This window comes from Eublepharis macularius, chromosome 12 (assembly GCF_028583425.1).
Source record: "Eublepharis macularius isolate TG4126 chromosome 12, MPM_Emac_v1.0, whole genome shotgun sequence".
Classification (NCBI taxonomy): Eukaryota; Metazoa; Chordata; class Lepidosauria; order Squamata; family Eublepharidae; genus Eublepharis; species Eublepharis macularius.
In genome coordinates, this window is record NC_072801.1 from 36,663,517 (window position 1) to 36,945,898 (window position 282,382).

The 282,382-nt window shown below is 45.9% G+C and overlaps 6 protein-coding genes, 1 long non-coding RNA gene and 1 other non-coding gene across 15 annotated transcripts; 5 read left to right on the forward strand and 3 right to left on the reverse strand.

Moving 5' to 3' along the window:
• Positions 1–41,969: 41,969 nt before the first annotated feature.
• Positions 41,970–43,034, reverse strand: NEUROD2 (neuronal differentiation 2). The gene has a single exon (XM_054995054.1). The coding sequence runs from the start codon at positions 43,032–43,034 to the stop codon at positions 41,970–41,972; it is 1,065 nt and encodes a 354-aa protein (XP_054851029.1).
• Positions 43,035–89,048: 46,014 nt separating this feature from the next.
• Positions 89,049–114,232, forward strand: LOC129338787 (uncharacterized). The gene is made up of 3 exons (XR_008597970.1): positions 89,049–89,750; positions 106,195–106,290; positions 110,808–114,232. It is a non-coding gene; the product is annotated as an uncharacterized LOC129338787 (long non-coding RNA).
• A 16,858-nt stretch (positions 114,233–131,090) lies between these two features.
• On the forward strand, positions 131,091–201,492 carry PPP1R1B (protein phosphatase 1 regulatory inhibitor subunit 1B). 2 transcript variants are annotated; one of them, XM_054993271.1, is made up of 10 exons: positions 131,091–131,119; positions 150,381–150,459; positions 154,463–154,523; positions 158,498–158,520; positions 163,687–163,762; positions 187,516–187,683; positions 191,985–192,047; positions 195,879–195,950; positions 197,498–197,656; positions 199,910–201,492. In XM_054993271.1, the coding sequence occupies exons 2-10, from the start codon at positions 150,409–150,411 to the stop codon at positions 200,011–200,013; spliced, it is 777 nt and encodes a 258-aa protein (XP_054849246.1). In that variant the 5' UTR covers positions 131,091–131,119; positions 150,381–150,408; the 3' UTR covers positions 200,014–201,492. The 2 variants fall into 2 exon arrangements, with proteins under 2 accessions (XP_054849246.1, XP_054849245.1); XM_054993270.1 differs by lacking the exons at positions 131,091–131,119; positions 150,381–150,459 and adding an exon at positions 149,583–149,915.
• A 44-nt stretch (positions 201,493–201,536) lies between these two features.
• On the forward strand, positions 201,537–241,027 carry STARD3 (StAR related lipid transfer domain containing 3). 7 transcript variants are annotated; one of them, XM_054992800.1, is made up of 18 exons: positions 201,537–201,648; positions 208,945–209,027; positions 217,332–217,429; positions 217,968–218,034; positions 221,792–222,074; positions 223,464–223,541; positions 223,846–223,923; positions 224,037–224,090; positions 224,448–224,565; positions 226,161–226,259; positions 226,943–226,995; positions 229,206–229,298; positions 230,862–230,924; positions 231,796–231,891; positions 232,353–232,432; positions 232,512–232,616; positions 236,765–236,858; positions 238,252–241,027. In XM_054992800.1, the coding sequence occupies exons 5-18, from the start codon at positions 221,865–221,867 to the stop codon at positions 238,354–238,356; spliced, it is 1,326 nt and encodes a 441-aa protein (XP_054848775.1). In that variant the 5' UTR covers positions 201,537–201,648; positions 208,945–209,027; positions 217,332–217,429; positions 217,968–218,034; positions 221,792–221,864; the 3' UTR covers positions 238,357–241,027. The 7 variants fall into 7 exon arrangements, with proteins under 7 accessions (XP_054848775.1, XP_054848776.1, XP_054848773.1 ...); XM_054992798.1 differs by lacking the exon at positions 201,537–201,648 and adding an exon at positions 207,910–208,000 and having other exon boundaries at positions 217,332–217,456; XM_054992799.1 differs by lacking the exon at positions 201,537–201,648 and adding an exon at positions 207,910–208,000 and having other exon boundaries at positions 217,332–217,456; positions 217,971–218,034.
• A 3,506-nt stretch (positions 241,028–244,533) lies between these two features.
• Positions 244,534–251,066, forward strand: LOC129338169 (melanoregulin-like). Its single transcript, XM_054992204.1, has 5 exons — positions 244,534–244,610; positions 246,052–246,211; positions 247,962–248,052; positions 248,965–249,131; positions 250,707–251,066. Exons 1-5 carry the CDS (start codon positions 244,534–244,536, stop codon positions 250,911–250,913), a joined length of 702 nt encoding a protein of 233 aa, XP_054848179.1. The 3' UTR covers positions 250,914–251,066.
• Positions 251,067–260,085: 9,019 nt separating this feature from the next.
• On the reverse strand, positions 260,086–260,158 carry TRNAA-GGC (transfer RNA alanine (anticodon GGC)). Its single transcript has one exon. It is a non-coding gene; the product is annotated as a tRNA-Ala (tRNA).
• A 3,390-nt stretch (positions 260,159–263,548) lies between these two features.
• On the reverse strand, positions 263,549–267,561 carry TCAP (titin-cap). Its single transcript, XM_054993389.1, has 2 exons — positions 267,328–267,561; positions 263,549–264,967 (listed from the first exon to the last, which is right to left on the reverse strand). Exons 1-2 carry the CDS (start codon positions 267,474–267,476, stop codon positions 264,571–264,573), a joined length of 546 nt encoding a protein of 181 aa, XP_054849364.1. The 5' UTR covers positions 267,477–267,561; the 3' UTR covers positions 263,549–264,570.
• A 6,936-nt stretch (positions 267,562–274,497) lies between these two features.
• PNMT (phenylethanolamine N-methyltransferase) lies at positions 274,498–279,284 on the forward strand. Its single transcript, XM_054995418.1, has 3 exons — positions 274,498–274,657; positions 277,135–277,345; positions 278,855–279,284. Exons 1-3 carry the CDS (start codon positions 274,498–274,500, stop codon positions 279,282–279,284), a joined length of 801 nt encoding a protein of 266 aa, XP_054851393.1.
• The last annotated feature ends 3,098 nt before the right edge of the window (positions 279,285–282,382 follow it).

The following is a 282,382-nucleotide window of genomic DNA, read 5'->3' on the forward strand; positions in this document are numbered from 1 at the left end:
AGTCGTTATAAATCCTTCCCCCCACAAATTTGTTCAAAATAGCTTCTTCTTTTACTTTTCTGTCATATTCATTAACAGTTAACAGTCATAGTCTATCCTCACGCCCATCTGTTAAGGCAGGTAGAAAACGTATGTTTCCAGTGCACAGACATGTTTATAGCAGTAACAGACAAGGAATTAATTCAAGATCTTTTGTCTAATATAGGGTTTTTCAAATAATCCCAAATTACTACTTTGGGATCATGCACGTGATATTGTCTTATACGGAGTTTGTCTATCAAGTCAGTCTTGTCTGCTCTGACCGGCAGCTGCTGTCCAGCGCCTCGAGTCCAGGTCTTTTACATTATTCATTTCCTGATCGCTTTAACTGAAGATGCTGAGATCTGAACTGAGGACCTTCCACACACAAAGTAGATGCTCTACAACTGAGCCACATCCCCTTCCCTAAACAAAGCTACTCTACTGAGTTAGACCATTTGTCTATCAAGGTCAGTCTTGCCTGCTGTGACGGGCAGCAGATCTTTACGGTCTCCAGTGAAGGTCTTTCACATCATTTCCTACCTGGTCCTTTTAACTGGAAGTGTAGAGGAATAAACTTGGGACCTTTGGCATACAAGGCACCTCTCTCAAGACACTTGAGCCATAGTCCCTCTCCAGAGAATATCATAGCTTGTCATTTGTTTACCTTTTTCCAAGCTCAGCTTCAAAAAAAGCTTCACCTACATGGAACACCATCAAATATCATATTATACATTATATGTGTGCTTTAGTCTTAGAAGGGTTAATTTCTGTTGGTGCTGTAATTTTAAGTTTTCATTCATGATAATATTAATGAACTTTAAAGAAAAGCTGTGCCATATTCATGACTCCATATCTAATCTCCCTGTCCATAATTTCAGCAAAAGCTGGTCCATATTTTCCATTAATCCTTTACATGTACCGGATGTGAATAGGCATTCATAGATTTTTTTTTCCTAGTCTGTGCCTCTGTATTTACAACATGAAGTGGGGTCTTTATCCAAAGGACTGTGTGGAGAATTGAATGGATTGTAGTTTATCTTCGCTACCTTCTGTTAACTAACCTGTAGAGGAGCTAAGGTATTGCCAGGAGTTCTGACTTGATCGCTCTATCTGAGTTCTCTTTGCTGTGTTCTTTCTGACAGCCAGCAAAATAGTTAAGAAAACTGTTAGCAGCATGGAGATTAAATGGGAAGGGGGAAAGGAAAGAAAAAAACACTGAAGGACTTGAACCTCTGTGTTCTTGCAGAGGCTGAGTCCCAAGTTTACCTTTCATTACAATTATTAGGCAAATCATTTGCCAGATCTACTCAGGGGTTAATAGCTAAAAATTAATGCTTTAGGGAAACAGCTAGTTCTTCGCATCAAAAGAAGTAGGTTCTAGGCCACAAAATGTAACAGAGGAACAACAGTTTGTTAGTTTTCAAAGTGCCATAAGACAACAGTTTATTTAAGCTAGGGGGGGTAAGAGACTAGATCAGCCAATCAAGGTATCCCAAGCTCTTCTCCAAGAAATTCTGTATTTTGCTAAATTATGCAGATTACATCACTTATATCATTCTGATAGTCTTGGGGAGGGTCAAAGATTTGCATAGAGCACTGAAGTCCCACCTCCTGGCCAATGGAAATCCTGTTTAGTCCATCACCCCTTTGGAGATTTCACGCAGCATTGCTTACACGTTTTCAACCCTATCTTTTCAGTCCTGAGGAACAGGAACTTGATTTAAGTTGGAATTGTTGTATCCAATCATTTCAGTGCCAGTCTGCTGCAATTGTGGACTCTGATAATCGTCTTCCTCATCAGGGAGGTAAAGATGGCTGAAGAGCCCTTGAAGAACCAAAGTCACTGCTGCCATGCACAAGTTTAAATTCCTGTGACTCTGATCAAAACAAGAAGCAGGTGTTTATAAATAAACAGAAGAGGGGGAGTGCACAGTCTTTATTTTTAACATCTCCGCCACAAAGCAAACAGGTGTGCTGGAGGATGAACCTCACCCGGCAGATATCTGGTGGAATGCAATAAACTCCCTTTGGAGCCCATACCTGAGGAATTAACAAAAGGGTTTCTAAATTAGTGTAGTTTAGGTTGGTGGCCATGTTCGAGTGCAGTAGAACAGCAGGATTTGAGCCAAGGGGCACCTTAGAGACCAACAAGATTTTCAGAGTGTAAGCTTTCGAAAGTCAGGGCAAGAAGAGAGCTCTGGTGCCACCAGACTCAAATCCTGCTAAGTCAGTGCAGAAAAACAGGTCCAAGAGACCAAGCATCCTGGAGGCCTGGCTTCTTTGATAGTGGCATTATGGGAAGAAATTCAGTCGCTGCAACTTTTTCTCTATCATGGAAGCAATGGACAAAGCTGTTTGCAAAGTAGAATTTAAATGGGGCATTCCACACGATACTTAATCATGTTTTCTATAAAAATCCCATCACCATGGGGAAGACCATACAAGACGTTTACTCAGGTGTAAATGCCATTTACTAAAAGTTCTCTCCCCCTGCAATTTTCTTCCCCCTCCCCTCGGGGTAACATCATACTTTGTTTTCCATCTTTTACCAGCCTCGGCGTCAATTAATCAGTTCTTAATTATCAGTTCTTGGAGAGCTAGAGGAGGGAAAAAAATTAAGTACTGCTTTTCACTTTGCTAACAAAGCCACTGCTTCTTTTATTATTGTTCTAGTACTATTTCAAAATTAGGTGAAAAGAAATAAAATTGAAAACGAATGAGCAGCGGTTTGCCTCCAAAGTGAAAATCAGTGCTCCTGCCACACACACACACCCAGCAAGAATAGATAATCAACATTTGATTAATCAGTGCTTCTGCAGAAGAGAACAAAAAGTCCTTAAGAGGGAAACAGAAGTAATTAAGATGCCTTTTCACACAGCTATTAAAAGTACTGGAGCCATGGACAACCCTAGAGAAGGGATGGGGAGAACGTGGAATTGTGGGATTTGAGCAAAAATGATCTCAGTGCACAACGCACCTAAGAGCTAACCCAACCGTGCCAGCTACTTGAGGACTTTAGAAAGTGTAAGTCTTGCTCAAACCAGGTGCAGAAGGAGGGGCATGAGCACATGTTGATCAGTTAGGCACAAAAAGTTAAAAGCAATAAGACAAACTATAAGGATTTATATAAGAATGTAAGAAGTGCCGTGATGGATCAGACTAAAGGTCCACCCAGATCAGCACTGTGTTCACACAATGGCCAGCCAGCTGTGTCTAGGAAGCCCACATACCGAAGGACTGCAACAGCATCCTCCCATCCCCATGTTCCCCCGCAACGGATATAAAGAGGGACTGGAAAGAGTAGATACTCATTGTGACTGAGAGCCCCGTCCTCTGTGAATTTGTCCAGTCCCCTTTCAAAGCCTTCCAAGTTGGTGGCCATCATCACCATTTCCTGTGGCTGCGAGTTCTACAAGCTAACTATATACTATGTGAAGAAGTTCTTCCTTTTGCTTGTCCTGAATCTCCCACCCCTCAGCTTCACTGAATCACCCTGGGTTCTAGTACTACGTCCACTATCTCCGCTTCATGCATAGTTTTATAGACCACTATCCTGTCTCCCCTTATTAGCCTTTTTTTTCTAAGCTAAACAGCCCTAAACGTTTTAACTGATCTTCATAGGGCAGTAGCTCTAGCCCTTATCATTTTGTCTGATTTTTTCAAGCTCTACAATATCCTTTTTCAGGTGCGGTGACCAGAACTGTATATAGTATTCCAAGTGTGGTCTCACCATAGATTTGTGTAAGGGCTGTAAGATAGCAGCAGTTTTATTTTTTATTCCTTTCCTAATTATGGCTAGCAAGGGAATCTGCGTTTTTCACAGCAGCCACACACTGGGTTGACATTTTCATTGAGCTGTCCACTACCACCCCAAGAACCCTTTCTTGGTCTGTCACTGGCAGCTCAAATCCCAACCATGTGTATGTGAAGTTGAGATTTTCTGCCCCGATAGGCATCTGTTTACACTTGCTCACACTGACTCTCATTTGCCAGTTTCTTGCCCATTCCCATGGTTTGGAGGAATCTTTGGAACTCTTCGCAATCCATTTTTGTTTTAACCTCCCTAAATATTTTGGCGTTATCTGCAAACTTAGCCATCTCCCTACTCACCCCTAACTCCAGGTCTTTTATGAACAAGTTGAAAAGCATCAGTCCCAACTGGGACCGCTTTGCTCATATGAACAGGGCCTTCTGGAAGTGCCACCTTGCAAATGAGCAAAATCAACTGCCGCCCATACAAGCTCCTTCTCTGTGGTGGCCGCTGCCCTATGGAATGGCCTACCTGAGGAGGTCAGGAAAGCTCCCACTCTCTTAGCTTTCCACAAACTATGCTTTTTTACCCAGGTAACAGAGCTATGCTATAAGAAATGGCTTAGACAGATGCTTTGTCAAAGGGCAGGGACTGTAGGCCATGCTGCTGGGTACTGTCGATGTAGATAGGCTCCTACAGTTTGTATGCCTTTCAATATGTCATGTCAAATTACTTATGTTTTGTCACTATCTATATGCCGCACCATGGCAGCTTTGCTCATATGAACAAAGCCTTCTGCAAATACCACCCTGCAGCTGGGCAAAATCAGCAGCTGCTCATACACATGCATTCTCTCTTGTGCCCCCACCTTGTGGAATGGCCTGCCTAAAGAGGTCAGGAAAGCCCCCACTCTCCTGGCTTTCTGCAAACTATGCAAAACTGAATTACTCAAGAGGGCTTTTCTACACAGGTAATAGGGCTGTGCTGTAAGAAAATGGTTCAGAGAGATGCTTTGATAAATGGATAGGGACTGTAGACTGTACTACTGTGTACTGTCTATTGCTGTAAGTACACTCCTACTGGGTCATTTCTACATCAGTTAATATGTCATGTTAAATTGCTTATGTTTTATTTCACCTCTGTATTGGATTTCTATTTTTTTCTTTTCAAATTACTATAATCTATACCCTGTTGTGCAGTATAATCTTACACTACGTAATCTGCCTTGAGTCTCTGTGAGAAAAGTGGACTGTAAATAATGGAAACGCTGGAGACTGAGCCCCAGCAGGTGACATATATTGGAACTAGGGAGCTCTCAGTACTTACTACTATTCTCTGCTGGTGCTTCCAAAGTTGGCAGAAGGGAAATGGAGTGCTGCCAGCATTGCACCAATGTGCACCATCACTCCCAGAGGAAAAATGGAAGCATCTTCATTATGTCAAGGCAATGCTCTAAGATTTGCCCCAAACTAGAATTTTAGGCAAATCCTCATACATCACACAGACATGATGATTTCACTTCTGTTTTTTGCCAGCACTGATGTCACGCACCCATGTGACATCAGCACACCTGTCCCCACCCTCAATCCCTCCCAGAGGGTTGCCAGCTGTGACTGCCAACCTTAATTGGAGCCATTTTGGTGGTCCAACACTTATTTTAAGGTGCAGAATTGTTCAAGTATCATTAATATCTGTAACTGGATTGCAGAATAAGGAATTGGAAATGCAAATAAGGAACTAGAGACCGAAACCAACTTCAGCCTCGTCCTGGTCAACAGTTAGTTTCAGAAGAAAGGAGTCGGGGGCGCCATTGGCTAAGAACTCCCTCCCTGCAACATGATCCTTTGTTGCAGCCACCTTTTCCTGCTGGACAGCTACTGAGGGGGCAGAGAGCAGCCTCCCAGGGTCAGATTGGGCTGGGGCATCCAGCTGCAGTCCACAATGTGTGCACAGCAGGATGGCTGATTCTAGGCCAAAGCAATGGAGCTGTCAGGGCCCAAGGTGGTTGGCAGAAGCCAGCCCCCCTCCCCCTCGCAATGCACCCGGAGTCTCCCTGCAATTGTGTCTTGACATCTGGTTCTAGCTGCCCCTCTTCAGTCATTTAGATTTCCTCTTCTCAGAGTTGCTGTTGCATTAACATTCGCCTCTGGGCGCCTCGAAGTTCAAATTGGCGAGCACCATAAGGCCTCCCTTTATTTATTTATTTTGCTTCTTCAACCCCCCCCTACTTTGCAACAGACATCTTGCAAAAGGTGGAGGGGAAGGAGAATAGCAGCAAAGGGGAGATCAGGATTTGTGATATGTGTGTATACATATAATCACAAAGAAAATGGTGCTGAGAAATCACGGACGTTGAGATGCATGTTTGAGCATGGCGCTGTGCACAGCTGAAAAGAAAGGAGTGTTAGGGTGAAGAGAACGGCCCCTCAGGATCCTTCTGAGTCCAGAATGGCTGTGCCTTTTGCAAATGCTTCTGCCCTCCCATCCACTAACCATTTTTGTATTTTTTCTGTTCTCCCTGCTTCCCCAAGCTATAGAAACTGGGATGGAACTGGGCTTTCCAACCTACAGGTGGTGGCTGGAGATCTCCCAGAATGAAAACTGATCTCCAGTTCCCCTGGAGAAAATGGTTGCCTTGGATGGTGGGTTGTATGGCATTATATCCTGCTGAGGTCCCTCCCCTCCCCAAACCCGCCTTCCCCAGGTTTCATCCCCAAAATCAGGAATTTTCCAACCTCAAGCTTGCAACCTTAGATGGGGCGTGACCTTTTACACCATCTGTTTCCTTTGATGTTGGAGATTTGAAAGCATTTTGAGTCAAGGACCATAGACTTCACCACCATGTTGCCTTATGTGCTACATGTTGTCTTAAATATGTGCTCCCATGAGCTACTTGTGCTTCATGTGGTCTAATGTCAGCCCTAGAATTGCCTAAGTTCTGTTTCAACATTTCTTCAGCTCTGTATGGATTCTTACTAATGCTATGTCTTTGTAAATTGTGCTTATTTACCCTATGGCATTGTTTACGGAAATGTCCTTGAAATTGACTTTACTGATCTCAAACTGTGTAATCTGCCTTGAGTCTCAGAGAGAAAGATGAACTACAAATGACATAAATAAATAAAGGTGCTACTGGACTCTTTACTATAAAAAAATAAATTAGTTCATTCACAAATGTACATGATAGCAAGCAGGCAAGCTCCTGAGCATTGTGCTGGTCTCCAAGTGCCGGAAATGCCCTCTTCCCCATGGCTCCTCATTGCCAGTCCGTGGCAAACAACTTTCAGGCCTCTGACTCCTTTTCTGGCCACATCCTAACTGCCCAGAGGTGTCTTTAGTAACTGGTACCCACCTGCCAAATAAGTGGGTACTAGATAAAATCAAGCCTGAATTCTCCCTAGAAGCTAAAATGACAAAACTAAGGCTATCGTACTTTGGTCACATCATGAGAAGACAAGAATCTCTGGAAAAGTCAATAATGCTAGGAAAAGTGGAAGGCAGTAGGAAAAGAGGAAGACCTAAAATGAGATGGCTTGACTCAATAAAGGAAGCAACGTCCTCCAGTTTGCAAGATCTGAGCAACTCTGTTAAAGATAGGATGTTTTGGAGGTCTTTCATTCATAGGGTTGCTAGAGGTCGGCGGCAACTTGATGGCACGTAACACGCACACAAGCACACCAGCCATTAAAGGCTCGATAAGCAAACACTTTTGAACTGGGGCTAAATTTCTACCCTGGTTACTCTTGTTTGGGTAGAATTCAAAGAAAAGTAGCTCTAGAATTTTTTCCTCCTAGGACGGTGTCACCTGTACATTAGTAAATAATACCCCCAAGGTACAGCCACTTACTGTTTTCCTTCTTTAAGCAACCCCCCCCCCAAAGTTTTTTTTTAATTGATTTTGCCATTGGGGTGCTTCCTTATTTCAGTCTAGACACATATATTGGGATACAAAAGTGCCCCATTTTTTCCAGTAAACATTGGTCCAAGGAAGCATTTTAAGAACTTTGAAAATACACTTCACAGAGAGATATTGGAGCAGAAAGAATACCCAAAATACAAGTAGCATAGAAATGATTAATGTTTGGTGTTTTCTAGTTCACGTAAGAGTGTTTTCAGGCTCTGGGTATTGAAACACAATGTCTTTTGCCACCACAAACACGTATCTATTCCAAGATATATTGCAATTTGGCTTGAGTATAAATATACTTGGTCCTGCCATGGTGGTCCAGGCTAGCCCAGTCTCATGAGATCTTGGAAGAAGCAGGGTTGGTCCTGGTTAATACTTGGATGAGAGGCCATTAAAGAAGTCCAGAGTTGCTACACCGAAGCAGGTGGGGTCACCATAAGTTGGCTACAACTTGACAGCACTTTCTATCACATAGATATATACCTCTGAATAAAACTTCTGAACATCTTTTCCAAGCGAGGTAGCAATGTCAAAGCCTTGAGAAAAATCATTTTGTACATCCATAGAGGAAGTGTGTGACCACCCCTCCAGGCAGCAAAGGACATTCCAGACCAACTTTTGCAGAATGAGATTCCTTTGGAAGAGAGAAGAGACCAAAGGACCACTCAGCACCGTCTATTCTTCCTTCCAAATGGTGCATTTATCACTGTAGTGACTGTTCGCACGGACTGTATCGATGTTATGGGCAGCTACTGGGTGTTTTGTGATGGACACAATAATGAGTGCAGGACTCTTGGAATCACAAAAGAGCAGCAGACTGTTAATTGTTTGGTTTCTTACTATTTTCATCACTGTCTGAGGGACCACTTGGATGTAGGCCATCTCAGATGAGTGGCACAAGTCTGACCCTCGTACTTTCCAACATTTATTTATTCATTTATTTATTTAATCCTTCCTTCCTTCTTGTGCACCTCTCCTTTCCTGATCTACAGCTTCCGTTTAAAAGGGAGGCAAAACAAAAGTAACAGCCTCCCCCAAGCAAGGTGCACCCCATCTACATCATCTATTATTGTGACAAAGAAGAGCCTGTGGCAATGCCCCGGTTTTCCTTAGGAAGTCCAATTTAGCCCAGTCCTGCAATTGTTCCGAATATTGATAGTGAACTGGTGGCATACAAGCCAGATCCAGTCACTGAAACAGTTTTCTTTCTTCCAGATAGCACATTTATAGCTATTATGATTGTTGCATAAGGTTGCCATCATTTAAACTGGTGCCTACCTCTGTGTCGTTGAACATACTCTTTTCCCATGCCCCCAGAGATTCTGAGAGGCCAGTGTAACAAAATATTTGGAGATGATTGACAGGCAGACAGCTTTTACAGGGCCATCCTAAGCGGAGTTATATGCTTGGTGGTGGTAGAAAGTGCCATCAAGTCACAGTCACCAGCAAGGCAAGGGACATTCAAAAGTGGTTTGCCATTACCTGCCTCTGTGTAGCAACCCTGGACTTCTTAAGTGGCCTCCCATCCAAGTACTAACCCTACTTAACTTCCAAGATCTGATGAGATTAGGCTAGCTCAGGGCAGTTACATCCTTCTCAGTCCATTCATAGGCTTAGAAGGATGGAGCTCTTAGAATAGCATGGGTAGTCATTAGGGGGAATGAGAATGAGAGTTTGGAAATATTGCATATCCTCCCCCCCCCACCACCCCAAGCTGCACTTCATTATTATCAAGGCTTAAAGGGCCTCCTTGACCCTTTAGGAAAGGGCCATGACTCAGTAGTAGAACATCGGTTTTGCATGCAGAAGGTTCCAAGTTCAATCCCCAGCATCTCCAGTGAAAAGGATCAGGTACAAAGTGATGGAAAAGACCTCCATCCAAGACCTGGACTGTAGCTGCCAGTCAGAGCAGACCAGACTGACCCTGAGGGGCCAGTGGGTTAGAGTTCCCGCTACTCCAGTAGTGAGAACAGCTGGTTGATTTTAAAAACAGATGAATTTGTGTCACGTGACCTTGAACCTTTGCTTGTTTGGAAGAGTGACAGACTACAAAGAGATGCCCCTTACTAAGGATGAAGGGGACCAAAGCCATCTCGTGGAGGGCCAGGACCTTGTCGGATGGGGGGAAGGAATGTGTCAAGGAAAGAAACCAGAGTTCTGTGGAAGGATGCTAGTCGGGGTGGGGACGTGTTTTGCAATTGTGTCTCCTTGTCTGGGAAAATGGAGGCCACAAGGTCAAGTAAAGGTCACCAGAAGGCATCTAGAAGCAGGCTCAGGGAAGTTAAAATGTGCATTAAAATGCTGGGGGGGGGGAGAATTGATGATAACACAACATCTCAATCTGTCAGCAAATGAAGAATGAAAATAATGCTCCGGAACGAACATACGCAGCACATAGCACGTACTGAATTTTTTTTTAAAAAAAAACCTCTATCGATGGGTGCAGAACACCAGCAGTAAAGTAGTTAAATTGAGACACAATTTGCGTGCGCGCACACACACACACACACACACAAAGAGAGAAGGAGAACATGCCGTGAGAGGCGGAGGGGGGACTGGGGGGAGAAAGTTGGTCCCAATCCAAAGAGTTAATGTTGCGCACCATGATCGATTAGATGTCAGGTGTGATTTCGAACCAATACAAGATGAATGGCGTAATTTTCCTGTGCCCATTTTCCGACAGAATTAAGAATCCATTAGCTAACACAAATTTTTTGGCAACTTTAATAAAAAAGCGCCAATAGACATTTGCAGCAAATACTCCCTGAGGTATCTTTGAAAGATGTGAATAACCTTTTATTCTTTTCTTTCCCCCCTCTTTGCTCTTCCCCCCTCCCTCTTCTCCTTTCCCCCTCCTTTCTGTAGCTGCTTCCTCAAAGAAACTGAAGGGAAGGATTCTCTTTTTCTTCTTCCAAACTGTGTTTGCATGAATAAATTGGATAGGGAGGGAACCTTACCTCTTGATGGTTTAAAGACGAAGGTTTCCTTTTGTGGTATAGTAATTTTAAAGGGGAAGGAGGTGGGCGAGAAACAATTTGTTTTGTTGTGGGCAAGGTAGAAGTCAGCAAAAGAAAAAGAGAGATTCAATCAGCGTGCAAGAGGAAGCTTCCCAAAGATGAAATTTCAGATTAAAGTGCGGCAGTAACAGATTGAGACCTCCCAGGCCTTCTGAAAATTCACACAACTTCCCAGGCTGCTCTGCAATTTGCCCTGAAGGAATCAGCAGTTTGAAGGGAAAGCGGCCAGCTTTGTCAAAATGGGATCGTCACAATTTTCTTGGTGGTTTGTTTTATTGTCCTCCAGGTTGAAGAAGGGCATTTGGGCACACTGGGGGCAAAGAAACCCCCATGCCAAACCTCCAGATATGTGCCTTCTGCCAAGACAGCTCTGGGATTGTGGGGGGTCCTTGGGCCCAACACTCACAGTGGATTCCTTCCCGCTGGACAACGCAAGGCTTGCAAACTCAGAGTTCATTCCAGTGCCGCGTCCTTGGATGCTGCCTCCAAAGAGAGCATGGCACTGTTGTTGAGGCAGAGGGGGGCCTTTTTTTGCCCTGGGGCTTCAGTAAATGCCTGACCTTGTCACCCACTCGAACTGCTCCTGCCAGCCATCTAGACAGTTCTTAAGCTGAGCCTGGACTTAGATGTAAAACATAGAGTACAACGTTACCATAAAGTAGAGAGGGCTTCTGATCATGTGCAGAGTACATTGCCCTCACATTATAAATCTAGAATCACGGAGAAGGGCTCTCCTGTTGACAGGGGACAGGACTTGGCACTGAAATAATGTTGAACCCTGACAATGGTGTGTGCAGAATTCTGCGGGCATTGTGTCGAGCACACAGCTGCTAGTGTTGCTTTCTGGCCTCTTTCAGGGTCCTGTAACGACTCAAGACCTGCTGAGTTCTGTGGGACTGACCAACAACTGCCTTGGACGGGTAGTTGACGGGCAGCAGCTGCCACACTAGAACTGTTTGGGAAATGGTATTTCAGAGAATCAGTGTGAGTACGAGGTATTTGTGGAAGGGACCAAGGATCTTCAGCCGGGCGCCCTGCAGGTCAGACATCAGTTCCCTGTGCCCCAGGACCATTTAAAAGCATATGTTTTTCAAGGGAACATTTATCAACCATCGAAGAAACATAAGGGAAAAAACCCAAGTCTGTCCGATTTCTTATTTCTTATCTTATTTCTTATTTCTACAGAAGTCAACCAGATGCCCCCAGGGAAGCTTGCCAGTAGGGCTTAAACTTACTTACTTACTTCTTACTGGGATTCAAGGGGGATTACACAGAACACATTAATACAATCACCGGGATGGGACACCTAACAGACAGTGCAATAGGGTTTGATTTATAGAGATCTGGAACCAACCAAGGATCAGAAACATAAGTATTAACACAACATATTAAATGACGTAAAAATTACCTATTAAGAACCTATTCACGGCAACAGGTAGTATGAACTATGTGTGTGTGAGTAAAGTGCTGTCAAGTCACAACTGACTTATGGCAGCACCTGTCAGTTCTTGGCAGGTAAAATGCCTATGTTCTCCACAGCAAACACGCAGGTGTATTGGTTGAAGTAACTTTATTAGAGAATCAGCAAGTTCGAGGTGCTCAGACAAGTGCATTGGCTGAAGTGATGTAACTGGGGTTGGTGATGTTAGTTATACAGGCTCAGGGCGGGGTGCAATAAAATGCTCAATGAGCATTTAAAGTATAAACATATATAAATAAGATTTAAAATACTAAAAACATAAATACATAAATACCTAAAACAGCATATCAGATGGTGGCCCCCTCCAATTACCCCAATCTGAACATAACAAACTAAGAGGAGTGGGTGGGGGCCATAGTTGATCATATTCTGGTGACAGCACTAATGGGGGGGTAGATGACTTTGTTGCCCCCCCGGCGGGAGACCGGTTGGGAGGCACCTAAGCAATCAGAAGAATGAATATAAAGTGAATAAAAATCAAATGAATAAAAAGTAACCCAACTCGCTCCTCCAATAGGGAGAGCATCTTCAGCCACCAGCCCCACTCTCATTGGGTAATGAACGGCAAAAATGAAAGATAACCAACCTTCCTCACTAGCTGCTATCAATTAAAAAGTCAAGGAAACAATTTACATTCAGAAGCTAACCCAAGATCAAGATTTTACAAAATCTCTGGCCCTTAACCTCCACTGACACCAAGTGTCAAACTGAAGGTTGTTTCTTTTGACTGTCGCCATTCAGTGTCTCACTCCAGAACAGCGCAGGTGGTAACTGGAGATGGTTCTGGGACAAGCCAGAGGACCTCAATAGCACAAACTGGTTGAATATAGAAAAGAAGAGAGAGGGAGGGAGGGCTTGGTGGCAGCTCTCTGCTCTTCTCTCTCCTGTTGCTGTGGCTATTCTTCAAGGGCCAACCGGCACACGACATGGTAAGATAAACTCCACATACCAGAAGTGTTAGACCTAGTCTAGAACATGGCCAAAAAACCCCCTCCAACATTCCATACACCCTCCAATATCTGCCTCTAGTGTTGTAAACCCCAAGAAAGTGTACATTAAGCATAATTACTGGTAGAAATGTATTTTGAGTGAAGCATTCAGAGGAGGAGGTATTAGGATACACAAGATGCTTCTTGAAGTTTCCACTTGCAGTTATGTATGTTTGCTCACTCCAGGAAGGATATCATCAGCCCCAGGGAAAGGGTCATTAAAATGATCGGCACGTACCCTTTCTGCAAGGAAAAGCTTTAAAGCATTTGGCAAAGGGAAGACCTCATAGGAGGTTATGAAAATGAAAAGAATGTGGGTAGAAAGAACTACTAGCAATACTAGAAGACAACTGGTTGTAGGTTCATAAGAGACCCCATAAAAGTTGTTTTTCACATGACATGTAACTTATGGAAGACTCTGCCACAATATGTACTGTTAGCCACTAAATGGTACCTCTAAGGGCAGATGCAGTGTACCATGGAACAAGCAACACAGTGTGGCACTGCATTCGTGCCCTAGCCAACCCTGAAAGTTTCCTGGTTAGTCATGGATAGAAAGTCCTTTGGACTGAACCTGCAAAGCATTTCCTGGGCTGGTTCACATTGTTTTATCATTCTCAACAAGGTATACCCAGGAATTCCCGGGCCTTTGCTGCCCCTGGCTTGGATTCTGCCAGCAACAGCCCGGGTGGGTGAGGGCAGTCATCTCCTTTGCCCCGATGTCTGGGAGCAAGCAGAGCCCCTGGGTTGCATTGGTGCCATCACTGTGCCAACCCAAACAGTCACTTGGGTGGCATGACTAGAGAACCAGGTTTGGGGAGCTTTGGTGGTTGGATGAGACCCAATCTGTTGCTTGTTTTTGAAGGACTCAGCCCCAACTCCTTTCTGCAAGATTTTAATGGGGACAGCGATATTAATCCTTTGCAAATCTGTAAGCAATACACAGAGGTGGATTAATTTGCCTCCTCCCACCCAGCCACTCTGTGTCATTCATCCCCTGCGGTGGTGTGTTTAGGAATATAGCTCTAGATTTCTGCCACCAAAAAGGGTCAGAATTAGGATTATCGTCACAGCTGCTTGGGGTGACAAATGTGATTAATTTGGCAGAAATTCATTTGCTTTTTTGCCAGGATCCTATTCCATTCCAGCCTAATCTGAACTTTAAATAGGCTTAATTGTTCTAATAATCAACAGGGAAGCCAGGTTAATATAATTATTTCAAAGTTGTGTGTGTGCATGCACGCGCACATGTGCGTGTCTCAATTACTTTACAATAGGGGTTTAAAGAGGCTGGCTGAAAGATTTATAGTCAAGCGCAATATAATTAGGAGCAGGCAAAAGACTGGATCCACCTCTTACTTTCTTTATGAGTAAATTCTGTTTTTCTAGACTTTTACTTTAACTTAGTGACTAGGACCACAATATAGTTGCTAATGGGGGGCAGGTTTTTAAAATACATTTTTAACCCTTAAAAATATTATTATTATTATTATTAGTAGTAGTAGTAGTAGTAGTAGTAGTAGTAGTAGTAGTAGTAGTAGTAGTAGTAGTAGTAGTAATAGTTTATTTGATTTCTAGTCCACCCTCCCCACAAGCAGGCGGGTTATAGCAATGTATATAAATATAGAGAATAAAAAACATTTAAAAGACAATAAAATCAGAATTATCAACAAGCATAAGTTCCAGATCCCAAGGTGCGAGCCTATTTCATTCTTCCCTACCAACCATACAAGGGGGAGAAAAGGGGGGTGCTAGTTAGTAGAGTCATACTGTGACTTCACATGGGGGGGTGCAGAGGGCTATATAGCCCTCCCCCCACTGATGGGAGACCGGTAGGGAGGCTTATTTGATTTAATAGCCCTGTCAAGAGGCTATTACCACATAACAAAACTGAGTAGGGCTTGAAAGGACAAATCTTCTCTTCCTGTGACTCTTTTCAGACTGAGGGAAATCTATAGTCTCTATCACTGGTCCTGTGGCCTAGCTCACACTGTGGTGGCAGCACCTTGTCTGTGCTAGATCTCTTGAAACTGCAGGTGGGAGCTAGTGTGATGGGCTATTGCACCACACATACAAGAATCCAGTGGTCATTTCATAGAAAAAGAGTGGGAGGAACTCATTAGCATAACTCATTAGCATATGCCACACCCCTTGCCATCACTAGAAGTGTGTCATTAGCATAACTGATTTGTGTATGCCACGCCCTCTGACATCGCCTCTCCTGGCTGTTTTGGACCCAATCCTGGCCATTCAGGGCCAAAATTGGGCCCAAAATGGCAAAAAGGGGCTGAAAATGGCCAAAAAGGGGCCCAAAATGGTCAGGATCAGGCCACTGCTGAGTGGACGAGTGATCTACCACCCGTCAGAGGCCCGATCCAGGTCATTTCAGCCCCAACCCAGGCTGAAACGGGCCCAAAATGACAGAGAGTCAGATGGGCGGGGCCACCTGACATGTGACCTCTTTGGGGAACTGCCAGAACTGCATTCCTGCCCATTCCCCCTGAAATGAGCCCTGCAAGAATCTATAAATAACAGGATCATGGGGAAATAACCCTCAGCACAAGTGCCAAACAGCAGCCCAACAGGCCATTTTGATTGGCACAAAGGACTGATTCTCCTCAGCCAGGGTGAGACCCTGGGGGCCAGCGGTATGAGATGGGAGAAGGTGATGCCCACTGTCCTCTCTCAGACCTGAGGGGCTAACTACATGATATGCCTGACACATGTCAGGTAGGGTTGCCAGGCAACTGGCAGGAAGGTTGGGGGCAGGGAAATGGTGTGTGTGTTGCATTGGCTGCGTTGTCACTCCTGGGGGAAACCCAGATTTGACTAAGGGTAGCTCTCAGTAGTTTCCAGCAATTCCTATAACCACCGTACACCACTTTCAGATTTTCCCCAGAAGTGACAAAGTGATGCCACTGATATTGTTTTTTTAAAAATATAGGGCTGACTTAGTGTCACATCATGAATGCCCGAAGAGCATAATCAGACATATCTCAAGAGAATCAGGGCCAGTGTCAGCACATGGTGAGGTGGGGCAGCTGACAAGGTCCATAGCATCTGGTGGGACCCACTGGGGCCTACTAGGATTACCAACCTCCTGGTGGAATCTGCATGTCTCCCAGAATTGCAAAAGGTCTGCAGATGACACTTCTCCTGAAGAAAATGGCTGTTTGGAGGCTGGACTCTATGGCGTTGCACTCCCTCCCCTCCCCAAACCCCACCCTCCCCAGGCTCCACTCTCCAAATCCCTAGGAATTTCATAACACAGAGTTGGCAACCCTACTACTCATGCCTGCATCCACACCCTTTCACTGCCTGCTTGTGAAGTTCATCACCTCTGCTCACAGTTGCATATGGTTCCTAGCACTGCTGGAGAAGTGGAGCTAGGGGTTCCATGGTACTAGAACCCCTAGCTCCACCAACCATTCAGCACCATCAGGGAAAGGGCACTCAGACAGTTGGGAAGCTGTGACTGCGGGTGGCGGGAGAGCTTGCGTGTGGGCAAAGGAAGGATGCCCAGGCATGTGGGGGCGTATGGGTGGGAGGACAAGAAGAGGAGCCCAGTAGTGGGCATTGGTGGTGTTACCCAAATGGAGGGTCTCCTTGTGAGTTGGGGAAATTAGCATACAAGGAGAGGCAGCAAGAGGCAGGCAACAAGATCTCCACCTATGTATACGAAGATTGCCCCTTCTAGAGAACTCATTCAATAATGAGGCAGATATTCAACCAAAATGAGTTTTTATTTAAAATAATAATGATCAATTGCACACAAAACACACACACACACAGAGCTAACTGGAAAACAGTGAGGAAAACTGGATAGAGTTTGAAGAATTGGGTGATAGTTACCAGTCCTGAAGAGGGCATCCGTGAGGGAGAGCATTGAGCATCAATGCAGGAAGAGCTTAGACAAAAGTCTGAGGGTGGATGCTGGATCAGAGGGCAGGCACACAACTACAGTAGAGGGGCAGTCCAATTATACTGCCCCCCAAACAATACCTTAATGGCTGTTTTTGGGATGAGACAAAGAACAGGAAGGCTGTCTCCGGGTTGAGACAATAAAACTGGGAAGGTTTGATTAACCCTTTCTGAGCAAAACTAAAGTTATCAGTGATGACTGATGACCTATGATGGATGGGTGGGTAAGGCTATCAGGGCACTGAATCACCTGAGATGAGAGAGTGGATAAGGGAAGATTAGTAGGGTGTGTTGAGGTGATTAACTTAGGAACTCCAGGAAGACCCTATTGTCTTAGGATCTTTGCACATCTCCCGGGCATGGGCAGGGCCGGATCTAGGGTTGCCAGCGCCCAGGGCAACCCAAGTCTGGCCTTGCACATGTGCGCAGCGCACGCACTCCCAGCGCGGCATGATGACTTCACTTCCATGATGTCATCACACAACCCGGCTGCCCTGGCACACCGCGGAGCTAGCGGCAGCAGCGCAGGTGGCTGGGAGGCCGCCCGTGCCATTTGCCTGCCCTGCTGAGGGGGTGGCCGGCTTGCTGCAGGCCCCCTGTCCTGTGGGGCAGGTGAATGGTGTGGCCAGGATCCCAGCCACCCACACTGCCGCTGCCAGCTCTGCAGTACGCCAGGGCAGCCGGCTTGCTGTGCGGGTGGCACACTGATGGGGCGGCAGGCTTGCTGCGCACCCCCTGCTCTCGCGGCAGGTGAATGGCGTGGGCGGGATCCCACTGCCCTCTGCTCAGCCACCCACGCACTCCCAGGGGCTGGCAGCTGCTCCCGGCGCCCCTCTTTGATGGCACTGGGGGCAGACTACTCCACCTGGCCCCCCGTTGATCCGGCCCTGGGCATGGGGGGCTAAAAGCTGGTCTTGCCTGGCAGCTCACATGCTAGTAGTTTTCCAGCTCCTGATCAGGACCTGGCATCCATTTTCTGCCTGGCTAGGTAGTGTTTTTGTATTTCAAACACATACAGAGGGGCTTATGATATTGCCATATTCATAAGCTTTCTTAATATCATGAGGGCAGATCTGACCACTAACAGGGGGGTCTGAGCACTCTCTATCGAGAGATCTCCAAAACCTGGAACTGGCCCTGAGGCATTCGTTCACACTGTGAGGGGAGGAAAGGAGCTTCCCATTTCCCTCCCACCTCACTTTCATCAGTGGAAATGGCAGGGGGACATTTCACCCCTTTTCTCTCACCATATGTATTTCTGTACCAGTGATCTGACACATATTGGGTGGATCATGTAGTTATGCCCTGAGAAAGCACCAGCCAGATATGAAGTGAGGCCCAGGCATGCCCCTGGAGCTCAGCATGCTCTCTGGGTACCTGACAAAGTAACCACTCCTCTCCCCTTTCCTCCTCCGCCCCCAGCACAGCAGGAACTTTGCAGGTAGACGTGTTTTTCTCAGCACTGCCCTTCACCTAGATCATTTGAGGGAGAAGAATTTCTAACATAGCTTCTCCTCCATGTAGGAAAGAGACCAGTCATTTCAAATGTCACCTGCCGTCTCAAATAATATTTTTATTTATTCATTTCATTTATACTTTCTACCTGATGGGAACCCAAAGTGGCTTACATTGGTGTCCCCTCTTCTATTTTTTATCCTCACAACAATACTGTGAGGTTAGGCTGTGTGTGACGGTGTGTCTGTGTGTCTGTGTGACTTCCCAAGGTCACCCAGCAAGCTTCCACAACAGAAAGGGGATTCAAACCTGGGTCTCCCAGATCCTAATCCAACCTGTAACCACTAAACTATACTGACTCTCCTTGTAGCACAGCCAAACATTGGTCTGCCTGCCTCCTGTAAGCCCTGTTGGTTTGGCGGCGCACCAAACTACGCGGTGATGTTTTTGCTGACCCTCGAGATTGAGGCAAGTCCCATGCAAAAGCTTCCTATGAAGATTGTCTTTGAGGCCCCTGATCCAAGTCCACTCCATATGGGAAGTTAAAGTGCCTGTCACATGAAGCAGGACACTTTCTTTGGCTGCCCCAAAGCTGTGAATTAATCTCAAGGTCCCACAAGAAGTTGGGTCTTGCAGCTGGTCTTGGCAAAACACAGCAATGCTCTCTTATTGAGCAAGCCTTTGGGGGAGTTATGAGCAGGGTCTGCTGCTTTGTCAGACCGCTGTGTTGTTGCAGGCCTCGGTTTGCACCAGGGTTGCCAGACCTTGTGGGGTCAAAGGGAGAAAAAGCATGAAGAATAGATCTAAGGTGCAGTGCATGTGCAATAAATGTTTCTCTGACTACAGGGTAACTGCAGAGAATGCTTATACACCAATGACCAGTGAGGAGAGCTTCCAGATCACACTGACCCCTAGTATCCATTTTTCTCAAAATTAGGCACTGTGTTTGTTTTAAATTAATGCTCATTTTGTATTGTCTGTTGGGACTTAGTTTACTTACAGTGACATCCTAAGCAGAGTTACTCCAGATTTCAGTGGGCTTAGACTGGTGTAACTCTGTCTAGAATTTCACTATTACATAGTTACTTCATTTGTAGTCCACCCTCTATGTATTTTTATGCCAATACAGGACTGATTGATTGATTTATAGTTCACCTTTCTCACTGAGAAGGCTATACCCTGTAACCTTGTCTTGGGCTTCTGGAGGCTAGAAATATTTTGAATAAAAATATCAAATAAATCTGGCCCCCCATGCAATAAATATCACAAATGGTCTGGTGGTAGCAACAAATGTGTGTAAGTACTATTTTTTTAAAAAAAAGTCTAAATATGTACCGTGTGAGAGTGTGAATACAGCCTCTACAGGGTATATAATAAAATGGACTTAGACAAAAATGGTGCACAGAAGTTGTGGGGCTCTGGAATATTATAGCTATGCCACTACCAGGTTGTAATAATCATGACAATTTTTAATGTGCAATAAATGTGGAGGTGGGCGGAGGAGGTGTTTCCTCATCACTAACTGCCATTCAAACAAGGTGCAGTGGGAAGGAGCCCACAACATTCCTGTAATCACATTCCACCCGGCAATAGCAACAGCTATGAAGGTGGCTATCTGGAGGAATTCTCCTACTGTGACATCTGAACAACCTTAAGGACTGTACTCAACAAATCAGAAAGCAGTACTAAGTTATGGTTGTGTGGGGAAGACTTTGAGGCAAAAGGAGAAGGTGCCTATTGGATCAAACCGCCCCCGCCCTCCAGTCTCCTAGGAGGTTCTCCAACTGTTTTCTGTGCTACATCTGATCCTGTATTCTTTGCCCTTCACTGTCTCCTCCCTCTATCAGAACCAAACTTACAATCTCAGTGCTGTGGTATTTTGAGAGGACAGTTTTTAAAAACAGTTTTAAACCTGTTTTGAGGTTTAAACCAACCTCATATTATTAGGGATTAGAATAGATTAGAGCTTCATAGAGTCAGGCTGGGGGGCATCATCTATTATGCTGAGGAGGGTCTGGTGCCTTTTCTTGAACATCTGGCACACATCTGGCCAGTGCTTCACAGAATGGGTGGCACTGATTTAAATGGACCGTGGGTCAGCATTGATTCAGCTAACCTTCCTGGTATGGGTTAGAGGGCTGAGAGCCAAGCTACAAGTGATGCCTGACACAGGTTGGACACTTGTCAGCGTCCCTCAAGTTTTGATGGGAAATGTAGGCATCCTGGTCTTGCAGCTGTAATGGAGAGCCAAGCTGTAAAACCAGGATGCCTACATTTCCCATCAAAACTTGAGGGAAGCTGACAAGTGTCCAACCTGTGTAAGGCGTCACTTGTAGCTTGGCTCTGAATCTGCTCAGGTTGAGGGTTTATTTTTCTCACAGAACAGCAATGTTTTGAGTCCTTTGCTGAGCTGATGACTTTAAAAGGAAGTTAGACAAACTCATGGAGGATAGGTCCATCAATGGCTACTAGCAATGGTGACTAAAGAGAATATCAACAACCACTGAACACCTGTGCCAGGAGACAACATCTGGGGGAGGACCTGGCCTCTACATGCTGTTTGTTGGCCCTCCAGGGCAACTGGTTTGCCACTATGTGAAAGAGGCTGGTGGACTAGATGGGCCACTGGTCTGATCCAGCAAGGCTCTTTGTTTGTTCTTATGACTGGGACCCAATTGAATGAAATGGTGATGTCTCCTTGAGAGACAGCTCAACAGATGTCTCTCTATGAACGTTCAAAGGGCTGATTCATTCATACAGGCCCAACCCTTGGTCTCTCCCAGTCTTTTGCAAACTTTTGGGATAAATGAATGCACATGAAGGGAGAGGGGCAAGATCAGCCCTGCTGTCTCACCCAGATTTGCTTAACTTATTTGGGAGGGAGTCTTCCGTGAGCACTGTAGCATACTTGTAGGTTTCATGCAGACTTATATATTGGGGTGGAAGGCAGACTTCCAAGTGTTTTTACTCACTACAGACTGAAGTTGCTCTTGCTTTGTGGTACGGACTCCATGAGGAGGGGACAGGGGCTCTGTCTTTAGAAATGTTTTGGAGGGTCTGCAGGGCTGATTTATTTGCCAGGCTTTTAACAGAATATAAACTACAGATGTCTCTTAGGGAGGAGGGGGTTATTTGCTGAGGTTATTTTCTTGTTTTTAAATTGTAACGTGTTAAATTATAATTTGTAAGTTGCCTTGAGCCACGAGGAAAGGCAGGTTATAAATATTTTAATTAATAAAGAGTCAAAAAGAGGCTTGGATTATTTATACACCACTTTCCCCCCCAATGGGGACTCAAAGTGGTTTACAACATTGTTCCCCTCATTTTATCCTTAAAACCACCACCCTGTGAGGTAGGTTAGACTGACAGTAAGTGACTGGCCTAAGGTTACCCAGCAAGCTTCCACAGCAGGGTGAGGATTGGAACTAGATCCTAGTCTGACCCCCTAACCAATCAAAGAAGAGTTCCAAACTGTATGTGTCAAAGTTGGGTCCCACCCTGCATCTAAGAAATTTTTGATCCTGAAATCTGAACTCAGTTCTTGAAATTTGTCCTTAAAATATGAAAATGCAGTATGTGTGCTGGTGGGTTTGTGTGTGTTTGGGGAAATTGATAGTGCTATTTGTGGCAAATATCTAAGCTGCCCTAAATATCATAAAAAGTACTAGACAGATAAGATTTCTTTCTTCAGGGTAAAATTCACAGTCCCCCCCTTCCCTCCTTTTATCATCAACAACCAATGGACGGTCGTTTGGGCTGAGAGAGACAAGCTCCTCCAATGAGTTTCATAAGGATCTGGATTAGATCCCAGGTCTCCCAGGACCAAGGCCAATACTCTAGCCACTGTCAAGCATCAATATGTTAATCAAATTTTGGTACTAGCAAATGTAGTAGCTGGAAAATATTTTTTCAACTATTCAGTGAATAGTTTCCTGAGAATTTCCTGAGAATATTCAACATCAAATTTTGCTGAGCAGAATTTTTTTTGTTCCAGCTCAACCTTCCAAGTCTTGAATATTCAGATTCACGCACATGTACACAATGAGAGCTAGAAACTTCAAACAAAAGGAGAAAGAGGATGACTTCAATAATTTGCTGGCATCAGCCTGTGTAGCCCTCCATGAATTTATTTTGGAGATAACTTGCAGAATTAATCACAAATAGAAGTAGCAGTAAAAAAATAAATAAAGAGGGGGTTCTGTGTCTCTTGTAAAATTGGCTTGGTCTATCTTTGAGCAAAGAGGCACATAGTGTAGACTCATGCAGACACACAAGGTTTTATTTTTCTGTGCTCTCTGTGCTTGGAGAAATTGTTGCCATATTAATGGGATTAAAACTGAAATAACAGATGTTAACATTGCAGTGGAAGCTCCAGAGATATGCAGGCAGCTTAGAACAGGAAAGGGTTTTAGTCACCTCCTGGGCTTCAAAATACACATACACACACTCACACACAAGCAGGAAATAATCTGCTGCTGCCAATCTGTGTCCCTTTGTCAACAAGGAACACAGAGCGGAAAGATGGGAGGGCGGGGAGGTTGTGAGGGGGCAAAGAGGATTAAGGGGAGGAGTTTCCAGCTCTCTAGAGGGCAAACAATGTAAGAAATGGTGAATTTCACATTTTTATTCAGAATAATCAGTCAAATCAACACCTTTTGCCTGTCTTTACGTATGCACACCCAACCATCAGCTGAGCTGCTGGGATGTCACGGTATCTTCACAAACATTCTGTTTTCTGGGAGGAAAGTTTAGTGAGAGAATGCTGACAAACATTGGAAGTCCTGTGATGTGGTCTCCCTGGTCAGCCCAACTATTGAGAGCACTGGCTTCACAGCCCCATCCTGGGTTTTGTTTTTTGGTCATTCTGGAGCATAACTGAATGTTGTGGACTGGCACAGGAATGGATTGGGACCTTAAAACTGCACTGACATAGGCTCCTTGTCATAGGCACCATGGCCCAAGCACAGGAGAGTGCTCCTGTGGCACTCTCAGTTGCTCATGGGCCATTTGGCTCAGCTTGCTCCTAGCCACCAGTAGCCCTCCTGCACAGTGTCCCACTGGGAGCTTTCCTGGTAAGTGAATGGGCCAGTCCACCCCTGAACTGACATCATATACATCCATGCATGTATGTATGTTCCAGCTTCTTGATTGCCAGCTTGAGACAATGATCTAAGTGTTTCTGCCTCCCCTGGACCAAGAGCCTGGTTGAGGCTGAAGGCAGGAGTCCTTAGGCATGAGCAAAAGGGCAAGAGCCTAAGAGCTCTTGGCTGTGAGCCCATGGCTCACAGCCCATGGCCTTGGCCAGATGAATTTAACCTGGTAGACAGCAAGGCACGGGCTCTCGTCTATTTTTGTTTGTTGTTTGGTACAGGTTTTTTAAGCCACATTTTATGTAAATGTGTTTAAAAGAGTATTTTTGAAAGGTGCTTTGGGTCCTTATCTGGGATAAAAACATAGCAAAAAATGAATAATAAATATATAGGATCTTAGCACTGGAGCCCCCCAAATAAAAGGCTAGCTCTAACATCCCGCTGACTTGAGACATCGCAAAGAAAGAGATCCACCACTCCCCAAAGAACAGCAGGAAACCATGCCAGCATCTGTGCGTCTGCAGAGTGGAGGAAGCCTGGATGAGTCAAGCCCTGCTTGATCTTTCATGGCTGAGACCTTTGGCGTTCAACTCACTGCTCCCCCCCCCACCCAGTGTTTTTCCAAATGTCACTGGCCCCCATTGGACCTGCAAGCAGCCAAACCCCTTCCCACTCAAGGCTCAGAGTGTTGGCATGGAAGCCCCTGGATTTTGCTCATCGGATGAACAATTGAGAGGCAAAGGAAAGAGACAGAGAGAGGGAAATAAGGCTGCTTGAGATGTTTTCAGCTCAATCTTTTGGGTCTCCTGTTTCGCTGAACCAGTTCTGTTGCCCTGTTAAAAAATGCTTAACAAAACATAATTGGCCCTTTTCATGACTGGTCATCAGTAAATTTCTAGGAGATCAGGGGCAGTCATTTAGCCCCCCCCCCATCCCTCTTTGTGCAGTCTCAGACAGGCAGGATGGATAGGGGAGGCTTAATACAGCCACACACTGTCCCTGATGCTGCTAAGATTCTGGCCTCATAGACTCTAAAAAGCCAGTTGTGGTGTATTTGCATTGGCTACATGTGCCTCTCTTCTCCCTTTGAAGGCGCCTTTAGATTCAAGGGCCATTTTGCTTAAGAGACCTCCCCCCCCCCGCCCCGTCCAAGTTTCTACCTATTGCAGCCTCCACTGTTGGTGTCCTATTCCTGACCACCATGTATTTCTTTGCATGCACACACATGCATAGATGCACAGTATCACAACTGTGGCAGCTGGGTCCAGGGTGCCAGATGCTACAGTAAGCAGCAGATGCATTGGAGAGGTGAGAGCCCCTCCCCAGTAGCAGGTAAGGATTTGGGGGGGGCACCTCACCTGATTCTATAGCACCAGAATCCTTTGAGTTGTCTTGAGTGTGTTCAGATCGGGGCTGTGCAAGAAAACAGGAATTGGAGCTCCGATGCAATGACGTATCTTTGTAAAACTGACTTCCCTCCACCCTGTGCACCCCTGAGTTTCTGCCCTCATGCAAACCCCCACCACTCCTCGCCTTGCCGCAGCCAGTGCAAGCCAGAGGAGGATGCTTCAAGCAGGGGACCTGTCTCATCAATGTCAGCGTTCAATCAAAGCAGATGGGTTGCAGCTGTGAGTGCCAGCATGACGACCAGCCTGCTTATAGTCACTGGGGAGGGGGGCGGGTAGAGAGAGAGAGAATAGGAGGGAGGGGCTGGGAGGAAGAAGGCAGGAGGAATGTAAGGCAATTGGGGAAGGGGGGAAGGGGGTACTGCTAGCAACCCAAGGCCTGGACTGGACCAGCACCAATCTTGATATAATGAAAGGGATAGCTGTGGGCTGGTGCAGACTGGTGACAGGGGGCTGTCAACCAGAATTTTTAAACAGGCAAAATGCACACCCCCATTTCAAATGTAAGCATACCCACCCACCCAATGACGGGGACTTCTAATGCAGAGGTGATCAAGGCAACCTCCCCCCTATCATGTCCTGGAGTTTTCTCCATAATCCAGCAGCAAGGAATGAAACCAAGAGGGGCCTTTCCAGCAGTGCCAAGGGGGCCCAGGCACACTTTCCCCCGCCTCCTTCCCAGCCAGCTGAACATTTTCACCTTGATCTGATGCATAGTTATTCCAAGGGATGCGATTCCTGAGTTCAAGGGGATTTACTCCCAACTAAATGGCCATGAGATTGCAGTGCTAGATTTAGTGTGGTGTGGTGACTACAGTGTTGGACTAGGATCAGGAAGACTCAGCTTCAAATCTCCACTCTTACTGGGTAACCTCAGGCCACTCACACCCTCTCAGCCTAACCAACCTCACAGGGTTATTGTGTGTGGAGGTGTGGAACAATATAAAGTGCTTTGGGCCCCCACTGGAGAGAAAAGTGGGGGTATAAATAAAGTAAACAAATGAATAAATTCCATGTGGCAGGCTCAGTTTGCAGCTGAATTGTATAACCACATGATATCTGCATTTCAAACACCAGTTTGTTACATTTTTAGGTATACGATTTGGACGAATCTCAAATAATGTAGTATGTGAACAAACTCTCTGGGCTGGCTAAACCAAAGTTTGCACCCTGGTCTTAAGAGTCTTCCTGGTTCAAGTCCACCTGTCTGTCCAATATACCAGATCCATATTTTAAAAGGACTTTTAATTTTTCAAAGGATTCAACTGTTGTGGGCAGACCATTGTCCTTGCTGGTCAAAATACCTCCGCACCGTCTCTCCAGACAGGAAGTGATTCTACTCTATACCTACTTCCCAGATTCCTGCCCAGAGAAGAATGTTGCCTTGCTTTGAACCATAGGATCTCCTAGGGCAGAAGGTGACATTTTAAAGAATCATCTACTACAACATCCACCAGCCTCTCTCTGCCAGCCTTTTTGGCGCATTGACTTAAAAGACATGCTTTTATTGCGTGGAACGGAGAGAAGACCACATGCAACAGCCAAACTCTGAATCAAAGGCAGAAAGTGACACAACCAGACTAGGTTATGCAACAATGACTCCCATGTATAGTTTGTGCATTTTCCTCTCTGCTTGCAAAAATTCAGATTTTCACAGAATGTAATTTCTTTTTCTTTTTTAGAAAGGAGGGGAAGGAGATTTGAGTGGGATGTGGAGAAACAGAGAACTGAGAATGTTAACTCCACACTCTGAGAGGGAGCCAGTATCTCAAAAGATGTGCAATAGGGTCTTACTTTTCCTACCATGAGCAAGGATGTTCCTCTTCCATGGATGAGGGGAGGACCCATATGTTCCAATGTCTTCTGAAGCACTTCTGGGTCCAATTAAGGGGAGGGAAGCCAGAACTGACTCTTGCTTTGAGGAAAAGGTATTGGGAGGGAGGGGAGCAAGTGGGTTACAGGAAACATCTCAGTGGGCACCATCGGGTGTCACAGCTCCAGTTTAACCCCCTCACACTCACTCTTAACTCAATTCATTTGGCTGAGAAGCTCTCTCAACTAAGGCTATCCCTACTTGATGTGTTAATTAGCAAAGCTTCTTTAGTTTTGTCTGGAGGTGGTCAGCTGATCGGATGACTCTCCAGTCCAATGATTATGTAAGAAAGGGCACAAGCATAGGGAGGGGGAGGGGAGGGTGCTGGACAATTTACCCGGGGCCCAGAGGTCCAGCAGGGTTTGGCTTGGATTGTAAGCCAAATATCATAATATTGTCTGTTCATGTCATTTCAGAAATAAAATGGAAATGTTTCTTTCATGTCTCATCAGAGTGTATATATGGGAAGGAATTGTGGGGAGGGGGAGGTGTTACAAGTTTACACTGGGTCCAAAGAAATAACACTTGGTCCCCAAGAGGAATAACATTCCTCTCTCTTTCATTTGATGAACCTTTCTTATTTCTCTTATTTCTCTTATCTCTTATTTCTAAACTAAAATTCCCAAACCTCAAAAAGCATTCTTCTTGGTATAGATAAGTTTCAGGTGGGTAGCCCTGTTGGTTTGCAGTCAAAGAGCAAGATCTGGGTAGTTGGTCTTTAAGGTGCTATTGGACCCAGATCCTGCTCTTGACAGAGAAGATGTTCCAATACTCTGATCTGTGTAACTGCTCTTATCTGCTGATCTCTTCTGCTCTGTTGGCATCTCCTTATGTAGATGTCTTGGACATTTTCTAAACCTTTCATGCATATAGAAGGTGATGCCCTAAAAAGCAGAGGGAGGTAAGGATGTGAGTCTGTTTTGGAAAGGATCTTCAGCCATCCCTTCTCTTCAGCCATGGAGAGAGTAAATCTAGATGCCAAAACCTGTGGGAGCCCCCTCCAGATGTTTAGGAGGGAACAGAACTGCAGGACAATGGAATTGTTCCAGAGGACACTTTTCCAAAGGGACAAGAGGTGCCCTTTATGGACCCGTTTGTGGTATACAATATAGCTTGTTGTGACTGCACTGTTTTCTAATGCATGTGATCCAGTTCTTGCATTTCTTATATGCCATGTCTTATACTGTTTTATCACACTGCCTTCTAGCTCTGTGATCTAGTCTTTTTAAACCATTTATTGTAGGCCTCACACTGTTCCTGTTGCCTTGTATAAAATCCTGTACTGCTCCTTGTGCCTCACCAAGAAAGATGGACTATAAATAAAGAAATAAATGAGATATGTGTGCATAAGTTCTTTCTGTTGGGAAGAAAGAGGGAGCAGGAAAGAGTTTGGGAGAGAAAGAGAGGAAGGCCTGGCCAGTTCTGCCTTGAGATTCTTTGGGGGGGAAGGGTCACCTTAATCACTGATCTCCGGTGCCTTTCACAATATTTCTCAATGATATCTAGAAAGAAGTTGTATCTCCCCACCCACCCCACCCTCAAGGAAGGCTGCTCAAATTCGTGCCCCAGCATGAGGGAAATGGGCGCACCTCGCCTGAAACCCTTGCTATCCCACCACAGACCCAGCAGGGGACCCCAAAGTCCTCCTGGCCAGGCCAAGGGTGACTTGATTCACGAATCTCTGTCCACTCGAGGCAGTAAAGAAATTACAGAATGGACAAGGGGAGGCGCTGGTATAGGTGGTCTGGAAGAAAGAACACCTTTGGCCTTTCCTTCCTTCCCCTCTCAGGAGAGTCAACACTGGTTAGGTAGGACGCGGAACTCGAAAAGCACATCTGGTTGCGATTCTCTCCCCATATATTCCCCAGAAGACACTCCGATCAGGGGACAAACAGCTGTTGGTGGTCCCTGGCCCCAAGGAGGCCCACCTAGCCTCGACTAGAGCCAGGGCCTTTTCCGTCCTGGCTCCCACCTGGTGGAACGCTCTGTCTGCTGAAATCAGGGCCCGGCAGGACCTGTTATCTTTTCACCTGGCCTGCAAGACAGAGTTGTTCTGCCAGGCATATGGCTGAGGCTGGGCCTCCACCAGCCTTGAAAAAGGGGTGTATAAATCTTAACCCTCCCCGTGAAGGCTGTCCACCATCCTGTTTTAAATGTGTTGTTTTTAATGTACATGAAATTTTTAATTGTATTTTTAATATGTTGTTATCCGCCCTGAGCCCGCTCCGGGGAGGGTGGAATACAAATCTGAAATAAATAAATAAATAAATAAAAATCTCAGAGCCCCCCCCCCTTAATGCACTTCTTTTCCTTGTCTATCCAAAGGAGCAGCCTCCCCCCTCCTCTTTGGGAGCCGAGCCCTCTGCTCCCCCCCCCCGCTTCGCTGACAAGCAAGTCGGACCTGGTCCTGGATTCTGGGGTCAGCTGACCCAGACAAAGGCTTGCAAAAAACGACCCCCCCCCCCTCCATCTAGTAGGCACGGAACGAACCTGCAGTTACCTGGCCCCGAAGAGACATGGGCAAATCGTGGTGGTAAAGAACGAGGAAGCGGGAAGGGAGGATTGAACGGGGGGGGGTCGGAGAATAAGAGGGTGGGCGGGCGGTGGGGGCGGTGGCGAGAAGGCCGGCAGAAGCTCGCAGGCGCCCCGGGACTCTGGCTCTCTTTCCGGCTGCTTTGGCTTCTCCCTGGCGCTGGCCCGGCTGGCCGATGCCAGTGGGGAGAGCAGCCCCCGGACCGCCTCCTTCTCCTGCTCGCCCCCATCGGACCTTCTCCGGGCCCCCAGCCCCAACCTGGACGGCTGTTGCCGCCGCCGCCGCCTTCTGGGCTCCCTTTTTCGGAGCGGCAAAAGCAACAGTCGGGAGGTTGGGGGCGCCGGGGGTGGCGTGTGTGTTTAAGCCTTTATCCAAATTAAACTGGTAATAACAGGGCCACGGCGTAATTGATTCTGGCTTCCACCGCCAGGCTTGTCCTCTAACCTTTGCGTTTCAGCTTGCCAAAAAAGGATGTGGTTTTTTCCCGGTGCCAGTTCGCGGGGAAACGCCGGTCCGCATCCCTTACGAGCTCGCCTTTGCAAGCTTGCGTGCGCCAGGCCCCTACGAATACAGGCGGCAGGACCGGGGCGCGGGTCCGGAGCCAAGCGTTTGGACTGCGGCTGGCCATTCAAAGGGGGGAGAGGGTCCTGACCACCAAGTGCATCACAAAACAGGCACCCACAAATGGGGCACACACACACACACACCCGGGTGTTGATAAGGGATGCGTATTGATAGCTCGCACAGTTCCCGGGTCTTTTTAACAAGAGCGCTCTCTTATATAGCGAACAGATGTCCTGGAATTTCAGGCGCGCTTTCCCCTCCTCCCTTGCAGTCTCCCCCTCCCTTATATTTCCCCTCCTCCCCCAAGCTGGCACCGGGCACCGAATGGCACCAAGATCCCCCTGGAGCGAAGCTTCATATTCTTGGATTTAAAAATGCAAGCCTGCTATTTTGGCTGGCAAAAAGCGGCCGGCGCCGGTCTGGGATTTATTTATTTATTTATTTTATTTAAAGGGGGGACCTTTTCGGCGCTGGTGAGAGGATGGGGTGGGTGGGGTGGGCTGGCTAACGGGAGGCACCACTTTATCCCAATTGAATATTAGTCCTACAACCCCTTTTGTCTGTATGAGGCAGAAAGAAGGATTATGTAAAATGTGAAAGAACAGAAAAGGAAGGCGATGGGTTTTGCACAAAGTAACGTTTTGCTGTGTGTGTGTGTCTCTCTCTCCCTCCCTTCCCCCCAGTCACAATTCCCTAGATTTCCAAAAGAAGTAGGACTGGCGCACCACCCAAGAACCTGCCTACATCCCCAGGCCAGAGAGTGGAGGTATGACCCTGGGGACAAGGGAACTCTACATGCAAACAGGCACTCCTTTCGGGTATTCCAGGAAACAGCGTGGGCACTCTCTCTCTCTCTCTCTCTGGGACACAAGCTACTGGGAAATTCTCCTGCGCACGTCTCATCGAAAAGAATGGCACATCCTGCGTTTCCACGGGAAGAGCTTCCCGGATGTCTCTCCTTTGCTGTTTAGGCGCCCGAATTCTTAGGTGTTCTTTAACATTCGGCGGTGGAGCTTTGGAGGCTTTTAGACTCTTAACCGCCCCCTGCCCAGCGTTTGATCTTGGCCCGTAGAACAGCCTCCCTTCGCAGATAAGTAAGTTAGGAGTTTGTCGGTTAAACTGAGGAGGGGCGCAATCGCCTTTCCCTCCTCCCTCTACATGGAAAGGATAAAGTCAGGTCTTGAAGAAACTGAATGGAGAAGGGGAGGGCGGTGGGTTTTTTTTTTTTTGCGAGTACATCCCTGGTTTTCTGAGTGTGTGTGTGAGAGAAGACAAAACCTGCCAAGCGACTCGGCGTTCCGAAGTATCGAGCATTTGTTACAGGGTTTATGCCAATCCTCATTGGCAGGTTCTGATACCCCCCCACCCCCCTCGCAATTCGCAGGCACAGATGTCCCTCGCTTAACTCTTTCGACGAGAAGGCTGTCAGATTAGAAGGGGTGTGTGCATGTGTGTGTTTAAAAACCACATTTAATCCTGTTTAGGACTTGAGAGAGTTACCTCCATCCATTCCCTACAGCCAGGTGGAACTGACATCTCCACACACACCCCCGCACTGTAATTTGACTTTCAAAAAGGTCCAGCGAGAGAGACACTCCTGGCCCATTCCTTTGTATGATTCCCCTTCTTGATAACCGCAGCCCCCGCACCTCCAATGGTGTAAGGAAAGTGTGTAAGGATCATTCCTATTAGGCAGCGCACAGCTAAATGCTCTGCATTTCTTTCTTTGCTGTTGGCAAGGGCGAGGGAGGCGCTGCCGGCCTTACCGCTCGGCAGGCTCAGGCGTCCTACCTCAGGCGGCAGCTTAGGGGATACCATGAAATGGCAGCAAATTTTGACCAAGAATTTCGTTCATGGTCCTAAATTGCCCACAGGGTTTGTGTCCATCGTATTGCGTACGTTCTTAAGCTTCCTCTATAACAATCAGCACTTTTATATGTAATTCCACCCATTTTGTGTCTCATCCTTCTTCAGAAAGGATAGGCTGTTTCCCCCCTTCTCGCAATAACCCGGTGAGATAGGCTAGGTTAAGAAATAATGACTGCCCAAGGTCACCCAGGGAATTTTCTGACTTCAGCCTTAATTTAAACCCAGATGGTTAGTCCAAGTGTCTGTGCAGGCCAACACGCATTGCCTGCGTTTTGTCAATTTCAGAAGGCCTTCTAGTCAATTTCTCATTTCCCTCCTAAGAGGGAGGGAGGGAAGGAAGGAAAATGAATGCATATATCTAATACGAAATTATCGGTTAAAGCAAAGGAAAAACTAGAACCAATCAGGTAAAATAGGAGAAAGGAATGAAAGAATGAAGGACTGGAAGAAAGTACACTGACATATTAGAAGAAACAGTGAATGAGCTGGAAGAGGAGACGGATGAAAACAAAGAACTGACAAACGGAGATATAATCTTTTTTTTTTAAATCGCCAACCAGACAGGGAATCGACAGAATCTTCTCTCACCATCCATGAATCCAGCCACCCACTTGCAGTTTATATAAATCTCTACGAGCCAAAACACACATATTCTCTCTCCTTCCCCCTTTCCCCGGATCCGGTCCACATCAACAGTCTTTGAGTCCCTATATTACTTGCGCGGGAGCACCATACCCACCTCAATCAACCTTTAAACATTGATTGCAAAGCAAAACGTAGAAGGCTCGTGGAGGTTGTGTTAAATAAGGTATCTTAGAGTTCCCATACCACCCACCTCCAAAATAAATCAATACACGCAAGCGACCGGGTTCTGAATCCTCTTGTCTTTCTTCCTCTCTCTTCCCCTCTCTCTCTTTTTTAATGATATCTGCAATTCTGGCAGAAATCTGTCTTTAATTTAGCTGTCCATATAAAAATCTACACTGTATAATAATGAACAGATGCCACGAAATTTAAACTGAAGCAAGGTCTCCTCCTACCCTCCCCAATCTCTCTCCCCACCCTTCTGCTGAGGTTGGCATTCGCCTGGCCACTGGGCAGAAAGAGGCATGGGGCCGTTTGGCAGCGACGTTTACGTCCTTTTATTCCCGCTCTCTCTCTCTTCCCCTAGTTCTGGAAAGAAAACCATAATCAATGAAAAGGGGGGAAACAGACAAAAACATCCTTCGCGTGTGTGTGTGGAGGGGAGACAGTTCAGTCCAAAGCAGGCAGCCTCCCCACCCCCTCCAATAAACTTTCCCAAGCAAACTCTGTTCAGCCTTTTGTGGATTTTATGGTAGCAAAGAAATCTCGGGGCAAAGTGTATATATCTAGAGGCGTGTGGGGGAGGGGGTTCTGGCATACTGGTCGCCTTTATTACATTTCCTGTTTCGTAATTTGATCTTTTTTCAAGACTTTGTGGGAGGAGGATGCGGAGGATGGGAAGTCAGGATACAGCTCTGCTCCGCAACAGACCTCCAGGGGAAGGCAGCGCCTGAAGCGTTACCAGGCGATCTCCTTCCAAGCCTGGTCGTGTGTCATGTGAAGAATGTTGAGCTTCTCAGTTTTCTATTTTACAGTCAATAGTTAGCATCTTCCTTCCTTCCTTCCTTCCTTCCTTCCTTCCTTCCTTCCTTCCTTCCTTCCTTCCTTCCTTCCTTCCTTCCTTCCTTCCTTCCTTCCTTCCTTCCTGTTGTTTTTAAACTACACTCGATGCATGGATCTCACCAAATCACACACCCACCCCTCCCCAGTCCAGGCTTGAGATCGTAATGTTCACATTATGTGTACAGGTCTCCCCCCGCCCCCAACCCGTCCAGGGGGTATGCATCTATACACGTGCGGGTGTGTTTTGCTAGTCTGCAGCAAACGTGTGTGTGCGCGCGCGCGTGTGCCACTGCCAGCCTGCTTACGCACACATTTCCCGTCCTAGAATTCTGGGGGCCTTCCCCTTTAAAACTGATCTGGAGTGAACAGATGTCCGACACTCAGTTGTAGCAAGCGAACCACTTCCCTTCAGTGGCCCTTGGCTGGCAGTTGGCACAGGCAACAGACTGGCATCGAACTCCCCATAGAGAGCCTCTCTTTTACTACCGCGGAAATCGGGAAGCTGGCACTGCCAACCAGAAATATGCCAGCTAAGCGTGCTTTATATATTGACGGAGCATCCCCCCCCCAATGTGTGTTTGTGCGTGCACAAATGTCAAGGGGAAATCCGGAAATATATGTTTCCCTTAATTAAAAAAGAGAAAAATAGTATTATGTAACTGAATGAACTACAGCACCTCTCTCTCTCTCTCTCTCTCTCTCTCTCTCTCTCTCTCTTCCTTCCTTCCGCAAAACTTTCTGAACTGAACTGAAGGCGTCCCCCACCCCAAGGCAGTGAGAAAATCTCCCCTTTTTGAAGACGAATTGCGCCTGACGTTTGTTTCAGGGGTTCAAAAAGAAAGAAAGAAATCGTTGCCAAAGACAGTCGCCCTCCCTCGCTCCCCTTTCCAACCATTCTTGCAGGTGATTCCTATGCAGGTTCTCTTACACGTGCGAAAGCGTGGCAGGTGTCCCCGGATGCGATCTCTTCTAGTTTGTCAATTTCACCCCGAGGTGGAGGGTATTTTGAAAGCGAGCTTTGGCTCAGGGGCGCAAATGTGGCCGCCTTCTCGCCTTTTCTGCCTGGGGAGGAAAAAACTGTGGAACTGCGATGGTGGGAAGGAAGGGAACAAGCTATCAGGTCATGGACTAGGCGGCTGCTGTTGAATTGGAGGAAAGGCACGCTGGGGGGGGGGTGTTTTGGGGAGGGGAGTCTCTAATATCAGACTTTAGAATTTACACAACAACGCTAAACTTTTGGAGCAACCAAAACAGAGAAGATCCCGCCGTTTTGGTGACCCGCCGACCCCACAAACTGTATGAGAAACGATGGATTGCCTCGCGGTCCTGAGGTTCATAGGAGACTAGGGAGGAAGGGGACAAGGGGGCACCCCCCCAGATTTACCGATCTGCATCAGGTGACCTTCAGTTACAGTTAACAGACCTTGTCCCGCCCCAAGCCCCCAAATTATTTCTGAGAACGCCTTTGGCAGGTTAGTCTTGGGACTGGCTGCCAAAATTGCACACACACACACCCTTCCAAAGCAACCTCGCTTTCTTTTCTATATCAAAGAAACGAGGGGAGGGGAGAAAGGGAAAGGGTGCTGAAGGTGTCTTCTGCGGAACTCTTGACGACTGTTTGCAGCCTGTGCCTCCATTTCCCGCTGTCCCTCCCGCAGCAATTTCAGTCCAGATCCAACTTGCGCGAGGTCGATATGCGTTTTATTCCTGGCAAAGATATAAAGGCGAGAAGGAAGATTGGCGCCAGGGATCTGGAGACAGACAGATGCACGGAGGCTCGGTCAGTCTGTCTGCAGATCCAGCCCTCCGCCCCGCTTAGAACCCTGGGATCCCGAGAACTGAAGCCATTCAGACAGGCGGAGGCCGAGATGTTCCCTCGGCGGCGCAGAAAAGAGGCAGGCGTCACCTGCCTGAGTCCCAACTGTCCTTCTTCCAGATAACTAGGCACTGCCCAATTTCACTCGCCAGTCCCGGGCCCGGTCGCCTTTTGCCTCCAGCGCAGCCTACTGTTGTCGGGGCATATATTTGGCTATTCCGTACAGAGCCTAGCACGCCCCCTGAGTAATGCTTAGTGGCTCGCTACTGTCAGTACATAACCAGCCATTTGACACTGTAGAGGAAAATCTTGTGGGGTTGGGATTGTCTACTGTGGCCTTCAACTGCAGCAGGAGGCGATGCTCTAACGGGCTGTTCACACAACATGTCCTTGGCGGAGCAACCAGGGCGGCTTGGACCTCCAGACAATGTTCCGATCAGGTCCGGGATGCTTTAAAAAAGTCTTCCAATGAACGCCGCAAATATTCGTCTGAGGGGCCATTCGCATATCAGCTCGTGAACGCTTCAGCATCCATATGTATGAATGGGCCACGTACAGATAGAATTGTAATATCACTCCAACGCAATAAGGGAGCCAAAGCTAGGAGTTGTGGATGCAGTCCTGAACCAGCCCTAAGCAGAGAGGCTCCTACATTCTGCAGTCTCCCTTACTACAAGCATTTGGAGGTCTAAATGATGTTTACTTCCTCGTAAACATAGCTAGGATCATGCTGTTATGATAGCTTTACATTTGCATCGCACCCTGTCTGCTGACATAGGAGAAAGCCTATACACGCTGCGGTAACTTTCACGTGTGAAGATGGGTGTGTCTTGGGTGTAGGATGGGAACCGTTGCGCGGTGGAGGGGAACCCGAGACCAGTCTCAGCTTCCCGATGCATGCACCCCAGCAAAATGGCCACAGGTCTGAGCTATGGGGGTGAACATGATGCTCCCGCAGGCTCGCAGCAGTGTACCCCAGAAGAAATTACCACGTGTGCAGGCGCACGACCTGCTGCTTGTACCTGTTGGAACTTGGAAAGAGTTACTGGCTACCGGTTTTGCTGGAACTTCAGCTGGGTTTCCGTGGGTCGCCAAGCACTTTGGACAAAGACCTCTTAAAATCCGAATGCTTCTTGTGCAGAGCAAATGAGATAAAATGATGACTCCACGGAGTCCTTTTGAGAACCGTTTCCCCCCAAAAGAGAGCCCTATCCCACTCTCCACAAATAAAAGTGTATGGCTTTGGTGGGGTTTTGGGGGGGGAATCTAACATCCCACCCTCCGGTAAATATAGAAATTGAGAAGATTAATGAGAACCAACGAGTCAGGATGAAGCCGGCTGGTATGGATCTCTTGAGCAGTTCAGAAATCCGGACATCCTTGTTACCATTGCAAATGCCTTCCGCCTGAATAAAAACCACTGGATTTTTTAAAAAATGCACATGTGAATGTGTGACCTTGATTTCTGCAAATGGAGAGGATTAATGGGAGCAATTTATTTGGGGGAGAGGGGGGAGCACACATCCCTAAAACTCCAAGAGGAACAAGATGGAGCTCAGCATCTTTCCAACCGGTTAATTGAGCAGATCAGAAGCCCGAATGTAGTTGTTAGCCAATGCCTAGGCGCTACTGGAACAGCAAAAGTGATGGAAAGTGTGTGTGTGTGTATCAGCTTCACTTGGTTCTATTGTTGATATTCTTGAACAACTGTATAAATCTTTCTAAAGATACTAATTGCTGTAAAGACCTACTTCATACCGTCCTATTCATCCCAGAAGTGTACACTAAGGGGAAGGAAGGGAGGGTGTGTGTGTTGCAGTCTGCAATCTTCTCTTCTGGTGGAAACCAGGGCGATAACAGAAGCTTAGCTCTCCCCAACGGAAGGGTAGCAGCGGCGGAGCAGCGCCTGCGACCAGCAGGTAGATCCACACCCTAGATAAGCGAGCAGGGAATGTGGCCCGATAGGCAGCCAACAGAAGATATCGCACGGGGGCACTTTTAGTCACTCGCAATGCAATCCGATGCTTGTTTGCTCAGAAGTAAATCCGACTTTATTCAATAGGGCTTTCTTCCAAGTATGTGAGCACAGGATTACAGCCTAAATCGTCTCGAAAGGAAGCGCAATTTTAACCGAGTTGCAGGTTGTTGAGCGAACCGGATTGGCTCCCATGGGAGTTGGACCCAAGTACAGCTGTGTGGCGAATCGAGCAGTGAGCCTGGGGTTTTAAAACTGCACGTTTGTGACAAGGACAGGCCTCTGTGTAGCGCACACCTGTATACGGTACGGAGATGAACTTATGAAATCAGTCGGCATTTTCAGAAATGTCCCTTCCCCCGAAAGAGAGTTAGAGGAAGAGGGAGATGCATCTGCAGAAAAAGAGCAAAGGGCTGGAACTTGAGTTTGCCTTTGCAAGCTGCAGAATTGGTTTCGGGGTATATTGATGTGGTCGGGATGTTCCAAAGGTGGAGGGCGGGGAGAGAGGGCAGGGACCACCCCCCACCCGGTTTCGAAGTTTCTGAAAGGGAGGGAGGGACACTGGTGTCATGAAAAAAGAAGGGAAGGTGACTTTAGGAAGGAAGAATGGCATGGTATAGCAACCTGGAAAGAAGTTACTCAAAAGCTGCAATCCTTCGTTTTCTATTTTGGTGGAGAGGGGCGGGGGTCGTAATGGGAGAACAGAAAGCAACCCTCACAGAATCCTCTTCCTTGTTAGCTGCAAGTTGCCTTGGAGTGCTTAGATGTTTAAAGAGATCGCCAAGGGTTGCCAACACCATCAGCTCGAGCTGCAAAGATGAAACGCGTCCGGACGTCTGTCCCCGTGAAACGAAAGGTTTCCTTCTGCCTGCCGGGACGTCAGGCGCAGCTCAAAGCAGCCCAAAAATTCACGCCTCCCTCTTAAACCAACAACTCCAGTTCCCTTGGCGGCGGCAGCAGATCTTGGACTTTCTGGAGATCATGGAAACGGAGACAAGTGAAACTTCTCCATCCATACACAGGAGGATTATCCACTCAGAATTCTTTTTTTAAAAAAATCCTGGAGACAAATTCCAGCGTCACTTTCTGCCCGCACTGACTTTTTAACGGGTGGCAAATAAAGTTAATCAAAACACACACGCATCAGGCATAGCAAAGCATTCCTCTGCCGGGAGGTGCTCGCTTAGTTGCTTGGGGTGGGGTTGGTGGTACCCCCAAAGGGACTAAATGTTGTGTGCGTATTAAGAAGCATCGGTTTAATGTGACCCTCCTGGTTTCTAAATATCCCTCCCCAGAAGCTGCCCAATTTACACGCACAAAGACAGGGATAGGTCCGCATCCACAAGAATCAAACCTCACTTTCTCACTTCCTTGGGCATCCATATGCAGATCAGATGTCGCACTCTGTCACCACCAGACTTTCCTACCTAACATTTGGCTTTTGATTTCCCCCTTCCCCAGTTTTTTAAGAAAAAGACTATTTCCCTCTTTCCTGTTCGGCTCAGTTCTGGAGAACCGAGGTGGATGTTAAGCATCTCTGGAAACCTTTGACAGGTAGATAAGCCACGGGGGTCATCTACGGGCTGCTTTATCCCAGACTTCCGGTTCAGCACCACACATTTTTGGACAGCTCTCCAGATCTCCTTGGAAAATCAAAAAGAGTCCAGTAGCACTTATCTCCTTGGGTTTGTCTAGTAAAGGAAGGGGAACTTTTTGAACAAGACGGCTTAAAGAAGGCGGGGGACAGCCGAGAAGCACCCAGTCGCCATTTTCGCAAATTATTTAGTCACCAGTTATGAGATCCATTCATATAAGCGCTTGGTTAAAGAGAACTTTTGATTTGAATTTTCTCCGGCTTCTGTTATCAGAAGGAAAGTATGCCTGACTCTGCGTGTGTATGCATATGCGTGTGTGTGTGTGTGAGAGAGAGAGAGAGAGAACAGGGGACACACCATCTGTCCAAGACAAGAAAACCACATTAGTCTTTATCAAATGAAAAGTGGATCTCTCCCCTCTCCCACATTTCGAGGGAGATCTAATATATTTTTAAGTAGATCTTTCCAAAGACTTCGTGTCAAATGAAGACATCTAAGCTGTTCGGGGTCCCACCTAACCCCCCACCCCACCCCTTGTCTCTGAGAAATGTGTCTGGTTCCAGTGAAAGAATGGGGTCTCGCGTATATATATTTAGCACGACTTGTTTGAAGTAAACTGCTAAACCTGAGGGAGTCAGCATCTAATATTTATTAATTGTCGTCTTAGGACGTTCCTTCCTTACACGTTTGAACAAGATCCTAGCTGACTTGAGGCTCTCAGCCCATCAAAAAGTGTTCCGGTGCATTTCGGGAAAGATCTGTAAATGAATGCTTAAAATCATTCCATTGAACACCAGTATGGTACGCCACCCTTCCCATTCTGTTGTTTGTTTCCAGCCAATGCAGGCATTTTAAAAAACATCCTAAGTTTGCAAGCAAACCTTCTCCTGTTGCTGAGTTTTAAAATGCGGAGGGCAGAGGGTGAGAACGTCATTCATAGGACGTCTTCATCTTTTCACCACTATTGCTTTTTAAAAAGAAAAGAAAGAAAAGGGGAGATCTTAGAGGGCAAAACAGATATGGGGAAAGTATCCTGTCTTGCAAAGCTTTCCTCTCTGAATGCAAAAGGTATATAAACCAAAGAGACCTGGCTTTAAAAATGGAACATATAGCCCTTGGTTATTTAAGGAAAAATGGGAGGAATCTGTTTTCTGTACCATATCATTTGACATAAATATTTATTCATCTTAATGAAACCGAACAGAAACACACAAAAAAGCACTTCTGGTGTCCAATAGACATTTCCATCTTGGCTACAACTTTTATCTTTTTTTCTCTCTTTTTCATTTTTTGCAAAACGTTGTTGATTTTTTTTGTTTAAAAACATTGATCAGAAAAATTTCCCCTTGCCTATGAATTTTAAAAATGCTGGTATGTCTAAAGGTGATGCAGGCCATATTAAAAGAAGGGGGTGGGGAATCTGAGAAAACATTTTTACATCCTTCCCTGGCTGAAAAGAAATTCATTAAAGGAAAGAGAAATGAAACATTTCATGGGGGGAAATTATGCCAGTTCGAGTCTTTAGAAAATGTTGTTGCTTTTATATAGAGATTTATATACTGGTGTATTGTTACATAAATGTATACCTTTCCCCCCTAAACTCATTACAGAAAGAAAAAACTTAGAATTACTATTAATTGAGGGGGGAATAGCTAACTTAAGTATTAAGCATTATAATTAGTGTTCACATCACCTTTAAAATTTGCATATTTGCATTTCCCCTTCCTATCCATGCATAACAAAACATTTTTGCCATTTCATAAAAATCTTTTTTTTCACTTTTTTCATTAACGTTTTTAAAACAGGTAGAAAACAGCATGACACACAAATTTTGGAAAATAAGTTACTTGGGGTTACAAGGGTGGTTCAAAAAGTCAGTGATTGTTAAATACCAGGGAAACATACCACAGTCCGTGTCCCCCAAATCAAAAAAGTGCACGATTTTAAACCTCAGCGAGTTTCTTGGTCCATATTTCTAATACTTCATATGGATTCCTTTTTGTGTTTTTTCTCTCCTCTTTTCCTTCCTTTTAAAAACTTTTTTTCCTAGTTTCAGTACCTACTTGCATAGATAAAGATAGAATATATTTATCATCTGTTTGCCTCTTTATTGCTTTTTAAAGTTCTCATTGAAATCTGACTGAAAGTTTGCAAACATCGTGTTTTTTAAAAAAAAACTTTCTTAAATAGATTAAAGTTTCGGGGAATTCTCGATTCCATCGCTGGAATGGGTGCAAAGCCTCCTCCTGCCCCACCCCCGAGCCTGTCTGAATGACAGTTTGAAAACCATTCTAATAAGACAGTTAACACTACGGTACATTGTTTTACCTAAACAAGCCTGAAAAGTGGGGCTTTTAGATCTCTCCTTCCCATAAAAATGAACAGCGGTGCCCCTTCTCCTTCACAACACTCCAGGTTGGATCCAAAAACCTTCTTTCCAGGGGGTCAGGACCTCTGCTAAAAAGTCTTATCTTTTATATTTCGTATTAAGTATAAAATTGCATTGTCGTATATATTGCACCAGCTTTCTCTTAACTGTACTTATTTAGGACAGGGAAGGATAGGTCAGGGTCTAGTTTACACCCCGAATCCACAGGCCAGTCAAGTCTGATAGAAAGCAGGGCGCTTTCTCAGCCTCCTCGAACCTCCCATTTGACCTGAAATCCTTGGCTTCAACCCGAATCGATCCCTCCGAACCGAATTCAAAGGGGCTCTATGGGATTTAATCTCTTTACTTCGGCCTAAGTGGTTTGTGGATCGGGCTATCCCCTCCAACTTCAAAGCATGGGCGTCGGGCTCAAGTCGTTTACAGAAGGGAAGGCTTAATTATTCCCTTATTGGGGGTGTGTGGGAGGGAGTGGCCCACAGTTTAGCTAAGTGTTGAAACTCTTGGGAAGAGGCGGGGACGTGTCAGAGAAGGCCAAGGTGTGTGTGTGTGTTTTAAATTCACCCCTCCCCTTCCCAGTCCAACCCACTGAAAATCTACACGTGGTCATTTTGTTTCGTGTAAAGCCAGAAAGGGGACCGGGAGGCCAAAGGCCGGGCGGGGGCAGGGAGGCGTTAATTATGGAAAAAAGCATTCAGCTCCTCGTACATGGGGCCTCTGTCGTGGTGCAGATGCATTTCGTAGGGCAAAACGTTCTCCGAGTGGACGCCGCTGCGCATGCCAGAAGAGCCGAACACCAAATTATGCCCGGACGGGCGAGAGCTGGGCAGGGCGGAGTAGTGCATAGAATAGTGATAATTTTTCTCGTGGTCTGGGGAAGAGTCTTGCTTGAGGGAAAAATTGCCATTAACGCACAAGGGGGGGCTGAGCGGCCCGTCGTACTCCGAGCTGTTGTAGTCGGGCGAGGCGTTCCCGTAGAGGGACTCGTAGGTGGCGCAGTAGGCGTGGGTCCGCAGGGCGTGGGAGCTGGCCATGGTGCTGGAGGCGCACTGCGCGCCCGACAGCCGCGAGCACTGGTAGGTGTAGGGGTGCATGGCGAAGGTGGAGTTGGGCCCGTGGTACCTCCCGGCCTCCTGGCCTTGCTCGGTGAGGAAGTTCCGCGAGTTGAGCTGGAGGCAACCGGCCACCAAGTTGGTGGTGGGCTGGGACAAGCCCTTGCATAAAGTCTGCACGTAAGACACCAAGTCCGGCCGCTTGCCCGAGCGCAAGATCTCCGACAGGGCCCAGATGTAGTTCTTGGCCAGCCTCAGCGTCTCGATCTTAGACAGTTTCTGGGTCTTGGAGTAGCAGGGCACCACCTTGCGCAGGTTGTCCAAGGCGGCGTTGAGGTCGTGCATGCGGTTCCGCTCCCGGGCGTTGGCCTTTTGGCGCCGGAGTTTGGAGCGCTCCAGCCGGGCCTTGGTCATCTTCCTCTTCTTCGGCCCCCGCTTCTTGGGGCGGTCCCCTTCCGCCTCCTCGATCCCTTCCTCCTCCTCCTCCTCTTCCTCATCGTCCCCCCCTAAGTCGTTTTCCTCTTTGACCTCTCCCAAGGACCCCTCGTTCTGGTCCTCCAGAGGGCAGCTCTTGGACCTCCGCTCCTCTTTGTCGCTGCGCTCGTCCTCGTCGCAGTCATCTGCCCAGCTGGAGAATTTCTGAACTTCTGGGAGCAGGCTGGGCTCGCTGAAGAGTCGCGTCAACATGGTGGCTGGAGAAGGGGCATGGGGGCGGGGAAGGGAGGGGAGGGGAAGGGAGAGACGGGCACACACGGCGGGGGAGGCAGGAGACAAGAGAGAAAAGCTCAGGTGGGCTTCAGAGCATCAGCACCTTTCCCAGGCCCGCGTCCCTCCCCGCTTCTAGACTCCGGTGCGTCATTCTTGACCTGCACCCACCTGGATTGCTCAACCAGCCGAAGCAAACTGTTAACCACTGAGGCGTCTATCAGCCTCGCCTGCCCATTCCAACACTATCTAGTGTAGCTTCTTCCAAGACAAAATAGTAGTAGTAGTAATACTAATACTAATACTACTACTAATAAAAATCTTTATCTTATATGTTAGTTTCTTTTCAAATGAAGTAGAGAAGCGAGCGACGTAACCCTGGGGAGGAGGGAGGAGCGCAAATCCACTTGGACATGTTAAAGAGCCATTCACCTCCTCCCGAAATTTCTATAGCTATGCTGGGACAAATATAAACACTCCCAGCTCGGGCATTGTTTTTATGCCTTGGTTTTAAGATTGGGGTAAAACTGGACTGGGGTCGCCAGACACGATTCTCCTTAACACCGCGCAGAGTTTTCAAGAAAGTCGTGCGACATCTGGCCTTTCCTCCCTGCCCTTTTCTCTTGGACATGTTTTCAGTCTCACCCTACCCCAACCATCGTAAGGCAATGCTCAAAGCCTGGCGCCACCTCTTTATCGCGCATCCCTTCCCAAACGATTTGTATCAGAAAACACGCAAGAACTCCTAGCAAAATTATTTGCTTTACCCTTTCGGTTCCCAGAGAGAAAACCTTTCGCTCCCCACCCTCCAGGTTTAAAGGCGTTTTAATGTTTAAAAAATAATGCACCCCAACCTAGAGCCTTCGAGTAAGGACATTTGCTTACAGCTGGCCGGAAATATCCCCTCTCTCTCCCCCCTCCCTCCATAAAAGCAATTGACTCGTTTTAAAGTGTGGTTAAAATTAATCGATGTCTCATTCGTTTTCCTGCTTAATTGGTGCAAAGCTGGCTTATATATATATGCTATATATATATATATGCTATTCGTCCTGACACGTTTTGCCTTTCCTGCATGTGTGTGTGTGTAATTATCCAGGTTTTTTTTTAAAAAAAATTTTTTTTGAAGCTTTAGATTAAAAAAAAAACAGCTTCGATGGAATTTAAAATCGGTGTAGCCGTCCTCACCCATTTGATCGTCCCTCGAAAAGGGCTCCCCCCCCCCCCGTCTCGAGAACGCCAAGGGAAATCTCGAACTTTGCTATCTACCAGCCCTGGTTCAAAACCCGGGCAGGTTTCGGAAACTTCTTTTTTTTTCCCCGAGAAAGAAATAAATATTTGGATTTGGAGCCTAAGCACAGCCTCCCCCCATCTCCTCCTAATCCCCCGACCTACACCTCTGGCGCCTGCTTTCCCTCTCCTGCCCTAGGATTTGGAGGCTGAGAAGCGACAAGACCTCGCCGGCTGCTCTGGGCTGAGACCAACGCGCCGCCTTCTCCCCGGGCTCCCCTCGCGGCGGCCAGATCGCCCGATCCCCGGTGCCGAGGGGCGCCTCTCTCTGCCTCCTGCATGGGCGCCGCCGCCGCCGCCTCCCAGACAGACTCCTTGCCCCGACCGAACCTTTCGCCGCCTGCTCCGGGGCGGCGGGGGTTTGCAGCCGCCGGGTTTGGCCGGGCTCTCTCGCCCTTTCTCTCGTTTGCAGGAAAAGCCCTTCGGCTCGAAGGAACCGCTTGACAGATGAGATTACAACGCGAGGGCGCCTCTCTTCTCTCGAGTGCCATCGGCCCGATTCATAATTCTACACACATCTTTTTCAAAGAACATACGCCGTTGGGTTTCTTTAAACCAACTGGAGGTTATTTCTAAATCGATTGTATAGGGCTTAGATGTTTGAGGGTTTTTTTAAATGTGATATATATATATATATATATATATATATATATATATATTAAAGCAGGGCTTCTTTAAATTCGCCAGGCAGATTGCAGAGATCGACTTCTTGTAAATAAAATCTCGCAAGCCCCGTCTTTGCTACCTAAGCAATTTTAAATCTACAAAAAAAACCCCTCGCCTAAAGATTACACACACACCCCGCCGCCGCCGCCGCACTCTATGCGCCCTTCCCCAAAGATACAAATCAATTGGTGTGTGCTGAAGGGGGTGTGTGGGGAGAGAGAAGACCTATAGGGGAAAAAACAGGAGAAGGTGGACGGGGTGGGGGAGGCAAGTTGCGACCCTGCGTGTAAGTTTGGGGCCCCCCTCCTCCTTACATAACTTACCTCCAAAGCTGAGCGTAGGAATCCTCAAGTCCTCCTCGTACCCCGCATCTTTTGGGAGTCAGGAGGAAAAAAAATAGGGGGGAAAGAAAAAAAAGGGGGGGAGACTCCTTGAGGTCCACCCCGTCTCCTTCAGTGTCTTATCCAAACGGAGGAGGGAAGTGGCACGCTTCGAGCAGGCAGAGGGGGGTACCAACTCTGATGCCAGACCATATGGCTGGCACGTCATCCGCTGGAGTTATCACATGAGCTGCGCTGATTGACATGCGCTCGCGTGTAGGGAGATCTGGCTCTCTGGGGAAAGCGGGCCCACCATCTGTCACTCCCCGACTCTTCAAAAAAGAAAGAAAGAAAGAAAGAAAGAAAGAAAGAAAGAAAGAAAGAAAGAAAGAAAGAAAGAAAGAAAGAAAGAAAGAAAGAAAGAAAGAAAGAAAGAAAGAAAGAAAGAAAGAAAGAAAGAAAGAAAGAAAGAAAGAAAGACCCAGCCCAAATCTACAGATCTGCCTACACTATCTGAGAAGATGAAAGGAGATAGGAAAGCAGAAAGGGGTGTGAAACAATAGGGAGAGAGAGAGAGAGAGAGAGAGAGAGATGGTACGTGGGATGGGTTGGTTGCAAAATCACCCGGGAGGAAGAGATGTCAGAGACCTCAGCGCCTTCGGTTAAAAAGGATCACTCCTTGTTACACATTCACACACCATCAGTAGCAGAAGGGGAAAGGTCTGCCCTCTGCCCCAGAAACCCTTCCTTTCCCCAGGGCCCTTCTCTCTTCACACACGGTATAGGCGCCTATGGTTTTTAAAAACCCAATGAGTGCTGTCCTTTTTATTACCATCATTTTGGAAAGGGAAGGGATTTTTAAGTGCTGGGGGCAGAATGGTGCCCCTTTCTCACCTCAGTTTGGCGGCCAAGATGGACAGGTGAAGTGCCAGCCCCTCTAGCGGGCCCATTGATTAGCACAAAACGATCGAAGCTCTTGTGCAGCTCCTCTGCTTTTCACATGGGGCGTGGGCAGGACAAGTGCGGGGTGAAATGTGCCTCTGGCATCAAATCTCTCGTTGGCATTTTCAAAGGCACCAACATCCACCACTTGAGGTAGTCCTTCCCTTCGCCCAAGGCCAAGGGCACCAGGAAGGAGATTGCCTGTCGTCTGTCCATTCATCCATCCATCCGTCCATCTATCCATCCAGTCTGTCAATCTGCCGTTTCCATTTTTATCCTGCCTACTCTCCAAAGACCACAAGAGGCAGTTGAGACGGTGCCCCACTTTTATCCTGACAACTATCCTGTAACGTAGGTTCAGCTGGAGAAAGTGACTGGTGATGGGGGAGGAGGGCACTTCATGGGAGAGAGGGGATTTGGACTGTCACTCTATCCCAGCCCCTCCCCCCAATCTTACTGAGCCTGTGGACATCTCTGAATTTTTGAGAAAAGGTAGGTAGGCACCAGCACAAATTCCTGGCATGAGGACCGGGAACAAATGACAGGATGTTGGAAGGGCCTAAGCTAAGCCTTCTTCTGAGATGCCTCTAGGGTTCTTCTGAAGAACTTCCTGGTCCAGGACTGTGGAGGGAAGGCCAGACTGGCTGTTTACTTTGTTGATTAAGAAGACTGGTGTGCAAAAATTCACTGGCAGGCACCATGGTGCCCATGTATGCCACGCTGGGGGTCATGGCTCTATCCATTACATTATGCTGGTTTTAGAACTGTGTGCCCTTATGGAGCACCCATTCATTTTGATGAAGAACTGCCTCATGGCTCCAGGGCCTGACCTGTCCGTCTGTCACTCTGCTGCCCTTGATAATGACAGAAGGCGAAAAGGTGGGTTCACTTTTAAAGTGCCTTTGATCCCTTTGATCAGATCACTCTCTTGGCTCATTCTCTCCTCCATTTGCATCCCACATTAGCAGAACCACTTCTGAAGGGGCTTTTTTCCCACTGAGGGTGTGAGGCAGAGTAGGGTACCTGTGATGATGCAGCTGCTCTGGGGATGCTGTGGACAGCTGTTTTCAAGAAGAATGGGAAAGGTGCAAGAAAGGACAACTGCACCGATGGAAGGGTTGGAACACCTTGTCCGGGAGGAAAACCTCAAGAATTTGGGGCTTTTTGACATGGAGAAAAGAGGACTGTGTGTGGTTATGACAGAGATTTATGTGATTATGAAGGATCTGCAAAGAATAGAGAAAATTGTCCCCATCTTTTCCAGAACTAGAATTTAGAGTCTCCTGCTGAAAATGGCAGTTTTAAAACAGAAAGGATTTCTTTGCACCACTAAACTTAAGAGTTTGCAGAAACTGGGTGTTGAGGATAACCAGTGACTTCAGCAGGTGTAACACTCTTCAACAAATTCATGGAGGACAACTCTGTCAACAGTCAGGAGGGCTAGGTGGAACCGTCTTATGCAGGGGAAAACTATCTGTAAGTCATAGAGGGGGAGAATTGTTTCGTAATGCTTGCACGTGGGCTTCCTGAAGGCATCTGGCTGGCCGCTGCAGGCAACTGGATGCTGAGGGGGGACCTTGAATCTGATCCCACAGGGCAGCTCCTAAGTCCCTCTGGGTTTAACAAGGGAGAGTCTGCTGCCACCAGTTTGAAACACACGAGATGCAGAACTTCTTCCCCACAAAAGGTGGCAACACATCATTTGAGTTTGGAGATATTGATTTACTGTTCTTTGTGATCCCCCACTCTCCACATGGGCAGTTATGGTATTGTTGGGTGTCAATTTTATTTACATATCTGGGAGACACAGGTTCAAATTGCTGTTAACCACGGACACTTGCTGGGTGACCTTGGGCCAGTCGCTGACTCTCAATTGAGAGAGTCAGTGACTGCCTCACAGGGTTGTTGTGGGGATGTGTCATCTTTGGGATGTCCTCCCCCTTGAGGCTCACCTGGTGCCTACTGTACTCTCCTTTAGGTGCTAGACATTTCTCTTAATCCAGGCGATTAACTAAAGGCTTCTATCTTTTTAGATCATGTATGTTCTGCATCGAGTTTTATGTGTCCCGATTGTCTTCATTGGCTCTTGTTATTGGCAGGGTTCTCATTGATCTGGATATTTTTATTTATGCTTTTTATTGGAATGACTTGCTTTTATTGTTTGAATTGTGCTTTGTTGTTGTTGTTGTTCTGAGCCGCCTCAAGTAGACCTGGAGAGGTGGCAAGCAAATTTTCTAAATACATTTATTTATTTATTTATTTATTTATTTATTTATTTATTTATTTATTTATTTATTTATTTAGAGGCCCTTTGTGGTATAGTAGTTAGAGGGTCAGACTAGGATCTGGAAGACCCAAGTTCAAATCCTCACTCTGGAAAGTTGCTAGGTGACCACGGGCCCATCACACACATACACAGCCTAAGCTATTGCACAGTGTTGTTGTAAGGATACAATGAAGGAATGGAGAACCATGTAAACTGGTTCTCCCCCTCATTGGGGAGAACCTGCCTAACCACTACAGTCATCTTTGGAGGCCCAGCTTCAGGTGCCCCAACCATCTGAGATTAGGCAGGTGACAACCCAGGAGAGGGCCTTCTTAGTAGCAGCACCAAAACTCTGGAAATCACTCCTCAGAGAGACGTGCCTGTCCTCTTCTGTTGCTGGCTTCTGCCAGCATTTTGTCTGGTGTTGCCTCAACAATCCCTCCTTTCTGCCCCATTTTATTGTCATTTTTACGTATGTCTTTTATTGTATTGTATGTGAATTTTTAACTTGATTTTAATTGTTTGAACAATGTGCTTGCTTTTAATGGTTTTGAAGATACATTGTGTATGTCTTTAATCCGTTAGCCACCTTGATGGCCTTTTTGAGGGCAGAAAGGCAGGGTATAATTTTTGTCAACAGACAAAGTAAAGAAGTAAATGCAATAAGTAAGACAGAGGAAGGGAGAGCAGTACCCTGAGCTTGTTGGGGGAAGGGCAGGATAGAAACTTATGAAATAAATGAATCCCTGTGGCTGAATGTGTGTGCTCAGTAGGGGAGGGGCAGATGGCTGCTTTTTGCCTTGTGTGCAAGTGTGAGGACGCACACACCCATTCACTGGATGCGAAGATGCAGAGGAGCACTTTTCACATGAAACACCAAGAGACTGTGTGAACATTTCTCACAAAGAGTGATGCTGGTTTTGACTCACCTTCAAGGTGGACTTCTTCATAGCTCTTTCTGGTTGGTTCCTCTTCAGAGTGCAGCTGCCAAACTTGCTGAGAGGGGGCTTCACCTTCACCTGTGGTGCTGAAGAACCAGCCCTGGGCTCTCCAGAGCCTCCAGGCTCCCGGGGTCCATCCCAGTGGTTAGAGAACATCCTTTGCATGGAAAGAGTCCCAAATCCAGTCCCCAGCATCTCTTCTTCAACCGGCCTCAAGAAAGCTACTGCAAGCAGAGTGGATGAGCCAGTTCCTGCAATGAATAACCATCTTATAGTGACATCCTAAGCAGAGGCACGCTGACCAAAGTCCATTGACTTCCATGGGCTTCGAAAGGGGTCACTCTGCTTAGGATTGCATTGTTATTCTGCTGCTGCAAAAAGAAAGAGGAGTCTCATGGCACCGCAAAGATCAATTTGAGCACAAGCTTTCCTGGACTAAGGTCCACAAACAGGAGCGACGGAACAAAATCTCATTCTCCTTTACGCTTCCACAAGGAATCCTGTTCAAACTATTGTGTGGATGTCCTTCAGAAAAAAGACATCCATGGAAAGGGATGCTGGTCCTCAAACAATTCTCCACCTCCACATGTCCAATTCTCTGTACTTGCGGCTGCCAGTCTCTCAAACCCTCCCACCACAGGTGGAGCAAATGGAAGACTTCTGAGGGTGCCTGTGAAGGTGGTGGGGACACTGGCCCTTTAAGAAGCGGCTTGGAAAGAAGAGAAGGAGGCCTCTCCTGGCCCTCCATTATTTAAGTGTTCAGAAGGGAGCTGGCCTTTTTTCCTGGCTCAACAGCTCTGTGATTCCAGCTCCTGTGCTAACTGATCAGCCTCTGCCCTTTAATGGTAGCTCTTTCCAGATCAGTGGTCACTGATGACTTAGCCGCCCTAGTGCTGCTGAGTTCTCTGACTCCACCCGGAGCCCAGCAGAAGGAAGCACAAGGAAGCATCGCAACTGCCCTCTGATCAGACAAATGGGAAAATGTGTATCAGGTATATTTGGTATACAGCAGGATCTTGGGTATCATATACATGTAAAAATGGCTGTTTCTCATTTTGCATCTATGTACTTACAAAAGAGCCATCCCTAAAATTTTGGTAGTACCTCAAAACAACAGCAGCTTAATACCTTTTATTAGGACCAAAATATGTGGCAGAATGGGTCTTGAAGGTTAACACTATGAGGATGTGGAATTCACCCATCCAGTCCAGGCAGTAAGTTACTAGTTGTCAGTGAGGAATTCCTCTCTTTCGTCCTGTTCTACCTCCCTCCCCAGCATAAACAAGAACTTTGTACTGCTGTCACCCAAAGAAACAAATATAGACCCGCTGATCCCCCTCAAACCGTTCTTTAATTCGTTTGTCCCAGACAAAGAGGCAAGCCTTGGGCATGCATGTATCCTCCTTGCAGCAATTGAGTCCAAGCTGGATTTTCCCCACCTTCTCCTTGTAACTTGATATAAATGGGCTGTTAGGCGTCTGTATGAATGCAGAATAACCACAACAACATTACATTCATAAAAAGAAAAGATTAATTATGCTTGAAATCAAAACCCTCAATTACAGACAGGAAAATAGATCCAGAGGAGTTAGCCGTGTTAGTCTGTAGTTGCAAAATAGTAAAGAGTCCAGTAGCACCTTGGAGACTAACCAACTTTGTTGTAGCATAAGCATAAGCACAGTTCTCTTCTTCAGATACATAGCTGCATGCATTTGACAAAGAGGACTGTGGTTCTTGAAAGCTTATGCTACAATAAAGTTGGTCAGTCTTAAAGGTGCTACTGGATTCTTTACTAGACAGCGATCACAATTGTTTGTAAAGAAAAATAAAACAACGGTCAAACATGGGGTTGGATCCAGACTAAATTGGCAACTTCCACCCATTGACCCTTCCTGCTGCAGACCCCTCCTCGTGTTATTCCTCAGGATCCCACCCCTCAGCATTTTGCGGTAATCAATCTGCTGCAGTGGGAAGAAGGAAGCAGGAAATTTCCATTCTGCCCTTGGAAAATTTAGCCTGGATTCAACCCACAATCCTCTTTCCCTGTGTATAAAATTTACTCCTCTGTGGTGATGAATTAAAAGGCAGGCAGAACAATCTGCCTGGTGGAACTCTCTGTCTGTGGAGGCCCAGCAGGATTTGTTATCATTCCTCCAGGCCTGTAAGGCAGAGATGTTCCACCAGGCATATGGTGGCTGGGGCGAGCAGGCCCCTCACCTGGCCTCCTGCCATAGGGGGGAATGCAAGTTCTGCTGCTATGTTAACTGGTCACCCTGCCCTACGGGCTTTGCTGATGTTGGAATGTCGCTGCGACATGTGCACTGCTGTTTTAATGATTATTTATTGGATTTTTTATTGTTATGCTACCATGTTATATTTTTATATTCTGGTTTAATCCGCTCCAAGCCTCCTTGCAGGGTGAGCAGACTATATATCCAATTAATAAATAATAAATAAAATATGAAAGTTACCCAGGTTTAGTACCCACCTTTTGGCATGTTCTTTCTGGGTCACATTCTCAAAGCCCCTCTCCTTCATTTTGGCCTCCATCTTTGCCAGAATCTCTCTGAAACATTCTTGGAAGGAGAGCCAGATTTATGAACAAGCTCAGTAAACTGTAGTGTAGGTTCTCAGATTATGGGGGACCTCTAAATTAAAAAAAAACCTCTCAAATTTGCTAAATTTCTTCTTCTCAAATTTCGAGCCAAAAGAATTAACAAAGGAATCCTCCTTTTTTATGCCGCTCTCTTTCCCTCCTTTCCTTTTGGATTCAGAAGATTCCACTTAGTCCGTTGGACATTGGAGAGGCCTGATACGATGGGGGGGGGAGGGGAGACACATCTCTTGTCATTCATGCCTCAGAAACAGAACTCAGGTCAGTACTATGGCAAGGAAAGGAAAAGGCCAAGAGGCTTGATTCTCAATGGCTGTGTCACTGGAGAAAGTAAAGACCAGCACAAGCCTGACTGGTGTATTGGACGGTACCCCTTTACTCGTTCCTATACCAATGTATAGCACACCTGCACACATATCATTCTTCACAAAGAAGGGCTAAAATGTGCATGTGTGTGTGTACATGTAGGTCAGTTCCCAACTTTCAATCACACTCTGGTGTGACCAAGAAAAGAGAATCTAGAACGGGACTGTGCAGACGGGAGCAGGCTTCTCTCTCAGTGACTGGAGCAGGTTCACACATCCCCAACACCAGTGGACATTCTTTCACTTTCTCCCATGTGTGACACTCCCATTTCTGGACAGGGGGAGAACACTGAACACGAGGGCTCTATCACAGTGAGAGGGCCAGGGTTCCTTGGAGTATAGAAGACTCTGCCCTGCCACCACATATGCCCCTCTTATCATACTAATGGCATCTTGCTAGATTGCCTTATTTATGAGCGTTAACTGTGTAATGTGAGTGTAAAGCACTCACTTGCAAAAGCGCTCCAGTTTGCCATGCTGAGTTGTGTGGGGGAGAAGAACCCTGTGTGTATTTCCCAGGAATAAAAAATTATTCCCCCCACCATCTCCAATTCCTTCGGATTTCTGGCCTTTGGCATACAAGCTAGCAGGCCATGAGATAAGCCTCATTCAGGCCCTTGGTTTGCTTTGCCAGCTAGAGAAAAAAGAACTCTGCAGGGATCAATTTCAGCTGTGTTTGGAAACTCGCAATGGATAATAGCTGGGTGAGTAAATGCCGGGGAGTGCGGAACATAATAGGGCGTCATTAGCACCCGTCTCAATACATCTTTATTTCTGTTCATCTGAAAAGCTCCCATTAATCAAGCATTCCACGGGTAGTCTATTTTCTCCTCTCCCTCTTTAAACAGGAGTGACCCATTAATAAGCAGTGGAGGATTCGCAGTGCTTGGCCTCTTCCTCCTCAAGGCTCTCGGATTGCCAAATCACACCTAGTGGAGTCAATGGTGACCAATGGGATCTGAGGGTTGGCATTCTTGGCAGCATATCAGTAAAATTAGACTTGCCAACAAAGGGCATAATCCAGACCAAGCAAAGTTAGTTTGTAGTCCCGTCAGTTTCAGTGGAGATATTTAAAGATCTACTTAAGGCACCCGCTGAAATCATGAATAACATATACACTGCTTGCCTCTGGCCCATCAACTCACTGGCTGCCTCTTCTGGAAACAAATCATTCGCCTTCCTTAGACTGTACAATTTGCCTGTGACCTGCCCTCTGACAGCCCTTCGGTGATTAAAGTTGTCAAACACTGCAAAAGACTTCCTGAGCTTAGAAAGCTAGCATGACAGGTCAGGGAAGAAGGTGTCACTCAGCTTCTTGTTTCTCTGATATGCAACTGTTTAATGTGCTAGGAGTTACGTTTTGTGCATTTAAAAAAAAATGCAAACACCCATTGCAACCTGAATAGATAATATCCATGAAGAGCTTTAGCCAGCTGGATTCTAACAAAGGTATAACCTAGGCCGTTTCCAGACGGCCCCCCGCCTCGCGAAACGTCGCGCGTCGTCGCGCGTCGTTGCGCAGAAAACGCGAAATATCGCGTTTTCTCGCGCGAGTTTTGCGCGACGTCGCGCAAAACTCGCGCGAGAAAACGCGATATTTCGCGTTTTCTGCGCAACGACGCGCGACGACGCGCGACGTTTCGCGAGGCGGGGGGCCGTCTGGAAACGGCCCTAGTTCAGGAATAACATATGTGAACAAACATTTTGAAAAATAAGTGTAGATAGATATTATAATAATTGTATAGATTTATATGCAAGTGGGTGTTTTTTAAAAAATAATATCTATCCTGGGTGAGATAAAAGGAGATGTTTCTTGTAGTCACACCCAAATTCTAAGGAAGTTCCAAAAATGCTGGACGGATTTTAAAAACTGGGCTAGCATTCAGAAATCTGAAACTCACACATACATTTGGAATCTTTATGGAAGAAATGTCTTAGGGCATGATGGAGCACGGCCATCATGCAGAATTTCACTGTATTACCCTGAATTGGGGCAGCAAAAAATTTATAATGGATTCTGATTTATTGGGTCTAGTTTTTTTTTTTAATTCTTGAAGGCTTTATTGGACTTAAGTTATGTTTTATTAATGAACCAATCCTTCCCATAGCTTTTAGCCAAGACCCATTCTTTTTTCACATGCTTGCTTGCTTGCTTCCTTTATTTATAGTCCACCTTTCTCACTGAGACTTAAGGCAGATTACAGAATTAGAAGATAATCCTGTAAAAGATGAATGACACATGCAACAAACAATGCAATTAAAACAGTGTAATATATAAACTACACACAATGCATAAAGAAAACCCCTGAAAAACAAAATTAGAATACTGTGCAGTACAAACAGCATAATACATACAATAAACAATGCAAAGATAAAAGAAAACAGCCTAAAATCTTCAGCGGTTTTAAAGTAAGAGTCCTGTTCACTTTATAAAAACGTTTTCTGAAACTTCTGTTTTACAACAACCTTATTCCCTTTACAAGAAATGCCATTCTCGGCCAGGCTAGTTTTCTTCCTGGGCAAAAGGGAAATTTGCCCCCAGGCAACGGCCTGGGGGGATGCCCAGAAGCAAGCTGCCCCAGCTGTGGCTGCTCTTTCCTGCTTGGCTGGGCCTTTCTCCTCCTGGACTCTGGCAATCGGCAGATGTGCAGGATGGGATGAAGTCATCTTCTTGTGCATCCTGACAGCACATGCCAAATCACCAGGCATGGACTGCACTTGAGCATCAGTTCACCAGGGTAGATGTTGTGGGCAGCTCAAGGTTTTTTGGTGCCCATGATAAACTATGGCTGTTTTCACACAGCTTACCCGATCGCGCAAAACTACCAGAACGACGTGTCTTCCTGGTGCAATTTCCAGCGATAACCGGAGTTATAACAGGAAATTGCACGAGGAAGGCGTGTCATTCTGAGAGTTTTGCGTGATCGGTAAGCCGTGTGAAAACGGCCTATGACTTTGGTACTCCCATTCAATAGATAGTGAGAAGTCTAGAATGAACGTTTGACTCACTCACTGGGCATTCAAAGTGAGCAATGTAAAAATAAAAACCGGTAAGCTCTTCAAAAGCCCTCTGTGTTCCACCAGGGTGGCTGGCTACAGAAGACCAGAGTCAACTGACAGGGAGATTCTAGAGCCCAGTTCATGCCAAGCTTCCCTTCAGGCAGGTAGAGGAGGCCTTTCTCACTTTTTGGCCTAATCTTTGCAGCCACGCTGGTCCCCTGGAATATTTTTAAAAATACATCGACTGGATAATCCCTTTACAGTGACCAAAAAGCAGTAAAATAGTTAGCAAACTTGTAGGACTTTCAGGCTGGCTGTTTTTATTAAACAGAAGCAGCAAAAGTGAGCATTTTTCAGACACATAGAGTATATAATGACTATAATGGTAATCTCATAACTAATACAAACTCTTTTTCATGGTTTCATGGTTCATGAGGTTGTATGTATGAGATGAGGGACTGTGGTGCTGGTGTGGGGGGCGTTTTACAATCAGAAAATCTAAAAAGAAGATATTTTAATTTCAGCATACAGGTAAATGTCATGTTTGTTTTGAAAAACAAAGTTTAAATGTATGGTTTAGTATTACATACGTGGGGGGGAGGGCAACAGTGCTTAGGGCCTCTTTTCAGTGCTTAGGGCCTCTAAAGGTCTTAATCTGGCCCTGAGGCTGATCCAAATACTGTATGAAGTCTTATAGAGGTCATCTTAGTACATGGAAGTACATGGAAATATACAAATTACTACCAAAAAATTCCCTCCCTCCTCCCCTCTCTATCTATCTCAGCTCATAAGACATTGAAACCCCATACAAATTAAACAGATGGAATACAAAAGTTCCTTGCAGAGTGGATTTTTAGTTAAGATGGATCTACACATTCCTCACTGGTAGCAACTGAAAGATGGGAGGATGGAATTATCATTCTCACAAATCTCACAACAAATATATTTAACAGTCAAATATACCATGTTTGACTGTAAGAATCGGATGTGAGCCAATCACCAGATCTGTTCTGCTCAGTATCAAATAAGGCAAAGCCTGCTAAACTGGTTGCACTGGGAGTTTTCCCCAGAACTGCGCATGCATGAAAACATTGCTGATCCAGACAGATACGTCCCTCCCAGATACATCAACTATTTATTGATGTATTTATTGAATTATTGAATGTATAGTTGGATATATAATTATTGAATGCATAGTTAATTGTTAATTGTAATATTTATTATTGCTGAGCCCTTTTTGCACCTTGTCACTTTAATATACTTGAATATATTGAAATTAATTAGCGGACTAGTGCTGACTGTATACTCCGGGAAGTACGGTTTATAGTAGTTAGTCTGTTGTTTCCGGAGTAGCCCTTGTGGTTTACCTGATCCAAACAGATAAACAAACTAAGGATGTACATTGAATGATATGATTTTTTTTATCACCCTGCCTTCAGCTATGATTGTTTTATATGGCTTGTGGCTGCTTTAACCTTTCCTTTGTCCCTAGTTTGGAACATTTGTATACCCCAAGAAGAGTGCATCAGGGGTCAAGGATTCCTCCACTGTCTTGGTACTACAAGGAACTCTGTACATGCTCTGAAGAACCTGCTACATTCTAGCTAATGTGTATTTAAATGAGTTAGACCAACTTTATTTCTTGTATTTGAAAGTTTCTGTATTGTGTGCTTCCCCCTGGATTTTGTGTTACCCTTTTTTTAACACACCCACTACTTTCCTGTCCCCCCTCTTTTACAGTAAACTTTTTAATAAATGCATTTTTTGGATTCTTGAGTACAATTTTCTCTGATTGATTGATTGATTATATTTTTAGCCCTCCCTCCCCGCAAACAGGCTCAGGGTGGGTTACAATCTGAATCTCTTCCTTATGTGCTAGACTGTACAGATGCTACCCAGTTTTCCATAAAGTATTCTCTAAGGTTTATACCTGGTTTTTCCCCTTATTGATCTAATATCATGCTGGATGGGAACCTTCCCAGTGGGTTAGTCTAGATGTTCTCAGGATGTACCTATTCAGGGCAGCTGGCTACCAGGGGCTTTCCAGGGAACCCTTGGTCTTAGAGAGACTTCTATAAGGAAAGTCATCCCCCCTCCTACTGTAACAACCAGAGGGTTATCCTCCACAAATTTGTTCAACCTTCTTTTAAATCCATCTCAGCCAGTGAATATCAATATATCTCGTGGCAGTGAGTTCCACAAGTCAAATGCCTGCTGTATGAAGTAGTACTTCCATCTGGTTGCTGCCTCTCCAGCCTTTTGACTATTGATAACTGGGAAGAGTAGAACTATTATCAAGAGGTGAAGCCAGGCTTGATGGAGGAGATCCAGGCTGCCTCCTGCCCCTCCCACCAATGGCTTCATCAATGGCATTGGAAGTCCTGTCTAACAAATATCATAGGTATAGACAGAGAAAATGTAATGATGTATCAGAAGCAATCAACCACGTAATGGCTGGCTGCTCTGTCCCTTCTAAAAAAGGACTACTTTACCAGGTACCACCAAGTTTTAAAAATCATTCACCAATTCAGTATGCAGTGCCAACAAATCAGTTTGGATCTGTCCTGTTTCTGAAATGTAGCCCTGACCTAGCTTTTCAAAATAATGATTACAGCTTGTAGTGAGATAAACCTATTATAAAAAGATAAAGGGTAACAATAAATGAGGCATAATTTTGGAAAATCCAAGCGCTAAAACAACAAATCTCATAGATGCTATAGTACCTCTCACAAAAACTGAGAATGAAGAAAAAAGAAAAGAAATACCAGTTGTGGAAGTAAAGCATGTCTGAAAACTCAAGAGGAGCCATATAGTCAGCTCAGTATCACCCACAGGGGTTATTCCAAAAATTCCAAAGCAAAACTTTTTGAAAGAATCCATGAGTCACTGTTTCTAATCAAATACTATTATTTTATAATTTTATTATAAATTTTATAATAGCATACTATTATTCAATTAAAGTGATCCTTGCCATATAGCCAGGACTTCCTTCAACCGGTTGCAGAAAGAGGCTTGTGAATATTAGAACTCCATTTGAGTAAGCACTAGAACCAGGGCTTTTTTTCAGCTGGAATGCGGTGGAACGGAGTTCTGGAACCTCTTGAAAATGGTCACATGGCTGGTGGCCCCACCCCCTGCTCTCCAGACAGCTGAGTGGCGTGGAGGGCAATCTAAACTGCCCTCTGTCTGGAGAGCAGGGGGTGGGGCCACCAGCCATGTGACCATTTTCTCTGAGGGCAACCCACTGAGTTCCACCACCTCTTTTCCCAGAAAAAAAGCCCTGACCAGAACTATGGAGAAAAGAGGGAGAGTTAAACATGGGTAAAGATCTTGATGATACAGAAGTAGTTTATAGAAGGTAAAGCCCAAAGAAAGGGCAGAGATGGACGTCTCTTAAGAATCTGGTCCACAGGAACTAACATGGGCCTACCTTTTGCTATACAGTTCCTTGGGAGAAGGAGGCTTCTTGCAAAAAAAGCAGGTTTTTTTGCAGAGCCTCCTCTCTCAATTCCCCAGAACCCATCACAGGATAGGTTATGATGGTGCATACCACAATCCTCCATGAGGCTGCCTGCCCCCTCCCCATTTGCTGCCAGGGCCTAGGGGCTGCTTGAGCCCTCGTGGGCTCCCTTCTGCCCGAGTGCCTCTGCACTGAAGAGACTGACAGTGATTTTCCTTGTCTTAGCGTGTTAGGATCCACAATCCACCTCCCAACCTGTCTCCAGAGGACAGAAGCTGGCATAGAGAACGGGAAGGAAGGAGGGGCTGGTTGGGGGAGCCGATTCTCCTGCATGGAAAGAAATGCTCAGCAGGAGTGAAACAAATTTGGAGGGTTCAGCCAATCCTTCTTATCTGATTCTCACCCATCCCTAATTCAAAAGTTGCATTCACGTGTTTGAAAGTTTCTGCAGCATTTCCAGTTATGGGTAACATCCAGAAAGCAAAGCTGAAGCACAGCCCAATAGGAAGTTCTGAGCAAGATCCTATGAAAATGAATGGGAGCATCCCACAAGGACATCTGTCTGGATTATGGTCAACAATCAATGCTTCCTGGTATTGCTTTAAAGCATGCCAAACAGCCAGTAAACTTCACAGTAGACTGGGGATTCGAATCTGATCTCCTCCAGCATAAGTCCAACCAGAGTACACCAATGGCTGTCCTGGCAGCCCTGTGATCCAGGGTGGCTCCCACCATTACAAAAAGTCTTTGTCCATTTCCCTCTGGTTCAGCCAGAGCTGTGAGGCTGAACCCTGACTGGACTCCTGCAAAGAGACTGTTAGTAACATTTTTCCATGCACAAACACCAGGACTCAGATGAAGGATTTCCAGGTGAAAACGCCCAGCTTCCAAGTTGATGTGAGTCTCTTAGACATACGATCCATGAGATTTTGATATTCCCCTATGGTGCAGCCTGCATCCAGGCTTTCAGCATGTCGCTTCACCCCCTTTCAAAGAGTGTTTGTATGTGCTCACGTGTGTGAGCAAGCAGGAAGGTGGAGCCCATTAGAGGAAGTCCACAGCGCAATTAGTAAACAATTTGGTTTTCATCTCCCGTTTCCTTCTTTCATCTGCTGGTTCTCCCCCTCCTTCACTTTCTTCTCTCCTCCAGCAGATGATGAGAGGAGGGGGGGAGGGGGGAAGAGGGAGAAACCCAGATGAGCAACTCATCTTGGGTAATTTGCTGGGAGAGAACTTCCTTCTCTGTCCTCCCCACCTCCTTCCATTGGGCGTTCAGGGTAAATCCAGTGTGCGTGGTGGAGTCCTATATGGCAACTTTATTGGAACCCCCCCTCCCAACTTGGAGTCTCTCTACACAAGACATCTTACACGGGGATGCTCAAGTGACTTAATTTCTGCATGGTCTTATATTCAAGTGTTCTCTGTCTCCCTAGCAGTGCATGTGTATTCACAATGGCAGAACAAGTGTACGATCTTTCACTTGAGAGCCTCTGTGTAAGATGTCTTGTGTAGAGAGACTCTTGGAAGAGGTGCAAACGGAGAGTTCCATCAAAATCTGGGCTCCTCTATGCAAACAGAAAAGGCCACACTTTGGGAGCAGTGGGTTCCTTCAGAGTCTTGTGGCCCCCAGAAAATGCCACCCTCTAGAGCCTGTCCTTGGGTAGATCAGAAGCTCAAACAAGGCGGCCAGGTCTGTTTGGATTTGCTTGTTCTAAGTGGATCAGTCAAGTCAACAGCCGGCACAAGAGAGAATGCTTGAAGTTCTTCCTTGACCAAGCAAGGAAGCTATACCCACCCATAAGGAGGGGATGTGTATGTCTGTGTAGTTTCTTTGAGGTTTATAATGTAGTTACTGGCTCTACTGCTGAAGAAACAAGCAACTTTTTGAGAGCTTGTGTAGTGTAGTGGCTAAGAGACCTGGCAGTGAACCGGACATAAGCCACCAAGCTGTCTTGCGCTGAATTTATCACAGTCAGTATTATCTACTCTGATCAGCAGCAGTTCTCCAGGGTCTCAGGTCAGGTTTTTCCACATCACCTACTTCCTCATCTTTTTCACTGGAGATGCCGGGGATTGAACCTGGGACCTTCCGCATGCAAAGCCGACACTTTGCCACTGACCAGAAATGAAACATGGAGCCATAGCCCCTCCCCTCCTGGGGTTCTGCTCAACATGGTGACATCACTTCCACATCTTCACGCAGAAGTGATGTCACCACATCACAGGACTTTCCCATGTCTATATTCTACCACCCAAAGTTCCCAGGACTGCCAAGTGCAGGTCCGGCAATCCTAAAGCTGCACATGTGAATAACACAACCCGGTGATAGGGGCACTCGTGTGGGAACTCCCTTCTTTGTGAAGGTGGAAAAGGCCCACACCGCTGGCCTTCTGGCTCATGTGGCTGCATTATTCACACCTTCAGCAACACAGAAGGGACTTCAATGCTGCTGAGTTTGCATGGGAAGAGGGCTCAGGGCTACCCCTCATCTGCCAGATCGGCACAACAGTGCTGACCTACCTTCCAGGGAGATCACTAAGACAATGTATATTAAATGTTCTGAACATTTTAAAGATGCTGTACACACATGTTCTTTAGTTAAATCTGCCTTGGGATTAGCATGGCCTTCTTTAGGCTGTTTCTTACCCTTTTCTATAGTTTCACAGAAGCAGCCTATGACCTCCCATGAGTTCTCTTCTCCCACAGTTTCTACAAAGGCCGTCAGCTTCTCACATCAGACCCTGTGAAATGGCCTTGAACTTAAATGTTGACTAGCCAAGTTTCTTCCCGCCTAATATTTCATGAGTCAGCCTTATACTGGGATGAACCTGGTTAATCTTAAAAGTCAGACTCACAATTTCTGTTCTATTCCTCTGTAACAGACTAGATTCCTCTGCAAAGCATTGGATGCTGAGTGTCAGGCATGGGACGTGGGAAGGAGTTGTAAGAGTCAGTGCAGAGCTCCTTCCCCACTGAGAAACCGCCATCAAACCCCGCCCCCCCCCCCCACACATTTGAGGACATGAATTCCAGGTTAGGAGGTGTGAATTCCAGGCATGATGTCTTTGCATCTCCCACTTCTTCCTCAACCCCTTTACATTTTTGTTACTGATGAAGCCATGATAAGCCCTCATTCCTCTATGCTACCTCTCCATCCTCGCTGTGTGGCAATGGCTGCTGGGGGGTGAGTCTTGGAAGTGGGGGGGAGGAAATGCAGTGAGGAGGGAAAGGCATGGCAGCAACGCCAGATGGAGCAACCTCCATGCTGCAGTATTTCTGGGAAGTGAAGGTAGGAAACAATCACAGTGACAAAGTGTGTAATGAACCCATGGGAGGGGGGTCTTAGAAGTGATGTGGGGTGCGAAGATGTAGGGTGCAGGGTGAATGTCCCACCCTTCACCTCTGCAACCAGCATGCCCACCCACACAGATTCCTCCAATGAATAAAAGTTTCCTATTTAAGCATCCCTGCAGGGGTGCAATTCATTAATACCTCTGCCTTCCCCCCACTTGCCCCCCCAACCACATTCCCCCATCGATGCAGATGTTTCTAATGGGGCACAGGCGTATTAATAAGCCACCGTTCCATCACCCCAGAGCATGTTCAAGATAGACAGCCGGAGCTGTGTGGAGGGGAACTGGCTACCAGCCAGACTGGCGAGCTGCTAGGAGGGGGGAGGAGGGAGGGGCGGATTTATGATGGTGTCAAAACATTCTTGGTCTGTTGATGGGGGCTGGGGTGTATGACTGGGAATTACAGCAGCTGGGTTCTATTCCCAGCTGTATGGCTGGTATCTGCTCCACCATTACTTTTTTTCTGCATGCCATATGAACAGTAGCTCAGGCTTCCTTTCTCTGCCATCAACAGCCACCCCTTTGGTCCTGTCTCTGCTACTGACTTCCCTTAAGACCTTGAGCACATCAACATCTTTACCTGGTGCCAATTCAACTCCCCCCCCCCTTGCCTCACAATGTGGGTGAATAGTGTAGTGGAATCACTTGGTAAGCTGGTTGTTTGACATCTCCTGCAATAATGGGGAGGGGCTGTGGCTCAATGGTAGAGCATCTGCTCTTCATGCAGAAGGTCCCAGGTTCAATCCCCTGCATCTCCAGTTAAACAGGTCCTCTACCTGAGACCCTGGAGAGCTGATGCCAGTCAGAGGAGACAATCCTGGTGCATTTAAAAGACGGGGGAGTCTAACTCGGCAGCAAAACAAAACAGAAGTCCAGCCAGGGGCACCTTCAAGATTAACCGCTTCTATTCTAGCACGAGCTTCTGTGAGTCATAGCTCACTTCCTTTGACTGACAAAGCTCATGTTGGAATAAAAGTTGTTAGTCCTTTAACGTGCTACTGGACTTCTGTTTTGTATCGTAATGACAGACTAACATGGGCATCTCTCTGGCTCTTTAGAGAAGAGCTTCCCAAGATTAGAGGAGAAGGCATGGCTCAGTTGTAGACCACCTGCTTTGAATGCAAAAGGTCCCAGGTTCAATCCCCAGCACCTCCAGTTAAAGGTATCATATGTTAGCTGATGGTAAAAACCTCTGCCTGAGATTCTGGTAAGCTGCTACCAGACAATACGGGATTTGAGAGACCAATGGCTTGACTCAGCTTCATGTGTGATGTGGCAGAGAGGATTCTGCCATCTGACCAGGGCAATTCAGTTTTCTCATCCGGTGGCAAACTTCTCCTTCCTTTCCCAAGGACTCGAGGCTTTTGTGGACTTCCTAAGCAGCATGAGCAGAGGTGAGGGTGCTGAGATCAAGTGACAGACTTCTCATTGGGGGCCTGTTTGTTCCTCCTGCCTTCCCTCCCTCTCCAAGCACCCAGCTACATCTCAGTCCTCACACTATGTGCCATGGAAACTTGAGAAAAGGGCAGGATCTCTCACTTGGCATGGACTGCCCAGCAAGCTTTGAGGAACACATGGGCGACACAAACTGCTTTCCGGATGTCTCAAACAAATGCTGTTGGCTTGGTGGGCATTTACCAGCTCCAGGGTCTCAGTCAGACCCTGCTTTGCCAGCGCCTTGTCCGATGATTGCTCCACACTCCAAAGGACTATGCCGATGACTGCCTTGCCAAGTGGTTTCATGGTGCATAACATAGGAAGGGACCATTTGTGCATTTTCATTTCATTTTTTGCAAGAGAACTTTCCAACTGATTGGGGAGGTTTTGCCAGTCAGATCTCTCAGCTATTCTTAGCAGCACTCCAAATATACTGCCCGAGATTCCACCTGGATTCAGGGACAGGCTGCCTTAGATTTCTTTCAGTATCTCCAAAAGTTTGGGGTAATAGACATTTATTCATTTGATAAATTATAAGGCAGGTGCTTAGTCAGTTTAAAAGTCCTAATTGTAGAATTGGTAGACAGACATCACTCTCAAACTGCTTCTGCTTCAGTCTCTTGGAACACTTGACAAACAAGGTTAAGGTATCTCCCCATGTTACATGGGAACAGTCAACTGCTATGAGTTCACCAACGCTGTTCTCTGTTTCCCCTAACAAAACAGCTTGCATGAAGTGGCCTTATAAATGAGTTAGACCGCTAGTCCATCTATTTATTTAGTACATTTTTACCCCTCTCTTCCTCCAAGGTAATCAAGGCAGCAAACATGGTCTCTCCTTTCCTACATTTTATATTCACAACAACCCTGTAAGTAGATTAGGCTAAAAGACAGTGAATCACCCAGTGAGTTCATAGTGACCGAGGTTATGAACCCGGATCTCCCAAATTCCATTACTTTAACTAGTATACTGCAAGATCAGCATTGTCTGTTCTGACAGGCAGTGCTTCTCCAAGGTCTAAAGCAGAAGTCTTTCACAACACCTCTACCTGGTTCTCCAGGGGCAGATTGACCATTAAAGCCGCTGGGAATAGTTCTGGTGGGCTGATGGTTTGGGGGGGTCTTCCCCCTGAGGCAATTCAGAACTCAGGGCAACTTATGTGGGTGACCCCAGTCATGAAAGAGGGACAGGCATGAGCCAGATGCATGGGGAAGAAGGGCTAGTCACAGCAAGGAACTCCCCCCCCCCCCTGCACAGCCCATTCTTGCCTACCCTGCCCAACCTTGCCATAGTGAGGGGCTGGACTTGCCTGCCCCAGCCAGCCTCGCTGTGGTTGCCAGCTGCCTGATTTCTTGGCCAGGCACCTCCTGCTCGGGGCTGGCTGAGCAGGCACTCACTGCCTCCTTTGGAGGAGGGCTGGGCTGGGCATGGGGGCTTTTCTAGGGCTGTTTCTCTCTGCCCCCATCTGTACCTGTGGTCTCCTGGAATCGAACCAGGTACCTTCTGTATGCAAAACAGTTGCTTTACCACTGAGCTACAGACCTACCCCAGACTGTGACGTCAAACATGAATCAGGACATTTAGGTGCTTTTATATCAGTGTTTCAGGATGCAAGAACCCCTTCATATTTCCTGTGGTCTGCTGCAGGAACCACTAGTGGATGAGTGGTTAAGGTTCCCAACTGCCTGGAGAAAAATCTCCTGCCCCTTTAATGGAGGGTTAAAGAGATGTTATTGACCAGGTGACATTATTTCTCTCCATGCTCTGAAAACCTTCAGCTGCCCAATTCTACCCATTTGTTAAATGGACATGACATTTTTCTCCAGGCTTGTTGGCAACCTTCCAGTGGGGCACCCAGAGCAACTGTATTTGCTGTATGGGAAGCAGGGAACTGCTGCTGACATAATGCCCACTGGCCACGCTAGCCTTCCTTTTGTTTTCTATTCTCCATATGTTTTGGCTGCCTGGTCCTGTCCAAGGGCCCTTAGGGAGAGGGGTGGAAAGATCCGGGAGCCCTGCCATTCTAACAGGCTCCATTTGACCTATCTGAACGGGGCGCTGAATAATTTGCATCCTGACTGAAGCCCGGTTTGTGCTCCATTCTGTCCTCCAAAGCCAGCCACGGACATGGCTCTCTCTGCCTCTCTCTCCCCCCTTGCTTTGCTCCTTGTTAATTTTGTTTGTCTGTCTCAATTTTGCTGCTGTCGTTCTCCAGCTTGATCTCTATTTCCCCGGCGCTCTCCATCGCCAGCACCATTCGGCTGTTTTTGTCTCTGCTTCCCAGCTGTGCCAAACCAATCCAGCTGCTGGTTCTCTGTCCGTCTCCTACCAGTTTCCTTTCCCTTCTGTGCTTTCCCTAGCCCGGCTAATTTGGCCCCTTGCAACAGATATTTCTTGAACTTTATTTCTTGCTTCCTCCATTGTTGTTTTTTCTATAGGCAAACCCCAGTATTAGATCTCCAAAATAACAGACCACCCTGGACAGCAGCCTGAGAAGGGCACAGGAGGCAGAGAAGAGCCAAGTTTTCCAGCCAATAGTGCCTCGGCAATCAAGTGGCCTTCTACTCTCTCAGCCAATCAAGTGGTTCCTCCTGGGAGGGTGGGGAAGGAGAGGTTTCTGTTTCTTTTGGAGCAGCAAGTCTATCTGCTGGCAGGAAGCAGAGAATCCCACACTATTGTCCTTAAGGCCTCACGTTTTACAATCAAAAGCCCAAATGCAGCCACTGAAATCAGATCTACAAACTGATCACTGCTTACAAAAAAAAAATTGGTATTGAATGTAAACTTTGCTTGTCCATCTCATGGAAGGATCGATATGGAGGTGGCTTCTCATGCCCGAGGGGGGCCTTGCTCTGCACTCTCACAGGTGTAATTTCCTGGGCAGGTGGAACTTGGAAACAAACTCCTCCCCCAGATCTTAATGGATGGCAGTTCATTTCATTTTTCATTTCATTTCATTTATTAGACTTATATTCCACGCTCCCCGCAAGCAGGTTCAGGGTGGGTCACAATAACATTAAACATCCAATATAGTTTACATGAAAACAATTTACATTAAAACAATATTTAAAACCATCAGTATCAACAATGGCCATACAAATAGGCCTCTATGTGAATAGGCCTCCCTAAGATGCAATTGGTTTCACTAGCTTGTGCATTAAGAAAAGGTGGGTGCCCTGGGAATTCTTTTCCAAGCACATATAACAAGCTAGCTTTTCTAACTCCAGAGGGGGGCAAAGTGGGGCCATTGTCAAGTCCCAAAGGCAGGGAAGGAAGATAGAAGGATCTGGGTGGCACCTTCAGACAAAAGCTCTGCCTGGGTCTTGGCTTTCCCCTTTGTCTTCACTAGACTCCTGATGAACCCCTTCATTACACTCACAATTAGGGTGAGGGATTTCCCCTTTACACCTTTCCAGCGTATTCCTTATGGGTTAATTGGAAGCTCAACTCTACGGGAGTGATTTTGAAGTGCAATTTGGGATGAATATTGAATATAAAATGGGCAAACTGATTTCAACTGGGGCCGTTTCCACGCGGCTCCCCGCTGCTCGTAACAACCCAGAATATCGTGAAAAAAATGTGGAAGATCGCGTTTTCTCACGCGAGATTTGCACGATGTCACGTGATGTCGCGCAAATCTCACGCGACAAAACATGATCTTCTGCATTTTTTTCACGATATTCCGGGTTGTTACGAGCAGTGGGGATCCGTGTGGAAATGGCCCAGGAGTCATTCAACAAGGGGAACGGGTAGCGGGGAGCAGGCGGCAGAAGACTCCCATGTTTTTCAACACAAGGATTTGCAAAGCAGTAAGCAGCCGTGACTCCTGCTAGAGTCCGTTGCTGGGTGCACAATCACTGCTAGCTTGAGTGCCTTCACCCTCTTGCTGGGTACTTGGCAGCCATCCCTGCTCACTCGCTCAGGCCAGGAGTGCTGGGTTGACAGCAATGAACAAGCCACAGCCACTACTAGTTTTCCTCCATCTCTCTGGTCAAGGAGGAGGGGAAGAAGAGGAGTACCCTTTGCTCCAGGCCAAATCCTTCCAGGAGGGCCAAATGCCACTGCTACCACCATCACCACCTGCACAAAGAAGGCAAGTTATGATCACTGCCACTGTTGCTGGCCCTCAAGGCCATGGGCCGTGGCAACTGCCCAGAGAATCCAGTTCCTGATGCCAGCCCTGATATCAATTTCTGTAGAAGCACTTAAAAAAAAAAGATACATAATCATTGAATGCAGATCAAAAAATGAAGGTTTTCCAGCTGCTTCAGAACAATAGTGAGACTTCCGCAACTCTGAGACTATGACCGAAAAGGCCCTGCTTTTTTGAAAAAGGCATTCTTCATCCCACACGAGATACTAAGCAGATTAAACATGAGGGAGGTTAGCTCTCTGAATCCTTATCTGCTACTAAAATCAAAAAGAGTCCAGTAGCACCTTTAAGACTAACCAATTTTATTGTAGCATAAGCTTTCGAGAATCAAGTTCTCTTCGTCAGATGCATAGTACAGAAACTGGTCAAATATAGAAGAGGAGGGGGGAGGAGGGGGGGAGAGAGAAGATGCACAAGATGCACAAGCTCTACCCTTTGGAAAGTGATGCGCCCTGCTCATATTCCGCCACACAATTTCATTTGTATCTGTCCTGTGCACATTACCCCCAGTCTCAGGGATTCTTGGGGATGAACCAGGAACCTTTGGGCCTGAGCCTGAGAGCCGGCACAACGTAATGATTAGAGTGTCCAACTAGGACCTGGGACATTTGAATTGGGATCCCCATTCTGTCATGGAAGTTTATTGGGTGACCTTGGGCCTCTCACAAGGTTGTTGTGAAGTTCAAGAGTGGAGAATGATGTGATAAGTTGTTCTGAGTCCCAAAACAGGATATACATTTTTAAAAACTTGGCATAGAAGGGAATATGATTATGTGGTGTTAGCCTTTGAAAGCGGCGGGTAGTAACCAGGGGTAAGCTTATCCTGTAGCTCACAAGAAAAGATCCTTATCAGCTGCTCTCCTGGACAGCCACTGTTGGCTGGGGCAAGCTGAGGCAAATGAGCCTTGTGGGTCTGGCAGTGCCACAGGGGCTTCTGGGCTCAGTCCTGGTGACAATAACAATTGGTTTGTCCATTGAGCCAATGGGTATAGGTTCATCCTTTGAACCAAATGGGCTCTGTGTGGCTAGCAATGCCGTGTTAGGACGAGGGGATCTTCTGGTCTTGGACTCTGACTACAACAATGAGTGCAGGCTCACCCAATGGGAAACCTTCATTGCCTTTATTGCCACAGCCTGGGACCAAGCTAAGATTGCCAGCTCTGGGTTGGGAAATTCCTAGAGATTTTTGGGTGGAGCCTGTGTATGGTGGGGTTTGGGGAGGGGAGAACCACAGTGGATATAGTGTCATAGAGTCCACCCTCCAAACAGTTATTTCCTCCTGGGGAACTGATCTCTGTAGTCTGGATCAGCTGTAATTCCAGGAGATCTCCAGGCCCTATCTGGAGGTTGGAAACCCTAGTCCAAGCCCAGAGGACCCTGTCGCACTTCCACTATTAGGGGCCACTTGGCTCGTCTTTTTCTGAGGCTGTTTTGAGGTCCCAGTCCACCCCTGATTACATCTCCTGATTGGCCAGTTCATTAGTACGAAAAGATCCACTGGTCTTCTGTCTGGTCAACACAGCTCATCCTTCTGCCCATTGGTCTTCAGGCCCCACTTCCCAGCTTCAGCAACAAACTTCAGAGTTCCTAGTTTGGGGAAAACCCCAGGTTTGGCCTAGGGCTCCAGCTTGGCCCTGGTGGCCTGTGTCCACCTTTCTGCCATTATTTTCCCCTGCTTAGAACAGCCCGATTCTTGCAGCCACATCAGGAACTGAAAGGGCAGACCCTCATACATTTGCAACCTAGGATGAAAGCGGCATCTTTTAAACATGTTATGCAAATTTCCCTGCTTTACATAACTAATTCTGATTGCAAAAAAAAAAAAGGATACTGGGGTGGGGGGCACGAGTGGGCTAGCAATGGTAGTGCACCCCAGATTCTACCTTTCCTCTCCCAAATACTCACGGATGTAGAGGGATGGCAAGGGATGGCCTGCAGATAATCGTCCAGCATGACAGTTGAAATGGGAAAAGGGTCTTTTTCGCAGCCCAAATGCATGCTTGGCACCCACACCGCCACAGTATGTCATGGATTAACAAGAGCTCTTTTGGCACTCGCTGGAGCCAGTCTGCAGGGAGAGAGAACAAGTGCTAAAAAACCCCACCTACCCCCCTTCCCCTTGCCCAGATGGTGTCGGCTTAGTCCCATTTCGAAGGACGTTGTGCAAGCGAGCTCGGCTGGCACTGCCAGTTTCAAAAAGTGCTGGAGCTGGGGAGGGTTCTGCCTGTCTCTGTGCGCCTGTGTGTGATGACCCCGTTTTCCATGGCAGCACTGCCAGCTCGGAGCTGGTCCCCTTTCCCTCCACTTCCCCCACGGGATGGGCAATAACCCCTCTCGTCTTTGTGCTGCTTGCTCCAGGCCTTTGCAGTCCCCTCCTCCCTTTTCTTTCTCTTTTGCTAAACCCAAGCAGCGGCGTATGGAATATTACCGAGTTGGCTGCCTGCCACAACATTTGGCACAGGGAGGAAATGGTGCTTGCTAGCTAGCTATCTAATCTATTTTACTCCATATCATCATCACTTTCTACCCATCTATCAACCTTCCTTTTAAACCACTCTTGCTCTTGTTGTCATCCTGAATGATGCCCTTCCTTTACCCCTGCCCTCGCCATCTCTCTAAAGAGGCCTAGTAGTGAGGTCAAAAGCACAAGTGACGAGCCAGAAGTCCCAGATTTACACTAGCCTCTTCTCCAAACATTTCACGCTCATGACCCAAATCGGGCTCACCATGTACAGGAGTACATGGAGTACCTACAACTCATGTGTGGGTATGACCGTTACGCAGGACACAGTGTGGGGACACCAGATCCAACCTCTGTTCTCCATAATGTGTGCATTGTATTAAGCAAGCTACAAACATATTGGGGAATGGAGCGGAGGGGGGTCTTCCATCACTTTGAAACACTCTGTGCTTGGGCACTGCATGATTTTGAGAGCAAAGACATTCAGAGGACAGAGCACCCACCAAGAGAAGCTCTTTGTGCACAGTGACTGCTCGGACACATAATGGATACCTCTAAAAAGCAGGCCACCGTGAGATCCCTGGCTAATGAGTTGGTCTTGGATTCAAGTGATCGAAGCTCAAGTCTTGCTCTATATTATGGGGCGGTTTTTAGGGGCGTGGATAAACAAAGGTTTATTAGCAATATGGTTTTTTAAAAAAATTTCCCCCTTAATTAGATGGAGGAACATTCCATCACCCTGAAGTCTCAAAATGTACAGCCGAGACATAAATGGATCTAAATGATAGATAATCCCTGATCTTCTTTCCACTCAAGGGTTTGTTTGTTTTTAAAAAAAACCCATACAATGCAGTCACTGCCATTTCAAGGGGGACGCTGGTGTCACTGCACTAATTGCTCTCTTCAACCTGGGCTGTTTTTTTTTTCTTATTTTGCCCCATTGGGTAAAATGGTACCCATAAACTTGCCCCAACGTAGGCAAAAGCAGCTTGTCGTGGACAGTGATTTTTGCAGGAATAACACCCTTCTCCTCGCTACACCACATGCAAGACTTAACTCCACAAAAGACACAGCTGCACATGCAGCGAGAATTAGGCCCAAATGTGTGTATTTTATTTACGTATTTCAAACATTTCTATTCTGCCTTACAACTCAATTCAAGGTCCCCCAGGCAGCACAAATTAAAACAAAATATGAAAAAAAATTAAATAAAACATAACATAGACCCCTAAAACATAAAAGTAAGGAGTCCAGTAGCACCTTTAAGACTGACCAACTTTATTGTAGCATAAGCTTTTGAGAACCACAGCTCTCTTTGTCAGATGCATCGGACAAGGAGAGCTGTGGTTCTCAAAAGCTTATGCTACAATAAAGTTGGTTAGTCTTCTTGCTACTGGACTCTTTACTGTTTTGCAACTACAGAGTAATATGGCTAACTCCTCTGGATCTATAAAACACAAAAACACCCAAACGGAGAGGAGAGCTAGTAAGAGTTAAAGGTAAAGTGTGTCATCAAGTTGCAGCCGACTCATGGTGACCCCATGAAGTTCCATCTTATGGGGTGTTCAAAGCAAGCGACATTCAGAGGTGGTTTGCCTCTGCATAGCAAGCCCTGTTCTTCCTTGGTGGTTTCCCATCCAAGTACTAACCTGGGCTGACCCTGGTTTTGACAAGATCAGGCTTAGTAGGGTTGCTACAATAAGAGTTAGTACAACAGTACCTGCATCCAGGAGCCCCGTGGTGCAGAGTGGTAAGCTGCAGTATGGCAGCCCAAGCTCTGCTCACAATGTCAGTTCGATCCTGGCGGAAGCCGGGTTCAGGTAGCCGGCTCAAGGTTGACTCAGCCTTCCATCCTTCCAAGGTTGGTAAAATGAGTACCCGGTTTCCTGGGAGTAAAGTGTAGATGACTGGGGAAGGCAATAGCAAACCACCCCGTAAAAAGACTGCCAAGAAAATGTTGTGATGCGACGTCCCCCCATGGGTCAGTAATGACTCAGTGCTTGCACAGGGGACTACCTTTACCTTACCTACCTGTATCCAGATACCATTGTGTTGGTTTCCCATTGAATCGATACTCAAATGGGAGCCATAGCCAATCCTACCTCTCATGGAAACCCCCCCTCAAAATGGGAAGTTACCATTCTCCATTAGAAAGGATTTCAGATGGAAACTGTAGCATGAATTTATCAGCTATTTTGGTTATATTCATTTAGGTCTCAAATGGAGAGCCTGGGTTATTTTCTTTAGCTTGGGTTAGCTAGGAAGAGAGTATCATCAGTTAGACCTCTTGTAGGTGGGCCAGTTCTTCTCTCATACACATTTGAGTTTTGCATAAAAATGTGACAGACCCACCAGATGGGTTGCTTTTCATCCCCCTCCCCTTCCTAGCATCCTTATGAATGCCTGTATGCAGCAAATACCGTTCTATGCACCACATGAAATGGTTTGTAGACTTTGCTAAGTTCCTCCCACAATGCATCTGCTTGTCTTTGAAGGTAGGCAAGACACCATCATTGTTTGTGCTGCAGCAAAATTTTCACTGGAATTTGCACAATACGCAAGACTGCAAACACGTATCTGCTGCATTTGGCTCGGATTCTGTGAAAAAATTCCACGAACACTAATAACAACATTCGATTTAATAATAACATTCAATTTATATACCGCCCTTCAGGACAACTTAATGCCCACTCAGAGCGGTTTACAAAGTATGCTATTATTACCCCACAACAATCACCCTGTGAGGTGGGTGGGGCTGAGTGAGTTCTAGAGAACTGTGACTCGCCCAAGGTCACCCAGCTGGCTTCAAGTGGAGGAGTGGGGAATCAAACCCGGCTCTCCAGAATAGAGTCCCGTGCTCTTAACCACTACACCAAACTGGCTCTCTAGATAGTCTCTCTGCCACGCAGTGTGCTTCCTCCTGCCCTAGCATTTCCATTTGTGTGAGATCAGTAGTTTTCAATGGACTCTTGTGCAAACCGAAGTACTCGCACAAGAAGAAGCATGCTCCATGGTAGAGGCCATCTAGCACTCATGGAGCTCATCCCTACGATCCAAGACTTCATTTTTTGGGCATACTATTAAAACAATGCCTGTCCAAGATGTAACATAGCTGGTGCGGTCTAGTAGTTAGAGTGTTGGAATAGGATCTTACATGCAGGTCAGGAGATAACCTTTGGCCAGTCACTCATTCTCTGTCTAACCTACCTCACGGGGTTGTTGTTGTAAAGATAAAATGGAGGGGAGAATAATGCTGTGAGCTGCTTTGAGTTCCCATTGGGGAGTAAAACTGTGTCTAAATAACTTAATAAAAATATCTGAAACGATTTCATTCATGAAGAGGTCCTGTTGCTGTAAGTGAACTTGGAAAGCACACACCCAGCATGGGCTTTCCACTTGGATCAACATCTCATTTGTTCTGGATGTTGGCCACAAGAGGACGCTGTGCTGAGACTCAGCATCTGTCATCTGGAGAGGCTCTTTGCTCAAGGCGGCCTGCTGTTCCTTGGCCAAGAGGTGGAACCTTACATAGAGGAGAACATTGTGGATATATAGGCCGAGAAGAAGTCACCATGGAGATAGGCCTGGATGGAGACAGCAACATGGAGATGGTGGCACATATCAACAGCCATTGCCATGGCAACAGGACATAATGATGGCAGTTGCCACAGAGACAGCACATGGCAAAAAAAAGGGAAAAAAAGAGAGGTGGGAGCAGAGAATATGATGTGACATGGCCCGTCAGAGAAGATGAGTTATCTTTACAGAATTTGAGCCTGAAGTGAGTTTTAGACAGGAACACAACTGAGCTATCAAAGTGGACAAGTGGGACTTCTGGAGGTGGGACATGAAGAGAAGAAATCCATTGGAGCAGAAGGTGTTCCATAGATTCAATGCCCTTCCATTTTCAGTAGAGGAACTGCAGCTCCACATTATCCCAGAAAGTGCTCCTGTTGCAAGGAACTCAGAAGCTGTCGGCACTAGAATCCAGATCCCAAATTACCTCTAGGCATCTGTGTGGCTGTGTGTTCTGGGGGCACCACCAACTTAAGCAGTCACCCGTAGCTGGCACAATGGTGGCCATACTTGTGTCCAAAGCTGGAATGTTTTCTTCAGTTCAGATCCCCTGGGGTCAGTTGCTGGAGTCAGAAGGGCAGCAGCGGAAGTATCAGCTCTGTTAACCAGACCTGGACAGGAAGGAAGGCCCTCATACTGGTATCAGACCTAACCAGTGGTATCACAGTGCCTGCCATTTGCAAGGACCACTGTTGCACACCTCTGTTTCCTTCTGTTCATCTGAATCTCGAGCATTGACAGTCACTGGTACTTTGTCAAACTAAACAGCAGGTCTAGATCATGAGGTATAAACCCCTGTGGGGTTCAGGAACAGGGGTAGCTTTGACCCCTAATATTAGTTAGGGACAGGAATACCATTTGCAATGGATAGCCATTTGCAGTGATGCCCAAAGAAGGAATAATTCTCACATGGGCCGTTTCCAGACGACTAAGCAGAAGGTGCTGCATGCCGCCATGTTCTGGATCGCGACAGGGAAACCGCGAAATATCGCGTTTTCTCGCGCGAGTTTGGCGCGACGTCGTGTTTTCCCTGTCGCGATCCGGAACATGGCGGCATGCAGCGCCTTCTGCTTAGTCGTCTGGAATCGGCCATGGTGTAGTGGTAAGTGTTGGACCTGGGTTCAACCTGGATAACCTGGGGTTAAATCCCCAGTCAGCTATGAAACTAATTGGATGACCTTGGGCTAGGGTTGCCAGCTCCAAGTTGGGAAATTCCTGGAGATATGGGGGGGGGGGGTGAAACCTGGAGAAAGTGGGGTTTGGGGAGGGAAAGGACCTTGGCATGGCATAATTCCATAGAGTCCACCCTCCCATAGTAGCCATTTTCTCCAGGGGAACTGATCTCAGTTGTAATTCTGGGAGATCTCCAGCCACTACCTGGAGGCTGGCAACCCTACCTTGGGCCAGTCATCCTCTTTAAACCTAACCTACCACACAGCGTTGTTGAGAGGAATAAAAGAGAGCAAGATATGCCACCCTGAGCTCCTCAGAAGAAGAGTGGGATAAATATGTGATGGACTGAAAGATCTGGACAACAAACCCCTCACCAAGATACCTCCAAGACACAGCAGTGGCAAGGGCTGAAGAGGGGGGCTTTCCGGTCACAGAATTCCGTTGCCAACATGCATGCATGTTGTTTTGTGTTTGTCGCCACCTAGCAGCCATGGGCTTCCTCCTCCAGGAAGCTGGATTTGGGCTGTTGGCCAAAATGAGGGTGTGCCCTATAAACAGTGTCATTGAAAAAAAAACTTACAATGTTGGCATTGTTGATACAATATTCATATAGGTTTGCCAACTGACCTAGGACCGCCAAGTCCAGTTTGGAAAATTCCTGTAGATTTGGGGTGTTGCCGGGGGATGGTGAGATTTGGCAAGAGGCGGAAGCGCAGAAGGGATGTCCTGCGAAGCTGCCCTGTAATCCAGGGGGATTGAGTAGTCTGTAGCCTGGAGATCAGTTGCAATTCTAGATCCTCAGGCCCCACTGGGAGGTTGGCACCCTAAAATGATGAATTTTCCTCTAGCTTGACTGGTTTTCCCCCCTTCAGGATGATTGCAATTTGAGGAATGGCTTTTTTTCATATAATGGAGGGACTAGGAGGGGGGAGGCTGGTTTTAACTGTTTATTACCTTGTAAGGCATATACTATGCCTTGCCTTTTAAGGCATAGTATATGCCTTACACTAGGCCTGCAGCCAAGCCAATTTACGCTTTCATTTTCAGCACAGACTTTTCTATGCCTCAAAAACAGCCTCTCTAAACACTGCAGCTATCTTTGAGTTGTCTTTTCTGTTTTCCCTTCCCTACTTGATTTCTCCTCAGCTGAAGGGTGAAAGAGCAAACTAAACCTATGCACTTTGGATGAATTAGTTTTTTCTATTGGCTGTAATCTGTGGCCCTTCACTCTGCCCTCTGACTCCTCAACTCCGCCCTGGGCATATGGGCTTCACCCCTTGACCCTACTGAGCCCACCCCTGGATGTGTGGCCTTGGGGCAGGTACCACCTTACCTAAGGTTGCCAGCCTCCAGGAGACAGCTGGAGAGCTCCCAGAATTACAGCTGATCTCCAGGCAACAGAGATCAGTTCCCCTTGCGAAAATGGCTGCTTTGAAGGGTGTACTCTATAGAATTATACCCCACTGAGGCCCCTCCCCAAACCCCACCCTCTCCAGGCTCCATCCCCCAAATCTCCAGGAATTTCCCAACCTGGACCTGGCAACCCTAAGTCTTTGCCTGACTCTAGCAGAATTTGTTCCTTTCAAGAATTGCTAATCCTGTGGTGCAAAAAAGCAGCTGGAATGAAGGAAGGATAGAGCATTTCATGCTAAAAGGAAAGCAAAGAATAGCTGGGCAACCAACCAGGCCAACATAACAATGCAACAATGTTGCATCATCCTAGAAGGCAGTGATGCAGTTAGGTGCATTTAGACTGTGGTCTTAGAGCACTTGCCTCTTTCCCATCATTAATATCAGCCACTTGGAAACTACAATTCCCAGAATGCTCAAGAGGGAAGAAAGATGGAAGGAGAGCTGGGCAGCATTTGTCCACCTGTAGCTATAGCATAAAATCAGGTTGGGTGACTGGGGCCCTGGACATTTGCACCAAAGTCTTCACAGCTCCACTGTCAGAAGGGGCCACTGCTCTCTTGCCTCAAACCTTCCGCTTTATAAATCATTTTGAAAAAGGGAGAAAGAAAATGCCAGAGCCTGTGTGAATGTTTGAATGTGACCTTTGATTTCCGATGGACAAATCTCTACAGCTAGCAAGGACAATTAACAAGGATCTGAGAAACCCAGTTCAAACCCCCATCTTGCCAGGGAGCGAAGCCTCCCATTTTCCCACCCTAGGCCGATAATTACCAACCCAGCCTCAGTTTCCCACTGAGTGGAAGAAAAAATGGCCTCCACATGGTTCTGGGAATTTCCCCTGGTCTTTACAGTAAAGACCGTAGAGGCTAGAAAAGGCAGCCTAAAGTGCCACCAGAAGAGAGATCACATTGTCCCATAACTCTGCCCTCCCCAGGAGTGCCCCCCAAAATCTCACAGCGTTTGAGGAGGCAGTGTTGAGAACCCTACATGAAACTTTCTGGGTGACCTTGGACCAGACACACACTCTCAGCCTAACTTACCTAACAGGTTTATTGTTGTGAGGATAAAATGGAGGACAGACAAATGCATGTACACCACCCTGAGCTTGTTGGATGAAGGGTAGGGGAAAATGCACCATATAAATAAATAATTATCAGGACAGCCATTTTGGCTACCAAGTGTCTTGGTGCAGTCGCCCTGTCATCAGACAGCCTGCAACAGTGGACTAGAACAGGCCAGCTCCTTTTCTGAAGCAGGAGGAGGAAGGCTTCACATTTCTTCCTTCCTTCCTCCCAATGTGCTATTTTAATTCATGTGCTCTTGCTTCTCAGGAACAGGAGGAGGAGCCGGAGGGACAGATGGCTCACTCAATGCAACTGGGAATGCCTAAGCAACAGGCTAGGGGCTCCAGCACCAACATCTTCTGGAGTTGTTGTTAGCAGCTATCTGAGTTGCATGGCTGGATTAAGAAATTATTTCCCATGATAGCTCAAGAGAGCTTCCATGTTAAGCAAGAAACAAGTCCAACAGCACCTGAAAGACCAACAAGATTCCCAGGGTATAAGCTTTCAGGAGTCTGACGAAGGGAGTGTCGAAGGCTCGTACCTTGGAAATCTAGTTAGTCTTTAAGGTGCTACTGGTCTCAAATCCTGCTGTTCTACTGACAGCAACATGGCTACCCACCTGAAACTACCTCCATGTTCAGCAGCTTTCTGTCTCTGAATGTCAGAAGTGGTGGGAACTTCTGACAGATGCTTTTGGGGCCTGCTGTTTAGCTTCCTTGTTGGCCATTGATAGAAAGAGGATGAGAGCCCAAGTTGATTGCACGGAGCTATTCTTAGGTTCTTATTCTGAGTTTCTCACAAAGAAACTGGCTTCTAAAGGCCCTCAAGGCCAGAAAGAATCTCTACTGAAGTTCATAGAATGAGAGTTGAGGTTCTCCAAATTGTGGAAAAGTTCAAATACTGTTAGCCTTACCCTCACAAAAAGGAATGTTGTTATTGCATTTGGAAGGCTATTAGAAATCTTGAACTGGAGCAGGGCCCCCAAGTCCGGTCATGGCTGAAGCCGGAACACAACCGGGAGAAGATGCAGCCATGTTGACAATCAGAACATCTCTAAATTTAACCAATCCAGAGACTGTATATTGCCTGCCAATCACAGGCCTGATTTCTGCATCCTGATTCCTTTCTGTGCCTCTATAGAATCTGAGCTCAGACAATAAGCAGTGCTAGGCATGTTCTTTGCTAAATTAAAAAAAATCCCACAACTGAAATTATGCACCATGAATTTTGCAGCCAGAATAAATTATGTAAATGAAGCATATCTGCCTTTGCATAATTTATTGCTTTACTGTCAGTCAACTGAAAGGGAAGGAAAGAAGTATGCAGGCCACCGAGAACCCACTCCGTGGCCAAAGGAAATCCTGCCTGTGGTATTACGATTTCTTTAGGAATTGTCCATGAACTTGCAAGCCTGTCTTTGCAGTCTTAAGGGCTAGAAACTTAGCCATATTTTGAAACAACTGAAAGCTAAGATTCTCAGCACCCAGTTCTGTGCTTGGCTCCAATTACCACATGCCATGGGCTCAAGAAATAAGACAGGCAGATAGTGCATGGAATGGCTTGCTGCACCTGCTATTGTTCACCATCAGTCTTTTACAAATGTTCACCCTTAAGAGTGGACGGTAGGGGTATGTGGTTATGGAACTTTTCCTTACCACTGGTGATAGTTTAGCTCACAAAGCTCCCCATCCACCTTCTCCCAAATTTCAGCTGCTTTGTGATTGTTAACAGATAGAGGGAGGAAAAGTTAATTCTATGGGTTGGCAATTATTGCTAGCTCTAAGGATTTGTCAGTGTAGTAAATATTAAAAATTAACAAAGGGGAGTGAAGAGACAAGTCAAAATCAGGTCCGGCACCTTTAAGGTGTCACCGCTACAATTCCAGGCCCGGGTTGGAAAACAGCTTGCGTTATCCCATTACACATAGCTTAGCTACAAAAGAGAAGCGTAATGCATGACAATAAGGTTGGATCTCAGTAAAGTTGGAGCCGTGCCATCGAAAGAAATACATGAATAAAAGGGAGCTTTTTTTTCTCCAGTGGAGAGGGGGGGCTTGGAGGGATTTTTGCAACATAGACAGCTTTGATCTAGCACATATACAAGTGTGCAGAGAGGGGAGGGTGGTGCAAAGCATGTGTTTGCACGAAGTATAAATCTGCTTCCTCCATCCTTGTACACACACACACACACACACACACACACACCCTTCACTCCTTTTCTGTTTTTTTCCCTCCCTCATCAAGGCCTTCTCTCTGTCTCTGTGTGTGTCTCTCTCTCCCCTGCCTGGCGTGCGAGGCTGTTTAAAGTTCATTTGCACACCCCTTTCCAGTCCAGTTCACACCAACATCTGACAAGCCCAAGTTTCTCATTTTCAGAGTAATCACTCCACTGCGCTAATTGCACATGCAAATATGCAAATTCGTATTAATTAATTACTATACTAATTAGTTCTGTGGTATTTGCGAGTAATAAATCATTCGATGGGAGCGAGGAAGCTGGAGACTTGCCCCATTTACACTTCGCATAAAATTTTAATAGGCGCTTGGGCTGATGCAGGACAACGGCAGCATCTTAAAGGGACAGAGGCCTTCTTGAGGGTGAGCCCCCCCCCCTTTAAAAAACCAATATTTTTGTTTAATCATTACAAGTTTTAAAAAATGTAGTCTTTTTAAAGAACAAAAACAAATCAACAACCTAGCAAGGGATTCCACTGAAATATACAAGGATGGTAGATATACAAATGGAATAATAATTTGTGAAAGAATTTCTTATATTTAAAGAAAAGAATACAGCACCTAGCACACTATGTTAGAATTGCCATGTTGGATCATGTGAAAGTGCAGCATATTTGAACAAAATGAAGTTCCACTTATCATGGCCATTGAAAGACCAATATTCCCGGTCTGGAAGTTCTCTCCTTTCTGAAAGTTATAACTCTGTTACCACTTGACTTGTCAATGTCAGCAACATAGAGATGTTGGGCCAAGGAGAAGCAACATCTCTGTCCATGGGGCATCACCGCTAACAATTATTTTCAGTTTATTACCAGCCTGTGGGTCACCCTGGCTTTCCCCCCTTAACTTTGAGCTAAGACCTTTACAACATCTTGTGGCCGCAAATTCCATGAGATTGTTTTGATTTGTTTCCCCTGAATTTACTGACAAGCTGTTTCAGTGGATGACACACATTTGCCCACCAGCCGTCATCTTTGGAGTTCAACTCCATCAACTTACAGCTTCTACCAATTGTACCTGCAAATTCTCAAAGAGAGGGAAAGGGAGAAAGCACTTTGCATTGCCTACTCAAACAAGAGCTTTTCATGAGTGTGGCACCCTCTCTCTCTCTCTCTCTCTCTCTCTCACGCACACACACACACTTCCCTGCCTCCTCTCCCTGACCATCATGTTTCAGATCCCAGAACTTCCTTTGCCAGGTCTGAGGGATGGAGAAGAAGTTGGTAGTTGCTTAGCAACATGGAGGACTCACCAGGCAACCCCTGAGCATGGGTTCAGGGAGTGTTTGCTGCATCTCTTTCCTTTCAAGCTTCTCTCAGTGTGTTAGTTCTCTTGGTACAGAGTGCAGGAAAGAGCACTGTGCTTGTTGCATTGAAGCCAGTGAGCCAATTCCTTTCTTCCTCTGAGGCCATGACACAATTGTGTGTATATGAAGGTTGCCGGTAACAGGGCTTGTGTTTGGTTGCTTTGTCTTCTCTAAAGGTTCTTGTGTTCTGGCACACACATACTCCATTTTTGTTCTGACCCTAGAGCCCAGAGCCATCAACCCTGCTCAAGCAAGAGAGCATCAAGATTCAGCTATTTAATTTCACAGATCCTGGTCTCAAGAGAGACTGTGGCTTCCTTTCTTGTTATAAAACCTGATGGAAGAAATTAAGATATCCATTCAAGAGTGCATCAAAGCATTTCCTTTTAACATTCAGATAACTGCCCTTTTTACGCTTGCTGGGGTTTTGTACATTTTGACATCTGACATAATGGACTGTAGTCTACAAAAGATCAAAGATCAAGACTTTTTCTAAGAACTGTAGACAAATGCAGGTTTTTGAACTTGAATGGTACATGATGTGGCACGAAGCTGCTGAGAGATGGTTGGCTGCATAGCGAGTGCTTCCTGAACAGACTGTGCCTTAGCATCTCATAACAGTTAGCCGCGTTAGCAACCCAAATGTACCATGAGGAAATGTTTCATACAAGCTGCTTTCTAGATTGGACCATTCCCAGGGACAGTCTGCCCTGAATCCCAAGTCCAGGCAGCCCAGACGTTTTAAGACACTTATAGGCATGAAGACAACTGTCCCCGTGTCGATACTTCTGAATTGGTACACACACAGGTATCCTGCCTTGGAACATGGAAGTTCCATTGGGCTGTTACAACCAGTCAAATGTCTGTTCTCTGCAAGGCCCTTGGGAAAGGATTTTTGAATGGATTTAGGTCCTTGAATAACTGATCTCCCTTTTCTGCTCTTGTGAAACTTGCCATCTTGAGATCTTCACCTGTCCTGAGCCTTTCCTCACTTCTCCTGTTCATCCCACCAGCTTTCCCTGGTCTGAACTCACATGGCATATTACCCCCTGCTTCCATCCCACTTTAGGGAATTGTGCAGGCTTTTAATTGTCATAAGTGTGGATTAATTAAGCAGCAATAAACAGAAAGCCATGCATTATTGATGGGAGGGGGGAGAGAAGAGTTCGGGTTGGTGCAAATGTTGTAATTAGAGACAAACCTCCAGGTGCCCATTGTTAATTTACAAATTTGCGTTTCTCGTTGGATACATGTACTCAATGGCATTGGAGCATTGAGAGGCCCTCTAGTACAAAGGCCAATATTCATGACCAATTCAACATGCTAAGGTGAAGGTTGAGCAGGCTGAGCCAGGGCGATCTTGTACTGTGATCAGACCACAGTGTCTGGATTCCTAAGATCACCAGTCATCCCAGGAGTGGCCTCTTCTCCTTATGAAGAAACAATGGGAAATGTTGAATTCTTCTGATGGGAGATTCCACAGTGAGAGCTGTTGCTCTGCCCCCTGCCCCACTTATCTGTACATGATTTATTGGTTTACCTCATTTATAATCAATCTTCCTTCCCAGTGGGGAACCAAAGCCGCTGACATCGCTCTCCTCTCATCCATTTTATCCCCACAACAGCCCTGTGAGGGTGGTTAGGCTGAGAGTAATGGCTCAAAGTCATCCAGTAAGCTTCCGTGGCAGAGTGGAGATTCAAACCTAGATCTTCCAGATCCTAGACTGCCACTCTAACCACTGTGCAACACTGACTCAATATTTTTTTCCTTATTTTTATTGTACTGACTCAATAGAAGTAGTAGTAGTAGTAGCAAGCAGCAACAGCAGCATTTAGTATGCACTTTTTGAGTGTTCAAAACTCTGCATACATTATTGTGTTGTACTCTTTACAGCAACCGTGCAAGGTTGGCCAGTTTTGTTATCCCCTTATTGCAAATCTGGAGTCTGATTTGTCTGAGTAAGTTAATGGATAGAGATAAGCAACCTTTTTGGCCCCCAACTGCCCAACAAAATGCAGTGTCTCCCTGTGAAGATGTTGGTGTGCCAGCAAACAAAGGGAGGAGTGAGGGTTGTACTTGGCCAGATGCACTGGGAGCCATCTGAGCCCCAGCAGGTCTCATCTTGAACCAGCCGGGCAGCTGTGTGGATCCCAGAAGTGATGGGGGGCATAAACCTGTTGCATTCGCTCACACCTCCAGCCCCAGCAATGCAGCCAGTGCCTCAAGACTTGCCTTGGTTGCTTAGTCAGCCCTGCGTGCTGAGCACGATGGGTCTGGCATCCCACTGTTCACACATGCTGGGGGCTATGTACTTGGCTCTGGGTTTAACCGCACTGGAAACAGTGCAGCAAATGGTAATGAAAACGATGAAAGGGATAGAAGAGCTAAAGAGTTGGGGCTTTCTAGCTTAGGGAGAAAAAACATGACTAGACGTTTATAAAATTATGCATGGGATGGAGAAAGTGGAAGACCATTTTCCTTCCTCTCCCAGAATACTTGAACTTGCGGGGGGGGGGGCGGTATTCAAGGAGCAGGAGATAATGGACGCTGTATATATGTTCCTTATCTTCTAGGTAGAACAAGAAGCTGGCCCAGTAGCCCATTTCAGATGTACTTAAATAATGAGGATTTGATTGAGATATTAATATTCACTAGGGGTCAAGAGTATTGCTACTACATCATGTTCTTAAGTAAGCCAAGGTAGGTCTCAGAATGTTTTTCAGTGGTATTATAATTCTGTTTCTGGGTAGGGTTGTGTTAGCTCGGTCCCAGGAAATTCCTGGAGATTTGGGGGTGGAGTCTGGAGAGGATTTGGTTTGGAAAGGGAAGGGAACTCAGCAGGGTATAAAACCATAGAGTCTACCTCCCAAAGCAGCCATTGTCTTTAGAGGGACTGATCTATGTCATGTGGAGATCAGTTGGAATTCCTAGAGATCGCTGGACCCCATCTTGAGACTGGTACCTCTAAATCTAGGTCATGTGAGGTTGTTGTTGAGATTCTATCACTCACTGCACAAGGCTTGCAACCCACTTTTACTTTCATTTTCAGTTTAGTCTTTTCTGTGTCTCAAAAGCAGCTTATTTTTGTTTCCCCTTTTAGTTTATATTTGCCTGCTGATATATCCTTAGCCAGAGAGAGAGAGAATTAATTTTTTTGGACAGAAATTTAAACTAGTATTGTTCTAGCCACTTTAACAGTGAATGCGTCGTGTTTATATCATGCTCAAATACTATACTACAGCTACATTTTGCGCTACACACAAAATACCAAATGTAAAGAAATTATGGGTTGACTCAAATACCTTCATGTTGAGAAAGAAGTTGCCTCCACCAGAAAATGTGCATGTTATACTATTGTATATTGTTGCAAAAATTATGTATTTGCTGATGAAAAGGAATTAAAATTTCAAAGGGCAAAGAGGTCCAAAATTACAAAACTAATGATACATTCATTAATTTAGATACAACTGATGATTTAACACAGAAAAAGGCATGTTTCATCCTTTGCGGTTAAAGAAGTGTTTCCCTTTCATTAACACAATTAGTACAAGGTCTAATCAGTCAGGGAATTTCATAGAATCATAGAGCTGGAAGGGATCCCCAAGTAATCTAGTCCAACCCACTGCACAATGCAGGAAATTCACAGTTAACTCTTCTCCTGCGGTGACCCCTACTCAATGCCCAGAGGAAGGCAAAAAGCCTCCAGGATCCCTGGCCAAACTGTCCTGGAGGAAAATTCCTTCCTGACCCCCAAATGGTGACCAGCATTACCTGAGCAAGTAAGAAAGGGCCACTAGAGAGAGCCGAGCTCTCTCTCTCTCTCTCTCTCTCTCTCTCTCTCTCTCTCTCCAATGCTATATCTCATGCAGGTCAGGGACTTTCCCTGGCAAGCTCAGAGACTGCACCACTCCCTTGGCCCGAAGGCTTTCCTGGATGGTGCCCTGAAGATCGGTTCAGGGAATCTTCATCGCTCCCTCGAGCTTTCTAAATCAGCCTTTGGAGGCTTTTGTGCAGCTCTGAGGTGTGACTAATGTCAAAAATGTGGGTGAAAAGCAGAAAAACACATTTGATTTCCATGCAATGTGCTTGGCTGTTTGACAGAAAGTGTTCTTTCTCCCTTGCTCTCTTCCCCATCTCAAACATGCACATTTAGTCAGAAAAATCAAAACCTGGAAATATTTGGTCCTGCTGCCACTGAAGCCTAATCTACGCTTGCAGCAGAATGAGGTTTTAATAAGTTTGCTAGGCTGTTTGGGTAGGTGGAGACATTGGGGGAGCTGATGGTGCATGTGCCATGATGCCAGTCCTGGGAAAACCTGTAAGTAATGTCACATCACTCTAGGAATAGCTGGAAACTCTGTGGCAAAAACATAGCATTTCCACCAATTCCTAGAATGACGTGTCGCTGCCATTTTTGAAAAAAAACAAGGGTTCCAGGGAGGGCCTCCCACCATAGCAGCATGCCTGGCAACCCTAGGCCATAAACAGGTGAACTGACTCTTTATCTTACTGACAAGTTTCCCTGCCTTGGATCGCCACTGGTGGAGCAAGGTGAGCTGAGGCCCCAGTGGTGCAGACAAGACTGCAGATAGGCTTACCACTTGCCCACTTATGTCTGGAAAACTCCCAGAGATTGATCTGTTGCCCACTGCTGTGGCAGGGAAAAAATAATGGAATAAAGCTCTGGCCTAATCACTGTACTTCTCTTTCAAGTACAACCTGAACGTGGCAATGATTGCTCTAGAAATCTCCATGGAGTTTTCCCTTAGAGTCGTGGTGCTTCCTAGAGCCACTCCCATGTCCCCACCCTCAACCCTCCCACTGATTGCCAGACTTGGCCTGGCAGCCCTAGCTGCAGAGGTTGCTCAGCCTGAACCCAGGTAGTGGCATTGATGATGCTGGGTGTCAGTGTGGAATTGATCATGTACAGTGTTTTTCCTTTCCAAAAGGTGCTTGGAAAGTTTTTGGAGGACTATTCCGGCCACCAAGCTGATGACCCCTACTGCCATGAAAGATTGCTGGTGGGATGTAGTGGTTAAAGTGTTGGATTAGGATCCGGGAGACCCAGGTTCGAATCACCACTCTGTCATGGAAACTTGCTGGGTGATGTTGGGTTAGTCACACACATGCAGCCTAACCTACCTCACAGGGTTGTTGTGAGGATAAATGGAGGAGAGGGGAAAGAGATAAGGTGTTTTGGATCCCCATTGGGGAGAAAAGCAAAGGCTAAATGAAGTAAACAGTAAATAAGAATAAATTGGCAGTGGGATTGGGGGGATCACTGAGGGTTTATCAATGGTGCCGTGTGAGCGGTTTGAGTATGGGGGGAAGCCTCCCTGAGAAGGTGCTGGGGAAGTCTGGGGATTAGCACCCTCAGTTATGTTCAGAGCCTCTTTGCCCTTCAAAAGAGAAAAGGCATTCTGCACATTTTCAGAGGATCTTTCCTTTCACCACCAGGTGTGGAGGGAAAACTCCCTCTGCCCTGAATGAGGAGGATTATTTTCCCATCCAACATAGTACTAGTTTCAATATTCCATAGAAATAAATGGGAGACATGAAATGAAATCCCTTTTCCCATCGTTTTGCTCTTCGATGTGTACCACCCAATGTCAGGAGCAAGCAGCCTGTTAGGATGGCAGCGGCGTGGTTCAAAGGAAATGGTGTGGTTTGTCTTCTTGATGTGTTCATCCATACATTGTTCAATATTACACAGTTCTTGCGCTACAGTATTCTTCTATATATTTATTTATTTTACTGTATTTTATAGCCCACCTTTCTTGCTGAGCCTGGAGGCAGATTACACAGCATAAGACAATGCAATCAAATTTGCACCTGAAATTTCCTGAGGGGATAAGATGAAAACTCAGGAGGAGAATGATTGCTATCTAACACAACAACAGCACACTGTCCCATCATCTGGGGATCCAGCTATGGTTGGAGGGCCTCTTGCAGCCCCGAGCAGCGCCCACTTGTTAAATCTTCCGATGAGGCTCTGGACAAATATGCTTTGAGAACATGGCGGAGTAATGGGATATCCTTTTCAATGCCTGGGCTACGTTTCAAGCAGAGCAAATGAGGGCTTGACTCCCAATGCTTCTTTTTCAGGGCAGCAATAGAATGTGTTGGGGACTATGAAGAAATTACTTTACTCTCATCTTTCCTCTCAAGTGACAGATGGAGCTAGATTCACCAAGATGGCAAACGTCTCTCTTGAAGAAATCTCTTCTGTGCACTGCTCACATGATCCCTCACAAAGCAAGTCCTGCACAAAGAAAACACCATGACGGGGAGGAGGCTGGGATCCCTGAACTGCTTGTTTCCCCATAATGCCGGGGATTTTTTTTTAGCCATCGCATGAGTCCCTACACCCACCCCAAGTATAAAGTGGTACAGTCTGGACACGGGCTTGTTTGTAGCGGTTGGAGTGTTGGACTAGGATCTGGGAGACCTGGGTTCCAATCCCCTCTCTGCTATGTAAGTTCACAGGGTGACCTTGGGCCAGTCACACAATCTCTCACAGAGTGGTTGTTGAGATGGTAAGATGGAGGAGGAAAGAATGAAGTTGTAAGTCACTTTGGATCCTTGTTGGAGAGAAAAGTGGAGGTATAAATACCCAGATAAATAAATAAATAAACTGGACCCGAGACCTAAGGAGCTATAATCTGTTGGGGAATTCTTCAGCAGAAGCCTCTGTAAAATAAACTGGAACTGTATGAGCTGTGAGGGCTAGTAGCACAAAGGGAAAGCAGACTGACCATCAGCAACGGGCAGGCCCTTGAGCAAAAGTGCTCCCTGTCTGCTTCCTCGGAGACGAGGCCACCAGAGGGTGTAGCAAGTTTACCTTCCACCCGTGCAGAGGCCTCCAACTGGGAGGGCAGAATGTTGAGTCTTCACCACCTCCTTCATTCAGGACTCTCCTGCCCTTCTCTCTGAACTAGTTGGGGCTGAACTGAACAGCCCCAACAGTGTCCTCCTTGGCTCTGGGTTGGAAGAGCTTCAATAGCTCCTCACAGTCCTTACAAGTCCTTCCCTCTTCCTCTGTTTCATGAGGAACCAACCAATCCTGGGTGTTGCCTCCCATCCCTGGAAAAGGCTTGGAAACGGTCCACCACCATCCCTTGTGGCCACCCTTGCGCTAGGTTTCTCCTTGTTCTGATCCCATCTGACTACCATTGGGCTGTGGAGGCATGGCTTTGGTATCTGGCCTTTCAGGGCTTGAAGCCATGGCAGATTGCCACCTGCTCTTCCTCCCAGAGGAAGCCCACCTCTCACAGCCGCACCGACCACCAGTCTTGCTTCTGGAGCCATAGGTAAGCCCATGACCCCTTCATGTGCCACCAAGGGGTGGGGCTGCCCTGCCTTTGCAATGGTTGCAGGACTGGTGTTGGAGCCCCCACCTAGTTCTGGGCATGAGCATAGCACTGTGTTCAATTCAGATGGAAACCACCTTAAAGGTGAGTTGTGAACATCATGTTAAAAGCTGAAACAGTTGAGTCACCGACAGTTGTACGCCTGCCTGGGTTAGAGGCTTCCTTCTTATTTTTAAAATGAAACATGGGAGCTTTCTAATTTGCAAACAGATTTTAAAAAAATAAGAGGGGCCAGCTCAGCTTGGCAGTTCAGTCCATCTTTCTTATGAAGCCTCAATTTTCTTTTTAAGGGAGGATATTTAATTCTGGGGGAGCAAATTTCATCACCATAACTGAGGATAAGAGAGAAAGAGAATGCCAGACATGTGCCCCAGAAAGAAGCTGGCTTTTTAAAAAGGCAGCTCAATTAATCTGTTCCCATCCTGGCTCCCAGAGTGCCCTTCTCCTGAGCTAAGGGGTAGTGGAATTGGCAGCTGTTCGCTATTTATTAACCAGTCATGGTTAAATTGGTTTATAAATTAACAGATGTTTTAACTTTAGTCTTTCTTCGGGGACTGGAGGCTGCAAACTGGTTGGTGATTGTAAGTCAAGCATCAGGTTGGGACTGTGGGAGGAGGAGGATGCAGGAAGGGAGGTCCCAGCCCTGGCACCTTTCCGCAAGCCCTTGCCTGCGGGGACAGCCATCCGTGGACAGCAGGTCTGTGCTCCTGCGACTCCATGTGTGTAGACAGGCTGGACATGATGCATCATTAACTCCTACCTGGCTTCTCACATCTTCATCGGCTGGTATGGTATAGTGGGAAGAAAAGAGCGCAGGGTTCGGATGTAGGGAGCCCACATTCAAATACTGGTGGGATTGGAAAGCTAAGCTGGGCTGTCTCTCAAATACAGATACATACCAGTCTGTAAATTCAGGCAGATTGAGAAATTCACAGCAAACGCATTTCACAGGCCATCATACTGTTTTCAGCAGTTGCAATCATTCATCAGCTGTGCCTCAGATCAGGTCTTCTGCTCTTCTCTAACCAGCACCTGACTGGAGCACCATGCTGAGCAGCTTTAAGGCTGTGCAGTATTTGTTAAATTTGCATCTGCCTGGTGGCTACTTTTGCACCTGCACTGTAGGTGAAATTGGTTTTGCCCCAGGGTTGCATGGTTGCAGCAGGTAAATGAAATGGTGCTGGCCTGTGCAAAACCGCAGACTGTGCAAAACCATGCATGTGTGAACTGCTGCAGATCCAGACAGACTGGCAGCCACTACCATGGATCAGATGGAGCAGGATGAACCCCAAATGGTAAGACTTCCCCCCAAAATTTACACAACGGTTATTTTAATTATTTTTATTTTATTTATATTATTTATAGTCTGCCTTTCTCACTGAGACTCACCACTGATTACACAGTGTAAGTCAATACAATCAATGGCTGGGACATTCAATAACAATATATTAAATAAACATACAATAGAAATTTGAAAACAAGCAGAAATCAAATACAGAGCTGAAACAATGCAGAAACTAAATGTAATTAATTTGATGCCACATATTAAACAACTTATGATTGACTATTTTAAGCTATAGGCAGTGGGATGCTATAGCTATGGTTAATGTCAGGGGCAGATTGGCAGGAAAAGGCCCCACTCCATGGCCCTGCTCCAGCACTACCCACTCCAAAGGAGGGGGGAGCACCTGCCTAGTCAGCCCTGGCCAAGCTGGGCAACTGTGCAAGCTTTATTCTATGCTAACTTGTCCATGGGCTCATCGACCCTCTAGCAGAAGTGTGTGTTGCAAGTTCAGGCTGGGTTGGTGGTCCATGTCTCCCTCACAATCTTTCCCAGGCCCCCGGAGTTTTATAATCCCAATTTTTTATTAGTATGTGTTCTCTGAATCCAAAGAACCTTCCCTTGGCTTCCTTGACAGGGAGTTGCTTCATTCTCTCTGCCCTGTGCCAGAGAAGACCCCACCACTGTGCAGTCACACCTGGAGATCGCCCAGAATTATAACTATTCTCCAGACTACAGAGATCATTTCTTGTGGAGAAAATGGCTGCTTTAGAGGATGGACTGTATGGCATTTACCCCACTGAGGTCCCTCCACACACTTTACCAACAAATCTCCAGCAATTTCTCATCTCAGAATTGGCAACCCTAGTAGAAGCCCACCTCCTGTCCTCTGATCCCACACCTGCCATGGCCCTAAAGGGATTCCATCTCCCCTACAGCAATGGCACCTGGTCGTTCCCTCTGACAGCCGTCATACACCCTCAGGCTCCACTACTCCCTGTTTCCTGTCAGTTAGGCTAGTGTATTGGAATACACATGATAGTATCTGCACTCTTAGCCTCCCCACCAATTTTTGATATCATCTATTTTTCATATGCATGTGCAATAAAGCGACCAATATTCTGGTCTTTTTGAACTTTGCTTACCAGACTGGGAGCCAAGCGGCTGCCCGGATAAACCGATCATCCCAGCTACACTGAAACAAACTGAGCTCAAGTGCAATACAAAAAACCCCTGGATGCTGCAATGGATATAAATTGTACAAATGAAGCAGATTTGCATAATTTTGCTTATTTAATTAAGTGGCACTAGTGTGTGTGAGCATGTGCATGCACGTATAGAAAACTACAACTCCCTTTGAGTGTAGGACTGAAAAGTGGCATATATAAATATTTTAAATAAACTCTCACTATTTTGCCTACTTCTCAAAACCATAGAAGAGGCACATGGGACCTTTGAAACCACTCTGACCTGCTTTGGCTTCTCCCTTTTCTGACTTCCCGTGGCTCTGAGATCTTACTGTCCCTGCATTTTGAAGCCAACCTTGGAAGCTTTAAGTTAGACTAGTGGGTAGCTGTGTTAGTGTATTGTAGCAAAACAAAACTGAACTCCAGTGGCAGTTTAAGGACTAACAACGTTTATTCCAGTATTATTTTTTTGGTCAGAGCTTGCTTCTTCGGATACTATGCCCTTTTTCATAATTAAAGAGACTTTCCAGAAGCTACAGTCAGCATTTTTTCTCCAGTTGTGTGGACTTTCGGGTCATCACCCAAACCGCAGATGAACACATGAAGCTACTATCTATCGAGTCAGATCATAGGCCAATCAAGATCAATATTGACTGACAGGGTCTCAGGCAGAGAGGTCATTCACATCACCTGCTACCTGATATCCTTTTAAATGGCGATACCAGGAATTCAACCAGGGACCTTTTGCAAGCAAAGCAGATGCGCTGCCTTTGAGCCATGCCCCACCCCACCCCCATAGTTGAGGGACATCTAACTTGTCCAACTGTCACTTTAGTGGCCGTTTCAAATAGAACTCTAGTTTCTTGCCTCTTGAGGGACCAAAAACCCAATATTGATTCAGGGAATCAGGCCGTATTGTTACAGGCAGGGCTTTTTTTCAGCAGGAACGCAATGGAAAGGAGTTCCGGAACCTCTTGAAAATGGTCACATGGCTGGTGGCCCTGCCCCCTGATCTCCAGCCAGAGGGGAGTTGAGATTGCCCTCCACGCTGCCAAGAGGTGCGGAGGGCAATCTAAACTCCCCTCTGTCTGGAGATCAGGGGGCGGGGCCACCAGCCATGTGACCATTTCCTCTGAGGGCAACCCACTGAGTTCCACCACCTCTTTTCCAAGAAAAAAAGCCCTGGTTACAGGAAAGATGTAGCTGTATAGGGGCAACACTGGATGTATTTCATGTATCATTGTAGGGTCCCAGCTTCACATAACCTGCCATGGAGGCGCCATAGAATCACAGCTAACTGAGCAACTTTCATTGAATATCACCTGTATTTTAATACACTGACCAAAGGAATGTTAATGATTGAACAGCCTTTGGCAGTGATTGGCTGAGCTTTTCTGATGTCACAGAAGAGTCTTTGCTTATACTATCAGCTTAGATGGCACCAACATAAGGCTGTCTCATGGGACACTTTGGCAATGAAGTACAGGCCCCCTCAGGAACTGCCAGCCAAATCTCTGATGCTCCACAGCATCACCAGTGTGAATGGTTGGAGGATGTGCTACACTTAGCCAAGATCAGCAGGGTCAGGTTAGCTGAGGCATTAATAAAGGCCTGTCCTCTGTCTGAGCAGCAGAGAGAGTGACCTAGAAGCCCTGTTGAGGCACAGCCTGCCTCCCAGGTGGCAGTTCTGACGCCAATGATTTCTGGTCATCGTTGCTTGGGCTGCATCTATTGTATAGAAGGGCCATGAGAAGGCGTTCCCAATTGTCCAGTTTCTAGACAGTTTATCAGTTTGGTGCTGGCTGCCAGAGGAGGAGAGCTTCCCCAGCTCCAAATCCCACCCACGGCATTTTTTTAAATTTTAAAAAGTATTTTGTGCATACATATGGTCTATACCCATGTTTACTGGGCTGGGGGGATGATCTAGAAGGGATTTGCATACAATATTTTGAATTTGACTGAGTTGCCTTTCATCTCCTACTCAGTCCTCTTATCCTCCAGGAGTGAGGGACCAGGCTCGTGGACCTGATCCATTCCTCCCTGGTTCTCACAGCTGCCCTGCTTGATTTTTTTTTAAAAATTGATATTTTATACCCCATTTTTCTTCCCTCTGGAGACCCAATGCAAATCACAGCATCGTTTTCCTCTCTTCCATTTTATCCTTATCACAGCAACCCTGTGAGGTAGGTGAGGCCGAGAGAGAGAGTTGACTGGCCCAAGTATGCTCAGCAAGCTTCCATGGTAGAATGGGGATTCAGAACTGGATCTCTGCGATCCTAGTCTGACACACTAACCACTGCACCATGCTGGCTCTAGCACACATCCAGAGATCGTCTGCAGCTTCAGATTGCAAACGAAGGACCAATCGTCCCCCAGTCTCAGTTTCTCATAAAGAGCAATTCTTGGTTAGCTTCTCAAGGATTCCTGGTAGTTGGGAAACAGCTGCTTGCTTGGAGGCTTCTCAACATTCTCACCAAACTTTGTGGGAAACCATGACAGTGAATCTGGAATAGAAACAATATTCTTATTATTTTTATTTTACTTAATTTATACCCCATCTTTCTCCCAATTGGGGACCCAAAGCAGATTGCATCATTCCATTTTTTCCTCCCAACAACCCTGTGAAATTGGTTAGGCTGAGCATTTGAGTCTGGCCCAAGGTAACCCACTTTGCTTCTGTTAGAGAGCGAGGAATCTAAGTTGAGTTACCCACATCCTAGTCCTTCACTTTAGCCACCACACTATACTACACTGGCGCTCAATATGGCTCTCTAGAGTATAAGTATATACAGAGAGATACAATAAGAGGGCATATGAGATGGGCTGGCTAAGCCTGGTGCCACAAATTTAATATTGAATGTATTTGACAGTCAAATTTAGCAAGTCTGAATGTGTTGATCCATCACGAGCTTATCACTCTGTTTGTTCCTTTCAGCACTGACTAATTTGAATGCCCACCAAACTGGTTGCACTGTTTCCCCACCCCCCACCCCCAAAACTGCATGTGCAAAAACACTGCTACTCCAAACAGACTGGCAGTCACTCATAAACATCACTAAGGATTAGTTAGATGAACACCAATGGTAGAATTTGTGATGGATTTTACTGTTTCAGCAATTGCCTGCCAAGTGGAGTAGCAGTGCAGCAGAGGAACTAGAACTTCATTGAGCATGTGCATGTGTGAAAAGCCAGTTGCGTTGTATTGTACCATTAGGAAGGAATGCCTTAAAACAACCGGTTGAACAGCCACAAGTGGGCCAGCAAATAGAATGAGAATCTGTTGAAATACTGGCTCATGGTGAATTGGCAGACCCCCCCCCAATCCCCCCAAGTAGAGCCCCCCAAGTAGAGCTGTAACCCCCCTTCCTCCAGTGTGGATAAATCCCAGGTGCTCTTGGTTAAGGAAATGTAGTTCTTTGGAAGAAGCCCAGCACTTGGGCTTGGGTTCTACCTAGATTTCTGTGGGCACAAGAGGTGTGATATGTTGACCAATTCCCCCTTCCCAGGGGAAACCTTTAATTCTCTCCCTTAAGTTATTCCTGGGGGTCTCCTGTTGTCCAGTGACAGCATTTGGGGGAGGGGTGTTTTGGGCTGCCGTGGGAAGTACACACAGGCAAAAATAGTCCCACTCCTTATACCCACAGAAACCTAGGTGGGATCCATTCCATAAAATTCCAGTTTGGATGCAGTGTAGGGTTGGAGAATCTGATTGCAGAAGAATTTGGAAACATGTTTTGTTTTGACCTAGCAGCTCAGTTTTTGCAGAGCTTCAGTCAGTTGACAAGCAGAGGAGCTGAGGCCAGAACAGGAGCTTATTTGAAACTAATATTGGGAAACATTCATAAAGAATACCATAGAGTTTTAAAAACATTTCCTTAAAACCTCCCTCCCTTTTCTCACCCTGACTTCTTTTAACTAACACCTCATTCCTCCTTTACCAGGGCCTGCTGACTCTCCCTCTCCCACTTTCAATGCCTACCTTAGGGCCAAGCTAGAAGTGACGAATTACACTTGAATGGCAAGTGAACAGACTCACGTGTATTCCTCCCTGTTCATTTGCGCTCCTCTTGCACTCCACTCGATTACGTAGGGAGGAATACATGTGAGTCTGTTCACTTGCCATTCAAGTGTAATTCGTCACTTCTAGCTTGGCCCTTACTTTAAGAACGGAAGATCAGACTGAGGGTCCATCTATTCCAGCGTCCTTTCTCACAGTTGACAGTCAGATGAGTCCAGAAAGCTCATAAGCAGAGAATGAAGGAATAACAGCCACCCTTCCAATTGCTCACTCAGTAACTAGTATTCCAAAGAACACTGCCTCTGAACCTGGAGGTTCCATTTTATCTGTCACAAGGATAATCCCCTGGGAAATTCCCAACCAGCTATGGGAGATCCATAGCTGGATAATACCAGATTTTTTTTAAAGAACAATAGCAACTGAATGGGAGACTGATTTCGGGAGAAGTTTAGTCCTTCAGTCCCCCACATGGTTTCTCTGGTCCCTGTGCCCTAGGCTGCTATTCATCTAAGAAGGGGGAAGGTACGAAGGGTGGAGGTACAGAGAGGATACTGGATCCTCCCACCCCCAGCCCGGGGGAACTAGTTCCACCCAGCAACATCAAGCTGGGAAGAAAGATCCATTCAGATCAGCCCTTCAGCCCCATGGCCGATATTACCCATTATTTATTTACAGGAATGATGTGATGTGGAATTAGGGGCAGGGGAGGTGAGCAACATAGTGCTCATTCCCTGACCCCCATCTCTTTCTCTAGGAGCCTGCTCGTTAATTTTGGGATTGGCAGGAGCAAGATATGGGCGGCATGGAATTGTGTGTGTGTGATAAACGACCTGGTGTTTCCCCCCTGATTCAAAGCTACCTTATAAGATGCTACAAGCTCAAACAGCCAGTATTTCCATCTCCCTGTTTTCACCTGTTCTCAACACTGCATGCTCAGTCCTGCTCAGTCTCCTGTATTATTTACAAAGAAATACTTTTCTGTAAAGTTGGTGGTCCCCACAGTATGTAAAAGGCCCAACCTTGTCTGTAGATGGACCTGTTACTGTTAGAGAGAACAAGCTGGGAGGGAAGCTTTTAAGGAATCATGGGGGATGGAGGAGAGGTAAGGTAAGCAATTTGGAATTCTCCCCCTCTTGCACTCAACCCCCCATCTGATTCCATAAGCTCTCAGGGCCCTGAACAGGCCAATTTTCCAGCCGCCAGGTTCTTCCCACCTTAAATCACATCTGGGCTGCTCTCAACAGTCCACACTTCTTTGTGCATGCTCAAGCTGTTTGGAAGAATATTTTTGTTAATTTAAATTTACTAATTTACAGTTTTTCTACATACCCCATGCTGTGCTGGTGGGTAGCCTCTATGCTCCTTAAGCCATTTGGGAGTATTTGCAGTGCAATCCTAAGAAGAGTTACTCCAGTCTAAGCCCATTGAAATTAACTTAGACTGGAGTAACTCTGCTTAGGATTGCACTGTGGGTTGCTTTCCAATATCACTTTTTCCCTGTGTATCTGGCGAGTCACCTGGGGTTGCCAACTTCTAGGTAGCACCTAGATATCACCCAGAATTACAGTGGATCTCCAGACTACAGAAGTCAGTTTCCCAGGAGGAAATGCCAGCTGTGGAGGGCAGACTTCATGGCATTATACCCTCCCCTCTCCAAACCTTGCTCTTCGCAGGCTCCACCCGCCAAATCTCTAGGAATGTCCCAAGAAGGCATTGGCAACCCTAGAGTCACTTGATTATGGGATCTTTGTCTTGTCTATGGGTGGCCCCACTTTCCAGTTGTTTTCATAACAGTCACTTGATCATAAAATTGACTATTAGATTTAGTGACAATAGTGATGATGATCATTATTTTTATTATTGCATTATTACAAATAATTGCACTGTTTATTATATGTCTTATACTGTTTTTATTGCATTGTTGTTATATTTTGTAATCTGCTTTGAGTCTGAAAGAAAGACAGGTGATAAATCAAGTAAATTAAAATAAATTAAAGTTTAATGGTCAGCAGTAGATCTATCTTCTGTGAATTTATCTGATTCCTTTTCAAAGCCATCTAAACCACTAGCCATGGAAGCAGATTCCATAACTTTACCCCCTTCCCCAGTAATCCTTTTATTCTCAACAAACACACCCCAAAGGCATTTGCGTTTCCTCACAGGGGATGTGCTCCGCCCTGTTAATCTCCTAGATCGCCCTTCCTACTGCTGGATGGTCCCTTGTATTTCTGCACTGCCGTTCAGAGGTGTTTTGCTCTGGTATAGTAAAGGTTTTCAAGAGCTCAGCTTACCTCAGCTGTCTCTAATCTTATTTTAGGGGAGCTAAAAGAAGAAATCAATAGTTTTGTGCCACTCTAGAGAAGACTGGCCAGACACCTCAAATACACTCGAATCTGGAGCTGGTAGAGCCAGTTCCAGAGTCACAGGGAGGTGAGTCAGCCTTAAAATGAAACGGTCAACCTCGCAAGCTGCTAGAGTTGGCAACACCGAGAGAGATTTTTCAGTCTGCGTTTTGGAGCCTTTTTTTAGCAATTCCCCCCCCACCCCCCGCAAGTACTCGCTTTACATGCAGTGCTGTTGAGGGATTTGTGAAGCCAGCAGATGGGGTAAAAGCCCACTTGGGTGCCATTTAATGCATCCCCCTTGGCAAAGGCAGAAGCTTTTCCTTCCCGTGTCCCCAATTCCCACATTTAGATTCATCGGAACTGGAGCCAGAAGAGACCCTCTGGGACCAGTCAACCCAAACCTCGTGTTACGGTGCAGAGAAAGCAAAAAAGGAAACTGATTTGTTGGCTGTTTTTTTTTTAAAAAAAAATCTCTCTCCCAGTGCCAGGGCTGTAATTCCGTGAGTGCAGAATCCCATGTGGAATTTGATGCATAGTGTAGAGTTCAGATTCCTCTCAAGCTTCCCTTTCATTCTTTAAAAGAAAGCAAGTTTCTAGCCCTTGTGGTTTTTAAAATTCATTTAGAGATGTGTGCTTTTATTGCCTAAAGATGGAAGGCTATTGAAAGAAGGGAGCCATGCAGCAGATTGGCCGCAGAAAAGTGACACACCATTCAGTTTGGGGTGTTACTGTGTACCCAGCCGGCTGTGTGTGTCATTCCCCCGACCACCCCAATTTGCATTGCACATATGGCCAATTGTGACCTGACATGATTTACACTGCAATCCTATGGTGATCAGTCTCAGTGCATTTAGATATTAGTCACTCTGCATAGGATTGCATGGTTACTCAGATGGTTTGCAGCATACGGGGTGTGTATTTAGGTGTTGGACAGTCATGTGAACAGCCCATTCCTGTGCACCTGCTTGGCCCCATCCACGGATAAGCAGTCCAGTGCATTTCCCGAAAATGCATGCTTGTGGATTTTGGTAGGTCCCTGAGAATTACACAAAAAGAGTACAATCTGAAATATAGGAGTGGCATTTGCAGATGTCTCCTACATCCAAAAGTAGGAATTCCTCTCTGTTGATGCAGGATAAGTTAGACTCTCTCTTGTGTATACGTAAACCCTTCCAGGCATCTTCTCCATTCAGTATTGGTCTACAACAAAACTCTTTGATTTCTGTAACCTTCCTTATTTTAAAGTAGATCCCATCCTCTTCCAAAAACTAAAAAAACCACCAAGGAGACATCAACTCACAACTCTTCTTGTTCTAGTCCCACTGTCCCCTTTCTCCTCTCTATAGGATCTAGATGTCCAGATTTTTTGGAAGGTAGTGAGCGGAGTCCCCTTTACCACACCATCCTTTTCAGAAACCTCTTTGCAGTTACATTCATGATGTTATGTGAATCCCGCTACTCTCCAGACATGCTGTTGCAAGTGGTGGATCCAAACTAAACTGGCAATTCCCATTGATTCCCCTTTCCAGCTGCTGACTACCCCGTTCATGTCATTCCTTAGGGTCAGAAGCAGTATTTCATGGAAATCAGTAGGATGCAGGGAGGAAAGGGGGGAGGAGTTCTATTCAGCTAATGCAAAATTTAGTCCAGATCCAACTCACATTTGAAACTCTATGGTGTCCAAAGCCACTTGGAGAGGGTGGAGCAGGGAAACCGAGGGTGGGGGGAAGAGTTGAATCCCCCCAGCCTATTCTCTGATTCTGACCACACCTCAGCCATTCTTCTTGGGGCTAAATGTCACCTGGCTCTGCCCGTAGCATCTAGCGTGGGCCCTAGACAGGAAGTGCTCTGTCTCAGGATCCCAGTGGGCCAGTAGCTCTGAAGGATCTCCTTTGTCTCTGGCTTCAGGCCTTCCCATCACCCTTCTCTGCAGTCGGTTGCTTTCTTCAAGCTCTGCTGCAAAAAGAGAGCTGATTGTGTGGGGTGAAGGGAAGAGGTCAGCACCGCAGCTGACTCCATCTTGGGTTCTTGGCCGCCGTTCAAACTTGTCTGGCAGTGGCACAGGGGACTTGGCATATGGGGTGGCAAAAGCAGGTCGCTCCTGCAAGGAGGCGGCAGGCCTGGCACCGTAGCCCCGTGCCCATGACACGTGCCAGGTCTTTCCCTTGGCTCAAGTCCCAGGTCCTGTCTGCCACTGATGGGCCCAGAATCGACTGCAAGCAACCAGGGGCGAAATTGTGGGGGAAAGACTGCAAGACACACCATTCAGCCATGCCAGACGGTTTCTGTGAATGTACCAGCATTTCGGTGCCACTGCCTTTTTATCAGAGTCTCACTGCATTTGACGGTGGTTCTTCAAGACGCATTCGGAAAGCTCCCAAACAGTAGCAAGCTTGAAAGAGCTTTTCAGCAAAGCACACAAAAGCTGACATCAGTTTCAACAAAACGTCTAAAAATCATCATTGAATTCTTACCTTCGGGGTCTTTTAGAAAACAATGCCTTTTTTGAAATTGGCTATATATTTCCAAAGACCCTTTTCCACAGCGTATTTGCAAGTGATGCCATGAAATGCTGCGTTAACAATGAGAAGAAGCCTTCACAATGGCACTTGTTCCCCTTTCCAATGATATTTGGGTGCAGTTGAAAATGAAGGCAAATTCGCTACACATTTCCAAAGAGGAATTACATTTTATTTAAAATATAGACCTCCTCCCCTCCCCACCCCACCTTTCAGCACATCAAATGGGCTCTCAAGCTGGCATACACACACAAAAAGAAAACCATTTACAAGTTAACAAGAAAATACAGCCATGTTCAAACATATCATAAATCCCTTGAAGAAAACCAAAGCACAGCCAACAAGCCGGTCCAACAAAGAAAGTCATTGAGCAAAGGCCCTTTTAAATAAAAAGGTGGTTGCCCGTATTCTTCAAGTTAACAATGGAAGACCCTGCTGTGTTTCTTTTGGCAAAGAGTTCCATAGGGAGGTTGTTCTGACAGAAAAAAATCTCTGCTCCGCCACCTCACCTCAGACAGAAGAGGAATGCAAACCAAAATTCTGGCAGTATTTGGGAGCCTTTCAACCTGATTTTATTTTGAGGCAGTTTGAAATTTACTCAAACGTTCCCACAATGGTTCATGATGCACTGTCTTTAAAAAAAAATCATTTAAAAAAATTAATTGTCAATGAAGATCCATTCTCATTTTCAATTTTAAAAATTGAAAGCATACATTGACAATATTTTGGAATGTATCACGTTCTCTGGAACCAATTTCCCTATCTCTTTTTTTAAAAAGATGTTATTCTGGAAAATTCCTAGCTACAGTGAGAATTTTGATTTTTTTTGTGAATTCACAAAATGATGGCCCTGATCCAGAAATCTGCCTGAGAATAAATGTTGCCTTGTACATGTTAAATTAAATTATATATGCAGCTGTGAATAAACTAACCCATAGGTTTAGGCATATGCTAATCTATTGCTGCATGTGGTATCCCCCCCCCCCCCAAATACAAATTCATAACAATATTTGCATGTCTGGTGTAGCAATTCCCCTGGTTTCAATGCTTCTTTTGTGCATACACTGAGATCACTGGATCTGATGCACTGATATTTGGGGGATATATTGCTTTTAATATTTAGTGACAGATGTTCTGAAATGAGGCACATCGTTGATCAGCAACTATTTTTCTTGGAGGACCTTTTGGAAAAGGGATGCTCTAGGACTGTCCTACCCAGTACATGATGCAAGCAGCAGTCCTTTGGCTGGTGGAGAAAAAAAATTAACAGAGAGAACATAGTTTCTCCCTCGTCCCCATGCTCCAGTCTTTATATTCCAGTTGTGGAAGATACAGTTTCCCCAGCTGTAGATACAAGGAGGTGTGTGTAGTTTGCATTGAGGGAAAGCGTAGGTTGAAGGGTCTTTCAGTTCCTACTTGCTCAAGTTGTCTTTTGGAATGTTCTGTGCCACATTTTTCACTTTTCTCCTGTGGGTTGGAAAAGAGGTTGTAGGCAGCACCCCTTTTGTGGGGCTGAATTTTAGCTCAGGAGCCCCAACTTCCTATCTACCGAGTTACATCAAAATTATGTTTTTGTAAGGAATCTCCATGCATTAAGTGGAATGTAGTCTGAGGTAATGTGTGGAGGATCAGTGTTTAGATAAATTTTTTCCCCTCAGAGTTTCACATATGTTACCTCAATCTTTATGATGATCTTGTAAAGTGAGTCAATATTATCATTTCCATACATATGGGGGCTGAAACTTATTAATAATAATAATTAATAAACAATTTGGGCATTATTCCTGAACATCAGGGGGTCTTCAACCTTGTTAAGCTTGTAAGCATTGTGGGAATTTTGAGAACTAGTTGTTCCCAAAATAAAATGGCTGCTCTGGGGAAGGGTGGAGCCAAACACAAAATCTTGGTAAGCCCCACAGAATGTCAGGCGATCTGAAGCAAAGCAGCCTCCTATAATGGAGGCAGCTGTTTGCAGTTGGTTCCTCCCCATGCAGGCACAAAGCTGATAACTCCTGGGATCTTCTGAAGCACCTCATGGAAAATTAGGATTGGCCTTTTGCATTGGAGAAGAAGCAAGTGGACACCAAGAAGCTTGTTGGTGGGATCCATAGTGCTCCTGGACACCACACTGGGGATTACTGGATTGTCACAAAGGAGGATCATTTTGATTATTATTATTCTGAACTGGGATTTGAAGTTTCTGCTTCAAATGTCAACTCAGCCATGAGCCAGGAATGTCTGGTTCATATCTCAGGCTACTTTCCCCACTAGTTTACATCAGTTCTGTGAGTGATCCTTTTGTAGCTTTCCACCATTAGAATAACCCACCTTTTCATTCTACAAGGCAAAGAATTCTGTGCAACTCAAAAGCTTGCATATTGTTTTAATAGTGACTGTCTTTGGAATCATGAAAGAGATTTTCCCTGATGCAAACAATGGAGCCAGCATACTGAAAAAACATGATTTATCAAAGAGCATGTACAGAAAGCTGGCTGGTGTCATGCTGAGAACAAAATGTCACCAGTACAGAAAGGATGGTATATGAAATGGGAATGGAGAAAAAGGCATGTTGGGCAAGAGAACTTCTTAATGGCTGGCATGAACAGATTGGGATTAAGACGCTGACCCATCATCAGCCAGCAAAATTAAATGCTGGCCTGGACTCAAGACCCCACTTCTGTATTGCAGGAGAGAGTTCAGGCCTCCAGGTTCCAAAGTCCACCCCCATCCCTCATTACTTTCCCACCCCTCCAAGAAGGCCATAGCAGTCGATACCATTACCAGCCACCAGTTCATCTCATAATAAGGGAGGGTTGAATCATTAGGACAAAACACATGGAATTGTACATGTGACATCTGGAAGAGGTGCATCTCAGCTGAACCCTGGTCTCTCTTTTTCTGTGCCCCTCGGGCCTGGAAATTAAGCTGAGGTTGGCTTGGCATGGCAAAGGAAGGGAATACTAATGGGATATCCTTCAATCCCAAACCGAAAAATCCAAATAATGCACACCCACCCTTAGGGAGCATTCCTAAGCAGGTCTAGTTTCATGCCATTCAATGTGGCTTATTCTCTGGAAAGTGTCTTTAGGATTACAGCCTTATTTTTATTTACATGTTGTAGAGAAAGGAGTGTTGGGGGCTGGCTAACAAACAGTCAAGTCCTGCTGGATTTAATCACTGACCGTCTAGTCCGCCATCCTGTTTCCCACAGTGGCCAGGTGCTTTCAAGAAGCTCACCACCAAATCCTGCTGTTTGTTCCCCAGCAACTGGTATTCAAAGATACACAGTTTCTGAACATGGAGGATCCATTTAAGCTATCATGAATATTATCTCTGATGAACACATGAAACTGTCTTATGCCAAGTCAGACCTCTGGTTTATCAAGGTCAGTCTTTTCTACTCTGTGGCAGCGGCTCTCCAAGGTCTCGGGATGATGTCTTTCACATCGCCTCCTACCTGATTCTTTAACTGGAGATGCCGGGGATTGAACCGGGGATCTTTTGCATGCCAAGCTGATACTCTGCCAGTGACCACTGCCCCTTTCTAACTGAGCGCTGTCATGGGGTTTTCTGATTCCTCCTTTAAAGACAAGCCGGTGGGTATCCTGATCCAGTGAATGCCATAAATTAATTGCATGGCTTCTGGATCCACAGCTTCTTGTTGCTTGCGGGTAAGACTGGCCTTGGGATTCTCCTGAAAACTGCACCTCCATTTTTAAAGGACAAATAGATAAGGTTACGTTCTCAGACTCCAGCGTGTTCACTCCATCTTTGACTGCCAGCTGTATACCCAGAGACAGCACCTGCACATTTAGAAGCGTCAAGGGGTGGAATGAAGAAACAGTGGCCCAACTTCCTGGCCCCACCCCTGCATTCTAACCCACCTGCCTCCTTACATCTGCTGCAGGGCAGCGTCAGGGTCCTGCCAACCATAGCAAGCTGGGGCAGGGGCGACGGGACAGCGAGGCAGGCAGAGTCACACCAACCCCACAGGTGAGAGCTAGGCAATTCGAAACCCAGCAAAATAACTACCACCCGTTGGTTTGTTTCATACAACTCTGCAAAATTTCACACCCTTTCTATTTTAGAGCTGTTAAAAAGTCTTCATCCATCCAAATCCATTAGTTACGGCAGGAGAAGTGATCTTGTGGGATGGAGTCGGGTCTTTTGTGATCTGAGGAGGGGGGGTGCCAGAGAGGGTTGTGCCCCCTTGAGCATCCCGGGCTCCCCTATTTTTTAATCTGGCAGCTTTTATCTTTAATCCCAAATGTGTGAGGCAAGTGACAGTAACTCAGCCGTGAAGGACATATACTCTGCATATGTTCAGAGATATTCTCATCGTGATGATAGTTTTGTTGCTCTAATACAGAAAACAATTTCAGGGCTTTCTGGGAGTGGAGAAGTGTCTTAATTTCTGCTATGTGAACCCTTGCCTCTCCTACAAGAGAACCCAAAGATGGACCTTGATTGCCCGGCAAGGCTTGGCAGACTCAGCCAGGCTGCAATTTGCCAAATTCTGTCTAATCCAACCCTGTCTCCCATCCGCATCTCTCCCTGCCAAGGTCATTGATCTAATGCCCAGCTCTTAACTTGTGACGTGAGGATTCTGCCAAGAGCCAGACGTTGGGCAGGGGCCCTGCCAACAACTCTGGCCAAGGACTGACACCTGCTGGCAATCGGTGGCATTGCAAGCCGAGAAATCCAGTCATAGAGTGACTACTAGTTGTCATTCATTTGCGGTGGTATTTTTGTGGAATGGCTGGTTGAAGCTGCACCTCCTGCCACCTCCTGTCCCAATCTACACCCCACTTTTTTTTGTTCTCATGTGCAAGTTAGAACCACATCAAGCAGGTGGTGGAGAGTGCCCTCAAGCCACCTCTGTTAGTCTCCTGCTTTGAAAACCCAGCAGGAGTCACCATGTGAGCTATGACTTGAGGGCACTCTCTACTATCACATGGGCAAGTACAGCACAAGATCTATCACAAAAGCACCAGGACAGCTCTGTTAATGTAGAGCTTTCTAGTTTAATATTCTGTTCACAGCTGTGGCTATCCAGGTATCTCTGGGGCCTTTCAAGGAGGGCACAAAGGCACGGCCCATCTCTGGATCCTGTGGTTTGTCTTCTGGTATTCATTCATTTGCAGACAGGGGTTCTCTTTAGCTATCATGGATAACCCAGTCCTCCAGAAACTTGACTAACCCTCTCCCAAAGGCTAACTAAGATAGGGGTCAACTTCTGACAATGTTTTGGTTAGTTTTATTTGTCTACATGGTTTGTTTATTTATTTATTTATTTCACCTGTTTATAACCTGCTTTTCTCATTGAGACTCAAGACTGATTACACAATAGAAAAAGGGAGGGGAAAATAATCATAGAAGAGATAGGGCATTGAAGCAGCCTCATTTGCCCAGTCTTGTCAGAGCTTGGAAGCCAAGCAGGGTCACCATGGTTGGATGGGAAACTACCAAAGAAGACCAGGGCAGCTATGCCTAGGAAGGCAATGGAAAGCCACCTCTGCTCCTCTTTAGCCTTGAAAACCCCAGGGTCTTGGGACTGCACTTCACAGCGCACAATTAATATTATTATAGGACACTGAATGAACAATGAACTAGGAGCACAAAATGTAATGCTAATGAGGGCCAAGCTACAAGTGACAAATGACACTTGAATGGCAAGTGGATTGAGTGGAGGGCAAGTGAACAGGGAGAAATACACTTGCCATTCAAGTGTCATTCGTCACTTGTAGCTTGGCCCTGAGAGCAACAATGTTAACATATAGTATAAGGTATACAGTGAATGGTGCAAATGAACAAATGCAGTAGAACTAGGAATACAAATTTAAACGACAAACTTCCCAGGTTGGTATAGTACATTTAGTACATTTTTTTATCCCACTCTTCCTCCAAGGAAATCAGGGTGGCATAGATGGTTCTCCTCCATTTTAGCACGGGACTCTATCTGGAGAGCCGGATTTGATTCCCCACTCCTCCGCTTGAAGCCAGCTGGGTGACCTTGGGCTAGTCACGGTTCTCTGGAGCTCTCTCAGCCCCACCCGCTTCTCAAGGTGTTTTGTTGTGGGGATAATGACATACTTTGTAAACTGTTCTGAGTGGGTGTTAAGTCACCCTGAAGGGCGGTATATAAATTTGTTGTCGTTGTCGTTGTCGTTGTCGTTGTCGTTGTCGTTGTCGTTGTCGTTGTCGTTGTCGTTGTCGTTGTTGTTAGGCAAGCCTGAGAAAGAGTGGCTGGCACAAGATCACCCAGTGAGTTTTATGAGGAGTAAGGATATGAGCCCCAGACTCCCCAGATTCTGGACCGGCACTCTAACCACTATGAAATACTCTCTTCTCATTCCCATCACAAAGTATTCCCGTTCTCTCTTTTCAGCTATGGCCTCTCTTGGCCCCTGGCCTTCACCATAACTGGCTTCTTTTGCTCTCTCTCTGAAGAGGAAGATTGCTGGATGAAGATCCTGCCTGGAAGGTAATTATTATTTATTTACATCATTTGTACCCTGCCTTTTATACCCCCCCCCCCATTTTCTCCCTGATGGAAAACACAAGCAGCTTGCATTCATTTTCCTCTCCTCCATTTTATCTCCACAACAACCCCAAAGTTAGGTTGGGAATGTGTGACTGGTCAAAAATCACCCAGTGAGCTTCCATGTCAGAGTGGGGATTCAAACCAGACCCTAGTCCTACAGGTTAAGCACAGCACCTCACAGGCTCTATGCAATGCATAGTCCTTAAGTCAATTCAGGTCCATTGAGGCATTGGCTTGCAAATTCTCCATTAGGAACTCAAGTTCCAGGTATGTGAAGGTCCAATTCAGACTTGACCCAAATATCTGACCCAAAAGAGCCCCGGGGGGGGGGGGGGGGTTGAGTCAGATATTGTATACCTGACCCATCAGTGCCCATAGATTGTGTGGATACAGGGAAGACCCAGGGGAAAACATAGCAAGCAGTTAGGCCCCCAAATTCATGTAAACTGTGGCTCTTCATGGCTGCATCCACACTTAAGGTGTCAGATTACTCCTGGTTAGCAACCAAGCAAGACCTTCAGCTGGCCCCAGCTGGTAGAATCACCTGGCTTATGCCGAGAGGTGGCAGCTCTGCCTAACCAGCAGCTCTCTGGGCACCAGTTCTGGCACCAGCCGTAGGCTTTGCCCTCTCTCTCTCCTTCTCGTGTGCAGCCGACAGATGTCACCCAAAGCAAGAAATCTTTGCTGATCCATTGTGAATTTTAATGGATCAATGAATGCATTAAATTGGCAAACAGTTGCATATGAAGGAATAATCATTCAGAAGGGGAAAAAGTATGCCCCCCCTACATGTATCGCAGCAAGAAGGGATCTTATCAGAGATGTTCCGTCTAGGGTTGCTAACTTCCAGGTGGGGCCTGGAGATCTCCCAGAGTTACAACTGATCTCCAGATTACAGAGGTTGTGGCCCTAGAGAAAATGGCTTGCTTTGCTCCGTAGACTCTATGGCTTTTATACCCTGCTTGAAGTTCCTTCCCTCCCCAATCCCCACCCTCCCCAGGCTCCAACCCCTAAGTATTCAGGAATTTCCCAATATGGAGTTGGCAACCCTAGTTCCCTCTTTTGCGACAGAGAAGTGCAAATGTGTGTTCTAAGCCAACACCTGACATCCAAGGTTTGCTTTAAAAACAATATTTGAGAAGGATGGTTGTTGTGGGTTTTCCGGGCTGTATTGCCGTGGTCTTGGCATTGTAGTTCCTGACGTTTTGCCAGCAGCTGTGGCTGGGATCTTCAGAGCCTTCGACAATATTTGAGAAATCTCCAATGCCATTGATTGTGGGCCAGTTTTTTTGGCAGGTAAAAGGTCTGATTACTTATCTAAAGGTTGCCACCCTGATGTAGTCCTGTGAGGTTTTTTTACTTCCTGGACTCAGACAGGAGTTAGGAACTTATAGAGAGGCCAGGGGGGAGCCCTGCCTCCTTCCGAAACCCTGGCTTGCACCTGGAAAATAATGACCCCAGGAAGCCACACTGCAAACTCCGATCCAAAACCCAAGAAACTAACAAAATTTATTCCCCCATGAGTCAGAGGGCTCACATGTTCAGACACATTTATCTGATGAAAGGAGTTCTGACTCGGGAAAGTTTCTGCGGGAACGAATTTTGTTCATCTTTAAGATGCCACTGGATCCCTCTTTCGTTTTGCTGCTACCGACTAACACAGTGACCTAACTAAAATACTCAAGTCCTGCAAGCGTGTTTTGAACAGGGATCATAGCAGGAAGGGAGGGGGGAAATGTGTGTACCACAAGCAAGAGTGCCTCGATGGTGTCAGTTTCAAGTCTCCAGAATGTGATCGTCCATCCACAATTTTAATGGCCAGTCGTGATTTAGGGAACATCGCTGAACGCGGAGTTCATCATAATGAACTGAAATCCACATCTTCAGACCAGGGATGAAAGAAATCAGCTTTCAAATCTGGGAATCAACGTAGTGAAATGGTCAAGGTGGTCCCCGTTGTGTCGGGTGTTTGCCAAAGGGCACTCTTTGTAAACTCAAATTTGAGAATCATTTTTGTTCCATATAATTCACGCACTTCAGAGGATGGGACCAGCAGGGGGCAATGATGGCCCAAATACAGCTTCATCTTTATTTTTGCTGAAGACATTCTGCAAGAAATACAGGGAATTAATACTGTCATTCCTGCATCAAATGCAGTCCTTTAACCGCCTACATCTCTAGGTTGGTCCTCTTTTTAATCCACTCTGCCTTTATGAATTCTGTTCTCTCTTTTCCTCCTTCACATCTGTAAAGCAGCACATGTGAAGTTACATTCTTCTTGTATTCTGCCTGCTGAGCATGCTGCAGAAAAGTAGGCCCTATTAAGATATGGACCCCAGACACAGCCACACACCACGGATCATGCCCTTAAGCTCGACAAATACTCTGCCCATGAGGTCTCAAAAAACTATTAAACTTGGAGCTCCAGAAGGAATTTTCAGAAGACCCCTCTCAAGACGAAGAAGAGGAGCGCAAGTTGCCAGAGCCCCAACGTAGACAGGGTAGCTAAGCTGCAGCTGCTCGTAAGAAGCAAAGGTAGAGGGCAAGACCTGAGCCTAACTCCTGATCTGAGTACCCAGAGAACTGGAGTCCCCAGCAGGGTTCACCTTCTTCCAGGAATAAGCATAGAGACTGAGCTCACCTATCCACCAGCCTGAATTTCCTGCCATAAAAATGTCTGCTCTTCTAGGGGACCCCCATGAAGAAGACATTGGTGTTCCAAGCCAAGACCCACCATAACACTTTTACAAAGCTTTAACCCCCTGCAACTTTGCTTGAGGAGCAGGCAGGGCTTTGGCCCTCCTCAATCCTTCCTTGGGGGTTGAAGAGCTTGCTTGAAGCTTGAATCATGTCTGTCTTCCATGAGGGAAGCCCTCCCAATTAATCATCCTGACCCTCTGAATGTCTGCTCCTCAGTGACTGGGCAGGCTTTTTTTCTGGACTGGAAGCCGAGTCCAGATTGGGAAAGGGGGGGGGGGTGCCTGGTTGCATAGGAACCTACAGCTGCAAGACTGTAAGTGAACCTCTCCCTCCACATGCAGAGCGCTTGCTTTATGCTACTTCTGAGTATTATCTGCTTAAACATCACTCCTGTGGTGCTCGAGTATTGGATTTCGTCACACGTCCCAGGAGTAAGCTTAAGCCCCCAACAAAAGGCTTGGTGTTTAAAATGTGGGGGTTATGAAACTGGCACGATCTGCCTCTACGGAGCTGAAGTCATGATGTTTGGGTGGGAGAGTGTGGAATAGTTTAGCCGTTGCCTGGTAAACCCTTGTGATAAGGCCAACGACGCAATCCCATACCTGGGTCAGCAGAGTGCAAAATAATAATGTTCAAAAGTGTCCAGGCACCATTTCTTTCTGATTCATCTCCTATCCCAGATTAAACTTCTCTGCTGAACCAGATCAAAATTAAAGGTGAGGCGAAACAACTAGCCCATTTTGAGTTAGATGGTTAAAGGCCTGTCCGCTTTGATGAGCAGTGAAGGGATACAGAATTGGCAAAAGCAAAGGCACAATTTGGAGGCACCAACACAGGTGGTGGCAGTTGCTTAATTTGTTTACTTTATTTACCCTGCCCTTCTCCCCAGTCAAAGGTATTCACATCATTCTCCTTTCCTCCGTTTAATCTTCACGACAGCCCCTTGGGGTAGGTTAGGCTGAGAATGTGTGATTGACGCAAGGTCACCCAGCAAGCTACTATGGCAGAGTGGGAATTCGAACTTGGATCTCCCAGATCCTTGTTTGACACTTTAGCCACTATACCGTGCTGGCTACCTAAACGTTTTCACTCCCACTGGTAATCCCAGCATCTAGACTGACAAATAGATTTGCAGAGGCATTCGTGATGGCCATATAAAGTCCACATGGATGCTTCGTGTTCTCCTTGGTATCCCCTCCTGGCTGTCATTTTCCCCACATACACCACTGGAGGGTCAGCTTAAGAAAGAAAAAGACTGTTATAGCAATATAACATTTTTTTAAAAATCTAGCAAAAGTCCTGTTGGTGGCACAGGAATGAATGGTGGGTGCAAGGGGACATAGAAGGAAAATGGTATTGATGTGGTAGTAAGGTTCTGAAATGAACTTGTGGACAAACCCTCTTTAGCTCCAATCTTCCCAGAAAGATTATAGTAAAACTGGTTTGGAGCAGAGCTGAGGATGAGGAATAGATTATCAAACATGACTGAGGAATGGCATCACATGAACAGTCTCCAAAAAACCCTCTCCTGTTTGGTCACAATTTTGAGACCAAATGTTCCATGTGGAATGGTACCAGTCTATCAGATAGCAGGTTGTTTACCGACTTCAAATATAAAACAGCCACAGAACTCTGCCCTGACTTCTGTTTCTTATGACAGGAAGGAAGGAGAACAGGACAGAATTTTTTTGGGGGGGGTCCTTTTCTCCCTTGATCACACGTTTGGTTCTGTCACAGCATGCCTTCCCCCTTTGCAGAGAACACACATTGCATCGGAAGCCAAGAGCGGGAAGGATCCTGTGTTTGGTGAGAAGCACCATGCTCAAGGGAAGGCAGGAAGGATACACCCTACTTCGCCCATGTCCATGATGGCAGCCCCTTCGACTTTCCACTACAAAACCGGGTGGTCCCCATCAATTGCTGTTGAAGAAGGGAAACACAGCTTGCCACAGGGGCTGGCACATTGTGAGTTTACAGGTGGAAGCCTGAGGAGCTGGTCATCAGCAGAGGTGCTTTGCTCCAACAGGAGGAGTCTGCAAGGGCTGCCTCATCTCCCATTCTGGAGGGAAACCTTCCACCTGGCAGCACTCATTAGGGCAGCAGAAGAAAAATGGGAGGAGAGGAAATTGGTATTACTCCAACACTGCAATGTCACTTCTGGCATGAACCCAGAAGTGACATCATCACATCAGGAAACACTGCAGGGTTCCATGAAACTCTATGTTTTTTCAAGGTGCTGCCTTCCAAAAGCTCCCACCAGTTGCCAGCACTGGGCTGGCAACCCTAGAGCCTTCGCTTGATGCAAGAATCTCAGGAGAAGCCTGCTTTTCACCCAGTGGGAGCCAGCCAACCCCTCACTGAGCTGGGGCCCCAGATGAGAGGGTCATGTGTGCATTATGGGTTTGCAACCCATCCACCTCAGCTTGCTAGCCTCCAGGTGATAGCTGGAGATCTCCCGGAATTACAACTCATCTCCAGGTGACAGAGATCAGTTCCCCTGGAGAAAATGGCTGCTTTGAAGGGTGGACTCTATGGAATTATACTCCACTGAGGCCCTTCCTCTCCCCAAACCCCACCCTCTTCAGGCTCCACCCCCCAAAATCTCCAGGAACTTCCCAGCCTGGACCTGGCAATCCTACATCCACCTGACCCCAGGCTAGCAAATGACAGTCATTTTGCTAGTGTGCCTTTATATGTACATGCATTATGATGAAGCCAGTTTTTATGCATACACATACACCCACACCAAAGATTGGGCTGTTTTTTCCTCCAACCAGCAAGCACATCATTCCTTTCTCGCCCCTGCAGCTCACAACCAGTCCAGACTGCCCACCCTCCTTTCCCCCTGTCCATCACAAGGTTTCCCCTCCAGCTTCTTCTCCTGGCCCAACAGCTTCCCATTCTGGCCCAGGATCATCTGACCAAGTCCCATCACATGGTCCGAAGAACCAATCACATGCTCTCAGGCTAAAGCCTGGCTTGCAAGCTGGTTCCTTAGTTTGGCCTTGTCTGCCAGTGAGGTCCTGCCCCAAGTTAAATTTATCTGTCATTCTGACCCAGCCTGTCTTCCTTATGTTTCTTTTCATAGCCCCTTCTGTTTGGTCTGTTCATTTGTACTTTTGGCTTGGCAGCCTGAACTTGACCCTGCCTCTCACCTCTGAACCTTGCAGTCAGGAATGCTCTGCTGGGGTTGCTAGTTTCCCTGGCAGTTCCCCATGCCCCCAGTTTCCATTTCTGAGCAGTGGCAAGAGAAAAATAAAATAAAATAAAATATGGCCACCAGGCCTATGGTGTGATGTCATTTCCAAGGGGAAATCCAGAAGTGATGCCACACCTCTCTAAACCATAGAGTTTCTGGTGATTCCTAGAAAGGACTGATATCACTTCTGGGTTTTCCCTCGAAGTGACATCATACCATCACTGACACTTGCTCCTATATCCTTCCCAATCTCCTGATGCTTGCCAAGCTGAGCCCGGGAGCCCCATTATAGTTGGTAGTTCCCACTCTGCCCTGTCTCTTGCTTCCCACCACCACTCTGAGCAGCAGCAGCAGAATTTTTAAAAATGGCCATGAAGCCAATGAAATGACATAACTTCTGGGAAAAAAACAGAAGTGATGTTCTGCCTCTCTAGGAATTGATGGAAACTCTGTGGTAAGCCCATAGTGTAATTGGTGATTCCTAGAGGGGACTGGTGTCACTTTCGACAAAAACTGGGGGCAGCTGTTGGTGACATCTGACAATATTTCCAGCTGAGTTTAGGGCCAATCCAAGTTGTTCCAGCACCTCAGAAGCTACCCTGTGCAATTGGTGAGCAATGGATCCTATTTCCCTTGCTACTGACACGCAGGTTGTGCCCAGCATTCTTTACATGAGATGGTGGGTCTTGTATTGCTTCATTCAACCGTTCCAACAGACTGTTGGAACTGAGCCAGCCCTGAGTGCAAGAAGCTATCATGGTGGCCCAGCCCTGCCTACTGTGTGACCTTAGGGTTGCCCTGAAGATCTCCTAGAATTACAATTGATCTCCAAATTAGAGTAATCAGCTTCCCGGAGAAAATGGCTTCTTTGGAGGGTGGGGGTGGACCCTATGGTATCACATCCCTCTTGAGTTCCCTTGCTGCCCCAAACCCTACCCTCTCCAAGGTCCCCGCCCCCCAAAATCTCCCAGAATTTCCCAACCCAGTGTTGGCAACTTTACTTGACCTGGATCCCTGCCGTGCAAGGCATTGGCCTCCAAACCTAACTTTGGGGAATCCTTTCCAAGATGACTCATCTGCCAAGCAGCCTCTGAAGTGGCTGCTGTCCCAAACCCCAGCAATATTGCAGAAGATCCTGGGGGGTATTTTGGACCCATGGTGGGCTGACTAGAAGTCTTCTGGTGAGTGTTACACTTACAGAGCAAGAATGATTGCATGCTCAAGGCACAAAACTGCTCTGTGTGAAGGCATCCCGATAGTTTGTGCTGTTGCTAAAGGACATCAAGTGCGACTGGCTGGATCAGTCCAGGCTACATGTTAGGAGCATTCCTTGCAAGAATCCCAGCAGGTACAAGACAATCCACTGGACACTGACCAAGGGGCCTCCAGTACGATCTACCTTCGGCCTAGCTCTGTTTTCAGGACACACCCTCTGGTTCAGCAGTGTCCTGGCCAAGCCTGTTGGACCTCACTGGCATTCTGTGTGAACTGCTAGATGGACAGGTGCCTTGCAAGACACCCCAGCCCCAACTCTTTCTTGTAACCGTTCACTGCAGAAGAAAACCAGCAACGGTTTTTAGGGATTTTTTGTTTGCCATGAAAATTCTTCTAATTGAGAATGAGAAATGGACCAAATGAGCTTTGGAGGAGCCACCAGAGTTGCCTAGAATGCCATTTGGATAAACATGTGTATTACTGAGATGCTGTTGCAACCATCCTTTGATGTGCGAGCTTTTGTACACCCCATGCAGCTGGTCCACAGGCAGGAGTCGTGTGTGTGTGTGTTTGCACGCAAATTGCATTTTCAGGGTTGGGGAGCTAAGCTGTACATCCCCACCTCCAAACGTTTCCCTTTCCCCCCTCTCTGGAGTTAATGACTTTTCTGCAACAAAAAGAGGCACATAATGTTCCATCAAAACAACCCAAAGTCATAAAATATAATTTAATTCCTCGAGGAGAGTGAGGTTGTAAGTGGTAATTATCACAAATGTTCTGCTATTTTTATGCTGTGTGTGTGTGTGTGTGTGTGTGTGTGTGTGTGTGTGTGTGTGTGTGTGTGTGTGTGTGTGTGTGTGTGAGAGAGAGAGAGAGAGAGAGAGAGAGAGAGAGAGAGAGAGAGAAATTGCCACTGCGGCAAAATGTTCCCTTTCTTACCAGCTTCAAAACAAAAATGGGGAGGGTATTCTGATCCCCTCCAGGACTCTAGCCCAACAAGATAAGGGTCAAGGGATCTAGGAGAGGGAGCATGAGCAGAAATATGGGAAGCAGAATCTGGATAGTTGAGAAATGTGAGAGGGGGGAGTATTTCAAAGTGGCATTTTGCAACTGACCACCCCATTTATCTTCCAACCAATTAAAAACAATTAAAGGCTTCTATCGATCAAAACAGCATTATGTAGGCCATAGACCAAATCCTTCTGTTGTTTTCTTGGTGATACTCTAGACAGGACCAGTTCAAGGTATTTTGTCACCTTTCCCCCAAGTGAGGTATTTTTAACTTACTTATTTACTTATTTAATTTATATCCTGCCTTTCTCCCCTGTGGGACCCAAAGTAGTTTACAACATTCTCCTACCCTCCACTTCATCCTCGTAACAACCCTGTGGCTCACATAGGTTATGAGGTAGGTTAGACTGAGAGTGTGTGACCAGTCCAAGGTCACCCAGTAAGCTTCCATGGCAGAGGGGCAATTCGAACTTGGCCTCTCAGAGCCTAGTCTGACTCTAGCCATGACACTACACTGGTTGTCACTGGAAGATGTGTCCATTCCCTCCTGGGCCTGCACTGCTGCCATTCAGGTCCAAACCAAGCCACCTGATGTTGTTTCAGGGGCTTGGCCCTGGCTGGCCATGGTGTGGGCTCAGAAGGGGACATCAGTCACCTCCAGGGCAGATGACAGATGGGGGAGAGCTGAGGCCCTTACAATACATTGGCTCCGTCCACTTTGTGTAGTCCCAAGCAGTTGTTTGGGTGGCTTGGCTGGAGAACCAGCCATGTGTCCACGCCACAGTCACAGGACCACTTCAGATCCCCTGTGGCCTTTACTGACTCAGCCTCAGTCAAGAGAGAAAGTAACTGCCCAGCACTGGCTGCTCCTTGGTCCTCCGTCTGGTTGCTCCTGAGGAGAAGATAGAGGCGAACCTCCCCTGTAATTTGCAAAAGATGGACTTCTGCAGCCTGGGCCTGCCATTACTTATTTCAGCACCTATTTTATTGAAACACAGAGTCCAAATGCTTTGCTTTGAGGTAGGACTGTCCATTAAATCACACAGCTGAGAGCTCTGGATAAAGCATTGGAGCAAAAGACACATGCCCTCCAGCACTGGTTTCACACACACAAAAATGGGGGTGCTCTCATCTAGTTGTTGTAACTGTCCTACATTCATGCCAAAGATGCCTTGCCTGAGCGCCTGCCAAAAGGCTATAGAGCCCAGTTCCTCTTGGAAAAAATGTCAGCTTCAGAGAGTGGTCTGTATGGCATCATATCCCTGCTGAGCTTCACATCTCCATCCTCTTCAGGCGTCACTCCCAAATTTCCAGAAATTTCCCAAACTGGAGTTGGCAACCTTATTTCAGTAGCCACTTCTTCTATTAGTAGCTGCTCTGCAAAGCAGCTGGTTGCTCAAAACACTCCATTGTCCTCTAAGCGCTCAGAAGGAACTTTGCCAGCGGTGGAGTATCTGTGGCAAAGACGTTCGCATTGATACAGTCAGAGCAGAGATGCCACTTCTCGAGGAGGGGGGAGTTGAACCTCAAGGATTCTATGGTAGGTTTGTATGCATTCGCCACTTTTTAAAAAGGCAGCCACTCCCACCCCACCCCCACAGCATCTTCCCTTCTGGCAAAACGGGGATAGGTACCAGGAGGGACTGCCCATGCTTTGTTTTGTTTTTTTAAGAGGCCATTAGAATGAATGTGTGCAGGAAGATATTCTTAGGGCAAAGAGCAAGCAATCACTCATGGAAGTGAGCCAAGAACAGGCCAATCCCCCTCTCTTGAGCCATTGGCCAGTTTAACCTGCTCGCTCACATGCACAGGGAGGGATTCAGACTGAATTTTCCATCAGCAGAATGGAACTTTAGTGCCTTGCTCCTACACAGCATACCAGTCTCCATGAAATGCTGCTGTTGGAGGATGGGAGGCCTAAGAAATGTCATGGGGAATCATCAGCGGGTAGGGTTGCCAATCTCCAGGTGGGGCCTGGCGATCTCCTGGAATTGCAATTTCTGCCCAGACTACATACATCAGTTCCCTTGGAGAAAATGGCAGTTTGGGGGGTATACCTTACAGCATTAAACCTCGCTGAAGTCCTTCCCTTCCCTGCTAATTAATTTTGTTTGCAGGTTTTGATTTGCTGCTATTATAGTGCCATCCTACAAAGAGTTACACCCATCCAATCCTATTATCATCAATGGATTTAAAGGTGTAACTCCCCTCAGGACTGCATTGTTACATTTTCTTTTTTAAAAAATCCACTTTTTTTTGGACTTGTAGGCCAATTTCTTTTTTTAGCTGCCTCCAGGAACCAGCTTTTTTGTTCTATGGAAATATCTAAAAATTAAAAATACACTATATACATATTTTAAAATGCATAAATAACCATTCAGGGGAGCTAATGTCTTGCATTGTGCTCTTGAACTGAACAGCTCAGCTCTTGCAAAGTTTACCTTTCTTTTCATTAAGAGTCAATAACACTGTATCAGAAATGGAAATGGAAAATGCAAAATTTAGAAGGATTGGGAAGGCCCAGAACCAGAAGGTAGGTATGAAATGAAAGTGGTAGAGGAAGTCCAATGAAACTAGGTGCCCATTGACATCAAAGCATCCAAGAGAATTCCAGACAGATGCATTTGAGAAATGGAACGCTCTGTCGTGATGTGGTGTGCTCACAGGCCCTCTTTGGGGGTGAGGGAGAAGTGGTGGGAGATCGTGCCTCATACCTGTCACGCAGAAAAGCCTGTCAAAGCAAAGGTGGGGGAGTAATCTCCACGGAGAAGGGTTTTTTTTTTGCAATTTCAAAAATCAAGGAAATATTATCTAATAGTACTTAGAGCACATACATGTGAGCACACACACCATTTGTTGCCATAACAACTGTGCAGTCCCCTTGCTCTCTACCAGGCAAGCAGCATCTTGTGGGGTAGCTTATTTCAAACTGGAAAGAAAGTTTTCTGCGCCCCCATCCCCACTTATGCACACGGACTTCCGGCAGGTAGCTCCTCCGCCTCTGCAGAGATTTCAGCCTTACTCATCCCAAATCTCCATATCTTCCTGGCCTACCAAGCCTTCTTGCTGTTCATTTCTTGATCTATTTTTTCCTTGCCCCTGACCTTTTTATCTTTTGTCTAATCCTGTATCTCTAACGGTCTCAACCCTCCCAATGACTCATGAACATCTCAAACTGAAAATGGCAGGAAGTCGGGGTCTGGGTCTGGCCTTAGTGAGCAATTGGCTAACAGGGTAATGGACCATTGAAGACTTTCTTCAGTCATCAAACTCATCACCAAAATAAAGCACGTAATTGGGGACCAATGACTGGATTCCCTGACATGTCATTGATCCATGCAAGGCAGATATGGGGGGATCCTACAGAAACAGCAGCTGGGGCAGGGCAGAAATCACATGGGAAATGATTTCCCTGCATAATTTTCTTGATTTTTAAAGATCCTGTAAGGAAAAACATGGCAGGCCATGATATTGTCAGTTTTTTCCTTGATGGAGACATATTCAATCAGGGAAGAGAATCTCCACCTCCCACCACCAAGACAGCAGGGCCAAATCAATATTGGGGATGTTTTTTATTGGGCTGCTTCTTCGCCCCATTCACATGACTTCTATTTAGCATAATTTTCCTGCCCAAGGAGTTCAGAGCTGCAGATACAATTTTCCTTTCCCAGTTTTATCCTCATATCAACCCCATATAGGTTTAGTGAGAATGACTAGTCCAACGTCACACAGAGATTTTTCACAGGAGAGTGAGGATTCGAACCCGGGCCTCCCAGATCCTAGTCTGACATGCCAATCCGGTGATTCTTGACAGAGGCTGGTCTGCAAATCTTGGGGGCATTCAGAGCTTTGGGAACAAATTGAAGGCATTCAGGATTTTCAGCCCCCTTTCCCCTCCTGTAATGATTTTATACAGTAAGCTAAGGAGTTTTGTTCTGCACAGTCTTCTCTGAAGATAATATCCAGATCGTAGGTTTCTCCCCCAGACCCTTAAAAAGCGACCCTTAAAAAGGGTTTCAGAGTTGTCAGCCTCAAGGTGGCTGACAGCTGATCTCCAACTGATCTCCAGACTGCAGAGATCTGTTCCCATGAGAAAAACGGCTGCTTTGGGGAGTGGACTTTGGCATTGTACCCTGCTGTGGTCCCTCCCCTTTCCAAACCTCACCCATCTCAGGCTCCAACTCTAAAATCTCTAGGCTTTCCCCAACCTGGAGTTGGCAAGCCTGGTTTTGTTGATCGCATGCCTCAGATCTGTGTATCGTGGTGGTGGTGGTGGAGGAGAGTGCCATCAAGTCATAGCTGATTTCTGGCGACCTCTGCAGGGGTTTTCAAGGCAGGAGACTAACAGAGGTGGTTTGCCATTGCCTGCCTCTGCAACCCTGGTCTTCATTGGAGGTCTCCTATCCAATTACTAACCAAAGGCCAACCCTGCTTAGCTTCTGAGATCTGACAAGGGCTGATTCCAGACGGCCCACCGCATCCCGAAACGTCGCGCGTCATCGCGCGTCGTCGCGCGGAAAAAGCAAAATATCACATTTTCTCGCGCGAGTTTTGCGTGAGGTCGCGCAAAACTCGCGCGAGAAAACGCGATATTTCGCGTTTTCTGCGCGACGACGCGCAACGTTTCGGGATGCGGAGGGCCGTCTGGAATCGGCCAAGATCTGGCTTGCCTGGACTGTCAAGCTTAGGGCTCCCATCATCAATATACCAATATAAATAAGACTGTACATTTTAGGTGAGAGTTTTATAGTTAATTTTGCAAGGAGGGTATTATTTTTAAAGGAAAGCTGTAAAGCTGGGTTTTTTTTCATTTTTAAAAAACTATCTGTTACCTGTAGGTCAGGGTTCTTTGGCGACTGCTCAGGAAAAAAAGTTCCATCCCTTATTTATTTGTTTAGAACATTTGTATGCCACCTTTCTACCCAAATAGGGTCCCCAAGGTGGCAAACTTCAAAACTCTAAAGAACAATTTAAAACATTTTAAAAACAATTTAAATTTAAAGCATGTAAAATAAAATAAAAACAGTTCAACAAACAGATGTGCACAAAGAAACAACACAAAGAACAGGGAGGAGGGCCAATACCAGTTATTGGGGGTTTGCCAGACAAAACAAAACAGCCTTCACCCACTTGCAGAAGACAGATGTAGAGAGGAACGTACAAATCTCCCTTGGGAGGGAGTTCCAAGGTTTTGGTGCCACACCGCAGAAGGCCCCTAAGTTGAATGCACAGAAAAGGGCAGCTGATGCTTCTCATAGCAGGTACGGGACATTACCTGATAAAAGCTGCAAATCAAAACAATATTAAAGAGATGGGTAGAGGGAGCAGTCGGGTTGCCATGTCCTCTTACCCTCCTGGCGGGAGAGGGAGGGGACACAGCACTCACCTTTCGAGGTTCCTCACATGCACGCGCTCCAGGTGTGACACGATGATGTCACTTCCAGGAGTGATGTCATCGTGTCCAGCGGCAAATTCTCCTGCCCTTCACAGGGGCCATTACTCTTCCCCCCCCCCTCTGGCCAGGTGAGTGGCAGCAGGTGGCAGAGGCTGGGAGCAGGGCATCCTCCACCCCAACCAGGAGACTGGTAGCCCTAGGAACTAGTTTAAAAGCTGGCAGCTCTCAATCTTTTGGAAGCTGCTTTGATGTGGTCAGCAGGAAAGGTGGCATAGAAATATTAGAAATGAATGGGAGCCATTGGATGATAATGTTGTATACTTGGCAGAGCAGGAGTGAATTACAGGTTTGCTGCTTTCTCCACTACCCCACACTGGCACATGCAGTGTGGCCCTGCATACTACCGAAGAGGCACATTTGTCTTCCGATCACTATCCACATAGACCTGTCCCAGAGAGTGACGCCTTGGCCACTGATGGTGGCACAGCACATTCAAGGTCCCACTAAACAGGGTTAGCGTCAGCACATGGCACGGTGGGGCCGCTTTCACTCTCATGGCTTCTGGTGGGGCCCATTGCTGCTGACCCTGTACTTACACATCTCCTCTGATGCTTGCACTCACACCCTTTCACTGCCTGCTTATGAGTGCTTGGTCATGTCTGCTCTCAGCTGCATATGCTGCCTACTAGAGTTACTGAACATGTGAGGGTGGGTGGTGCATCAGCATTCCTGGTGGCCATGGCATTGGCATTCCTAGCTGCACCCACCACCCAGCACCATCAGGGAAAGGGCATGCAGGCAGAGTGAGCAGCTGTGACTGCAGGTGGTGAGAGAGCTTGCAAGTGGACAAAGGAAGGACACACAGGCAGGTGGGTGGGAGGGCAAGAAGGGGAGCTTAGTAGTAGCCATAAGAGGGCCTCTGAGCACTCTCTGTCCTGGACTCTGCCCCCCCCCCCCCAAATCCTGGAACCAGCCCTGCCACTAGATATGATGAAGCCGCGCTCATTCCATTCATGTGTTAAACAGAAGCTGAGGGGATACTCTTTGCTGTAAAAAGGGTGCATGGATGTGGGCAGACAGTGCTTCCCATGGATAAGACCAGGGCTTTTTTTCGGCAGGAACGCGGTGGAACGGAGTTCCGGAACCTCTTGAAAATGGTCACATGCCTGGTGGCCGCGCCCCCTGATCTCCAGACAGAGGGGAGTTTAGATTGCCCTCCGTGCCGCAATCTAAACTCCCCTCTGTCCGGAGATCAGGGGCAGGGCCACCAGCCATGTGACCATTTTCTCCGAGGGCAACCCACTGAGTTCCACCACCTCTGGATACGACAGTGGTGGTAGGGGGTCCTGATGCCCTGCCTTAGGGTTGCCAACTCCAATTTGGGGCTGGAGCACGGAGTAGGTGGATTTGGGGAGGGCAAGGGACCTTAGCAGAGCCAAAGTATAATGCTATAAACTCCACTCTCCAAAGCATCCATGTTTTCCAGAGGACTTGATTTCTGTCGTCTGGAGATCTCAGAAGGTTCAGCCTTCTGCCCCTTGTGAGGTCTATCTGAAATGAAACCAGGGAGGCAAAACAGTGTTCCCCAAGGGCCATTTTTGGGAAACTGCATAAGGTGGGTCACAACATTCTTGAAAAGTCCTCCATAAATAAAAAATATTTCTTCCTTAAAGTAATCAGAGCAGAGGCTAGTCTGGAATCTTTCTCCCACATATCTAACTTGTGTCTGGAGATAATTTTTTGTTTGGAGGAGGATTTGGCTACGCAAACCCCAGAGCCCCAGCTAGAGCACAGCCCCATCCAAGATTTGTTTTATTTTTTGTAAAATGGGGTTTTAAATAGGACAGCTTCCATTTAAAGAAGGCAAGCCTGGTTTCAAAATAGGAGCATTTTGAAACACCTGCCCCTTTCCCCAAAGAAGTCTTGCATCTGACATACTTTACCAACCTCCAAGTGGGGCCTGGAGTTCTCCTGCAATTACCAAGCTACGGAGATCAGTTTCCCTGGAGAAAATGGTTGTTTCAGAGTGCGTTGTGTGGCATTATACCTGGCTGAGGACCCACCTCCAAATCTCCAGGAATTTCCCAACCTGGAGTCAGCAACCCCAAATGAAGGCTCTATTGTACAAATGTGCTGGAATAAAATGTTTCAGTTACTGGAAGATGCCTAGTTTATTTCTGCTACAACCGAATAATACAACTATCCCACTGAAATTTCCAAAAAAGAGATATTCCATCAACCTGACCTACCCAGCTCGGCCCATTGAAGATTCCTCCTACTTATTTCCAGAATCATAGCTACCCTTATCAATGATAAGTTGTTGTATTTAAGTGTTCCTGTCAGTCCCTGGCAGTTAGGTCCCTCAATTTCTCCACAGTTAACACATAGGTGTTCCAGTTGAAGCAACTTTATTAGCGATCCCTACAGTTTGAGGTGTTCACACAAAGGTAGCAATTGGTAGAAGTGACTGTTCAAAAAAAGGCACTACTAATTATAGGGAAACTTCCCATCCTTTGGGTCCATTAACATTCTGGCGTGAAAACCCCAAAGGGTTACATGGGAACTGATTAGTTTAGGCTAGACAGAGTACAGAATGAAATCAGTCTCTGAGAAAAGATACATTGCTCGCTGCCCGCAGCTTGCATCCAAGGACACTTGCTACAGAAATGAAAGTAAATACTTTCAACAGATAACAGTCAGCCCCCACTGGCCCAGTACATTACATGTTAGCAGTTAACACACTCTGAGATTATTTATACAGAATACAAACTTAGCAAACAGTTATGAGCAGCACAAAATGCAAAACTCATTAATGGCAGGTATGCAGGCATACAAGACAGTTCCTGAAACAAATCCCTCTTTAGTGTGACTGTGTGATCAAAAGGATAAGGGGCAACTTACCCCAGAAATTCCTAGTTGTAAAAGGAAGACATTCAGAAAAAGCTAAAAATTGTTTTGATGTAAGTTGTGGGGGGGGGCTGCTCCTTCAGTGGGGGCTTGCCAGGGCCACAGCCAGCCCCACCTCACTCAACGGTAGGGTTGGCAACCTCCAGGTAGAGCCTGTACTTCTGAAATTACAACTGATCTCCAGACTGCAGAGATCAATTCCCGAGGAAATTGCAGCTTCAGTTTCAGGCGTCTTCAGCGGGAAACAGACTGCTGGACTCGATGCACCATTGTTCTTAAATTCTGACTTTTACATAAATAAAAAGTCCTACAACTGGTCCAAAAGTTAAAAAACTGGCTCTCTTGGCAACCCTAACTCCCTGTCCTGTTCAGTCCCCCAGTGTAAATGTGGACCTGCATGCTATTAACGGGACCTCAGCACTACTGTTATGTAAAGAAAATTCACTGGACCGAAACCCCTCCCCCCGCCCCAAACCCAGTCCTGTGACAGACAGGATCCTAGCATAGCCTCTGGACGCCATTCCTTGCCCTAAGATCACCTGTACATTTCTGAAGGCACCTTTGTGCCTTCTCAAGTGACTCCAAAGCCACGTGGATTGTGTAACTGAGCAGGTTTAATCGGCAGGCACTCTGTTCCACCCCCACTTTCTGCACAACAACAGGCAGGCAAAGTCTGCCTCTCCAGAGGACTCCAGGTGACTCACAGCTCACCGTGGCAGCTGGATCTGCGGTGCCCACCTGCGCCAAACTCTCTGGGCCCAGCTGATGGGAAAGGTCTTTTGGAAAAAGCGTTTGCCTTTCATTCCATGTCCTTCTCACTAATCCGTGGAAATCCAAAGTCTTCCATCAAAGCATGGGAAAACCAGCCAAAGCCAAGCAGAGTTCAGATAGGTTTTTACTACAGTCAGTGTCAGACAATCTTTATTATGATCTATCCAGTGCTTTTTAGGGGCTCTGTGCATTTGAACAGCTACAAGATGGGAGACATTCAATAGATACTGATTCCCAACATTTCCCCACATCCATACTGACAGAAAGCAGCACCTGTTGGATTTCTGCCTTTTATTCAACTGTTAAAAGCACAGGAGTCCTACTGGTGAGAGAAGAGCAGCCCTGGAGAAAGAAGGAGAAGGTTAGATATGCAAGTCTTGACAGAATTAAGTCTGAATGGGGGATTTTTTTTTATTTTATATTTTTATATTTCAATTTATATACCGCTCATCCCCAGGGGCTCTGGGCGGTGAACAGTTTAAAATCGATAAAAACAAGAAAACAACAAAACTAAAATCAATATACAAACAATGAAACAAATTAACGAAGTGCAGTGGTGGGGAGAACCCTCCCCCACCCCAAAGGTGGGAGGCCGACATGGCACCGCCCCCTTCAACCACCGAACGCCTGGCAGAACAGCTCTGTCTTACAGGCCCGGCGGAACGATAATATGTCCTGCTGGGCCCGGGTCTCCATTGACAGAGTGTTCCACCAGGCTGGGGCCAGGACTGCAAAGGCCCTGGCCGTGGTTGAAGCGAGGTGGGCTTCCTTAGGGCCGGGGACCACAAGTAAACATTTATTCGCTGATCAAAGCGATCTCCGGGGAACGTACAGGGAGAGGCGGTCCCGAAGATATCTCCATGCATGGGGGTATACCTGAGAGTTACCCCATTTGACCCAGCTGTTTAGGAACTTTTAAAAGTGGAAGTCTTTGTTAAATAAAGAGAACAAGAAGAATCACAGGCTTGGCCAAAAGAAATATAAGCTAATAATGAAGTGATCAAAATGACAATTTTATTTTTTAAATGTCAGAACATTTAATCCAGTCCTCCCTCCAGAGAGCTTGGAGTGGTGTTTATCATTCTCCACTCACCCACTTTATCCCATCCTAGTCTGATACTGAAAACCACTATACTACACAGAGAAGGTTATTGCTAAAATAACTGAGACAAGGAAGAAGACTTCATTTAAAGACATCAGAAGCAAGAAACTGACCAGGGATGGCACAATGGTGAGAAGATTAAGAAGGGAAGATGGGGAGATTGTAGAGATATTGAATGAATTCTTTGTATCTGCTTTCTATTGTGGAAAATGTGGAGCGGTGTAGTAACCATTACAGCTAATCACACCTCCAGTGGCCAATCACAAGCCCCGCTGGGCAAAAGTTCTACCCAGTGTTGCCCACATTCAATTGGTGAATGTCACTTGGAGAGCACCAGGAAAGGTGTCATCAGGCGCCATAGACCCTGTGGGCACCATGTCAGCAATCCCTTGACTAGACAGTCCCTCGCCAGAGGCTTTTGCATAAGCTTAGCATCATGGGATAAGGAGATGATGTCATCTCATGGAGCAGGAACTGGTTATATTAACTGGAAACAGAGAATAGACATAAATGAACAGTAAAGCAGGTGGTCCCACAGAGATCTGGATTTGGGCCAGTATAGTTTAATTTGTTCATAAATGATCTGGAATTTGGGTGAGCAGAAAAATGGTCAAGTCTGTAGAGGACACCAAATTATTTAGGAAAATGAGAACTGAAGAGCTCCCAAAAGATTTTTTTGAACCAGTTAAGTGGCTGGCAACTGGCAAAGGAGGTTCAATGTAAGCATGGAGTGAAAAATCCTGTCCGCTGTTGGGGAGAACTGGCAGTGACCAGACAGGAAAAAAATCTTGGGTCCCAAAAGTAACAACCAAATCATTAAGATGCTGGAGCAACTTTCCCTATGAGAAAAAGCTAAGGAGGATGAGGCGTTCAACGTAGAACTTTTCTCTAAAGACAGCTTAGTGGAGGACGTATTAGGGGTTTATAAAAATATGCATGGGGTGGAGGGAGTAGATAGAACTTTCTCTCTCTCTTCCATAACACTCAAGTCAGGAGCGCTGAATGAAATTGACTGGAAATAGATTCAGGTCTGATCAAACACAAAGACTTCTTGACATAAGGAATGATGTGTGTGTGTGTGTGTGTGTGTGTGTGTGTGTGTGTGTGTTATGTACCCTCAAGTCGCCTCCAATCTATGGCAACCCTATGAATGAAAGACCTCCAAAATGTCCTTTCATTAATAGACTTGCTTAGATCTTGCAAACTGGAGGATGTTGCTTCTTTTATTGAGTCAAGCCATTTCATTTAGGTCTTCCTCCACCACACATAAGAAAAGAGACTAGCCACTGTAGTGCTCTCCCTTGAATCCCCACATCGGCGAGGCGGTGGGTCAAAAGATCATAATCAACCATATCAAACACTGCTGAAAGATCTAAGAAAATTAGCAGTGCTGATCCACCTCAGTCCAGATGTCTACGAAAATCGTTCATGAGGACGTCCAGCAGTTTCTCCACCCCATGTCCCAGGCGAAAACCAGACTGGAAGGGATCTAGGACTGAGGTCTCCTTCAGGAAATTGTGCAGTTGTTTTTCCGCTGCCCCCACAATCACCTCATAGGATTTCATAAGCAGCCTATGAGATGTTCTTGGCCACTGTGTGAAAAAAGATGCTAGGCCATTGGTCTGAGCCAGTTTTTATGTTCTTAAAAGTGGGATTAAAAATCCTTATCATTGTTATCAGGATGGTGTCAGTTCTGATACTGACACCATCAGAGAAGCGCACAAGTCAGCTGCACACTTCAGCATCTGAAAAAACTCATCTTTTATTTCTGAAAAAAAAATGACCCTAAAGCTATGAAATCATATGGGTAATGCCTGAGGAAATTGCCCGGATCAAAGTAGCAGGATTTCAGATAATCAGGATGTGAGACTCAGCCAAGACTGGTCCAAGTGACTAACAGACTTGGGCACTCGGTGTACAGGCGTATTTAGATGCACGTGCACGCCTGCCATGTGCAGTGCCATCGTTAATTCAAAGCTCTGTGAACTCAGTAACATACTTTGTACGGTCACAGCCAGTATGCACATGGCCTGTTGTGTATGTCTTCCTCTTGCCTAGTAGAAACTGACAGCCCTAATACTACACCCACTCTGACCTTCACTGTCCGTGATTCTCCTAGGCTTGCAAACTTCCAGGTGAGGCCTGGAGATCTCCAGGAATTACAACTGATCTCCAGACCACAGAGATCATTTCCCCTGAAGGAAATGACTGTGTGTGGAGGGTGGAATCAATGGCATTAAACCCTGTTGAACTTCTCTTCCCTAAACCCATCCCTCCCCAGGCTTCAACCCCAGATCCCCAGGGATCTCCCAACCTGGAGATGGCAACCATAGCATCTGCCTCCCCTTTTCTAGGGTCTCCCCTTACTGGGGAGTTTGGGTGTGCCTGCCTGGCTCTGTGCCCATATGCCATGATTAACAGAATATATTAAACGCAGCAGCAGATGTGCTGGATTAAGGTCACAGAACTCCTCTTTTCTTGGGAGAGAATCCTGTCATTTTTAGCACAGCCCAAAGGATAATAAATGCACAAATGGCACAGTGTCCAACAAATTAGCAGGAACAGTTCTTATCCTCTAGTACTTGTACCTCATAAATCATCTTTCTTCTTTTTGCATTTTGGGGAAGCCTTGTAGAAAGGTGGCAAGTGTGGGCACACACAGCTAAGTTCTTCCATTTTCAGCCTGGCCCCCTGGAGCTCTAGAATGCGGGCATCCAATTTTTTCCCCTAGTAGGACACAGGCTCAGAAATCCATGTGTGCTGGCTGCATGATTTTAAAAAAATGATAACAATGGTGAAGTACAGCTTGCTAGCTATTCACAAATATGCATTTGTTAATTGTAATACAAAAGCAGTACAAGAAACCCCGTTTAATCAGCTTCATTTGTTCTAAAGAGCACAGTTGCAGGCATAGTGCTAGTCACTGATCAGTTCCGATCAATGATTATTTAACCGACTGAATGATTCTCAAGAATGGTGAGGTTTATTCAGTCAGGACACATCTCAGTTCTGACTCCAGGTTTACATCACTGATGGTGGCTCCCGGCTTCATTTTCAGCAGTTTCACAAAAGAGAATATACTTCCCCAGAGCCAGGTGGACCCAAACATTGCCCAGAGATGCCACATGGCCAGAACTTTCAATAGAGTGGTGGGGTTCATATATCTCCAAAATTCCAGGGATATTGTGTCTGCCAGATAGGGAGACCTCCCACCCTCCAGTCTATCTGCTCATTGCCACTCAGTAAGGCGATGGGGAAAGGGATACTGAGGAAATGAAGGGGGCAATTGGTGTTGCACTGACACCGAGCTGTCACTTCTGGCACCATCCAGAAGTGATGTTAGCACGTCAGGTGATGCTCTAGCATTCCCCCCCCAAATCTCTATGGTTAAACCATAAAGTTTGGGGTGAATGCTAGATAGTGACTAGGGTTGCAAACCTCCTGGTGGGACTTGGAGTTTTCATAGAATTGCAACTGATCTCCATACTGGAAAGATCAGTTCCCTAGGAGGAAATCCCATTTTCAGAGGGCAGACTCTCTGGCATCACATCCCTGCTGAGCCCTCTTTCCCTTCTTCAAACTCTGCCCTCCCTAGGCTCCACACCCAAATATCCCACAATTTTCCAACCCTAAGCATTGCTCCAGAGTGATGAAGTCACTTCTGGCTCATGATGGAAGTAAATTCATTGTGTTGGTGCAATGCCCAAAAGATACCTCCCCCCAACATATCCCTGTGGCTGGCAACCCTACTTCCAGGTGTGCATAGTTTGCTTTCAGTTCCTTTTGAAACTGAGCTACAGGGATGGGGCAAATGCTTGTGAGTAAATCTCAATAATGCCTCACTTTTGTGATGCAATTGTCAAGGAATTCGACTTGAACAGCTCCAAATTTTTTTGCAAAATAACTCAGTTGGGCCGTGGGCATCACCCTGGGGCCAGATGGGCTGCATTTGTCCCGTGGGCTGCACGTTAGATGCCTGTGTTAAAACTTTAGTCTCTGAGTGGTGCATTTATGCTTGAGTCCAGAGTGCATGCATGTCAGCGCAGGAGCATGAACTCCCAGAACCACCTGTCCAGATAGTAAATGTTTGCTAAATGTGTTCGAGTTCCAGCTATTCTTATAGTAAAGTACAATCAGATCTATTTCAAGATTAAACAACCTTAAAGAGTTTTTTTCCCCTCAAGGAGTGTACTACTACACCCTGCTTCAGAAGCCAGGCTAGGACAGAGCTTGGTGAATTTCCAGTCCCTGTAAGATTGTCTTTATATTTGTGCAAAGTCTTTTGGTATGGTTTCTGCACTGCAGTATGGGGCAATCTAGAATTGCCACTGTTTCAACTGGTCCCTACAAGCTCTGCATTCAGTCTTTAGAAGCAGCTTATAGTCCCACTAGGGTTGCCACCTTCTAGGTGGGACCTGGAGTTGTCTTGGAAATTGATTTCCAGGCTGCAGAGATCAATTCACTGGGAAAACAGCATCTTTGGAGGCTAGACTGTATGGAATCCTATCACCCTCCCCAAACTCTGCCTTCCCCAAATTCTATCTCCAATTCACCACCAGGAATTTCCCAAGGCATAGCTGGCAATCTAAAGTCTCACCCTAAGCAGAGTTACACCCTTCTAAGCTCGTTGACTTCCATAGCCTTAGAAGGGGGTAACTCTGTTTAGGATGCCATTAGTAAAGTCTAGCTAGTGGCGTTTACCTTCCTGCTCGTGAAAAGGCAATTTCTGCTCATCAACCTGCTGCTAAAGACAAAAGAGCAGGCTAACTCTTTTCTGGTTAGTTGGCAATCCTAGGTCAAGCGCAGCTCTAGCAGCTAGTATAGTCTTCATTGAATTTTATCCCCTCATCCTGCTTTCTCCCTGCTTCTATGCTGCTCCCTTTTGGCTCTGCTTTTATGCTGAGTTTATAGTACTGGTTTACGGGCTGTTATTTCAAATCACAGGAGGTTGGTTGGTTTGGTTGCTGCGGTTTTTCTTTATTTAATGTATCGGGGTATTTTTATTTGCTTTTTTAATTGTATTTTTATTGTTCTGGGGAGGACAGCTTATATAAATGTATATATAACCATGCAATCCTAAGAAGAGTTACTCCACTCTAAACCCATTGAAGTCAATGTGCTTAGACTGGAGTAACTTCTGTTTAGGATTGCTCTGTAAGTGTGGTATAGTGGCTAGAGTGCCAGACTAGGATCTGGGAGACTCTGCCATGGAAGCTTGCTGGGTGACTTTGGGCTAGTTAAATAGTAAAGAGTCCAGTAACACCTTTAAGACTAACCCACTTTACTGTAGCATAAGCTTTCAAGAACCACAGTTCTCTTCATCAGATGCATCTTAAAGGTGCTACTGGACTCTTTACTATTTTGCTACTACAGACTAACATGGCTAACTCCTCTGGATCTTTGGGCCAGTTACACACTCTCAGCCTAGCCTACCTCACAGGGTTTGCTGTGAGGAAAAAATGGAGGATAGGAGAATGATGTAAGCCACTCTGGGTAATCATTAGGGAGAAAGGAAGGGTATAAATGAAAGAAAAATAAAACAAAACATGAAACATCTTTTAACAAGTAAATAAAGTCACCGTGGCAAGGACGATTCCCACAGAGAGCTATGCAGTGTTGCATCATACCTGTTTAAGGAAGGAACGGTCTTTTGTATTTATGCAGTGCTGATTTACTGAGAAGTAAATATTGCTGAATTCACTGTGATTGACTCCCAGAAAACATACCTTAGGGTTGTAGGAGAGTCCTACAAATATTATTAGCCATGCTAATGGCTAATAATATTTGATCCTCCAGGTACAGCACATGTCTGAGGACGCGGGCGGGGGGCAACAATTGTGGAAAGAGATTGTTTTATTGGCTTTCTGGTAGCTTCCAGCAGTATCTGGAAAGCAGTTAAGAGTCCAATGGCACTTTAAAGACTTACAAAAAATATTTCAACATGAGTTTTCATGAGTCAGAGCTCACTTCATCAGATCTATGAAGTGTAATTCATAATGCTGAATGGGAAATGTGATGGAGGATGTCACAAAGAGTTTTTAAGCTGATCTCTTTGGAATATTTCCTCTCTTGGAAAGAATTTTTATTGCCTTTTGATTCCCTTTAAGGTGCTGCTGGACTCCTGTTTTATTTTGCTGCTAGACTAATACGGCTAAATCAGACCAAAGGACCATGAGCTCCATGGTCCTTTGGTCTGATTTAGCAGGACTCTTATGTTTTTATATCTGTATGGCTGCAGTTTATGTATCTTTCCTGTTTTGATCAAAGCAGGAAGCTGGCAAACTTATAGCACAGCAAAGTCCACAGCCTTGAGCCCTTTCTGGGCTGTTTTCTAAAAAATGTAGAGAAAGAGATTGGCAGATTTGCTTTCCTGACACACACATGTACTTTTTCTTTTTCTTTTTCTTTTGGTCAACAGTCCAGGTCTAAATAAGATGGTACGGAGCTGCTGGCTGGACGTTCTGTTAGGGTAAATATTTTTTCTCTTGTTGGAACTCCTGGAAGGTGGCCATGGAGGCGGCTGAGTTGCTTCAAAATTCCCTCAGTTTCAGCTGCTGAGGCCTCAGGTCCCTCCCTTCTGAGCCAGCCTAAATGTTTTGTAATGAATTGTGTCTGCCAAATTACAGGATTTTGTCGCTGGCCCAGGAAGCTCTTGGAAAGAGAGAGAGACTCAGAGATTTCCATCTAGCTTAGTGTCCTTTTGGGGGAGTCATTCCTAAAACACACACACACACACTTTCTCTTAAATATAAAATTAGGTAAGGTGGAGTGCGGTTGCCGTAGGGAACTGTTTTTAAACTCCAAATGTTCTTTGGAATTGTTTCCTTTTCCCAGGGCCTTGAACTCCCTTCCACAGCTAGAACAGTAGCCTTGATTTAAACATGACAGTGGTGAGTCAAAAGCCCTCCCCTGTGCAGCTTTACTCGCATTCCACGTCTTGTTTAAACAAAGCTGCCACATGTGCAGGGCAGCTATGCAGAACTCACACCTTCCCTGCGCAGACAGCAGCCATGCTGCATGAATGTGAAGCCCCTCAAGAGAGAATTTTCACTTTGCCGGCGTCATGTTTAAATCAAGCCCTAATTGGCCTCGGGGAAGTTTCTGTTGGGAAACCTTGGTAGTCAAGAATCAGATCAGGGGTAAGGGTCTCTTTACACATGCACTAAATGCGAGTTTGATTAGGGGAAACCTCAATTCAACTCATGTTTAATGGATGACCTGAAGCTTACCTTTAAAACAGGCTGGGGGAAGCACACATTAGCTCCTGTGCACACACAGAGGCAGAAGGAACGTCTTAATGTTATCTAGCAGAGAAGGGCCATACAGGAAGGAGTATTTGTCTTGCTGCCTGCTCCATTGTCTCCCCAGATGTGATTTGATTATACAGGCAGATGTGAGATTAGACCTTTGGAGATTTTTTTTGGAGGGGGGTTCCTGTGAAGGCTGCTCAGCAGAGATGTGATGCTATAGAGTTCACCCTGTGAAGCTATAATTTCCTCCAGGCGAAGTGATGTCTGTCATTTGGAGATCAGTTCCAGTTCCAGGAGAACTCCAGGTTCCAGCTTGAGGTTGGCTACCTTACCTCTAATGTAGTAGAAAAGAGCAAGAGTCCAGTGGCACCTATAAGACTAACAAAATTTGTGGTAGGGTAGGAGCTTTCATGAGTCACAGCTCACTTCTTCAGACAATGAACTGTGAAGAAGTGAGCTGTGACTCACGAAAGCTCATACCCTACCACAAATTTTCTTAGTCTTATCGGTACTACTGGACTCTTGCTCTTTTCTGCTACTACAGACAGACTAACACAGCTACCCATCTTGATTTACTTCTAGTGTGTGGCTCTGATTTGGGCTGGGGGGTTGCCTCAAGGGACCCTAATGGTTCAAGGGACCCTAATGCCTCAAGGGACCCTAATGGTTCAGTTAGGCTTCTTCAATGGCCATTGATGGCTAGTGGTTTCTGGCTGGCTAGGGCACATCCCAGCTGCTTGGCATGAGGTTGGAGAGAAATAGTTGGGGGTTGATGTATATGGGGCTGAGGGGCCCCATCAGGCAGGAGAATCTTTCTTTCTTTTTTTTTTTTTTAAATTTTTTTATTGGGTTAGAACATTAATATTTTTACATTACATTACATTCAATTTTCCCCTAATTTTTCGTTTCTAACCCCCTCCCTTTCCCCCCCTTTTGTTGACTTCCAACAGCTTTCCCACCCTCTGTCCCTTTTCCCTTACTTCTATTAACTTCCTCTGTCTAAAACAAATATATATTCTCCATTATATTAAGCAGTATATCTTTAACTCTTTTGCTTATTATACATCCAAACTATACTTCTTTAGATAAACAATTTATCCCATTTTCCAGTTTTGAATATTTCTATATATCATAAACCATAAAAATTTCCCACATTTAAATCAAACAATTTGATTTGTTCTCTATATATTAATCATTTCTTCTTTTTATAGTATTTCTATATAACTCATCACATAGTCAGTCGTTTTAACTCTTCTATACATTCAGTTTGGTGCATATAAGTCTTCTCAAGTAAAAAAAAAAATTATTGTTAATTACTCAATCCTCATGTTTAAACCGTTAATTATTCTCTATCAATATTCTATCAATTAACCTTTACATATCTATATATATCTCAATCAATTAATTAATCTAACTGCTTATAATTTCACATTTCTCTTCCTCCCCCGGTAAAGTCACCCCTCTCTTTTATGCTTTTATTGTACTTCAGTAGTTCTCAAACTGCCACAGTTTTCCTCCCACCTCCCACTTCTTCTCCAGATATTGTTTCAGCTTCTCCCAGTCTGTGTTAAACTGCCCTGAGTCCAGATCTCTCAGTTTTCTTGTCATCTTATCCATTTCAGCCATATACAGCAATTTGTAGATCCAATCTTCAATAGTTGGCACTTCTTGTACTTTCCATTTCTGCGCATACAAAAGTCTAGCTGCTGCAGTCATATAAAATATCAACGTCCTATGATGGGCTGGAATTCCCTCCATTCCCAAGTTTAGCAGCAGGAGTTCTGGGTTCTTATTTATTTGAAACTGTAAAATTTCACTCATTTCTCTTATTATTTCCCCCCAGAACTGCCTAGCTACCTCACACGACCACCACATATGATAGAGGGAGCCCTCATGCTTCCTACATTTCCAGCATTTATTAGAAGTGTTCAAGTTCCCTAGCGCAATCTTCTTTGGTGTCATGTACCAACGATAAATCATTTTGAAAATGTTCTCTTTAATATTAATACATGTCGTTATCTTCATTGTAGTTTTCCACAAGTATTCCCATGCCTCCATTGTTATTTCTTTGTTGAAATTTATAGCCCATTTCACCATCTGTGTTTTAACTATCTCATCCTCAGTGTACCATTTCAACAGTACTTGGTATACCTTGGATATTCTTTTCTTGTCTTCTTTAAGAAGGGTCTGCTCTAGTTCCGAGTTCTCTGTTCGTATGCCCCCTTTTGCAGAGTCCGAATTGTATAAGTCTCTAATCTGTCTGTACTGGAACCAATCATAGTTAGGTGATAGTTCCTCCTGCGTCTTTATTCTAAGTTTAGATACTTCAGTTTTAGTTATTTCTTTGTACGTTAAACATTGTTGTTCATTATCAACAGCTCTCGGATCTATCACCTCATATGGAACCACCCACAAGGGGGTTCCTTCTTGTAGGTAAATTCTGTACTTCTTCCAGATTGTATATAAACTTCTCCTTACAAAATGATGCAGGAACATCGAGTTGACCTTTACTTTGTCATGCCATAGGTATGCGTGCCATCCAAAAAATTTTTTATATCCCTCTAGGGCTAATAGTTTCTTATTCTTTAATGTCATCCACTCTTTTAACCAAACTAGGCAGATTGCATCATGATAAAGTCTCAGGTTGGGCAGTTGCATTCTGCCTCTTTCCTTTGCATCTTGTAGAACTTTTACTTTCACTCGAGGCTTCTTGCCTGCCCAAACAAAATCTGATATTTTCCTCTGCCATTTTTCAAATTGTTTAGAGTCTCTGATGATTGGTATTGTCTGTAGCAAAAACATTACTCTTGGTAACACATTCATCTTAACTGCTGCAATCCTGCCCAACCATGACAAATTCAGTCTATTCCATTTGATCAAGTCTCTCTCTATCTGAGTCCATAATTTTCCATAATTATTCTTGAACAAATCTATATTTTTTGCAGTCAGCTCAACTCCCAAATATTTCACCTTACTAGTTACTTCACAGTCCGTTGTTTCCATTAACAATTGTTGTTTCTGCTTAGTCATGTTTTTGCATAATATCTTTGACTTCTTTTTGTTAATGAAGAAACCTGCCAAGTCACCAAACTCCTTGATCTTATCTATCACTTTTGGCATGTTCTCCAATGGATCTTCTACAATTAACATTATGTCATCTGCAAATGCTCTAACCTTGTATGAATAATCCTTTATTTTTATTCCTCGTATTTCCTCATCTTGTCGTATTTGTATCATCAGAATCTCCAATACTAAAATGAACAACAATGGAGATAACGGGCAACCTTGTCTTGTTCCTTTACTAATCGTCAATTTCTTGGTCAGTTCATCATTCACTACAATTGCTGCAGTCTGGTCTCTATAAATTTCTTTAATTGCTCTGATGAATCTTTCTCCCAGTTGTAGCTTTTCCATAGTGGCAAACAAAAAATCCCAGTTTAAATTGTCAAACGCTTTTTCAGCGTCTACAAAGAAGAAACCAACCTCTTTATCACAACGCTTGTCATAGTATTCAATAGCATTGATCACTGTCCTTAAATTGTCTCTTATTTGTCTGTCCGGCAAAAAACCTGCTTGTTCTTCCTCTATGACTTCCGAGAGCCACCCCTTCAGTCTCTCCGCCAATATCTTCGCAAAAATTTTATAATCATTGTTAAGTAATGATATAGGCCTGTAATTTTTCACGTTAGTCAGATCTTGGCCCTCTTTTGGGATCAATGATATATTCGCTTCACTCCAAGTGTCTGGAATTCTTTGATCCCTAAAAACTCCGTCCATCACCTCTTTTAGGAATGGTGCCAGTTCGTTGGCCATTGTCTTATAAAATTTAGCCGTAAGTCCATCTGGCCCTGGCGCCTTTCCTAGATTTGCGGATTGTATTGCCTTACTTATTTCCTCATCAGTTACTTCACTGTTCAACTTATTTCTCCAAGCTTCCGAGATCTCTGGAAGTTTGGTTTTCTCCAAATATGATGCTATTGATTCTTTGGTTACTTCTTTTTTATTATACAGCTTAGCATAGAATTTATAAAAGGCTCTACTAATGGTGGCCTGCTCCAGGTACGTTTTATTTTCTTCACAGATTTTATTTATTATTTTCTTTTCCCTTTTCTTCTTCAATTGCCATGCCAAATATTTCCCGGGTTTATTAGCACCCTCAAAAGCTTTTTGATTCAGTCTTTTAAAGTTCCACTCCAATTCTTTATTACTCATTGCTGTTAACTGTTCTTGAAGAATTTTGATTTCCTGATGTATTTTCTTTTTCCCTGGTCTCTTTTTTAACTGTACTTCTTTGGCCTTTATTTTCTCCTCAATCTCTTGTCTTTTCTCCTCCTTCTTTTTCCTTGCTCTGCCATTTAAGTCCATTAGTATGCCCCTTACAACCGCCTTGTACGCGTCCCAAACTTTACTGGTTGGTACTTCTTTATTCACGTTGTATTGTATAAAAAACTTTGTCTCTCTTCTCAATATTTCCATATTCTCACTTTCCTGTAACAAGTCCTCATTTATTCTCCAGGCTTTCCTTTTTCTCCTTTTTCCAAATTTCCACATAATTGGATTGTGATCTGAGCCTACCATCGGCATTATTTCTACCTCCTTAGTCCATAACGCTAAGTCCTTTGAGGCCCAGATCATATCAATTCTTGATAATGTAAGATGCCTTGCAGAATAAAAAGTAAACTGTTTGGTTTTAGGATATTCTCTCCTCCATACGTCTTCGAGAGTCTCTTGTTGAATCAACTCAAAAAAAAGCTTTGGCAATAGTCCTCTTTTCTTTTGTGCTGTTGTAGTCTTTTTGTCTAGTTCCAAATCTGTCACTCCATTGAAATCTCCAGCAAGAATTATCTGGTCATATACAAGATCGTCCAAATGCTTCCTTAAATCCTCAAAGAAGCTTTCCTTTGCACCGTTAGGTGCATAAAGTCCGACTACCAACACTCTCTTTAAATTCCAATTACATTCCACTGCTACAAATCTAGCTTCAACATCTCTCATAACAAATTTTGGCTGCAGCTCCTCTTTTATGTACAACACCACTCCTCTTTTTTTCTTGTTAGAGGCCGCTACAAATTCTTTGCCCAATTTTCCAGATTTTAAATATTTTACATCCTGTTTTCTAATATGGGTCTCCTGCAAACAAACAATATCACATTTTTGTTTTAGTAGCCAATGAAAAATATTTTTCCTCTTATTCGGTGAGTTTAGTCCATTTACATTCCAAGATAATACATTACACTCCATATTCATGGTTTTGTTGGTAAGTCTTTTTCATTGTCCTTGATAAATCTCTCCATCTCCCGCTCAGATCTGATGCGTTTTTTTGCCCCTCCAAACTCAAAGGACACTCCTTCCGGTAACTCCCATCTGTATCTGATATTCATGTCCTTCAAAGTCTGAATTAGCACTCTATATTTTTTCCTGTCCAGTAACACTGATCTGGGCAGTTCCTTCATTATGATAATCGTCTTGCCATCAATCTCCAATGGATCTTGAAATTGTTTTGTCACAATCCTCTCTTTCATGTTTCTAGTTGTAAACTGCACAATCACATCCCTTGGTAGTTTCCTCTGGGTTGCAATTCTCGAGTTCACACGGTACGCCACATCTAGGATAGCCACAATTTCCTCCTCCTCCTTCCCCAGGTAATCAGCCAACACCTCAGTCATCTGTTCTTGCGCTGACTTCCCTTCCACTTCTGGCAGACCACGAAAACGAAGCTGCTTCTCCATGTGTTTAGTTTCTGCAACTGACATCCTCCCCTTCACCAGTCTCATCTCTGTTTGTTGCGTGTCTATTAAATTCTCCATCGCGTCTTCTACTGTTTTAACTCTCTGCTGCGTTCCTTGTAATTCACTACTAATCGTTTCCACGCCTTTTTTCACTTCTGACAGCTCTGACTTTACTGTCTGTGTAACTTCTTTGACCTCTTTAATAAGCTCCAATTTCGTGTCCTTAAGTTCTTTCATCATGTCTATAAGTTTTTTGTCCAAATTTTCTATTGCCGATTGCCACTCTTTTTTCAACATCGTGGGGCTTGCTTTAGCTCGCTCCCACGAATCTGCTCTCTTCCTTAGCTCCGTGGCGTATATTTAAACGTTTTCCTTTTTTTCAAATGTCCCAATCTTTGCCAAAATTAATTTTTTTGTATCCAAAATGTCGGGCGTCTTTTCTCTATGGTTTCTCTATGTTATTGTAATCCAAGATGGCCTACTTCCTCTTCCGCTGAAGCCGCGACCCTTCCCCTTTCAAAAATGGCGATTCCCTACTTCCTGTCCGTCGGCAAGGGCCGCTTCCCTCCAGCCACTCTATTGTTGTTACGCATTTCCTGTCTCCCGTCTTCCCACAGCAGATCTCGCGATGGTGTCTTTTTCTCACAGCTCCAAAGCCACAGGTATTCAAAACAATAGTCCCATTTCTTTAATAACTTCTTTAAACTTAGTCTCTTTTTAAATTCGATTCCTGCCGAGTCTTCGCCTCCTTTTCACTAGTCTGTTGCAGTTTAAAAATCTACTTTCTTTCCTCTCTGTTTTTATCAATCTGTCCCGTTTCAAGAGATAGCGATCTTTACCTTCTCTTCAACTTTCTCGGGTTGTAATCGCTGTTTCGATCTTAAATTCTCCTCTCGACTTCCCTCCCCGATCGAAGCTTGGGTATGTAGGTCTTATGCCAGCCGAATTGGCCCCAAAACTGCCGCAGAGATTATAGCCGACCCGTCGCAAGGTGGGACCTCAAGGATCGGGGGGGAGATTCCTTGAGTAGAGCCCCCCCTCGTCCGAGATCTAGCTCACCCTAGGGTCTTGAGCGTTCTTTGCCTGCTCCCCGCCTGAGAGCAGTCGGCCGCGGGCTATTTTCACCTCTCCGGCCGGTTAAAACGGCAGTCCGGTCAGCTCCGCAAATGGAGCTGCGTTAGACCTCCATGAATCCCAAACCGGAAGTCAGGCAGGAGAATCTTTCTGAAAGCCAGTTGCTGGGGGAGCAGCAGCACGAGATCTTTTCTCCTTTTGTTGGCCTTCTGGAACTATCAATCTGATTCTGGGAGAAACAGGAAGCTGGGTGGATTAACAGAGTGATCCAGCAGGACTCCCCTTAAGTCCATAGGGACTGTTTCCTTTGGGAAAAACCAATGCGGGTTTAATAGCTACCGCTATTTTGGGGGGTGATCTCCTTTGTCCACCTTCATTCACCCATATACAGCCTGCCAATCCTCCACTAGTAGAGGATCCCCCACACCACCAGCTAGTGCTTCTCACCATTGCTCAGCCGGCTGGAAAAGGGAAAATGGCAGGAAACTGGTGGGGGGTGGGGGAGACATCAGCAGCATCCCGATACACTAACGTGACTCCTCACATGCCTGGATGTGACATCAGACCGTTGCTGGAGGACACCAGAGATGCCCTGGTATTTGGAACTCAGTTGACCTGAGTTCTGGGGTTAAGTTGCTGGTAAAAAGTATTTTCTCAGGATCATGACCAATTCCTAGTGTTTATTTTGTTCTCTAAGGAGCTTCCAGAATAAATACACAGGCCAGACGGTGAATGATGCAGCTATTGAGCAAAAGAGATTAAACTACAGTCTGCAAGTTTGCTTATTTATGGCAGTGTCTCCTCAAGCCAGCGTTCTCAAGTTGCCTCTGCACCTTCTGTCTGCAGAAAGTTAATGTAAGGTCCTGAACGGCTCCCTGCAAGCCCTCTTGGGAAGAGCAGCCATTCAACATTAGTAGTATGCAAGGTGCTGTATAAGACCTAATGAAAATGTTGCAGCCTCTGGCCCTAGAGGAACTGAGGAACACTAAGCAGGTCTACTCAAAAGTAAGCCCCATTTTATTCAATGGGACTTGCCCTCAGGAAAGTGTGCTTAGAATTGGAGGTATAGAATTACAAATAAATGGACAGGAGGTGCTAAAAAAGATGCACGAGGGTTGGAAAGAGGGGCTGGGGTGACTGGTTACAGGTAGGGCTATGTTTTAAACAAATAAATACAATGAGTGCATATTCTATGATTTTGCAACCCCATTGCACAAACTTGGAATGTAGTATTCAATGTAGAATTGTGTACCCTTTCCTTGTAGCCCTCAGTCCCGATGTGGGAGGATCTGTCTTGCAGCTTGTCTCCCAGGGATCATGAGGGCATTTTGCTCAGCTAACCTTGGTTTGTGGATGGAGCAATCTCTCACACATGTATGGTCATGGCGGGAGGCAGCTCAAACTATTTCCTGCCTTGGGTGAAAATATACTGCACCACGTGCCTCCCCCCACCACTTGTATCTTATTGGGTGGATAGGTAAACGATGGGCATGGTACTCCCCTCCTTGGTGGTCCCCCCCCCCCAAGTTGGTTTCCCTTCTCCCTAAATGAGCAGGGGAAGAGCCTAGAAATCAAGGAAGTGTGGAATATACCTGATAAAGTCCAAAGTCTTTTGGCACCTTAAAGACTAACAACATTTTATTTGCCTTCCTATCTATCTGAGGAAGTGGGCGGTAATTTTCAAAAGCTCATATTGAAACAAATGTGGTTAGTCTCTCTTTAGGGTGTTCCTGGACTTTTGTTTTATTTTGCTGCCACAGACTTTTTGGGATATCCCTGAGACTCCCTGCCTGCAGACCCTCTTGTCCCAAAAGGCAAAAAGAGATCATTATTTTTGTCCCTCTAAGGCAGGGGTGGCCAAACTGCGGCTCGGGAGCCACATGTGGCTTTTCTAGACATACTATGTGCTCCCAGAGGTCTCGAGTATTGCCATGGCCATACATTTTATTTCCCTTCCTTCCCTTTCCTTTTTTCTTTCCATGTCTTTCCCTCCCTTTGCTTCTTTCTTTCCATGTCTTTCCCTCCCTTTTCCTTTTTTCCTTCCTTCTTTCTGTCCATGTCTTTCATATTTTCAATAAAAATGTTGGGGTTGCTTGGTTTGACTCAGAAAATACCTGGGAACTTTGGGGGTGAAGCCTAACAAGGATGTGACATCACTTTTGTGATGTCACTTGGAAGTCTAAGGTTAGGTGATGACGTCACTTCTGATGATGTCACTTCCAGCATACTGCAGCAAAACCCCACCCCTTCTTGTGATGCCACTTTCAGGACATTGCCCCAAACCTGCCTCTTCATCTGAAGTCACTTCAGTGCACCATGTCTTGCGGCTCTCAAACATTTGACATTTATTCTATGTGGCTCTTACATTAAGGAAGTTTGGCCACCCCTGCTCTAAGGGAAGGGCCTGCAACCTATGGCTCTAGAGCTCCACGTGGCTTCTGTCCGGGGTCAGCAGCCCAGCCCCCGGACTTGCTGGCAGACAGCGGCAGGGGGCAGCCGGGAGACAGCAGTTCAGCTGCTCTGTCTGGCAAACAGAGCCAGACCCTGCCTACTCCAGGGGGAAGGGGCAAAAGGCCAAAGCCTCAGAAGGCTGGAGGGAGCAGGGAGAAGCCAGCTAGTCCCACCCACCATGGGGGAGAAAGGGGGCTAAGCAGGCTAGAGGAAAAGGGCCAAGGCAAGGGGAACAGGGACACAGCAACAGCCCAGACAGAGCCCTTACCTTCCAAGGAGGAGAAGCAGCCACCACAGCCCAGAGCCACACCCTGGCTAGAGGACAGCAGCCTGGCTCAGGAGGTGCTAGGAGCCAAGCCCCTCCAGGTGGAGCTGCCACAGGCATTCTGGGGGAGGAGATGGGTAGCCCCTCCCAGCATCAGTGAACAGGCAGCACAGAAGCTGGCCAGGGCAGCTCCTCGCGAGCAAGGCCAGACAGGCTCAGCAGCACAAAAGCTGGCCAGGGCAGCTCCTCGCGAGCAAGGCCAGGCAGGCTCAGCAGCACAGAAGCCGGCTGGGGCAGCTCCTCGTGAGCAAGGCCAAGGAGACCTCAGCTGGGGATGGCTCGCATTCAACCCCACCCTGCCAGCAAGGCAAGGAAGCCAAGAAGGGATTAGTGGTAGGAGGGAAACACCTGAGGGAAGGCACAGCTGGGCCAAGTCAGGAGAGGGAACAAGCCTAGAAGGAGGGCGGGGCGGAGAAAGGAAGCCCTATATAAGGTGGCTAGGAAGAGCTCTGAGGTGGTGGGTGTGAGTGAGGAGTGATGATGTGGAGTGAGAGCAGTAGGATGCAAGGGTGGAGGCTTGGAGGAGAGTTCTGGAAGGAGGAGATGGAGGACACAGAGGGTAAGCAGGCCAGGTTGAGCAGGCCAGCGAGTGGACTGAGAGGGAGTCTGGGTGAGGTATACCGCCCCTCCTTCCACAGAGCAGGGTCCTGCAGAGTCCCTGGCCCCCCTGTGACGTCAGGAGCAGACTGCCCAGTGCCACGCCCAGTGGCAGCCGCAGCAAGCCCTGACAAGTTGGTGGCCCGTACGGGGAAGGTCGTTCCAACGCAGGCGCCAGGCGAGGGGATGCATCCCAATGCCACTGCAGAGCTCAGACCATGGCTAGAGGCACACCTGGACGAGGTGTGGAGGAAGCTGGAGGCAACCTTCCAAGCAGCTCAGGTGAAGCTAGCACAGGCGGTGGAACACCAGATACAAGCCTGCACCCCCACAGCCACTCCACCAGTGGTATGCGCATTCGCGTGGGAAATTAACCCACCAGCCGGCAAGGCGGTGCAGGGGCTGTACGCCACCGTGAGAATAGGACGGCAGACCCTACAAGCCCTATTGGACTCAGGGAGCGCAGTATCAGCAATTCGTTCCCAACTTATCCCAGCTGACACCCCAGTGCATCGCTGGGTCCCGGTGACAGACGTGATGGGCCGCACCCAGCCGTACCCTATGGTCTGGATCACAGTGGAATACCTGGGAGCGCTCCGCTGCCTGGAAGTCGCCAAGGTAGCCCACTTACCGCTCCCTATGCTGCTGGGGAGAGATGCCCCGGGGTTCTCCAGGCTACTTAGGGAGGCAGCCGAGGGACTGGCAAACCCACAGGTTGCCCCAGCGCTGCAAGTGGAGGAGGCCCCCGACCCGGATGAGGGTCCCTCTACCAGACCAGGAGCAGGCCCGCAGGCCAAGGAACCAGCGGGACCCCTGGCCGACCGCCCCTTCTGCGAGGCCCAAGGGGCAGATGAGTCCTTACAGCGCTTGCGGGAGACAGCAGTTCGTGAAGAGGACCGAGTGCAGGATGAGCGGAGGTCCCAACGGCTTCCCCGCATTGAGAAGCAAGGAGGGGTGTGGGTCCGCCTAGCCCGTGCCCCAAACGGCCAGGGAGAGATCCGCCAGCTACTGGTGCCGGCAGCTTACCGGGCAGAAGTCCTCCGCACGGCCCATGAACACGCTTGGGCCGGGCATCTGGGGCACCACAAGACCCTGAAGAAGATCCTCGAGCAGTTCTTCTGGCCCTCTGTGAACGCGGACGTGAAGGCCCACTGCCGCTCGTGCCCCACCTGTCAGCGGGTGGCAGCCCGGCGCCCACCAAAGGCCCCCCTCTCCCCGCTGCCCGTCATGGAGATGCCCTTCCAGCGCATCGCGATGGACTTTATCGGCCCACTGCCACGCACGCCCCGGGGCCACCGCTTTGCCCTGGTGATTGTGGACTATGCTACACGATTCCCTGAGGTCATCCCGCTTAAGACGATGCAGACCCCGGGGATGATACGAGCCCTGTCCAAGCTTTTTGCCATGGTGGGACTGCCTGATGAAATCTTGACAGACCGGGGGGGGCCGTTCCAGGCCAAAGCCATGCGTCAACTCTGCCAGAATTTGGGGATCCGGCAGGTGTTCACCTCGGCATATCACCCTCAGACTGACGGTTTGGCAGAGCGTCTGAACCAGACCGTCAAGGAAGCCTTGAGGAAGATGACACGGGACAAGCCTCGACAGTGGGACCTATACATCGACCCCCTCATGTTCGCCCTTAGGGAGACCCCGCAGGCGTCCACTGGCTTTAGCCCCTTTGAACTGCTGTACGGGCGCAAGCTGCGGGGGATGCTCTCTCGGCTGGCGGAACAGTGGGGTCCCCGCACCAGCAGCCCTGCTCCCCCCATACCGGAGTACATGAGCCAGCTCCATGGGCGGGTGCAGCAGTCCCAGGCTGAGGCCAACCGCCAGCTGACCCACGCCCAGACAAAGCAGAAGGCGGCCTATGACCGGGGCGCAAGGATGAGGACCTTCCAAGTCAGAGAGAAGGTCCTGGTACACCACTCGGTGTTCCCACGGGAGGAGGGGGACCCATGGAGGGGCCCTTACCAAATTCGGAGGGTGCTGGGCCCCACCACCTATGAGCTGCAGTGCGGGCCAGGCCGACGCCGACGGAGAACCCTGCACGTGAACCTGCTCAAGCGGTGGCATGAGCGGCCAGAGGATGGGTGCGCCTTGGCCGAAGACCCCTTAGACCTCCCAGACAGCGAGCTGCCATGGACCGCTGACGCCCCGGAGTTCGAGGAGCCGAAGGTGGATCCACAGCTCAACCCTGCACAGAAGGCCCAGCTACAGGCCCTGTGGGAGCAAGCGCCCGGGGTCTTTTCAAGACGCCCCGGGGTCACGAACCTGGTGCACCATGCCATCCCCACCCAGCCGGGGCAATCTGCAAGGGCAACCTGGCGACCCATCCCCCGGAAGCAGTGGGAGGCGGTGGATCGGGAGACGGAGGAAATGCTGCGCCTGGGGGTGATTGAACCGTCCCGAAGTGAATGGCGCAGCCCCATCGTGTTGGTGCCAAAGCCAGACGGGTCGACTCGCTTCTGCATCGACTACCGGGAACTGAACAAAGTGGCCAAGTTCGACGCATACCCCATGCCGCGGGCGGACGTCCTAGTGGGGCAACTGGGGCCGGCCCGGTACTTGTCCGCCCTCGACCTGACGAAAGGGTACTGGCAGGTACCAGTGCGCCTGGAGGACCGGGAGAAGACGGCCTTCGCCACCCCCCGGGGCCTCTTCCAGTTCCGCCGCATGCCCTTTGGCCTCCACGGGGCAGCGGCTACCTTCCAGCGGCTGGTGGATCAAGTCCTGGGGGACTGTCGGGACTTTGCAATGGCTTACATTGATGACATCGTCATCTTCAGTCCCGACTGGCCCTCCCACCTACAGCACCTGGAGAAAGTCCTCACTGCACTCCAGAAGGCAGGGCTGAAGGCCAACCCCAAGAAGAGCCACTTGGGATTCCAGGAGCTCAAGTACCTGGGATTTGTCATCGGAGGTGGACAGATCCGACCCCCGCCTGAAAAGGTGGCCTCCATAGGGGATGTGCCCCAACCACAGACCAAGCGTCAGCTCAGGAGGTTTCTGGGGCTTCTTGGCTACTACGGGCGCTTCATCCCCCATTTTGCGACCCGCTCAGCCCCCCTGACGGACTGTCTGAAGAAGGGCAGCCCTAGTCGCCTCAGCTGGACGCCGGAGCAGGAGGCTGACTTCCAGGACTTACGCACTGCACTATCGGACACCACCAAGCTCTGGAATCCGGACTTTGAGAAACCCTTCGTACTGGCAACTGACGCATCGGCCTCAGGCCTGGGGGCGGTCCTGATGCAGGAGCAAGATGGAGGGAGGGTGCCCGTCTTGTTCCTGAGCCGCAAGCTCCAGCCAGCGGAGCAGAAGTATGCCACCATTGAGAGGGAGGCCCTTGCCATCAAATGGGCCGTGGGGGCTTTGCGGTATTATCTGGCGAATAACCCCTTTACATTGGTGACAGACGATGCACCCCTCCAATGGATGCACCGGATGAAAGAGCACAACCCTCGCATCCTGAGGTGGTACCTGTCTCTACTGCCATACCGGTTCACCATTACCTACCGCCGGGGGACCAGCCATAGGGATGCGGACTTCATGTCACGGCTCTTCGAGCCAGACCCCCCCGAGCCAGCGTCCAGGCTAAGAGGGGGGGTGTGTCCGGGGTCAGCAGCCCAGCCCCCGGACTTGCTGGCAGACAGCGGCAGGGGGCAGCCGGGAGACAGCAGTTCAGCTGCTCTGTCTGGCAAACAGAGCCAGACCCTGCCTACTCCAGGGGGAAGGGGCAAAAGGCCAAAGCCTCAGAAGGCTGGAGGGAGCAGGGAGAAGCCAGCTAGTCCCACCCACCATGGGGGAGAAAGGGGGCTAAGCAGGCTAGAGGAAAAGGGCCAAGGCAAGGGGAACAGGGACACAGCAACAGCCCAGACAGAGCCCTTACCTTCCAAGGAGGAGAAGCAGCCACCACAGCCCAGAGCCACACCCTGGCTAGAGGACAGCAGCCTGGCTCAGGAGGTGCTAGGAGCCAAGCCCCTCCAGGTGGAGCTGCCACAGGCATTCTGGGGGAGGAGATGGGTAGCCCCTCCCAGCATCAGTGAACAGGCAGCACAGAAGCTGGCCAGGGCAGCTCCTCGCGAGCAAGGCCAGACAGGCTCAGCAGCACAAAAGCTGGCCAGGGCAGCTCCTCGCGAGCAAGGCCAGGCAGGCTCAGCAGCACAGAAGCCGGCTGGGGCAGCTCCTCGTGAGCAAGGCCAAGGAGACCTCAGCTGGGGATGGCTCGCATTCAACCCCACCCTGCCAGCAAGGCAAGGAAGCCAAGAAGGGATTAGTGGTAGGAGGGAAACACCTGAGGGAAGGCACAGCTGGGCCAAGTCAGGAGAGGGAACAAGCCTAGAAGGAGGGCGGGGCGGAGAAAGGAAGCCCTATATAAGGTGGCTAGGAAGAGCTCTGAGGTGGTGGGTGTGAGTGAGGAGTGATGATGTGGAGTGAGAGCAGTAGGATGCAAGGGTGGAGGCTTGGAGGAGAGTTCTGGAAGGAGGAGATGGAGGACACAGAGGGTAAGCAGGCCAGGTTGAGCAGGCCAGCGAGTGGACTGAGAGGGAGTCTGGGTGAGGTATACCGCCCCTCCTTCCACAGAGCAGGGTCCTGCAGAGTCCCTGGCCCCCCTGTGACGTCAGGAGCAGACTGCCCAGTGCCACGCCCAGTGGCAGCCGCAGCAAGCCCTGACAGCTTCCTCTCTGTGTATGTACATGTCATCGAGTTGCAACCGATTTAGGGCGACCTCAGCAAGGGGCTTTCCAGGCAAGTGAGGAGCGGAGGTGGTTTGCCAGTGCCTTCCTCTGCAGAGTCTTCCTTGGTGGTCACTCATCCAAGTACTGATCCTGTTTAGCAGCTGAGGTCTGATAAGATCAGGCTGTAGTGTGCTGTTCAACCTCCGCCCCCTGGTTGATAATGCTTCCCAGGGCATCAAATATGTATCTTTTTTTCTAAAGGTTTATCTTTAAATTAAGGTATATTGGAGGAGTGAGTGGGACGCTAGAAGAGTAACCACAATGTGAAGGGACTGGCAGGCAAAGACTGTCATAGGACTTGAGGGCTTCTTAGAGAGGCTTTATAGATAGGAAATGACCGAGGTGAACAATTGCCTGGAACCCACGTGTGAAGCCTGGGCAGATTTCTTCCAGTGCACTAAATCAATTGTGCAGGCTTATCCTGTATATATTTGACTTACAGTAAAATCCTAAACCAAGTTACACCTTTTGAATTCTGCTGAAAGGTGCAACTCTGCATAGGTTGTTAGTGTGAAGCTGCCTGTGTGCTACTCAACAGCCAATGCTTGGGCTTGGAAGGTTTATGAATCATGAATCACTGTGTCCATTATCAACAATCTTAAATTATATATATTTTCAGTTATGCAAATGGGATTTTTCCCACCATCTGTCTCTTCTTGACCTCTTGCTCTGAATGTGAACATTGTTTAACTCTTTAACTACCAACAGTTGATTCCCCCTGGTCTAGGGAGCCAGTTTTGTGTAGTGGTTAAGAGCAGCAGGACTCTAATCTGGAGAACCGCGTTTGATTCCCCGTTCTTCTGTTTGAAGCCAGCTGGGTGACCTTGGGTCAGTCACAGCTCTCTCGGAGCTTTCTCAGCCCCACCTACCTCACAGGGTGATTGTTGTGGGGGTAATAATAACAACACGCTTTGTAGACGGCTCTGAGTGGACGTTAAGTTGTCCTGAAGGGCAGGATATAAATAAAATGTTACTATTATTAGAGGGTTTCCCTTTGGGGCAATGTGCATGCACTGAATGGGTGGGCATAAGTTTTTCCCATTGGGACAAATAGTGGCTCCCTAGTCAGGGACAGTGTGTGAGGGATAAGGCTTAAGCCCCCTTTCCCTTCGTACTGTGGTCCCAGTCTGAATCAGGCCTTTGTGGGCCTCAGATTCCAAGCATGGAACTCCCAGGATGTGTCTGTTGGGAACACCAGAACTTTGTAATGTGTGAATCAGTGCGTGGACCCTTCAGCATCCATGCTGATGGGTGTCGGCTCACCATTTGCCAGGGGTGTTGGCCAGGTATGGACTGAGTGAGCCCTACAGCACTCTACTTGACTTGCTCCTGAGCCATTTTAATTTCCCAGTCTGCTGCCAGGGCACACAGCCTGTCGGAGAAAGGGAGTGGCCCCTGGCAGGTCATGGGCCAGTGCTGACGGAGAAGAGAGCAAAAGAGCTTATCACGCCCAGCAGATAATAACCTCCTTGATTCTGCCGCCTCACCCTGGGATTTTACTCTTTGCACGGCAGAACCCCGTTGCATTGCTAATAAAACCCTTTGCCCTGCAAAACTTCTCTAGGGCAGCTGCCCAATTTTTCTGTGACAGACAGGTCACGCCAGCCCTCCAATCTGCCACAAGAAGACTTGAGAAGGGCTGTCCCTTTTTTTTTACACACTGCCCAACCACACAGGCATGTTTCAAAATCCCTTGAGTATGGAATTTGGCATGGGAAGGGAAGATCCTCCAGGTCTCTGAACCAGAGACCAAGTTAGGGGCTTTTGCTGCTCCCACTGTTCTGTATACACCTTGGTTACCTTTAAGTGATGCTCACCTGGTTGCCATTCATTGCCCTAGAGTCTTGCCCCCCACAGCTTCGGTGCTTAATTTCTGGGGAGCTGAGGCCAGGACTGCTTTAGGGTGTTCTGTCACCTTCCTGTAGAGGCTCGGCTTGGTGTGAGCCCAGGGGGGAAATGCTGGTCACCTCTTGCGCTGCTCGTGGCTGGCAGGGAGCTCTGCTGCCCCATTGGCCAGACAACCAACCCTAGTCAAACCTTAGGTATACTTGGAGGTTAATTAAGATTTTGGACCCAAACACCCTCCTCTCTCCCCCAAAAGAGTAGGGGCTCAGCAGCGGCCATTTTACCTGAGCCCTCTGCTCATCTTCAGAGTCTGGGAGCCCGTGTGGTGTCATGCTTAGAATGTCGGACTAGGATCTGGACAGCTCAGTTCAAATTCTTGCTCTGCTGTGGAAGCTCGCTGGGTGCCCTTGGGCCAGTCACACTCTCTCAGCCTAACCTACCTCATAGGGCCGTTGTGCAGCTAAAAGGATGGAGGAGAAGAATGACATAAGCCCCTTTGGATCCTCATGGGTCAGAAAGGTAGGGTGTAAATGAAGTATATAAATCGATAAATAATTTCCTATGTTCCAACCCCAAGAAAAAAAAAAACAAAATCTAGGCTGTTGGGATGATGGTTGAAGTTTTTGGCCAAGAAACCTGCTTTTTCTCTGTCTTAAGTACACCCCAACCCCCTCCCTGACCGGAGCTTACTATTTCAGGAAAGGGTTAAGGTGTCCGCGGTTGGTGTCTTTTATCTGGCATCGTTTTAATGGGCACCCAGCCGAGGGCTTGTTAGGAGGCAGATCCTGATGCCCACCTGCCTTGGGAGAAAAGGATTAAATAATTCAGCTGCTGGGGAGAGAGAGGGGGAGAGCCAGAGCAAGCGTCCCTCCCTTTCACTCCCCCACCCCCTTCCCACCTCCTCCTCTCTGCCTCCTCCTGCCCTCCCGTATCTACCTACAGTCAGTTCCCTGCACAGCAGGAATGAGGTTTCCGCTCTGCCACCTTCAGTTGCGTTTTGCAGAGCCAGAAGTTGGCGCGAGGGGCTTCTGCTCCTGAGGGGCGAGGGGGCTGCATCCAGCCAGTGGAGGCTGATCCAGAGGGGCTGGAAAGAGACCAAGAGCAGCAGCCACATCCCAGCAACAGAGTGGGAGACTTTCTTGCTGGGAGGGGAACGGGCAGAGCCGCAGACTCCAGCATGGACCCCAAGGAGCGGAAGAAAATCCAGTTTTCTGTGCCTGCTCCCCCCAGCCAGCTGGACCCCAGGGCAGTCGAAATGGTAAGGGGGACAGGTGGGAGGGGAGTGTTCCTCCAGGTCAAGGAACTGAGCGGGCAGGGGTTTGCTAGATTTCTCGTGCCAAATCTTTCACTCTTTGGCACAGCTAAGCAGATCCAACGTGTTGCATGCCTTTGAACAGCAAGAAATCCGTATAGGCGCTTTACTCCTCGATTCGCAGTACGGAACAATCAGCGGGACTTATTTCCAAACCAGTAGGTTAAGATGGGGGAAGTATATATAGACCTAAAATACACATTCTGTTGTGCATCTGCCCCTGTGGATATAATGTGTCCCATGTGTATGATGCACACACCAGGCTTTGATAAACACACACCTGCACTGAAATAATTAAGTTCTGATTCTGAATGCTCATACCAATAAACTTGTGAATACACACCAAAAATGCATTAGTAGGACTGGACAGGAAAAAAAGAGATGCTGACCCTCATTGTGCTCTTTTGACAGGCACATGTCCGTACACTGAGGTAGATCCATGCTTGGTCCCAGATATCAAGACCATTCTAGCAAGCATTACTTGGCTCAGGTACTTTCTCACATGCATCTCTGTACACTTTCCTCTATGTGCACCAAACTCTCCAGAGTCTGCACATGTGCAAACTTTTTCTATATAATACATATATTTTAAATTACTCCTCTATGCAAGTGTTAGGACAGGGTTGGGAGGTACGCAGTAACCTTGCTGAAAAGAAGCCTTGTGGGGCTGCTCTGTGGTTGGATGGGAGATCTGCTGGGGGGCATGTGGAAGCCACCTTGGGATGGAAGAAAGGTGGAAAATAGAAATAATTTCTCACACGATACAAACCCAAGTCTTGTGCTCTTTCTCATGTGCTTTCTGTGATTCCATACTCAGATTTGCACAAGCAAAGACACCCACCGATGCTGCATTCAACTTCTTCGAAATAGTGGCTTGCATTTTTTTAAAAAGAAAAACTGGTTTCTAGCCCTTATGGCTTGGAAGATGGGCTCTGAAGTGTGTGGACGTTAACGCCTGGTAAAATCTCTAAACCAGCAGGAGGGCAGCTGATCAGGTTGCACTGTGGGCAGGGCTTCAGTGCCCGGCATTACTCATCCCTTGCTTGCCAGATGAGAATAAATCATACAGAATAAAGTAATACTATGTTAATATTCTGCAAATGGTTTATAGAATACTAGTTTTCAGAGTTTGGGTTTCCAGGTGCAGAAATGAAGTTTTTAGTATATACAAATCTCAAAGTGTGGTCTAGTGGTTAGAGGGTTGTTGTGAGGATGAAACAGAGGAGGGGAGAATGATATTGAAAGCCACTTTGGTTCCCCCATTGGGGAGAAAAGCAGGGTATAAATACTTGAATAAAGTATATACAGCCCTGGCCATAGGCTCTTTGTGAGTGGTTTTAGGCAGATCAATGGCTGATCGCCTCAATTCCTCCTCTGTAAAATAGAAATAGTGATGGTCTGACACTTCACAAGCTAGATCAAGGACAACTTGAATATATGGTATATTTTTAAAAACATACATAAAAGTTGTATTGTCGAAGGCTTTCACGGCCGGAGAACGATGGTTGTTGGGGGTTTTCCGGGCTGTATTGCCGTGGTCTTGGCATTGTAGTTCCTGACGTTTCGCCAGCAGCTGTGGCTGGCATCTTCAGAGGTGTAGCACCAAAAGACAGAGATCTCTCAGTGTCTGAGAGATCTCTGTCTTTTGGTGCTACACCTCTGAAGATGCCAGCCACAGCTGCTGGCGAAACGTCAGGAACTACAATGCCAAGACCACGGCAATACAGCCCGGAAAACCCCCAACAACCATACATAAAAGTTATTGACTTGAATTAGGTATAGGCATCCAAGGAACTGCTAGACCTTGCTAGTGACATATTCCAGAGGGGCAACTTTATGAGACTGTTGTAGCAGAAGCAACAGAGTCCTGTATTACTTCAAAGACTAGCAGGTTTATTGTGGCATAAACTTTCCTCTTTGTCCAACCCATAAAGTGTTATTCTCAGCTGGCAGATAGATATACATGGGCACAGGGAGGAAACTGAAAACAATGGATCTCAAAGGCCATGGAATGCTGCTTCTGTGTCACACCTCTTACTGATATGTTTTAAAAGTTAAACAGCCACACTCTTTAAAAATTTCACTCTGTGCTCTTGTCAGTATGTGTATATATATACACCAACTGAAGATAACACTTCACACATCTGACGAAGTAGGTGCTCATCCACAAAAGTTTATGCTATGATCACAGCACTATCTTAAAGAGAACTACACCTTTCTAAGTCCACTGAAGTCAACGGGTTGAGAAGGGTGCACCTCTGCTTAAGGTGGCAGAGTAGATCTGCATAATCTTTAAAGAATTGGCTCTGCTGCCTTAGACCTTGCTCAGACCTCCTTAGGGTTGCCAGCTCCAAGTTGGGAAATTCCTGGATATCTGAGGGGTGAAACCTGGAGAAACCTGGAGAAAATGGGGTTTGGGGAGGGAAAGGAATTGGCATGGCATAATTCCATAGAGTCCACCCCCCAAAGTAGCTATTTTCTTCAGGTGAACTGATCTCTGTGGCCTGGAGACCAGTTGTAATTCCAGGAGATCTCTAGCCATTACCTGGAGGCTGGTAACCCTAGACCTCCTGCTTCTACTTGCTCATTCTGAATTCACCAATTCTTACCAGGCTGTCTCCATTGAACAGTTAGGGGAAATGAGGCTGAATGTGATTGACCACCCAAATGAAATTAAGGCTGAGCGGGGTTATTGGATCCCAGATCTCCCTGCAGTTTCTAGCTCCGATGCGAGAGTTACCTAAAGTGGCAGAGAACTCTAGAAGTGAGGAAGGTTGAAGCCCCCCTCCCCAGGTTATGTATCTGGGTACAAAAGATCCTATGGCCAATTCACACTTCAGGCAGTGGAGCTGTTGCTATACCACTGCACATCAATATATGAAGAACACATGGGGACATACAGAGGATTTGCACCAGGGAGCCAGGAGTGGCTGCAGCACCCCAGAGTGGTCTTAGCCACATGGCATCCAGTTCAGTTTATTACATATACTGCCCTCTCCACAAGGGGCCCAGGGCATCCAGAACACCTGCCCAGGGCTGGGTGGTCATCACCTTCCTCCTGACAGAGGGGGAAAGAAGAGATAGAGTTGGTGTCATTGTGTGTACACACCTCTTCTGGGGCTCAGCCCAGCAGCAAGCTGGCTTGAAACCCATGCATGCTTGCCTTGCAGGAGGAGAGGTCTGGCCCTTGCATGGCCCAGGTGAGGGAGGGTGGCAGTGATTCTGGTGCCCCATCCTCAACTTTTGCCCAGGGCCTCAGAATCATTAAGACTATCCCTGCAGCGCCCAAGCGCCAGGGCCAGTTCAAGGTATCTTGGCGCCCTAAGGAAGGTACCCCGATCATCTTCTGGGCCCGCACCACCACCAAGTCTGAACCAAGCCCCTGTGGCAACATTTGGGGTTACCAACCGCCAGGTGTGGTCTGGAGATCATTCAGGATTACAACTGAACTCCAGCCTACTGAAATTAGTTCCCCTGGAGAAAACGGCTGTTTTGGAGGGTGGACTGTATGGCATTGTACCCAGCGTAGGTCCCTCCCCTCCCAAACCCACCATTTCCAGGCTCTGTCCCCAAATGTCAAGAAATTTCTCAGCACAGAGTTGGAAGCCCTTGCAATACCACAAGATCTTGGTTTGGACAAGGTTGTTGTTGGTGTGGACCCGGGAAGGGATGTCAGTCCCTTCCAATGCCACTGAAGGCTGGGATTGTGTTGAGAGACCCAATGGTGCATTGGCACCCTCCCCAAAAGAGTCCCTGGGGTGGCTAGGTCAGAGAACCAGCCCTGCCCAGCCTGCTTCTACTGTCTGTTCTTAACACAGGTCTCCTTTTTACCCTGAGGATTGTAGGTAGCTGCATTGTGGGCCATTTGGGGAGCGGCTGGATCTTCTTGAGTTGTGCTTTGGGAAGGTCAATGCAGTTCCGGGATGATGCCTGGAACAAGCCTTTTCCAACTTCTTTCCAGTGGCTCTTTGCAGAGTAGTGTCAGAGGGGCAAGATCCGTACACCCTGGCCCTGTCCAAGTTTTAGCCGCATAAAGTGGGATACAAGGATAGGGGCAGGAGGGAGAGATTAGAGCAAAAGAAAAGAAAGATTAGCCCAAGAGTTTGTTTTAACTGCCATAGGAGATCTGAAGCTTCCTCCCAACCCTTCCTTCATATCACATCATGGAACAAGAGCACACAAGAGGACCAGGAATTGGCTGGCATGCTTCCCTTTCCATTTTAATTTTTATTGTCTGGTACTTAAGAAACACTTTTTTCCTCCTCATTTACAACTCTGTCCATGCCGTGGACAGCCAGTGGAGATCAAAACGAGTTGGTTGGATCTTATCAGCTCTTCTCATTCCTTTGCTCCAAATTCCTTGAAGTCTTGAAGTTAGAAAGGCAAAATTGACAGGGCTGAAGAGATTTGAAAATTCCTGTTTGAAAATATATGGATTGCTCACAAGAAGATGAGAAAGAAAGAAACAGCTTTGCTTCTGATTCCTGTTCTAGATCCGTCGGCGGAGGCCAACCCCAGCTTTGCTGTTCCAGCTGTCAGAAACTTCCTCCCCCGGTAAGTCTGAATTCTTCCAAATAAGGCTGTAAGAGGGGGAGAGAAAGGGGGTTGCCAACTCAGAATTGGGGAATTCCTGGAGATCTGGAGGTATTGCTTGAGGAGAGCAGGGTTTGGGGAGGGAAGGGATCTCAGTGGGGTATAACGCCATGGACTCCACCCTCCGAAGCAGCCATTTTCTCCAGGGAAACTGATCTCTGGAGATCAGTTGCAATTCTAAGAGATCCCCAGGCCCCACCCAGAGGTTGGCAAGTCTAGTCCCACTTTCCTAGCAAAGCCCTTCGCCTGCCTGAGCTATGAACCTGTCTTGTACCAAGTCAAACTATTGGTCTGTCTATCTTAGGATTGCTTAAATATGACTTTTCTCAGTCTTTCCCAGTTCTACTGACTTACCCCTTTTAAATGAAAATGGCCAAGAGGCCACTAGTGCGAATCAGAGAGAAAACTGAGGTGAGCTGACTGCATAACAAACATATTTGGCTCAAAAAAATGAAAGCATGGAGAGGGAAAAATCTGTGTTTATCTGATAAATGAAGTTAATACATTTTAATATTTGTATAGAATATTTCAAAGTGGTTCACTCACAGCAACCCTGTGAGGTTGATTGGTAGTATAATCCCAAAATTGCAGGTTGAGGAGGCTAAGAATAGTATGGTTTGATTACGGATACCCTGAGGGTTCATGCTTGAGGTGAGATTTGACCTGGAGACTTTCCAGCTTAATTATATTCTGAACCTGGTAAATTATAACATCTCCCCCAAATAACACTTAAAATAACTGATCTTGAAACTCATACAGAAAATAGACGTTGGGAAATAAAAACATTTCTTCTGTAGGAGAAACGCAGACTGAAAAAAGAGAAGAGGAAAAGCCCGTTTTGTCCACAAGAAAGGCAGAGGCGACTCCCCCCTTTTCCTTTCCCTTCTCATCCCACCAACTGGCCAGTTCTCTACCAGCACTCCCACTCCCACCCACCCCTCACCATTTCTGGCTGGTCGCCAGGTGAACAGTTTTATTTTCATACAATGAACAGGAAAGGGAGGTTGGATTTTAGCTATTTACGGCCTTGTAATGCAAAGGCATTTTCTGTGCTGCATCTTTTCAAGCTTTTGCAGTGCTAGGCCTGCAGCCAATTTTCTCTTTCATTTTCAGTACAGGTTTTTCTGTGCCTCAAAAGCAGCTTCCTTAAACACTGCAGCTGTCTTTGACTGCCTTTTCTGCTTCCTTTTTGCTAATCATCTTCTCAGCCAGAAACGGGCAGGGAGGGGTACAGCATATTTTCTTTCACTCTGCCCTTTGATCCCTCAGCTTGGTCCCTGGCACACTGGATCTGCCCTTCAAACCATTGGTCCTACCCATTGGTGAGTGGGCTCCACCCCTAAGTGGATGCCCATTCATTGACAGATTTGTGGCATCCAAGAGTTGGCAACTCAACTCACAACCAACACAACCTCTCTTCTTAGCCAACTGGCTTATTTTTTTTCCAGAAAGATCACCCCTGGGCTTTGTTTTTCACTCTCAAGAGTCAGCTGGGAAGCAAGGGTTTTGTTTTCCAAAAATGATCTTTAATTTTTATAATCTCATATGCTCACACCTCTTTGAGATGCTCACCTTACTTTCTGAGTCCTCCGCATCTAGAGCAGAGGAGGGCCTGGAGGCATTTTTGCCTCTCCCCAAGCTTCTGGCAGTACACCTCTTAGCCTAGTTCCTGGTAGCTCCTTCTACCAACAAAGACTCTGCTGTTGTACAGGGAATAGCAAGAAGCGTGGATGGAATCTCTTCTATTCCACAGGCTGGTTCCCATCCAAGGAACATTCCCTCACAAATCCTCCAGCAAAGTTTACGTGGCCAAGAAATGTTCACAGAAGGAACAGTGCATGCCCCGCTTCTATTGCTTCATTTCAGCTGAAATTTTGTCTGTGGCTGGCCATGTTTCAAATCTCAAGCCTGGGCTCTGAGAATTTAGCATGCCCTGCATTTCTGAAATGAGTCCATCGGATATCCATGCACTCTCAGAATTCCTGTCTTCTATTCTGGAAATTCTACTTCAACCCCCAGATGTGTTGTGAGTAATAGAAAAGAGCTCTGCACATGCTCAGAGATAACATTTTTCTTACTGCTGCTTCATGTCTTTGGAGGCAGAGCCTAGGCACTGAATGCCAGTTGGTGAACTATAAGAAGTGCCCCATGCCTACATGTTCACAGTGGCTAAGGACAAGCGTATCTCACTAGGTCAAGAAACCAGCCACCATAAGCTTTGGAGATGGGATGCTGAACTTCTGTAATCACAAGTCATGGCTTTGCACCTTAGGGCAGTGGAGCGCAAGTGAATGGCAAGTGAACAGGGAGGAATACACATGAGTCTGTTCACTTGCCAGGCAAGTGTCATTCGTCACTTGTAGCTTGGCCCTAAGTGCAAAATTCTACCAATCTGAACCCTACTAATCTGAATTCTACCAGTCTGACTATTCATGGTGCCACCCTTGGGCATGTAGCTCTGTTTCCTAAGAGAAGCAGAGGGTGGGTCTGATGAATGTCAGGCTGCCAACAGCCAGGTGAGTCGTGGACTTCTCCTGGAATTACAACTGATCTCCAGGCTCGGCTGCAGAGATCAGTTCCCTGGAAGAAATGGCCGCTTCAGAAGGTGCACCTGCAGTGGACCTGGGGACAAGGAGGGGAGGTGTATAGTTAGGCCCTAACAGTGTAGCTAGGTCCTTGGTGGATGGAAAAGGGTTGCATGGGAAGGGGTTGGTTTCTGAGACAAAAGGGCGGGGCTCAAAAGGTTTGCTTGCAGGCTGCCTTAAGAGCCCTGGCACTTCCTGATTTGAGGGGAGAGTCTGCTGTAGGGTTGCCATCTCTGTATTGAAAAATGCCTGGAGATTTGGGGGTAGAGTTGGGAAAGGTCAGAGTTTGGGGAGGAAAGGGAGCTCAGCAGGGTGTGATGCCACAGAGTCCACCCTCTGAAGCTACTCTTTCCTCCAGGGGAATTGATGTCTGTAGTCTGGAGTTCAGTTTTATTCCAAGAGAACTCCAGGCCCCAGCTGGCAAACCTACTCTGCTTTCAGAGTAGGCACCATGCATGTAGTTTCCAGGAAAGCCTGTGCTAACTTCTCCAACTGGGTTATTAACATCTCTTTGCTAACATTTAAGTGGCCACTATGGCCCGATTTGTTAGTGGACCTCGCTTTGAACAGCTACAGTGCTGGGGCATCATCGCCCATATGATGCATAGCAGATGCACGGGCCCAGCCGACCTAACAGGGCTATTACAAAAAAAGGAGCGAACGAGTCAGCCCCATCCATAAATCCAAACAGATGAGTGGGTGTCTTTTTGAAAGATAACTGCTGGGCGGCTGCTTTGCACAGCAAGCTGTTTGTGTATGCAGCTCGCTGGGGCAATTTTTTGAAGTGTGCTTTGAAATCCCTTCTTTTTGTGGTTTGTACATAGGCGGTGGCTTTAGGATCCCCCAAGTGCCGAGCCATTCATTCAACCAGGTTGCCATCTGGAGATGCCTCCATGCAGCTGTGTTTCAGTGGGCCACCCACCCAGCTGCTTGTACAGATGAGCTGGGGTTGCAGGGTCATCGAGGCAGGTTTGCTGCAACAAAATAAAAGAGGAGTGCCCAGGCAACTTAAAGACTTACCATTTTTTAAAATCCAGCAGAAGCCTTCATGAGTCGGAGCACATGGACTCTGGATCTAATCGAGCTCTGATTCGTGCAAGCTTCTGCTGAGATGCATTTTGTTAGTGTTTAAGGTGCCACGGGTCTCTGTCATTTCCTGGACAGCTTTGTGGAATGATTATGCTTTGCTGCAAAACTCTCTTAAGCTATGAATTTAACCTGTTGAACGTGCACTCCTCTACAGTGAGGCGCATTCTTTAAAAACAAGAGGCAGCTTGCAATCCTATGAAAGATGTCCGTGTCCCTTACTTTGACTGACCATGCGATTTTTTCTCCCCTTGTTTCCTGCAGAAGATGAAGCATCTCCTTACCAGGTCAGTATTCTTGACTGTAATCACAAAGCTTTCTGATGGTGGGCTAAACTGGAGGGGGAAATGCATGAAAAAATCTGTGCCTTAAGAACAGATTTAAGCAGTTTCCAGTAGCAATTTCCTCTCTGTAGGGCAGTGGTACCCACTCAGTGGCTCGGGAGCCACAGGCGACTCTTTGACATGCCACCAGTGGCTCTTCTGAGCACTCTTCCCCAATGTGGCACCAGCCCCATGTTCCAGGAATGTATCAAGGCCACCCAGGCTCCCACTCTGTGGCTCTGAACTGAATGCCCGTTGCTTGTCATGGTGCACCCAGCCCAGTGCCTTCTCTGCCCAAGAAAACCTTGGAATTTACCTAAACACTGGTAACAAAAAGTGCTTGATGAATTGAAAGCCAAGCTTGCTCACTACTCCCCGCCCCCAGCACATGCAAAGAATGTTTATTTCTGCCTGTATTTCCCCCTGACTTCTCCTCCTCCAATCATATTAAATTCTTCTGTAATGCATAGCAAAATAATACAGGGGAATGGGATCAGAAAGTCAGGAACCTGAAGCTTAGTGCCTTTGAAAAAGACTGGCTGCTTTCCATTCTCCACCCCCTGCCCCTGTGTGACTTGTATGTTGTTTTATCAGCTTATCCCTTTAATTGGGCAGGGAAGCTTGCCTCCCCTCATTTCCAATTTGGCAGTTTGTTTTTAAAAACATAAAGCCCTTGGCAGAGGGCAGACAGAATACAGAAAACACCCCCCACTCACACACACACACACCTGTTTCCCACTCCAAAACGAGATGAATTAAAAAACCCAGAACACAATCCATATAATATCTTTTAGTAGAACCAACCACATGAAGCATAACAACATGCAAGCTTGTGAGTTCTTCAGAATTTCTTTCAAAATAAAGAGGGCCAGTAACATTTTCCAAAAATACAATAGGGGTGTCTGGGGTGCAAAGCAAGAGAGGGTGGATGTAGAAAAGATGGACAGAGGCTAACTTGGCTATCGGCTGGTCAAAGGATGTTTAATTTAATTAATCAGCCACCTTTTTACTAATCCATTCCATAATTAACAGATTCTATTGAAATGACTTGCGCATTGCCAGAAACAGCTGTCTATTTTTAGGTAATGAAAGAAGTGTGAGAACTTGCAATTTAATACACAAAAGCGAATGCGCTCATTGTTAGAAAAGAACATGTCATTCCCTGTTTCTTTCCCAGCTTGAACATTTCCCTTTTCATTCTCCCTGACAGCAAAACTCCAGAACCAAAATTGAAACCTGTGTGAGCTTAATTCTTAGCCCCATTGATTAAATGTTGCCATCTCTGATTCCACAAGGAGAGCTTTAGTTGATTGATCGATGGCATAGATAAACTGCTTGTCTTTGGTTGTGCAACTTTAGGCTGGCCCAGCGTGGAAAACTGGCACACAGACATTTCCGCACGACTTACCTCAACCCAGAACGCTGTGCAACATGCCGAAAAAAACACGGAAGATCGTGTTTTCTTGCGTGAGTTTTGCGCGATGTTCGCGCAAAACTCATGCGAGAAAACACGATCTTCCGTGGGTTTTTTTCTGCATGTTGTGCAGCGTTCTGGGTTGAGGTAAGCCGTGCGGAAACGGCCATTCTTAGGAAACCTCAGATCCTGTTTAGCTTCAGCAAGATGGTTCATGGGTTTGCCAGCTCCAGCGAGGGAAATTCCTGGATATTTTAGGATTGGAGCCTGAGAAGGGTGGAGTTTGGGGAGGGGAAGGGAAGGGACCTCCGCTGGGTATAATGCCCTTCCAAGATAGCCATTTTCTCCTGGGAAACTGATCTCTGTCACCCTGAAATCAGTTGTAATTCGAGGAAATCTCCAGCCACTACTTGGAGGTTGGGAACTCTATTTCATATGCCCATGACTAACATTCTGGGCTCTTTGTTCTACTGATTAAAGTTTGCAGACCAACTCCTAGAGGCCTTTTATTCCCTTTGCAGAGATAATAAGTTCAGTTTAACAAACACCGTTTAAGACTGTGAGAATGAAAGAGTTAAAGGAGTTAAAGTGAGGATCAAACAAGAATAAAGATACTTTTGTTATAAACCCTACTTCTGTGCACTGGAGTGACCATTTTCCTAGTAGGCAAGACTAGTACAGCCACTGCCCGTATGCTATGTCAAAAGGATTTTTTTTCAGGGAGTATGCCTCTTGGGCATTTGGGACTTGGGCTGAGACAGGATAACATCATGAGTACCAGTGCGTCTTTTAAAAGAAAAAACAAAGCACTGGCTCTACCAATTGTTAAAATTTGGCTGCTGTGGGTTCACACATTATTTTCTCACTTCATGCAGGTATCTTTCCCATAGCACAGTGCTTGTGTTTTCCCACAAGTGTGCTGAACAAATTATTTCCTTTGAAGGGAGCAAAAATGTTTACCCAATCTGCTCTTCAAGAATTTTGCCTGTATTCTCACCCTATCTAGCCAACCAATAAGCTGCCCCCACTATGGACTTCTCTCCCATTTGCTATGTGATCCCAACCAATCAGGGATTGGATAGTGAACATGATGGCGACAGTTCCATATGGCAGAACTTTTCCAGGTTGTGAAAGTGCCTCAAGCCTCAGAGGAGGCTGATATGGAAACCAGACAAGCCCGCTGTGATTCCTTTGCAGTTCATTTTGCGGATAACATTGCTTGCATCCACCATGTTAGACACCACCGTTGGACAGGTTCAATCCCAGGGTGTTATTGGAGCACAGTCTGGTCTTAGTTGTATGCATGACTTTCATTTCGTGAAGCTTGATGATGTGGACAAGGTGCTTTGAAGTGTGCAGCCTACCACACCCATTCTTGACCCTTGCTTTTCATGGCTAATTGTATCAAGCTGTCACATGAGCTCAACAGGTGGCCTTGCGTAAGCCACTCTTCTCAGGCCCAGCTGTATTATGGGGATAATAATGGCATTGACTTTCACTGCCTTGACTGAGGCACTAATCTGTCTAGAAGAATGGTGTAAAAGCACAGTTATTATTTACATGAAACCACTGGGAGAGGTCATCTGGGGATCTGGAGTGAGGTGCTGCCAATATGTGGATGACACCCAGCTCTACATCTCCTTAACAGCTAAGCCAGGTGGGCCTGTGGAAGTCCTGAACAGGTGCCTGGAGAAGGTAATGGAATGGATGAGGGCCAATAGAGTGGAGCTCAATCCAGACAAGACTGAAGGGTGATTTAACAGAGAAGCTGCTCAGGGACTGTGGAGAAAGCCCGTCCTAGAGAAGAGATGCTTCTAGAGCCTGGCCTACGATTGGAGGCTCAGTTCTGCTCCATGGCACATAACACCTTTTATCAGCTCCAGCTGGTTTGCCAGCCCAGTTCCCTCCTAACAGTCTGCAAATATGTATTGTCGAAGGCTTTCACGGCCAGAGAACGATGGTTGTTGTGGGTTTTCCGGGATGTATTGCCGTGGACCATGGCAATACATCCCGGAAAACCCACAACAACCATAGTCTGCAAATACTTTCACACTCTTTCAAGTTGTCCAAAAATCCCTGAAAGGGGATGTAATTCCCATAGGAGGCAAAAGTAAGGTTGCCAACTCAAGTTGAAAAATTCCTGGAGATTTGTGGATAGAGCGGGAGGAGGGTGGAGTTTGGGGAGGGAACTCAGTGGGGATGTGATTCTGCCATTTCCTCCAGGGGAACTGATCTAACACTGAAGATTAGTTGTAATTCTGGGAGAACTCCAGGCCCACTTGGAGATTGGCAACCCTAAGCAAAGGAATTTGTGAGATGTGCCTCCTGTTTGGGCTCAGACATAGGGAGGCCCATCAAGAACGCAGCAAATAAAAATCTGATCCCAGCAAATTTTTCATTTTGGGGGGGGGGGTGCATTAGCCAAACTTGGGAAAGGGGCTAAACTTTGGACCACATGCCAAGATCCAATACAGACAACTTTTTAAGAAAAACTGATCTTCATTATATAAATTAAAAACGAATCTAAGTAGAGTACCCCAATTAAAAGAAACACATTCAGTGTACCTAATGCTAGAAGTCTTTCATACTAAATATATTCTTTCTGACTGATGCTCTCTGGATGAACTCATTAGGTATAGTATTAAGATCCTTCTTCCAAGAGATCTGTTTATGTCTGTGTAAAACAGCCATGTGATGACCTTTCTGATGTGCAGGACGAAGCAGGTAGCATTAAGCAAATGGTTCTGTCCTTCAGTTGATAGATGGGAATGAAGAAGCTATTTAGATGTCACGTGCTTGGGTGAATCTGGCGTGAAAGTTGCATGGTCCATCAAAGACACTCATTTGAGACTAATCAAGCCTAGCAAAAGCAAAGGAGAAAATGAAGTGCCTTTGGAAAGGAGAGGAAAGGGAAGGGGTTCTGTTGGGATCTCACCTGTTGTGGTCATAGGTAGACCAAGCTAAAAGGAAGTGGAGGCTGACTATACCACCAAGTGGTATAGTCAGTTTGTGGAGCACAAGTGAAGCGCAAGTGAACAGGGAGGAATACACGTGATTCTGTTCACTTGCCAGGCAAGTGTAATTCGTCACTTGTAGCTTGGCTCTAAAATGAACCCTCTGTTAATGAAGTGGTGGATTTGGGGGGGGGGAGGTCTTTTTCATATGAATGCTGAGAAGCCCTTGCTTATAGTTTGTGCCATCTTAGACAGCCCTCCTCCTTTTCTTGTGCCTGGTAGGGGATGCATCTTCTGAGTCAGTGCTCCCCCCCCCCCATAGGCCCCCTCTCAAACCAAAGAAATGATGTGTTTGGACTTAAGGGTCTCCTTTTTTATTAATATGGAAATGTGTGCAGATTTAATCAAGGAACTCATTGATCAAGACTTTTATTATTAATCAGCTGTGATTTCTTTCATCGTGTTACCACCCTTATTTGGAATCTGGCATTTCCAAAGCAACTTCCAAGGTGCAGTGTGGAGGAGCAGCTGCTGGGGGAAACAAGAATGTGAAAAGCCCAGCGACGCACATGCAAAATCCACGCTTACTCACAAAAGAGTACCTTGGATCAAAGCCAGTCTCTTAATTTAACCAACTCTTCTGATTGCTTTCTTAATTTTTCCACACTCTGTCACATCCCCAACTTTAGCTCCTCTGGGAAATCTTCCGAAAGTGTTCTTCCTTTGAACCATTGACTTTGTTTCCTCTTCTTTTTTTTCCAGAGAGTTTTGGGTGAAGGCTACCACCTTAAAAACAAAAGGAATGCCCCCTGTGTCTATACACCCCCTTCTCTTAAAGGTAAGGGAGCTTGGAACGGTCCTTGCAGTTTGTTAAATATGAATGTCAAAGTGCAATTGGAAATCTCCAGTGGCCATTTTTGTAGTGTTGGACTCTGCTTTACGTTGTGCCACATAGCAGTCAGGGTCTCCGTGGGAGTTTAGGAAGCCCTCTAAACCTTAGCCTAGCCGCTTAAGCAAGTAAGTGATAACAGCAGTTCCAGACTTTCTTGGATGAGACGGATCCTCTGGATCCATTTCAGTTTGGTTTGGGGATAACCGTCACTGGGAGGGATGTGGTGAAGTATAACCCAGCTGAATCTCCTGGTCCAGATGTCCTTTGACTTTTGGTATCCTTCTGAATGAGATGGGTATTGGAGCACCATGCTCTGGTGGTGCCGTCCGTTCAGGCTGACCGGTTAGAGAAGGTGGAGCAGACAAACAGCTGTTTGGTCCAATGGCACTTAAGTTTTTGGAGTCCTGCAGCTTTCTTTCTTGTCTCCCATGCTATTCACCTCCTGCTGGGAGAGGCCATGAAAGATTTGGAGTGAAAGATGACACCCAGCTCTATTTCTTTTTCATCATGTGAATCATTTGAGAGAGTGAACAAGCACACAGAGGCAGTTCTGAGCTAGACCGATCAAGCGAGAGAAGCACAGCGGTGCTGTTGTGGTCGATACCACCCAGAAGAGGCTGGCCTCTTCCGGAAGGTGTTGCACTCCCTGCAAAAGAGCTGGGGGTATCAGCTCTTAGATCCTTGCCTTCAGGTGGGGGCACAGCTTCCTCTGGAGTGTGTACTTTCTTGAGCCAGCAGCAGACCTTTCTTGATAGGCATAGTGGTCATGACTGGTTATGCAGTCATGCAAGTTAGATTGCTGCATCGTACTCTACATGGGGCCACCTTTGAAGACTGGAAGCAGAAGTAGAGTTAAGAACAAGATAGGTAAGCTACAGACTAGGGCCTCAGCTTATAAGGGGACTCTAAATAACAAAACCGACACCCAACACCAACACCAACAAGCCGTTAGAATACAGTTGCCAACCTCCAGGTGAGAACTCCTGGAATTACAACCATCTCCAGACTATAGAGATCATTTCCATTGGTAGAGCATCTACTTTGTGTGCAGGAAGTCCCAGGTTAAGTCCCCAGCATCTTCAACTAAAAGGATCAGGTAGCACATGATGTAAAGACTGCTACCCAAGATGCTGGAGAGTTGCTGCCAGTCAGACAGTACTGAACATTGATAGACCCAGGTTCAGTAAAAGGCAGCATCATGTGTTCCTGCGCATGTATGTGGCTTCCTGGGCCTAATCCAAAATCCTGGCTCTTGCTTTAAGCCTGCTCCCTGTACAAGCCTGCCCCATCAGCCTCTTAGGCCTTGTTCGGTTCTCAACCTGCCAAGAGAAAGGGCCTTTTCAGTGGTGGTTCCTCCATTATGGAACTCACTTCCCCAAGATCTCGCATTATCCTGGGCCTTCTGTTGATTATTTTTTTAATCTCCTGACCTTTCTCCATGGCTGCTATTTTAAAATATTCTGGTTTTATTATTGGTCTTGTTATTTTTGGTTTTTGCTAATCTTAAAATTTTTAACTTATTTTTACTGGACAACAGCCATAGCTGAGAATACAGGAAATAAATGTTTTAAATAAACAAATAAATTGCAAGCAGGTAGTAGTCTCTGAATGTTGAAGGAATAGCAGTAAGATCACGCTCTTCCAGTCCAGTACAAAACACCAGATCAAGGGCACGACTTATCATCCATGTATGGCCAGATATCTTGTGAAGCAAACCCAAAGCTGCTGGAGAAGCCACGAAGTCCTGAGCTGTTCTGGACAGAAAGGATTGGCTGTGAATGGTGAAAGTCCACCCACTCCCGCTTCAGCACCATTTCCATGACCAAGGCTTCGTTATTGGGTTACCAACTCTGACTTGGCAAATTCTTGCAAAATTTGGGAGTGGAACCTGGAAAGCCTGGAGTTTGGGGAGGGGAGGGAGCTCAGGGAGGTAATTCCATACAGCCCACCTCTAAAACGTCTGTTTCCTCCATGGTAATTTATCTCTGAAATCTGGAGATCAGCTGTAATTCCAGGAGAATTGCAGGCTCCACCTGGAGGTTGGCAACCCCACCCACACAAGCAAGGGACCTGTTTGTCTGTGGAGTGATTGACACAACAATGGAATCCCATTTATGCCTTGATGATCAAAACACAGGCTCCTAACTGAAGATTTGTGGACAGGGGATAAGGGAAATGGAATCACGAGAACCCACTTCTGTGACCATCCAACCTATGCTACTGCTTTGCCAATAATCATAGAAGACACAACTCAAGGCTCAGACAAATTAAAGATGTTCTTTTCCAACCAAAAATGCAAATTGCAGGCTCCTGCATCTTCCATTTGCCTTGGGGAACATGCAGGCTTTAACTTTTCATCTGCATTTGGTGGGCTCCCCTACTGTTCTAAAGGAGAAAAACAAACATTTTCCCTATCAAAATGCCAATAACTGGGAGGAGGAGAGTTTTGAATACTGAAACAAAGAGAAGGTTGAAGGGTTAACCTTCCTCTCGCTTCCCTACATGGCCCCGGGGCAAACTGTGGCTGCATTTCAGACTCCTACGTTTGCGCCCCAGACAAGCTAATTCCATGTGCCTTGTCAAACTAGGTCTCACTAACAAAAGACAGGTCAGTTTATTCATTCAGGATTAAATCCTGGATAGCGGTTGTTCTTTTCTTATTTACCAACATGACATTTTACAGCAGCACTTTAACACCCAAAGAGTTATTGATGTGGCATTTAGGAAATCCTTGGCAGACAGGAGGTATGGCATGGCAGATAACCTGAATAAATTTAAGCTTCCTCTCCCTAATCTGTTTTCCACCACCTACTCCAGAGACTTCTAACTGTATCATCTCTCCCACCCACAACAAGTACAATGAATTCAGTTACCTACGCACATAATAGCCAAGTACCAGATAATATATAAGCAATGCCCCCCAAACGCCTTCCAATAAATACTCTCCCTTACTGACATCCAACAGCCAGTTAATACTGTGCCTCTAAAAGCGGCCTGAAGCGCGTACATTTAGCAAGTGAACCTTTCCCCCACCATTTCACCAGAGCAGTAAAGAAATCACCTTCCTTTTATCAGTGCCAGAGTGATGTTTAAAGCAGCCCTAATAAAATCCCCCCAAGCATTCCAGTCTTCTCTGTGCCCGCTGTCTCTCACACTCTATCCAACCATCCATCCCTGCACACCTTGTTCTCGCCTGTCAGTGCTGGCTTCAGAAGGGGGCAAGGATAGATGGTTGCCAGGACTCCCCCAAATCAGCGAAAGTATCTTGCTCCAAGAGACCTGCCGTTTGCATGGAGTGCCCAAGAAGGCTGGAAGCAGCACAGAGGAAGCTTCAGTTTGCACACTCCACTAGGGCTACCAACCTCCATGTGGGGCCTGCAGTTCTCCGGGAATTACAGCTTATCTCCAGACTATAGAGATTAGTTCCCCTGGAGGAAATGGCAGTTTTAGAACCCAAATGTTATAGTATACCATAGATTCTAGGAAAATCAGAAGTCCTAGAGTGATATAACATCCCCATTGACCCCCCCCCCCCCAATTCTGCCTTCCCTAGGCACTGCCACAAATATGCAGGAATTTCCCAAACCAGAGTTGGCAACCGCATAACCCACACTCCACCAAACTGGTGTGCTCTTTCTAGTTGCTCCACCTCATGTTCTGTTCCCCAAATTACAAAATCAACCAGCAACAGCTCTCCATTTGCCACTTTCCCTGAGCTGCATTAAGGAAAGTAAGAAACACTGATGCACATTCAGAAAATGTGTTGTGCTGATCTGAACTGCCAGATTCTGATTTGTATAAGTAGGAAGTTTTGTTCTGCATGCCTCACAGGCATACATCGCCCTCCCCTTTGCAAATGTAAATCACAAATACCACCATCTTGGTAACCTGCTCTTCTCAGACCTGCACAACACACCCGTACTTCTAAATTTCTTCAGGCCGTCAAAGAACTGGCAGTGCTAAGGAAACTGGACCATTTGGCACTTAATTTGGATGTGTTAAGTGCCCCATCTTCCTGCCCTACACTTTTATTTTTATATTTTCCACAAGGAGTTGACAACTCCATCTGTTTGATAGCTAGCCGTTCTGCAGGAACAAAACTGACGGGGGTGCCTCCGGAGATGTGGCTGGGTTGGACTGGGGGGCACCAATGTGTGTGGGTGTGTGCATTCATGTACCAGACTTTGCACCACTTCATGTTAACTGAAGTCACTCTGTATCGAGAGAATCTAGAATCCATGGAGATGAGCTGACTCACGGCCATGCGTGTGTATAATCCCACTCCCTGACTGTATCCTTACAATTATGGCTAGAATCCCAAAGAATAATGTAACTGTTTGGGTTTATATTTCTCAAACCACAACCCCCTGGGCCACATGGCGAGCCAATTTTAAAACTTTTAAAAGCAGATTGTGATATGGCACATGGAGCTACTGTTTGAAGGGGAGAAAAGTAGGAAGAAATCCCACTGGTGACACCCAAGCACTTTAGTGCACCTAAAATAACTTTAGGGATCCTAGCCCAATGAGGTGGATTAGTCTGAGAGTTCGAGAACATTTTAAGGTTTCTGTATTGGTTTTAGTTTCAGATGGGTAGCCTCTCTACACAAGACATCTTACAGGGAGACACTCAAGTGACATTTTCTGTGTGGTCTTATATTCAAGTGAACTCTGTCTCCCTAGCAGTGTGTGTATCCACAATGGGAGAACAAGTGTAAGATCTTTCACTTGACAGTCTCTGTGTAAAATGTCTTGTGTAGAGAGAGACTGTCTATAGTCATAGAACATTTTCCAGAGTATAAGCATTTGTGAGTCAAAGTTCTTTTAATCAGATCTGACTCACAAAACCTTATACCCTGGAAAATTTTCTTGGTCTTTAAGATGCTATTGGACTCAGATTTTGTATTGATTTTAGAGGACTTTTGCAAATTTAGTTGCTAGGGTTGCTTTATCAAGGGGAGAGGGGCCAGTTTGGTGTAAGGGTTAAGAGCAGCAGGACTCTAATCTGGAGAACTGGGTTTGATTCCCCACTCCTCCGCTTGAAGCCAGCTGGGTGACCTTGGGTCAGTCACAGCTCTCCCAGAGCTCTCTCAGCTCCACCCACCTCACAGGGTGATTGTCCTGAGGATAAAAATAACAACACACTTCGTTAACTGTGCTGAGGGGGAGTTAAGTTGTCCCAAAGGGGTGTATATAAATAGAATTTTATTATGTTATTATTTTTTTTCTGCTGCCATGAACTGCTTTTACATTTACAGGTATTAGCATGCTTTTTCCAGCATGGGTACCTGTAAGTGTTCCCCGGTAAAGGTAAAAGCAGATCAGGGGTGCCTGTGCTGTTATAGCAGGGTAAGAAAGCTTGTGTATTATTAGCCTTAGAGAATGTTAGAAAATGAAGGTCTGCTCCTTTAAGAATACAGGCTCATGGGAATTGTAGTCAGATACTCCCTTCTGACTCCCTTCCTCCTGGGATAAATGGGACATATGAGATTTATTGCCTCTCTTCCTGCCTTTTACCAGCATAGGGTACCTGTAAGTGTTCCCCAGTAAGGGTAAAAGCAGATCAGAGGTGCCTTTTTCCAAAGAGAAAACAGCATGGAAGGAAAAGGGGAGAAAGCTGCCACCACCACAGCATTCTCTTCTTTGCCAAAGCAGTCCTCCTGAGTCCGCAAACTCTGCAAAGGAAAAAAGTCAAATGGAGTACAAAAGAACTCTTAAAGTGGGGCCCAAGTGCTTAAGCTTCAGAGTGGGGTTGGAAACCAGGTCTCTCCAGTCCAGCCCTGCCCCACGCTGTATTTGTTATAGTTATATTATGTTTCCCAGTTAAAATCTTCAAAATCATACAGTATACAAATGGCTAGCCAAGAATGAGAAGAAGAAACAAGATCAAATATGCACAAAGACAAAATATATTATCATTCACTTTGTACAAGGCAGCTAAGGAGAAACCAAGTTACACAACCGGCGCCACTCCAAACGTCTGCTCCTTTGAAACAAGGGAGGTCAAATCAACTCCCCATCTCCCCAAGAACTGGTGCTATTAAATGTGGGATATGTCCTCATTAAAACAGCAATAATCACATTTGATCCTGATCAAGGGAAGTGAGCTGCCAAGCGTGACGGAGACTAGGCTCCATGAAGTTGCCACTCCAGTCTTTTCACAGGCTGGCCGTGGCCATTCAAGGGAGCTTCAGCGTGAGGGAGCTGAGACAGGTCTGTGGCATGGTCTTGATTCCTATAGATTCCAACTAGGCCATGCAACACAACTGGACCACTGATGAAGCATCCGTAGGGAGGAAAAGACCTAGATCTTCATGTCCCTGTCCCAGTGACCTCTTGGCTAGCTTAATGCCATATATTCTTCATGAATAGATGCCATGTCAGAACAGGGATCCAAACCTGAGAGTCTCTCTACATGAGACACGGGGGCGTGTCCATCAAGTGTCAGGAGATGCAATGTTATCCGGGAAGCGTAGTTTTGAAAGACAGAGCCAGTGGAGATTGATCCAGAAGGGATGGATTCTCTCACAGCTGTCTACCGCCTCTGCCGTGTCAGACTATCTTCCCTTCTGCAGCTTTTATCCTAACTCCCCTCGCTGCTTAAAACTTTGAATTAACTGAGCCTCAGCAGAGCAAAGGCCGGTTCTGTCTTTCAAAACTACATTTCCCGGCTAACACTGCCTCTCCCGACACATGAAGAACATGTGTCAAAAGTATTATGTAGAGAGACTCTTGAGTATGCCAGATCCTAGTCTGACACTGTGACCAGTACGCCACGCCAACTCTCCCACCCTTGAAGATGGTTTGGAAACTGCAGCTGGTATAAATTGCTGAACTAGGTTGATATTAAGCATTAACTAGGGAAAAAAACATATGATACCTATAACCTGCAGTGGCTACTGATATGTTTGCAAGTGCTTTGCAAATCCAAGGACTCCAAGATCCAGGTCAAACATTCTAGCCACCGTTCCACCATGCTGGGTTGTCCTTGGCCCCTTGAATTTTCTCTCACTCTCACCTTCAAACAGTCATTTCTTATTCCTCCTCTCTCTATCCATATCTACGTTTACAGCTTTGACATATTGCCAGGTACAGATGAGTGACAGCAGCACGGCGCCAACGCATGTGCACACATGTACATGGGCTCACGCACAGTGCCTACAAGCACCTTCCAAATTTAGCACTCGCGTCAGCAGCATCCCCCTTTCCTCCCTGTGACAATCGGGAGCCACTTCCCCAACGGAGGTTGGAAGCGCCAAGGTGGCTGCAGCCCGGAGCGTGTTTGACAACAAAAGCCCTATTTAAAGGCCTCCTTTTGCTGCTGTGTGTGTTTCTACAATCTGCTGTTTGTATTGTGAGCACTGCCAATTATTACTGGCATGCTTCCTGCACAATGCAGCCCACAGTGAGACAGGGATTGGCCACCTGCAGGATTCTCAACTCTGTCCTGATTTCCTCTTGTCATCTGGGAATGAAACTATTTTCTTTTGGCTACTGAGTGCCTTGTAAAACGCCCTAGTGAGGCCACCATAGGAGACTTGGGTTCCCTTTGGGCCACCAGGAAGAATGAACTTGAACTGAAGCAGGTACAAAGAAGAGTGGCATGAAAACCAGACTGATGAAGAGACACAAGGAGAAATTTAGTGAGCACAGCCTGCAGCAGACAGGAGGCCGCAAAAGGAATAAGAGAGCATTCTGCAAAGACATGAGGGGCTTACTATTTAGAATTACTGTTATTTTAATCAAAGTTACTTTTTACTGCTTCCAGCAGGGAGGGATGCCTTTTCTCATACTCACATCATTTTATCTTTAGAGTCTCTATGCACAAGACATCTAACACATGAAGTACACGTGAGATGCAATGTTAGCTGGGAAGGGTAGTTTAAAATGACAGAGCCGGCAGCAGGGGAAAGGCTTTGCTATATGCTGGAGCTGTGTGAAGGGGCTGTGAAATGCCAGAAGGGAAACTTCAGCCCATTATAACCTTTCCAGGTCCAAGCCTGGCTCTGGAAGGCAGCTCTAGCCCATTTCTATTCCTCACTGCCCTCTGGTTGTAATTCCACACAGCTTTAGAATGGAGAAGTGAAATTGACACATCCTTCGGGGAAGCAAAGATGAAATTAATAAACCCTCTGAGGAGCCATCTCCACCAGCTCTATCTTTTTAAACTACGCTTCCCAGCTAACATTGCATCTCCCTACACTTGATGAACACACGCTGTGTACAGGTAAGATTGAAGACTGGTTCAGACATTACGGTCGCAGTCCTTGCACGCTTCCTTTTTCCTGCTCCTCTTCCTTCTTCTGAACTTACAGCATTTTCTCCCTTTCCCATAATACTAGCACTTGAGAGCGCCAACAAAGTTAATGTGCAATAGATTCAGGATGGACAAAAGGATTTCTTTACTCAAGCTGTAAATAAATTATGGAATGCACTGCCAGTGGAGGGAGGGATAGCCATGAGCATAGACAGCTTGTTTTAAAAGGGACTTAAGATATTTCATGGAATCATGGAGAAGGATATTTCAGAATCATGGAGGCAGGGCCGGATCCAGGGGGGCAGGGGGGGGTAGTCTGCCCCCCGGCGCCGCCAGGGAGGGGGCGCTGGGAGCAGCTGCCAGCTGCCGGAGCGCGCGGGCAGCAGTGCAAGCAGCCTCGCAGCCCCCCGCGCTGCCTTTCGCCTGCCCCGCGGGACAGGGGGCAGCCGGCTTGCTGCACACCCCCTGTCCTGCAGGGCAGGCAAAGGGCAGTGTGGTCACCCATGCCATTCACCTCGCAGCCCCCTGCGCTGCCTTTTGCCTGCCCTGCAGGACAGGGGGTGCACGGCAAGCTGGCCGCCCCCTGTCCTGCGGGGCAGGCGAAAGGCAGTGCGGGGGGCTGCGAGGCTGCCCGCGCCATTCGCCTGCAGGGAGGCGAATGGCGCAGGCGGCTTCCCAGCCCTGCATGCTGCTTCCGCCGCCCTGCATGATAATGTCACCAAAATGATGTCATCACACCGTGCCGGGAGTGCGTGCACGCTGTGTGCACACACGAGGTCAGACTAGGGTTGCCCCGGGCACCGGCAACCCTAGATCCGGCCCTGCATGGAGGAGAGGTCCATCAACAGCTACTAGATATGTTGACTAAAGGGAACCTCCACTTCCAGAGACTGTCAACCTCTGAACACCAATGGCTAGGAGATAACACCAGGGGAAGCCTTGACCCCTATACTCTTTTTGTCTCTCCCCCTGCCCCCTGCCCCCAAGCAACTGGTTGGCTGCTGCATGAGACAGGATGCTGGACTAGATGGATCGTTGGTCTGATCCTGCAGGGCTCTTTGTGTATTCTTATCTGTCGCCCCCCCCCTTTCAGTAAACCATAGTTGTGTGCCTTTTGCATGGTTGCTGTTGCATGCACCCTGGGAGGAAATCCAAGTGTAGGGCATACAGGAACCCTATGAGCAACCAAAAAATGGTTTGGCCTTTTTGTACTAACAAAGGCCAGAGACAGTAGCTGGCTGAACCATGAGTTCAAAAACCCAGGATTTGAAACAATACAGAACACAGGAATAATTAACCTGGAACAGCTGTTGGTGCAGACAACCTTACTGGCTTCAGCGAAGTGTGGTTCTTATACAGGTGCTTCATTCCTAGCATTGGTTGAGCATGAACTCTATTAGTAGCGTGAGCAATAAATCTGTGTTAAGCCATCCCCAGTATCATGAGAAGAAGTGACTGACTCCAGAACTGGAATTTTATTTATTTGATTTTTATGCCCCGCCCTCCCCACAAATGGGCTTAGGGTGGCTCACAACATTCATAAAATACGATAAATTGATCATAAAACTGTAAAATCAGTAATAATCTTAAAACAGTCATTAAAATAGTTCGGACGCCGTATATATAGGCTGCTTATAGCTGCATATATGCTATATATGGGAGTCCATATATAGGCATACACATGGGTATAGCACATGGCTGAGGGCAGTCCCAGAAAAAGTGGTGGTCTTAGGTGGAAGAGGGGGCAAACCTGCTGATCCTCAGCCAAAGGCCCGGTGGAACAGCTCCATTTTACAGGCCCTGCTGAACTGTAACAGGTCCCGCAGGGCCCGGATCTCCAGTGGGAGAGCGTTCCACCAGCACAGGGCCAGGGCAGAAAAAGCCCTGGCCCTGGTCGAGGCCAGACGGATGTCCTTGGGGCTGGGGACCACCAAGAGTTGCTTGTCTGCAGAGTGCAACACCCTGCAGGGGACGTGATGGGAGAGGCGGTCCTGCAGGTATGCAGGTCCCAGTCCGTGAAGGGCTTTAAAAACCAAGGTTAACACCTTGAACCAAATGCGGAACTCCACTGGGAGCCAGTGCAGCTGGCACAGCACAGGATGAATGTGTGTTCAAATTGGCGTTCCAGTAAGGACGTGTTCAGCTGTGTTCTGGACCAGCGGTAACTTCCGGGTCAGGCCCAAGTGCAGCCCAACATAGAGTGAGTTGCAGTAGTCTAGCCTGGAAGTGACTGTTGCATGGATTACTGTAGCCATGTCCCAGGGAGAGAGGATGCCAGTTGGCTGGCCTGTCAGAGATGAAAATTTCAGGAGTGTAGCAGTTTGTAGCTCTGTGCTTTAGCCGTTCACACAAAAGAACTGAGAGCATCATCTGGGACTTTAGTCTTTCTGTATCTCATAATTAGTGCGAGAATCAGCCTTTGCCCTTTGCACACGGATGCTCATACACACGTGGCACACTCTTCCTGACGCAAACACTCAGGGCTTCTTTGCTCACAGAATACAGCACTCACCCATTTCCCATCATCCTGCGCTGCCATCCTTTCTCTCTCCCCCGCACCTATTGTTCACACCTGTCTTTCTGCAATATTTTTTCTTACAGTTTTTCTACAGCTATTTGATCTTCTGAGGGGGAGTTGGCACTTTGCCTTCCCACACATGCCTGCTGCATTTCACAGTGTTCCACAGCTGTTACTTTAAAAGGTGCTCTTTCTCATGTACAAAATCTAGAGGGGGGATTGAAGATCAAGAGGATCTTTATGCTGGGCAACAAGGCCCTTTTGAAATATATGTTTTCTCTATAGGAAGAAATGCAATGTAGGGAGGACAATTTCAAGTGGGAAAATGATGCGTGGAGAGAGGGTGAAGCAACCCTCTCTCTGCTCCACTGCTCCAAAGTCACAAATTCTGACAGCTGTTTTTCATTTTAAAATGATGGGAGACTGCATGGCTTTTCAAGTGGAAAATTTAGAACTATATATATATATATATTGTGCATCACTGCCTGTATCAGAACCTCAACTGTGTCACATGACTATGTCACATGACAGGAGAGCCAGTGTGCTGCAGTGGTTAAAGCGTCAGACTAGAATTTGGAAGACCCAAGTTTGAATCTCCACTCTGCTGTGGAAGTTTGCTGGGTGAGAATTATGTAAGCCACCTTTAATCCCCACTGGGGAGAAAGGTGGGGTATAAAATAAATAAATAAATAAAAATGACTTGTTGGGAAAGGGGTCCCAATGTTCTAGAACTGGTAAACATTCTGTAGAGATAGTTTCAGGTGGGTAGCCATGTTGATCTGTAGTAGAAGAGCAAGATTTGGGTCCAGTAGCACCTTAAAGACCAACTAGATTTTCAGGGTATGAGCTTTTGAGGGTGAAATCTAGTTGGTCTTTAAGGTGCTACTGGATCCAAATCTTGCTATTCTGTGGAGAGTAACAGTGGCACCTGCAGGGAATTTGTTCAGCAGGGGAAAGGGGGGCATTCGATCAAGGTCTGAGGTCTGGCACAGAGACACTTGGACAACTCACTTGACTTTTAATGTGATTATTAGTTACTTTTTACAGAAAAAGCTAGCAGAAAGCAACTTTCACATGGCTTGGCTTTTAGAACTGCACTTTTTGCATCTGGTTGCATTTGAAAATGCCCTGAGAGAGAGAGTTGCACACATCTGCTGTGTAATGTCTAGTTTGCACAGCCTGTTGGTGACGGTGCCAAGGTCTGCGGTGCGATCTCTCTCCCATGCTCATATTTCTAAAGGAGTGACTGCGCCTTATTCTCAGGCAGTCTCCCATCCAGCCTCTTTAGTCAGATTCAGCTGCAGGGCTGCATCAAGTGTTTTCTGATTAGCCCACAGACATACTATAGAAAAGGATACATGGAAGCCAAGTAAAGCACACTTACACTTTTACACATGTCGTCTGTAGAATGCTATTCACATTTCACTCCTCCTAGAGTTTTGAATTGTCCTGGTTTTGCTTTTGAGGGATGCTTTTAGACAGTCTTAGAATTTTTAACTCTTTTGAATGCATTTTAAGACAGCAATGTTAAATATCAAATTCTTGATTTCTTTATACCTCCCCCCCAAAAAAAATGCCTAGATCCAACATAACCATAATTGGAAGTGTTGAATATAGTCAGATCAGGAGAACATGCTTTTGAATGTTTGCAAGCTGATTCAAGATAGGAGAAATTGCTTAAGAATCTCTCTCCCCCACTGTTTCTTCAATAGTCACTTCTCTTTGAATCAAGAGGATGTTTTCCAGGGTGTCTTGTTAGAGCTAGCACCTATTTTTTTCCCATGACCTTATTTCTGTGCTTCTAACAGCAGCCTGATACCCAGAAATACATCCCTGGAAGCCATGGATATAAAATCATGAAGGGAAACATCGCTACTTGAGCCTTGCTGCTGTTAAAGATACAGGAGGTGGAGCAGTAAAATCAGTTGGCAGTAGGTTTGTCAGTCTGCAGGTGGTACCTGGAGATCTCCTGGAATTACCACTGATCTCCAGGTGACAAAGATCAGTTCCCCTGGAGAAAATGGCTGCCTTGGAAGGTGGACTTTAAGGCATTACATGGGGTCCCTCCTCTCCTCAAACCACTCCAAGCTTCCCAGGCTTCAACCCCCAGAATCTCCAGGAATTTCCCTATCCAGAGCTGACAACCCTAGGGCCAAATTAAATGTAACACCGGTTACATACCCACTGCCAAAAATAGCAGGCATGCACCTAGCTCTCCCTCCAGCACTCCTTGCTGCCTCGCAGGGATTACCCACCTGCTCAACATTTCCCTGCCCCCCCATAATCAGTTACTAATCACACAGAGCAAAGGTCGAAAATTCAGATGGGTGTGCTGTGCGGTAATGGCACAAGTAAGCACAGGTAGACATTATTGACAGGGAGAAGAACCAGTGGGACTTCTGGTTGCCACTGCAGCCAATGCATGTTGAGCATCAAATCCAAACTGGGCCAAAGTCTGTATATCAAAGTACTGGTTTTAGGAAAACCTACAACTTAAGGGTCAATTCATACTTTTAAAAGTCTGCACAACGGACAGGTGGCCACCACTGGGACCTGAGGTCAGACATGTGTGTGGACTTTCCAGATAAAAACTTATGCAGCAGTTGAGAACACTTTTTTGGGAGTAAGCCCCACTGAATAAAATGCAACTTATTTCTAAGAAAACCTACTTAGTATTTCTCCCTTAATTCCCAGGCACATGTGGGCCTGATTTGGGTCCAAACCGTGATGCTCAAGCAGAAGGGGCTTCTGCTGCCACCAACCCAGTCCTTTTCCCGACCTGAAATAGCATAATGCGTGTCCTCCAAAGCTGCCGTTTCCTCCAGGGGAACTGATCTTTGTAGTATGAAGACCAGTTCTAATTCCAGGAGAAATCCAGGCCCCACCTGAGGACTGACAAGCAAAGGATGCATGGACTGATCACTGGTAGCATGTGGATGGACCCCATGCTTGCTATTCCAAAACATTACTATCCTTTCCCATAAACAGTCTGGAAGTAAGGTGGCCAGGTGGCCTCTTTTCTAAGAAAGTCCTCTTCTTCTTTTTCTTCTTTTTTTGAGGCCTGTACTCTGAGATGTCCAAGTTCTGTTCAACTGAACTGGGTTTCTTTCCTGAAGACATTTTTTCTTGTAAACATCTGAGTGATTGCTGTCACTCAAAGAGCTGAGCTGTGCCTGCTGCCCCAGACAGAGTCTGCACTACGGTGATTTGTATATCAATTACAGCAATTATGTATAAATTTGCATCTGTGAATATAAATTAGCACATGCAAATTTTGTCCACTTCTTGCAGGCTGTTGTTTGGTCATCCCTATCTGGGAGTATAGAATTCTTAGGGCTAAGCTACAAGTGACGCTTGACACTAGTTGGACACTTGTCAGCTTCCCTCAAGTTTTGATGGGAAATGTAGGCATCCTGGTCTTGCAGCTTGGCTCTCCAACTGCTGTCCAATGGACTTTTCAACAGTCACTTGTCCAACATTCTGCCAAGCTGCCTACATTTCCCATCAAAACCTGAGGGAAGCTGACAAGTGTCTAGCTAGTGTCAAGCGTCACTTGTGGCTTAGCTCTGAGTGTCAACATTCCCAGAATCCTTTGCATGTTTCTTTTCTGAAAAGCAACTGTGCTCAGTTTTCCTTAGTACCAGCAGAATTTCAAGATGGATTAGGGCCAGCATTCACTTTATAAGCTGGAAAATATAGATTATACACACAAGAATTTATCTCTATTTTGGCACTAAAAAGTGGTGGTGGAGGGCTGCTTTGAGTTTGAGAAGAACAGGGTTGTTTGTGTGTGTGTGTGTGTAGGGGGACTTTTCCTTTAATCTGTTTGTTTAGCCAAACAGTTTATTAACCTTGCAAAAGTGGAAATCTCCCTGCAGTTCCTTCCTGCACTTTTAAGGTCACTGATTAAAAAAGAGAGACCTGTTTATCTGGCAAAATGTTTAGAAAGCTGGAGGCTGAGGAGAAGAAATGTTGGTTTTGGGATGGAATGGAGTTTTAAGAGTCATTTTAGTAAGATTTCTCCAAGGTATGTTATTTGGTTGCTTATGTTATTTGGAGGAGGTGGAGACAGAGGGTTCATAGATTACAACTACATCATATTATTTCCTTAAATGCAGCCTTTTCTAAACATGCAAAAAAAAAAAGACTTTCACCACTGATTTCTTTTAGGGAAAGGGGACAGAGTTAAGACAAGAATTCCAAAACACACAAACGCTAGGGCTGTACCTCCATTTTGTTGTTTTCCTCCTTCTCTTTCTCCTTCCTTCAGAGATCCTTTCCCATAGCCCTTCTTGCCTCTTCAGCTTCACCTGTGTACCCCCTGCCATCTTGATCTCATCCTCTACAACAGATACTTTGGCAATCAGTCATTTTTAGACGAGCATAACCATTTTTAATGCCGAGATCTGATTTATTTTTAATGCTTGATTTTTTTGCACCATTTTAAATCTTGTTTTCAGCATAAAGATGGCAAGCTTACCCTCACCCACAAAACTCTCTCACACATGCTGGACTGATTCACACAGTCCAACCAGTCTTGTGAACAAGAGTTCTGAATGGAGGTTGCTTTGCCCTGGAACCAGCCTGTGACTGAACATGAAGCTATGCTTAACTTGCCAGTCAGGCAGGATGAATTGCCACCCCCCTCCATGGCACCACTATTTATTTATTTATTTATTTGCTGTTTTTCTCCTAACAAGACACCCAAAGTCACTTACATTTTTTTAAAGCACGCAAACACCATTAAATAACAAGACTTTAAAAAAGAAAATTCACTTCATTGAAACAAGAATGGAGACAGATGTGCAGCCTATAGCTAGCAGTAGGGTTGCCAGGCAGCAGCTGGCAACCCCTGGAAGGAAATGGGGACAGGGCCTGGTGAAACACTAGAGCGCCTACCTTTTTTTACCAGAAGTGATGGGAGCACATTAGCATTTCTCCCCCCACCCTCCACTTCCTCCTACAGGCATCTGGTGGGCGACAAGATGGGATGCCATGTTCCCATAATCTCCCCTCCCTCCCTCCCTCCCTCCCTCCCTCCCTCCCTCCTTTCTTTCTTTCTTTCTTTCTTTCTTTCTTTCTTTCTTTCTTTCTTTCTTTCTTTCTTTCTTTCTTTCTTTCTTTTCTTTTCTTTTCTTTTCTTTTCTTTCTTTCTCAAAAAGAAGTGCCCCCAAAGATAGCTTACCTATCAGCTATCCCTTAACCTCTCCTCAGTTTTAGCTCCACTATCATTGCTGTGTGTGAGGCCTGAAGGTCCCCAGAGGCCAAGGAAATTAGGGCACCTTTATTTATTTGTTTTCTTTATGTTTAAAGAATTGCAGGACTGATCCGCAGGTGGCTTTGTTTATGGCTTTGGGGTTTTTCTGCTCTAGGTGGATTCAGATATTGCTGTTACGTTCCCTCTTTTGTTCTGCCAAGTACCATAACTGTAGAGCATAAAATGAGCAAGAGTATCTGTGTAATACTTTCTTATTTTCATTTTTTAAATATCTTGCACTTTTTTTACTCTCTTTACAACTCTGTGGCCAAGGATGACGAGTCCAGAGGGCTCCTGGCCAGGTCCCCTGGAACGCAGAGAGAGAGCGAGAGAGAGCGTGAGCTCTGAAGCGGCGGCCTTATCCCTCCCACTAAGGAGCAGGCAGCGTCTCTCCCACTCACTGGCACGGCTGAGACAGGCTCCTGTGCAGTTTTGGCACCCTGTACAGCTGCCTAGCTGGCCTTGATGGGCTGAGCCTCAATGGTTGGACAGAAGAAGGAATTTCAGCAGATGTTGCATTTCAAAACCCCGCAGCCTCTGGATCTTAGGAAACATTTGCACCAGCTTTAAAAAAATTAACTGCAGCATGAAGAGAGATATCAAATTGTTGGACTTAAAAAAAATCATGGGGAAAGGAGGATTTACATTGGGGCTCACTGTGCTGAGAGAGGAAAGGGTTTTACATACACACTGTTTTTCCATGTACACCCCCCCAAGCTAGGTGTGAAAGTAAATATGGGCTGGTATGGAATACCTGTAAAGATGAGACCAAAGAAGTGGTACCTCTCATCTTCTGCTTCAAGCCGCCTGAGAGAGACAGTACCAGTAAGAAATTTAAGTTACTTTCACCCTTGCACCAAGTTAGTATTAGCTCTGGAGAAGAGGAAAGGCACCAATATTATAGGTCATTATTTTTTCCTAAAGAGCTACGCTCACCTATCACCTCAGCTTCTTTTCAGCATCAAACCTATATTGGGAGATCTGGTCACTGGTTTGGGTTCCCCAAGTAAACTGTTATAAGACAGTATGACAATCAAACAGGGGTGTTATTGCTATATTTAATATCTGGCCTAGGGTAGCCCAGTGCAGACTGGGAAATTCCTGGAGATTTGGGGGTGGATCCCTGGGGACAGTGGGATTTGGGGACGGGAGGGACCTCAGCAGGATATAATGCCATAGAGTCCACCCTCCAAAGCAGCCATTTTCTCTAAGGGAACTGACCTCTGTTGCCTGGAAGTCAGTTGTAATTCTGGGAGATCTCCAGGACCCACCTGGAGGTTGGCAATGGCAACCCTAGGCCAGCTCCTATGCAGATAACAAAAACCACAAAACTGGACCACCCACAGGTAAGAAAGGCCTCAGACAAATATAGCTTTGTAAATTAACCACATAAAAAGAAAACAAACCAGTCCAAAAACAATTTTATGAGGATTAAAAATTGTCTAAGAAACATGGAATATCAAGGACACCTGAGTGTTCAGTCTTCTTTGGAATGCCCTTATGCTGTTGACATTCTGGTGTCTAGTCAAGAGATATCCTTGCTTGCCCAGGCTTTTAATAGAGTCTTATATCCTACTATTTTAATATCTCTTGTGTCTTTATCCCACTTCCTGATTTATTGTGTGCTCTTTTTAGCTTGAATTTATACTGTTTTTATGCTGCTTTTGGATGCTCTTCATTTTATTGGCTGCTGGATTTCCTTGCCACTTTTGTTAGTTTTATTTTAATTTCTTTTAAAAAACTGCATTACTTTGCTTTATTTTTGGAAGCTACCTTGAGCCGCTTGTTGGGAAGGCAGCATCTACATTTACTAAAATAAAGAAAGAAAAAGGTGGGTGGAGAGGGTGGGTGGGTGCTTTCTCAAGCCTTAGCTAATAGCAGAGAGATCTGACGCCAGCTGCTGCTCTTCCCACCTCCCTTCTAGGCTGTGTTCATTTTGTGATAACAAAAAAAGCAACAAAATCCAGCACTGTAGTTATGTTCTTTAATCACAAAATTAAAACAATTGGCACTCCAGCTGCCCAAAGGCAAAGGAGAACTATGTCTTTCACAGCTGTGCAGCGGTGGGAATTTCAAGAAAGTTCTGCTTTCCATACCCCTGCATAGCAGTCCTGCTCTGCCAACATTCCTTTCAAGATGCTTCTTTGCCACTGGGCCTTCTCTGCTCTGCACACACTCCGCTAGCAATGGACTGCTCCTCCTTAAGTTCCAATATACTTACAGCCGTTTTTCAATTTTTTCCTCCTGGTCTATGAAACCTCAGGGGTGGGGTGGTAGGATGTTGCAAACAATGACATTTAAAGCGGGGTTAACCTCTGGTTATATAAACATATGCAGGACTTACATAAAAGAACCAGGAGCAAGGCATGTCTGCAAAGAGATCAGAGGGTATTGGAGAAAGAAGTTGACAGAGGCTACCAAATGCAAATCTCTCTAACAACAATGAAGATATTGTCTCTCTTTTGCCCTTGAGGCGGTTGTTGTTCTTCCTCAAACCAGGCGAATCACATTCCTCACTGAGGACTACATCCCTGCCAAGTTTGATGAACAAAGAAACAATTTTTCTCTGGTGTTGTTTCTGATAGTGCAAGAAAATTCCTTCCCTAGCTGTACTTTCTCAAAGCAGCTGTCTATTTATTTATTTTTGTTAAGAATATTCTGGTCACCCCTCTGTGGAAGTTTTGTCTCTCCAGCGCTAGGTTGGGTGTGGGTGCTTAAAGTGATTCTCTGCAGAAATTTAGCGACTGCAAAAAGCTTTATGATCAACGTAAAACCTTGCAGATGTGCCCACCAAGGTAATGATCAAGAATGTTCATTGATATTCTAATTGCTCAGAGTGAAGGTGTCTGCTATAAAATGCTAACAAACTTTTCTACATGTGTCAAGCCAGTTTGGTGACAGGAAAATATTACTGGGGAGCCCACAAAGAGTTGTATACTTTTGGCAGGAGGGAGTGCATAGATAGGGTTGCTAGGCAGGCAGGCAGGCAGAGATTGCATTTAAAAAAAAAAAACTATTCCTGTAAAGGGACAGGGCTTTTTTTCAGCAGGAACACCGGGGAACGGAGTTCTGGAACCTCTTGAAAATGGTCACATGGCTGGTGGCCCCGCCCCCTGATCTCCAGACAGGGGAGTTGAGATCGCAGAGGGCAATCTAAACTCCCCTCTGTCTGGAGATCAGGGGGCAGGGCCACCAGCCATGTGACCATTTTCTCCAAGGGCAACCCACTGAGTTCCACCACCTCTTTTCCCAGAAAAAAAGCCCTGACCATAACACTTGCTGAGTGACCAAGGAGTTCCTTCCTGGTTTAGTCACAAGGGTCATTATGTGATGAGATTACTAAATGCAATTGTATTGAAGGGGAGGGTCAGGTAAATCAACAAGAAAACATTTTTGGCAAGCAGTGCTGCAAAATCATTGAAAGGGGTGTGTGCTTTTTGACACTGCAGAAAAAGTCACTGTAAAACAGTTAATAATTCTGAATTTGATTCATGTATTTATTCAAAATAATCCATCAGGACTTTTTAAAATGGGATCTCTCTCATTCTGTTCGAAAGCTACAAAGAGGGATTCTAGCTAGGGTTGCCAACCTCCAGGTGGGGCTTGGAGTTCTCCTGTATTTATAATTGATCTTCAGACTACAGAGATCAGTTTCCCTGGAGAAAATGGCAGCGCTGGAGGGTGGATTTATGGCATCACAGGCCTGCTGAGCTCCCTTTCCCCATCCAGGAATTTCCTAACCCAGAGTTGGCAACCTTAATTTCCAGTTTTCCTAAAGCCTTGCTCATGCACCACGATTTTGGTCTCGCAAGCTCATGTAATGAGATCCAGCTGTGCATAAATGAATATTGCATTACTCACAATTCTCACAGTATGCGTAAATGCTATTTTGTATGAATGGAGAAACACATGTATTTTTCAGTTTTGATACATGTAAATGCATACCAACAAAAATCTGGATTTCCAATTGTTCCTACCAAAGCTGGAAAATGTGTGTGTTGCTATATTCACACAAAAGGGCCACTGTGCGTATTATAAGAGATGTGCATACTGAAATCTCCTCATATACAGGTCAGATCGACAAAATATAAATGACTGAACAGCCTCCCTGTGATGGCCATAGCAGCTGAAGAAGTGGGGGAGGGGAGGACAGAATTCTGTAGGAATAATTGCCCCGGTACCAAGGAAGCAGGCATGTGGCGGAAACTTATGTTTTTGTGCCCTTGACAAATTGCTTTGCCCAGGCTCAAGGTCTCATCCTGAAGCCTTGGAACCAGCCTGATAGCAGGAAGCTGCAAGATAGCAGGAAGCTGCCAGAGTCTATGGGAAAACCATGGGACCCAACTGGAGTGTAGTCGTTATCTATTGAAAGAAACGGTGTGAGCTGAGAGCCTAACTAAACATTACATTATTCTTACATCCTCTGCGTGTCCACAACAAGGTCAGTGCACTGGGAGTTCTGTGCTCAGTCCCCTGGTATGTGGCTGCCTACCCAGTTCAGAGGGGAACTGCTACAACTTGGGGAGAGGGAACTTAAGCCTTTTCTTTTGGGCCATTTTCCCAATCTGATGGAGCCCTGGGGAGTCTCAACACTAGTTGTCCCACTGAGGAAACTTATGTATGCTGATGGCTACAAGTTTCCTCTACAGGACAAACTGCAATGAGGTTGCCAGTCTCCAGGTGAGATCTCCTGGAATTACAGCTGATCACCAGATATCAGTTCCCCTGGGAAAAAATGGCAGCCTTGGATAAGGATGCTAACTCTGAGTGAGAGCATTCCTGAAGATTTTGGGGACAGAGCCTGCTGAGGGGAGGGAGCTCAGGAGGATATAATGCCATAGAGTCCACCCTCCAAAGCAGCCATATACTCCAGGAGAACTGATTTCAGTTGTCCAGAGATCAGTTGTAATTCCAGGCGATCTCCAGGCCCCACCTGAAGGAAGGCAACCCTAGTTTTGGAGAACGGACTCTATGGTACTGCACACCTCTGGGGTCCCTCTCCTCCCCAAACCCTGCCATCCCCAGACTTCAGCTCCAAACCTTTGGGAATTTCCCAATCTGGAGTTGGTAACCCTAGGACACTCCTCTATTCCAGGTTGGGAAAACATTGCACATGGGAAGTTTAAGCCCCTTCTTCCTGGCACCTGTGAGCATCTGGAAACTCAAGCAAGGATCTCCCAGAGCACATTTGTTGGCAGTCCACTTTGAGGACCCAGAGAGGATAATGTTACAATTAGGACCATCAGAAGCACACCCACATGATCTTAAAGAGAAGAATTGGTACACATTACAAGGGATAAACTGGGAGGGATGCCTTCCACCTTCTCATTCATTCATTCATGTATGCATGTACGCATTCATGCGTTCAGGTTATACACCACTTTTTTTAACTTACACTGCAATAAAGCTATCAAACCAAAACAACTTCAAATCAAATAGGACATTAACTTTTATCCTAGCAGCTTTCTCCATCAACTCATCAAATCTGGCATTTCAAAGCAAAGGTTGCAAAATGTCCCCCAGTTGTTCCATCATGTTCCACAAAGACAAAATCTGAAGGGTTAGCAAGGACATTCCCAAATGACCTTTGTTCTGCCTCTTGGGTTTGTTGACGCTTTTGAGATTTTACCCTGCAGAGTTGTTTTTTCTTATTCTTGAGAAGAATACTGAAATATTTTCCACAATCGCCTGTGGGAATGTAAAAATTCAAGGTAACAGAATAAAGTGAACCTTCCTCTGTTCTATCGTATGGTCAGTGGTGAAAGAAGTTACTGAATGACAGCTAGAGAACCTCCCTTAGCTATCTAGATACCACATTTTTATCCTACCCTTCTTCCTAGGAGCTCAAGAAACTTTACATAGTGCTCTCTGCCTGCATTTTATCCTCACAATAACCCTGTGAGGTGGGTGAGTCTCAGAGAGTGACTGGCCCAAGGTCACCCAGTAAGTTTTGTGGCAAGCAGAGATCTGAAACTGGATCTCCCCAATCCTAGTCCAACACTCTAGCCACTAAGCATACTTGCTGCACACACATGCTAGCGCAAACTTGCATACAGTAGGCAGACATAATTTTTCTTAGTGCACGCTTTGAGTAATTCTTATATGTGTATGGCTGAATGTGTGATTTAAACACCACATTTATCCAGGTATTGGCCCCCAAGTTTAATTTGTAAAGTGAATATATATTGGCTCTTTCTTACATAGATACATGCAGGATATTTGAGTGTTCTCTGCAGTGTGTATACAGGGCTACTGGCTTTCCTAATGGAATTACAGGTTGCTTTACACCTTCCTACTGGAATCAACTTGGGCTGCCATGTCAGACAGAGTCCCAGATCTCTACACCTTCAGTTTTCCTGAGCCTTGACCCCAGGAGTCTTGACTGAGAGGCAGTATTGTGTAGTGTCACTTGGATCTGGTAGACTCCGGTTTGATCCTGGCTCTGCCAAGGAAGCTCGTTGGGTGGCCTTGGGCCAGTCACACACTCTCAGCCTAACTTACTTAAAAGGGTGGTTATAATGATATGATGGAAGAGAGGAGAACAATGTTGTAAGCTGCTTTGGATTCCCCACAGGGGAAAAGGTGGAGTACAAGTGAAGTAAATAAACAGCTAAACATAGTTGACTTTCTAAACAGGAACTCCTGGTAAGGCTTGGCAACTGGTAGTTGCTTCAACCATTGAGGGAAATGAACTACCACACTTTTTATTATGCACTTGTCACAGATCTGTACATTTTTAATGTTGGCTTTTCAGTGTGAACTGTTTTATTGCTGGACAGCTTCTCTTTTTCAGGCTCTTCTTTTAGTCTGATATGTATTGGGTAAGGGTAGGGCTTATTGTTTTAAAGATTTTACTTGGGTATTGCAATTTTAGTATCCTATGGGCTATCGTGGTTACAGTTTTGTGTACTGGTGGGTAGGGTTGCCAGGTTCAGGCTGGGAAATTCCTGGAGATTTGGGGGTGGGGCCTGGAGAGGGCAGGGTTTGGTAAGGGGAGGGGCCTCAGAATGGTATAATGCCATACAGTCCGCCCTCCAAAGCCGCCATTTTCTCCAGGGGAACTGATCTCTGTCACCTGGAGATCAGTTGTAATTCCAGATTTCCAGCCACCACCTGGAGGCTGGCAACCCTAGTGGTGGGGGACTTAACGATTTTCGACCGTGAGGTAAATAGCAACACCCCAGGGCTATTTTGGGTTGGAATAATGTTGCGGGGGAGAGTAGGCCCAGTTCAAATTGGGCCCCTGTGGCCCATGAAATTAAATTTATGCACAGAATTTCCAGAGCATCCAAGTCATCTGAACCTGAGGGCAGACCCATAAACAATATTTCATGTAGTTGGGGCTTCACACTATCCACTGACAGTAAAACAAGCAATAACCCCTGTAACTCAAGGGATTTTAATGAGACTTTTCACCAACCATGAGGGCTAGAAACATACTTTTTTAAAAGTAAGCACTGGAGTGAGATGGCTGGTAAAGTTGGGCGGTGGGTTCTAAAGATTTTTTTGAGGGGGGGCTTTCGTAGTCACCAGCCACATATTTCTAAGCCTTTTCTTGCTGTCACAATGCCTGGAAGCGTGCCAAGTGAGGAAAACAGGGCTCTTGAAAACACAAGGCCTCCTAGTGCTTCTAATAGCCCTGTCTGTTCTTTTTAAAATGCATCACAGCTATGCAGCGCCTAGCCCAGAGCCATTTGGAATCCAACAGTTCCTGGATGGAAGAAGACTATGCTGAGGATGTCGAGGAAGATGAAGAAGATGAAGACGAGGATGAGGAAGAGGCTCAAGACTCAGATGACACTGTGAGAGAGATGCCTGGCCTGTGTAAGCCAGAAGGTAAATTGGGCATGATTTGGGTCCATTGGCACCTTGAAGACTAACCAGATTTCCAGGGTATGAGCTTTTGAGAGTCAGAGCTCCCTTTGTCAGGTAAATCCATTGCGTTCGTAGAGATCAGGAGACTGCAGAGGGGGTGAGGGGGGAATTGGAGCCAGCAGGGGGCAGCAGAGAACACACAGACACACACCATAGCCTTGATTTTGATTGCAATCTTTTTATCGGTTGCTGAGGTTTATTAACAAAATGTCACTTGGTGCTAGTTTCTTTGCTAACTCACCCCATAGCATTACTGTCCACATAATGCCAAGCTTATGAAGTTCACTGTACTTGCCCTGAGTGATGTTGCAACGGGCTTGTTCCCAGCCCGGTCCCCAAATCACCAGCCTGAAATCTTGCCAGTTTTGTCCTCATGGAGGAGTGAACAAATGAAAAGAGAAAAGAAAGTAATCCTTCTTTGTCAGTGTGTGCCTGTGTGAGGCCAAAATGTGTGGTCCGCAGCATATGGAGAGGGGGGGTGACATATGACAGAATCACACCTTGGCTACTGGGAAGGAAGAAAGGACACCCGTTGAAGCTATGCCAGATTTTGCCTGTGACAATGCACACACCCAGAAAAATGAAAGTCCGGTCCCAAAACCACCACAGGGAGAAAGATGCATACATTGGGGCTGTCTTATTGGTGCATTTGTTTACTTACATTAGTTATAGCGCACCTTTCTCACAAAGGCTCAAGGCAGATTACCATGTAAATCAATATAATCAACAGGATGGGCCATCAAACAAATAATGTAATAGGACTAGGATTGCAGAAATCCGAAGCAGAGCTGAAACAAAGCATAAGCATTAATATGACACATTAAACATAAGAAAAGCTGTACTGGATCAGACCAAGGAATCCATCAGTTTAGTATCGTGTTTCCAACTATGGATTCCTGATGTTTCTGGGAAGCCCATAAAAAGGGTCTTGAGGCAAGAGACTGAAAGACCCAAAATAATCGCAACTCTTACTGCCTGTTTGTGCCTCTAGTAGCAAAAGGAAGCATATCAGTGTTTAGTTGCACCTTGCATTGCTGTGAATACTGATGGGACAACAAGGATGGCTTCCATGTGGCTTATCTACCATGTGTTTAATGCTTTGGGGAAATGGTTTTTTTTTGGCTTCTCCATAGCATCATGGTGCATTTGTGTACCTCTGGGAGTTTCCCCACCTTTCCTCCGATCTTTCTCAAATCTTCCTTGATCTGAGGTTTGGGGGAAAAGATGCACAGTAAAGCCTGGATGGATGCTGTGCAGTGGGGAAATCCAGATTTTCTGTCCAACATTGGCAGCCATTTTTCCTGCCCCTGTGGCAGCCATTTTCTTCATTGGCACTAAAATACTGTTATATCAACATATCATTTTAACAGTAGGTGCAGCAGATCCTATGAATTATTGGCTTTTTTTAAAAAGTAAGTCTCTAGCCCTTTCCCTTGTGGAAATATAAGGGAAAATGCATATCTTCACAAGGAAAGGGGCTAGAGAAGAGAACCTACTATATCAATGGTTACAATGGTATATTGAGACAATGATATTTTAGTGCCAATTTGGGGGGGGGAATGGCAAAAGTCCTGGTGACCCAGGGGCAGGATGATGGAGGCCATTTCCTGGGGGATGGAACAGGGAAACTGCAGGAAAAGCTGCCATGTGGAAGTCCTATTGGTGATGCACTCTATTTACAGCCACACCAGCAATGACGAAACCACAAAATCCCATTCCTGTGTGGAAGCCACCAGAGATGGGTCACCTTGGCAACTTTCATTTTTAAAAAAAGTAAATTCCTCATCTTCATGATCACAGAGAGGGGAAAGGCATGTATGGGGAATCCATTTGCATAATTCCGTTTCCCCAGACAACTGTCCATCCACTTGCTAGCTACTTTTAATCCCAATCAGTCACTTTGCCTTGTAAATAAACAGCCTTTAGGGACACAAGTTTGGAAACCTCTCTCCAACTTCTCCTTCTTCTTTTTCTGTTTCTTTTCCATCCTAGTCTGTATTTTACTTTGCCAACTCTTTAAAACTTAAATGTTGCGTGCAGAATTAACGATGTGAAGGTACACACAGAAATGCAGATACAGCTTTGATCCCCTTAGTCATCATGAAGGTTCATTGAACCAAGGGAATAAATGACTCCCGGCTTAATTAAATCCAGTTGCTTTCCATAGGACTAAAGCTAACTTTGGCCCCTTGCATGCTTTTGTAAAGCAGGAGATCAAAACTCGCGCGAGAAAACGCGATATTTCGCGTTTTCTGCACAACGACGCGCGACGACGCGCGACGTTTCGCGAGGCGGGGGGCCGTCTGGAAACGGCCCAGGGTGTACATTTTAAAAATAAACAAATGAACTTTAACAGGATCAGGGCTGTGGTCTGCAAAATGTCTTTGGAAACCATTGTTTGGATTCCGCTGGAGGCTCCTCCTCCCACCCTACCTCCTAGAGTTGCCAACCTCCAGGTGAGGCCTGGCGATCTGCTGGAATTGCAACTGATCTCTGGGTGACAGAGATCACCCAGACAAAATGGCTGTTTTGGAGGGTGGAATCTTTTACATTATACTTCACTGAGTTGCATCCCCTCCCCAAACCCTCTGCTCCCCAGGATCCGCCCCCAATTCTCCAGGAATTTCCCAACCCACAGCCGACAACCCTACCACTCCCAGATCTAAGGTCTACAGTTGACTGGGGGTAGATACATGTCAGAGAAGTCAGTTGTGCCTCAGGTTTTAAAACCAGCTCAGATGATTTTAAAAATTGTAAGGAGAATCAGTCTACCAGTGGTCATCAGGAATAGCCAAAATAGAGCCTCCCACGCTTCATTTGCGTCGTGTTGCTGGTAGCTTGGCATAAACAGCCGGACATCAAGGCTGTCTCCCCCCAGCAATGCCAGCATATAAAAATATAGCCCACCATCAGCCCCTCGGTCTACATCAAAGGCCCTCATGTTTAAGACAGAATACTGCTCTTGATGGACCTTTGGTCTGATCCAGCAAGGTTTTGAATCAAGAAATATGGCTTTGTGTCATGAAATATGAAAAACAATGTTCTTAAAACTTTTGAGTGGAGGTCCCATACATCCCAGTGAATTCTGAACTATTTCTTAGTTGGGAAGATCAGAACAGATTAACTCTCAAAGTTTTCTTAGCTCTGAAGATCAGGACTCACGGATTAATTCCTGGTTTTTACTTCCCTCTCTTTTCAAACCATAAGAGGTGAACTCAATTCCTTCCCCTGTTTCTTCCAGCAAATATGTATGAACGTGCTTTAGCCTGGGGTGACATCTCCAAGGGGTGTGGCATATGCGGCTGATGGTTCCAGAGGTCAAGTTGTGCTCAAGCATGTAGGCTGTTACCTTGGTGACGCACTTCTATTTAAGGGGCTTTCTCCCGCTGCTTGCCATAGATCCCACTCACTGGGGGTGCACGGCGTGTACTGAATACATTTCCCTTCATTTAGCACCTCTGCTGTCAGGAGAAAGCTGTAAATGTCCACACATACATATACACGCACACACAGTGCTACTCCTTAGCCCACTACAGGGAGCTGCCGGTCTCCTAGGAAACCAGATCTCTTCCTCAGCAGGAAAGAGCTCCAAGATAGGAGAGGTGGCTTCTATACAAGGCGTTCTTCTCTCTCCCGCCTCCAGTCCCTCTGTCCACATTTTTAATTTTTCTTGCTGCACCAGAGCAAAGGTCTGGCACTCAAGACGGTTGCTAAGTGTCTGGTGCTCTAAGGCAGTTATTGGGAATCCGAATAATCATGAAAACCTGGCTGCACTGGGTTTCGTTTTGATCGTCAGGGGGTGGGGGGGGAGCCATTTTAATCTGACTGTTGCATGTTGTTTGGATTCACAGAATCAGGAAGGGGCAGTTTGTAATGAGCCACTGATTACAACCATGGGGACTAGAAACTTGTTTTGTTTTTTAAAAAGATGCTATACTGCTACACTGGTTTAATATTTTATTTAGTACCAACAGCATACTGGGAACTGAGGAGTGCATTTTGTCCTTGACCTTAATAGCTAGGGTTGCCAACTCTGGGTTGGGTGATTCCTGGAAATTTGGAGTAGAACCTGAGGACAGCGGATTTGGGGGAGGAGAGGGACCATAGCAGGGTATAATGCCATGGAGTCCACCTTCCAAAGCTGCCATTTCTCTGGGGGAAGTGTAGTCTGGAGATCAGTTGTAATTCTGGGAGATCTCCAGGCTTCACATGGAGGCTGGCAAGCCTGTTCCCATCCCATATGTTTTCATTATCTATTGCAGGATCCCAGGGGCAGAAACAAACAGGCTCGGGAACCAAGGCAGCTTTGCTAAGACAATGCACAGGTAAGAGTGCAACTTCCTATAACTCCAGAGATGGCGGAGTGATAGATTCTTTCGTTACGTAGTTAACGCAATCTGTACTAGATGTAAACCAGTGTTAAAGAATAAAGCTCATGTACATTTTGTAACTGTGCACAAAAAGGGAATTTCAGAAAATAGTGATTTTTTAATGCATTCTGGCATGACAAATGGCACATGCCAAAATGCTCAGCGGTGAAAGGTACAGGGGCCTTTATGCCCTCTTCATCTGGAATTGCCCCAGCTGCTGGTTTGTTGGGTAGGAAGTAAGAAAAGCTGTTCTCCAGAAGAAGCCAACTTTTGCACTGAATGGTTAAGAACAGAACTGATTGGGTAAGTTGACAGCAACTGTTTGAATAGGCAAAATATTTATGATAATGATAATGACAATGATAATGATAATTGTATACATGACACTTTCAGTACTTAAAGCACTCCCCATGCAAATTTTCTTAAAAGAATTATGTGAGAAGGGTTGCCAACTCTGGTCTGAGAAATGCCTGGAGATTTGGGAACAGTGTTTGTGGACTGAGGAATTTGGGGAGGGATTTTACATAGAATCTATGGTTTCCCACAGATTCTGTCCTCCGAAACTGTCATTTTCTCCAGGGGGACTCCACCTGGAGGTTGGCAACCCTTCCTGAGAGGCCAGTATTCATCTCATGCCCATGTTGCTGATGGGGGGAATGAGGCAAGCTGGGAGTGAGAACCAGAGGAGCTTGAGACTGAGATGAGATTTGAACCACCCTCCTGTTACATCACAGCATATTCTTTTAGGGCCTAAGTAAATAACACACTGTTTCAGGTCCATCTCCGGGGCCCATCTAGCAGACACGTGCTGGGAATTCCCAGTTGAAACTTTCTTTATCAGGTATGTGGGAGCTGATTTGAATTCAGACCATGACACATGGGGGAAAGGAGCTGAAGCTTTGCCTATGTGCCATTTTCCTGGACTGAAGGGATCTCAAGGGAGTTACTATTTACCTGTTTAGGTAAATTTCTGTGTACTGTTGGGCTGCACATACATTTCTCAATGGGAGCAAATAGTGACTCCCTGGGGGCATTTTACTCCAGGGCCGATTCCAGACGACTAACCGGAAGGCGCTTCATGCCGCCATGTTCTGGATCGCGACGGAGAAAACGCGAAATATCGCGTTTTCTCGCACAAGTTTGGCACGACGTCGCGCCAAACTCGCGTGAGAAAACGCGATATTTCGCGTTTTCCCCGTCGCGATCCGGAACATGGCGGCATGAAGCGCCTTCCGGTTAGTCGTCTGGAATCAGCCCAGGAAAAAGGCACTTTAGGGGGGAGGCTTTTCATGCAATGTGGACCTCATCCAAATCATCTCCCAGCCTCCGTTCTGAGTATCTGAGTTTTAAACAGGAACACCCTGCTGCAGCTTGAGAAATGCCTGTAGACTTGGAGGCCAGTGATAACGGAGGGCAGAGTTTGGCAAGGGAGCTCAGCGGGGATGTGATGCCCTGGAGCTCACCCTCCAAAGCCGCCTTTCCTCCAGTGGACCTGATCTCTGCAGTCTGGAGGTCACCTGTAATTCAGGGAGAACTACAGGCCCCACCGGGAAGTTATCAGTCCTAGAACTCCTAGCAAACACCTGCTAGATAGAACATGGATGCTGGAGCAAGGGATCATGCGCAGTTAGATCCTTTGTCAATATGACATTCCAGCTCAGAGGAACACAGGCCTTGTTAAGGATGGAGATTACTCCAGGAGCTGAAAGACACAGCTGAGGGTGAATGGCCCACTGGCTATGGAATCGTTTAATCAGAATGTGTTGTGGAAGAAGAGGAACAAGCAAACAGGGCACAGTCATGCACAGCCCTACCCATACAATCTCGATTATACTATGTGTGTGCATTCACAGTCAGAGAACAGGTCCTCCAGGTGGGGCCTGGAGTTCTCCCAGAGTTATACCTGATCTCCAGACTACAGAGATCAGTTCCCGTGGAGCAAGGCAGCTTTGGAAAGTGGACTCTATGGTTTTACATCCCCACTGAGCTGTCTCTTCCCACCAAACTCTGCCACCCCCACCTTGAAGCCTCCTAGGTATTTCCCAAGCCCAGAATAACAACCCTACCTGCAGGAAGGGGCAGCACTCCAGATGGCTTAAGCAACCAAGGCACGCTACGCACAACAGGAGAAGGAAGAGGGAAGTGGTTTACAGTTTCTGGGGAAGAATAGCTTTACGGCCTCTAGGGAGTAGAATCAACTCTATAGGAGGAGTATACAGAAAAGAGTGGGACTTCGCATGTTTCATTTTTAGCAGGAATTCAGAAGTGTGTGGAATCTATACCTTGGCAATCCTAAGAACATTTCCCTGGAAGTAAGCCCCATTGAACAGACCCAAGTAGGATTCTGAGTAGACCTATTTAGGATTGCTCCCATAATCCAAGAAGCAGAAAGGAGACATTCATGCTGGATTCATAATGACAGACAGCAGTCCTGGTGAAGGAAAACCTGCTTGAGAACTAAGCTACACAGTCAGTCGATAGAGTTGTTGCTGGTTTTTTGACCATTCGTGACTTCACTGGGCACATGATCACCCATAGAAACAGAGAGCATCCCTGCCAGTGCTTGTTCTTTTAATAAAAGGAAGTGTTACATATTTGAAGAGACACATTCCAACTAGAGATGCACTCCACAACTGGGTAGCTTGACCGCAGATAGAAATGCCTCTCCTTATCTTTCATTCCTACCCTGGTTATTTGTATTGGAAAATTCTTGCAGGTCTGAGAGCTGATTTTGGGGAGGGGAGGGAGCTGTATGATGCTGTATTCTGGAGATCAGTTGTCATTCCTGGAAAAGACAGGAACTCTGCAGTCCTTTTGTTAATTGAACTGCTTCTGTTGTGCCACAATCTTTAGTAAGAAAAGGGCTGTAGGCCTTTTCAATTACAATCACATGAACCAGGAGCCCAACAACTATATATAACAGGAGTGCATGTGTGATTCTCCCAATACGTGGGGTTGCCATGGTGTGCAAACAAGGGCAGCATGCATATTTACCATGTGAAGACAGTGTTGGCATGTATGATTTTTCAGTGTTTGCATTCACATGTCCTGAGCGTGTATATGCATGGTAAATGCACACATGGCCCCTGTTCAAACAACTTGGTGACTGCATATATTAGAAGCATCACAGTATTGCACATTTTTGTTATGTGCAGTTGGTAGGCTCCTGATACACCTGAATGCTGCATCCCCAAAGGGCTTGTGTGTGTAGGGAATGTGGGGATGTTCATCCCTGTGAATTGGGTGAATATGATGCTGCAGCATCGAGGGACCTGGTCAGTCTCTGGATGGGGGACTGCAGAGAGTCCTGTGTAAACAGTTTTGATAGTTCCAAACAAGAACAAAACAACATGAAATAATAAGCACACCAGGTATTCTGTTTTAGGACTGCCAACCTCCAAGTGGAGCCTGGAGGACTGCCAACCTCCAAGTGGAGCCTGGAGGTTTTCAGCTACAGGTTGTGACTGCTATCCTGCAGTAATTTGCCTTAATATGAGGGTGTGTGACCAATATGGCTGCATGTCTCCAGATACAAATATCCCCCTTATGTTCAATCTGGATGCACTATCTTTTAGTTCCCAACAGAGAAACTAATGAGAGTACACAGACTAAGGAATGGAACCCACACAGTAATCTGGGGATCTGCTTTTTTGATTTTTATCATTACTTCCTCTTCCCCATCCCTACACATACCCACATAATTGGACATTTTTGTGAAAAAGCATCCCTTCAGTTTTCTTTCTTCTTCCCTTTCTTTCACAATCTCCATCATTTCTCCCTGGGAAGTCTTGGAAAATAAGCCCAAAGAATCGGAGCATCCTGTCTATCCAGCTCTCTCCAAATCGCAGAAACGGAAAGGTAAATTTGGGTGTTAAGAGTGTCAGATCATTTAAGAGGGATGGGTAGCAATTGATCACTTGGATCAGGGACATGGGGTATCTGTAATCTCCAGATTTAAGAGCATTGAAGGAGATATGATAGCAGCTTTGTTACCCCTAATACATACACCATTGTTTCATGTGACCCACTCTGGTCAAAACGCCGGTATGTACAGTGGCTAGAGTGGCATACTAGGATCTGGGTAAACCAGGTTCAATTCCCTGCTTTGCCATGGAATCTTGCTGGTTGACCTGGGGCCCATCACACAGCCTAACCTAGCTCACAGGGTTGATGTGAAGAAAAAATAGAGGAGAGGAAAATGATGTAAGCTCCTTTGGGGAGAAAGGCAGGGTATAAATGAAGTAAAGGGGGGGGCAGGTTTTTAAAGTTCTGCAAAGACTCACAAAAGCAATGAAGTGACACAAGTTTGCACAGGGCACTCAAGGTCAAAATGCATCACAGATAACACTTTCGGTTCCCTGCAAAGAAAAAATTTAAAACTCTTGACTGTCTCCAGTTATTATTGCCATGGAAACGGAACTGTAGGCAGGGTTGGTGAATCTTGTCTGCAGTTGTACGGGTGAGTATGGCCCTCTGCCTTGCTACATGAGTGACAAAGGCAGATTATGTAAAACAGGTAAATATATGCAGGTGCGTGTACTTTGCAAAATTATATAGATCACAGAATTCAGTTTTTGAGGTACAGAATACAAATTTCTTCAGTGAAACATTTTCAAAAGGTGTATCTATATATTCATCTTCCTCTCCATACACATACATGCAGAATGCAAATGAACTCACATCTTTCATATGCTACCATGGAAAATGTTTAAAAATGGTGCTGTGGGTGTGGGTGCCTAGAACACTTTTGGGCACAAGACTTCCTTCAACTGTTCACCACAACATTTCTGCAGCAGTTGCATATCACCCAACAGATTCCCTAGTTTTGTGCAAAAAACAGCACTATAGTGGTCTGAAACTCAAGAAGGGCTCTTGAAGAACGTTTTGTGGTAATTCCTTTACATTTCAGCAGGTGCGGCTGTTGGCTTTGCTAACCCCACTGCAACCAGTGCCTCAGTTATAGAATTGCTTCCCTGCCTGATAATAATAATAACAATAACAACAACAATATTCAATTTATATATCATCCTTGAGGACAACTTAAAGCCCGCACAGAGCGGTTTACAAAGCATGTTGTTATTATCCCCACAACAATCACCCTGTGTGGTGGGTGGAGCTCTGAGAGAGCTTTGACTGACCCAAGGTCACCCACCTAGCTTCAAGCGGAGGAGTGGGGAATCAAATCTGGTTATCCAGATTAGAGTCCTGCTGCTCTTAACCACTACAACAAATGGCAGGAGGAAGGAGGGGCCCTAGGTCTGTAGTTTGAAATTAGACCATAGATTGTTTGGCTGATAGTGAGGTGTGAATGCCCATGACTGTAGCAATAAAATAGACCAGAGGAGGCCTGAGGGGCCAAGAATGTATTTTTTTTCTTGTTTGTCACTGAAGTTTGGTCCTCTTAGGTGGGCAGAAAGTATCCTTTGCTGGATCTGTAGAAGAGGTCCGGGATGAGCCAGGTTTCCCTGGTGAATCTGAGAATCCAAATGGAGCTGAAGGAGGGGAAGCCAAGGACCTGCACTATCAGGAGGTTGAGCTGGAGAAGGGAGACCCACCACCCACAGGTAAGGTAGTGGAATGGAAGACTCTTTCTGGCCATGGCAAGGGCCAGGCAACACAAGGGCTTACCCAGTGCTTGGCTATTAATAGTTTATTCAAGCTGGTGGCCCATAAGGATAGGAGGGGATGATTGGAAAGCCCCACCCTGCCTACCTCCCCCCCCAAATCACCCCCTCCATTATTTTTTAAGGTTATCAGGAACTTCAGCAAGTTGATTTAGGGCTGCCAGACCTCTCCCGATGGCAGGAGGCTGACCACTGGCAGCCCTATAAAATGTTGGTGGCAACTGCACCATTATGCCACTTCTGGGAAACAACCAGAAGTGATGTACAAATCACTGGAGCGATTCCTAGAACTACCTTGCATAGCCTGAGAACCCTAGGTTGATTCACACACACACACACACACACCCCTGTTTATATTTTTAAGAGTTTTTCTCTTTTAGTTAGTATAAAGTTATGCTTCCTGCATACCCAGAAATTCCCCCTAGTCTGAAGAGGACCCCATGTTGAGTGCAAGCAGCCTGGTTTTGCTCTGCACAGGGACCAGCCAGTCCATTACTGGCTGTATTTATTTATTCACTTCATTTTTACTCTACTTTTCTTCCTAACTGGACCCAAAACAGTTTCCAACATTCTCCCCTTCTCCATCTCATCTGTACAACAACCCTGTGAGATAGGATTGCCAGGTTCCCTTACCCTGCTGGCGGGAGGAGGGGAGACCTGGCTCTTACATGCCTCTTCCTCTGTATGATGACATCATTTCCGATGATGTCATTTCCGGTGATGTCACCTTGCAGGCGCAGGAGTGCTCCTGGCGCTTCTCAGCAGGCTGATTTGGGCCTCAAATGGGAGTGCACCCAGGAGGCCCATTCCTGTGCTTTCTTCCCCTGCCAGCCAGGTAAGTGGAGGCAGGGGGTGGAGGGTGAAAGCGGAGGATTCTCCACCCCCACCGGGGGAATGGGATCCCTTCTGTGGGGTAGGTTAGGCTGAGAATGTGTGACTGGCCCAAGGTCACTCAGCAAGCTTCCATGGCAGAGGGGGGATTAAATCTGGGTCTCCCGGATCCTAGCCTAATATATATAGGGACCACTTGGAGGCCTGCAAGAGATCACAGAGTGGGTGGATTTTGGAAATCCCCCTCCTGCAAGACCCTCTAAGCTTCCATGGGTTAAGCAGATAGGTGTCTTCTTTCTTCCCCATTTATCCCTGACTCTCCTGCTGTCAGCCTTCTAAATGTTCCAGAGCATAAGATGAAGCTGAGACAACAGCATCAACCTTCACGCTACTGACAAGTAGTTCATACCACAGAGCCTAGCCTGGAAGCCATCTTTTTATATCCCCAGGACAGATCTCATTGGTTTTTCCAGTAAGCACTTCTTGTTGGCGTCACTGGCCCTCAGATCTTACCAGCTGCATAGTCTCTGCTGGACATCTTGAGGGTAGCGCTGGGGAGCAGAAGAGATTAGGCTCACAGCTTCTTCTGCGTAAGACCATAAGAACATTCTGGATCAGACCAACGGTCCGTCTAGTCCAGAATGCGGGTTTCATACTAGGGATTCCAGTCCCCCGCCCGGGGCAGGAAATCCCCTGCTCCCACCCTTCACCCCCCGTCCCTGCTTACCTGGCTAGGGGTGGGGGAACGCGCCTCCTGGGCCGTGCCCCCAGGCAGCGTGGTGCGCTCCCTGGTGGTGTGGCTTGCAGCCAAATTTGGGCCAATTGGGGCTCAATTCAGCCTGAATCAGGCTGCTGCATAGCTGCAACAGCCTAATTTGCCCCCCTGGGGAATGCGGGAATGCTCCCAGGACACCCTGTGACCTGCGCAATGACATCACTTCTCAGAAGTGATGTCATCACGCAAGCCAGGAGCACATGTGCATGCAAAAAGGAAAAATCACGAAGGTAGGAGCTGGGCCCCAGATCTCCCGCCAGGGGAGTTGGGGGAACCTGGCAACCATATTTCACACAGCAGCCAGCCAGTTGGCCTGTACTTGCTCACTAAAACCGCTGACACCAGGTTCTGGCTCCTGGCACATATGTAGTCCTCAATATGGTTCTTCTTGACTTCCTCTTTTATTCTTTTGTTTATTTCTTGTGTTTAATATATCCTGCCCTTTGGTTCAAAGAATAAAATGAATATAAAGAGCACTAAGGAAAGCAGAAGAGAAGAATTCTGGCTACATTCTGAAGAATGAAACTATACGTTGCTATATTGCAAGGGAACATTTTCTGTATAACTTTTTCTCCCTCCTCCTATAGATCACGTAATGGAACTGAGTCAGTCTGGGTGGGAAGAGAGGCCTTCCTGTGCCGCTGACCTGGAAAACCGTTCCTCCCCACCCCCTATCCACACGACCACCTAGCGCAAGAAGTGAAGAGAGATTAGGAGACGTTTCTGTCAGCAGAAAGCTCCCATTTTCCACCAAGACAGATTGAACCATTTCCTTTCTCTTTTATCCCTTTTTTTCTGTTCTAAACTTTATATTTCATTTGGCTGTGCTTTGTTTGTGTTCAGTGAATTATTTAGCATGGAGGAAGAGAAAAGGAAGGGCACCTGGAGGGCACAATAGAAGGGAATGAATCCTCCAGGGTCAGAGGCAGGCTACCTCGGGTGATCAGATGCTGGGTGGCAAATGACAGAGGAGAACAACCTTTCCTTGTGCCTTGCTTGGGGGTTCCTGGTGACATCAGGCTGGCCAGTGTTCGACGAAATGGACATGTGTTCCAATCCAACATTGTGATATCATTATACTTTTAGACATTTCCATCCTAATACAGTTTTCAACCTCCAATTTGGGCCTCGATTTTTCCCAGAATTATGACTGCTGTCCAAACCACAGAAATCAGTTCCCCTGAAGAAAGCAGCAGCTTCAGAAGGTGGACTTTATGTCATGATATCTCTGCTGAGCTTCCTCCCTCCTCAAACTCCACCCACCAAAGGCTCCACCTCCAAATCACCAGGCATTTCCCCACTGAGAGGAATTTCCCCACCAAATATATGGTTTCCCCACCGAATATACGGTTTCCCCAGGGCTTTTTTTCAGCAGGAACACGGTGGAACAGAGTTCCGGCACCTCTTGAAAATGGTCACATGGCCAGTGGCCCCGCCCCCTGATTTCCAGACAGAGGGGAGTTTAGATTGCCCTCCACACCCCCTTGTTTCAGCTGACCCAAAGTGACATCATTGTGCTGTCCTGAGTTCCACCACCTCTTTACCCAGAAAAAAAGCCCTGGGCAACCGTATATTCAAATCAGAATTTCTGCAAACATATTTTGCAAGACCAATGGCCAATGGTCTTAACTAAGTCAATAGTCTTAAGTAAATCCAGGGACGCCTTCCAGAGGGGTAGGTGTGCTGGTCTGTTTGCAACAAAATAAAGCAGGGAACTGGTGGCAGCCTAAACAATTTATTCCCAAAGAAGCTCTCTTGCATCAGAGCTCTCCTTCAGATGTTTCAAGAGTTCACCTACATACTTGGTGCGTCTGATGAACTGAACTCCGTCTCATAAAATCTTAAGTTGCAACAAATTTAACCACACCAAGGAATTCAGGTAGTTGGATAAGAGAGGGTTTACCATGGGGTTTAACTGAATTTGGAAATGTACAGTTGTCCTGGTATCTTGTTGCTGGATTCAGAATGGCCCACTTCCAGCCTTCCTCTCTAACACCACCCTCCCTCCAATATTCCATTCATCTCTCCTCAAACAGAAGAATCAGGATTCAATCTACTTGTATAGTTGAAGTTGTTTTTTCTCTTTCTGTGCCCTTTAACCCCCACTACCCAGAAAACACACACCCCTTCCTGCGTGCCTCTCTGCTCTATTAAAGCTTTGTAAATAAAGTGCAATGTTTAAAGAGTGTGTTTTATGGGGTGAGGAACAGGGAGGGGAGGCTGCTAGGTGATACAGTAACTCAGCATTTCCTTACTGCGTCAGCCAAGACCCACTGAAAGAGGTTTCTGCAGCCTGGCAGGATTGGATCACTCCCCACAATTAACTGTAAGTGCACGAGCCAAGAGGCACAGCCAGTAGATTGAGCAGAAGTTGGGCCTGGGAGTAGGGTTGCCAGCTCTGGGTTGGGAAATTCCTGGAGATTTGGGGATAAAACCTGGGAGGGCAGGGTTTGGGGAGGGAAGGGATCTCAGCAGGGTGTAAAGTTCCACAGTCCACAATCCAAAGCAGCCATTTTCTCCAGGGGAACTGATGTCTGGTCTAGAGATCAGCTGTAATTGTGAGAAGTCTCCAGGACCTGCCTGGAGGTTGGCAACCCCAGCTAGGAGACCCTGGTGAATCTGACTTGAGTCAAGATCCCTCCAGGAGCCGGCAGTCTTTAACTGAGGGCCAAGCTACAAGTAACGAATGACACTTGAACGGCAAGTGAACAGACTCACGTGTATTCCTCCCTGTTCACTTGCACTCCACTTGATCACGCAGTGAATTAAGTAACAAATAGAAGCTATTTGCACTCTCTTGCAACTGTACCTGTTTTATCATAAAACTTACCCAACTTTGGCTGTTTTCCTGCAGCAAGTATACAATGGCTTCTGATTTATTTGAGAACTATTTCTCAGCTTCAAGCTGCTTCAAATTCTACACACTTGAATATTTTGGGAGGGGGAGTGTGAGATTAAATATGTGCGACTGTATGTCTTCTGAAAACAGAACATGGGCTTTCTGCCTCATAGGAGAATGCATATTTTGAAATTAACATGGCAAAAATGTCTGTGGCAGAGTATGTCATTCCACTAAATCCAATGGAATCATTTTGCTTATTTGACTTGCAGGCAATCAAACTGAACCACTCATTCCCCTCTCCTGAAACAAGTGCTCCCTATTTTCCTCTCTTAAATGATGAAAGCCATGGGAAGGCTGTTGATTTTCATCTGAGCCCCACATTTCCCTCCTCCCTATTGCTTCTTTCCGTTGACAAGAAAATCACCGCCTTGTCAGAGGGTTGCCTTTGTGTTAGTTCAGAAACGGGGTTTTATTTCCATGCCAGCTCCCTGCTGGGACCATGTATAGCAAGAGGCTTTCTTGTTGTCAAAGAACTACTTGCGAGTGGACATTTGGCCTTCCACAAGGAAGGGAGTCAAGCCAGCCGGCTCCTGGCACTTTTCCCTCAGAAGAGACAAGGGCTGTTTTCATGTCTGCCTAATGGCTTCGATCTTGTTTTCAAGGCTACCCTGTTTCTTGATCCTTTTCAAGAATGCTGCTCAAAGCATGCAGCGGCTTGCTCTCTTCTGGTCAGGGTACCGTGATGTGATTGGAGGGGGGCAAGGGCCTGACATTGGCGCTGTAAGGATCTGCCAAGCAACCCTCAAAAGACTTCACTGCAGGCAGTAAAAGAACTTTTATTGAAAAGCTGCTAGTATTATGAGCTTATTCCATCTTTGCCAGGAATAACGTTCACACGCAAGCATCAAACATATATAGGCTTCCAAAGCGCGGACAAATCCTGGAATCCCCCCACCCCCAGTCTAATGGTCAGCTAAGCTCAGCAGAAAAGCATTTAAGTGGGAAAACAACAGAACTGGTGTATAGGATTTTCAAGGTCATGGTGTCTGGGAACTATTGAGTGCAGTTCAGAGGAGCATACAGGTAACAGCAGGAATAAATGCCTCCCTTGCATAGTTTCACATCGCGGGTCTGAAAGGCAAGGCGAGTAACAATTGCAGTCCAGTCAAAGAATAGCCTCAGCATTTAACTATAACCATAACATAAAGCATTAGACTACAATTATAACAGCAGGGTATTGTTGGGTACGACAGTGACGCTAAGCACCTGACAGGTGCCTTGCCCAAGCATTAGCTTCTTTCTGGTTCTCCTAAACCATCAGAACCACAGACCAATGTGTGTTCAACTTGCACCCAAAAGAAGCTGATATCCTTTGTCCATTCCAATGGAAAGATGCAGTAGGAAGGAGAATGGCGCGGTGTGGGAGGGATTTGAAAAAACATGCACCTTCCCATCCACACAGCATACAAAATCCTTTGACTGTGATCTTCTCAAAAACATAATCAACCATGTTTAGGAATGATTGCAGTAAAATGGGAAAACCCACAAAGTAGACAATTAGAGGAGGCTGCTGTGTGGATGCTCCAGGAAAAAAAATTAGGCTTGGATGACAAATTGTAACAATAAATACACAGCGATGAGTTATCATTCAGCTGAAGCCCTGTGGCATTCTACCAGCAACTGCTTGCACTGTGTAGGAATCAGTTTCTCAAAACACAAATTATGACTCCGCTACCCCAGCCAGCATTGTGTTGATGTTGTGCAAGGTTCGCACAAATCTTAAACTGCAAGCCCTCCCTGCCTCTATCCCATGTATGTATATTTTTAAAAAGTAGTTTGCATTGTGTGTGTTTTTAACATAAGGGCTGCACTTAATCTTTTTCCCAAAAGGAAAAACAAGAACAATAGAGAAAATTGCTGACCATGTGCTCAGCCTAGTAATTCCATCTGCAGTGAGCCCAGCCTACTTTATACCTGGAGAATTCCTGTCAATTGCTAAAAACAAAATTGGGGCTTTTGCACATATTTAAAATAATGCGCTTTGTGAAAACTATTCTGTTTTTTCAGTTCAAAGAATAAGAAGGAAACACCACAGCAGAATCAATGCAAGTCTAATAAGCTTCAGGCATTCTGCTTTGCTTTCCCCAGCCTCCTCTTCGGAGTACACTCGGTCAGTGCCATGAATATGTCTGCCGGCACCAGAAGAAAAACAATGCCAGGGAGTCAGGTGCCTCAGCATGTTCAGTAACAGTTGTTCCAGTTCAGACTGGCCAACACTACAGTCCATAAAAATATGTAAAGAACTTGTTGCAGCAAGGGTCTGTTGGTGTGTAAAGCCAGTTTGCATGTAAGCACAAACAAATTTACCAGCTATGAAAACTTTACTCAATATAGCACAGGTCAGCGTGCTTTTTTCTGGCAAATAAGCTTTCATCTGGAAGGAACAATTGCCCTCTCCAAAGGGTGCCCATCTTCCTTGCAACAGGTCCATTGCCATTATTCAATTAATGCAATCTATGTGAAGACATGGTCAGATCAGGTGTACAAAAGCCTGCTGCGTGTGCATATGTGGGGTGAGGGAGACAGCAGCTAGGAAACCACTGTGCAGAACTCCCTGCCATAAGGCTCAGCTCACAGGGAGTCCCATATGTTCCAGGTTCAAGCACTGGGCACTCTCGATTGTGCTGTCCCTGCAGTTCTTCCTGGATCAAGGCCAAGAGTGTATTCCTCAACAGCTATGAATGCCACCTGGCCTATTTTAAGTCAGCTAATTCAGACTGCTTTAAAAACTCAGTTTCAGTGCTAGTAAATAGTCATCTACAAACACATACAGTTTTACATAGCTCACCTTAACCATTGATGGCTTACGGGCTGCAATCCTAAATGTAGTGCCTAGTAAGCTTAAGGAGCAATCCTAAACAGGACTACTCAAAAATAAGGCCCATTTTTTTAGAAACTATTCCCAGGAAATCATTCTTGGATTGCATCCTTAGCTGTCCTGAAAGCCAGCAGCCATGAGGTGGGAACTCAATATGAAAAAATAAATCCAGTTGCCACTTTCTGACAGAATTCTCTTCCAAATAAGCATGCATAGAATCAGGATGCATATAAATAAAAATACCTTTATTAGTAATACTTTTTTTGTAAATTATGTGCATATTACTTGCCAACTCACTCCCACCAGGAATATAAAATTTCTGGAAATTTTGAAGCCACAGGGAGAAAAACATTTTTCAGGGTTTTTTCCTAGTAAAAAAATGGAAATTTGTACCCCAGTGTGTATGGGTTGAAATATGAAATACTTTCCTATCAAACTTATTTTACTGATTTAACAACATAAGAATTTTAAAGTATAAATGACTTAATTTTCTATAAGAAAAATTGCAAAAATAGCTAAGACTTGAGAGCATGTAGTGGTTAAGAGTGCGGGACTCTAATCTGGAGAGCCGTGTTTGATTCCCCACTCCTCCACTTGAAGCCAGCTGGGTTACCTTGGGCTAGTCACAGCTCTCTGGAGCTCTCTCAGCCCCACCCACCTCACAGGGTGTTTTGTTGTGGGCATAATAATGACATACTTTGTAAACCCCTCTGAGTGGATGTAGTCATCCTGAAGGCAGTATATAAATCTGTTGTTGTTATTATTATATCAAAACTATAACAATGAACACTGACCTAATCATTATACAAATTATAGCATATTAATAGTTGCAAAAATTATTTATATTTAAACCATCAGTTAGCCTTTATTGGCATCAGTTGGCATAATGTACACAGTACAGAAAACAGAAAAAAAACGTTACTTCTGGAACCACTCCTGACTTTTATAGCCATATAGAGAAACATTGCTACATTCTTGGTGGTTTTAGGCAGGGAGTCATTTAAACAATATATGTTCTTGAAAATATGTTGTCAATTTCTAGAGTAGACATACGAATTATCTAATTGCTGTAGATTATCTTGTATAAAAATTTTCATTCTACACATTGTGAGTAAACCCTTGCCTTAAAAAACCATTAATTCCAAAAGGGGGGAAGTAGGGTTTTCCAGTACTCCCCCAAATTTTCTAGTTTGTCCATTGGAAAAATGGAAAAGGGCATCACACTTTTTCATGTTATATATTTGATGTGAGGAAGAGTATTGTGTCAAGAAGCATTTCATTCACTCCAAAAAGAGAAAACCATTTTTTTTTTGCAGTGGCCCTTAAAATTACCCAATTTTTCCATCTCAAAAATTGAAAGTAAGTCCTTAGAGTGGGTGGTGTTTTTATAGGGTTGCCAGCTCCAAACTGGGAAATTCCTGGAGATCTGGGGGGTGAAATCTGGAGAAACCTGGAGAAAGTAGGGTTTGGGGAGGGAAAGGACCTTGGCATGGCATTATTCCATAGAGTCCACCCCCCAAAGTAGCCATTTTCTCCAGGTGAACTGATTTCTGTGGCCTGGAGACCAGATGTAATTCCAGGAGATCTCCAGCCACTACTGGGAGGCTAGCCACCATATGTTTTTACCCACCCCCAGGCCTTCATATTTCCCCCACAGCTATTAACAAATAATAAATACATTAATAACACAATTTTTTCTCCTCCATTCCCATTATTAGCTAAGATCGCCAACTCCAGTTGGAGAAATTTCTGAAGATTTGGAAGGGCAGTGTCTGGGGAGGATGGGGTTCGGGGAGCAAGATCAGCATGGTTCCATAGTCTGCTATTTCATCCAGAGGGACTCTCTGCTGTAATCTAGATAACTCTTCTAGAAGTTCAGGCCTCATCTTAAAGTTGCAGAGCTTAGGAATACTCTTAGTCCCCATACTTTAACACCGCCCCCCAGAATGGGATGTCTTTAATGTCCTGTGGGTCAAGCAGAAATGTGACTTCATTTTTTAAAAAAACCCTCCCTACAAATAAATTACAACTTCAGGGAGCAGAGTTCTCTCTTAGTTTTCTCCATGCCATTCTAGCTTTGCAGTTGCAGGAAATGGGTAACGTGGGGGAACTGAAAAAAGTAGCCACCTCCCTACCCTGCGGTCTAAAGTGGTAAAGCCCCTTCTGCCATTTCAAAGCTCTGAGCTAGTAGTAGTCATATCATATGGCAGTGAGTTCTAGAAGCTAACCACCTCCTTGTGCAAAGTTCATGCCAATGCACTGCTATATGTTTAAAATATAGTTCCATCCCTCTATAAATGCGGGACCGCTAGATTGACTATCTACTCCACTCCCACCTTCTTGGGATACGGCTGTTTCATTTTCCTTTTTCATAAATTCAACCACATCCCGCCCTTTCTCCACTCAACCAATAGTCTTTTCCTTCCCCACAGAGCAGCCAATGAGCGCTCTCGTTTCATTCGACCATCGGGCTCTGCTACTGTTCTTCCCTCAGGCTGAGAATTTTCCCCGTTGCTCCGCAACAGCCAATGGAGGTTTAACCAATAAGTATGCCCATCATCTCCTCTCATTAGCCAATTGGGCGCTGTGACTTAGGGCTCTTCAGCCCACCTTTTTTCTCCACATCAGTCAATAAAAGAGCGAAACGAAATTTCTCAGCAAACCAGCAGTCACTGTTCTTCGTCTTTCCCATCCTCTTATGTTCAATTACCCAATGGGTGTACTACTTCCGCCTTTTCTGCCGCGCCTACTTTTCTCTGGCGCTTGCTCGAGGCAGATCAGGAAAAAGTCGGATAGCGATGCGCTAATGCGCATGCGTATTGTTGCTTTGGAAAGCCCTGGGGTCATGTGAGCGGAAATGGCGCCCGGCTGCTGCTGGAAGGTTTTGCTTCCGCCTTGTTTTCTTGGTGCCTGTTAGTGGCTGAGAGGGAGACCCGGGAGGAGGCTGGGGTTGGCTTGGTAAGTGTCTGAAGTGGAAGTTTTATTACTGTTATTAGCTTTTATTATTCAGAACAAGCCCACAACCCTTCATATATGGTGGGTGAAAACATTGTTCTTATTATATATAACAAACTCTTTAGTTATTATTATGCATGTATATATATTTAATAAGTAGTTTAAAATATTTTATCTACATTTGTATTTTAAAGCTTGTTTTTATGTTGTAGTTGTTTGCTGGCTTGGCGGCCTCAAGTTGGATGGAAAGGTGGCATGCAAATATTTTTTAAAATGTTGAGAATTGTAAAACTTTACCTGTAATTTGGAAATAATAACATTGTTCTTACTTAGAGAGTTGTGATATAAAGTGATGTAAACCTTCAACACTCAGAAAGCACTTAAGTGCAAATAATATGATGGTTCCTGCGTGTTCAGTTTATTTGTTCTATTTACACTTCTCTTTTCTCTGCATGGGAACCCTAACTTTGTCTTCCTCTGTGAGCTAGTTTATGCTGAGCATGTGTGACTTGCTCAAGGTCACCCAGGAAGGTCTAATGACAGAGTGTGGATTTGATCCTGAGTCTTGCAGTTCCTAATCTGATGTAAAAAAACACTGCACTACGCTGGCTCTCTTAAGGTGCTTCACTTATATTATTTTATAACTCTTTCAACAGCCCTGTAAGGCAGTTTAGTGTTATTGCTCCCATATTACAGAGGAGGAGTGGAGGCTGGTAGAGAGTGCCATGCATAGGGGCACTAGTGATTCTATGGCAGAGAGGAGGCTTGAACTCAGTTTGTTCAGTTTGTTCTCAGTTTGTTAGCCTCTGTGCTACACCATCTCAATCCTAATATCGTTATTCCATCATGTTAGAGGGTGCTTCCTGATTAAAAATGCTCATAAAGCCAAGCTATTTTTTAATAAGGGGAGTAAGATAGTAGCTGACTTATTTATTTGCTTTATTTAGAATCCACTTTTCTCCCCAGTGGACCCAAAGTGGCTTATATCATTGGCCTGTCCTCCACAGAATTATCACAAGAACCCTGTGAGGTAGGTTATATTGAGAGTGTGTGACTGGCATGAGGTCTCCCAGCAAGTTTCCATGGCAGAATGGGAATTTGAACCTGGGTCTCTCAAAATCCAGTCTGATGTCCTGATGATTACATCCCACGTGGCTGTTGTGGTGTTTGTTGTGTATATTATCTTGTTTTTACTGCATTGTTTTCTAATTTTTGTGATCCAATATGTCTTACAGTGTTTTTATTGCATTGTTTCATACTTAACACTCCATGGTAATGGTGAACTATAAATAAATATGTATTACCTGAGATTCATAGAAGCCACTGATCATTGTCAGTAGTAATAACAATAATAATTTTTATAGTGTTGCTTCACTTACATTATGATCCTGATCTTAAACTGGTTGCATCTGGTCAGTACCTGAATGGGAGGCCTCCTGGAAATGCTGTGTACACGACCTTGAGTTTCAGGATGGTATAAAAATGGCAGCGTACCAATGTACATAATAAAATAAGTAAATCATCCCTGCAAGAATCTTGTAAAGTAGATTAATAGTTTTCCCATATTGCCTATTGAGGACTGATACTAACTTGCTGGTGGCTGCGTAGTGAATACGTGAGGGAAGCGAGGTTTGGACTAGGTGCTTCCATCCGGATACATTTTTTACCTCAGCGCTGTTTCATTGATGTAATCCAGAAGTTGACAGAACCACTGAGCATGTGCACTGGGAAATTTCCCATTCAAATATTGCCTCTGCAAAAAGTCATGGGGGGCCTTGAGACACAGAAATATCTGGGTGCCAACCCTCACTCATCCTTGAGCCTGGGCACCTCACAATTTAGGAAGGTAAACCATGAATCATTTTTTTCCATTTAAACGATGCACATACATTCCGTGATGAAAAGTGATAAAGAAGGAAGAGAATGATATGTGCTCCTCATGTAGCCAAGAGGAAGGGAGTATGTTTGGTATTCTTGGAAACAATAATCATTGGTGGGAAGCCCCCTGGGTGAGTAACGCAGCATATGAAAAGGCTTTTACAAGTAGGAGAAATTGATGTGGAAGGAGCAGATGTCAAGGAAGAATCGACAACACAGATCTCATTCGCCTTCCTTATAAGATAGATCATTATTGTTCCTCTGCTGACAGTGAGACTAGCTTCAAACCCAGCTAGTGAGTTGCTGTCAGATTTCTGCTATGCCAGTTTGAGCAGGTCTGTGTGAGAACGCAGGTTCTAGATGCGAGGACCAAAGTTGACAGATTTCAGGCAATCCTTCTTTTTTCCAAGGAAATGAGTTAAATCTTGGTGTGAGAATCCAGGAATGGGGTGGATATTCTCCACTTTCTTCCTCCCATGCTGAATTTTAAACGAACCAAACTTTTTATCAGCCTACCTTTAATGATGAATTACAAAATTTTAAAACACTGCAATAAAAACAGCATGACAATGCAAAAAAAGCACTGAAAACAAGACTATAAACTGAGCAATAAACTACAAGCCCATTCATTTTATGTGTGTTCTCCTGAACAATTCCATTTTATTTCAACTCTGTTCACTTTATAAAGATGCCCTTTTCCACTCTCAGTATCATTTTCTCTCATTCTGTGGAGAGAGCAGCTGAGATCAGATGATACAGACAGGTTAAATGAAATACACTTTGAAGCCACATGGGAAAAGGCACAATAATCCTGGACCTGATATCAATCTGAAGGACAGAACTGAAATCTTTTTAGCACAGCTGAGCAACAACAAGCTCCCTCCTCCCCACAAGTTTACTAGAATAGAGAGCTGCTATGGGTACAATGTCAGACTGGGATCTGGGAGCTATGAATTCAAGTCTTGCATGGACATGATGAAGCCTGCAGAGTGGTCTTGGGCCAGTCACAAGTTATTGGGCTAACCTACCTTGCAGAGTGGTGGTTGTAATCATAAAGCAGAAGAGAACCGTGAGTGCTCTCCCCTGCCCCAGCTCCTTGGAGGAATAAAAATGCGTTAGGTAAATTAAGGAGATTTCCACATGAGGACAGGCTTGTGTGGTTTCCCGTAGCTGGTGTGACTGCTGATACATTGCAGCAACAACATGGAAGGGCTCCCTGCAGTTTCCCAGCTCCAGCAGTGGCCATCCTCCCTCCTCTTTTCTTTTTTTTAAATTGGTCATTGAGTATTGTTATATCACTCTAGTAATGTAACAGTATGTGTTCAAGGCTCTCTGAATTCCTGGCTCTCATTTGTAAAAATTGCCTAGCCCCATCGGTTGCAGAGGTATATCTTTCCTCTTGTATCTCTGCAGTAGAACGGGTTAGAGACTTAATGTTAAAAGACGAAAGAAGGGGATTCAGAGAACCTGCTGCATGTATTGTTCTAATGTTACATTGATGTAAATTATTTAGTTGCTGGTTTGTAAAAAAAATCTTGGTAGCGAGGGAAGAAGTGGCTGCAGTAGGGATAGTGTCAGGGGAAATGGCTGCGATGTGGGCAAGAAAATCTGAATCTTCCTACACATAGGGCGGCTATCCTGGCTTTACTGCAATTATTCTCAAAATGTCAGAGCAAAGTGAGAGAAACATGGGAGAAGAGCTGCAGAAACCCTGAGAGCTGCACAACTCTGTGAGAACCAAGGGATTGGTGGTGGGGGGATACTCCTCCCAATGGCATTGTACCCAGGGTCTGTGTGGCCTGGCAGGGCATTGTAGAAAAGAGGTGGGTGACTGCTTAGGGGAGTGAGAGTTGTAGGACATGGCTTGTGCTTTGGCATAGTCATTCTTTATAACCCCATTGAGGGCATTAGAAAAGTGAAAGTAAGCAACATAAATCTGGGTGGGCTTCACTAACTGAGTTGCCCTGCCTTGGCTGATGTATTGACTCCATTCATTAGTTTTGTTGCATGTTGAGGTTGCAAGAAGTCGCATGTGGGATTGGCCAAGCTAACCAAAACAGTTTTCAAGCTTTCAGGTAGTCTAGAACTGTTCATCAGGATGGGTGTTTAATAAAATGTGCTTCAGTCCATGTTGAGGCCTCTTGAAAGCATCCTGTGCAGAATGCCAAGCCAGTTTGCACTGATAAAATGGTGTCAGTTTCACCATTGCCATTCTGAGAAGAAGCAAAAATGAAGGGTCTAGTTGAAAGTGTAAAAGCCAGCTGTTGAGTACTGTGTATCCGAATAGAGTGAGAAGTGTTGCTATTAACTGGGTTATAAGGATGGCAAGGGAAATCCTAGACAGATTTTCACTGTGGAGCCTGTGTAATGTAGTGACTAGAGTGTTTGACTGGGATCTGGGAGACCCAGGTTTGAATCCCCATTCTGCCATGGAAAGCTTGCTGAATGACCTTAGGCCAGTGAAATGTTCTTGGCCTAACCTGCCTCACAGGGTTGTTGGGAAGATAAAATTGAGGAGAGAAGAACAATGCAAGCCGCTTGGGGACCCCAGTAAAGAGAATCTGGGATAAAAATGCAGTGAAATATAAACAAATTAGAAGTGGGTGAGGTGTTTGTCAATTGAGGAAGGAAGTGGGTGGATCTGTAGGAGGCTGAAGAGTTCCCGGTCTGGAAACTTGGATTCAGTATGGACATTGTGAGAAGTTCTCAGATTTGCTGTCTTCCTGCAACCCTCTCTTGTGCAAGTACAAGTGAGTTGCAGCAGTAAATCAAATCTAATCAGAAAATGCCAGAGAAAAATTTGGTTCTTGAACATTTATTTTGTTTGTTTGCTTGTCCTTTGATTGGGACATGAAAAGTTTGCTTCAGGTGTGGCAGGAGTTGTGTTGTCTAGATGCCTAAGTATGCTTTCTCCTGGTACTTTGAATTACAACTGGCCTTGAATTCCAGGGGGGCAGCTGTGCAAGCCTGCTGTAATTTATAACAGTGTCAGTGGAAACTGAATAGGAGGAGCTAAGGGTACCCGTCTTCCCCACACCCCAAAGTATGTAGAATGCAGAGGGGGGTACTTGTCCGTAGGTAGGTTGTGGTTAGGTTGTGTTTAGATGTGCTTATTGTAAAAGTGATCCTTTAAAAATAGAACATAAAAATAAATAAAGGAAATCTGGAAAGAAAATCAAGCAGCTATCAGTTGGGGGGCAGTTTCTGATGTCTCCTTTACTGTTGGGTTAAAATTTCTGAATTTCTGAATATCTGACTTGCAGTATGAGATAAGTGAATGAATTGCAGGAATAATTCTGTACTTGTCAATGTGGGTGTAACTCCCCCCCCCCACACACACACCAAAGTAGAGGGATTTCAACAGGATGGTTTAACTCCTCCGCTGGATGGGTTATTTTCAAGGGTGCTGACATTGTGGTGTGTTCTCTTATCAGAGTGCTGATAACCGTAGGGCATTCTGTGGGGGTTAGTCATGCCCTTGGTATAAAAATTAGATATGTGAATGAATGGACAGGGTGGTCAGATTGCAAAGAAGAAGTGGAGGCTTCAGTCCAATGAAAGTTTCCTTTGGACGAAGTGGGAAAGTACAGGGGATGAGAGGGAAGCAAATTTGCAGAACTGAGGGAAGTGCCTGCTAGGTGCTATCTGCTCAAGACCGGCTTTGAGTTTTCAAAACCTGATTCTGTTGGCTGAACTGCCAGTCCTGGTAGACCAGTGTGGCAGGGCTTGTTTTTGGACATTCTCTTGTGTTGAGGGGATTATAATTAAATGGTCTTGTTTAGCATGCACTTCAGGCCATTCTTACCTAGAGCATGCTATTGCCTTGGGGGTGAAGAGCCCCAGCTCAGGACACCTGGTATGGGTCAGCTCTGCTGCTGTGTGTTTCTGTTCATTAGCAAGCTGCCCTCTCCATGCAAAGTGGACCCTTTGCTATAGTTTGTGCAACAAATGGACTGCCCTGCAAGAGAAGCACTGGCAGCCTCCCCCTCTTCCCCTCCCCCCAGATTCAGAAGCCCTGCCCTCAGTCTCCTACAGTGTGGCTGGCAGTTGGAGAAGGGAGCATAAGACATTCTGCAAAGGCTCAGAGAGGCACTGCTTGGTGACTTCATATAATTCCAAGAAGGAGTTCTAGCACTTAAATGACTTCCAGGGTTCAGCCATTCTCACATCTGTTTCTTGCAAAGGTGGAGAATCCTGAATGAGATGTCTGGCGGGGAGGGGGGGGGGTTGATGGTCTGAACAAAAAAAATGCTCCCTGGAAACCTGTCCTCATTTTTCTAATGGAAAAACAAGGTTTTACTTGCTCAAAATATATTGTATGAAAAAGGCTGGGCAGTTTGGGGAAATTTTGATGAGCACTAAAATCACTCCTGGTTTTTTTAATGAATGAAATGTACTTTGATGGCATATAGTGCTGCAGTTTGCATCTTTTCCATTTTTCTTTTGAAAACTAAGGCTACTTTTAAATTCTATAAATATGCCAATTAATATGATTTTATAAGCTAGTAATAATGCATTTTATATTATCAAAGGAGCAAAATAGGTTTGTATTGAATATTGCATACATTTCAATTTTCACGAAAATTTCTGAAAAACCCCCGCCCCACACACAGATATGCCCAACAAAACCTGGAGAAAAAACATTTTTTTCCTTCATGTACTTCAGCATTTCTAGAAGCTTTCCATCTTTGGACTTCACTCAACAGGAATGGAAATGGAAGGGTGATCTAAGTCAGTGGCTGGGGATGGTAACTTGCTGAGGCCAGAGCAGAAAACAAGCCTGAAATGATGCCCTGTATATTAAGGCTCTTGCATAAACATATGTGCTGCTCTGACCTCCAGTGGCTCTTCAAGAGCAGCCTTCCTGGAGAGGTGGCATATAAATAGTCTTCTCTGCTGATGTAGCTGGCTAGCCGGCAGCTCCATCATTTGGCCAAATCTCAAAGGCCTACTATTGCTTGAGCCTGTAGGTTTCAGCTCTCCAGCAAGCTTGATTGATAAATTGGGCTGCAATCTGACTCTTACGCTTGCACGACCAGTGCCGCGACACCTACTGTCTGGACGCCAAAGATTGGTAACCAAGAGAAAGATATAAAATGGACCAACTCCTTTTCCTCTGGTCTGAGACCAACCTCACGGTGGGTGGGAGCATCCAAGTAGGGGTTATCTGGGAGTGGCCTTGTTGAGCTTGGAAGGTGGCCTATCTATCCCACATAATCCAGTTCTTAGGAGGGAGCACTTTGTGTTGCTGCAGCCGTCCAATGAAGTAGCTATTCATGACCTTAACAAAGCAGAGTTAGGTTGAAAAAAACCTTAAATTTCTTACCAGCACTGTCTTTTGTGACAGGGGCACAAAGCAAAAGATGGACAGGACCCATTTGGCTGCTTTCTTACTGGTACTCTGAATCATCCTGTGTTTTCACCCCAAAGTTCAGCATTCCCCTTTTGAAATTATGGACGTAAACATTTTCAGAAAGCAAATGGCATGAATTCCACTAACCCTAGGATGCGCATCTTCGCTCTTATTCCCTCACCTTGCTTGCAATTGATTCAGATATACGTTATCATTTCTGCTTCTAAATAGGTTCACCATTCATATCCCAGAGCTCTTCCTCACTGGCCATATTTCTGCAGTCCACTCCTGACAACCTTCACTCCTGCTGTTCTCTACTGTTTTAGAATAAACCCATCAGTGTTGAGGGTTGAGTGTGAATGCTTGTAACTCCGGAGTGTGTACGTAGGTGGGCGTTGTGTTACGCAGAGTGCAGAGTTTCTGGTTTGAGTGCAAAGGTCTTAAATACAATTCTTAGCATCTGGGAGAGGCCTAGAGGCACATTATGTTGTTAAGAAGTGTAAACTTCCTCCTATGGTTATAAATATCTTCTGTGGGGCAAACTGCAAATGTGCCATCTATGAGAAAAGGCGGTGTGGGCCTTCAGGTGCACTTTGCAATTCATACAAGCACAGCGGTCTTCTGTTTTGATTTCAGCGATCAGCAATTTACAATTGCCAGTTAAGGCTAGAATGAGGGTAGAAGAAGGATCCATGTTTGGCATTGTTCAGAGTCCAGTTAACTGCTGCTCAAGGAGCAGTGGCTCATCTCTCACTGACAGTGGAAAATGCTTAGGACTGAGGAGCCTAAGAGCCATGGAAGGCAGATGTAACATTCTAATTACAAACCTCTTTAGATAAATGTGAGTAGACATACTGATGACACAAGCTAATGCACCCTTGCGTTATCTAAAAACAGTATTATACACAAGCAGAGATTTCAGAAAAAGTACTGTCCTTTTTTAATTCCACCAGACAAAGGTTTTTTAAAATTCTTTCTTCCACCCACCCACGCTCTTCAGGAAAGCATTTGTTTCCCAGTCTCTGTTCCAGGTTGGCAACTCTTCCAAGTGAAATGCTTCTTGCTAGCTTATAAACGCTTGTTCGCCTCCCACACTTTGGCCGATTGCCTCATGCTTGGAAGTATTTTATTGTTTTTACCGTATAATTTTAATGTTTGTCTTCAAGTAAATTTCATATGGAGGTGGTGGTGGTGGTGGGAAACCCATAAAGAGCTGTATTTGAGTGTGTGCTAAGCCACATTTGGTCCTAGAGCCATAGGTTGTCAATCCCTGGCTTGGAGGTTATCTAAGGGTTTTCCTGAGGCAGCCATCTTTGTGCATGTGGAATGTTAGAGGTTTTCAGCCTGTAGTCTGATTAATTTGACATGAATATCACTCCCATCCTGCAGTGCTTAATGAAACCTCCCAAGATTTCTTTTTTTAAAAAATCTATGACTTACATTAGTATCGGACTTTCTACACTTGCTGTTCTTCTGTTGTCCTGTGAAGGACTGGGCTTCATCCAGATGGTAAACTGTATTTTACTGTGCACCTATATTCATAGGGAGCCCAAAGTGTGGTAAAGCTAAATCGTCTGTGTGCTGGAGCCTATAAACAGCAAGCTCCTCTGAGGTTCCTAGAGGTTGTTCTTAACAAGTGGCCACACTGCAAGTGAACCTCTGATTTCAGCCTCTAGTTATCGGTGACACTCCCAGTCCTGTAAACCAAAAACTGTGGGATGCATGTTCATAACTCTGATTTTTAACAGGATTTTATTTAAAAAATCCCCCCTGCACAAAGCGTGATGTACAATAGTTGGGCTTTTTTCTAAATATCAGTATCAAAATGAATCACACCCAGCCAAAAAAAGGCCCCAAAATGAATTCCAACTAGGTAATTAAGATGGATGTATGATGAACATTCCTGTTGTGAATACAATCCCCAGAACAAAGACTTAAGAGCCTTGATGACTTAAGAGCCTTGGATCTTAAGAACTTCTGCTTTGCTGGATCAAAGTAAAGGTCAGTCTGGCCCTGCGTTCTGACAGCCTGCAGCCAGATGCCTCTGGGATGCTTTCAAGTGGAGCACAAAGATGTTGACCTTTTCTCATTGTTTGCCCCTAGCATCTGACACTCCGAGGTGCTGTCCTTTTGTATGTGGAAGTCCTGTTTAGCTGTTACAAGCTGGGGTTCGTGTCCTGAGGAATCACAGAGAGGAAGCGGTAACTACTTCAACATTTCTGTCTCAGGTGCCTGCTCTGGGATTCTTTAAGCTCTCAGGGGCTTAAACAAACTAACTTCTTTCCCCTGCTATATTCTCTCCCTCTCCCTTGTTTTAATTCAGCATCCTGTACCTTCTGAAGCATGCACAGTACCCCTTAGTCCAATTTTTAAAAATTTATCAAGTGATATTTTTTCTAATTGGCGAGGTCTTCAGTATGTAGAGCCCCCTGCCTTGTTCAGTGAATGGTCTGGTTTCGTTGGTTTCCTGGCGGCCACCAGCCTCCCAGTTTGCTATTGGATATAGCGATGATGCCCTTTTAGCTTGTCAGGAATAGAGTTGCTTCAGCCTCCTATTTACCTTGAATCAAACCTAGCAGATGGTGAAATGCTCAAGTGTTGTTAATGTGGGGTAGTTGGTTACATAATCAGGTGTTGCTTTTCAAGTAACACTGTTCAGGTGTGTCAGGCAGGGGGATAATTTCATTGTTGGTGTCATAGTCATATGTTTATTCATTTATATCCCATTTTTCTCCCCAGTAGGGATCCAAAGTGGCTTACAACATTCTCCCTGCATCCATTTTATCCTTGTAACAGCCCTGTGAAGGTAAGTTAGGCTGAGTGTGTGACTGGCCCAAGAAGAGTGGGGGTTTGGACCTGGGTAGACAAAACTGTAAGTGAGCTGTACCACTTCAGATTGTAAAGAAGGGCTCACATGATGGAATGTTGTTTCGCATGCCAAAGTTCCCTGTTCACAGAAAGCTAGTCCAGAGACTTCTAGCCTTGCCTGACATGTTTTGCTTTCTTTGTGCAGGAAACTTTTTGCATAATGGCCCGTTCTGTCTTTGGAGCCTCTGACTGCAGTGTCGTAGTCCATTCTCACCTTGCTGAGAACTAGGCTAGAGGTGGTGGGAGGGGGAAGTCACCATTCCTGAGCATCAGATTGTGAAGCAGCTGGGCACTTGGGAACCTGCTTTATTGGTGTGTTGTGGCAAATGCATAGTAATGTTCAGATTCACACAACAAGGAGTTGGGAAGAGGCCCTGGTTTGTACAATTCAGGAATTATGGACGGCTGAACTTCCTTCTGTTGCGGACGCTTTGCCCTCTTGTCTCTAGTAGGAAGGAGAAGGCCCATTTCTTACTGAGTGATGTGAAGTGACATACCTCCCCGCCCCCGCCACCCCAAACAAAATAACTTGAAAAAACTTGTATGCACAGGGCTGCTTCGCAAGGTAATTGGGGCCCAGTATAAAGTATGAGATATACACACTGATCATCCTTTGCCGCAGGGAACTTGAGTGCGAGGGCTTTTCACTTCTCTGGTCTCTACAAGAAAGTCAGCCTCTGAATGAGGTAAATAAAATGAGGGTCTAATCCAGTTTTCAGTAGTGTGCATTTTGGAGACCAGAGCCACTGTTTGTAAATGCCACCAGGCATTGCACATCATGTGGACCTGGAATCCTTGTTTCTTTATCCCTGGATCCCAATTCTGAGTAAGCAGCGGGGAACAAGATTCTTCTGATGCTTGGAGGGTGGGATCCTGAAATTTGGTGGCTTGATCTGTGAAAGGCATGGGGTAGGTAGCTGGTCTTGGCCAGAGCTGCTGGAAGCAGGCAGAAGGGCTTGGCCACTTGACTGCTTTCAAAATCTGCCGCCTCATTAGTGAGAGAACTTCTTTCAGGCCTGCTTCCGCCTTTGGGGAAGGAGTTGGATTAGGTGACCTTTGCTTCTTTCCAAATCTCTGAACCACCATCTGATAAAACAGTTGCAGCGCTTGGTGTGTGATGGGGGTGCATTTCCCCCAACCCCCAATCTGGCCTTCAGCTAACAGGAAGGGGAATGAGGATGGCCCAGCACTTTCCATACTTTTCGTTCAAGACCAAAGAACTAAGGTAAAAAATTGCCTGTTTTTCTGGTCATCCCTTCTCCAAAAGGAGATTGTGGAGCTGATAGCAGTGCAAAAAAGGTAACTCCAAATGAACACTGGAGCACCTTTCCTGTGAGAAAAGACTTCTTAGAGTAGAGAAGACTTGGGCGGGGGGGGGGGGTGTTCTGTAGTTTATTCCTGCAATTATGTGCAGGTAAGAGAAGTTTTCCTTCCTTTCTCATAATGTTAGAATTGGTTGGCGCTGAGGGTTTCTCTAGATGTGGAGGCTTTTAAAGAGTTGGGTCTGGGCCTGGTGGCATTTCTCTAGTCCCAACCTGGGTCTTCATAGCCATACAACAGTTAAAAATGAATGGTTGTTAAAAAATAAAGGAGAGCCCAAACAGCCTCAGAATGCCTCCATGGGGGAGGGGCCTCCTCCCCCCCTCAGGTCTTTCTGTCATATCAAAATCGCACTCCTCTGTCTTGAATCTGCTGCATATCAATTTCACTCGGGGTCTCTCTAGACATGCAGATTTTTAAAGAGTCGGGTCTGAGTTCCCTGCAGCTACACAGCAGCTTTGGGGAATGGCTGTTCAAAAATAAAGGAGAGCCCAAATGTTCTCAGAATGCCTCCGCAGGGGGAGGAGGGACTCCTCCCCCCCCCAAGCCTTTTCCCCATGTCAAAGTAGCAGGGAGGGAGGTCCCCCTTCCCAGTTTTTACTGCTCCACATGCACAGTATAATCTATGTGAAGCAGGAAAAACAGGGAGAAGACCTGACACGGGACTGGCTTGAGGGGGGAGGGAGGAGCCCCTTCTCCTCCCGCAGAGGCATTCTGAGGCTTTTGGGGCTCTCCTTTCTTTTTTAACAGCCATTCCCCAAGGTTGCTGTGTAGCTACAGGGAACTCAAGTTGGGGCTGGCAACCCAGGTCCAATTCTTTAAAAACTTTCTCATCTAGAGAGACCCTGAGTGAAATTGATATGCAGTAGATTCAAGACAGACAAAACAGAGTACTGGTGGTCCCCAGCCCTAAGGAAGCCCGCCTTGCTTCAACGAGGGCCAGGGCCTTTTCAGTCCTGGCCCCAGCCTGGTGGAACGCTGTGTCAATGGAGACCCGGGCCCAGCGGGACATATCGTTCTGCCAGGCCTGTAAGACAGAGCTGTTCCATCAGGCATTTGGTGGTTGAAGGGGGTGGTGCCATGTCGGCCTCCCACCTTTGGGGCGGGGGGGGGGTTCTCCCCACCATTGCACTTGGTTAATTTATTTCATTATTGTTTTGTATGTTGATTTTAGTATTGTTGTTATCTTGTTTTTATTGATTTTAACTTGTTCACCGCCCAGAGCCCCTGAGGATGGGCGGTATATAAATTGAAATATAAAAATAAAATAAATAAAACTTTGCCCTGCAGCCAGCTCACCTGAGGGGAAGTGGAGCGAGAAGCTCCTGTCTCCTTAACTCTCACACAGGTGAGGGGCCAGGGAGTGGGACAGCCAAAGAGAAGCAGGAGCATCAAGCTGGAAGAGTATCAGACAGTGACAGCCTGAGGCAGAGGAGTGTGAGCGGACAGCTCAGTATCACGTTTCTGCTCAGTTCTGTATTTCTGTCTTCCTTAGCCTATTGTATTTTTATTGGATGTCCCAGTTGATGATTGCATTGACTTATACTGTATAATCTGACTTGAGTCTCAGTGAGGAAGGCGGACTATAAAGAACATAAATAAATGAGTTGCTGCAGCAAAGCAGTGCATAATTAATGTATGTAACACCTTAGGATTAGTGGTAGCTCCTGGTTTAGACTGACTTAAAAAGGGATTAGACAGTCTTAGAAGGTAAGTCCATCCTAGCTTGGAGACCCTGTATGTGTGGATGACAGTTTTGAGGGAGCAGTGGCAACAACAGGGCTTGTGTTCTCTTAATGTGGGTCTTCTGGGGCATTTTATCAACCACTGTGGTAAACAAGATGGACCCCCCCCCCCCACTCTGATCCAGAAGAGCACTTTGGTCCTTGCATATTGGCAAGGTGGCAGTAAGCTCTGTTTCTTGGCTCTTGCATGGGGTCCACGAACATTGGCCATATATTGGCATTCAAGATGTTTGGAGTCATTTTGCTTCTCCTTAGCTGATCCAGTCTCCATTCCACAGGAAAGTGTGGGAGGGAGCTCCCCCCTTGGTGGCTATGAGCCACCTGTCCTCAAGTGTGCTTCAGAACCTTTTACTTGACTCTGCCTCTCCCCCTCAGCTTCCTAATTTTTTTAATGCAAATAACACATGTGGGAGCCAGTATTGTTTAGTGGAGGTTTCAGTTCCTCACTCAGCCATAAAGTTTACCAGATGACTGTGATCCAGTCATGCTTTCTCATCCTAACCTACCTCATGAGGGTGTAGTGAGGCTTAAAGGGCGTATCCTCCATAAGGGCTTCCCTGATCCACTCGGAAGGAAGGGAGCTGTTAAATGGCTAAGAGGTCTCATCTTCCTGTTGTCTCCTGCCAACAGATGAGCCATCAGTGAGGTCACAGATGACACGTCTGTGCGTGAGCCCCCAAGGACTCCCCCAATCTGTCCGAGGATGAGCAAGCCGTGGGGCTTGCCGAATGGTGACCTGGAGCAGAGCCTTCCCGCCATTGCTTCCTCACTCTCACACAGCCAGGGCTTCTCTCCGCACCACTACTTTTCTCCCGAAAGGAGAAGAATCATTTCTGATGTTCGGAGGACCTTTTGCCTCTTTGTGACCTTCGACCTCCTTTTCATCTCACTCCTCTGGATAATTGAGCTGAACGTGAGTCAGGGAAGGCCGGCTTTGGGGAAAACGGGTTTTCTGCCTTTTCCAAAATGATCGGGAATGCTGAAAGTGGTGTTCTCCCAGTGTTACCATTTGTATAGCTGCAGCAGCTAGCAAGGTGAGTTACAGAAATGCCTTGCAAGTCCACTCCCAGCGCAACTTCCTTTGCAAAGCTGCCTAGGCTAAAATCAGTGTGCCAGACTCCTCCATCACTGCTCATGTGATGGATCTCTCTGGTGTGCTGCTGCTGCTGGAATCATGTCAGAAGCAGTCAGTAAGTCTGTCTTGTGGCCTGAGTGTTGTTGCTCCCTGGGCAATGCTGAGGAAGTGGTGCTGCTCGGAGTCAAAGGCCCCTCTGGAGACTGCACCTCTGCTTGCCCTGCTTATCCACATAGGTTGCCAGAAATCACGTGATCCTCCAGCTGCCAATTATTGTCCTATTTAGAACCTTGCTTATTACGTGATTGCTTCTCTTAGGGTGGGAGAGGGGTGAACACCTTGTTTCCTGGGGGTGGATTTATGTGAACTCACTTCTGCCTTGATTTTGTAAAGAGTAAGCTAGACGGACTGGGAGCTCTTGTTTCTGGCTCAAAAGATAACAAAAATAAGCCCTAGATTGATAGTGATTCATTTCTAGTTCTGATCATTGGGTCAGAAGGGAAGATAAACCGACACATTGGTCCTCCTCATTTAGAGAAAGCCAGTGTTTGCTGCAAGGTGGTGTTAGGAGAACGGATGACTCAGACATGTGACCCAGCCTGCGTGCGACAGAGACAAGAGCCAGTCTGCTCTCAGTCAGTCAGCTTCCCGGGCCAGCCAAATCTATCCCCCTGAGGCTCCCCACAGGATTTCTTTTGGAGGAGAGGAGTGTGTCCTGGATTACAGGAGGAATTAAAACAGGTTTTGCCAAACCAATGAAAGCCAAGACCCCACTGGTCTTTGCTTAACTAAAATTGGATGCACATTTTACTCTTACACCCCGAAAAAGCTGGGTGGGGGTGGTAAGAGTAAGGATTAGCTGCCTTCATTTAAGCCTGACCCCACCCCATATTTTTTCTACAAGCCACTGATGGGAATGCTTTTCCGAAGCGGACACAGGCTCACAGCAGTGACTCAAGCAGAGGCGCAGTAAGCAACCTCCTCTGGGCTGCTGTGAGGCTAATTTGTTTCTCAGTATACTGGTCTATCCCAGCTCCAAGTTTTAGGTAGTACAAACTAGCTAGAGAGAGGAGAAAGCCAGGGAGGGAGGGGGGAATGAAGAGATTTCATTCACCAGTGGGTCACGGCTTGAGGGAGTGTGTTAGAAAGTAACACTATAGCTATCATTTATTTATCACACTCGCTGTGTTACTAAATGTCTTTGCCTTTAATCTTGCTAATCCACAGACCTCCAATGGTATCCAGTATAATTTGAAAGAAGAAATTGTCAACTACAACTTTAAATCATCTTTTTTTGATATATTTGTAAGTATTCTGATTAAGATGTAATTTTAAAGGACAGTTAAAGGGAATGTTTATGTCCAGGGGTACATGACCCCACTGAAGGATGTCTAGAGTCAGCAAAAGGGATTTATTGAACACATATTACAGCAAGTGAATATAAAAGCATGCAAGCTTTTGCATTTCACAGAACTTTGTCTCTTCTAATAAAGAATCCTGCAAACTCTGAAAACATGCATGTTCTGTCAGTTTATGATATAAAAAGTGTTTGAGTACTTCATTATTGCCACTTCATGAATACGTTCTGTGTTCCTTGTTTTTACAAAAGCTCTTGGCTGGTTTCCGGTTCTCATTGCTGCTTCTGGGATATGCTGTTCTAAGGCTACGGCACTGGTGGATTATTGCGGTAAGAAGGTGTCTTTTGCTGCTAAGGTAGCATGTTCATTTAATTGTAGCTGCTAGAGAGAATGATGTAACTTCTGATGGCTTTTTCTTGCCTCTCCTTTTCTCCTCCCCAAGATCTCCACTTTGGTGTCCAGTGCCTTCCTGATAGTGAAAGTTATCCTCTCAGATGTAAGTTGCTGCTAACCACAGCAAGTTCCCCCTCTCCTCTCTTCAGGCACTTTTCAAAAGCTTGGGGCAAAGGGTGGCCTGTAAAAAGGATATCTAAAAGCAGCCAATTAAAATGTAACTTCAGAAATTGTCATCAAATCTCCATCTGGTCTGGTTATACAAAAAAAAGGGAGGTGGTTATGAGAGTTTGAAGGTATGTCTAATCCATATTCAGAGCACAGACCCTAATCAGAGTTGACCCCCTTCTAAGTCCATTGACTTCAGATGACTTAAAAGGGTGGATCTCTTGTTTGTATTGAAAATGATCACCAGTGTTTGACTTGAAACATCTCTTCCTTTGTCCCCCCACCCCCACAGCTCCTGGCCAAAGGTGCCTTCGGTTATCTCTTGCCCATCGTCTCCTTTGTCCTTGCCTGGCTGGAAACATGGTTTCTGGATTTCAAAGTGTTACCTCAGGAGGCCGAGGAAGAGCAATGTGAGTCTGTGCATTGATGGAAGGAGTCTTGGCACTACCCACCCAAATTGGCATTGTACTGTTAGAAAGGCAGAAGGGGAGGGGTATGGTCAGGGGCTGTTCTGAAACAAATGTATCAAGCAGCCTGATATGCATTTTAGGACACGGGTTCTGATGGCTTGAGGCCATTTAGTGTTCTTTTTTTTCTGTGCAGGGGAAAGAGCAGGTCATTGATAAGGCAGCGTATACATTATTTGGATAAATAATAAAATGTAGAAATACCCAGAGGAGGACTTCCATTATTTAAGTAAAGATGATAGAAGCAAATGAGCACTTTAATGCTACTATTAAATTAGGAATACAGTCTGAATCCCTTGGAGGAGATAAGCTCTCTATTGTGTTAGGTGCTCAATTGCTTTGTAGATATGATAGCAAAGAGGCCATTGGTCTCTGCGAAGTTTTTAAAAAAAACCAACCAGAGCAGCCCACAGGCAGTGTGGAAAGAGCCCTGCCTTTGCACAAAGGTGTTGCATGCATGTATGCAGCTTCCTTGTGACCATCATGTACAGCAGAATGTAAATTGTGTTTGCATTGGGTTGTCCTGTTGGGTTCTGTGATTCAGAACTTCAGTAACTCGAAACTCAGAATAAATTGACAAGGAGGGAGGGAAAGGCCTGATGATATTTCCATGTTGTCTTGTCGCCATGAGGGCTAGAAAGCTGTTTTTTAGAAGGCTGAAGATTGCAGACTGATGAGGCTAAAAGTGGAGAGAGCAGGGCTGTCTGGTTCATTTTACATATGGCTCATACCTGCCATCATCACCAAAGATGCTCAGATGTCAACTTAAATAGCAGATTCAGCGCTGGGCCCAGCAACTTGACAGACATGCCGAAATATGTGCCATTTGGCTTATGCAGTGCTAGTCTAAAGGGTCTGTTGCAAAGTCATCTTTGTCAGGCCAGTTTTTTCCCCCTCACACCTCTTTTTGGAGAACCTGCTAACTGGCCTTTCTTGGGAATGGAATGCAGCACACAGTCAGTGTGTTTTTCCCAACTGAGCTGTGCTCCACTACCTCCCACTGAGAGACTTTGGGCTCAGAGCATAGAACAAAGAGGCCAGCCCTTGTGTGCCCACCCCCTTCAAGAGATTAGGGGGCAGGTTTTTTCCTGTTTTGCTAATGTTTGCACTGCTGATAAAACTCTGCCGACATTTCTGTTGGAGTTGCTTATTATAATGGCTGCCCTGTTTGACTCCAGTGAAACAGTCGTCCCCATTGTCTACAGGGAAGCAAGGATTCCTGAGAGGTTCACTCCTTCTCTTCAAGCGCAGTCTTGTATTTTTTCCCCAAACAGGAGTAGGGTTGTGCAGCTTTAAGTCCTGGATATAATGTTACAGCCAGGATGGTATAGTAGGAAAGAGTGCTGCATCCTGTGGGTTGACATCTGCTCAACCAGGACTCTCACTGGGAGATCTTGGCTTATTTACTCTCTTCCATCCCAGCCAACCTCACAGAATTTTTGTGAAGATAAAATGGAGGCAAAAAGAACTGAAGGAAGGGTGTGGTGAAATGGTCATAATTATGAGTTAGCATAAGTACTTTTTTCTTCCCTTTTCAGGGTACTTGGCGGCTCAGGCTGCAGTGGCCCGTGGACCCCCTCTCTATTCAGGAGCGCTCTCCGACGGCCAGTTTTATTCCCCTCCAGAATCTGTTGCAGGTGATGAACAGTTCTTCACCCGGGGCCCACTGGCAGACATTTGTGTTTCAGTTCTGGATTGTTGGGCTAGCAAAATGTGGCTTCTGGTAGCAGTCCAGTGACAGTAACATCAGAGGCACAGACTCACTCCCTGAGGCTTAATAGCTATCTGTACCTCTTTTTGATTGAAGGAGGAATTAAGAAGAGAGCTAGCATAAAGGGTGCCATTTCTGTGCCCTGTTTTTAGAAAAGTTGGGTGAGTATTTCAGGAATAGAGCCTTTTCCACACCCCTGGTTGGAGTGCCCCTCCTGGGTCTACCCCGTGGCCTACCAGCTTCAAGCTAAGCCCCTCAGCACTTCTGCAGGGTCTTGCCTTGGACTGGGCTAGCAGTGGTGGTGCAGGCCTGGAAAGGAATGCCAGAAACTTCCTGTTCTGCTGATGCATAGGTGTGATCCAAGTCCCTGTGGTTCATCAACACCTTCCTCACTGTGCCTTGCCAAGCAGTTGCTTGGGAGGCTGGTAGAAATCTTTGCAGAGCCTCTGCTCTGGAGCTAGTGAACAGAGCACATGCCCTGTTTTTTCCCTGACTGGCTTGAGTCACTGCACTGTGTTTGGGCCGGTAGCACATAAATGCCTCTTCCCATCTTTCACTTATATATTCTCAGTTTTCCAAACTGTTCCCTTTTTTTTTCTCTATCCTTAGGGTCAGATGAGTCAGACGATGAGCTACTGGGAAAGAGGGAACTAACCAATGAAGTAAGCCTGGGGTGGACTTGACCTTATTGCTGCTGCCTTTCATGTGTGCTTCTGATAGGATGTTAAAGCCCTCACCTTCGACATTTGCCTCATTGATGTGGCGTAGATAGCATCTGGTGTGCATGTAAAGGCTTACCACAGTGAATGAACAGATGCGCACACGAAGATGTCCAGAAAGTTGAAAGCTAGGGTGTTGGATTTAATGTGGCAAGCACATGGGCAAAATCAACAGCTGCCCATACATGTACGTTCTCTGTGCTGGCCCCCACTTTATGGAATGGGGTACCTGAGGAGGTTAGGAAAGCTCCTATTCTCCTGGCCTTCTGCAAATGATGCAAAACTGAATTATTCAAGAGGGCTGTACTGTAAGGAAGTGGTCTCAAAAGAGATCATTCAGTAAAGGGATAGGAAACCCATCAGAAAAGGGATAAGGAGAGATCACAGCCTTTACTATTATTATTGTAAATATTGAGGGACCATAGACTTCACTACTATTGCTGTAAGAATGGCCCTACTGGGTAGTTCCTGTATTGATTAATATGTCAGTCGTAGTATTGCTTGTGCTCTGTTTTAGCATTTCTTCAGCTCTGTATTGGTTTTTAAACCTTTGCAAATATGCATGTATACACCCATTACATATTTATTGAAATGTCGATATTGACTGTACTTACTGACTCATACTGTGTAATCCACCTTGAGTTTCAGTGAGGAAGACGGACTATAAATAACATAAATAAATAAAATGAAGAGTTTGAATCATTGAATGTATTTTGGAAATGCTGTCTGTCTTAATTTGATTTCATGGGGCTTTTGTAAAAGGAGGCAGTAACTCTTAAAGCTGCCAGTCTGAGTCAGACCCAGTATTGCCTCCTCTGACCGGCAGTGGCTCTCTAGGGTCTCAGGCAGAGGTTGTTCGCATCATCTGCCACCTGACCCTTTTTAACCTGCAGATGCTGGGGATTGAACCTGGGTTCTTCTGTGTTCAAAGTGGATGCTCTGCCACTAAGCCATGATCCTCTCTTTGCATGCAACCAGTGTCCAGGAAGGAAGCAGGACCTTTTCTCTGAGTCATCTATGCATTCATAATAGAAAGCCTGGAGAGTGCTTGTTAGTCCTACTGTTGCAGTGGTTGTGTGTGATTTATGCCTACCTGCAGCTTTGGCAGGGATCCTCTCACTCACTGTTCTGCTCTGTCATTTGTGAGTCACTTCTCCAAAACAATATTGTGGCTTCCATTGTTCTTTAGCTATCAGCCCAGCCCTCTGGTGGCTGTCTGGCTGTTACCACAAAAATTTCTTTAAACCTTGTTGTAGCATCAAACTCATAGGAAGTGAATATTTCAGAGTTCCCAACTCCAGATCTTGCTTTTCCCAAACTCAGAGTCTTTGGCTAGTTCTGATATAGGACAACACGATGCTCACCAGCAGAACTCTTCCAAAAGCAAAAGCCTCATTAGATGCACGGAAGGAAGCGCTTTAGCCATGAATTGTCATTTTCTCTCAGCCACTGGGGGGCAGCATTGTTCCCTTTCATCAGACTGCTTAGGGTGGTCATTCACAAGGGCTGCTGCTTACATTAAGACATGGCTTTTGTAGAACTGGGGAGGGGAGGGGCACAAGTGAACAATTACCTGTGTTGCTGAAGGGCCACGCCCGGCCTGGCAGCAGTTGCCCCTCACCACAGACAGGTGGCAGGCAGACCTGTTTGTCTTGTGGTGAGTAGCAATTGTGAACAGGTAAGTGGCCGCATGCAGTACTGTGAAGAGATGGGAAGGAGGAGGTGCGGAGGGAAAGGCCATGGCCAGCTGGAATGTTAGGCAGGTGGGGTGGCTTGCTAAAAGGGTTTGTAAGGCTGGTCTTGGATCCTGCTTTACTGCAGAAGCTCATAGGTGAGTAACCATGAATTAACTTTTTTTTAGAAAAAGCAAAAAGGTAAATACTTCTGCAGTACTTACTGCCCCAATAGGGGGAGGGATTAAACTAATGATGGGCTTCATGAGAGGCTCCAGTGAGTTTGCAGAGGGAAGTGGTTTTTTTTCTTATCGTCAGCACACTACTCAGAATCCCTTCTTCTCTGCCACGGTCACTTAACCAGAAGGCGTGATCAAAGCAGGTCAGGAAGTTGGGATGTATGAGAAGTGGTCTCTGTGCGGGTGGGTGGCTGTTGCTACGTCATGGTCTGTTTGGAACTAAATCTGAGCTTTGTCCTAGGAGAGGGAATATGTTGGGCAAGGCAAGATGGCCATGGAAGCAATGGATCAGATCCTAGCTCAAGAAGAAAACTGGACCTTTGAGAGATGCAGTGTAAGCGGATGGTTTCTTCGTGACCGTAAGGCCCCATTAGGGTCTTCCCCATGGGTCAGTTTTAAACAGAAGTAGTGGCCGGTTCTCCAGAGTGCAGCCCTCCCTCACTTATGGTATGAGTGGGCGTTTTTCAAGTTCCTCAGAAGTAACTTGGCATGCTTTTATAAAACTGGGAAATATTACCATGAGACGAGAAGTTCTTGTAATTCTTTTTGATGTTTCCTTCACAGTAAATAGAGGTACTACCCTTAGGAAGAAAAAGACAGAATTTTGTTTTTCAGAATAATTATGCAGAGTCTTTTACAAAGTGGTAACTGTATTGCAAACCGGAGTTGCCAATTAGTACCATTCTTTTTAAAATAAAATTCTGTAAATGTGATTGGCGGGGGGGGGGAGATGCCCATGCAGTTGGGTTTCTAGAAATTATTTTTTTAAAAACTCATATCTTGTTTATATAGCTCCAAGAGGCTCTCAGAGTGGCTTGAGGGGGGAATTCTTCACTATAAAGTCACATTAAAAACTAGTATTGGGAGCACACAGTGTACTTTCTGTGGCATCTGATTGCTCTGCCCTCATCCTTTCCTAAGTGTTGAAAGCAGAGGTCTACAGCCTTGGCCTCTGCCCTGCTGTACTGAGACAAGGGAATGTGGCTCAGTAGCTGGAGGTTGCTCATCATTTGGTGCTAGCAGTTGATAGTTGCTAGGTAGCAGTGCCTGCTGAGAATTGCTTGTATCTACAGCCCTAAAATGAGAGATAGGGAGCAGCAGAACTGTAGAAGCCCAAAAGCAATCCGAGACAAATGAGAGGACCTGCTGAGAACGCATGGGGTAAGCCACGGCTGCACAAATGTAAGGACATGGCCGTGTTCTCACTGATCAGGGATGGGTCTTGAGTGCTTCTGCTTCTCCTACCATTGGCTTACAGAACAAAATATGCAAAAACCATCAATGTAAGCAGGTTTTTTTCAATTTACATAATTGGTCTTTCTGGCACTGAACATTATGAGTGGAGAGTCCAGCCAGATTACGTCTTCCTCTTGTGTTCCATCATAACATCCATTTGTCTGGTATGTGTTTGTCCTGCACCTTCTCCAAGGAGCTCAGGGCAGTGTACATGGTTCCCTGTCCCCCATTTTATCCTTGCAGTAACCCTGTGAGGTAGGCTAGGCCTCCTAGATCCCAGTCCAGCTTTCTGTTACACTACACTGGCACTCTCTTCTTGCCTGGGATTGTGCATTTGTGCACCAAATTAGATCCATGAGGGGAGTGCCAAAAGGCATTTTTGATGGTTTCCCCCTTCTTTGGAATGCTGTCTCTGGACACTTACCAGTGCCTGAGTTGGTGCATTTTCTGAGGATGATGTGGTGCTGGATTGGCCTTCAGAGGTTGTGGGTAGGATAGCCTGTTTAGCACACTCTTCTCCATCCTGTACTCTTTGAATGGAGTGGACTGTCCATCAAAATAAATGATTGTAAACAAGAGTGAATCAACTGCAGAAGCTCTCGGAAGAGCGTGTCCTGTTTTGGGCTGTGGAACTCATGTGCCTTCCCCACTTCTTTTGCAGGACTTTGGAGACACCATTCACACCCTTGAAATGCCATTCTATGGCAAGGTTTTCATTCTCAAGGTATGGTGCCAGGATGATCCATGGAATGCAGCTACCACCATATCAATAAGTGACATCTCGCTTATTGAGAAAATGGTGTTGTGTGCCTACCTGTAACCATTTCATTTTCTTTCCACTTAAGCGGGGCCCAAAGCAGAGTCTCTTCTTTTCTGAACTCCCGGATAAACTGGATAGGATTGGCTGGTCAGAACTAACATATGGAAGAAGTATTCTCTTTAAGACTGCAAGGGGAGGTGAACGGATGTTGCTTCTCTAACCGCACTGTCCATGTTCCCCTTCATAGAGGGGTTAATGGTTTCTAAGTGCCAATACAGCAACTGTATGTTGCCCAGGAGAAGCAGCATGGCTGAAAGCATGCCAGTGTTCCTCACTGTTGAGCACTCCCAGTGCCCTTCAAGCTTGATAGACAAGCTCTTATTTGAGGAGCTTTATGTGAAACACTGTTATTGGGTGCTGGGAGCAAGAAAGACATATCACAATGTGAGTCTTTGATTGCTGGGGAATGATAAGTAGACAGGTTTTAGTACTTGCTTTCTGTAGGTTTTGCTTATTTTCAGCCCCTTCAAGACCCTTGGGAGGGATGGTGTTCAAGAGAAGGCTGCAAATGAAACCCATAGAAGTGGTATATAACTTGAGTTATATCATGGTGGTGCCGGGGTTTATGATGATCTTGTAGTAGCCGATCTGTCTGATAGCGCCTGAATTTTAATGTGTTAATACGTTAATTGGTTGTTATTGTATTTTAACAGTATATTTGTTGGAAGCCACCCTGAGCCTGCATGCAGGAAGGGCAGGGTATAAGTTGAATAAAATAAATAAATAAAAATAAGTGTTTGAGCCAGGCTCTTAAAAAGTGCCACTTTCTTTGCAGGCTGTTCTACAGTGTCCTGCTGAGATAGTCTACCAGGAGATGATTCTCCAGCCTGAGAAGATGGTCCTATGGAATAAAACCTTGTTAACATGCCAGGTAAACAGTTCATAACTGGTCACTTGAATCAGCCTGTTGCTACCAGTGACATGTTTCTTAAAGTAGCCTCTGGTGATGGTAACTCCTTGTCTAGTGGCACCTTAAAGACTTAACAGTATTTTATTCCATTATGAATTCTTGCGGATTAGAGACTACTTCTTCAGCTGCATGCATCTGAATAATTGGGCTTTCAGTCTAGAATATTGCTTTGTTAGTCTGGCCTCAATTAACAACCAGATGTTTAATGGGGCATGTTCGATATCTGTGTACCAAATCAAAGCATTTTGCTGGCTTGGAATTTTAGAAGATTCATTTGTGTGGAGGTACTGGACACTCTGTCAGAAATCTTTATCCGTCTCACAAAGCAGGATTTCTTGAATGAGAAGCCCATGCCCGATTTCTTTGACTAGTTTACCTGCAGAGATGAGTAAAAACTTGCTCTTGTTTCTCTCTCTCCATAGATCTTGCAACGAGTTGACGACAACACGACAATATCCTACGACGTGGCTGCGGGTGCCGCTGGCGGTGTGGTTTCCCCCAGGTGGGTGTGGGCTTGGCTAACCAGGTCCTTCCTTTTTGACTGAGTTGGTGACCTCTTGCTTTCCTCTTTGTGGCCCCAGGGACTTTGTTAATGTGCGTCGGATTGAGAGAAGGAGAGACCGCTACATTTCAGCAGGGATGGCAACGGTTCACAGCTCGCGCCCACCAACTTCCAAATATGTCAGGTAAAAGCATTTGGTTGTTGAGGGTCTCAATTGATTACCTTTAGGCTTCTGCCATCACAAAGGTTTCCAGTGGGTAACAGCATTGAAACATTCAGTTTCATCTGTAACTTCTGGGGAGCTGGAGGGGGTTGAGGGTTAAATTTTTCAGTTGAAGTGCATCTCGAGAAGATATAAGCGCAGTTAACAATAACATCAACCAGCCAATTAAAAAAGAAATATATCCACTGGCTTGGATCCTGCAGATCCATGGCACTTTCTTCCAGGTGGGGTTACCAACTTCAGGGCGGGGCCTGAAGTTCTCTGGGAATTGCAGCTATTTTCCAGTCATCAGAGATAAGTTGCCCTGAAGGAAATGGCAACTCTGGAGGTGACGTCACAACCCCTGCTGTTCCTTTTCCTCAAGCTCCTCCCTTCCAGTCACCATCCTCAAGTCTCCAGGAGTTTTCCAAACCTGTCTCCAGCTCAAGACATCTTGTGTCATCCTTCTGTTGGAGGAAGGAACAGTTAGTGAAACAGATCCACAGGATCCAATCCACCAACTTTAACTTTTTTTACTCACAATTTTAAGAGATTATTTACTGGTCCTGGGAAATTTAGGTATATACCTATTTAGATTTAAATTTTCTCCTGGCCTCTATTTTTACTACAATTTTCATTAAGGTTTGGGAGGCGGGAAATTTAAAATATTCTTATGAACCTGAGGTCCCGCACTAACAGCAAATTTTACAAGTATAATAATTCCGTGGACAAATAACTGCCAGATCTGCTTTTAAACCTCCTCCCAGAAATGCGTAGACATATCTGAGAATTGTGTTTCAGAACTTCACAGTTACTAGGTGTGGCTGTCAAATACATAAGAAACCAGATATTGAGCATCTACTGTCTATTAAACCAAATATCTGTGGTTGTAATTTAAAGAGTATCTGTTGTCCTGCCGTGATGACTTCATGTTGATTTTTTTTTTTAGTTCGTTGCACTTAAATTTTTACATTTTCTTTGCTGTTCTTCATATACTGCACCATTTTTGTTTCACATAACATCATATCTGCCTGCTTCATAAAGCATGCTTATACCCCACTGGTGCATAAAGTGTGTGCTTGGGGAGGGGTTCTGATTTTAAACCTCAGAAGAAGTAGGTGGATGAGGGAAGTTGGACCTTCCTTCCTGCCACTCCTTCTGGTTCATTTCTCCCTGGCTTAATTCATTCTTACAACCCAGTTTAGATCCCAGAGGAGTTCCGCTACTCTCCTCCACGTCTCTGTCACCCTCTAGGCAGACACCATACAAGAAGGGGAGGGGGCATGTAAGCCATATTCGTGGCTGCTCCTGTCCTCTTTTGGTCGTAGCTGGGTCAGGTTCTTTTATCGTGGTTGTGAGGCTGAAAAAAGTTTGGCTAGGAATCCCTCACTTTTGTCAAAAAGAAGATGATGTTCCCCATCATGGGAATATATTTGATCTTCAGTGGTTGAAAATACTGAGATGTTAACCACAAAGGTGAAACTCTCCGTGACTGACAGCTTCGTCCCAGGGGGGGAAGGGTGTTTGGTTCCCATGGATTCATTCCTTTGACAGGAGTGCTTTTCCATGGTACAGAGAGGCCTTCCACCAACACAAGACTCCCTTCTGTGGAAGGCTCCTTGTGCTGCAGGAATGAACCATTGTTTGCAGATTGGATCCATGGGCCATGCAACCTGAGATATTCCAGTTGGAGGACCTGTGTGCCTGATTTCTCATGGCTCTGTATATTCTTGAGGCGAGGAATGTTCCGACATATCCTTTTCTTGAAAGCTGTTCGTTGCACCACCGATTAAATGCATATAGCCATGGCATGTCAAAGGAGCTTCTCTTATTCACTTTGTGTGAGCATGCACAAACACATCCTGCATGTGACTCACAATCTATGAATGTGTGAGTACACATGCACACACTCCTCCTGTAACCCAAGAACCACTTTCCAGTGATGCTCCTCTTCTGCCACTCTTCCTGAGCGCCAGCCTTTCTGCCACTCCTTGCTGCCGTCTTGTGATGAGCAAACCTCTGGCCGAGCATCTCCCAACAACAAACCCTTTTTGTTTTCAGAGCCTCAGATGACCAGCTGGGTGGCTGGGCTCAGCAACTCATTTCCTCAAGGAATCACATTAAAAAGTCATTGACTTTTAGCTTGGAGCCTCTTTGGCTGTTGAGACAATCTGTGATCTGGGCAGTATCCGTTCTGTAGGCCAGAGCAGCCTGGAACTCGCCTGGTGAAAAATGGAGCTCCCTTTTCAAGATAGTATTTCTGTGATTCTTTGGAATTTTTTAAAATGGGGTCCCAGTGTTTAATACAAAAACGCTGAAATGCTAAGTTAGTCTTGGGGAGGATTCTTCATTTTCTGTTTCCACTCTGGGTGGGCACTCTGTGATAAGGTTAGGGAGAAGGCAGGAGGAATGCAGGCCCTCAGTTCCTGTTCCCATTTACAAACCCTCATTTAGGGTAGAGTCTGATTTGGAGCAAGGAGACTTGAGCTGGATGTACCAGTGGGCCTTTGTTGGTGCAGCAGTCGGTCCTCAGTAGGAATAGTTTTTCCACCTGCAGAGAAAGAGAGGAAGGATTATGTCAGTTCCCCCGCCCCCCTGCTGCAGAATCACTTTTACTCCCTGCACTGTTCCTTGGGTCCACTACCTGACTGTGCATCTTCTTGTATTGCATTAGCAGAGACAGGCAAGAGGCCGTCCTAGTTTTGGGTGTGTGTGTTTAATTAGCAGTGGGGAACCCCATCCAGGTTTTGTGTGTGGTATGCAAATGTTGGCCCTGTGATACGATGAGTGTGTATGAATATAGGAATCACATGGAGCATTTGGATATAGCCCCAGTATTCTCATTTTCTGCCCCACTTGCACCGACATAGTTGTGATTGTGGGTCTTTCTGCAAAATCTGTGTTTTAACTATGGCTGCTGATAGCCATTTATAAAACAACCAGAACCTGGAAGCATGTTCCCTTTAGTGGTTGTGGTGGAAGATTGGATGGGTCTGAGAGCTGATTTTAATGTTTGTGAAATTGGCTGGCATAGAACACTTCAGTCTTTGGGACTTTAGTGTAATGCTGTGTCAGTGTTTTCTTTTTTAACATTAATGTTTTGTTGTACAGCTGGCCCCAAATAACTGTTCTTTAATAGCAAAGGTGTGACTTAATACCAAGGCTGCATGTGTTTTCCATTAAAGCAATTAGAATTTTGCAGTGTGTCAAGTGGCTTATAAAATGTAAATAGAGCAAATTTCTATATATTTGTTCCTACTATAACCTGTTCTGCATTTTTTTCCCGTCTGCATAGTTCATTCTGGTTTTGCTGGCCCTGGGGAAAGCCAGTGAGATTGAAAGCACACCCACCTCCTCCAACTACTGCAAATGCTGTTCAGCTACTTCTTTGCATTCTGAGATGTCACTAGACATTGCCCACATATTTTCAGCACATGAGAACTTAGAAACTTAAGTTTCTCAGGAAGCTACATGTTGCACTTAGTATCATTTTCTGTATTTCCATGGGAGAGTCTCTTCCCTGGAGATTTTCAAGTCAAGGCTATTGTGTGTCTGCATGTGGGGACTCCTTTCCTGAAAGTTGTAGCCTAGCCTTAGTCCCTGCCCTTTTCTTGCTTTGGTGGCACCGCAGTTCTAGGGAATAGCTTTTCCATAAAGTTCACCAGAGCCATGTGTGTGTAGACCTTCCAGTGGCAAGCCAAAACTGACCTCTCCCTAAGGGGATCCTGCTTGCTCATGGCCAAGTCAGCAAGTGTTTCCATGAAGGTAATGGAAACCCAAGGGATGCCTATTTTGCAACATCTTTTACTGATTTAAAATTATTTCTTAGTTTGCTTTCTGTAAAACATTTCCAGAGTGACTGAAAACTGATTTATTTCACAACTGTTTTTATATGCGTGTATAATTCTCTCAAACTTTTAACGTAGGGCTTTACAACATCACTAGAAAGAATTTTCAGCTGGAACATTAAAAACTTTAGAGTACCTATTTGCTACTTTTGTGCTTTCATCGCATGCCACCTTCAGATGGACCGCTTGATCATTTTCTAAATCCTGGCCCCTGTGCTACTTGGAACACTCTTCTCCTTTCCTGCTTCTGCTCTGACGGCCAGCTTTCTCTTCTTTTCTCAGGGCGGAGAATGGGCCAGGGGGCTTTGTTGCCTTGAAATGCCCCACGAATCCAAACCTCTGCACCTTGATATGGGTACTCAATGCAGACCTCAAGGTAAAAGCACGTCTGGGATTTTAGGAGCTAAAGAGGGCTTCGGGCCATGAACTAGTCTGCTTCTCCCCAGTTCTGCTTTCTTTCATTGTTCAGAACAATGGGGTAAACTGACCTCTCCCTAAGGGGATCCTGCTTGCTCATGGCCAAGTCAGCAAGTGTTTCCGTGAAGGAAACCCAAGGGATGGATGCCTATTTTGCAACATCTTTTACAGATTTAAAACTATTTCTTAGCTTGCTTTCTGAAAAACATTTCCAGAGTGACAGAAAACTGTTTTATTTTACAACTATTTGTATATATGGATCTAAAAATGCTTATGTCCCACTTCTCCCACCCCAAAGTGAGACCTGAAGTGGGTGGTAACATAATAGTACAGACTTTGAAGGACCAGCGGTCTGACTTGGTAGAAGACAGTTTCCCGTCTAATCAAAAGCACAAGAGATACATTCAATAGGATAATGCTCATCACCACCACCACCACCCTGGTCTTGGACCAGATTTCATGCTGATGAAAAAAAAATCGGCTTTACTGGTGGTGAGTGGTGACAATCTAAATGCCCACGGTCTGGTAGCCAGGGTCACTGTGGCAAGGCCCCGGTGGAAAAGAGGCCTCTGTTCCTGTTGGCAGGATTCCTTGGTTCACACTCACTCAGCTCAAACTGGGATGCAGGACAGGAGCCAAAGATAAAATACAAAGATACATAAAGCAGGGAAAATCAGTAGCAATTGATAAAAATTCGTTTCTATCAGAATGCTAAAAAGCAGCCCTAAAAAAAAGAGTTGAAAGGCACAACAAAACAAGCTCCCTAAGGGCACTCTGCTGCCAGTGTTCTCCTTTAAAATTTTCCTGACCGGCTTCTCTTACCTCATTGGCAGTCCCTGGTGTACAGATTAGGGAGGGTCTTGTAACCTTAAAACACAAGGGACTTCCATTTTGTAAGAGGCCAGTTAGCAGCAGGGGTGTGCGGGGGGTGGTATTCTTCCTTCAGAAGGCCTGCTATTCTGCTGTCAAGGCAGTGGCTAGCAATGGGATGTAAATTGTGCTCCTGCTGTAATGCTGGCCCATGGATCCACCACAATGTGAGCAGAGGCAAGCCGTTAAGCAGAAAAGGAAACATTTCTGTGATATCTATTGTTAATAAGCAATGGGTTGTTAACAATGCCAGTCTATTTTGAGTTTTATGCTCAGGATGCCATACTTTCCCATTTGATTCTCCCAACAATCCTGCAAAGTAAGCTAGGCTGTGCGTGTAGGTGTTTGACCCTGTTCATTCACTGGATTTAGAGGCTAAGTCTGGGTCTCCCCAGAACTAGCCTGACACTCAAAACAAACGGCTTCATAATGTGCATATGAAGCAAATGTTCAGATTTCACTCTTATGTGTTTTCCTTTCAGGGTCGGCTTCCCCGATACCTCATCAACCAAAGCTTAGGTGCCACCATGACAGAGTTTATGTTCCACTTGCGCAAACGGGTTACGGAGGTCACAGCACGGTCTTAAGTTCTGGGCATTCTTTGCTCTGTTGTTGCCTTTGGAGGGTGCTCAGCCCAGCAAGTTCTGAAGAATTGGAGTCCATTTTCTTCCTACTGGAGTGGAGCAATCCTGTCTATCTGCTGGCTTTCAGCAATGGGCAAAGAGCCTCCTGCAGCATTTTCAGAATAAGCGCCAGAGAAGTTGATCAAATGGCAAAGTGGAAGCAAGACTACATAAGGTCTCAACTGGAGCAAATTGGAGAGAAGCACCACAGTGTCTTCCTCAGATGATCAAAGTTAACATTGCTACTGGAATCTGAGCCACTTTGGGTTTAATGATGTGCCAAATCCCTTCACAATCACGCTTCCAGAATCTAAGTGCTTTACCTGTATAACTTTTTGTGGACATAATCGTCTTGATTTCTGTTGGCTGTGTGCCCAGAAACTTATCCAGATGCCTTTCATAGGAGAGTTGGACAGCCTGGCAGATCCAGCTTGGGGAGAAGGGGTAGCAGTTGAAGCTGGACACTTTTCCATCCTGCTCTGAAGTCCAAGAGCCTAGCACTGCCTTCCCTCGTCAAGCGCTGTGTACATTTGGAGAGGTGACTGTCCAGGTTTCTGGGTGCAAGTTGCTTGTTGCATCCTTGTGACAAGGAGCTGGTTATCCTGCCATCTGTTGAGTATGCAGACCTTGAGAGGTGGCGCTAAGCGAACCCTTCTACTAATCATGTCTTTGCCTCAGTTCCTTCTTGCCTGGCTTTAATTGAGAGCAGCAAACCCCACCTCTCCAAGTACAAACTGACCCATTCTACAGTGGCTGGCAACTTTTGGGTTTGTTTTTTGGTCTTCCACTCCATTCTGATCCTTGAGACCCACAGTCTGTTTATATCCCCCCAAAAGCTCAGAGTGGTGGTAGAGGAACCTGATGCTTTGCAAAGTAATAGCAGAGAGAGGGGGGGGGGCACCTTGGACTCATCTGCTTGGTACTGTCTCGTCTCAGAAAACCTTGGTTCTGTCTTCCCTACCTCTGTTCCATCTAGCACGAGCTGTTAGCTGAAGGAATAGATGGAGATTGCTCAGGCCTGTTATCAAAAAGAAGACTAGTTTCCTCCCGTCACCCTATGAAACTTGCCTTTCTGTGTGTTAACGCATCTGATTTTAAAAGAATAATAATAATAATTGGACATTCCCCCCCCCCAAGCTGTGAACATAATTACTTTGTTAACCCAGAGACCTGAATTTTGAGGTAAATATAATAGAAAGGGGGTTGCAACCCACTTACTTGCAGCTGGCTGGAATGGAATTAACATTTCAAATACTATAAAGGGATCAGGTTTGTTATGGGGGCTGCTAGAGATAATGACAATGGAAATGAAACGTACTTTTCAGTTAAATGTGATATGCTGACTATGTGACATAAAAACCTGATTTCCTAGGTTGACATGTGGGCAAATGCAATGTTTAGGTGCGTGCCAAGGGCTGGCCTGGGCTCCCAGCGGCAGAAGGCTCCTGTGGCTCTAGAACCCCTTGCAGCTGAAAATGTTTCCATGTGCTTTTCCCCTGGAGATGGTAGAAACCACGGCTAGGGCATTCCTCTTTTCAGTCTCCCAAGTGATCTAAGAGCACTCCTACCCCTATGAGCAGCCTTTCCCCAAGGCAGAAGCCACTCTACTAAGCCTGGGCTTTGGGAATGGAACTTCACAGGCATCCGTACCCAGTTCTTGTCAAGCTAGGCACACAAAGCATTTTCTTTAAACTCTGCAGCCTTCCATGATTCTCCCCTGGGGAAGTGAGAATGTTTTAGAAGCAGCAGTAGGGGTTTAGAAGAGTTATAAAGGTTGCTGCGTTAAGGTAGTTGCTTCTGTTCTCCAGTATGGGGTAGCTCCCTATCGGTGGGAAATGGCTTCCAAAGACCCTAAACGAAGCGGAACCTAAAATGGATTTTGAATCTCATGGTAGACCAGGGACCCATAGTGATTGTTCACTGGAGGCATTTTAAGGCCAGTTGGAGGGAGGAGAGCTGGACTGGATATTCAACACTGGTGGGCGTGAGCCATTTGGATACATGTCTTAGTCCAGAGCTGGGCAGCTTGCATGTCTGCCAAGCATCAAGGCTGAGCCTTGTTTTCAACTATCATCATCACTAGCTCTATCTGCTGCTTTTCCTTTTTAGGAAGCTCCCCCCCCCCTCCTTATTTATTGCATCTTGTGTGTTGGGGCAGAGCTTTGAACAAGCCCCGCCCTTTCCCCTGATGTCTTTTAGCACAGAGGGCAGGGCTTGCAGGAAGCACTGCACTGGAAGTTCTACATTGCAGTTCTACATTGCAGGCATGATGGATCTCTAGGGATACAAAGATCAGGGGAAACGGGCTCACCTTCCTAAAATGATGTTTGCTGTGAGTCTGGTAATATTTGTAATCTATGCTGGGGAGATTGACAGGAAGTCACCCTTTTCCTGGGCAAAAGTAGCATTTTTTAAAGAGAAATTGCTATTGCTCTCATTTTAAGCTCCTTGTAAGCTCCTGCCTCATGTGGACAGTGAAAAGGGGCTTGCAAACTTAGTGGATCTAAGAACTATTTTGTTGACCTGTGCAGTGAGGGGTGCACTTCCACCCAGTCATCTTGAACTTGAATAACACACTTGCCTTCTGCCTTGAATCTTTGTAACTTAAAACCAATAAAAACAAGTCAGAAAAATACTCTTGTCTCTGAATCTGCTGCTGTGAATGCTCCTTTTCCTTCATGTTTGAGTCTCCATACAATATGGGCAGCTCTGTTCTCAGGCTCCATGCTGAGGAATTGTTTTTGACTTTTGCTGCAGCCACATCTCTTTCCGAAGAGCTCCTCTTCTATTATCACCACTGGGGGACTTGTAAGGACTTCCAGGGGCCATCTCATTTTCTCCTCCCCTACTATTTCCTTTTTTCCTTCCCCCAAAGCCACCCTAACTTCTCCTCTTTTCTGCTTTCTTTCTTACTTGCTTAAATTCTGACTCAACAGCCAACACACATTCATTGCCCTCCCTTCAGCTTTCCTCCTTCCCTCCCTCTGGCATCCTCTACCTGGGAAAATCAGTTGTGCGGTGCTTGCTGCTGGCCCCAGTTGCACAGTGGGGAAGCTACAAGGACTTGCAAGGGGGCACTATATTTTCCCCAGTATAGCCTTCCTCACACTATTTCCTCTTTCCTTCCTCCTCACAACCCCCATACCCTCATTTTTTCCTGCTTCTTTCTGTACTTCCCACCCACCAACCAAGCTACCTTTAATCAGCTATATTTATTTATGTAGTACATCTATACTCTGGCTTTCTCCACAGTGGGAACCCTAAGAAACTTGCATCATTCACTCCTCCATTTTATCCATACAACAACCTTGTGAGATAAAGTAGCCTCAGGCTGTGACTGGTTAAAGGTCAACCTATAAGCTTTTGAGGCAAAGGGGAAATTTGAACCTGGGGTTTCCCAGATCCGAATCTGAAACTCTAACCACTACACTGGCATTTGTGGGGTGGCTGTTCGGCAGTAGCAAGCAGCTAGTCTAGGTGTGCCATGCATGTCTGGTGGGTTACTGCCGGGCCGGGCCCCAATGACTCCTCCTTCAAAGGCCAAAACAGCCCTGCAAAGGACCCTGCCCCTGATTAGGAATGGCCTCTGAGGGCATTTGTTTCATGAAGCTCCAGGGGCTGCTTCTATTATTGAGGGGAGGGGGACCCTCCTTATAGATTTGATTTTTCTGCAAATGGGGCAATTTTCAGGTTTTTAGAAAGATCTGTCTGTTCACAGCTCTAGTCTCTGTATTTAAGTATCCACAGATTTAGCCATTTTGAGAATTAAGTATGTTGATGATTTACACATTTTGACAGCACTCTTCACACCATGATTCTGAGTGTCTTTTCCCTCCATGTCAGTCCCTCAGACTTCCAGTTCGAAAACCTTACAAGTCTGTCTAACTGCTTTATTGTCTGTGTAGGCCACTGTCTCCATCCTACAGAGAAGACTCTCCTACATAGTCTCTTCTAATTGGCCAGCTTCCAGTTTTGAGTTTAAAGAACAGATTGTAGCAGTGGTCTGCTTGAGCAAAGTGGTGCTAGAGCTGGGCTCGCTGCAAATTCAGCACCTTTCACCCTGTTCCATAAGCACAAGTTGGTCAGTGGCCTGTTGTCTCTGAGAGATTAAAAGTGCCTAGAATCACAATAATGTTGCACAGCAGAACAATAGCGTGGAACAAAACTAAAATAGAGATTATTGTACTATTATTCTGTTAACTAGCCCCTCTTGTGTTGAAGCGAGCCATCTTCTCACTAAAGCATGTTTCCCCAAGCCTATAAAACCTTCCTGACACTCTCCAAAGACACAGACTGTGTATAACCCTTGGGACATACGCATATAACCCATGAGCATCAGCAGCCCTTAATTTGAGAGTGCTGGTTTCTCGATAAAGCCCCCTGCTCAGCAGTGGTGCTCACTGGGTGGTATGAGGGTCCCTATCTAAGCCAAACTATCTACGCTAGGAGGCAGAGTTAAGAATACAAAGAAATGGCTGCATTCGTGCTGTTCTGGGTTGCTGGAAAGTATGCCCACTGAGGGGAAAGGTGGGCTATAAATGAATGTAAATAAATGGAGTACGTTTTACATGCCAAACGTTCAAAACTTGCCAGGGGTAATACATGCTTTTGAATGTGAAGGTTCTCTGTAATCATTGCTCTTCCATGAATTTGTCTAATGCCCTTGTACAGCTGTCTAAATTTGCAGCCATCGCTATATTCCATGGTAATGAATTTTCCATGTTCTTTTCTTGTGAAGAAATACTTCATTTGATTCTCAATCTATTCCTCATTCTGGTGTTGTCTGTCCCATAAGTAATTTTAGAAATGTCTAATATTCCCTCCACAAGCACATATACTTCCTCTGCCTTTTCTATACACTGAAATGGTTTCAGTTTTTTCTCACACACAAGGCATTCCAGTCCCCTTATCTTGGTTGTCCATTTCTGGAAGCTTTCCAGCTCTACAGTACTCTTGGGATGCAACAACTAGAATTGTACGCAGTTCTGAATGGAGCCATACCATAAATAGATACACGGCCATCATAATGCTGGCTATCCCTTTCCTAATGTTCCCTCACATAGAATTTTCCTATTTCTTCGTTGCCCATACACTGAGTTAATGATTTCATTGAACTACATCATGAGTCCAAGATCTCTTTCCTGGTAAGTCACCACCGATACTGACCCCATCAGCATATTGTAAAATTAGGATTTTTGCCTCAGTGTGCATCACTTTACAATTTAATTGAATATCATTTGTCATACTGCCACCTACTCACCCAGTTTAGAAAGGTCCCCTTGGAGTTGTTCACAATCTTTGGTTTTGCAAGCGTATTCATTTTATTGTTCAGCCCCAGTTCTGGATAATTTGTAGACAAACAGCACTGGTCCCAAAGCTGATCTCTGGGACCCCCTGTTTATTCCTTTGTAGCAAAAACTGCCCATGTACACCTACTCTGTCACCAACTGGCTTCTAATCCATGTGAGCACTGATCCTATGACTGCTGTTTCCTCAGGAGTCTTTGGTGAAAGAAGTTAGGTGAGTAGCCATGTTGGCCTGCAGTAGAACAGGATTTGAGTCCAATGGCACCTTAGAGATCAACAAGATTTCCAGAATGTAAGTTTTCGAGAGTCAGAGCTCCCTTCTTCAGGTGCAGGAGTTTGCCAAATGACTTGGAAGTCCTGAGTATATGTCTATGGAATTGCCCTTATTCATTCTGGTTGATGAGATGGCACTTGCCTTCAAATAACGCCGAACTGATTCTTCCCAATATGCTTAATATTTCTGTCTTTAATCATCCCCCCAATTGACCCTGGCAGTTGCTCAGAACTGTTTAATTTTGAGATTTATTTCTTGAGGAAGAGATGGGAAAACAAGCCTGGTTTTCATTCCGTATAAACACCCAAAGTCACATTCTGGTTCTTGGTCAAGGCCTTGAGCTATGAGGGTAAAGGAAGACCTCACATGATTGCTGCTTATGACTTGTGGATATATTTAAAGAGAATGTTAACCTTTGCTTTTTTAAAAAAAGCATACTTCCTTGGCCACACAGGATAACATCTGGCCCATTGTGTTCCCTCCTGTTTTTATTTTCATTACTTTTTAAATAGGTTGGCCGTAATTCTACCTTAATTTTTGCAAGAGAGAGAAGAGACAGAGATGGATTTCTGGTACAAAGTTTGCTGTTGCTGTTGCCATAGAGAAGAGGAACTAGAGAAGAATCCGCTGATAATTGGGTATTTATTATAAATTAGAAACTGTCTGTATTTAAAAATCTTAAATCCTGTGAATGGAATAATCTGTAACAAGATTTATGCAACAGCATACTTTTTCATACTTTTTTTCTTTTGAAAATGGTATTGTGAGGAAGCTCCAGGATACCTCTGTGAGATACGTGGGATGGAGACTTGGTGTGGTTTTTTTTTTAATGCAAGGGATTGGGGCTTTTTAATCCTGTTTTCTTGTACAGCTCTTTCAGTTTGCTTTACAATCTTCTTGCTTGCTTTTACAGCATCCCATTGATAGTGGGGCTGCTGCCATTCTAGAGCTTTCTTTAACTTTTAGTTGGCTTGATTAGTAGATTAATCAACTGAAGCTGTAGCTCAGTGATCTGGAAGCTGGTCAGGTTGCTAGTCAATTTCTCAACTCTTGGGAGTTTGCTGAGGCGGTTTGGGTTTTGATATGTTTCCTCTGAATAATGAACATTTGAAGAAAGACTTTAGTGGCAGAACTTGCCACATGTGCACAAGATTCTAGGATCCAATCTCTGGCATCTCAAGTGATAGGATCTAGGATAGGAATGAATCTCTGCTTGATGCCTGGGAGTCAGGATGGGAAAAAGTCTGTCAATCGAGCCAATGGTCTCATTTAGGGCTAGGGTACCCCCGAAGAATTGCCTTTTTCTGTGCTGTCTCTATTGCTATTGTGAGTAAAATTTAGCAGGGATGGTTAAAATATTTCCAGGGAAGTAGAAGGGTTTTTTTTAACCCTTTCTGCCAGCCCCAACTCAGTGTTTCCAGGACCATCTAAAAGCCTAGTTCTTATGGAGAGGGTAAACTATATATGAACTGTACTATTTTAGGCCACAGATGGGGCTTAGATTGCCAAAGCCTTTCCCATTAAAATCAATTTCCTGCATAGACAATAAAATTTACATGTCAGGGAGAAGTCTAGGTTACAACCAGTCTATCTGACATGTTTTTTTCCCCCTACACCCAGGGAACTGATTTGTATAGAGGGCACATGAGTCTTCTGCAGTCTGAAGGGGCATAACCCTGATTCAGGTTTACCATTTCCATGAGAACCAGGTCTGAGTCTGGAGCCCCCAGTTTGGAGGAATCACTTCTAAGATGATGTAACATCTTTCTAATGTATTGTCGAAGGCTTTCACGGCCGGAGAACGATGGTTGTTGGGGGTTTTCCGGGCTGTATTGCCGTGGTCTTGGCATTGTAGTTCCTGACGTTTCGCCAGCAGCTGTGGCTGGCATCTTCAGAGGTGTAGCACCAAAAGACAGAGATCTCTCAGATCTCTCACTGAGAGATCTCTGTCTTTTGGTGCTACACCTCTGAAGATGCCAGCCACAGCTGCTGGCGAAACGTCAGGAACTACAATGCCAAGACCACGGCAATACAGCCCGGAAAACCCCCAACAACCATCTTTCTAATGTTTTGCTCTAGTGACACGCTTCAGTATTTCAACAAACTGCAGAAACGCAGGCGTTCAGAGGCGGTCAACCTGTGGAGCGAGCCTGCCGACAGCACCCACATGGAGCGGGACGATGATCATGAGCTCTACATGCTGTTGCAGAAGAGGTCGAAAATGCGCCGGGGGTCAGAGGTCAGTACCTAAAGGAACCTTCCCAGCCACAGGCAGTAAATGTGAATACCAGGGCCAGGAAGCAATGGGGGCGGGGAGTGGGCGGGCCTTGGCCCACTCTGTAAAACGGGATACTGGGCTACATGGGCCACTGGTTGGGTCCAGCTGGGCACTTCTAACAATTTTAAGTCTAATTGATGTGATAAATTAAAATGTGTGTGTGTTACCAGCTCTCTTAACATAGGTGCCTGTTACAGTAGGAAAGGGGAACCCATATATCAAGGGTTCCCTGGAAAGTACCCTGGAAACTGGTTGCCACCACTCAAGCATCTCCTGAGAACATCTAGACAGATCTGCCGAGAAGGTGCCTTTCCAGCACAGTTCTAGAACAAGAAGGAAGGAACTGAGTGAAAACCTTGGAAAAATATAGCAAACTGGGTAGTGCGACCATGCAACCTAGCATATAGGAAAGATTCAGAGAACCTTCCAGGAAAAATATATTGCACCAAAGAAGCCAAAAGGCATCTTTATAAAAAAGGCTTATTAGAGAGAAAAGGGGGGAAATAATAGTGGGGCTGGAAAGGGGACGAAATACAATTACACAGAACACTATCTCACAGCCTCTCAAATAAAAGCAATAAAGTCCATTTAACTTAGCTAAGTGCACTTTACATAGATTGTAACAGCCTCCTCAGAGAATGTACAGAGTTCCTGTAGTACCAAGATAGTGGAGAACCCTGGCCCATTGGTCTTGGGATTTCCAAATGTTACACTGTTCCAAAGTGGGGACAAAGAAAAGGTCCAGAGCACCCAGGTGTTTATGGGCAATGGAGTCTGACCTAAGCCAGCCTCCTCTGTAAGATTGATTAGCATATTCAAACAATCCCAAGTAACACTGTGTCTCTGATTTCAGAGGCTATTACTACCAATCAAATAATTATTACAGGATGGTCCCACTCTATTAATGACTCTGCACTTCCATGACAAAATGTAGGTCTGGCCGGGACTGGTGAGTCCTTTGTTGGGATTAAGTCTGGCCAGGAAATTCTAGTGTGTACTGAGTAGAAAGTTATTCTCATTCAAACTTCAAGGGTCCAAGGATCCAGATGCTCTCAGTGGCACTCTTGAGCTCTACTGAATGTAGGGTTTCTGTTGCGGTGTCATTAAGAGATTGGTGAAAGTGTGAGCTAATGCACAATTTAATAAACTTAAAGCTCATTGTAAGAAAAAAGAGACTTTAATGTTTTCTTTTTCATAGATTTTGGGGGGGATGCCTTTAAAGTGTAGCTATTGTCACTTACTATTTCTTGAGCATTCCCTGTTTATATTCCCATGCTAACTCCTTCAGGTGTGAGCCCTCAAAGAGCAGAAAACAGGCCAGGTACAAACATGTGGACTGGGCCTCTTCAGAAATTGCTCACAACTAGATTTGCTGGCAAATAAAAGGGAGAATGGGAAAGACTAGGGTTGTTCTTGGCCAGACATAGTAAGCCGAGTGTCAGGGACTTGCCTCAGCCCAGTGACGAGCATAAGCTATGCCAGTTGTCTTCTCCCATGCTGCTTGCCCCCAGTGACCCCTTGGGTGGAGACCGGGCCCTGCATGCTGAACAAAATGGTCTCATGCTACTGTTGGGGGCACATGAGCTGCAGATTGCCCATCTCTGATGCAGACAACCTCCATACCTTGTGCATTAAAATGAAGTTGTTTTTCTGGTGATCAAAGCTGCGGTAGTTCAGGTCTTTAAAAATCAATCTTTTATTCTTACAACAGGGCTACCGACGTTTGAGTTTTGATATCAGTGCCCATCGTCAGATCCGTCGGAAGGTGAAGGACAGGTGGAAACAAGTTCTGGAAGCTTTGGGTGTGGATCAAAGATTTTAAACACAGGTTCCATTAAAGCAGCATTATTCACTCAGTGGCTTGAGAGACACATGTGGCTCTTTGACATTCTACCTGTGGCTTTTCTGAGCACTGTTCTCCACTGTGGCACCTACCGCATGTTTCAGGAAAGTGGGCAAGGCCTAATGGGGCTTGGGGCTGGCAGGTGGCTCCCACCTTGAAACAGCTGACTACCATAGGAATGGGTAAGCTGTAAGCTCCCTGCGGTGCAGGTCACATGCCAGGGATGCAAGTAAATGTGGTTGATGGTAAGTGCAAATGTGGCTCTCCACAAGCTGCAGAGTGAGCACCACGGAATTAAAGAGGGTAAAGGGAAGGCTTGTCCTTAGCTAGCCTTTCCCTTAGCCAGTTCTCTCAGATCCATTCTTCATTATGCTGTGCTGCAATGCAATTGTTTTTCGGTCTGCCTGAAAGCGCTTTGTGGAACCGGCCACTGTGAAATCCAAACGTTCCAGTTTGGCAGGTGTGGATTTTGAATTGGAAATTCATTTTTATGATGAGATGTGAATTCTGAGAATTAGTTGGCACAAAAGAAGATACGGTAACTGTAATGGATGCTAACTGTTTAGTTTTGAAAGAATCTATATTAGAATATCAGTTGGAAGATAGGATATCAAAAATTTGATGAGAAATAAATCTGTCTTGGACTACTCTAACATGATGTGAATTTTTAAAAAACTATGGACAAGAGAGCGATTGTCAGATCTGTGTGAGGTGAGTGACAGGCCTCGTGTATTCCTGCAACTCGTGAGGGCTTAGTTAAACAAAAGACGGGATTCTCGGGAAATTTGACACTGAACTACCTATCATGTTTTTATGCACTAATGTGATAAATTCTTGTACTGATGTGCTAAATTATCTCTTCCTCACTTAGGATTCAAAGCTGAAGCAGATGGGCTTCTGGCGGTCACTTCCAGTACTTCCTATGAATCCCTTCATAACCCCCAAGAAGCCCGAAGGCTCAACAATGCCTTGGCTGAGCAGACAGCTATTTTTGACCGTCACCGTGGTGGCCCACCAGAGAGATACCTCTTTGTCTTGGTGAGTAGGAATGGAGTGTGGGATAAGCACCCACTGGGACGTGTCACCAGCATGGTACGTAAATATGTGGGCAGACGCTGTAGACATGACCCAGTGTGGCTCAAGAGCAGCTGTGGAAGTTGGTAGCTGCAACCAAGTTCCTCCAGATAATGTGTCAATAGGGACTTGAGGGTCCATGCACCTTTTTCTAATCTGTTCAGGCTTCTGCAAGTTTACTCCATTGTTACCCAAATAGGTAGTCTCTTAATTAGTTGGGGGGATTAGCTTAAAGGAGAGAAGTGACGGGGGGGGGGACTGGGATTTTCCATCTATGTTCACAGGAATTATTCCCTTAACAGAACTCTCGAAATAAGCCAGGCAGATGTTCAACAGGAAAGGGTTTTTTTTATTAAAAGAGAAATAAAAGGGCAAACATACAAAAAGTCACACACAGCACTCATACAAGGCTAACCCAGAGGAAATCAGGGAGGAAAAGAGAGAAAGTAATTTTGGGGAAGGCAATAGTTACCAATCTTGAGGATAGAGGTCCATGGAGGCAGCAGCAAAATGACCAGCATTTCACAGAGAAGAGAAGAGGCCCAAACAGATTTGTGTGCGTGTGGATGGATCCAAGAACACACACACACACTCAGTGGTGGCTAGGGAGTCCAGATATAGGGCAAAACGCTCCCTGGAGCAAGATGACATATTTGCCCCCAAAACAGTAACTCAGTGGGCTTTCTGGAGATGGATAATGAGTTGGAAGAGGCTTGATGGGTCCACCTGGGGTGGATTATAGGTGTACATGGTGCTTGATGACCCTGCGAGTACTGGATGGGAAAAGCTACCAGGTTTGATTAATAGCATCGGGGTAAATGGGTGAGAAGGAGTGAGGCAGGGTTTGAAGGAGATTAGCCTGGAGTTCTTAGAAGACCCATTGTCCTAAATTATACATCTCTCCAGGGCATGGAGGGGGCCATTAGTCAGGCAGCCGCTCCGGCGCCCTTCTAAAATATTATTCCAGGCTCTTGCCTGGCTGACATCCATTTTGTTTTTATTTCAGGCCAGGCAGTGTCTTGCACTTATACTATATGAGAAAGAGTGTTTATGATTTTATGTCTATAAACTGCCCCTCAGGAGGTGGGCGGGGGGGGGGGGAGGCCTGACGGCTAACACCATCGTAGGGTCAGCTAGCCATGTTAATACTTTGATCCCTGGAAAATCTTTGAACCTATAGCTTGAGATTATGAATCATGATGCAGAGGAGTGTTGGGAAACATTTTGGTTGTCTCAACAAGACTAGTGGTTGCTTTGCCATCCTGTTGTTACCAAATAAATACACAGTACCAATTAGCACTGAGCCACCAAGCCATTCAAGGTAACCTCCTCCTTTCATCCATCATTTCCACACAAGATGTCTTCTTCCACAGAACACTCTAAGATGCAATGGCCACTGAATCATGTATTGGTTGGTGGGAGTGGGACAGATCCCGTTTGGCTTCTGTATGTTCAGTGCCAAAATATCTCCATCTCCTCCAAATGTTTCCTTCTGTATTTATTTTCATTCCCCTTACCACCACTCTCCTCCCATCCCAGGACCGGCTTATTCTCCTTGATGTGGGAGAAGACTTCTTGTCAGCTGCTCGGCACTTCTACCCTGTGGAAGAGGAAGGCGAGGGCGGATCTTCCAGCAATGAAGGGCCTTCTAACCCAGATCCTATTTTGGTCAAACTGAACAGTGGCGCTCAGGAAGAAGAAGAAGAGGATGAAGATGAGGTGGACGAAGAAGATGAATATGCTTGAGGAGGATGCTGAAGAAAAGAATGTAGAGACTTAATGTCTGAATGGAAGACCCAGGAAGTTGATGTCCTGAATGCTCCAACAGACTAGCAGATGCAGATTGTCTAATGTGACCACAACCGAGTTATGGACTTGATGGAAATCTGTCTTTTCCCCCTTTCCCATTCGCAACTTTTTCATATGATAACATTTAATAAAATAATACATTAAGTTAATAGGAAGCAGCACACATGTCTTCTACTACACAGTCTTCTTACAAACTTTGTGGGCTTAGAGTGAGCATTCTAAAGTCAGAACATCTCAAACCTCTGCTTGCTGAGATGGGAAATCCATGCAGCTTTTTAAAAAATCCAGTTAGTAGCCTTCTGTAGCCGCTTTGAAGCTTAGGAAAGGGGATGTTTCAAGCTTGTGCCTGCAGCTAGTTCACACTAGGAGAAAGGAGAAAAGAATAAATTCTTTGTTTTCACTTTGCCCTGACAAGCTGATTGCAGCTTCAGAGGGGTATTTGCACTGGGGGCAAAAAAGCAGAAGGCGGCCCACTCCCCTCCACCAGTGACTCCTCCCCAGTCTTCAGAATGCCACACAGGATTGCTAACTCGTCCTTGAAAAGTTCTTGAGCTCTTTGTTTCAAGTCAAACTGTTTTTTTCTGAATTAAAACAAGGAAACACACTTAATTTTTATACAATCTCTAAAAGAAGCATTTTGGAGTATCAAAGTATGAATTATCCAGTATCCACCCTCATTCCCCTGTCTTTCTGTGTGGGTAACTATTCTGTGTGCACCTTCTACTTGGAAAGCAGAAAATCGTGTATATTGAGAACTACTGAAACACTCAATCACACTCACTGTAAGTGATCTACCTCCTGCAGAATCCGATGGAAGAAGACAGAGTCTGAGCAGTAAATCACTCAGAGACACAGCAGGCAGCCTCCTCTGGGGCAGGTGCTTTGGACTCACAAGAGCCTATAGTTAATTCATGTGTATATTTTGGATAGCGCACACAGTTGGGGGATTGCTGCTTTAGGATTTCCAGCCTACTGCTATACACACATGCATATTTGTACATACACACACAGATACATATACATAGTGGACATACTAGGAATGTGTATACCTGGCTAAGTCACCTACATCCTAGTAATATCTGAGGAACAGAGACCAGCAAAGTTACAATTGAGAAGGATAACTCTGGCCGTCGTCACACGGGCTTTTATTTAGCGCTAAAATGGCACTATTTCCCGGCAAACACCCACCTTATTCCAACACTGAAGGAATTTTTTCTCTTCTGCTTTGTGCTTGATAGTCGCGCTATTTTGTGCCTCAGTGTGAATGCCTCACATCGATGTATTTCGCCTCGCAACGTCCTATGCCCTCCCTTCAATCCCAGAATCCATTTCTTCCTGCGACTCCCCTTTTTAAAATTTTATTATATAACGCCATAACACAATGCAAACTTTCTGCTGAAGTAAAAATGACTCAATCGCCATGGCAGAGTCTTCAGCGATGGGGATCACGTCAGACAGGGAGTTTTCTGCGGGCAAAGGGCTATTTATATAATTTCAAAGTTGGAAAAACAAAAGGGTCATAATGTTTTGCTCTAATGGAATGTTTATATGCTGTTATTCCGTTATAGCGGAATTAAACGCCAGAATAATTTAAAAAAGGGGAGGAGCTGCTTCTGCACGGTTAGAGAGCACAAAACAGAGTGCTTTGGTGTGGACAGCTGGTGGCGCGAAGAGCCGTTAGGTGACCCAAAGAAACGTTACTGTGCCGATAACAGGTAGGACGCTACATGCTGTAAATTTAACGGAAGAGATGCCCGTGTGACGACGGCCTCTGTCTGCCAGGGCCAGAACTTCCAACTGTGTCCCACAAAGACAATCCCAGAAGCACATCAAATTTTGACCTAGCTAGCCTTCCTCATAACTTTGACTGACATCTCCAGTAGGGAGATGGGTCTGTATCATTGGATTTCTAAGATTATACATCTTAAAGCAGGCAGTTACTGACCCCCAGGGCATGTTAGTGCAAGAGCAGCCATGTTTGGAGAAAGGAAGGTGGCTTCTCCATGCTTAGAAGAACTTTTATCTCTCTCATTTCTTTGCTTCCATTAAAAATAAAGTCTCTGGCTGTCAAGATTATTTATATAGATTTATAAAGCAAGTTTCTAGTCCTTATTGGCAGCAAAGATAAGCCTGAATAGTTGTCTATTGAAACCTCAGGGGACTTCAGGTAATTGTGAATTGGGGTTTCTGTTCTAAGAATGTGGGGAAAGACCAGTGGTCCATCTAGTCCAGCATCTCGTTGGTGAATGCCTTCCTTGATACGGCCGCCTGGCACTGGTATGGAGGTTCTCTTTATAGACATTTGCCCTTCCGCCAAAGAATAAATTCTACATTTGTGACTAGGCAAACCATAACCCAGTGTAACCAATAGACCCCGAGAGATTTTCGTGGGCAAAATAGCAGTCCTATCACAAGCCGTTGTGGGAGGAGAGTCACATTTATCTATTGAAATCGCAAACTTACACAAAACTCAGCTCCCAAACAAACAAAAAAAGGCAGAGATGGGGGGCAGCCAAGCCGCCCGACGTCCACCGTGGTGAGGGCGGTCTCCGCCCACTGCCCTGCAGTTTCTAATGCCCGTGTGACCTGTCGGGAACAGAACAATGCAGCACGATGTGGAAGAAGGCGCAATGAGGAGGGTAATCATGGGGTTGTGGACAGGCGATTCATTGCGCCTAACTCGCACGATTTTTGTCCATGTGGAAACGGCCCTTATTGAGCTAATGTTTTCTGACAGTGCAATGGAGTGGGGAAGTGGGGTTCATACCTTATTTAGGTTATTCTAACGTGTAGTGCGCAAAGCTCTTTTGCTTGCCAGGCTTGATACTTTCTGTAATTGTGGAGGATAACTCCCGGAATGCAGAATTTCAGTTCAGAATTTGGCATCTTGAGAATCTTAGCTTCCTTCTCTATAAATATACAGCAAGTTTCTGGCCCTTAAAGAGATAAGGAGAGGTTGAAAATGTTTGGGTTATCAAGACTGATGCAATCTTGGTTCAGCAGGATTCCCTCTGCACTGGGGGTAGGGTTTCAATACACACCCAGTACAGCTGAATACATTCTGCAAAATAAGCCAATTTAAGCAGGGTAGCTTAATTTTTATTTATGTTATTTATAGCCTACCTTTCTCACTGAGACTCAAGGCAGATTACACAGTGTAAGTCAATGTAATCAACAGGATGGGACGTCCAGTAAACAATGCAATAGGATTTGGATTGCAGAAATCTGGAACCAAACATAAATCTGATCAGAGTTGAAACAAAACAAAAGCGAGTAACATGACAGATTGCACAGTGCAACCGTAGGATCCTAGTTATAGCAACAGACAGCACAAGACAGTACAGTAGCATCGTCCACAGTGCACAATTTGTAAAGTTTTGGCTATTGGCAGAGGCAGTTTCCTTAATGCCATGATTATCAGTAACCCCACACCCGCTCTCTATTTAAGTGCATAATGTACATACACCTTGCACAGTGGCCACAGCTGCCTGGGAAATGGCTCCCCTGCATCTTATACAAGAAAGATCAGTGCTCTCTGTTCCTCCATATTTCTTGCGCTTCCTGCCACCTGTTCCCCTGTCATCACCCCTGGCTCCCCCATTATGAACTGTTTCTGCCACACAAGTACAGCTGAGGCTGGGCGGGCCATGATCCCCCATCCCTTCCCTAATCTCTCTGGCTCCTGTTTCTAAATAGCAGGGCCCAGAACAAAGGCTTGGCAGCGGAAATTTCTCCCTTTCTCCCTCTGCCCCCCACCCCCAACAAAGTCAAGAAAGGAATGAGTCTAGCAAGACTCCAGAATTCGAGAACTGTCCAAGAGCATGGCATGAAACATCACAGATTTCTGTGCTCACGCCTCCTGTTTCCATTCCTCTTGGCAGCTAGGGACTGCTAGGCAGATTTAATGAATCTTGCCTATTCATTCAGTTTACCACCTTGATGATGTTTGACTTTCTCAGCTACGGGTTCTACACAGCCACAAGAATCTCATACCTCCTGCAAGGGTTGCTCTGACATCGTACCTGACTAGAGAGAGCGACATGACATGCTGCATCTGGCATTAAAATTCACAAGAATTTAAGATGAAGCTGCAGCTTTCTGTACCTCAAGAGGGCAGAGTTTTGTCGAAGGCTTTCACGGCCGGAAGGCTTTCACGGCAGGCTGCCAACATCTTTTCCACACTGTGACACTGAGAGATCTCTGTCATTTGGTGCTACTCCTCTGAAGATGCCAGCCACAGCTGCTGGCGAAACGTCAGGAACTACAATGCCAAGACCACGGCAATACAGCCCGGAAAACCCACAACAACCAGGGCAGAGTTTGTTTGTTTGTTTGTTTGTTTGTTTGTTTGTTTGTTTGTTTGTTTGTTTGTTTGTTTGTTTGGGAAAGTTCTGTGACCCTCAGCAGAGACCTGCCCAAATCTGCTGGAATCGTGGGTGCCATTCTGTTCCCCACTTCTCCCAAGAAATTACTACAAAACTAGAAAAGGGCACTTATTTTCTCTGTGAAGAAAGGCTAAGGGGTTGGGGGCTTTTTAGTTTAGGAAAAAGAGATGACGAAGGGAAGACATGATGGAGGTTTGTTAAAGTATAAGTGGTATGAAGGGGGCGGGGGGAGAGATGTAATTCTACATATTCCCCCAAAGAGGGCTCTGAGGCCTGAGTGACACATTCCATGTAATTCTTAATTTTAGCCTGAGGAGTTTCTTTCAGACGGCCACTCACTTCCTCTGCAGGCCTGGGAATCGATCACCCAGGAAGCTTGAGTGTGGTCCATTGTCAACTGAGGCTATTGCCTGGAATTCAAGGCAACTCCTCCAAATATCCCACCTCTGCCCAACCCTCCACCTCCCTCCCCCATGATAGAGGAAGTGCAGTCATTGTTAATAAAAGGGGCCATATAACCTGTTCCATCCATTTGCATAGACAGAGTGTTTTTCCATTATTTCATTGTGGACAAAATTCAGGGGGCTCCTACTCCTTTGTTCCCTAAACAAGTTTGTAGTTTTCAAGAAGTTTTGAATGTTGTCGTTAAAGGATGTTCTACCCCTGTTGAAAGTTCAAGTTTGGTTCACTACTGTCAATTAAAGGATGCATATTTTCAGGGTCATCTGCATTTAATTGATTGGCAGTGGAGTTCAAAGGGTGGGTGTGGAAGGGCTTGGTTTTGAGTATTGCCAAAAGAAAATTTGATTTCAACATAAGACTTAATTTCAGAACTTCTCTGCTATCCCCATATGATCACAGTGACCCCTGTGAGATTAGGTCGAATGTATCAGTAGCTATGATAGACTGCATCTGGACTTGGAGGATTCATTCAGCTCTCTCTCCATATGTGATGCTGGGTTATTATCTTCATGATCATGATTCCAAAGGCATCAATCACCCTGACAGCTCCCCCCCCCCTTGGAAACAATGGAAATATACTAGATGGGCCTATTTTTCTGATTAAGCACAAACATAATTGGAAGAAAACAGCAAGATCTTCCTCTCCAGCTCCCCCATGCAAAGGGCTCTGATCTTGGCAGGCGCCTCTTTTCAATTGGCTAAGCTTTTCACAGTCTCACACCCTTCTTCTTGGCGTGAGCAAAGGTCAGCTGTTCCTTAATGTGACAGAAAGTATATTGTGATCTTTTACGAGGTGGGATAGAAATATCTAATCTGCTGTTTTGGGCTGGGGGCCTTCAGTGGGAGGGCAAACTAAATGATATTCCCCCTGGGCCAGAGAAGGGGTGATAACATGTGCTGATTTTTTTTTAATTATCCACATGCCGCCTCAGGCTGTCTCCACCCACCAGGTACACATTGAGCTGTTCAACATGAGTGGCTCTGTGTGGCTTCAGCAAGGGGCAATCCTTTCCCAAAATGGGTAGAAAAGGACAAGCAGATGTAGCTTGTTTGTGCCAGTGAGGCGTGGTGAATACTGTCTGTTGTGAAAGCCAATGAGACAAACAATCATTCATATTCAGTGCTTTTCTTTGCGATCGTCCCAGTAGGCCAGTGTTACCTTTGTTACCATGAGCCTATCACATAGCCTGACCTCCCTTGTACAAGCCATAGCCTCCAACATTTGGCTTAGTGGCAGAGCATCTGTTTTGCACAGAGGAAGTCCCAACCTTAATCCCTGGCTTCTCCAGTTAAAAGGATCAGGTAACAAGTGATGTGTAATGCCTTCTCCTGAGACCTTGGAAAGAGGCTGCCAATCAGGGAGGACATGGTTGACCTTGAGAGACCAAGGGCTGGCTCTGGAGAAGGGGGGTTCATGTATGTTGCATGTTCATTTCACAGAGGAAAATAAGAGCGTGCTCATAGACTTGCAACACCCCTACTCTCCCATCAAGGATCGTTACCTGAGTGGTGGTGTTTACCCTCTCATGTTACCCTGCTGAAGATAGTTCAGAGAGCCTTTGCAATGCTGTGCTTATGTACCCAGGAGCAGCCTGTCCTGGTTTCAGAGCAGTGTCTGTGCTTTCCGTGAAAGAGTCATTAGAAAAATAACGATCCCAGAATAGCATCATCCTTAACAGCTTACAGCCTGGGAGCCAGCAGCCTGGGTCCCTGCAGAATGAGCATCTTGTTTCCTTTGCAAATATTTTCTCAAACTAGCAAAATATATTTTTTTCAAACCTTGCATTTTCAAAGGTAATGCAAATGGAGGGAAGTAGTGGAGGGGAATTTGGAATAGTCAGTTATTCTCCCCTGAATATCTTTGCAGGCTCTTTGCTTCCCAAATGGATTTCAGGACTCAGAGACTATCTGGGAGGAAAAATGAGCTTAAAAAACAGCCACGAAGGGCTTTTGCAAGAGGAGAATCAATTTGCTTCCCAAGCCTTCATTGGAAATGCCCTCCTTTATCTTGCTCAGGCAAAGGTGAGCTCCCAACTGGGTGCTTTCCTCATAACACCTAGTTCCATCCTTAAGTGTTCACACAGGTCCATTTACATGTGTGTAAAGAGACAAGAACTCCCTGTCCAGAGATTCAACCTAGTGGAGGCACTGAAACTTGAAGACTGGCAATTTTAGCAACTTCTGCTTAAGAAGATAATTAAAAAGCATCCTGGAAGCTTCTCCAAAAGGCAGGAGAGAGAGAAAATGTCAGCAGTTTGGGGCTGGCAGATTAGAGTCGCCAAGCCATAAGTGGGGGTGGGGGAGAGACAAAGCAAACCTGGCCTGGATTTTCTCCCTTTGCTTTCGTTCTCCTGCTATTGGGGTGCATGTCTGAAAAATGGAAGGGCTGTTCCGAATGTGATAAGGTGTTTAAAGCAGCAGCCTGTGAGTCAGATTTCCGTCTTCCTTTTCTTTGCAATGCGTGTGCAAGCTCATTCTCTCGACCCTGCTTTGAGCTTTGAGTTCAAGTATTGCTTGTGTGTGTGTGTGTGTGGGGGCTTCCTATAAAGAGAACACCTACTGATCAGACTCTGGATACCTTGGCAACAGTATTGCCTCTGCGCACGCGCGCGCGCACACACGCGCGCCTTCGCCCCATTGAATGTATCTCCTCAGGCATCACGGTCTTAACTCATGCCCTCCCAGCTGCCTGCAAATGGCAATTGAATATGGACTTGTTCTTTCAGCATCCATATCCACCTAGATCGTCGCCTGAGGTTGCAGATGTGCTTCTGCCTCCTGCCCCACCCCCGACACAGTGAGGGAGAGGCAGCTGCAGAGTATTGAAAGATGTTCCCCTTGAGTGAACGGGGGTGGGTTGGGGGAGAGAAGGAGGCTGGCACCCTCAGCCCTTCTCGCCACTGTCCCACGTGTGGGCTGCTCTGACCTTTGGTCACGTTGGAGGGATTGTGCTGTTAAACGGGGAAGTGGTCTCAAAGGGTGGGGAGGAGCTTGAGGGAAATAGATGCCTCCTTTTAAAAATAACAGCAAATAAATCAAGGATCTGGCCCGCAAGCTTGAGTGGTGCTTGGGGAGGGGGGGGTGTAATCTGCCTGCATTATCCTTTTATAGTGCATCCCTCGGACTCTGGAAACCATCCTACGCACCCTACTGCCCAAACACACACACACACAGGCCCTGCTTCTCTCTCCAGAAATGAAAATGCCTGTTGCCAAGTTCTCCTTCTATTTTTAAAGCTGAGTCCCATTTAAAGAGAGATTAAACAGTACCCTCCTATTCCCCTCCCAATGCAGAAGAAGGAACAACCTTTTAAAGAGGGGGGGATGCTGGGATCAGCATGTGCTTGGAAAAGCACTCCAATTTTCCAGAGATAAACATTCAGAAGCAGGGGCGGGGGCTGCAAGTTTGAACTGTCAGCAGAAAGCAGCTGTAGGGATGTGAAAGCCGGTGACTGAGAAATGAGCAAAAGGCCTCTTGTAACGGGGAGGGTAGCTGTTACTGAGTTGGTCAGTTTGTTTCTCGGCTGCACCACTTCAGGTGACCAATGTCAGATTCACGTGATAGAATTTCTTATGTACAAAATAAAAATCTGAAAGGGAAAAGAGGCAAAAGGTCTCCCTGATTTGCTAGCTTTCTTGGTGCAAGATATGCTTTGGGGCTGAGGAGCACTCAGTGGTCTGATGCCCCCGTCTGCAATCTGCAGTGAATAGAGTCGTGTGTGAGGGGACTGGATTAAGTCAGCAGCACTGGAACGGACGGGGGGGGGGGGGTGCTGAATCCTTTCCTGTGAGCTATTTTTCTGATTGAAGACACACACACCACTCCAAGGAGCCCTGTCTGATAAAGAAAGGAAGCCCAGCTCCTTTTCTACCCGGGCAACCCAGGGAGGGGCCAACTTTGATTGGGAAAATAGTGGGAGAAAAGAGAGATTGCTTGTGCTCAGAGCCGCCCCCCCCCCCCCATCCTCACCACGCTCCACTCTGCTCCCATGTGTGTTGTAAAGTCTCAAATCTCTGGAGAGAGAGAGAGAGAGAGAGAGAGAGAGATTGCACTCCCCCCCCCCACCACTTAGGTAGGATTCTTTTTGGTGAGGGTCAGGCTCTGTCAGGCCACCTACTTTCTGGAGTGAGCACACACAGCTGCCTTATACGGAATCAGACCCTTGGTCCATTAAGGACAATCTTGTCTACTCTGACTGGCAGCAGCTCTCCAGGGTCTTAGCTGGAGGTTTATCACATCACTTACTCCCTAGTCCTTTTAACTGGAGATGCCAGGAATTGAACTTGGGACCTTCTGCATGCCAAGCAGATGCTCTGCCATTGAGCCACAGTCTCCCCCTTTACTTTCACAGCAACAGCACCCCCCACCCCCAATCAAACCCCTCTTCCTACAGGTGGAAGTAGTATGTTGGGATATTGGTTGGACTGGCATATCCCTGATAAGTTAAGCACCTGCAAGGTGATTCCTCCTGAGTGAGTATTAAAGAAACCTACAGTGCCTCCAACATTAGATTCTCATAAGGGCCGTTTTCACACTGCTTACCGGCCATGGATCATCGTGCCAAGCTCTCGGAACGACAGCATCTTCCTGGTGCGATTTCGGGTGAAATCACACCAGGAAGACGCTGTCATTTTGGGAGCTTGGCGCGATGTTCCATGGCCAGTAAGCAGTGGGAAAATGGCACATCAAGATCCACTTTCCATCTTGCCTTGAGCAAAAATGCAGTCACTCTGCAGGGCAAGGTGAAGCTATTTTGGTGGCCGAGGTGAGAAAACTTCAGATGACAGTTTGCTTCCCGCTCATTACCTTGGACCCTGACCCGCTTGGAAATTCTCCTGCAGAAGCCTCACTGCAGCAGAGCTGGCCCAGCAGAATGTTATCTGTTTAGAGAAAGTGTGTGCTGCCTCTGAGCCAAGCAGCCTGTCCCCATCTTCCTGTTGTGGATACAAGTGAATGTCCTAGCAGTCTTTACTTGCTCCTCTTAGAAGCCCCAAATCCACTGCCTAACCTGAGATGGCTGCCTCCCTTTGGGACAGGGCAGCCTCTGCCATTTCTCTAGTTCAAGTCAGGCGCAGAACCCACAAGGGTCTGTGGACAGAGGGTCGTTCTTACTCCGACTCTGCAGCAGCCCCAAACTATAAATAGACATGATATAAGCCTGCCAGGTCACACGCTCTGTCCCCTGGTGAAGGGAAGGGCTGCCTTGCTGTTTTGTATGACATAACTGAGTTATGATAACTCCCTCCTGGCCACTCCATGCCTTGTACTGGAGCCAGAGGCCTGGGTCCTGCCTTGGCATAATGAAACTGGCCCAAAGGCTTGGATTAGCTGTTCCGTCCCTTTCTGTCCTCTCTGCAAAGTCCATCGCTGCCTCCCCCGCCTTCCCAAAACTGCCAGATTGCCTGGCTAACTGTCTTCCACCTGTCCTCCTCCTAGTGACCTTGGGCCACATGTGGGCAGAGACATGTGCGGCCGGGCCAAATTGCAAAGGCCAGGGGCTAGTCTGCAACCTGTGTCTCCAGCCATCTTTGGGGCCACAGCTGAGGTCTATCCTAAGGTGGATCTTAGCTAGAGAGCAGTTTGGATTCAGAGTATACTGAGGAAAGGGAAGCCAAAGGGGAATTGGACTGATCTTCAGATTCCCTGTGGAAAGAGATTATTTTGCAGTGTGTTTATTTAGCATGATCCTTTCTCTTTTTGGGGTAATTTTGGAGCTTATGCAGGCGGAGATCCAAAGTCCCAGCACTTTTTTGCCCCTGCAGGGAGTGTCAATAGTTGTTTATTTGCTAATAAAACCAATTACCCCCATCATAACCACTTCTGCCGTGTTGCGGTGCTGATTTCACATAGTTCCGTTTGGAAATTACCGCTCTTGCCATTGTAATGGGTGCTTGCTCCATTTTTATTTATTTATTTTATTTACTTCATTTATATCCCACCTTTCTCCCCAATCGTAGACCCAAATCAGCTTAGCTCATTTTCCCTTTAATTTAACCTTTACAACAACCCAGGGAGGTAGGTTAGGCTGAGTGTGTGATTGGCCCAAGGTCCCCTGCAAAGCAAGTTTCCATGGCAGAATAGAGGGAATTCGAACCTGGGCAGACACTTTAACCGCATTGCTCCAGAATCGGCAGCCTATGGCTTGGCTGGGAAAGAGGAGTTAAACTGGGGAAGGATGAATGCCTGAGTGCTCGTTTTTTCCGGGTTTAAGAGTTGAACAGTTTGCTCATGAGAATGCCACAGTAGCAGGACCTGCCACAAGGAACCAGTGGGATAGCTCCTCATGCAACTTACCTAAAGAGGATTTTGTCCTTCCGGAGGGGAGAAATCCGCTTTGTGTGTTTAGTCTGTATATGAGCAGACACAGTGTTGTGACTAACCTTTAGAGAAGTACCTGATGCTGTTGCCTTAGGATGAAGATGAGGCATGACATTGTAGAATGTAGCAGAGGTACCTTTGGAGGGATTTCTTTTCAGGATAACAAACATGTTCAAGATGCTTCCACCACCCTTGAAACCGTACATCTGTCTTCACTCTTCACTCTAATTTAGGCATAAGTGAATTAACCTAGAACCCATTTGGACTAGGATGCCCCTGAAGAATGATCAGTTTAAACAAGGGTCATGTGCTTGCTTTGATCGTTTTGATCTTGGGGAAGGGCCATGGCTCAGTGGTAGAACATCTGCTTAGCATGAAGAAGGCCACAGGTTCAATCCCTGGCATCTCCAGTTAAAAGGACCAGGCAGTAGGTGATGTGAAAGACCGATGAGATCCTGGAGAGCCACTGCTAGTGTAAGTTGGCAATACTGATAGATAGTTTGATTAGATATAAGGCATCTTTGTGTGTTCATGAGACCATCTGACTCATAATTACGTGTAGCCTAAAACAAAAGCAAGGGGAGGTCTACTGTTTCTCCCCCACCACCTTACAAGATTGACCTGGTGTTACTGCCATTTTTGGAAGCCATTTTACTTCTGGAAGGAGCTAGGTACACATTACACGCAAGTGTCTGTATTGAAGCCCCAACACCTGTACTTTTAAAAATAATAGGAGCTTATGTAGGGGAGAGAAGATAGCATGGTATAGTCCAATCTGGTCAGATCTTGGCTGCTAAGCAGGGTTGGTACTTGGATGGGAGACCACCAGGGAAGACTCTGATGAGGAAGACAGTGGCAAACCACACCCTCTGCTTCTCATTGGCCTTGAAAGCCCCTTGCTGAGGTCACTGTAAGTCAATCGCAACTTGACGGCAGTTATGTATGTATTTAGCTTAGGAAGGATAAGAAATGTTAAGTAGAGATGGAAACAGCGCTACCCCTTTCTTGCCTGCACTAAGCTGGTTTTTCCTCCATGGGGCTCTAACACGTTTACAAGGGCAAATAAGAAGAGCTCCCTCTTTTTCTGATAAAGGATTTTGTGCAACTTGAATGCTTGTATGTTCCTCTATTGACAGAAGATGGATTAAACTGAATGATGCCATCGGATCTGATTTTGGTATCTCTGAAGAGAAGTATTAAATGCCTGGTGTATAAAGTGGCATAAAATTAGTGGTTAACTTTGTTTACTGTGAAACAGCTCCTCCCCCATGTATCTGGACAAGAAATCTATGCTTCTCATAAACATGTACATTGGTTGGATTCAAAACGCAAGTTTAATAAATGATGAAAGTTGTCAGATTGCATGTGTAGAAGGGATGCAAGTTTCTTGAAATGAAGAGGAGTATGTTGTGGTTTTTCACATTTTATTAATTTATAAGAATGTCATACAGAAAAATACAGCATTTCAATCTAGTAGATCTTTAAAGAAAAAAGAGGACAAGAAATATATTGGGTAGCAGGGTATTCACAGTGCTATTCTCTACCTTTCTTGGCAAATGGTCTTTCTAAGGTAGATTGTCACATCACAGGGGATGGGACAGCATCTAAACCTAGGCTGCTGCTTAAACCTCTCCGAGCCAGACTAAAACCCTTTCTTTATCTTTTCTCTAAAGCCCTCTCTTTCTGAAGGTGCCATCGCATTCTTTGGGTCATTTAGGCACTGTACTGGAGTCTCCTATTTCATTGTCAGATCTGCCATAGAGATTGGCAGGGGAAAGAGGAAAAGGGACTCAGGATTGGAATTCAACTGCTAGACCTAGTCCTACCATCCTCTCACTCCTCAAGTGTCAAATGCAAATGTTTCAAGCATAAACTCTGGACCACCGTTATTCCTTTCTGTTGCTTACTCAGGAACATCTTTCCAAGTCAGTCACTTACTACTAACCACCAAGTCCTGCTCCACCTTCCAAAACTGGGACCAACCCAGGAGTTCTAGCTCTCTTCTTGCTAAACCCAGGAGCTGAGGCTCGTATTTCCTTCCTTTTAACCTTTGGACTTAGACATTCTCTTAACCCCCTAGGACCTCCATGTCTTTTTGCTTGCTCTTTAAATCAACGGGCCTTCTCTGCATCCTAGGGGGAAGCAGTTTTTCAAAATATACATCATGGGGCAGCAATGTAAGCACCGGTGATGGATGTGCATGGCACTGTACATCTAATAATATACATATACACAGACAGAGTCATAATCAGTGCTCCTCCCCACCCCAGAGTTCTCGGTTTTGAACTGGGTTTCATCCTACCAAGACTTTTCTACGTGTCTGGCCCCTTTCAGATAGGCCTCATGCAGCGACAGGCAGGGGGGCGGGTGTGAGGTGTCCAAGCCAGTCCCAGAAGGAAAAGCAGCAAAGCAGGGGGGGTCCTGCCGCCTCAACCCCTCTGGGCATCTTGAGACATGGAACGGGACAATGAGCGGGGTAGGCCTGCTTTTCTGAAGTCAGGGCGGCTGGGCTGAATAACAAGAGGCAATTCCTTGGTGATCTCAACCAGGGGCGTTTTGTCAAGACACACACCAGTGGCTGGCAATGACTCCACCGACTCGGAAGGCGTTGGCGTCAGCTCCCGCTCAGCCTTGCTGCTCAGCTTGACAGGAGTAAAGATGGGCAAGGGCAAGGCCCGCTGGTACGGCAGATGGTAGGAGGTCAGGGGTTCACCCAGAAGCCCTAGACGGAGGATGCCCCATGGAGACCGCTGCACCACGACCCGGGCCTCCTGTTGCTGGTGGTAGGTTTCCTTGCGCCGCCTGTCTGCCTCAGACCAAGACCAGCTGCAGAAAGGTAAGCAAAGACCAACTTCACTCCGCATGCCCCATTAGCCCACCACACTATGGAAAATACAGATAGATAGCAGGATTTGAATCCAGTGGCACCTCAGAGACCAATAAGATATTCAGGGTGTAAGCTTTAAAAAATCAGAGCTCCCTTCTTAAGACACTTTCAGATCTGGTCACAGCCGGGCTACCCACCTAAAACAATTAGGCCCATCTAATGAATCTCTGTGCCTTCTCGCTCTGTCTTAGATCTGCTATGGCTCAAATTTGGTCATTTTTGACTGTACAGCCAGCCCTCTGGAACAACAAGATTTGAGTCCTGTAGCACCTTAAAGACCAAACAGATTTCCAGGGTATAATCTTTTGAAAGTCAAGCTCCATCTTGTAAAAGGAGTTTGAGTCTTGAAAACTTCTACCCTGGACACCTTGTTGGTCTCTAAGTTGTCACTGGACTCCAGTCTTGCTCTTCTACTGCAAACCAGCACAGCTACCCGCCTGTAACTACCCTCTGGAACAGTTTCCCCAAGGAAGTTAGGAGGACTGGTTGCAAAGGCTTAGTAAAAGCTTTCTGTTTAAAAGTATATTTTGTGGATGTTGCTGGTGCTTTTCCCACCCTCCTGGCACTGGCATTTTACTGTATATTGGGTTAATCGTCTGCATTTGCATTTTTAGAACTACATTCTTACAGTTTTGTATGGTGTAGTTAGCACCATTTTGTAAGCTATCTTAAGTCACCTTGGATGATGGGAAAGGCAGTGCATAAACATTGTATTTACTAAATGAATACTGGATGAATGAACCCAGACTTATTATCTCTCTGACTCTAATGTATGTTTTTGTAGAATTAGATACATTCATGGAAGGCTTAGCCTGTCAGTGATGATTTAGCTACCAGTAGAACCTCTGTATTCAGAGGCAGTATACCTTAGATGCTGCAAACAAACAGGGGATAGCTCTTTCCATCATACCATACTTGATTGCTTTCTAGAAACATCTTTTTGGGCTCTGCTAGAGATGGAAAGCTGAGCAAGATGCACCCTTAGGCTGAACCTACGAAGTAATTAATATATTCTTAACCATATGTATGCATCCTAAACAGGGAGGGAAATTCACCTTCTAACTTATATTTAAATCTAATTCTTCTGAACTACAGTTTAAAACAATCATCACATGATCTGTTAAACAGTAACTTAGTTAATCCACTTCATGTCATAAATTCCTTCCTTCCTCCCATCTTCCCAACTCATTCACTCACACACACACCCAGCTGGTTCAAGGTACTTTGTCACCCCAAGCAAGGCCCGCCCATCCCCTCCCGTGCTCCCGTCCCCCCTGTCCAGGTCCAATCCAGCAGCAGTGCCGGCGCAGGAGGGGATGCCAGTCCCCTCTCGTTCCACTGATGCCCAGAAGTAAGCCAAGCCCTTGTGGTGCCTTGGCACCCCTCCTACCATTATGCTACCTCCCTACCCCAAGCTTGGCTGGAGAACCAGGGTTGCCAGCCTTCAATTGGGGTCTGGAGATCTCCTGGAATGACAACTGATCTCTAGACAACAGAGGTCATTTCCCTTGGAGAAAAGGGTGGACTCTGTGGGCATCACATCCCTGTCAAGCAACTTCCTCAGGCTGTGCCCCCAAGTCTCCAGGAATTTTCCAACCTAAAGTTGAGAACCCAATGGAGAACAGTCCCTATTTGACCCTCCCCATTGCTTTACTGCTTCTCTTTGCCTCTTAACCCTTAATCTGTCACTGAAACAAAAGTTGCACACATGTAACTGCACTTGCTCAGATTCATCATGACCCTCTCCCTCATCTCCTTCCACCATCTATACTTATAGAGTAAGCCAGGTACGGATCTGGCTCAAACAAACAAACAAACAAACAAACAAACAAACAAACAAACAAACAAACAAACAAACAAACAAACAAACAAACAAACAAACAAACAAACAAACAGTGTACTGTAGAATGCCCTGCCTGCACACTGTGGGTGTTGTGTTAACATTAACCACCTACAAGTGCATTACTTACAGCACTGAGACCCAACATTATGTCAATCCCACACATGTTGTTTTACAGTACGTAGGAGTAGGACTATTTCGCAAGGGGATAGAATTGCCCACCTATCTATTTCCTTGAATGAAAACCTGTTTCCCACAGCTGTGACAGAGCTGACCCATCACATGTCTTTATCTACTACAGCTTGGCTATGTTTGAGCCAGGAAAGTCTAACCGGAGGATCCCAGTCGTAGGTAGCACTGAAGCCTTCTATCACAGGAACAACTCCCCCACTGAATCAATGCACAACGTTTTTGATCAAGCGTCTGCCCTTCTTAGCTTTACCCAAGCTCCAAACTCACCCTTCCTCCGGCCTGGTGGTAAGAGACAGGTCTTTCCATTCGGCAGTGAAGGATTCTTTCCGTGATGTATCCCTCTCAGATACTTGGCAACCCAGTTCAGCTGCAGTCAGGTTCCCGGAGCTGCGAAGGACCACGCTCTTGCCGTGCATCGTGATGTCTGGGGGTCTGCTTGAGCTAGGAGGGGTTTGTCTAGCCTTAACTCTGCCTGGGCTACTGTCCTTTTTGTGGACGATTTATATAGTTTTCTAAGCGCCGACTCTGAAAGGGTTGGCGTCTGTAGCTATATTGGTCTTGCAGAGTCACTGGTGGAGCATTCTGATATTGGACACCTCTCCTGCCTCCAGCCCCCTCCCCAGGATGTTTGTTACTGGAAATTAAATCTGTGACGTGGCTATATTTTTATACCATCTTAACCCCATCCTTCGTGGAAAGAACTAGTGATTGTCAACGGGAGCAAAAGGATGTTTTTAACTCCAAAGGTGTAATATTTTGTAATAATTAGTCCCTAGAACAACAAAGTCTGTTTCATAGGACTATGTTTCAAGTGGGTAGCCATGTTGGTCTCCAGTACAAGAGCAAGATTCTAGTCCAGTAGCAACTTGAAGGCTTATAGCCTGGAATTTTTGTTTGTCTTTAATGTGCTACTGGAGCTGTATGTTGCTCTCCTATGACTGAGTTATTGATGGGTTGTTAGGGTTGCCAACTCTGGGTTGGGAAATTCCTGGAGATGTGGGGGTGGAGCCTGAGAAGGGTGAATATGGGGAAGAAAAGGACCTCAACAGGGTATAATGCCATAGAGTCCACCCTCCAACACTGCCATTTTCTCCAGGGGGACTGATCTCTGTCATCTGGAGACCAGTTTTAATTCTGGAAGATTTCCAGATCAACCCCACCCCCCTGCAAAAGGTTGGTAACTGTAGTTGTTATATCTCGGCACTCTGCAAAGTTAAGTTTGGAGTCTTCCTGTGGAAGAGGAAGGGCTCCTTGCACAAGAGAAAGGCACTATACTTGACTGAACTGAGCAGTTGAATATAACCCATTTTTCATAGTTTAATTTAGTACTTTACATTTGTGCCTACTGCTAGTGTGGTGGATCCTACTACCCTTATCCTGCCACCCCGTGGAGCAAAGTTTGAAGCCTTCCTCCAGCCTAAGAAGACTTCCTCCAACAGAAAAGCCATTTAAGTTGGACAAAGTCTACTTACTGTGGAGGATGGTTCCTAGATGAAAGTCTGGATACACACCAATAAGGTTTTCTAGTAGTTGTCAGATTGGGTTGCCAGATTCAACATTTCACCCAGGGATGATACTTCTTTTCAGTGTCTGGCCTCAGCCTTTGGGACCAAGTTGGGAAACATCCATGAAGGGCATCTCAGATCATGTGCAGAGTGCATTTTCCCTTTGCTGGTGAATCTGTAACCAACATCCTCACCATTTGCATTAGACAGGAGTTTCTGCAGGTAGAATGTTGCAGCCCCTCACTTACCATCCTCGTTCTTCTTAGAGCTGAAACAAATATTTGTAATTATTTGAAATCCACCAATTTTGCCACATGTTTTGAATGGATAGTTTTATCTCAAGAGTTTACTTCTCTAGCTTTGTCCAGTATAGCTTGATTTTTGGAGGGACAGACCTCAAAACTAAGATTTCATAAGGTGCCTAAATACCCTTGCATGTCTTCTGTCAAATGCTGGCAGATAGCACATACTATTGCCTGTGAAGAATCAAATGCTGCCTCTTTCAATATCCAATATAAAATGAAACATTTGCGGAATAATATCCAGAGATAGTTCAAACTATAAAGGTTGAACTATAAAGTATATGGGAAATCAGGAAAGCTTTCTGGGATCAAGTGAATTTTCAGCTTGAGTATTAGTGGCAGTGTAGGAGACAACAGACTCAGGTGGTGTTCTGAGGTCAAGGGAAAGTATGAGTGAAGTCGTACAGCAGGAAATCACCCAGGGAAGGACAGAGGACTTTAAGGATTTGTTGTTGGGGTCTGTGTTGGCTCCGCGTTGAGCGAGGCTGGGGGCAGCTGTGTGAAGTGTCTGGGGGATGAAGTCATTTGAAAGAAGATCTTCCACCTACTCCTCCCTCCCCTCACACACACATATAGTAGCCCGGCTAGAAGATTCTCCTCCCAGACTCAGAGGCAGAATGTAAAAACTTTGCCCTCACTGGGAGAAAATGTTCCTCCTGGCCCTGAATCATCTCTCAAGGGGAAATGGGGACAGGAAGAACCTGAGACATCTGTTAGGTAAAAAGCCACAAGGGGAGGGACGGGTGCAGCATTGGGTACAGACGGTAGGATTCTTGACAGCACAGGTCAGCCCTGCGCTTGGTGAGAGCTCCACTGTGCTGTCATAGTTAAAGCAGCAGTCTTTAATTCCTGAGGAACCTATGATGTGCCGGTATCAGACCAGTGGTCCATCTGATCTAGCATCCTCTCTCACAGAGTGGCCAACCAGTTGCCCCACAGGGCAACAAACAGGGTTTAGAGACTGAGGCCTTCTCCTGATGTTGTCTCCTTGCAATTCCCTCTGAATATGGAGGTTCTCTTTATTAACTAGTGGGAGCCACTGATGGACATGTCTTTCATTAATCTTTCCAGGCCCCTTTTGAAGTTGTCTGTGCTTCTGGATATCCTTACGTTCTATGCCACTAAATTCCACAATGCAATCACTGTGTTCCTGAATAGAAGTGGGAGACCCAAATCATGGGGGCCCTAGTGGCCAATGCAATAGGGTTGCCAGCCTCCAGGTGGGGCCTGGAGATCTCCCAAAATTACAATTGATCTCCAGATGACAGAACTCAGTTGCCCTGGAGAAGATGGCTGCTATGGAGAGTGAACTCTATGGCAACATATCCCACTGAGGTCCCTTCTCTCCCCAAAACTCGCACCAGGCTCCACCCCCCCTCCAAATCTCCATGGCTTTAAGGGGAACTTAGGGCCAAGCTACAAGTGACAAATGACATTTGAATGGCAAGTGGATCAAGTGGAGCGCAAGTGGAGGGCAAGTGAACAGGGAGAAATACATTTGCCATTCAAGTGTCATTCGTCACTTGTAGCTTGGCCCTGAGTCACCCATCCTCCAATGCCCTTGTAATTTGTGCACTTGTAGGCCAGCTAGAAAACATTTGTTCTAACTTTTGCTTACTTATTTGCAAGAAGACTGCGTGAAATGTCTCATCCCCTTTGTAAAAGGAAGCTGAAGCATTTTAGACATTAACGTATAATTATTAATGTTTATACAAACTCATAAAAGTGTGACTGCAAAACAATGAAAGCTAAGTCTCTAAGAAACCTAAGAAAAGGATGGTAAATTCCTTCCCCACACCCAGTCCAGGACTTGTCTAATGGGCACTGTTACTTTATATAGTAGGAATGCTTGTAGATTATGGGGCCACCAGCAACCAGTTGCTCTCTCTTAGCAGACCATATTTATCTGAACAAAATGCTGCACGCACACGCACACACACATATCCATGTTGGAATTGTTCCTGACAATTTTACTAGCAGCACTATAGAAGCTGATAGTTAAATACCCTCCAGGCCAGCTCTTATCTGAGAACCAGGGAGACATTTCCCAGGTACTACTGTTGACAAGTTCATGGTGGTTCTGGAACAGGCATTTTCACATGGCTCTCTGCCTGCTGAGGATCCAAAGCTGGATAAAATAGATCTTTAAAGTTTTTTTAAAATCTATTTTTTATTTTTAAAATAGAAAAAAGGGTACAGAAAAGGGGTAAAAAAATTAAAGAAAGAAAAGAAATACAGAACTACGTGTTACAAGGGCTATCAGAGTACAAAAATCTTGTAACATTTAAGGTATATATTTTCAAATAAACAACACATACAAAATTCAAACCTACTTCCGCTCCTTTAAAGTGTTGTGCTATGAATATTTATGTGTATGTGTGGTTAGGGTTGCCAGCCTCCAGGTGGTAGCAGGAGATCTCCCAGAATGATAACTGATCTCCAGGCCATAGAGCTCAGTTGCCCAGGAGCAAGTGGCAGCTTTGGAGGGTGGACTCTATGGCATTATAATGGGCTGAAGTCCCTTCCCTTGCCCTCTCAATGCTCCACTCTCAAAAACTCCAGGAATTTCCCAACCTGGACCTGGCAACCCTAATGTGTGTAGATGTGCAGTGAGATTGTGTTTGTGCTAGGGTTGCCAGCTCCAACTTGGAAAATTCCTGGAGATCTTATGGGTGAAACCTGGAGAAAGAGGGGTTTGGGGAAGGAAAGGACCTTGGCATGGCATAATTCCATAGAGTTCACCCCCCCCCCCCAAAGGTACCAGACCCTGCAACAAACCCAGATGCCAGCTCTGCCCTCATATCTACCCAGGAAATACAATTACAGGACCCAATGGCATCAACTACACTATCTCTGGCTCTTACAGCTGCTCATCCTCCAATGTGATATATGCCCTCATGTGCCAACAATGTCCATCTGCTCTGTATATTGGACAAACCAGCCAACCTCTGCGCAAAAGAATAAATGAACACAAATCTGACATTAAAAATGGCAACATCCAGAAACCAATGGGAGAACACTTCAATCTATCAGGACATTCCATCAAGGACTTAAAGGTCACTGTAGTTCAACAGAAACCTTTCAAAAACAGAATCCAACGGGAAACTGCTGAATTGGAATTAATATGTAAATTTGACTCAGTCAGGCTTGGATTGAACAGAGACTATGAATAGTTGTCTCATTATCAGAAGTAACTGATTTCATTGTCAGAAGCAAACTGATCCCATTATCAGAAGCTACTGATTGCATCTGCTTCCCCCTCCCCACTCCACCTATATATCTGAAATTCATAAGCATAAGCACAATTTCAACAGGAAAGAAGAGACCTTAAAAATGAATAGAGCATGGTTTCCAGTCCTGAAAAACACCAGGCTAACAAAATACTCTATACCCGACAATAGCCCTGCAGAGAAGATTAGCACATCAAGCACCAATCCATATGCAAAAGAACCTCTTCAGGATATAGTGAAGCCTCCCTCCATTAGCATTCCACACCCTGGGAAACTCGTATAGGATGACTCAGCCCAACCCTACCTTCCTGAGTAGATATAAATTACCTGCCAACTTCTTTTCCACACTGTGACACTGAGAGATCTCTGTCTTTTGGTGCTATACCTCTGAAGATGCCAGTCACAGCTGCTGGTAAAATGTCAGGAACTACAATGCCAAGACCACGGCTATACAGCCCAGAAAATCCACAACAACCATCGTTCTCCGGCCGTGAAAGCCTTCGACAATACATTGCAGTCTGATAGGTTGTTGTTCATTCTGCCACCTCATTCCTACCTCTTGTATAAATGATACCTGAGTTTCTTCATTTCAAGGGAGTGCCTCTAAGGGACTGGGAGTTGACCTTTTCCTCAGCGATTTCTCTTTCTCACTTCAGGCAGTAGCAAACCTGGGCCTATTTGTTGTTGCCTATAAAAAGTTGTTCAAAATGGTGCAGAATCCTCCCCTTTTCTATTCGTTTTTTGCCTCTCCAAAAATACCTCAGGACTGCTCCTTTGTTTACATAGCAAACCACCCCAGTTGGCAAAAGAGCATAAGAATCACCACCCTCTCTTTCTGGCGCAAGAGGCCATGTTGGGAACAGTTGCCAGGCTACCATCTAAGGGCCAAGCCAGATGTGCAGGTTTTTAAAGAGTTGGGTCTGGGTTTCCCAGGGCCAAGCTACAAGTGACGAATGACACTTGAACGGCAAGTGTATTTTTCCCTGTTCACTTGCCCTCCACTCAATCCACTTGCTGTTCAAGTGTCATTCGTCACTTGTAGCTTGGCCCCCAGACCAAACTCAGGTTTCCACAGTCATACAGCAGTTAAAAAGTAAACGGTTGTTAAAAGATAAAAGAGAGGTCCTTCCTCAGGCGAAGAAGGAACTCCTCCTTCCCCTTCAAGCCGTTTTCTCATGTCACAATAGCATGAGAGGAGGGGCCCCCTCCCCATTTTTACTGCTCCACATGCACAAAATTCTCCAGGTAGAGCAGAAACTGAAAAATAGCTTGAGAGGGGAAGGAGGAGCCCCTTCTCCTCCTGCAGAGGCATTCTGAGGCCATTTGGGCTCTCCTTTATTTTTTAACAGCCATTCCTCAATGTTAATGTATAGCTGCAGAGAACTTGAGTTCCCCAGACCCAACTCTTTAAAAACTTGCATGTCTAGCTTGACCCTAAATTAAGAGGTGAAGCCAAATTTGGAGCAATAACAAACAAGCATGAATCCTGGTACGTTTAGGGATGAAAGGGCCAAACCAAACGTGCTCTGGGAGTTCCATGTTCTGAGCCTCCAATGATTTTGGAAACTAAATTCCCCTGGGAACACATGAAGCTGCCTTCTGCAGAGTCAGGTCGCTGGTTTACCACATTCAATATTGTCTACTCTGACTGACAGCACCATTTTCCCAAGCAGAAAGCTGGTTGTTATGGACACATCCACTAATGGGGCACGTGCGTTGGCAGTCTCTTCCTAGGATTGTCGTTTTCAGCCAACTTTAAAGTACATTTTCATGGAAACGATACCAGCTACTGAGGTTGTTCCTGAGCTTAACTAATGACCAATGTTGAAATCTGACCACCTCTGTTCTCCATAGCTTATTCACATTTACAAATGCTACTGTTTCTTGGAATGGGGATGCTGTCCAACGTTCTGTTCTTGTGCATGTATAAAATTCACAGGCCTTCCAGTATTTGTTATCAAGCCTCTTCTCTGAGCAACTGTGCTGTCTGCCATCCCATGTCCTCCTCCCAGTGCTCCCTTCTTCTTGACACTAATTTGGTTATGCCGGATGAACAACCTCAATAAAGTGTCCTTTCAATACAGTTATTAAACGACTACCTGGTGGGAGATAACTCGATCGGCTCCCTCGCCCCCAGCATTGCCGGAGCTTCCATCAGGCTCTTGGAAAGGTCTTCTCAATTACTCCACGACGGAAGGCCTTGTGTGTGCAATAGAGAAATGGCCTCAATTTCCATGTACCCTGCAGGAGAGTCCCCGATGATATCAGCCCAAAGTACTTGGCACTAATTGCATTGGGTCCATTAGCATGTTTTGATGTCTTTGCCAAGTGGGGCTATAAAATCCACTCGCCCAACCCTGTGGAGTGAGTGTGCTGGATGCAGCAAAGCATTTCCCAGCCATGAGCACCACCGGAGTGTCAGCTGTGGCACAAAGCTACCAGATGTTCAACCCCAGGGCCTACTTGCAGAACAACTACATGCCACCTCGTGCCAACTTTGCCAGCGAGGACTTTGTGGTGCCCTGGAAGCTCCGTTGCCTGGCAGATGCCTTTGCCACAGGTAGGAACAGACATATACACTTTGCAGTTGTGAGCCAGGACAGGAGACCCACTTGGTTTTCAGACCCACTTGAACAATCTCTAGATTATCTTACATTTGCTTGATGGTGTTATCAGTTTCCAGTAAATTTCCCAGCAGCTAAGCATGCTGAAGAAATATACTTTGAAATATACTTTGCAATAGATCCAGAGGAGTTAGCCATGTTAGTCTGTAGTAGCAAAATCAAAAAGAGTCCAGTAGCACCTTTAAGACTAACCAATTTTATTGTAGCATAAGCTTTCGAGAATCACGTTCTCTTCGTCAGATGCATAGTACAGAAACTGGTCAAATATAGAAGAGCTCTAGAGAAGAGAACTTGATTCTCGAAAGCTTATGCTACAATAAAATTGGTTAGTCTTAAAGATACTTTGCAATAAAGCTCAGTTTCTTTGAAAAACTGGCAAAACTCGGCTGCTAGATTAAAACAGAGCTTGCAAGATATTTGCTCATTTTATACACTGAGAAAGTTTCCGAAGCTGTCAGGGCAGGACTTGACCTTGGAAATCCTGTGGCAGAGGCTAGGAGGGCTATTTCAAAGCTGTCCACTTTGTAACAAACTCTGCTGCTTTGAAAGGGTCCTGGGTGCATTTGCCAGTAAATAAGTTTGTTGGATTGAAGCCCACAATGAGCAGATCAAAGGCATTGTAAGCAGGCCATATTACAGCTCAGGTAAGGTAGAATCATATTTCTTAATTAACTTCTGATAGGCTCATTTGCTAGTAAGTAACCACATAAAGAGGCATCCACAAACCAATGCTGTGCAATGCTTTGTATTAGGACTAACCAACACAATGCAAAATAGTTTCAGGTGGGTAGCCATGCTGGCCTCCAGTGGAAAGGCAAGAGTCAGGTCCAGTAGCACCTTAAAGAACAATTAGATTTCTAGGGTATGAGCTTTCGCAAGTCAAAACTCTCTTTGCCAGGTACAAGGAGCGGGAAAAGGTAGGAGTCTTTTATAATCCAGGCAGAAGGTGGGAGGTGTATTGCAAATTAGAGCGGAAGCCAGCTATAATGCATGTTCTAAATTACCTTGATAGTGCATGGGTGCGAACTGCATCAATAGCGTGAGAAAAATCTGACATAGGGAGCTTTGACTCTCGATAGCTCATACCCTGGAAATCTACTTGGTCTGTAAGGTGCTATTGGACCTGGACCTTACTTTCCCCTCCTGATAGTGTCATTCATTACCCTGTAGCAACATAGCTACTACTGATTGAAAAAGCCTGCCAGTGGTGCTGGGAGGAGTGAAATGGCAGGCACTATTTCAGAGAATACCATTTTGTGGAGGCTCTGTTGCACTGTGAGTGCCTCTGCATTTGCTGAAAGCATTGAGTGTACAACAGGGGAATTGTCCCCATGTGGAAGCAACTCTGGGAGAATCTAGAAAGCCGTATAACTTTTCCCTATTCCTCTAGGGGACAAGGACACCTCAAACCATGAGTGGTGGGAAGACCCTGTATAGTTGGAGTTGGGGGAGGTTTACAAGACATTCCGCTCATAGGTTCAAGTGTACAGAGCTACAATATAGAGCTCTTATATCAGTCTTAGTGAAGAGGAAGGAGAATATTGGCAAGTGCTCTTTTTCCTGCCCTTGGAAGAGTGCAAATGGTCAGCCAGGCCCTTCTCCTCCCCAAATCCCAATCTCCCCAGGCTCCAGTCCCAAATCGCCAGGAATTTCCCATCCCAAAGTTGGCAACCCTACTTCAAATTTTATTCCTTGCCCATAGGGTCTCCTCTGGGCAGAAAGCTTGGATGTAAGATTTTGTGTTCTCTTTCCTGATTATTTGAAGGAACATAATTTAAAAGTTGTGAGCTGTGGGCATACCTCTCCCCTCACTAGTTTCCCCCTCCACCTGCTTTTTGAAGGCCTTCTGGTGTCAGTTTTTTAAAAAAATCTTTATTTTGAAGGTCTGTTATCCCTGAGTGGGGTGTAGTAGTCAGAGAGGATCTGTATGACTCGGGTTCAAATCCTCACTCTGCCATAGAAGCTTGCTGGGTGATCTTGTGTCAGTGACAAACTCCCAGCCTAACCTGCCTCACAGGGTTGTTGTGAGGGGTAAAATGGAGGTGAGGACAAATGTTGTAAACTTCTTGGATCCCCATTGGGGAGACAGGTGGGGTATGAATGAAGATAATAATTATGTTATTAATTATTTTATTATATAATATTATATATTATATTAAATATTATATATATAATGTATTATATATTTACTAATTATTTTATTATATGCTGTGACTTTTATTGATTGATGTGTTGTTTTATCTGTTTTGCAGCCTTGTTGGTGTGATTGTTTTTATAGAAACGTGGCATAAAAGTTTTCCGCGTCATCAAATAACAATACACATTTTTAAGCAAAGGGTGGGTTCTGGTCCTCGTGACATTTTTCACTATGGGTATGTCTGAGTTCTGTACTCTCTCTTTCACCCCTCCCCAGGGGAAGTCTGTGGCCATACTCTGATTGACATTGGCACAGGGCCCACCATCTACCAGCTCCTCAGCGCCTGCGATTTCTTTGAGGAGATTGTGGCCACCGATTACTTGGAAGTCAACCGGGATGTGATCCACAGTTGGGTGCGCGGTGAAGACCCTTGTGCCTTTGACTGGTCTCCCTACATCCAGCACGTTTGTAGGATTGAGGGCAAGGGGTAAGAAAGACAAGTGGCCCACACCAGGGCCCGGGTTTGGTCATATAGCTGAATGCCAGCATAGTCACCTTGGAAAATGTACCCGTTACTACTACTGTGGCTGGTGCACCCAGCACAGGAAAAAGGGCAGCAAGTCTCAGCAAGACAAGCCACAATGCCTGAGGCTCTGCCAGCTGGCGCAGGGAGCCCCGCAATCAGTCTAATTACAGTGGGCTGGGCAGTTGCCAAGTAAATCTAGTCAGTTACCAAAGCATCCAAAAGATCTAGCACTAGGAGTACAAAATTGCTTTCTCAACCTGCTATGAGCCAGGATGACAAAAGAGAACCTCCAGATCCAGAGGCAGTCACCCTCTGAACACCAGTGCTAGGAGGCAAGATCAGGGGAGGCCTTGGCCTCTATGCTCCATCTGGTGGCCCTCCAGGGTAACAGGCTGGCCACTGTGTGAAACTACAATGGTCAACTTGATAGACCACTGGTCTGATCCAGCAGGGGGTGTCAAGTTGAAAGGGGCCCTGTAGGCTATCTGCTTATTGCAAAAATCCCAATGCTAAAACATCCATAAAAATGACTGTTCAGACTTTGTTTGGAGACTTCCAGTGAGAGAGAACTCAACTCCATTACTGAACCATTCCTACCGTTAGGAAGTCTTGGGTGGGTAGCTGTGTTAGTCTGCAGTAGAAGAGCAAGATTCAAGTCCAGTATCACCTTAGAAACCAAGATTTCTGGAGTATAAGCTTTCAAGAGTCAAAGCTCCCTTCACCAGATAAAAGTTATAGGATTGTATCTTGTCCTACTTTTATCTGACAAAGGATGTTTCTCCTAATGTCCAACTGATAGTCAGCATAATGTAGTAGTTAAGTGGAGGAGTAGGATCTGGGACACACAGATGTGAATCCTTACTCTGCCAGGTAAGTTTACTGAGTCACACACACACAGCCTAACTTAATAATAATAACATCTGATTTATATACCGCCCTTCAGGATAACTTAACACCCACTCAGAGCAGTTTACAAAGTATGCCATTATTATCCCCACAACAAAACACCCTGTGAGGTGGGTGGGGCTGAGAGAGCTCCAGAGAGCTGCGATTAGCCCAAGGTCACCCAGCTGGCTTCAAGTGGAGGGCTGGGAAATCCTCAGGGTTCTTGTGGGGATAAAATGGAGGAGAGAAGAATTATGTAAGCCATGCCGGGTCCCTACTGGGGAGAAAGATGGAGTATAAATCAAGCAAATTTTTAAAAATCTACCCTCCTATAACTTAACCCCATTAGATATAGTCCTGCCCCATGGGAAAGCAGAAAACATGCTTTTGCTTTCTTCCATGAATGGTCTTTCAGGTCGATGAAGAGCATAGTCATGTCTCCAAACTAAACATACCCAGTTCTCCAACCTTTCCTCTTAGGCTTTGCAAAGATTGGGGAGGCAGTCATATAGTTTTTTCCACCTTGCTAGTGAACAGCCTAATGCCAGTCCCTGTTGTCTTTTATTTTGTTGTTGGCTACTATAGGGAGCCATGGAAGGAGAAAGAGCAGAAACTCAAAAAGAAACTGAAGAAGATCTTTCCCATTGATGTCCACCAACACAACCCACTGGGTTCTTTGCTCAGCCAACCCGCTGACGCCTTGGTTTCCTCTTTCTGCCTGGAGGCAGTAAGCCCAGATCGGCAGAGCTTTGACCAAGCCTTACAGAATGTCACTACCCTCCTCAAGCCTGGTGGCCACTTCCTCATGATCGGGGCTTTGGAAGAGTCCTTCTACTTGGCTGGAGAAGCCAAACTACAGGTGGTGCCTGTGAGTGAAAGGGATGTCCAGGAAGCCTTTGCCAAGAGCGGCTACTGCATCCGCAACTTCCGCTCCTACACCATGCCACCCAGCCTGAAGATTGGTGTGGATGACGTGCAGGGGGTCTTCTTCATCCATGCACAGAAGTCCACCTGATTCCAAGGCTGCCTGGCTTCTCACTTCCCTTGCCAAAGGAAACATTACAGAACATTGCATGTTGCTAGGAATTCAGCTTGTGTGGGTTTTTTTTTTGTCACCTGTACTAGTGCTATGATGACCAGTGCAAAACAGAGGGTTGGATCCAGACTACACTGGCCATTTCTGATTCCCCCTCCCCGTGGATAACAGGGAAGAAATCCATCTATGACATTTGGATTCTGCTGTTCCCCCAAAGAGTTCAGGGCAGCATACATGGTATTGTTTTCCTCAAAACAACTCTGTGAGGTAGGCCAGATGGAAAAAGGTACCAAATGAGAAAGAAATGAATCTCTATGTCTGTTTTTACGTTCTTCATTTTGAATGCCAATAAAGCTAAAAGTTTCTTCTTGGTTTTCTCTGATTGAATGGTGGGGGGTATACCAAACATTTAGTTCACCTAACGCACCAAAAATCCTTTGACTGGTCCTGCCCTATGAACTAGCATGAAGGTTTCCAAACCTTTCTGCTTTACATGTCCCTACATCATTTTTTCTGCCAAGGGAATTTTGCCCGTGCATGTCCCTACATCATTTTTTCTGCCAAGGGAATTTTGCCCGTGGCAGAGGATTCTGGGGGAGAATTTTGTTGGGGGGGGGGCCAATGACAATGAACAGTCTCTGTGGACCCCACCAAAGCCCCCACAAGATTGGATGCAGCATTTCTGGGCAGCTGCACCTTTTGGAGGAAGATCGGTAAGAACAGAGGGTAAGCTGCCCTTTCAAGGAAGCCTGTATGCAGTTGCTGATCTCTGAGAGGAACTCCTGAGGATCTTTGGAGAATCCCCAGGGCTCCCTCGAACACAGCATGTAACCACTGGATGATCCCCACCAAAGGAGTTGGTTACCCTTCCCTTACAGTGGTCCAGAATGATGGAGAGGCATTCTGTTGAGCATGGTGTGGTAACAGTGGGTGTGTACCTGAAGAACTTCAGTGTGTGTGAGAGCTTTTAAGGTCACAGGATCCCATCTTTCAGGGAGACACGTTCATCTCACATTGACAATACAAAGAGGGTTATGGCAGCTACTATACTGATATATTTTTTAAAAAAAATCATTAAATCATGCTTACAGAATGATAAATATCTGATAATTTGTACATTTCCTTGTAGTTTATTTTGAACAGCTCTTCTCTGCTTTCTTTTCACAAGGAAGCCTGAAGAAGGTTAATGCTTCAAACGTACAGCAAATCAAATAGGTTTAAACATCCCATAATATACAAAATCAAACCAAGTATTATGACAGGTTGTTGAGGGCTTGAAAGGGAAGAACCAGTGCCTTGAATTGAACTTGGAAGCAAAGCAGAGGCTAATTAAGCATGTTTCAAAAGACAAACCACTACATTTTGTACTAACTGAAGCTTCTGGGCAGTATTCAAGGGCAGCCCCATAGAGCACTTTACAGTAGTCTAACCTAAAGATTACAAAACCATTAATCAATGGGGCCAGGAGAGCCAAGTCTGGAAGTGAGGACAGTTTCTATATGTTGTATGTGAACGGAGGCACTCTTAGTAACTGCATTAACCTGTTTTTCCACCAACAAGGGTGTGTGCGCGTGCGCGCGTGCACATGCATGTGCACGTGTGCAAGGAACCAGCCAAGGACTTTACATGTCCTGCAAGTGAAAGCCTCACCACACCCAGAGTACACAAATCAGTTCCTCCTAGAATTTTGGTTTTCTCAACCAACATCACCTACATCTTATGAGGATTCAATTTCAGCTTGTTCCCCTTCAACCAACTGACCATGGCTCCCGGACAGGACACAGACAGCCACTTTTGGAGACTTAGTCAAAGATCAGGGAGTCAGTAGTAACATTCAACTCCATAACTGCATGATATATTCAGCAACCTCACATATGCAGAACAACATGGGAGCATGCATTAAACCCTATGGCACCCCACAGTTCAGGTTCCAAACACTTGGCTGCCCCCATCCTTCCATAGCCTGATCATGACAATAATATCATGTTGTTGCCCAGCACAGCCAAGATAGCACCTAAAATGACACTCTGCTCCCTGTCATCCATCCACAAACACTTCCCACCAGACCACTTCTGTTGCAATTACCAACTCTGACACAAAAATGACACCTCAGCTCATCTAGACTGGCCAAGCAGAGTTCCAGAGGGACACACCAGAGGGAAGACATGAAGCTAAAGCCTTGAGCTATAAACCCCATGCTTTCTGGTGCAATCAGCTCTTAGATCGAAAATATAGGTGCTTCATTGTCCTTTGGTTGCTTGCTACCCTCATGGCAGCCATGAGGAACTATCTGCTGAGGTTATATGACAGCCATCTTTAACTGTTTGAAGGACTGCCACAGAGGATGGAGCGGAGTTGTGTTCTGTTGCCCCAGAGGACAAGACCAGAATCAACAAGTTAAAATTAAACCAGAGTTCTCAGCTAAACATAAGAAAGACCTTCCTGATGGTTAGAGTGGTAACTCAATAGAAGAGATTAACTTGGGAGGTGGTGGGCTCTCCTTTGGAAGTTTTAAAGCAGAAGTTAGAGGGCCATCTGCCAGTAATGCAGATGCTCAGCCTGAAGTGAAGGAGAATTTACAGTGTTATGCGGGCTACTAGTCAGCTTCTGGGCTCAATTCAAAGCACCAGTTTAAACCCTGAATGCTCTTCAAACCCTGGATACTGCACTCTCAGGACTGCCTCTTCCTATATTTTCCCTCCATTCCATCAGTGAAAAATCTGTCTGACTTGTGTACTTCATCCAGGGACAGAACACAGTTCTTGGGATTAGGGGCCTGTTGTCCAAAGAAAGCAGCAGTGCTGAAGCAAGACCCAAATCAATAAAGGGAGATAAGGTGTGCAAGCACTGAGACTATGCAGGCCACCCTGATAAGCCTCCCCATTGGGTGATGTGTCATTCATCCCACACAAAACAATCCTATGTAGCCGGCAGACTGCATCAGCCTTCTGCACATGGGCTGCTGGGGGAGGGGGAATGTCATTGCAGGATAGGTTTTTGCCATTAGCACTCACTGGATTTCTTGGTCTTTATTCTCTCCTCCCATTGTGGAATTGTACCATTTCAACTGCTGCCCT

Coding starts and splice junctions, on each gene's coding strand:
- LOC129338169 (XM_054992204.1), top strand. CDS start 244,534: ATGGATTTCTGGTACAAAGTTTGCTGTTGCTGTTGCCATAGAGAAGAG. Junction 246,212..247,961: donor AAATGCGCCGGGGGTCAGAG/GTCAGTACCTAA, acceptor TTCTTACAACAG/GGCTACCGACGTTTGAGTTT. Junction 249,132..250,706: donor AGAGATACCTCTTTGTCTTG/GTGAGTAGGAAT, acceptor CTCCCATCCCAG/GACCGGCTTATTCTCCTTGA.
- TCAP (XM_054993389.1), bottom strand. CDS start 267,476: ATGCACGGCAAGAGCGTGGTCCTTCGCAGCTCCGGGAACCTGACTGCA. Junction 264,968..267,327: donor ACCACCAGGCCGGAGGAAGG/GTGAGTTTGGAG, acceptor ACCTTTCTGCAG/CTGGTCTTGGTCTGAGGCAG.
- PNMT (XM_054995418.1), top strand. CDS start 274,498: ATGAGCACCACCGGAGTGTCAGCTGTGGCACAAAGCTACCAGATGTTC. Junction 274,658..277,134: donor GGCAGATGCCTTTGCCACAG/GTAGGAACAGAC, acceptor ACCCCTCCCCAG/GGGAAGTCTGTGGCCATACT. Junction 277,346..278,854: donor TGTAGGATTGAGGGCAAGGG/GTAAGAAAGACA, acceptor TGGCTACTATAG/GGAGCCATGGAAGGAGAAAG.
- NEUROD2 (XM_054995054.1), bottom strand. CDS start 43,034: ATGTTGACGCGACTCTTCAGCGAGCCCAGCCTGCTCCCAGAAGTTCAG.
- PPP1R1B (XM_054993270.1), top strand. CDS start 149,835: ATGGACCCCAAGGAGCGGAAGAAAATCCAGTTTTCTGTGCCTGCTCCC. Junction 149,916..154,462: donor ACCCCAGGGCAGTCGAAATG/GTAAGGGGGACA, acceptor TTCCTGTTCTAG/ATCCGTCGGCGGAGGCCAAC. Junction 187,684..191,984: donor TGGCCTGTGTAAGCCAGAAG/GTAAATTGGGCA, acceptor TATCTATTGCAG/GATCCCAGGGGCAGAAACAA.
- STARD3 (XM_054992800.1), top strand. CDS start 221,865: ATGAGCAAGCCGTGGGGCTTGCCGAATGGTGACCTGGAGCAGAGCCTT. Junction 222,075..223,463: donor TCTGGATAATTGAGCTGAAC/GTGAGTCAGGGA, acceptor GCTAATCCACAG/ACCTCCAATGGTATCCAGTA. Junction 224,566..226,160: donor GGAGGCCGAGGAAGAGCAAT/GTGAGTCTGTGC, acceptor TTCCCTTTTCAG/GGTACTTGGCGGCTCAGGCT.